The sequence below is a fragment of the Tursiops truncatus genome, chromosome 10 (assembly GCF_011762595.2).
Source record: "Tursiops truncatus isolate mTurTru1 chromosome 10, mTurTru1.mat.Y, whole genome shotgun sequence".
NCBI classification, from domain to species: domain Eukaryota; kingdom Metazoa; phylum Chordata; class Mammalia; order Artiodactyla; family Delphinidae; genus Tursiops; species Tursiops truncatus.
In genome coordinates, this window is record NC_047043.1 from 2,507,665 (window position 1) to 2,751,317 (window position 243,653).

At 44.7% G+C, this 243,653-nt stretch overlaps 4 protein-coding genes and 4 long non-coding RNA genes across 29 annotated transcripts; 4 read left to right on the plus strand and 4 right to left on the minus strand.

The window, feature by feature from the left end:
- Window positions 1-11,177: 11,177 nt before the first annotated feature.
- On the plus strand, window positions 11,178-13,049 carry FAM50B (family with sequence similarity 50 member B). The gene is given in 5 exon segments (XM_073810208.1): window positions 11,178-11,212; window positions 12,348-12,513; window positions 12,515-12,635; window positions 12,638-12,891; window positions 12,954-13,049. Coding segments are annotated over 5 exon segments (672 nt in total).
- A 7,335-nt stretch (window positions 13,050-20,384) lies between these two features.
- LOC141279680 (uncharacterized) lies at window positions 20,385-41,806 on the minus strand. Its single transcript, XR_012334294.1, has 4 exons — window positions 39,777-41,806; window positions 39,162-39,226; window positions 32,880-33,073; window positions 20,385-21,962 (listed from the first exon to the last, which is right to left on the minus strand). It is a non-coding gene; the product is annotated as an uncharacterized lncRNA (long non-coding RNA).
- Window positions 41,807-50,452: 8,646 nt separating this feature from the next.
- On the plus strand, window positions 50,453-51,110 carry LOC141279625 (uncharacterized). The gene is made up of 3 exons (XR_012334207.1): window positions 50,453-50,496; window positions 50,790-50,849; window positions 51,031-51,110. It is a non-coding gene; the product is annotated as an uncharacterized lncRNA (long non-coding RNA).
- Window positions 51,111-51,302: 192 nt separating this feature from the next.
- Window positions 51,303-103,897, minus strand: LOC109551566 (uncharacterized). 3 transcript variants are annotated; one of them, XR_002178373.3, is made up of 4 exons: window positions 103,462-103,885; window positions 94,028-94,449; window positions 89,557-89,660; window positions 51,303-53,985 (listed from the first exon to the last, which is right to left on the minus strand). It is a non-coding gene; the product is annotated as an uncharacterized lncRNA (long non-coding RNA). The 3 variants fall into 3 exon arrangements; XR_012334293.1 differs by lacking the exon at window positions 94,028-94,449 and having other exon boundaries at window positions 103,788-103,897; XR_002178372.3 differs by lacking the exon at window positions 94,028-94,449.
- A 2,516-nt stretch (window positions 103,898-106,413) lies between these two features.
- PRP4K (pre-mRNA processing factor kinase PRP4K) lies at window positions 106,414-147,159 on the plus strand. 14 transcript variants are annotated; one of them, XM_073810267.1, is made up of 20 exons: window positions 106,415-106,601; window positions 107,568-107,705; window positions 113,796-114,995; window positions 117,701-117,877; window positions 126,187-126,342; window positions 127,667-127,748; window positions 129,058-129,268; window positions 132,297-132,370; window positions 133,595-133,685; window positions 134,405-134,552; window positions 136,251-136,388; window positions 137,009-137,162; window positions 139,632-139,746; window positions 140,302-140,453; window positions 141,755-141,841; window positions 142,565-142,842; window positions 143,172-143,303; window positions 143,817-143,862; window positions 144,380-144,466; window positions 145,249-147,159. In XM_073810267.1, exons 1-16 carry the CDS (start codon window positions 106,465-106,467, stop codon window positions 142,766-142,768), a joined length of 3,264 nt encoding a protein of 1,087 aa, XP_073666368.1. In that variant the 5' UTR covers window positions 106,415-106,464; the 3' UTR covers window positions 142,769-142,842; window positions 143,172-143,303; window positions 143,817-143,862; window positions 144,380-144,466; window positions 145,249-147,159. The 14 variants fall into 14 exon arrangements, with proteins under 14 accessions (XP_073666372.1, XP_073666371.1, XP_073666370.1 ...); XM_073810271.1 differs by lacking the exon at window positions 142,565-142,842 and having other exon boundaries at window positions 106,414-106,601; XM_073810268.1 differs by lacking the exon at window positions 143,172-143,303.
- A 3,765-nt stretch (window positions 147,160-150,924) lies between these two features.
- Window positions 150,925-158,198, minus strand: FAM217A (family with sequence similarity 217 member A). 3 transcript variants are annotated; one of them, XM_073810274.1, is made up of 2 exons: window positions 155,024-155,578; window positions 150,925-152,497 (listed from the first exon to the last, which is right to left on the minus strand). In XM_073810274.1, exons 1-2 carry the CDS (start codon window positions 155,041-155,043, stop codon window positions 151,333-151,335), a joined length of 1,185 nt encoding a protein of 394 aa, XP_073666375.1. In that variant the 5' UTR covers window positions 155,044-155,578; the 3' UTR covers window positions 150,925-151,332. The 3 variants fall into 3 exon arrangements, 1 of the variants encoding a protein (XP_073666375.1); XR_012334295.1 differs by lacking the exon at window positions 155,024-155,578 and adding an exon at window positions 157,923-158,198 and having other exon boundaries at window positions 152,137-152,497; XR_012334296.1 differs by lacking the exon at window positions 155,024-155,578 and adding an exon at window positions 153,794-155,017 and having other exon boundaries at window positions 152,137-152,497.
- An 8,754-nt stretch (window positions 158,199-166,952) lies between these two features.
- Window positions 166,953-186,240, minus strand: ECI2 (enoyl-CoA delta isomerase 2). Of its 2 annotated transcripts, XM_004312361.4 has the most exons (10): window positions 186,124-186,240; window positions 182,932-183,094; window positions 180,719-180,817; window positions 180,323-180,511; window positions 178,963-179,032; window positions 175,535-175,637; window positions 174,673-174,793; window positions 170,133-170,222; window positions 168,402-168,545; window positions 166,953-167,760 (listed from the first exon to the last, which is right to left on the minus strand). In XM_004312361.4, the coding sequence occupies exons 1-10, from the start codon at window positions 186,177-186,179 to the stop codon at window positions 167,605-167,607; spliced, it is 1,191 nt and encodes a 396-aa protein (XP_004312409.1). In that variant the 5' UTR covers window positions 186,180-186,240; the 3' UTR covers window positions 166,953-167,604. The 2 variants fall into 2 exon arrangements, with proteins under 2 accessions (XP_004312409.1, XP_033719674.1); XM_033863783.2 differs by lacking the exon at window positions 180,719-180,817.
- Window positions 186,241-186,492: 252 nt separating this feature from the next.
- Window positions 186,493-208,690, plus strand: LOC117313784 (uncharacterized). 4 transcript variants are annotated; one of them, XR_012334298.1, is made up of 6 exons: window positions 186,493-186,675; window positions 187,019-194,120; window positions 196,600-196,743; window positions 199,975-200,094; window positions 201,298-201,451; window positions 201,786-208,690. It is a non-coding gene; the product is annotated as an uncharacterized lncRNA (long non-coding RNA). The 4 variants fall into 4 exon arrangements; XR_012334299.1 differs by having other exon boundaries at window positions 202,294-208,690; XR_004528346.2 differs by having other exon boundaries at window positions 187,019-187,273; window positions 193,954-194,120; window positions 201,298-208,690.
- Window positions 208,691-243,653: the final 34,963 nt, after the last annotated feature.

Genomic DNA, 243,653 nt, shown 5'->3' on the forward strand with positions numbered 1-243,653 from the left:
GTCGGCAGTGTGTGTGGGGGGAGGACTCGTACATCTGGTTCTGGGAGGCCAGAGGGGCCCTCCCTTCCCTGCACTTCTCTTGCTTTGGACCAGGGGGTCATTGACTTGTTCTGTGAAGGTGAAACACTGTCCCTTTGTGGACCAGGTGGAAGAGCCTTAGGAAGAGCCACCGTGTGGGACGGCTCGGACCCTGTACCCTTGGTCCTCCTCGGTGAAAGGAGATGAAAATCCCATCTCCTCCTCCCATCACCACCTCCCCCGCACTGGCCTTCCCTCCTCACTAAGAAGTCTCTTAGAGGACGTAGGATTAAATATATACGTGTCTGTGTGCGTGTGTGTGTTGGTACATCTGTATATACACATAGGGTTAGATATATACGTATATGTGTATGTGCAGATATATGTGTATATATGTGTGTATTCCACTGGTGTTTTAAGTGAAGGGTTTTGTTTCTTCTTTGGTTTCTCCTGGAGTTCTTGGCGGCCGTCCACATACTGACATCTCACCCTTCACGCACTCTGGGGGATAAGACTTCCAAAATCCAGTTCCTTGCTCTCAGGAGTTGGCCAAGCAACCAAATAGCTTCTGTCTCCTGTGTCTCGAAATCGTCAGGGCGGTGCAGGCTGCATTTTTCCAGGACGGGCCTGGATGCCAAAGTGATGATGTCACAGCCCTGGCACCAGCCCCTCCGTTTCCTGTTCCTTTCCTCCCGACAAACTCATGAATCATATCAGCTTTATCATTCGACTCAGGGCTCACTTCCCTGTTCCACAGACGTTTGGACTTATAGGAGGTGGGAGCCAAGTGTCATCAAAACACGAAGCCTGAGTAGTTTTTTTCTTACAAAGCTCGAACACATGTTCTCCCGCCTCAAAAAAAAAAAAAAAAAAAAAAAAGCACAGTGTCTGGCTTAATTTGGAACATTCTGGCCAAGCGCTCTGCTCCCGGTTTCAGACGGTGGTGATCTCATCCGAAAAGCTGGAGACTCCCAGGGCCGAGGCAGGCAGGGTCCCAGCCAAAGTGGCGGCAGGGCCCTTGGGCGCATCCCGTCTTGGCTCTCGAGGGGCGGGCACACTACGGGGGTCATAACAGTGAACCCAGTCGAGTGTTCCAGACTCTGAGGCACTCAGATGCAGGCTGTGATTGTGTTTAGAGATCACGTCTCCCCCTCCCCCTCGACGTTTCCCCAGTGTCTCTCCCTCTGCATCTCACATCTCTGCCCTCGGGGAACAGTGTTGACAGAAAAGTGAAACAAGGTCTACTGTACAGAACAGGGAACTATATTCAATGTCCTGGGATAAACCATAACGGAAAAGAACATTAAAAAGCATGTACATATATGCATAACTGAGTCACTTCGCTGTACAGCAGACATTAACACAACATTGTAAGTCAACTACACTTCAATAAAATAAATTAAAAAAAAAGAAAAAAATTTCAACTGGTGAGTTTGAAACTAAAACAACAATGACCCATACATACGAGGAGGGTCTCAGGGTCAGAGGCAGGAGTTACCCAGATGCTCTGCTACCTGGAAGGTGAGCTTACCTTACCTCACAAACACTCACTGCTGGACCGATCAGGCACTTACTGCCCGACCCTCTGAGGTAAATACTAACTGTTGGCCCCATTTTACGGATGAGGAAGCTGAGAGCTGGGAGGCACCTTGGCTAAGGTCGCAGGGCTGGCGAGTGTCCAAGCCTGGGGAGATGGGGAGGATTCTGAGTGCCTGTGGGCACATGGGTGCTGTGTGACGTGAGTATAATATTACAGCTGAGAATCTCAGTTTGTAAAACTCACGTACACGTTTCAGAAACTCCAGGTATATTTTAGTGTAATACATTTGGTGTAATGAGATGTGACGTTCGTATTTACTGAGACACGTTGCTGTGGGGTGAAAACATGCAATCTAGTACACGCACAGGGGGAACAGCAATATCATCGGACACTCAGGAGCCTGTGCGTCCCAGGCTCAGGTCTGTGTCCTGCCTGGCTGGTCCCACAGGCACCTCTGCAGCCACCGGGGCTGCACGTGGGGAGCAGGCGAGGTCCTGTATTCCTGGTTTGATTCCAAACGTTGGTCCTCTTGGGCTGCAAGGCTACTTTGACCGGGTGATAACCTTTTTCTGGAGACCTTAGGCTGGGCTTGTCCACATTTAATTGGCTTTCCTGCATCTTCTTTGGATAACAGTTATTTTGAAAAGTAGCTGTGACTGTTGAGCTCTGATCCCCCCAGCACTTGTCTAACGAGGTGTTTGCTGGCGGGAAGCTGTGGGGTTCGGACGGTGACCTCCTTTAACCCAGGACCGCGAGGCCCCTCCACTGGCCCATCGGGCTCGTGAGACCTGCTTCATCCTCTGCTCTGGCTGCCTCTCTGACAGCTGTTCTGCACCCTCTGGGGGAAGCAAGCTTCAGAAGAGAAGCTGACGATTCCAAGTGTATCTTTTGTGTTTACCATTTTATCGGTATTTAAATTTACAGTCGGTGACGTTAAGTACATTCACATTGCTGTGTGACCCCCATCCATCCACAGAACTTTTTCATCTTCCCAAACAGAAACTCTGTCCCCATTAAACACTAACTCCCTATGCCCCCCTTCAGCCCCTTGAGACCATCATCCTACTTTCTGTCTCTGATCCTGACGAGTCTAGGAACCTCTTTAGAATCACACGGTATATGGCTTTTAGTCATCGGCTTTTTCCACTGAGTATAATGTCTTCCAGGTTCATCCATATTACAGCATGTGTCAGAATTCCTTCCTTTTTAAGGCTGAACCGTATTCCACTTTACGCATGGACCACACTTCGCTGACCCACTTATTCTTTGATGGACACTTGGGCCGCTTCCACCTCTTGGCTGTTGTGAATGATGCTGCTGTGAACATGGGTGCACGGATATCTCTTCAAGACTATTTTCACGTCTTTTGGGTGCATATGCAGAAGTGAGATTGCTAGGTTATATGGTAATTCTATGTTAATCTTTTGAGGAACTGCCATACTGTTGTGTTTTTTTTTTAAAGGGCTACATAAGATGGGCAGGTAATTTTTTTTAATTAAATTTTTTTAAAGAAAGCGCACGATAAGCTTAGGTTTCACGACAGATTTGAAGCAGTTCACTGATGGGGCTGCAATATAGCCTTTTGTTTCGGTTTATCCACTTTGAGAAGTGTTACAAGCTTCCTTCTCTTTAAGGATCGGATTGAATTAGAATCTATTATTAGTAACATATAGTCAGTGTTATAACATAAAATCAATAACCCTAGCGCTACTAGATTTACCCATTAAAGGGGACTGACACAGTTAAGATTTTTTTTTTTTTTTTTTTTTTTGCGGTACGCGGGCCTCTCACTGCTGCGGCCTCTCCCGTTGCGTAGCACAGGCTCCAGACGCGCAGGCTCAGCGGCCATGGCTCACGGGCCCAGCCACTCTGTGGCATGTGGGATCTTCCTGGACCGGGGCACGAACCCGTGTCCCCTGCATTGGCAGGCGGACCTTCAACCACTGAGCCACCAGGGAAGACCACAGTTAAGATTCTTGTTTTGCTCTCTTTCCTCCTGAATGGAGGAAACCTTTCACTTTTCCAGACGTTTACTCATTCAGCAGACATTAAGCCCTTTGCCATCTGCAGGGCCGTCCATCAGCAGGTACCATCTTCTGCAGGTGTCCGTGTCCAGCTTCTCTAACCCACGCACTGCACACGCAAACGCCCCAGGAAGTAGACCCAGACAGAGACCAGTGTGGTGGTGAGGCCTGGAGACCCCAGGAGCCTGTGTCCTATCTAAGGGGTGGCTGCTTGTTGCTCTGGGGGAATGCAGGCCCCGTGTTCCAGATCATTCTAATTTCTAGGAAAAGCAAGAAATCGAGAATTTCATGTGATATCTTCCAGTTTTTAAAGGCTAACCCCTTATTCAGAAAAACATTTAAAACACTGTACAGGCCAAATAAAAACACATTTGCAGGTCAAATGTAGCCCGGGGGCCACTAACGTCAACCTCTGCTCCAGCTGAAATTCTTTTCCGGGTCTCAGAGGCCAAATCTGGCGTACATCTTGCTTTCCGCAGGGCGTCTTTCAAGAGGGCGTGAGCGAGCCAAGAAATGGGATGGAGGTGGGTTTCCGTGAAGCGAATGGAGCTATAGCTTCCCAGCCCCTTGCTTGCCTGGGCCTCTTCTCTGCGCCCCATGCTCCTGGAGTGTTTCCCAAAGTGAGAAGCTCCGACCACAAGTGACAGTATGGCTGTCTCTTTCCACAATGACTTGCCCTCCGTCCTACTTCCCCTCCTCTCAGGTGGCACTGAACTGGCCGGGGATATTCTTGGGAAATGGCAAAGGGGAAGTCGAACTGAAAATTGAGGTCTGAGTTGAGAGAGATTCATTTTTGTAGTTGGCACAAGCAATGCCTTTGGGCTGTACAAGACTGACTCCGCCCTGACCACTGGTGAGACGTTTGCGGGTCCCCGTTGTTGGATGCACACCAGAGCCCACCACCCAGACTCTACACCAGACCTGGGATCCTGCAACATCCTGCCCTGATGTTCATCCTGCCCAGATGTGGTCTCATCTGAAGCCACCCTCATGTGGATGACAAGCCCCACTGCTGGCTGTGCCCCTGCAGGGCCAAGAAAGGCTACGATGGGGCTGTTTTCAGGGGGTATGGGTGGAGCGTGGGGTGCGTACGCCACAGGTGCTGGGTGGAGTGGGGGGATCTGAAGAAGGGGAGGGGGCTCTGATGAGAATTCTAAATCCAAACCTGGCCTTCCCGGTCACCATGGATACTTTTCAGTGAAGGAGGAGACGGCACCTTTATTTAATAGTTCATTAGCATGATTTATAATATTTAATTTAGAAAACTTCAGATATGTACACGTGTGATATACAGACCTCCATTTGTGCTCCAGCCTGGCACCCCACAACCTTAGGAGTGTACCTAGGTCACAGCTACTTTTGTCCACGGTTATTTTGGTCGCTACCACTGTGTTACCTAGTGCTATAAACCACCGTCTTATTGCTCTCATGGATTCTCTGGGACCGCAATTCGGACAGGGCACAGCATGTCTCTGCCCCACAACGTCCAGGGCCTCGGCTGGAAGACCCCGTGGAAGGGGCGACTCTATCGCTGGGGCCAGAATCATGTCTGCTGGTTGGTGCTGGCTGTCAGCTGGGACCTCAGCTCCTAATGTGGCCCAGGCTTCCTTCCCAAGGATGGCAGCCTTGGAGGAGCTCAACTTCTTACATGATGGATCGGGGCTCCAAAGGCGAGAATCCCAGAGAACAAAGTAGCATCTGTGTTGCTTTTCCTGGTCTAGCTATCTGTTGGCTACAACCAAATCACAAGTCTACCTAGATTCAAGGGGGAGGAGACATAGATCCATCTCTCAATGAGAGAAGTGTCTAAGAATTTGGGGGCCACGCCTTGACGCCATCACACAGATACAATATCGTTGGCTATCCTGGTGCTGGAATGGCTTTCAGGAATTCATCCAAAGGCAATTCAAAGGGCATCCCACAGACATCTAAATCTCCTGAAATTTTACAGCTCAGAGATGAAGGAACCTTAGTAGAGGTTTCCTCACATATGACAAAAATTCTAAGAGTGTGTGTCATCAGTCATAAATTTTTGAAGCTGAAACTTTTCTAAAATATCAATAACTATTTTTGATCAGCTATGTTATAGGAAAGACTGAATTATATCTTTCTATTCTCTCTACAGAAAATATCATGAAATTGTCCCCATATGAAAAGGCAGTAAAGTGTTGCCCACAAGTGCAGGTGTTTTAGGCTGTTATGTCATCACATGAACAGCTTTAAGAATACTCAGGACACAAGGCAGGAAGAAGGAAAGAACAACATAAGTAACAGCAATCCAGGAAACCTTCATGGAGGACAGGGAGAGATGGGGTCCAAGAGACACAAGGAGAATGGCAGCTGAGCCAACTGGTCGACCCGTTTGTCGGTTACACCTGCCATCAGTTCTGACTGGCTCAGACCTCATGCCGATTGGCCAGTGCCTGCCTTGGCGGTTGGTAAATGTTTTGCATGTCATCCCTGTCCGTTAGAGGGAACAATATTAATGAAGGCACAGAGAAGGAATAATCTTGGCCTGCTTACCAAACGGTAAGGAAATTAGACTGGCTTGAGGCCAGCTTGGGTAGTGACGGGGGGAGTACAGCTGTTTAATGATGGTAAAACCGATGGTGAAGAATACTGAATGCCAAGCAAAAACATTTGTACATAATCCTGCAAGCAGTGCAGAGGAATGAATCCGTTCAGTAAAGTAGTGACAAAATGGAAATTTTTAGTGTGTTTTAGGAAGGTTACTGCAGTCGTCGAACAGAGAAAAACCAGGAAGACCTTTTCAGGAGGTGGTTGTAATACTCCAGGCATGAACTTATCAGATGTTAGCTAGGGAAACAGGAACTCAGGCTTGTTTGTGTATCATCTCGTTAACTCAAGCTTTGTTTTATCGGCTTATAATGGATCACGTGTTGAAGACCCCTGGTGCCCCACTTAAAATCCTCTTGTCCCATCTCCTTCTGGCCACTGCAGTGACCGGCTGGGATGTCCAACCAACCCACTGGGCACTCACTTATGCACAGCTCAGAAATGCAGGGCTTTTGACACCCTGAGAAAAACCAAGGACGACTGGGGACGTGAGCTGTAGGATAAATGCTCCCCCTTTTCTCCCCACCCCGTGATGACCCATTTCTAGAGCTTCCAAAAGTTCCTGTGGGGTCAGGAAGTCCCCTACAGAGGTGGCTGCCTTGACTGTCCCGGCTGTCCTCCTCAGCCTCCCGTCTCACCCGGACTCTCCCTCCTGTCCCCTGCGGCCACATTGCCAAATAAACCACCCACGCATAAGCCTTTGTACCACATGCTCCTCTTTGGGGAAACCCGGCTGAGGCAGACCAGGATCCTCACGCCCAGTTCTTCTGAAGCCACCATGGTGGAACCTCACATAATGCTCTGCCCCATTAGGAGCATCGACTCAGCCAACAGCTAATATCTCCTCTTGACCTTTTAATTCTTTAAACTCATTTGTAGAACGGATGCAGTCCCACGTACTAAATGGCGATGTTAAGCTTGAAGGGAGGTCATTTGAGTACTGGGCAGAGCAGAGAGTTGAGGGTCATATGATTTGAGCGGAGAGTCTAGAGTCATATGATTTGAGCTTTGCCACCATCTAGGCGAGCGATCAAGGCAAATCATGTCACTCTTCTAGCCTTTGGTATTCTCATCCATAAAACAGGGAAGTTAGTAACCACCTGCCTGCACAGGGTTCCTATAAGTAACAAACAGGCTGGTGTATGCATGGTAAGGGTTTGCTAATTTGAGCGCTCAGCTTCCATCCTCCCAGCCTCTCAGTGACGTGACCCCAATTTTTGCTTGGATGGATCGTCACCTTTCCCCAGCACATCCCACCGCTGCCCCCCACCACCCCGCCCCCTGCTCTAGAGAAGGCTCTGACTGACTAACTCGAAAGAGACCATTTATCGTTTTCCTGCACTCCATGGCTGGACAAAGAGAAATTTATTATGGGACCTGGGAAAGAAACTCCCTCACTCTTCCGAGAGCGATCAAAAGAACAATCTCTCTCTGCCCTGGATATGGGTGAGACAGCAGGTAATTCCTGGAAATTGCTGGACATCATCTTATGACCCTAACAAGTGTCAGCGTAAGAATGAAGCAGAAAGGAGGGTGAGCTTACTGACCTTCTGAATCCAGCTACATCCAAAGCCCACACGACGCCTGGTCTTTCCAGATAAGTGGGTCATTGAATCTCTTATTTAAGCCAGTTTGAGTCAGGCTTCTCTTACCTGGAACAGAAAGGTTCCTAGCTGATACAGTATGTAAACAAGCTTTTTACATGGCAAATCCCTACGAAAAAATTCATTTTTATTGTTTTTCTTACTACTAGTAAGAAAAAATACCTATGGTCCATGGAGCAGGTTGAGAAATATTCCTAAATTTTCATTTTAATTTAGTACCTTTTGGGAAAAAGTCTAAATCACTGCCTTACAGTATGTTCAGAAATAAGATCCCAGATCATAAAACAATGCTACAAAACTGATTGAGTTTTAAAACATATATTAAACTCACAAGTCAAAAAAAAAAAGACTGACTTTTGGCTACATAAAAATGAAAATACAAAACAATGCTATGTGGCAAGAAAAAAAACAAAACAAAACCCTAAACAAAGTTAAAATGCAGAGAACAAACTGGTAGAAATGTTTGGAACTTATATGACAGATAAAGGGTTGGTATTCTCAATATATAAAGAGTTCTTATAAATCAATAAGAAAAGAAGAAATTTCCTCAATAGAAAAGTAGGTTAAAAATTTTGTCATGAAATTTAAAGAACACAAGATGCTCAACTTAAAGTCAAAGAAAGTCAAGGGCTATCAGATTAAAAAGGATTACTAATAATTATAATAACAATAGATATTAAATGCCAGGCACTATAAGAGTTCTCTCACAGATATGTAGCTTTAAGAATGATCATTGTAGAGTTAAAAAAATTTCAATGTCAAGCAATAGAAAATTGGTAAACTGCAATACTTTCCTGTATTGAAATACACTGGGGCCACTGAAAAGTATCCGATAGGCCTTTAAGTGTTAGAATGGAAAGAAGTATGACATATCATTTGAAGTTATCAATGTACACAATGATCTCATTTATATTAAAATACATATTTACATAGGCATTTGAAGTCTGGAAGCAAATGCCAACTACGAATAATGATTCTCTCTCAGGCTTGGGTTACATAAAGACCATTTTATATAAAGTTTTTACAAAATTCATGTAGTATAAAAACATTTTTGTTTCAAAAAATTAAATGAACAGAAATCAGAGAGCAATCTGGGTTGGGTAATCTGGGGCCACCTTGACAGTGCAATTCATCCCTCTTGTCCCCGGCTTCTGAGCACTGATGAAGCATGTGGCAGGTGACAGTACTGTTACGTCTGGGAAGGATGGAAGAAAGGAGAAGGGGCCGAGTGAGACCTACACACTCCACCCTCTCAAAGTAGTGCATGGAGTGAGCTTGCAGGGTTGGCAAGGGCATAGGGAAGGGCTTCTCAGGGAAGTGAAGAACTTCCCCAACCAGGAAACTAGGAATGGAAAAATCTCACAATCAATCAGCTCCAAGGGAACGAAAGGGATCTGGTTCCTTATGTTCATTCCCCTAGACGCAGCTACTAGTGAAGATGTTCACAACTGGGTCCTTGGAAAGTCTGAGAAGCACCCATTTGCCAGGCTCTGGCCATGAAGGCCAGAGGCTGCCCCAACTCCTCTGCCACCAAATCAGTAGTTTCTTGGACTTAATCTACTCCTTTCCCAGACCTTTGGATTTACCTTTGGACTAATTTGATAACGCGTCAGCCCAGCTGTGGCCAACCGAAGTCTGATATGGTCTATGAGCTAATGCCTTTGGCTGAGCTGGCATCTCCCCACCCCCCCAGAGAAATCTGGATTTCTAGATAACCAGCAGCCAGTAGGAATTATCCAAGCAAAGAAGCTCCAGGCTCCCTGAGCCGTGGCTGTGATCAACTTAGATGAGCTACGAGCAAGTTCTCTTGATTGAACCCTACACCTGTACAACTCAAAAGGACCCGATAATCCAGCTTGTAATTTTTCATATGAGAAAACTGAAGTGTGGAGAATTCCACAAAACTAAAAGGAAAACTAAATATTCGTTGCAGCTCTATTTACAATAGCCCGGAGATGGAAACAACCTAGGTGCCCATCATCAGATGAATGGATAAAGAAGATGTGGCACATATATACAATGGAATATTACTCAGCCATAAAAAGAAACAAAACTGAGCTATTTGTAATGAGGTGGATAGGCCTAGAGTCTGTCATACAGAGTGAAGTAAGTCAGAAAGAGAAAAACAAATACCGTATGCTAACACATATATATGGAATCTAAAAAACAAAAAAAGGTTCTGATGAACCTAAGGGCAGGACAGGAATAAAGACGCAGATGTAGAGAATGGACTTGACACAGGGAGGGGGAAGAGTAAGCTGGGACGAAGTGAGAGAGTGGCATGGACGTATATCCACTACCAAATGTAAAATAGCTAGTGGGAAGAAGCTGCATAGCACAGGGAGATCAGCTCAGTGCTTTGTGACCACCTGGAGGGGTGGGATAGGGAGGGTGGGAGGGAGACGCAAGAGGGAGGAGATATGGGAACATATGTAAAAATTTAAAAAAATAAAATAAAAAATTTGCTGCTGTTCATTTGCATGTTTGTTTCACCTTGTAACTAAGTCTGGAGTAGATTACATTTTCTCTAAATTAAAATTTGCTTATTTAATCGGCATTTCAGATTCACTGAAGCAGACTGCTGCTCCAGCCCCTCTTCCGTCACTGTTACCTGTAGATAAAGTTGAAAAGAGTTTAAGGCAGTAGCGTTGTGCTTTTCATTGAGGATTGAGGTCACAAGCGGTTAGCATCTGGGAACGTGTGGGGAATATTCGTAAAATCAGGATTTGAGACTCTTAAGATAGGTCTGCCTCCTCCTGCCAACCTTTTCGAGGAGTTTGAGAGTTACCTTGTTCATTCTGGGGGCCGGCTGGCTATGCTGTACGGAGACTGTGATTGTGTTGAGAGGACGGATGCCGGCTAATCGGAAGCTGGGATGATGAGGTTTGGGGACGACACTGACATTCAGACTGTGATTAGATGGGAGGAAGGGCAGTCAGTGGCTGTGGCCATACTGGAGTTGATTGGATTAAAGTGTGACTGGTTGGCGTATCTAATTGAGAATGGGGGCCGCCAAGTAGTCCGATTTGTATTATGTCTAAGAAAGGTTATGATTTGGGGAGCCTGGAGACAGGAGGGAGTTGGTAGCTTTGTACATCTGGGAGGGGCTGTGCTGCGAGCTGCAGGTTTTCTGTGGGAGGTCCTGAGGGACCCCCGGCGGGAGCAGGACTTGTAGGAAGAGTGTCCCCAAAGGGACAGCTCTGTTCAGGAACAGTGCAAAGTTCCGGGTGGCTGCTGGACGCCGGGTGGTGTGGGGTGTTGGGAGATGGACTGTGGGGGGCTTCATTAGAGACCTGGGAGGAGAAGGAAGGATTCCCATGTGATCTTAAAGGGAGAGTTGGAGGAGATTTTCAAGGAGCAGAGCGACATTACCAGGTTCCCTTCTTGCGAGGATCCCTGGACAGTGTACACAAGATGGACGAGATTGAGAATATGCCAACAGGGCACCTGTGGGCTTTAGGTGGGGAAAAAGCAGAGCTCCTGGGTTAAGGCAAGTGGTGGGAAAGGAGAGAAAAGGAAAACCTATCAACGATCTGGGGGGGTGCGGTCGCTGGCTACGTGTGGAGGATAGCAGTCCGGGAAATCACCCAGATTTCTTGTTTGGCCAATTTGGTGGGCGGTACCACCACCCTACTTGCTTCTGGGCACGTAGGTGCCATGTTCTACCCTCCTGTGATAAAGGTTCTCGTTGAGGCTGAAGGAAGGCAATGGGAGGCTTCCCGGAGGCAGTCGAGGGTTCAGGAGTCTCTGCCTGACGAGCTGCTGCATTCCAGGGGGTCACAGTGCGGCAGGATGGCTGGATGAGTCAACGTCCAGAGCTTATAGGGGTGGAGCTGTGGGGCCCGAGGCAGGACAGGTCTGGTCCCAAGGGAAGACGGTTGGCTTAGGTGGAGATCAATGAATTAGGGGGGCCTCACTCTGCTTTGGTTAGAACGCCAAGAAGTCAGTTTTGGGCTCAGATCCCCTCTGTCCCCTACGGCTCCCCCAGCAAGGGCTGTGCCCACACTGCTTCTGGGAACTTGCACGCTGGGCACCAGAGGGACAGACAGATACTGCAGGAATGACTCTTAAGGGAGGGGTAGGGACAGCAACTAGCACGGTCCTGCCCCGCCCCTAACATACTGACGGGAACTCAGCTGACATTAACACCCTCCATGGAGGTACGGGAAGATGCTTCTGTCTGACCCTTCTCCCCTCACTGGCTTGTGTGCCCGAGAGGAGCCATGTACCTGACTGAGGAGAGAGGTGCTTTTCGCTCACACTGTTTTCCTGCGGTCAGCACACACGAAGCCAGGCTCAGGTCCAGTGCAGGTCGGCTCTCTGGCGGCTCTGACTCTTGCATGTCCGTGCTTGAGTGGGTACCTGGACAGGTAAGAGTTTGCTGGGCAGACCAACCCTGTCCATGTGCAGCTCCCAGGCTTGCACCGTCCAGTACGGGAGCCACAGTCACATGTGGTTACTGAAATGTAGATTAATTGAAATAAAGTGAAAAACCAGCGCCTCGTGCTCAATAAGCCCCATACGGCTGCACGTGGGTCAGCGCAGCTACAGAACGTTCCATTCTGTTGGAACGCGTCCATCTAGACCGTTCGCCGAGCTGTCACTCTGGCCCCTCCGGAACTCCCTGCCTCTGTTCCCCGCTATAGAGTCCACGCGGTGGCTCCGAGCTCCCAGGCCGGGGTCGAGAGCACGCGGCGCGCGTGGCCCCGGGGAGCCGGCGGGCGGCACGGCTCGGTACAAGGGCACCATATGCGCGGGCCGGCCGGGCCCTGCACCCGCTCAACCAGCGCGAGAAGCAGAAGGCGCACACGGGGGTCCTGAAGCGGCGCATAGCCGAGGAGACCATCAGCAAGCCCAAGGTGGGCCGGAAGTTCGCGCCCACTGCGACGCGATGGAGGCCGAGCTGAAGCGGAGCACCGCGGGGCTGCTGACCCTGCACGACGTGAAGGCGCGGCTGGAGGCCCTGGCGCGCCAGCGCGAGATGCAGCGGGCGCAGCGCGAACGGCGGGAGCGGCGGCGGCGCCGGCAGCTGGACGACGACGGCGACGAGGACCCCGAGGGGGGCGACCCCGAGGGCAAGGACGCGGCCGTGGACACGAGCTTCCTGCCGGACCGCGAGCGCGAGGAGGTAGAGGCGACGTCCAGCTCCTGAGCCGGCTGCGGGCACCGGCGCGCCGCGCGCATCCACAGGGGCGGCCCGTGGGGCAGGTCCTCAGCGAGGCGCTGATGGCGCGGCGCCCCGCCTTCCTCGAGCTGCGCGCGGCCGGCGCGGAGCGGCCGCTGTAGGCCGCGGAGGCCCGGATCCGGCCGCACGACCACCCCTTCTACGACCTGAGGGTGGCGCCGACGCGCGGCAAGAGAGGGGCCGCGCTTCACCGTAGACGTGCACGACGACGTGCGGCTGCGCAGCGACGCCTCTGGAGAAGAACGAGTCGCCCGCGGACAAGGCGGTGCCGCGCAGCAGGCGCGGGAGGAGCCAGCGCCTCTTCCCCACCCGCCGCCGGGAGCCCTACGAACCCGAGAAGCGCTGGGACGGCTGCACCGTCCGGCGACGCCAAGTCCGCTCCCCCGCCATCGCGCTCCGGTGGCCTTGGCCTCTGCCCTGGAATTCAGTCAAGACCGACCGAGGCTTGGCGCTGTGCGGATGTGGTCCTTCTGTGGCTGGCGTTCTTCTCGGTCGTTGGGTGGGTTTCGGAGTGCTTCTAAGGTTGCCTGGCTCTGCTGGGCCGGGTGGAAGCCTCGCCGGGCGCGCGGTGGACGGCAGTGAGGGTCAAGGCTGCTCTGACCCGGGTCACAGCGTTGTGGCCAGGAGTCGTGGTCGTGGACTTGGTCCCCAAGCCCCCAGACTGTCGGGGTTCGGGTCCCAGCCCGGCTTCTTACTTGCTGTGTGATTTGAGGCAAACTGATGGAAACTCCGTGCGTCAGTTCCCTCTCCTATAAATAGGGGTAACCATAGCACTGGAGATCAAAGCGAGGATGAAATGAGTCTGTATTTGTCAAACACTTAGACCTCAATAGATACCTGCTCTTATTCTTCTGTTCTTGGTTAATTTATTTGAAGCAGTTTATATGGCCCATTTCAGAACCATCTGAGGGCAAAGGAGGACCTGCCCATCACTTTTTCCCGGTATCAGGGGAGCAGCCCTGCCCTGGGTGTTCCTCAGCTGGGCCGTTTAGCCCCAGGGGTCAGGGGAACAGAAAGTTGGTGCGCGCGTGCGCGTGCGTGCGCGTGCGCGTGGTGGAGGGCTTCGGATGACTGTTTTTCCTTTGGCCTCAAGCTCCATATGGCTTTCGCACTTTGCTCACATCTTTCCTCAGCCGGGGCCAGTCTACCAATAAGCCCATCAAAGGCATTCTTCATGTCGGGTACAGAGTTTTTGATCTCCAGCATTTCTTTTTGGGTCTTTCTTAGGATTTCTGTCTCTCTGCTTAGGTTGCCCATCTGTTCTCACATGCTGTTTACTTTACCCGTTAAGCCCTTAGCATATTTAGTTCCTAGTCTAATGAATTATCTAATGGTTGTTCTAACATTCCTGCCATGTCTGGTTCCGATGTCTTCTCTGTCTCTTCAAATTGTGTTTTTTGCCTTTTGCTCTGCCCTATAGTATTTTTCTCGATAGCTGGCCGTGATACACCAGGTAAAAGTCTTTTAGAACCTCTGCCCCTGGGCTGAGAGCTGCAGAGGTGCTTCTCAGGTTTTTTCCCTCCCCGCTTACGTGGGACTGGATGGCTAGAGGGGGCTGGAGTTGGGGTGTCCCTTCCCTCGGGTCAGCTTCGCTCTGATAACAGCCCAGCAGGTTGGGCTCTGGTTAACCAGTGTCTTCTGAGAGCAGACCTTGATGAGAGGAACAGAGTGCTCTGGTGTATTCGAGATGGTCTCCTTTCCCCTCCCCCTGCTGGAAGCGGGAAGGGATTTTTCTTTGATATTTACAGTGGGAACCTGATTGAGCTCCTGGAGGTAAGACTCACAAAAGCGTGCGCCCCCAGCCCCCCCGCCAATGACTGAGTCCCCTGGAGTGGCCCACACTGCGCTGAAGTCATTCACTAATTACAGCCCAGGTGTCCGGTTTCTGCAGTAAGTTGTGATGCTCTGTGTCCAGCCGTCTGTCTCTCCAGTTTGGGGGGGCAGCAGTTTGCGCTATGACCTTACTTCTCTGGCCGTTCTAAGAAGAGCTGTTGATTTTTTCAGTTTGTTTGACCTTTTACTTGTTGTTAGCGTGGAGTGGTGACTTCCAAGCTCCTTACGTGCCTAAACCAGAAGCCAGAACACACATCCCAGATGTTCAGAAGCGCTCTAATAATCCCAGCCTCTTGAATACACACGTCCTGCAGCCACCGACCTGCCCAGGTCGGGCTTGGTGTCTCGCTGTCGCGCGTGGCTGACGCCCGGCGAATCCCCTCCACCTGCCTGGTGGGTTCCACTCCATGCTTCCTGGGTCTCGGGTTTCCTTCTTTCTGAGTTGCTTCCTCTTTTTGATGGAGCACGTCCTCCTTGGCTTTACGATCAAGGGTTTTTGAGAAGTATTTGTTTTTAGAGCTTGAATATCTAAAACTTCTTCATTTTACCCTCCTACGCGACCGGAAGCGTGGCAGATGGAAATCGCTGTCTGTCAAGACGTCAAAGGCATTGCTCCGTCGTCTCGTAGTTTGTTTTCTTGACTATTCCACTTAGTACATTGAGCAGAAACTCGTGTGTAGGAGGGGTCGCATCAGAGCTGGGAAGAGCATCCCAGACCCTCCAGCGAGCAGAGGCTGACAGCAGCTTCCCCTGACCTCTCACCGCCCCTTCCTTTGTGTGTCCAGGCTGCTCTGTCCACCTGTCCGGGACTCCATCGAAGAGGCCTCTTCTCAGAGGGAGAAGCCCTCCTCGCCTCGTCATCTGATTTCCTAGTCCCTTCCCAGCGCTGTGCACTTGTCTTACTTTCTGTGTTCTGTGAAGCTTTTCCTCACATCTGCGTGTTGAAGTCCTTACGCCCAGGAGTCAAGGCTGTACGATTCCTGTCTCCCCAGACTGCCTGGACCACAGAACTCTTGGTTTAACTGCCTTGGATGAAGATGGTGTTTACTCCGGGATATCCCAAACACAGCACCAAGTGTACGTGCCCAGACCTCAGGCGGCCCCAAAGCTTTCTGGGTGGAATTCAAGCCTGAAACAGACGGGATGCCTGGGCCACTGTTTCAGAGGCTCCCGTCCAAATGAATTCGGCGGGGGTGGGGTGGGGGTGTGTGCGGGGAGCTGCTGCCTCCCCCGGTGGTACTGATGGTGCCACAGAGGGCAAGACACAGCCCACCCCCCTCCCACCCCGCTCCTGACCCTCAGTGGAGACCCCAGGGACGCAGTCGACACTGCGTGGCCTCTAGGGTGAAGTCTGTTCTGAGCGAAGCGCCGCCGCTCAGCACGCCCTCCTACTGGACCGTTGCCATCGGCCAGCTGCCCGTTCTGGGCTTTGCAGACCTCGTAAAGGACCATCCACAGTGAGGGCCAACATTCAGTCAGTGCCGGGAACTGACGAAGCACTTCTGCTGCTTTAACTAATCTAACCCTTAAGAGGACCCTGTGAGGCCGGCTCTGTTTTTCCCATTTTACAGACGAGGGGCAGAGGGGCTACAGTTACAGAGCCGTGAGGGCGGAGCTGGGGCTCGAAGCGCTACACTGCGCTGGTGTCATCTTTTGCAAAGGCCTGGACTTGGCTGTGGTCCAGCCACCTTGGTGACCCGGGGTAACTTTCTGGAGTGGACATACTGTTTTCCCACCAGGCGTGTATTCCCTCAGGGTCCTTTTGGGGGACCACAGTGTCACGCCTGCTCTGACCCCGTGTGGCTCAGGTAGAGCTGTACCGTCCCCCGGGCCCAGCGGTCTGCTTTGTCATCTTCTGGCCACTGCGGTTGGTTCAGGGCTGAGAACGGCCCGGGCCAGGAGGGGCGCATGCCCCCAGCACAGTCGCGGGAGGGACGGGCAATAGCTCTCCTCTGGGGCCACGGCATACAGGGCGATGTGTGTCCCCCGCGCCCAGAGGCCCTACGCGGAGACGGACTGCCTGACACAGGAAAGCCGGGCGGAGAAGCAGGCAGGGGACTCCGCTCCTGCGGACGAGGCTCAGGGCCCTGGGTCTCCCCGTGCCGGGGGTCCTGGACTTCACCCCTCGCTGTTCTAATGGACCACCAGGGGCCACAGAGGAGGGGCACGTCCCCCAAGTTCGGGCTGGCTGTCACCGGGCTGGCTGTCACCGTGCTGGCTGTCACCGTGCCCACTCCCGGTGCGCAGAGGGGCTCGGCCACCGTGTGCCTCGGGCCCCCGTTCAGGTCGTCGAAAGTCCTCCCTTCCAGGGAAGCAGAAGGGGCCTCGCCTTTGTCTCCACCTGCCGCGCTAGCTCTGGCTTCTGTGAAGCAGAATCTCTGCTCCAACCGCCACAAATCAGAATTCGGAATTTGGGGAGATCATTTTCACGCTCAGCCCCTCTCGAGCAGCTCAAAATCCCTAGTTCCTTCTGCTGCTCAGCAGGCAAAGGACCGCATCTGCCGACCTCCCGGCTGCCCCCAAACCCCTGCTCAGGAGTGTCTGAGAGGCTCCAAGCTGGCAAGGGGAAAACGGCACCCAACGGCATTACCCCTCCTTTCCAACCCCCAGACCCCACCTCAGGACGCTGCTTTGCTTAGATCCGCACACACATTTACTCACTCAGTTTCCTATTTGAAGCCACAAGAATACCTTTCAACTTGATGTTATGAGGAACAATTTTTAAATAGCCAAGTCTTCAGGAATATCTACGACTATGCATTTCAAACTAATTTTCGGAAGCAGAATTTGTTGGGACAAAGGATTTACAGACACTAGGGACTTACAATAAATATTGTCTAATTGCCTTCTGTGGGATACTGAATTTTCCAGAGATAGTGGCAGCATCTCTCACCCTACACGCTCTTCTGTAACGTACCTCCCCCACCAAAAGGTGCAGTTTATTCCTCCACCACCGTGGCTGGGCCCTGGGCCTGCTTTGACTAATGCAATATGGTAGAAGTGATACTGGGCCCGTATACAGGGCTTTTAGCTGGCCCGGTGGCTTCCCTTCCCGCCTCTCATAAACACTTGCTTCCGAGACACCCTCTCTTAAAACCTAACTGCCGGTCTCCCCACAGAGGCACGTGGAGGTGCTTCCGTTGGCATTCCAAACCGAGCTTCCAGCCAGCTCCACGGCCAGCCGTGTACGGAGCACCCCGGCATGCTCCAGCCCAGCAGGAGCCCCCAGGTGACTCTAGGTCTAGCATCAGGACCACCCAGCTAAGCCCAGGAGATCCACAGAACCCCTTGAGGTAATAAAATAGCTGTGAAGCCACCCAGTTTGGTGGTCTTTTGTGACATAGCAATAGAACTGAAATCCCCTCCAAAAAGACTGCCCCGATGTACGTACGTTCTCATCAGTAGTTTATGTAAGTGCCTTTCCCCAAACCCATACCCAAACCTGGTATTTTTTTCACCTTTGCAATGTGATGGGTGCAGATTGCATTTCAGTGTTGGCTTGAATTTCTTTAGCTCTTAGTGAGACTGTCTTTCTCCTTGTTTTTCTTAGTCACATGTAGTTTTTCTGCAAGCTGCCCTTTTACGATTTGCTTTCCTTTCTATTCCGTCTTGAATTCTTTACAACTTGTTTATCACCTTTGTTCTTTCATGTGGCAGTATTTTATTCTGTGTTTCATCCATGTTTAACGTGTTTATAACGTTTTCTAGGTACAGGAGTTTTTCATTTTTATGCAGAGAAAATCCATCCATCATTTAATGCTTTTGCTGTAACCCCACCTCATAGACTTTTACGCAGTATCCCAGCCACATATTTCCTTACATAATTTGCCTTTGCTGATGGGTTCCTCGGTCTGTGCTCGTCAGCTCTTTTCAAGCGTGTTTTGCCTCTGCATTAGGCTTCAGGTGAGGACGTTAGCCTCACGTGGTCTCTCTCCATCTGCGCCCTGCCTGAGTTATTGACCACCTCCAGCTCTCACCCTACCCTCACTGCCTTCCTTGACCTCCTAACTCCGATGACTTTTCTTTCCTCTCCCTTCAGCCGTTTCACAGCACGTCCAGAGGTCAGCATCACTGGTATTGTTCTTCTTTCAGGACCTCTGGCTCCGAGCCACCGATGACCTTCTCACGTTGCCCTTCGTTGAACTTCTGCAGAACCGCTCCCTTCACACTCAGGGTGGTCTCTGCCACATCAGCCTCTCCTTGCTGTCTTTCCTCTTCCATGCAGTCTGGGCATCTTAGGTCACCACTCCACGGTCCCCCCTCCACCATCCAAGGAGCCCTTCCCTTTGCATCAGAAATGCCATGCCCGTGGTGGCCATGCACAGAGGGGCAGCACAGCAAAGCGACCGCGGGCCCAGGCCCAGGTCAAGGCTGTCTAGCTATGAATCGTGGCTCTGCCTCTTCTCAGCTGGGTAGCCTTGGGCGAGTGGCTTAACCTCTCTGTGTGCTAGACAACGTAGAGCTGCACTAACTGGAGAGCGACTCACCCCATGTAGCCAGTGAGTACCTGAAATACGGCCAATTCTGAACTGAGGTGTGCTGTGAGTGTGAAGTATACACAAGAATCAAAAAGGGAGCAGCAGGCTTCCCTGGTGGCACAGCGGTTGAGAGTCCGCCTGCCGATGCAGGGGACACGGGTTCGTGCCCCGGTCCGGGAAGATCCCACATGCCGCGGAGCGGCTGGGCCTGTGAGCCGTGGCCGCTGAGCCTGCGCGTCCGGAGCCTGTGCTCTGCAACGGGAGAGGCCACAGCAGAGAGAGGCCCGCGTACCACAAAAAAAAAAAAAAAAGAAAAAAAGGGAGCAGCACAGAGGAATGTAAGGTATCTCAGCAATAATCTTTTGTGTTACTTGTTGAAATGATAATATTTTGGATCTATTGGATTGGCTACAATAAATTATTAGAATTAGTTTCTGCTCAGTTCTTTTTGCGTTTTCATAGTGGTCATTAGAAAATGTAACGTTACCTCTGTGGCTTTCTGTGGGACAGTGGCAGAGAAAATCAGGACAGGCAGGACAGCTTTTGCCTCGTTTCGCTAACGTCTCCCATTATGCAGGAGTTGAGAAGCCCACCGGGAAGGCAGCAACCAGGTTTATGGCAGCGTCTCGTCAATTGCTAAACAAACACTAGACAACACGTGCCTTACCTGAGCCAGAGGAGACAGACTCCACAGCAGGTCCAGCAGGAAAACGCCTGGACTTGGCCCCTGAGGGGGCGGGAGAGTAAAGTCGGTCGCCATCGGGGACAGGCGCCTGGTTGCTGCCCACCTGCTGCGGGCGACACGGAGCAGATCACAGTGGCACCGCGTTCCTCCTCTGAGCCCCCGTGTGGTCCTTTTTCTGACCCCAAATGCGTGGGGTTCTTCACACCACGCCCAGCCCTCCAAGACCCACTGGGTGTCCTGCAACTCAATTCAGTTCTGACACTGTCACCCGGGGTGAGCACAGACCCCACAAGACTGTCCTCACTTCAGACTCAAACCACAAATGAGGGGCCCAGGCCACCACCCCCTTTTGTCCGGCCGACTAGAAGCCTGGGGCCTCCTGTGACCCACCCCCCTCGGGTCTGATGATTCACTAGAGTGACTCGCAGAACCCGGAAAAGCACGTTACTTACATATATTGGTTTGTTACAAAGGGTACAATTCAGGAACAACCCAATGGAAGAGAGGCACAGGGCAACAGGTGGGGAGGGATGCAGAGCCCCCGCGCCTTCTGGGGGGCACATGCCCCTCAGGACCTCAGTGTGTTCCCCAACCTGAAGCTCCCTGAACCCCACGGTTCAGGGGTTTTGTGGGCCACTTGTTGTATAGGCATGACTGCCGACATCACTGGCCATGGGTGATTAGAAATCTGCAGCCCCTCTCCCCTCCCCAAAGGCCAGAGCTGGGGCTACAAGTGCCAACCCTCTAACCACCCGCTGGCTCCTCTGGCTGCCCGTCTCCGTCCTCCCACAGCTGCCCAGGGGCCACCAAGAGGCACCTCATTAACGTAAGCTCAGGTCGTGACTAACACACTCTCATCACTCCGGAAATTCCAGGGCTGGTGGGAGGTCTGTGCCTGGAAGCAGGGGCGAAGACCAAATACAGGTTCCTCTGCGCAGTCCCACGGAGGCAACACCTCCCTGAACCGGTGGCTTCCAAACCCGTTGGACCACGGCCCGGACACAAGTCTCCCATCCTAACCAAGAACACAAACACGACGCACACAGATGCGCGTGCGTGGATGTTACCGTGAACAAAAGGTTCACACAGACTCCAGGAAATGACTCTCACCCTGACTCTGTGCCGGGTGCTCTGGTGGTTCCGGTTCAATTCAGTTCATCCCTGTTTCCTTCTGCGTCTCCTTCTGCTTTGTTTCGTTTGTTTGTTTTTCATACCGCCTCCAACTCATGACATGGATTTCTCGTCGCACTAGTGTGTCTCAGGCCACAGTGTGAAAGACATTCAGTAGCCAAGCCCCTTTGCGTCTCCTCCCTGAGATGTTATAAAAGGAGGGGGGCCTGAAAACACGCTCTGCGGAGCAGAGTTGCCTCCTGGACCAGCCAGTAGAGACACAAGCTTGCAGAGGAAGAGACAGAGCGCAGGGATCCTCAATCGTCCGGATGGAAAGAACGAACAGCAGAGGAAAGACTACGTCCTCTCAGACGGGTCTCCCTTCCAATAAGTGCCCAACGCAGGGTTTTCAGGCAGTGGCTTGTTTCGAGGACCCAGAGCGGTGCCCCAGGACCCTCGTATCCCCATACCTGGCCCCCCACCTCTGGTCATACCTCTGCCTTGAACCCTCTGACTTTCTCAAGAAGGCCGGCTTCCCGGAGTCTGGGTGGCCTCACCACCAGACACCCAGAGCTGGCACGTGGACCACTACAGAGATGTCCATCCAGAGATGGGGAGGTGGAAACAGGGTCCCACCCCAGCCCTGGAAAGGGATTCCGGCCAGAAGCAGCAAGTATGCTCCAGGAGGGTGGCAAGGTCTTAGAGCTGTCCTCCCAGCCCTGTGAGTCTGCGACAGATGTTCTCCGTTATCCCAGAGAAGCACGTGGCTTTTCCGCTCTTTCTTGCTCCCTGGGCTGGATTGTTGCGGCTCCGTCTCACGCCTCCTAACGGACCGTGTCTGACATCTGTGCAGTTCCTCAGCTGTGGGTGTATGGAGTGCGGAGAGCTTCAAGAAGGTCAGGGACCAGCTATCCCACACGGGAAAAAGAGAAACATTTATTTATATGCAATTTTGTAATATGCTCTTAAAATTTACCATTTTAAGAAGCATTTTCTTTTTGCTTCTTAAAGCATTTTGAAGCATTTTCCCCACGTTGTCTTCAAAAACACCCCACAAAATATTTTCATCTCCATTTATCCCTTTTCATGCTTTTAAAAAATATATGTATACTCCATATATGTCTTCAAAATGTACCGATTTAGAAGATGCAATTTTCAGTGTTCTAGATTTTTTGAATTGTTGTCCGCAGTAACGACAGGCCAAAGTAAAGAGAACACAGGCCTCACTTCTATTTTCCCACAATTGCTTTCAAGCTAGGCTTTCTCTCTACAGTGGCAGCATCTCCTATGCGTTCTTTGTGGTAATTTACATGCATTGGTATATCCTGGGAAACACGCCTAGAATCTTTTCCTGTTTTTAAAATGTTGAAAGTCTACTAACTAAACACAGAATGTTTTAGAAGATAGCAAAGCCTCTTTTCAAATCAAGTAATTGTGGGGTTAAGTTTCTCCCTCGGACCAATGGGACACGGTCTGTCACGGCACCGAACCGAGGCACTGCCTTCCAAACCTGCAAATGGAGGTTCTGCAACCTGCCTCCCTCCTAACTGTGAATCCTTCTGGACTCAACTGGTTTCATTTCAGTTTGGGGGTGGGAAGCAGGAGGAGGGAGAAAACTTTTTGAAAATTGTAAAACTGCCCCCTCTACCCCGCCCAGCTCACCCAACTACGCCTCCTTTGCTTTTTCCAAGAGCCCATTAGAACCCCGGCCAAGACCTGGTCCCAGTCTACCTGCCAAGGACAGAGCCCTTCCCTGCTCAGAAACTGCATCCCTCATTTCCCCCTGTTGGTGACATAATAACCTCCCTCCTTCTCTTCACCACTCCAGCCACCTTTAATGCCTCTAAATGCCTAGATGCCGGCTTTAGCCCGGCCTCTCCCACTCAAGGCTGCCTGCGAGAAAGGGGAAATAAGGACGCTAAGGTCCTCTGAGCCACATCCGGCTCCTGTCACACCAGCATGCCGCTCACACTGGACCTCTGGGTGGCCTTGAACGAGTGTGTTCAACAGGGCAGTCGGCGGGCTGCTTCGGGGCTGTTACCTGGTGAGCCAAGGGGACATGGGTCATTTCCTTCTGTGTTTCCATGGGTGCCCAGGAACTGAGACCCGGGACTGCCTTGGAAAAAGCCAGTGCAAAGCAGTGTCCTCCCCAGAAAGGATGTTCTGATCTGATGGGACTGCCAGATGGAGACTGTCCTGTCTCCTGTCACCAGAGCACCGGGCTGTGGGGTCAGTGCTGGGGCATTGAGCTGAGAAGGGGATGAGCTGAGGCAGGCTGTTTGCAGCCAGTGGCAGGGGCCCCGAACCTCCACCTGTGCACGCAGGACCCTGTCTGCTCGGAAGCAGGCGGACGTGGAGGGGCTGTCCTGGCAGGGTTACCAGGAATTCCTCCCTGGGGAACAGGGACCCCAGGAGCCTGCGCTTTCCTCCTGATGTTGGCGGCCCTTTGCCATCTCCTGCAAGTCTCCACCACACCTGCGTCCCACGGCTCCGCCAGTCCGCGACCTTCAGGTTTCAGAAATGCAAATATTTAACCAGTAGATTAGGGCATTGGTTTGGTTTGACACGTTAGTTTAGTTTTGTCTTTTTAAAGAAGTTAGGGTTTTCAGGACAGCACATTGCTAACCCTATCACCCACCTAAAGTCACGGATAAAATCTGATGCTGTAGGGGATGAGGTGACAGAGTTCAAGGTAAACACTTTGATCTTCCAAACCCACTTCCACGTTTACACAGTCATTCCCTCCCTGGTGGATAAGATGGGTCATTCTGAGATGTGCTGCTGGGTAGAGATGCAAATCTCCTCCACCTCCGCCTTCACACCGAAACACCAAGACTAATTTCAATTTCTATGGTAAGTAGGTATTGAAAAAAGAAAACGGAAGTGAGATCAAACTCTAAAAATGTTCTTCAGGACCAAAATGTGTGTTTGTAGGCTGTGTTTTTCCTTCTCGTTATATGTGATTTCACATCACAAGAATTTCTGCTGCAAGTCAGACCCAGTTCTGCCTTTGAAAGCAGCATCGACATAACAGTTTGTGGGAAGAAGGTCTCTCACCTATGAGGCCAGATGGTGGTTCTTAGACTTTGGGGATAGTGAGTCCCGAGAGCTCCTCAAAACTGCAAAGTCCAGCCCAACCCCTACCCAAAAGGTTCAGCTCAGTTGACCTCCAGGTGACTCTACTGCAAGTGAGTGGGGCCGGTCTTTGAGAAACACGGGCAAATACAAGCAAAAAGTCTCTGCCTTGACTCCGTGTTGACCTTGGGGAGGACAAGAAAGGTCTGGGGGTGAAGAAGTAAAAGCAGGGAGTATAGACATCTCTGTAGGAAGTTGGGGAAGAGAAGAAATTGGACACTAGCCAGCGGCAGATGTGGGAGAGAAGGAAGACGTGTACCATTTTATCATTATTATTTTAATGAATGGAAAGATTTAAGTGCATTTATGTGCTGAGAAGAACTGGCCAATAGTGAGGGAGAAGTTGATGATAACCCGAGAACGGGAGTGACCGATGGAGCAGGGCCCCAGATGAGGGAAGAAGGATTAAACCCAGCGCACCCCGCTGGACCACCAACCAGCCTTGCAGAGGAGGAAGGGAATTTACCCTTTGAGTCAGAGGCAATCTGAATAATAACTTGTTCAGATAAGAGAAAAGGGAAGGACAGTGTCAGCTAAAGTTTCTGCAACAGTGTTGCCTGGTGTTTTGGCTGTACTTGAAGTTTTGAAACAGGAAAATAGGATTTAGAGAGAAAATGGACACCAAGGAAAGCTCTCGTCAGAGCCCAGATGGTACTAGGCTTCCAGGAAGCAGTGGCCTCTCAGGAACAATGGCTCTGTCTTCTCACCGAAAGGGGACAATAGGAATCCCAACCACCCCTCCTGGCTACTGTCTGCCCTTCTTATTAAAAACAGCCTGTAATGTCAGATTATCATTTACGTGCGGCCAATGACCCCATGATTCTCAGCGGATAACATCTCACAAAACACTAGGTAGTGTTACAGGGATTTAATGCAGTGTTTTTGATGTTTATTTTGCATTATGTAATGTTACAGGTATATGTTATTATATAAATGTACATTCTTATTCCATAAATTCAGAAAATATAGACAAGCAGAGAGAGGGAAATACGTCCCACTGCAGAAAGACGACCACTCTCAAGACTTGGTGCTGTGTTAACGAACCTCCAAGATGAACCCGCGATAATCCTTGTCTCCCAGTATCTGCACCCCTGTGTGACCCCTCCCACACGGCATGAGGGCCGGCCCTGTGTGCCCAAGAGAATACAGTGAAGTGACGGTGTAGGGCTGCTGAGGCCAGGCCGTGAAAGACATTGCCGCTTCCACCTATAACCCGGATTTCTCAACAGTGGCACCATGAACCCTTTGGACCACATAATTCTTTATTGTGGGGAGATGTTCTGTGCATTATAAGATGTTTGGTAGCATCCCTAGCCTCTACCCATTAGATTCCAGTAGCACCTCCTACTCGGTTGTAAAAATCAGAAATGTCTCCAGACATTGCTGAATGTCCCTGGGGTGAGGGGGCAAAACGGCCCCCAGTTGAGGGCCATTGACCTAGACTCTTGCCCTGCCAGCTCTGGGGGAAACGGGTCACCAGGTGTTGTGAGAGCAGCCCTGCAGAGAGGAGCACGTGGGGAAGAGCTGAGGCCCCCCGGCCAACAGCCGGCACCATCTTGCCATCCACTGGGGGGAGCCACCTGGAGAGTGGTTGACTCAAGCCACCGGATGACTGTGGGCCTGGCCAAAAACTGATGGCAAACCTCATGGGAGCCAGAGGTCTGTAGAAGAATTAATAATGCACGTGCGGGTCTCAGTCCCTGGCTCAGCCTCGGGTCACCGAGTGAACTCAGGAGTAATGACGCCCCATGAATTATGCTAATTCAGACTGATTGTACCTGGGTCTAACCTACCCCCACGGCTTATGGAGGACGTGAATATCCCTCCCCGTTAAACAGACCAGATCTCTGTGTCGTTCCTAAACGGGTGAATGCACTGCTCCCGCAGGTAGGAGATCAAATGTGTGAGTCCCTGGACAGCGAATCTGAGGTCCCTGCCCTTACCAGTCCCGTTGCTCTGGTTTGAAGATCTGTTTGCCCTGAGATTGTGGCAAGGTAGCTTGGGGGTTTTGTTTTTGTTGTGTGTTTTACGTACTATTATCATTTGACAACGAATTAAACCCCCTATGTTTCCCTCTTTTAGCTACAATGGGCTTGAAAGCGTTATTCAGCTTTAGTTTTTAATACAGTCAACGGAAATGTATCAATATTATTCCACCTTTTTCTATTGTCAACAGATATATATCATTCCATTTTTTACTACAGGCAATGAACATGTATATTATTCCATTAGCAAAAGTGTCTGCTGATTTTAGAGTAACTAAATCCAGTTATCTAGTTCTAGAAATATCAATGTCCTAACAATGATTTTCCTAGAAATTTATTAGGGGAGAGAAAACTGAAAACTAGGGAGCAAAGAACTGTAGATTCTTATTCCTTGGTTTGGTTCTAGAGATCTACCAGCCAACAGATCATGGAGTATTTATTTGAGGGAACAGAACGAAAAGGAAAGAAAGATGAATAAGAAAACCGCTTAGGCCCTAGAATGAGCCAGGCACCATTTCTGCATATTATCTTGAACTCTTTCTCTGATGTATAAATATTTAACATAATTATAATCAAAGTGTACATAAACTTTATGTATTATTTTTTCCATAAGCTATTACATGGTTCTATGTTTCAAAATAGACCATATACCTATAACTTTAATGGCAGCGTAATATTCCATGATCTTGAAGTACTGCCGTTTACTCAGCTATTTCCATATCGTTGGACATCTGGTTCGTATGAATCACTCTTGTAACAAGATATGACTTCCAAGAAGATCTAGAATATTGTCAACAGATGGCTCATGAAAGTGATTTTGATATTCCAGTGCCTCTGTTGATGATTCTGCAGTAAATAAAATGTAACTAAAGATTGCTCACAAGTTGGTTGGAAACGTGGGTATTACATAAACAAACAGAAGGTAAGGTGAACTAAAGGGACATGCGAACTTCAATAAAATGACACAAATTAGATGTAGGTGAGAAGGAAAAGGCCAAATACACATAGAAACAAAATGGAGCCAGATACATAAATAAAGATGTTTTAGTCACATTACTCCTCCACATGTTAGAGTTTTCATGGTCCAGGAGTTTCTCTACCTGAATCCATGATTCTATTTAATCTTGAAATACTGAGGGTGTTCTCCAGGTTTTATGTCCCTGTACAGCCTTTCTCAGTTTCTAAGATTATTTTAAATCCATATTCCTAGATTAAAGCAACAGTTTTAAAGTGAAAGGCAGGAACGGAAAGTGGTGGAGTAAGGCATTTCCCTAGTTAGAGGAAAAGAAAATAGGGAATCTTGCGAGTGACTTTGACTTGTGGGTTGTGGAGGTTTAGGAAGGTACCCTGAAGAGGAGTAGAGGAAAAAGGAAAGAGTTATTTCTGTAGTGTTTTGTTTTTTGTTTTTTTTTTTCCGGTACATGGGCCTCTCACTGCTGTGGCCTCTCCCGTCGCGGAGCACAGGCTCCGGACGCGCAGGCTCAGCGGCCATGGCTCACGGGCCCAGCCGCTCCGCGGCATGTGGGATCTTCCCGGACCGGGGCACGAACCCGTGTCCCCTGCATCGGCAGGCGGACCCTCCACCACTGCACCACCAGGGAAGCCCTGTAGTGTGTATTTTTAATAAGAGAGAGTGAAAGAGCTATACAGTGCTCTTGTATCAGACACTCTTATGTCTTCAGACTACACCTTAGGACTTTAGGGGCTGAAGTTGTCCTTTTAAAAGGACCGGATTCTCCCAGTTGAGCAATGGGGCAAATTCCAACTCCCTGGAACGTTCTAGCAGTTGGAGTAACAAACCGGAAGATCCTTCACATTGATTTGGCTTCGAGAGGAACCAATGTTTCTCTGTTCCTCTTCCCTCCCTCACGGGTCCAGCTGTGACTTTGCACCAACCTTGGAAATTCAACCAAACTCTCATACAACGAGAGGATCTGTCTGCTAGAAAATGGTCTCCGCAGATCACTTCTTTACTCTGAGGCTCACAGTGTGGCTCGTGCAACGGCACAAAACCCAAGGCCTAGTTCTGAGCAGGGCGATACCCTGGCATCCTCGGGCCTTGTCAGTGTCCCTTCGGGGGGGTGTCTATAGTAGAAAATGCACACTTACTCCTCAGGTTTTATCCGCTCTGTTTAACTGGGAGTTATCTTCAACCCCTGTGTTAAGGGAGATCAAACTCTGTCACACAAATGAATACACCTAATTACACACCAGTATCTACACAGTCACGTATCAGTAATTATTTGAGTAGGAGATCAATAGACTATTAGATTATAAAGGTTTCTAAGAGAAAATCGATTACATTTTCTCTTTATTAACATAGACACCATGGTACTGTCATGATGACGAGTGAAAATTTGAGCTAATTTCTGTGATTCGCTTATGTGTTCTACAGATATTTATTGTGTTTTAGGCATGGAGGGGAAACAACAGGAAATAAGAGGACAAGGGCCTTGATCTCATGTGGAGCAGACATTCTGTTCAGGAAAATGGGTAATAAACAAATAGGCAGATATATTATCAAGATAATTACATATTTTTGCATTAAAACACCTTTTAATAGAGATTTAACATGATTTCGTCTGGTCTTTTCAAAAACCCTGGCAGGTGGATAGAGAAGGCATTACCATATCCAGTTTTAGTATTATTTTGAAGTAGTTTCCAATGCACAGAAAAGTAAGAATAGTACGAAGAATTACCTTCACCTAGATTTCCAAATTTTTAATATGGTTATCAATTATGTAATTAGTTGTTAATTATCATTAATGTTACTGCACTGTTTCATCACCTTCTCTCTCTGATAGATGGATAGATGATAGATGGATAGGCAGATGGATAGATAGATAGATAGATAAATAGATGATAGATAAATAGATGATAGATAGGGAGGTAATAGATGGATAGATGATGGATGGATAGATGGATGGATAGATAGATGGATGGAGAGATGGATGGATGGATAGACGATAGATAGATGATAGGGAGATGATTGATGGATGGACAGATGATGGACAGACAGACAGACAGACAGAAAGATAGATGATATGTAGATTGATAGTCTTCCTGACCTCATGTCCCATCACCCCTAAATATTCTCCCTGCTACCTCCTAGCAACAAGGGCCCTCCCCTCCACTGCCACACATGAGTCTCCAAGGCAGGAAGTCCACACAGCACAGCCATCCCACCTGCAGGCCTTGCCCACGTCTCACCGGCTGGCTCAGCAGGCTCTCTTTCCCTTCCCCACAGAGGCTCCTACATGGAGCACACACTGCAGTGGGTCTTCGGCCCCACTAGGCTCTTTCCATCTGGACCAGTTCCCAGCCTTCCCGCCTCTAGGATCCTTGACTGTCGTCAAGGGCACAGGCCCCTCCACCAGCAGGAATGCCACTGCAGGGATGCTGTGTTCATGGTGCCCTCCTGTCCCAGCTGTGGTGCTGTGACCTTGATCACCAAGTTAGGCTGTGTCTGCCCCTTCCCTCCTTGCATCTGATTAATCATTTTGTGGGGAGATGGTCCAATATTCTTACAATATCCTGTTTCTCATCACACCTCCACCCACCAGTGACATACACATGTGTCAACCATTACTCTTATTGTTGCCTAGTAGTACTTATTTATTTCCATTGTTCCTTCTACATCTATTGGTTGGCATTCTGCTATAAGAACAGCTTTCCCGGGCTTCCCTGGTGGCGCAGTGGTTGGGAGTCCGCCTGCCGGTGCGGGGGACACAGGTTCGTGCCCCGGTCTGGGAGAATCCCACATGCCGCAGAGTGGCTGTACCCGTGAACCACGGCCGCTGAGCCTGTGCGTCCGGAGCCTGTGCTCCGCAATGGGAGAAGTCACAACAATGAGAGGCCCGCATATCGCCACAAAAAAAAAAAAAAAAAAGAACAGCTTTCCCTTCTCTTCATGTGTTTATTTATTTACTTACTTATTTTTATCAGTATGGACTCACGACTCACAGATTCCTATCTCATACAGTGGGGTGTAATCCGATTATTTCTTTTGATGCTTAAACTATTCTAAAAATCAGCCAGTGGGAGCCCCTTCAAGCTGGTTCTTGTGTCCTTTTGACACGTTCCCATCGTTCTTGCGCGCTTCCTTACTTTTTGGCACGAAAAGATGTTTCAGGCTTATCCTGTGGTTTTCCTACCCCAGCCCTGGAAGCAGCCCTAGCTCCCACTAAGATCTGAGTGCCAGTGTGCCTGTTTCTACTGGGGTGTCATTGCTTCTAGGCCCTTCCAGCTGACAGAGGTTGGAAATATGTGTAGGTATATGTACGTGTGTACATACACACGTGTGTGAAAACAGATATATGCACACATACACATATACATATATATACCACGTTCACACACACAGACGTCTGTAAAAATTTCCATGTCTAATTCTGCGCGCGCACACACACACACACACACACACACACACACACTCTGCATGAGTTCATACCAATATTTCTAGTTTCAGTCCAACCCCTCGAGGTTCTTTCCAGCTTTCCTTCTCCCCGGTTGGTAAACCCTGCTCAGCTGTACATGATGGAGAACCCTGGGGGGCGGGAGGGGCACTTAGTTTGGCCGGGGAAGGGCTCTCTGAGGATAAGCCTGGATGACAAGAGAGGGTGGGAAAGGGTTCCAGCGGAGGGATGCGAGAGCCACGCCGCAGGAACCGGCTCAGATCGCCCGGGACCCCACGCGGAGAGGCGGGCGGTTGCCAGCGACACACACAGGTAAGGGGTGCGTGGGTTACGCTGGGGAGGTGGGAAGGCCTTGGAGGATTTTAAGTAGGGGTGTGACATGGTCTGATTTGATGTCCAAGACAGCGCTCGGGCTCCCATGGGGGCAGACCGTGGGAGGACCAGAGTGGAAGCAGACTGGGCGGGGGGGTGGGGCACCGCGTGCGGGCCCGGTGGTCCTGGAGCAGCTGCCGCGCACCTCGATTTCAAGGCTGCCTTCCAGCTCCAGAGACCAGGATGCCTGGTTAAACCTACACTCGTTTGTTCATTCACTCACTCAGCTTCTGCCCCACACGAGAGGCCACTGGGACTCAATGGCCTTGACTTCGCAGGGGTTGCAGGTCCAGCATCCTCCTGCCGGCTCCTGGTCCAGTACGCGCTTGCTTCGTCAGGAACAACTTGGAGCTGGCGCGAAGTCCACGGGATAGAAGTGCTGATGCGAGGACCTCGGCTCCCCGGGTGCATCGCCTTCCCCGCAGCCTGGACGAGACCCGCTGATGCGCCACTCTGATTATACCACTGTGTGGATGCAGAGATGAGGAACCAGGTGACTTGCCTGTGGCCACAGACGGCGTCCACGTCCTCTTGCTACTGTTTCCACCTTCCCTTTCAATGCTTCCGAGCTCCAGGCACGCACAGCTCAGCTCTCTCCTCATCCTGGGCACGGCCACACGAGAAGAGCGCTATCCCCAAGGTCAGATCCACACTTGGAAGAGTGGATGTAAAGTATTGAAGTGTGTTTATTAAGACCCATGCCTTTGTCTCGTCCGAGAGGCTGATGTGTTGGTAGGACACGAGCTTGGCTGGGCTCTTCCTCTGGGTTCTTTCAGCTCCACATTTACTTAATCAAAATAAAGCAAGGTCGTCTGCGCCTGTCTCCCACGCAATGCTTCCCTCTCGCTGGGTGGGCACCTTTGGCCGTGGGATTCCAGGGAGAGGCCGTACCCGGCGAGTGTACCGCAGCAGAGGCCCGGTGAGGCGACCACAAGGTCACATTCATCTTCTGCTGCTGCTGCAAGAGCACCACAGACCCAGCCACTCACAGCACAAACACGGTAACCCACAGGTCCTGTGGTCAGGAGTCCACACGCAAGGTAGCGGGGCCCCTGCAGGGTCTCCTCTGGCTGGAAGAGAGGGTCCCCTTCCAAGCGCTCAACTTGAGTGCCAAGTTGGTGGCACTCAGGTCCCTGTGACTGTATGGGTGTGGCTCTAGAGCTCCTACAGGGCCCCCCTTCCCTGCCGCTCAGCAGACAGGAGAGCCGCTGCTTCACATCTCTCTTCTCAGGAAGTCCTCTGTTAAAGGGCTCCGCGGGTTAGGTCAGGCCCACCCAGGAAGATCTTCCTTTTAATGACCTCAAAGTCAACTGATTAGGGACCTGAATTACATCCATAAAACCCCTTTATCTTTACCGTATAAGCAACTTAAAGACAGGAGTGAAATTCCATTGTATTCACAAGTCTGGCTGCCAGGCCAGAACTGTGCGTGGGGCAGGAGAAGGAATCCTGATTCCTTGAGTTAGACTTATGCCCTAGCTTTTTTTTTTTTTAATGTCATCTAGCAGTTTTATTTTTTTATTTCTTTTTAATTTTTATTTATTTAGTTTTTTGGCCGGGCCACGCGGCATGCAGGGTCTTAGTTCCCTGACCAAGGACTGAACCTGTGCCCACTGCAGTGGAAGCGTGGAGTCTTAACCACTGGACCGCCAGGGAAGTCCCCCCACTAGCTTCCTTTTAAATGTATTTTTTAATTACGGTAAAACACACAGACCATAAAATGTATCATTTTAAACCATTTATAAGTGTGCCGTGAGTTCAGTGGCCTTAGGGACCTCCACGTTGTTGGGCTCCCATCACCACCCTCCATCCCCAGAACTCTTTCCATCCTTCAAAACAGAAACTGTGCAGACCAGACAGTAACTCCCCAGCCCCCTCCCCCCAGCCCCTGGCTTCCCCACCCCCTCTCCCCACGCACCTGTGTTCTCAGACACAGCTGAGGCAGCGGCAGGAGCTGGGCACGCCGACACGGTTTCCCATCTCCCTTCCAAGGGCGCCATCTTATCAGAGCCTAGTTTGTTGTGCGACTCAACGCTGGATGCGCGGCTGGCTTGTTCTTTATTGGACTCACGTAGCTCACCCCCTGGGCTGGGACTGTCAACCCCATTGTTCCTTTGTGGGCAGAATACAGAGGAAGAGACGTGTCAGGGCATGGAAGCAGGACACGCTGCCCCATCCCACATTTCCCACAGCCCCAGACGCAGCGTGCATTAGCCACAAACCTGCCCACGTGGTCAGCAGGACGGCACAGTTTCTTCGATTTGGGAAAGGAACTGAGTCCAGACCGAACGAGGGAACTCATGCCTCTTTTGTGTCTCAGTTTCCCAACTGGTGAATGGGGTCTGCAAAGTCTACATATGTTTTAAGCACATGCCCCTTGTGTAGACAGAAGGAACATACTAGAAGAATCTGGAATGGTTTTAGTGCTACGAGAATCCCGGTCTCACACTGAGCAATAAAAATGATTTTTCAGTTTATTGGAAGCTTCCCTCCTCATGTATACATCATTATTTAACAGGGTAATGAACGTGACTTTGATTCTGTTTCTTTTTTTTTTTAATTTTATCTGATTCTGTTTCTAATTGAAGCTGTGGGCAAAACCTGCTTTTTCCACCCCGAGGGTCTTGGGCCCAGCTGGTCCAAAGCGTAAGGGAATGTTGTCGCCTTCGTTGGGGTCTGGATGTCGTATTTTGTGCACTGCAGATTTCCTTAGCTTTCTTCGTGAGGCATAATTATTTCCAGACAAGATGCTGGTTCAGATGATGGCCACGTCCCTGATGTGGCTTTTGCATTTTGCAAGCAGCGAACACAGAGCTTTCCTCTCTCTGAGCCTTCTGTGCATCTGGTGATGTGGCAAAGAAAGAAGTCGTAATTTTCAGCTATGATAAAGCGTTTCCAGGACAAAGCCACTTCTTGTTCAAATTCCAAACCCACATGCATAGAAACTATAATTTTCTGTGTGGATGGCAACTCTCTTCTGCAAACAGAGTAAGAGTCATTGTGCCAAAGGCTTCTGCTTTCGAAATATCCCTGCGTCCACAAGCCCATCGTGCATGTGGTGAGCCCGGCCGGGGGGTGCAGGACACGGCAACACGGCAGAATATGGGCTGCCCATCTGGACACACTGCAGGGCTGCGGCACCAGCTCTGTTCCCCACTGTCTGCAGAGCTGAGGGGAGGGGTCCAGGGCGCTGCCTGTACCCTGGGGGACCCCGGGGAAGCCGCTGTCTCTGCTGGGGACCACAGAGGTGCGTGGAGCACTGAGGAACTTGTGTGTGCTTGGGCTTTCCTTGGGGGTTTGGTTTTAAATAGAAATACAAATTCAAGAGACTTCTTGCTTTAAAAACAAGAATAGAGGTTATTTATGTTGCCACGTCAGTATTTTTAATGTACTTTAAGGTAAAAGAATATTCCATAAACATGGAGAATTACAGCTACCAGACCCTAAAGAATCGTGTGCAGCTGTTTCCACGTCTTCCAGAGTGAAAGGAATTCCAGTGTCATGATGTCACTGCGTTGTGGCCAGATCTTTCTGAGGACGCGGCCATTCAGATGGACACACATCCTGGTCAGACCATTTCCTCTGTGTCCCAAAGGCAAGTAGGAGGACGAGCCACGGCAGCTTCAGCAAAAGCTGTGCCCGACCCAGGAATGGGAGTACGTGCACACTCACCCACAGACACACATGCACACACACACACACAACACACACACACAGATATGCACACTCACACACAGACACACATGCACACACACAGAGATATGCACACTCACACACAGACACACATGCACACACACAACACACACAGATATGCACACTCACACACAGACACACACGCACACACAGCACACAGATATGCACACTCACACACAGACACACATGCACACACACAACACACACAGATATGCACACTCACACACAGATATTCACACACACGGGCACACACATACGCACAGACACACACTCACACACATAGGCACACACACTCAGACACACACACACGCATAACCCAGACACAGACACGCACACTCACACACACACATGTACACACACAGACACACACTCACACACATAGGTGCGCGCACACACTCAGAGACGCACACACATGTACACGCACAGACGCACACACATAACCCACACACCGACACGCATACACACATGTACACGCACACACACTCACACACACATGTACACGCAGACACACACACGCATACTCACACGCACACACATGACCGCTTCTGCAGCACCGTCCGGCCCAGCCTGCCTCACTGAGGGCGCTGAGCCCCATCTTCGTCCCTCGCAGCCCCTCGTGTGCTCAGCGCCTGACCTCTCACTCTCCCACCGTTGCCTCTGGTCACTGTTTTCTTCCCGGTTCCCTGGCTGCGCCCTCACTCCTCCCTCCCCCCGGGGGTCCCAGGACCTTGGCTCAGAGACGCACACGCAGCCACTCTGCTGGCTCCTGTGTCCCCCCGTCATCTCAGGAACCTGCGGCCCCGGCCCCGGCTCTCTGCAGCCCCAGCCCAGGCAGTACATACCTCACAGACCTTCCCCACGTCCCGCTCCTCTGCCTGCCTCAAGGTCACTCAGGGTCACTCAGATTTGCTTTCTCCTTCCTCATTGTCACTGTCTGCCACACACGCCCTGGTCTCCCCATTGGCCTGACTCTAAACTGTGGTCACAGTCACACCAAGCCTTGGAGAGAGAGAGAGCCCCGTCCAGCATCATCTAAATGCCTGTACCTTATGGCTGCAGCAAACGTGCAAAAGATGAAAAGAAGCTAGAATTCAGCCAGAAGTAACATTGTGAAGTCCATTCACGTGGGGTAGAGAAATGGCAGGAAGGAGATGACATACAACGGAATGTAGGGGACAAGGGGGTAAACCAAGCTGTTCGCAAGACATGGACATGGCAAGTACAGAGCCAGACGCAGCAAGTACAGAACCAGACACAGTAAGTACAGAACCAGACGCAGCAAGTACAGAACCAGACACAGCAAGTACAGAACCAGACACAGTAAGCACAGAACCAGACACAGTAAGTACAGAACCAGACGCAGCAAGTACAGAACCAGCACAGCAAGTACAGAACCAGACACAGCAAGTACAGAACCAGACACAGCAAGTACAGACCAGACACAGCAAGTACAGACCCAGACACAGCAAGTACAGAACCAGACACAGTAAATACAGAACCAGACACAGCAAGTACAGAACCAGACACAATAAGTACAGAACCAGACACAGCAAGTACAGAACCAGACACAATAAGTACAGAACCAGACACAGTAAGTACGAAACCAGCACAGCAAGTACAGAACCAGACACAGCAAGTACAGAACCAGACACAGTAAGTACGGAACCAGACACAGTAAGTACGGAACCAGCACAGCGAGTACAGAACCAGACACAGTAAGTACAAAACCAGCACAGCAAGTACAGAACCAGACACAGTAAGTACAGAACCAGACACAGCAAGTACAGAACCAGACACAATAAGTACAGAACCAGACACAGCAAGTACAGAACCAGACACAATAAGTACAGAACCAGACACAGTAAGTACGGAACCAGCACAGCAAGTACAGAACCAGACACAATAAGTACAGAACCAGCACAGCAAGTACAGAACCAGACACAGCAAGTACAGAACCAGACACAGTAAGTACAGAACCAGACACAGCAAGTACAGACCAGACACAGCAAGTACAGAGCCAGACGCAGCAAGTACAGAACCAGACACAGTAAGTACAGAACCAGACGCAGCAAGTACAGAACCAGACACAGCAAGTACAGAACCAGACACAGTAAGCACAGAACCAGACACAGTAAGTACAGAACCAGACGCAGCAAGTACAGAACCAGCACAGCAAGTACAGAACCAGACACAGTAAGTACAGAACCAGACACAGCAAGTACAGACCAGACACAGCAAGTACAGACCCAGACACAGCAAGTACAGAACCAGACACAGTAAATACAGAACCAGACACAGCAAGTACAGAACCAGACACAATAAGTACAGAACCAGACACAGCAAGTACAGAACCAGACACAATAAGTACAGAACCAGACACAGTAAGTACGAAACCAGCACAGCAAGTACAGAACCAGACACAGCAAGTACAGAACCAGACACAGTAAGTACGGAACCAGACACAGTAAGTACGGAACCAGCACAGCGAGTACAGAACCAGACACAGTAAGTACAAAACCAGCACAGCAAGTACAGAACCAGACACAGTAAGTACAGAACCAGACACAGCAAGTACAGAACCAGACACAATAAGTACAGAACCAGACACAGCAAGTACAGAACCAGACACAATAAGTACAGAACCAGACACAGTAAGTACGGAACCAGCACAGCAAGTACAGAACCAGACACAATAAGTACAGAACCAGCACAGCAAGTACAGAACCAGACACAGCAAGTACAGAACCAGACACAGTAAGTACAGAACCAGACACAGCAAGTACAGACCAGACACAGCAAGTACAGAACCAGACACAGTAAGTACAGAACCAGACACAGCAAGTACAGACCAGACACAGCAAGTACAGAACCAGACACAGCAAGTACAGAATCAGACACAGCAAGTATAGAACCAGACACAATAAGTACAGAACCAGACACAGCAAGTACAGAACCAGCACAGCGAGTACAGAATCAGACACAGTAAGTACGGAACCAGCACAGCGAGTACAGAATCAGACACAGCAAGTACGGAACCAGCCCAACAAGTACGGAACCAGCACAGCGAGTACAGAACCAGACACAGCAAGTATGGAACCAGGTGCAGCTTGGCCGTCAAGAAGACTCTCCCTAGACGTCCTACCTCTGGCCCACACTTCCTAACTAATTCTCCTGCACATCATGTGACCTCAGCCAGTGGTAAGGGGTCTCCAGAATTCACTTGGGAATTCAACCCCAAGTTCATTTGGAATGATATCATCATTTCCTTAGTGAGCACGTGACATTTCGTCTTGAAAAGATACAGAATTAGGTGTAAAAATGATGAAGATAAATCAAACCTATCTTTGAAATACTGGGGTTAAGAAAAAGCCCGTGAATATTTGGGTTTTTTCCGATTTGTTATGTTTCAGAGAATTCTGTGCTGGAGTGCGAGGTCAATCCTGAAATTCTAATTTAAAGCGTGCAGTTAAATAGTTGTCTCAGATTCTCATTTTACGAAAATGTAAAATTCATCATGTGTTCAGATTCTGTTTGTTATTTTTCCAGGGATAATTACTTAAGTGCTTGGCACGATTTGCTTGTTAATCAGATAATTAAGGAAATCAAATTATTATATTTGCAAATGCTGTTTAACTGTTTTTGGTTTTCTTAATAGGACCAAAGATTAATCAGAGGCCCTCTGTTAAAAATTATTACATATTACTAGATTCACTGTTGAAAATAAGATTTGCAGGTTGAATGGCACATACAAATGTCATGAAGGGACACTGCCATTGTGTTAATAAGACACTTAAAATATTCGCCAGTTTTTACTGTAAGTGTATTTCTTTTTTTTATATAAAGCCTCTTGTGATTTCTTTTTTTAATTAATTAATTAATTAATTAATTAATTAATTATGGCTGTGTTGGGTCTTCGTTTCTGTGCGAGGGCTTTTCTCTAGTTTCAGCAAGCGGGGGCCACTCTTCATCGCGGTGCGCGGGCCTCTCACTATCGCGGCCTCTCTTGTTGCGGAGCACAGGCTCCAGACGCACAGGCTCAGTAATTGTGGCTCACGGGCCCAGTTGCTCCGCGGCATGTGGGATCTTCTCAGACCAGGGCTCGAACCCGTGTCCCCTGCATCGGCAGGCGGATTCTCAACCACTGCGCCACCAGGGAAGCCCGTAAGTGTATTTCTTCGGAGGCACTTGGGCAAGGATCACCTTTTCTTCCACTGCAAAGATCATTTCAGCCACTAATGAGCACGTGTTCACAAGAGGGACAACTGAGTCTAGTCTGAGCTCAAGGGATGTCGCTGGTCACCTGCAAACTCGGGTCACTCAGCCTCTCTGAACCTCAGTCTCTTCATCTGTAAAATGGTGTAAGAGCCATTACATCGTGTGGCTGATTGTAAGGGTAGAATGAGACCAGGTGGGTGAAGAGAGCCCCTCACCAGGGACCCCCAGAGCAGGCACCCATCCTTGTCCCGTTTAGGAGGACTACAATGAAAGTAAGCCTAGCCACATTTACCTGGACCACTGCTTCCTTGGATTTCATTGGAAATTTACATTGTAAGGGAAACTTCCAGAGTGACCCTGTTAGAACGGAAGCAATATATCACACGTCGGCTTGAAACCCTGTAAGGGCTCTATCTCCAAGCCAAGACCAGGACGGTGGCCCCCGACCCGCGCCCTCCTCAGGCCGCTTCCATCCCCCCTCTGACCTCACAGCCCGCCTGCGCTGCCCCCGGCCCTGCCCGGGTGAGCACCGTTCCCCGGCCTGGGAGTGTTTCCCGCAGGTTCCGTGTGACCCACTCCCTCCCACTTTCAGGCTTCTGTTCAAAGGTCGCCTGAGCCCCCTTAAAACTGCACCAGACCCCCTCCCCCTCCGGGTGCCCCACTGCCTTGCTTTCTTTTTCTCCAAAGCCCCCATCACCGTTTAATAAAACACCTACGCTGTGACTCATTTGTGCATCCACATTTCCCCACTAAGATGTCCACAAAAGCAGAGATTTTGTGCACCTTGTTCACGGCTGTGTCCCTGACACCTAGGAAGGTGCCTGGCTCCTGGAAACAGCAAAGGACGTGAAGCAAAAGGGGCCGGGACTGGGGCAAGGTGGATCTTAGTCCGGATTCTGAGACTCACCTATTCGGTGACGTTATACAAGTCACTTGACCTCCTGACTCTTCATTTCCTCCTGTCCGCGGTGGGACAGTAATCTATCTGCGGGACCCCTCACAGGGTGCCACAGGATTACTCGGGGTGTAAGGGCGCATGGACTGTAAGGCAGGGCAGAAACGTGACAGATTATTTTCGTTAGCTGGTGACATTTCAGAAGATTGCCCACAGGCGCACTGTTTTAAATGTTTTCGGGCTGGGAATTGTTTCCCCTTTTATGGAGATTCCTACACCAAGTAGGACACACAATGCTTGGCCCTGTCACAGGACGTGGGGAAGGATGGTCACTGCAAATTTTCTCAAAACTAGTGAAAACTGGGTTCAACCTGAAGAATCTGGACATTCGTCAAGAGGCCGAGTTAGCATCTGGGGAATTTGTCTCATTGTTCTGTGAGATGCCTGGTCAACGTTCTTGCGGGGCAGTTTGAAAGATCGTTTGAAGGGAAGAAACTTGATGAAGCTCGTTCTCTCTGACAATGGAACAATTGTATAGGCGCACCCCTTGTGTCCACAGGGATGGTATGAAAGTTTAAGGCAAAGAAGGAGGATTTTCCTCATTGTTTATACTGGGTCGTTCAGTCTGCATTTTAAAAACTCCTCTCATGTAATTCAGAGACCAAGACTCTTTCTCTTGTAAATTGACACTTTTGCACGGAAAAAGCCCAGGCATGTTTGCAGTGACCAGGTCAGTGTGACAGGTCACCTCAGCGGCAGTACAGACTAAGGACAACGGTCCCACTAGCTAAGGCCACAGGTTCCAATACAGCAAGTTACTCAAAGCAGACACCCTGTCACCACCCAAACACCTGTGCGTGAGCTAACCCGGGCCGGTTCTGGGCCAGGCTCCTGGGGACACGAGACCACACGTGAGTGTCTGAAATCTTCTAGAGCAGGCGGGGGGTGGTGCCTGAAACCAGATACGGACACAGCATTGTCGTCCTAATTGTCCTGCAGCGATTTCAGGACAGACTATTGGTGGATGGGAACTGAGAACGAGAGGTGAGCGCCACCTTGTGGACAGACCCGAGGATCCTCCTGGCACCCACCCTGCACCCCTTCCCAGCCCGCGTCTGCCAAACTCACCAACCTTCGCCATCATCTGATTCGAGTGCATCGGAGCGTATATTTGACAACATTCTTTCAATTTGTTCAAAAGAATAATCATTTAAAAGCAAATAACTCAATTTCGCCTGCGAGGGCCCCCCAGGTACTGTGTGCCTACCCGCTCTCCAGGGAGGTCACACTGGGACACTCCCCCCGGTCCTGGTTCGTGCCGACCGTCCCCCACGTCAATCTCACACCATTTGGTTTCATGCAAGGAGCGCTGATTACATATAAATGCCACGTAGGCCCCCGAGATGCCCAGTGAACAGGGCTGGCCTCTGGCTCTGAGTCGGGAGAACAGATGTGTTAAGTGATAAGTGCCGGGACTGTGTACAAAGAGCAACAAGTATGAAAGGGCTGGAGAGAGCAGAGGGGAGGGCCTGGGGCCAATGTCAACGCCCCCCGGGATCCACCTCGCTCTGTGCCGCTGTCCAGACGCCCCCGAGTTCCAGCTGGAGCTGCAGCTGTGGCCACGTCGACGAAGCTGATCCCCAGGGCCTCTGCCCTGCCTGGCTGGGCTGGCCTGGGTGTGGACACATTGCTTTTCCTCTTAGTTCATCCAAGGCAAGGTTGGAATTTTCCAGTAGAAGTGTTTACTAGGCAACTCAAGGGAAAAACAAAAACAAAAACATGAAGTACTAGCTTGCTGAGGGGAGATGCCTCATCCCGACGGGACAGACACCTAAAGTCCCGCAAAGGCGCACCTGATGAGAGCGCACGAGCCTCAGCGCACAAGCCCGTCGGCCTCTCCAGGCTGCAAGGCCAGCAAGGCAGAACGTGGCTCACGTGGCTGGGATCTGCAGCACATTCCAGAAGCTGCTTCCTAAACTCTGCTCTGGGATGGGCTCATGGCATCACGTCCCCAGCCTCCACTGCAGCCCCCTCCATCCTGGCCCTGGAAAACGGAAGCCCTTTCCTCCTCCCCTCCCCCTCCCCCCTTCTTCTTTAAGACTAATGAACATTTACATAAAGTAAAAATACGAATTCACTGATCATAAGCGTTTGGGTATGGAACATGGAGGATGCATAAACAAGTGTGATTTCATAGTCATGAGAATAAATAATACAAAAATATAACGTATATTTGCTGCAAAAAATGAATTCCAATTATTCAAGTATTAAAATGTAAAAAAAGAAAAAAGACTAATGAACACTTGAGTTACCTCTGAGCTTGGCAAAGATTTATTTTGGTTACTCTGGAATAGAATCTGCAATCTAATTTACCGCATTTCTCAATTTCACCTTGAGATGAGATTAAATGCCTCCCTTTTCTACAGAGTTCATTGGGACAAGTACGTTTAATCTGGGCAAACTGGAAATACTGTGAAACAAGGCTGAATCTAGAAGTTAATCTTGAGATTGTATTCACTTAGCAGAAACAGAGGCCAGATCTGGAAGTGGATTCTCCATGTAATGACTAATCCGCCAGCCATATAGACAAGGGTTCCCAGCCCTGGTCCTGGACGAGGCCTGAGTCTGAATCTCAGCCCTGCTGTTTGCTGTTTACCATCCAGAGCAAGGCCTTCACCACGCTGAGCCTTGGCTTCCTTCTCTGTGAAACGGCACAGACCGCAGAGGGTGAGATAGAAATGCAGCACCCGGCATAGCAGGTTCTCAGAAAAAGGCAACACATCATCAGAGGTGCTGTTCTCTGAGCCCCACCAGCTTCCAGGCACCTGACAGGCCACTTGACAAGTTCTCATTTACACCTCAGAACACTCCCATGAGGCTGTCACTTACACTCCACATTTTACACCTAAAGAGATTGGGTTTTGAAAAAGATGAACTCTCTTGAGGGCACGTTTCCAAGCAGCAGAGCTGGGCCTCAAACCCTAGTTTGTTAATTGCCAAAGCCTTTAAATGACTTTTTTTTTTTAAGACAAAACATATAAAGAGAAAAGTACTCAAATCATGAGTCCATCTCAGTGGATCTCCACCAAGTAAACACACTGTGTAACCAGCAGCAGGTCAACAAATAGACCATTAGCTCCGCCCAGAGGCCCCTTGGTGCCCCTTGCTGAGTCAGCACCTCTAGTTGGAGCAGCGCCTCTGCCTCCAGGCCACCTCCCCAGCTTCTGGCTCCTGGCTTCAATGTCCTCTTAGCTCCCTGATGTCTTTTTTTTTTCTTTCTTTTTTTGAATTTTTAAATTAAATTAAATTTATTTTTTATACAGCAGGTTCTTATTAGTTATCCATTTTATACATATCAGTGTATACGTGTCAATCCCAATCTTCCAGTTCATCCCATCACCATCACCACCACCACCCCCCCCGCCGCTTTCCCCCCTTGGTGTCCATACGTTTGTTCTCTACATATGTGTCTCTATTTCTGCCTTGCAAACCAGTTCATCTGTACCATTTTTATAGATTCTACATATATACATTAACATACGATATTTGTTTTTCTCTTTCTGACTTACTTCACTCTGTATGACAAACTCTAGGTCCATCCACGTCTCTACAGATGACCCAATTCCGTTCCTTTTTATGGCTGAGTAATATTCCATTGTATATATGTACCACATCTTCTTTAACCATTCATCTGTTAATGGGCATTTACGTTGCTTCCATGACCTGGCTATTGTAAAGAGTGCTGCAATGAACATTGGGGTGCATATGTCTTTTTCAGTTATGGTTTTCTCTGGGTATATGCTCAGTAGTGGGATTGCTGGGTTGTACGGTAATTCTATTTTTAGTTTTTTAAGGAACCTCCATACTGTTCTCCATAGTGGCTGTATCAATTTACATTCCCACCAGCAGTGCAGGAGGGTTCCCTTTTCTCCACACCTTCTCCAGCATTTGTTGTTTGCAGATTTTCTGATGATGCCCATTCTAATGGGCATGTGAGGTGATAACCTCATTATAGTTTTGATTTGCATTTTTCTAATAATTAGTGATGTTGAGCATCCTTTCATGTGCCTCTTGGCCATCTGTATGTCTTCTTTGGAGAAATGCCTATTTAGGTCTTCTGCCCATTTTTGGATTGGGTTGTTTGTTTCTTTGGTACTGAGTGGCACGAGCTGCTTGTATATTTAGGAGATTAATCCTTTGTCAGTTGCTTCATTTGCAAGTATTTTCTCCCATTCTGAGGGCTGTCTTTTTGTCTTGTTTATGGTTTCCTTTGCTGTGCAAAAGCTTTGAAGTTTCATTAGGTCCCATTTGTTTATTTTTGTTTTTATTTCCATTTCTCTAGGAGGTGGGTCAAAAGGATCTTGCTGTGATTTATGTCATAGAGTGTTTTGCTTATGTTTTCCTCTAAGAGTTTTATAGTCTCTGGTCTTACATTTAGGTTTTTAATGCATTTTGAGTTTATTTTTGTGTATGGTGTTAGGGAGTGTTCTAATTTCATTCTTTTACATGTAGCTGTCCAGTTTTCCCAGCACCACTTATTGAAGAGACTGTGTTTTCTCCACTGTATATCCTTGCCTCCTTTGTCATAGATTAGTTGACCATATGTGCATGGGTTTATCTCTGGGCTTTCTATCCTGTTCCATTGATCTATGTTTCTGTTTTTATGCCAGTACCATACTGTCTTGGTTACTGTAGCTTTGTAGTATAGTCTGAAGTCAGGGAGCCTGATTCCTCCAGCTCCATTTTTTCCCTTCAAGACCGCTTTGGCTATTCTGGGTCTTTTGTGTCTCCATACAAATTTTAAGGTTTTTGTTCTAGTTCTGTGGAAAATGTCATTGGTAATTTGATAGGGATTGCACTGAATCTGTAGATTGCTTTGGGTAGTATTGTCACTTTCACAATATTGATTCTTCCAGTCCAAGAACATGGTATATCTCTCCGTCTGTGTCATCTTTGATTTCTTTCATCAGTGTCTTATAGTTTTCTGAGTACAGGTCTTTTACCTACTTAGGTAGGTTTATTCCTAGGTATTTTATTCTTTTTGTTGCAATGGTGAATGTGATTATTTCCTTAATTTCTTTTTCTGATCTTTCATTGTTAGTGTATAGGAATGCGAGAGATTTCTGTGCATAATTTTGTATCCTGCAACTTTACCAAATTCATTGATTAGCTCTAGTAGTTTTCTGGTGGCATCTTTAGGATTCTCTATGTATAGGGTCATGTCATCTGCAAACAGTAACAGTTTTACTTCTTCTTTTCCAATTTGTATTCCTTTTATTTCTTGTTCTTCTCTGATTGCCGTGGCTAGGACTTCCAAAACTATGTTGAATAATAGTGGCGAGAGTGGACATCCTTGTCTTGTTCCTGATCTTAGAGGAAATGCTTTCAGTTTTTCACCATTGAGAGCTACAGGCTAAAAGATACCATGGGAATGCAATTAGCAAAACCCAGACCTACAGGACAAATAATTTGGTTTCTTCAACAAATACAAAGGGTGGGGAGAGAAAGGGAGAAATCAGAGATTAGATTAAAAGAGACTTAAGCGGCATATCAGTCAATTACAGTGATTTGACCTTCTTTGGATCCTGATTTGAAAGAACTATAAAAAAAATGAGACAATCTGAAAAATATTTTAAATGAATGGATATTTGATGATGCTAAGTAATTGTTAATTATTTTAGGGGTGGTATTGTTATAATGGTTATTTTTTTTAAGAGTTTTACTATTTTAGAGGGCCATAGTGAAGTGCTTATAGACAAAATGTGATAGCTGAGATTTGCTTCAAAATAATCCACAGGGAGTGTATATATGTAAAAAGGTTGGGTATGTGTTGATAATTGGGTTTTTTTTTTTTGAGTTGATAATTGGTAAGCTGGGTGCTGAATACATGAAGATTTATTATACTATTTTTCTTCTCAATATTGATGAAAATTTTATGAAATTTTCCATAATAAATTATATCTCCCCCAATTTTTATCTCTAGGATAATTAATGTATATATTCCACCCAGTAAATATTTTATTTAGTGCAAACCTGTATCAATGATGTACGTAGGACTAGCCAACCTGTCTGGACTCATTCTCCAATCCTGGGTCAGTGATTTACCGGCTCCTGCTGGGGCAGGTGTGGCAAAGGTCCACAAAATAAGCAATTTCAACTCAGTACTCCATTAAGCATGAAAGGTGTGTAACAAGCAATTTTTGACCACTAGTATCTTACCACCCAGTTTATAGGCAAGAGACAAGAGGTGTGCGTACATGTAAGTGGGGATATTCACCCACGTGACATCAAGAATACCAAGCAGGGGCCCCTCCATCACTCGGGGGTGACACACACCCTCTGCATCATAACCAGGTTGCGAGAAGCTCTTCTGAGCCCATCGGGCATCTTCCCTGTCATACGCCCCCTAACGGTCTAGTTAATTCTGAAAGCAGGCTTGTTTTAGGTTAAAGTTCACTGCAGATTGACTAGAAAATGATTCCGCCAGCTGGGATGCTGGACCGCACGTCTTGTTCCTGGGGTGCATCCGTAGTTATTCAGCAGCCCTCTGTCTCCTTGAGGGGTTAGCACAAGTGAGAGGGACGCAGACACCTCACAGGAAAGACAGTGGGAGGCGCTGTCCCCAAGTACAATCGTGCCAGCATCACGTACGCTGGTACTGGCAGCTTTACTGAAAAACCACGTGCCCAGCGCCAGATGGTTCATTCTGTCAAGTCGCACATCCACTTCACCTTGTTTTATGGGCAGAGGATGCAAGTAGGAGCTGAGGCAACAGCCGTAGAAGAGGCGGCAGTGGAAACGCAAGGTGAAGCGTTTCCAGAAGTAAAAATAAGTAGACACTCCGTGTCCTTGAACCAGCGTTCTCTTCTCAAGCACTCACTACCCTTCCAGCTGCCGGGCGATCCGTGCTTGCAACGATGCGCAGCCCAGCTGTGAGGCGTCCGCCCCCATTGCTGCCATTTTCAGGGAAAGCTGCTGGGCAGTGGCCACGTGTGCACTCGGGTCTTGGGGTCTCTCTCGGGCAGGACAGATTCTGAGGACTTGCAAGGGATGACCAAGCGCCGTGGGTGAAGCGAGGAGCTCAGAGCTGCAGTTGACTGTGTCGTGCTTTGTTCTCTCGATTCCTGGGCCTGGCTCCTGTTTCTCCACACCAACTCCCAGTCACTGCGTGGGGCCGTGTCTGCTCACAGCTGGTTCATTTCCAAAACAGACTTAGGGCTGCACTGCCCTCGTGGGAAGGACTCTGCTTCCTTCAGGTCTGGTTTTTCAACTTTTTCTTAATCTAGGAGGTCATTACGGCACAGGTGGCTCTTGTTATAGCTCCACTTTCAGAAATGACCTCCCTGCTCAGCTGGACCAGGACTCCAGGGCTTGTCCTAGTTGCACTGTTCTTTTACTCCCAACTTCAGGCAGGAAAATGCAGGCCTCTCTCGTGCTTGGCAATCAGACCAGAGCAGAGACCCCCTCCGCCCCTCCCCCCAGGAAGTGGCTGATAGCTCGGAGCCCACGGCATCTTCTGGACAGAGGGAACCGCCCCCAGCCTGCAAAACAGCCTGAGGGCACAAGAAGCCGGTCTCAGAGCCGTTATTGAAAATTCTGCCTCTGTTTCCATCATTTCAGTAATTCAGACAATCTCTTACAGGTCATCTAATGCCTTAGCTTTCTCCCCCATGCCACACCCACAGCTACAAAACTTTCTGCTTTCACCATTTGTTTGACACTTAGAACTATATGGTCAGCTTGGCTCCAGATACATTCTGATTCTCGAGCTACGTCGTGAAGGGGTGAGCCCCGCCCGTAGCAGGACTGTGGGGCGGAATGGTGACCATTTAACTTCTGCAGGCAGCATTTCACCTTGCGTGGAGAATTCTTTTTTGACAAAACCCTTTGAGGTACTATTTTGTTGCAGGGGGTGGGGGTGGGGTGGGGTGGGGTGGGGTGGGGGGGAACAGCCCTTGGGGCAAAGCCAAGATGGATGGGAATAAAACTATAAGAACAAAATTGTTCTGGTTAATATATTTACTCAGGGCAGCGCAAGACTGAATGGCTAGGAGACCCTAGACCAGAAAACAAAACCAAAACCAAAACAGTAGATAGAGGAGTAGGAAACAGCGGAGAGCAGAAGGGCTTTATCAGCAGGGGTTTTTGGGGTGGGGGGTTGTTCACTTGGGGGAAGTTTTGTGGGGCAGTAGCTCAGCCCCTCCATCACCCCCTCGTGCACCCCACCTCCTCAAACCTGGGGGGAGAGGGAGCCCCCAGCGGGGGGCTGCAGGTTCAAGAGGAACAATCTGGGGAAAGGATTTCAGAACAAGAGGCTAGAGGCGACTGCGAGAACCTGGAAACTCCCCCACCTCCCTGCAAACATGGGGAGGATGCTGGTTGTCCCAGCGTTTGTGAACTGGGGGTCTGAGGAACTTTATTTACATTTCTACACTTCTGTGTAGTGACCCCGGCGGCGAGAGGACTGGGCCCATCTACGCAGCTGACCATCGATGCACCCCCCCCTCCCTGCAGGCCCAGGATCCGATTCAGCAAAATTCGTGCTGAATTAATTTTGGTTACTATGAAGATGCTGGTTTTAAATTGGGCAAAAGAGCCCGCATACAGATCTGTCTGTCCCTTTCGGGCCTAGAGTCTGGCTGGTGAACAAGACCTTTTTCATTTGGTACCATAAATGACACATTCAGAAAGATTCTGTCAATTCAGGCCTGCGGAAATATTGGTGTCAGAATCAGCAACACTGCACCCTTTGTATGACATGAGCCCGGTAATAGAGAGCCCGCTAATACCGTCCCCAGCGGATTTTATTAATCACACCTTACAAAGGAGCCCTGTCTGCTGAGAGGTTGATACAAAGAGGTTGATACAGAGTCTGCTATTCATTTTTCTTTTCCATATAGTTACTTTTTAAACAAATTAAAAGAATCATCTGTAAGTGTTTCCTTATAAAAAATACTATAGTCACAGAACTTGGAAAACCAAGGGGAGAGAAGAATCGCACACTTCTCCCACGCTGGCACAAGCCACGTGAGCGCAGTAATATATTTCTAGGAACATTTTGATATAGTTCTTTGCAGCTTTTCATTGTTTAATTTTTTTGAAAATTATAAAAACTTGCAAACATACAGAAAATAATATAATTGGCACCTCCGTGCTGACCACTAAAATTAAAAACCTGCTAGCATTTTACTATGTAATTGTATACATGCAATCACTGTATCCCTCTCTTTTAAATAGATAAAGGATGACAGATATAGCAAAGGTGCCTGGGATTCCATCCACCCACACACACCCACATGTTGGTGGCTGTGTGATCCTTCATTTTTTACTGCATATCACGTGTTCCCATAAACATCTACTGTTTTTTGTGTGTCTTTGAAATATACATAAGTGATAACCTCTTATACCTTTTTGCTCTTTATTTTTCCTTCCAACGTGATGTTATTGCAACTCACACTGTCTGTGTTCACCTGGGGTGTCAGGGCAGCGGCCCATCCCCTCCCACCCCCCCAGCACACTGTCCTGCTGCAGCCATAAAGCCGGTCATGGCTCAGGACTGTCCCCAGCTTCACCCTTCTCCAGTGGCTGCACCATCAGAGCTCATCCTGGTCAGCTCAGGTGACGGGGACAGCACACCGTTCCTTTACCAGGACCGTCCATCAGTTCCAGACAGGACTCCAAGCCGCGCCCCCTCCCCATCCCTTCTCACACCCGTGCCCTTCGCACTCATCCCCTTCCTTCTTCGTAGGCCATGTCTGCGTCCGCCTCCCAGCCTTTGCTCATACCCTTTCCACAGCCTGGAATATTCTCCCCTCTTGACTTGTTCAATCCTTCACAACCAGGCTCAAGACCTCTCCTGCACGAAGCCGCCCCTGCCCGCCCAGGCTTCCCGCTGTTACTTTCATTGTGCTCTCTGGCCAGAGTTACTGGGACTCCAGGGTACCTACTCATAAATACAGAGAGGTGGGACACGATACCCAGTGGTGACTACCGTTTACTGAACTTATTATACACTAAGCAGTGTGTATGTTTCCACATCAATCTCCACCACAAGTCGGAGAAGTAGGTGTTATTAGCAAATGTCATGTATTCCCATTCTAAGATCCTGAAATTTGAGATTGATGGCATCTCACCACTGCAGTTCCCTGGAGGAAGTCTGCCTTCTCCAGGGAAGATCCGCATTTGCTTCTGCCAGAATCAGGGAGCAACACAGAGGCCACTTTAAAACGGATGCTACGCTCGCCGGTGCGAATTCAGTCCACTGACGGATCACGATACGCTTTGGCTTCAAATCTTCATGCGACTTTTATTTCCTTGCCTCCCCACGTGCCCAGGTGGAGGCAGGTGTGCTTCCTCGCTCACGTGTCTGCCTGGCTGAGCCATTTCTCTTTTCCCCGCACAGTGAATGGTTTTAGTGTCTCAGCTTTGCACACGGGTCTCCACTGGACTCTCCAGCTCGGGCACTTTTTATTTCTTAGTGGTGTAGAATATGCTGCTCTATGACATCATGGCTTGCATCTTCAGCTCTGTGATATAGGAACCTCATTCACCAATGAAAAAAGAAATGAAGGACTTAGTTCAGAGCCTGTGGATGTAGGTGAGTGAAGGAAAAGCGCAGCGGCACTTACGGACGCTTGTCGATTTATTCATCGGTGGCTGTGTCTGACTCCACATTCCTGGAAATCAGTCTAGATTCTCAGTTGATCCACTTGGCTCTGAATCCCAAGCTCAGGTGAGCATTCTTTCCAGGAGGTACACACAGCTTGGTATACAAACTCACTTAGGCAAACAAGAGACACTCAGTTTGTCCTCATTTTGATCATCGATCTGGGATGAAGAGAGAGGTAGCTGGAGCACATCTCAGAGCAGAGCAGGGGGCTGGGGGGGGGCACGGGCTCTTAGCTCACCTTCCACCTCCAGCTCAGACACTCTAAAGGCCAAGTTCTCTGGGATCTCCCATCCACACTCAAGCTGGCTTTAAAATTCCTGTCCGAAGTCATCTTCTTCCACTTGTTATTGGTTAAGCGTTCTTTCAGAGCAAACGAGTTCGAGGACTCTTCAGCAACTCCACACCCAACAACACAGGTGAACCTCAGAGACGTATTGTCGCACGAGTCCACTTAAGTAAAGTTCCAAATAAGCCAAGTCAACTCCCAGTGACGAAGCAGAGGGCTCCCCTGTGGGTGGGCAGGGATGGAAGGGGCTCATGGGGGCTCCTGGGATGCGGCTGATTCTGTTTCCATATCTGTTTGCTTTGCTACATTAGCGTGTTCATTTCGTGGGCATTCTTGGAGCTCGATCCTCAGACATTGTGCACTTCTCTGTATGAATTATGCTCAACTAAAAGGTTTACTTTAAAAAGGTAAATCAAAAGTATTCTGTATATATAACTGTATAACTGAATCACTTTGCTGTACACCTGAAACTAACAACATTGTTACAATCAACCATGCCCCAATATAAAATAAAAAATTTTTAAAGTATTCTGAAAACAACTGAGGATTTTGGAGATTACTCCCAAAGGGGAACAAACTCATAAAGAGAGGAAGGCAGTGAGGAAAACAGAAAGGAGATGAGGTGATTGGCATAATGGGACCAGTTGGAGCTGCTGGGAATCAGATCTCCGGGGACGACAATACTGATTCCCAGCTGGGCTTCATTTGAAAGCAGCATTCATGCCCCTGTCTACGCTGCTAGGATGGCAGCGGCCTTAACACACTTCTAAGATGCTGTTCTAGCAAGCACTCAAAGGGAGAACTGAAAAACAGGCTGGCCATTTCCAGAGATAACTGGTGGCTTTTCCCCGGCCTTGGGCCTCCCCTGCAAGTGCAAGGGCTGGGCTGCCACGGGCGCCCGAGGTGTCTACCCTGCCCTGCGCTGTGAATCTCTTACTGGTTGACTGCTTCAGTGCTCAGAGGGGTCCTGGGCAGGACAGGTGGCTCAGGAAAGCATTTCAGGGTGCCATCCGTCCACCCTATGGAAGGGGCTGGTGCAGCTGCGCTGTGACGTCACCTGGGACCCTGTGCTCCCTCCAGGAATAAGGGAGACATTTCAGGCTGTCAGGGTAGCGAACTGAAGCTTTATGAAGCTGACAGCGTTGCTGGCAAGAAGTTTTATGCATCGCCTAGGTCCCCGTCTCTCTGGGTTGGTTTGTGATTCATACAGGTTTGTGTGCAAACACACCACCCATCTGTTCCCTCGGAAATTTATATCCAGTTCTGTGGACCCTTTCTCCCACTTGCAAAGCAGCCTGTGTGCAGAGGGGGAGTGACCCCGAGATGTAGAGATTTATGCTGGGACCAGCCCAGGGGAGGGGACAGGGATCCAGGGACCCGGCGGCGGAAAGCAGAGCTGTGTCTGCAGAGCTTGGGGACGTGTGTGCATCTTTGTCTGCCGGACGAGGAGAGAAGGGGACTTCCTGCATGGGCCCTGTTGCCCGAGGCTTAGGGAGAAAGCTGAGACTCTATTTCCTGTTTCTAGGGAAAGAAAAAATTCCATCAAGCAAATGACTCAAGGTTCAGCTCCAACTGCAGGATGGGGCCTCATGTGCCGTCCTGGGTCTGGTTCCTGAGCCCCTTGGAATCACTTACTCAGTGAACTGTCTTGTAAATGACAACCTGACAGCCAATCACTGACACCTGCCGCATCCCGAGGCCTCCGAAATTGCTTCCAGACACACCAGCGTTTTTCTTTTTAATGTTGTTAGGAACCAAGGGGAAGTTGTGAGACCGCTGCTTCCCAGCACATTCCCGTTACAGGGAACGGCCGCAGGAAGGTGACGCTTTGCTCTATGTACGGCGGAACGCGGTGAGAGGCCCCCTCTGGCTTGGAGCCTGCGGCCTCTCTGGGCAGCGAGGCCCCAGAAGGACCAGCGGAAGAGCAGCCCGTGATGCAGGGCAGGTGCACTCGCCCAGTTTTCTCATCTGTGCTGAGGCAGGGCCCCCCTGTTTTCTCCGAGGACTGTCCTGCCCTGGAGACAGAGCTTCTCGCTTCTTCACAGCTCAGCAGCTGGAGAAAAACCAACTAGTTCTTCCTTTACAGCAGTATGCGTTCTCTGGGAGATACGAGGCACGATTCTTGCCAACCGTCCTGGAAACCCTACCTCCTGCCTCGCCCAGCGGTGATGCGGATGTAGACGCGGCTTCCCGAAGGCGAGCAGCCCGGCTCAAATCGCATCCTCCCACCACGGTGGGTGGCCGGCAGCTCAAGAGTCAACCTCTCGACCATTTTTGCAGAAGCGACAGCTGTGTCTGGAATACGCACGTGAGTTGAACACGGCTCCCCAAGGCAGCAGCCTCTTCCGTCCTTCCGAGCGCGCTGAATACACGTGGGCAGGAGACAAGGAGTCCGAAGCCCCAGCTCCCAGCCCAGCCTCGCGACGAACGTGCTGGCGATGCCCTGAGCCGTCGCTTCCGTGTCTGCAAAATGCGGGTCCAAAATACGCCGCCTTCACAGAAGTCAAGGAATCTTACATTTTTAATTTTTTTTAAATTTTATTGAGGTATAGTTGATTAGGAATTTTAAATATATGAAAAAAGGTACGGGAGAGCACCGGAGAAACTCCACAACCAAAACGTTCTATCACTAAGCTATGAAACATGGCCAATGTAACTTGTTATGATGAATAAAACGCTGAACAAACAACGTTTGTTCAAACAACGTTTGAACAAAACGTTTGAACAACGTTTGAACAAAACGCTGCTGTGATTTTTACTGATCTGTTCATACCGTTTCCATGAAGAATAACTAGCGAGCAGAAATGGACGCATCAGGGATTCAAAACCATTGACTGGCTGGGCAGAGAACTGGGGGAAGGAGGTGGCAACATTTGTGTTAACATAAAAAATTTAAAGAGGAAAAAATGGAGATATATGTGCTTAAGACACACACAAGAGGGTGACAAAAAGAATAAGCACAACTCGGACTAGAAGAAGGAGCTGGGCGGTGGAGGACAGGAAGGAAGTCGCTTCCTGGATTCCCGTCTGGCCCAGTGGAGAGGATCAGTCATCCGTCTCCACTTTCCCTCCCCACCTGGATGACAGGGGCTTGGAGGCAAGAACTTTCATGGCTGGGGCCTGGCGCCTGAGCCCACGGCTGGCAGGGTGGTCCCCACTCTATGGATTGGTGCAGATGCTTCCGTCCAAGTTCACCCTGTAGAGGGAAGAGGAAAGTCCTGGCAGCCGCTGGTCAATGTCTGGTCCACCGAGCTGGGCTGCTGTCACTAGAAAGAAAATGACTCAGGGTCAGCTGACCATGGAGTCCCGGCCCGTCTAGCTGAAGCCCACTTCACGAGACTGCTGTTTGGAGATTCCTCCCCCTCTGCTGTCACTCTCTCCCCGTCCTTACTCTACACTCTCCTGGGTCTCTTCTACCCCTCAGCTCTCCTGGAGGGTCCTGGCTCCACCAGGGGGTCCACAGCAAGGTCCTGGAGGTCATGTCGAACATGGCGCTCAAGTCCTTCCATCGCAGAAAGACGTTGGGAAGAAGAGCTCGCATGGTTGTAAGCTGCACGGATGCCTCCTTCGGGTTTCATACAAACAAAAGTCCGCTTCCTCTCACCACACACCTCCTCTCGCTCTAGACCAGGGAGGGGGAAGGGGAGCCAGTCCTGCCTCTGCTCCTTAAATATTTCCAGTAATTGTAGCATCAGACTCTGCCCCTTTCAGGTCCTGACAAGTCACCTGGCTAGGAGGGCGGCCTGTCTAATGTCCACAGGATCCTGAAACACAGATGCTGCTAAATTCACCTCTCCTCAGGGCCCATTGCCGAGGAAAAACAGGCTCTATTTTCATTTAGGGGTCTCTGGAGACAGGAGGGTGGATGAAGTGACCTCCGGAACTCCAGGCTAGGCTCAGGAAATTCTGACAAACTCAGAAATGCAGGTTTAAGATACCAGCAGGCTTCACACAATGAGACCCTTTTTAGCATGTGCTGCTGCAGGCTGATGAGCTGAATTAATCACTGTTCTTTGCAATCAGCTAAGGAAAATGGCCGTTCCTTCAAAAAACAGCTGTCAGCAATGACTATAAATTGGTTCATTTTATGTGCAAAGATGCCCTGTGATAGGTTGTCAGCTCAATGAATTCTTACTCCGATGTGACTCGAAACAGAATGTTGGAAGTGACAAGCTGTGAATGAACAAGACGGGGTAATAAACAGCAGTGTCTCAGTCACACTGAGGCAGCACGAAGAGATACAAGGGATGAATTTTAAAGTTGATGGCTAAAAGTCATAATCCTAACTATGATGCCTAAGGTCTATTGAACACTCATGATGTCCTCGGCACCGTACTAAGTACATCATTTGCCTTATCTCAACTACCATTAAAATATATCCAAGCAGATCTGTTTGCTATTGAGACCTGCCAGGGCATCATCAAAATCACAGGCCCATGTCAATGGTCTAAATGTACCAATTAACAGACAGAGATTATCAAGGTGGATCAAACTGTATGTTGTCTACAAGAAATCCACTTTAAATATAAAGTCACATACAGATTAAAAGTAAATGGATGGAGAAAAGTATACCATGCTAACCTAATCAAAAGAAAGCAGGAACAGCTACATCAATTTCAGGCAAAATAGACTTCAAAGTAAGAAAAGTTTCAGGGATAACGAAGGGCATTACATTTGGATAAAGGGGCTGATTCTCCAGGAAGACATAACAATTCTTAAAGAGTATGTGCTGGGACTTCCCTGGTGGCGCAGCGGTTGAGAGTCCGCCTGCCGATGCAGGGGACGCGGGTTTGTGCCCCGGTCCGGGAAGATCCCACATGCCGCGGAGCGGCTGGGCCCGTGAGCCATGGCCGCTGAGCCTGCGCGTCCGGAGCCTGTGCTCCGCAAAGGGAGAGGCCACGACAGTGAGAGGCCCGCGTATCGCAAAAAAAAAAAAAAAAGAATCCACCTGCCAATGCAGGGAACACGGGTTTGAGCCCTGGTCCAGGAAGATCCCACATGCCGTGAGCAACTAAGCCTATGCACCACAACTACTGAAGCCTGCGTGCCTAGAGCCTGTGCTCTGCAACAAGAGAACCGCAATGAGATGCCCGGGCACCTCAATGAGAGAGCCCACGTGCCCTGGACCCCAAGGGCCACAACTAGAAAGAGAAAAAAAAAATCTGCACACCACAACTAGAGAGAAGCCCGTGCGCTGCAACGAAAGATCCTGCATGCCTCGATGAAGATCCTGCATGCCACAACTAAGACCCAACACAGCCAAAAAATAAAAAATTAAAATTAAAAAAAAGAAGAAAGGTCTAAAATCAGCAATATAACTTTCACCTTAGGAAACTAGAAAAAGAAGAGCAAATAAAATCCACAGTAAGCAGAAGAAAAGAACATGAATTCGAGCAGAAATCAATGAAATTTAAAATAGGAAATCAGCACAGAAAATCAACGAAACCAAAAGGCGGTTCTTTAAAAAGATCAATAAAATTGACAAACCTCTAGCCAGGCTAACTAAGAAAAAAGAGAGAGAATACAAATTACTGATACCAGAAACGAAAGAGGGATATCATTTGCATATTCCAGTATGAAAAACTCTGTGCCCACAAATTTGATAAACCTAGGTGAAATGGACCAATTCCTTAAAAGATACAATCTGCCGAAACTCACACAAGAAGAAATAGACTATCTAAACAGGCCCGTATCTATTAAACATCTTGAGTCAATAATTAATAACCTTTCAAAACAGAAAGCACCAGACCCAGATGGGTTCACTTGTGAATTCTACCAAACATTGAAAGAAGAAATGATATCAATTCTCTACAGCCTCTTTCAGAAGACAGAAGTGGAGAGAATACTTCCTAACTCATTCTATGAGGCAAGTATTATACCAAAATCAGACAAAGACATGGGAAGTAAGGAAATCTACAGACCAACATCTCTCATGAACATAGATACAAAAAATTCTCAACAAAATATTAGCAATGTATAAAATGAATTAGACACCATGACCAAGTGGGATTTGTTCCAGGCAGGCAAGGCTAGTTCAACATTAGAAAATCAATAAATGTAATCAATCACATCAACTAACTAAAAAATAAGTTACATGATTATGTCAACAGATGCACAAAAAGCATTTGATAAAATCCAACAGCCACCCATGATAGAAACTCTCAGTAAACTAGGAATAGAGAGAAGCTTTGTCAACTTGATAAAGATTACCAAAAAACGGACATACTTAAATGTTTAACATGAAGCCTTCCCACTTATATAAGTTACAAGGCAAGGACGTCCCCTCTCACCACTCCTTTCCAAAGAGTGGAAGTCTTTCCTAATGCACTAGGACAAGAAAAGGAAATAAAAAGTTTACAGATTGGGAAGGAAGACATAAACCTGTCTTTGTTGACAGGTGATATGATGACTATGTAGAAAATCTAAAAGGATTGACATAAAACCTCCTGGAGCTAATTGATTATAGTAAGGCTGCAGGATATATTGTGTTAATATACAAAAGTCAATTGCTTTCCTTTATATTAGCAATGAACAAGTGGAGTCTGAAATTAAAAGCACAATACCATTTACATTAGCACCCCCAAAATGAAATACTTAGTTATAAATTTAACAAAATACGTGGGACTTCCCTGGTGGCACAGTGGTTAAGAATCTGCCTGCCAATGCAGGGGACATGGGTTCGAGCCCTGATCCGGGAAGATCCCACATGCCACAGAGCAACAAATCCCGTGCGCCATGACTACTGAGCCTGTGCTCTAGAGCCTGTGAGCCACAACTGCTGAGCCTGCGCGCCACAACTATTGAAGCCCATGCGCCTAGAGCCCGTGCTCCGCAACAAGAGAAGCCACCGCAATGAGAAGCCCACACACCGCAACGAAGAGTAGCCCCTGCTCGATGCAACTAGAGAAAGCCCACACGCAGCAATGAAGACCCAAGGCAGCCAAAAAAAAAAAAAAAAAGGTACAAGATCTACATGAAGAAAACTACCAAACTCTGATGAATGAAATCAAAGAACTAAATAAATGGAGAGCTATTCCATGTTCATGAGCAGCAAGATTCAATACTGTCAAGATGTCAGTTCTTCCCAATATAATATACAAATTCAATACAATCCCAGTCAAAATCCTAGAAAACCGATTCTAAAGTTTATGTGACAGGCAAAAGACCTAGACTAGCCAACACAACATTGAGGAAGAACTAAGTCAGAGGCCTGATATTACCTGACTTCAAGACTTACTATAAGCTACAGTAACCAAGGTACTGTGATATTGGTTAAAGACTAGACAAATAGATCAGATCAATGGAACAGAATAGAGAACCCAGAAATACAGCACATAAATATAGTCAACTGGTCTTTGACAAAGGAGCAAAGGTAATACAATGGAACAAAGATAGCTGTTTTAACAAATGGTGCTTGAACAACTGAACACTCACATGCAAAGAAATGAATCTAGACAGACCACACACCCTTCACAAAAATTAATTCAAAACAGATCATGGACCAACATGTAAAACACAAAATAACAAAACTCCAAGATAATATAGGAGAAAATCTAGGTGACCTTTGGTATGGTGATGACTTTTTCCATTCAACACCAAAGGCATGAACCATGAAAGAAAAAATTGATAAGTTGGACTTCATTAAAATTAAAAACTTCTGCTCTGCCGGAGACACTGTCAAGAGGATGAGAAGACAAAACCACAGACTGGGAGGAAATATTGGCCAAACACATATCTAATAAAGGGCCGTTATCCAAAATATACAAAGAGCTCTTAAAATTCAACAACAAGGAAACAAAAACCTGATTAAAAAATGGGCCAAAGATCTTGACACCTCACCAAAGAAGACATACAGATGGCAAATAAGCACATGAAAAGATGCACTATATCATATGCCATCAGAGAAATGCAAATTAAAATAACAATGAGATACAGGTACACTTCTATTAGAATGGCCAAAGTCCTAAACACCCTAGCAAGCGTGTGGAACAACAGGAATTCTCATTTATTGCAGGTGAGAATGCAAAAGTGTACAGCCACTTTGGAAGACAGTTTGGTGGCCGAGTGCAGTGTGTGGGCAGCTTCACGCCTGCTCTGGTAGACGGTTGTGGTGGTCTCAGGAAACACACTTATTATGAAGAAATTAAAATATTTGTCACACTTGTACATTTGTGACACTGGAAGCCATATTTTACTCTTATATTGCGGTAATCTACCCTCGTATTTAAAATAATGATGATGTCAACCACTATTAAAGTCTGGTAGGTGTTTCTGCAGCTCACTGAGACAGAAAACACTGGGAGACTTGAAGCCCCATCCAGTAGTTATCTCAGGTCAGCCAGGTGGAGTGAGGCTCACAGGATTTTGGTGAATCTGTGACTCTTGATAAGGAGACATCAAAACCTTTACATATGGATTTCTGGATTTCCTTGTTATAATTTTGGGCATAGAAATTACATGACTTGGTTATGAAAATAAAGGTCACCTAAAAGATCCAGAATATATATATCTCAATTTGTTTAGATTATCGTCTAAAATAAGACATTTAAAAGTATTTTTGAGGAACCTGGGCTCATTGAGAACATGTCTACAGACCTCCGGGAGTTTGAGAATCCTGCTATCATTGTTTCAGTGAAAATAATCAAGAGCTCCATCTCTCCCTCCCAGGGTTTGGAGATTCCCGTAAAATGTCAGATTGACCCACCAACCTTGATTGGATGGTTAGCCTAACAAATCTATTGTAATGACCAGTTATAAACATTATCTGAAAGGATTTTCTTCTTGTAGGACATGTTTAACACTTAAAAGATTATACAAAATACTGTCCCTGCTTTCTGATAGTTACAAATCCTGCGTCATCACCGTAAAACATCATACTAATATAATTATAATTTAAAAAATCAGAAACAGAGAAAAAGAACATTCTGAAAATAAATAAAATCTAGTTTAAAATTAACACGAAATAAATCAAAATCCCAGCAGGGACTTAAAAATGCAAACTGACAATCTGATTCTAAAGTTTGTATGAGATGCAAAAGGCCAAGAAAATCCAAGACATCCTTTAAGTAGAACAACAAGATAAAAGAAACTACTCTATAGACACAAAGACAATATAAATCTACAGGAATTAAGACTAACACTGAAACAAGAATAGATCCAAACCAACTGAAAAGAGCAGAGCCCCCAAACTGACCCACACGTAGGCAGGCATGTGCTCTATGACAAAGGAAGTACTGTAGGTTTGTGAAAAATTAATGGTGCTAGGTCATGTGGTATCCAAGTAGGCAAGTCTTCTCAAAACTGGGGAGGTGATGTGCTCCAGAGACCTGGACCGCAGGGGCTTTGAAAGGACGCTCCTTGGAACGATCACCTAACCTTCCAGGTGTCAGCGCTGCCTCTGTGGCCTCAGAGAGGAGCGTCGCATGCCCACAGGCCTTTTGTCTGTAGAAAAACTTTAGTCAAAGAACAAACTTAATCAGAGAAGTGAGAAAATGCAGAAAGAAAGGTAAAATCGCCTTTACCTGGGTGACCGGCTGACCAGATGCCCAACTAAAGGTTGTGTTTCTACATGTGAAAGGAAGAGTGAACGCTGGGGACAATGACAGTCTCTGGCAGAATAATAAAAGCTCACGTGAGGAAAGATAGTCTGGAAAGGTCCATAGGATGGATTTGGAGGAGGAAGTCTTAGCACACTGTGGACAGTTCGTGTTTGCTGACTGTTAAGTCTGTGGACATACTTAGGACGTTAAATAACAATAAATACATGTGTGAAAGGATGAAGATCTGAACAGGGTGGTGGCCATAAAAATGGACAGGATTGGAAAAGTCCAAGAGGAAGTTTGAAAAGCAAAAACAACGGATACTTCTTGGTGAACGCAGAATGTTACAAGAGTCAAAGCTCTTTGAGCCTGTCGCCCAACAGAGGGAGGCACTCCTGGAAATGGGGGTCAAGGGGGGTCTGCCTTCAGGAAGCAAAGATGATGAGTTCAGTTTGGGACATTTTTGAGTTAACTGAGGGGAAAAGCTCTGGCAGAGAATGAGGCTCTCTTCAAAGAACATTCATATAAAATTGACTCGTAAAGTAATCTCCAAGGAGCCCTCATTATCTCAAACAAAAGAACATTCTCTAGTTGTTTTTTTAATGGATAAAACTTACCTCTGAGCAAATGTAGCCTATTAATACCGACCAGGCCACATCAGACAGATGAAAGAGACCATTAACATACAAGTGACACAGACTTGGCATTTGAAAGCTCAGGTGGGAAAAGTTAAACTGCAAATTCGTTCTGAGCTCAGACTGCCCATGGCTTCAGCATCAGGAGGGACGTTTAGGCTTCGATCCTGGACAGCAGAGCCTCTAGCCATTCTGAGATACCGTTCAGGTTGGGGTGTGGCCAGGAGGGAAGGGAGGTGGTGGCGGGGCTGTAAATGAACCAAGAAAGTGAGACCCATTTCTCTGGGTCATTCAGGCGACCCTCCACCCCTCGGGTAGAGGGATTCAGTTCCAAAGGTGGGACCGGGCTTCTACATGTCAGTGGAGGACTGTTCCCTTTGCCTAGTTGTTGATGTTTTGCGTTAATCCTATTTTCTTTCTTTCTTTCTTTCTTTTTTGCGGTACGCGGGCCTCTCACTGTTGTGGCCTCTCCCCTTGCGGAGCACAGGCTCCGGACGCACAGGCTCAGCGGCCATGGCTCATGGGCCCAGCCGCTCCACGGCATGTGGGATCTTCCCGGACCGGGGCACGAACCCGTGTCCCCTGCATCGGCAGGCAGACTCTCAACCACTGCGCCACCACGGAAGCCCAATCCTATTTTCTTTTGGTCCCATAACTTTATAAGAACAGACTGGGAGAACACTGTTGGAAATTATTTCAATACAAATGTCAAGCCCTGACAGGTGTAATATTTCCCCAGGGTTTCAGTGTTAAGCTTCCGCAAGAAGAGAAGGGAAGAGCTGAGGTCATCTGTGTGACACATTATTAAGACATATTAAGACATATGTTAATTCCAAAGAACTCTTGGCTAAGCATGACTTGTACTGTCTTTGGGTATCTAAATAGTTTACTTCACAACTTCTCCTTAAAAAAAAGATCACAGGGACTTCCCTGTGGTCCAGTGGTAAAGAATCCGCCTTACGATGCAGGGGATGCAGGTTCGATCCCTGGTCAGGGAACTAAGATCCCACATGCCACGGGGCAACTAAGTCCGCGCTCCACAACTACTGAGCTATCACACCTCAACTAGAGAGCCCGCGTGTGGCAAACTACAGAGCCCACGCGCTCTGGAACCTGTGCGCCACTAGAGAGAGAAAACCCGCACACCACAACTAGAGAGAAGCCTGTGCACCGCAACGAAAGATTCCAAGTGCAGCAACTAAGACCCGCCACCGCCAAAAATAAATAAATAAATAATAAAATAAATATTTTTTAAAAAAAAATCACAAAACTAATAAACCCAAACACAGGAAAGCATACCCAAGGGCAGGCAACTGAGATCTTTCCCAGGAACTACAGCAGAAGTAAGCAGTGTGTCTACCGATGTAATTGGAGACTAACAAACAGGCAGGGTTAGTTGTCCACTGGAATTGTGGCAGCTGTTCCAAGAAAGTGCAAGGTCATCCTGAAGTAGGAGAAAACGGATAAGGCTAGTCAGACTGAATGTGGCACAGTTCCATAAACTAGAACAGTCAGCCCTGTTCTCTGTGTGGCCTGAATCACCCCTCTCCTGCAGCACACCGGCCTGTAAGGAGGCAGAGGGGGGCAAAGTTATCAAATTAATTCCTTACTTTTCTGTACTCTTTCAATTTCTCCACAATATTATTTCATAAAAACAGGGAGGACTTCCCTGGTGGCGAGGTGGTTAAGAAGCTGCCTGCCAATGCAGAGGACGCAGGTTTGATTCCTGGTCTGGGAAGATCCCACATGCCGCGGAGCAACTAAGCCCGCGCGCCACAACTACTGAGCCCGCGTGCCACAACTACTGAAGTCTGAGTGCCTAGAGCCTGTGCTCCTCAACCAGAGAAGCCACCACAATGAGAAGCCCGTGCACCACAATGAAGAGTAGCCCCCGCTCGCCACAACTAGAGAAAGCCCACGGCAGCAACAAAGACACAACACAGCCAAAAAAATAAATTAATTAATTTAAAAAAAAAAAAGGGAGGGAAAGATGGGGGGGCAAGCAAGTGGCTTGCTGTCACAGCTGACTTGGCTGTGACAGCCATGAAGTCCTGTCCTTTCCTGGGCAGTAGAGGGAGAGAGGCAGATGGATGGGAGTAGGGGAGGTGCTGCCAGCATGACCAGAGGGTTTGCACGTGTGTGCAGGCATCAGAGGCCACCCCCAAGTGTCCTACAGTGGAAATCATCGCTCACATCTTAACAAATATATTCCCAACTTTTCAAAAGAAATTTCACATTTGAAACTCTTCCCCTGGATTTTATAAATAGAAATCAAGGTAAACTGAAGAACAAGGAAGGCTTTCCCACACATCACAGCTTCCTGTTGACTCGCTTTATTTCATTTTTGGTGTTGCAATTCCTTGCTACCCCTCAAAACTAACGGCCCCTTGGTCACTTGCAGAAAGAAAACTAAGCTGGAGCTTGAGCACCAGGCTGTGGTCTGGGAGCTGAAACACTGTTTGAAATCTTTTTGAGCAGAAGTTCTGGAATGCCTACTCCATTCCTTAAGGGCTAAGAATTGTTATTAGATTCATTTTGTTTGTTTGTCTCTCAATCTCAGTGTCAAATATAAACTATTTCACATTCCTGTATGAGTTTTACATATGGACTCACAGATCATCTTCTGCATGTTTTTCTGTAAATTTCTACAGTTTTTCTGTAAATTTTCTTTCTTTGATTTTTTGAGGAGTTGAAGAAAGTGCCCAAATGATAAGCGTTGAACAAAAATCACGGGTGAAAAATATGGTCTCTGCATTGGAAGGGACACATCTAAAGGCATCCCTCCATACTTCTAGGTCAGAAAGCTCAGAAAGCCATAATAAAAATGTTTCATTATATTAAGAATAGAATTTAGCAAGCTGAGTAACAAAAATTATTGACTAGTGTTCTAATGTTCCAGGGTTAGTACACCTTCTATCAGAAATTTTCCCCAAAGTCAGATGGAAATAAAGCTAATAGAATCCAATGCCCAGCGCAATGTCTGGCACATAATAGGTAGCTAATAACTTTTAAAATAAATAAACAAACAAATGAATATGAGATAAAATACAAAAAGGAAGAGAGATGAATGATCCACACAGTAACGGGGGCTGTATGTGCCCCCAAGTAGCTATAGTCACTTTTAAGAACAGGTCTGTATCAGGGGAATAATAATAAAGAACCATCCATCAGTTCTAAGGATATTAAAAACAACAAAAAATAAATTAAACAACTCCAAGTTTTATAATTGAAATATTCGTCTAGTAGAACACTATTCTCAGAGTATTCTTAGTGTTATGGGCTGCCTCATGTCCTCCAAAAAAAGATATGCTGAAGTCTGAACTCTTAGTAGCTCAGGATGTGACTTTATTTGAAAATAGGGTATTTACAGAGGTAGTCAAGTTAAAATGAGGATTTGGGTGGGCCCTAATCCTAAGGCCCTAATTCCTTAGGAAAAGGGGAAATTTGGAAACACAGATAGACATGCACAGAAGGAAGACTATGTTAAGAGACTCAAGGAGAACTCCATGTGAAGATTGGAGATAAACTACCACAGTCAAAGAACACGTAGGACTACAGGAAGCTGGAAGAGTCAAGAAAGTACTCTTCCCCTACAGCTTTCAGAGGAAACACGGCCCTGCAGACACCTTGGTTTTGGACTTCCAGCCTCCAGAACTGTGAGACAATAAGTTCCTGTTGTTCTAAGTCACCCAATTGTGGTACTCTGTTATGGTGGCCCCAGGAAACTGTAAGCTCAGCATAATCATGTTATATTTGCAGCTAGAGCAATGAGGGTGTTAAAAGGTAAACTGAGGCCTCAAACTATACAGATGTGAATCCTAGAAATGGGGGCTGGGGTACAGTTACAGCAACTCTGTTTCCCTCCTCAGATGCATCTGTGTTCTCCCCTTAAATTAAAGATATTGTCACCTCTGTATATTCTCTGAGCTAGTCTCGTAATAAGCAAACACCCACAGGGAGTTTGTTGAATTTGACTAAGTTAATAAAACAATCACAAAATTTTTTATCAGCTTTTGTGATTCTATAGTGGTTCATGTGTTTTTAAACATTCATTGCTATTCAATGGAACTTGTGTTAATCCTTAGTGGTTATCATATGAAGTTGGCTTCGTAAAGCTGACTGACTTTGTAATATTTGTAACCCTCTCCCCACTCTGCCCTTTTAAATAACATTGACGGTATTCCCTTACAGAGTCTCTGAAGTTAGCCGATAATTCAGGGGGGAAAAGAAACACCCTCATTTGACAAATGACTACACTAAGTCCCAAAGAGGTGAAATAAACTGACCTTAAATCACACAGCTAGTTAAGGACACAGGCAGGACTATCTAATGCCCTTCACTTACACTCCATTTTCCCCCTACAAGGTGTTCCCATGTAAACTACCCTTTGAAACATAGGGTTTCGAGTCAGAGAACCTACGTTCTTTCCCCAATTTTAACACTTATTGCTGTATGATCTTGAGCAAGGTGATTTACCTCTATGAAACTCTCCTCTTTAAATGGGTTTAGTGATATCTATCTTATTGTTATAAAAAAAGATACGACAAATACCATATACCATAAAAGCATTAAACAGATTTAAAAAAATAAAGTTTATTAAAAAGGTAATTTGGGGCATTTTTCTTTTTTTCTTTTTTATTTTATTTATTTGTCTATTTATTTATTTATTTATTTATGGCGGCATTGGGTCTTCATTGCTGCATGCGGGCTTTCTCTAGTTGTGGCAAGCGGGGGCTACTCTTTGTTGCGGTGCATGGCTTCTCATTGTGGTGGCTTCTCTTGTTGCGGAGCACGGGCTGTAGGCGCACAGGCTCAGTAGTTGTGGCATGCAGGCTTCAGTAGTTGTGGCACGCGGGCTCAGTAGTTGTGCGTGGGCTCAGTCGTTGTGGCTCGTGGGCTCTAGAGAACAGGTTCAGTAGTTGTGGCACGCAGGCTTCCATAGTTGTGGCACATGGGCTCAGTAGTTGTGGCTTGTGAGCTCTAGAGCACAGGCTCAGTAGTTGTGGCATGCAGGCTTCAATAGTTGTGGCACATGGGCTCAGTAGTTGTGGTGCGTGGGCTCAGTAGTTGTGGCTCATGGGCTCTAGAGTGCAGGCTCAGTAGTTGTGGCGCACGGGTTTAGTTGCTCCGCAGCATGTGGCATCTTCCCGACCAGGGTTTGAACCCGTGTCCCCTGCACTGGCAGGTGGATTCTTAACCACTGTGCCACCAGGGAAGTCCCATTTTTCTTTTCTTTTATTTTAAAATGATTATTTCTCTATAATTTGACTAAAATATAAGAATTTTAAAATTTGTTTATATTTACATCCTTCGCCTCTCACTATTCTAATATTCAGTATCATGTTGCTTGAAGTTTACATAATTTAATTTAGAATCAGCATTCCTGGGAAAAAGACAATGTTCCTAAGTAAATCCTACTGCTGATAATAAAATAATAACCATAAATATTATATTTGCTACACAGTATCTACAAAAGGGGTCAATGAGGTAAAGAAATTTTCAAAAAATTTATAAACACACACAACAGCAGAACATATTACATTCATTGTTCAATAATCCTTATGATGACAATGCTTTTATGTAAAGTAATCCGCCGGAGCAGATTACAAGTGAATTTATCCACCACAAACCAAAATCTAGTCACTTATGTTATAGACACATCTCTTTCTTAAAGATAAAACGTTGGCATTACCTAGCTTAATCACGTGCATTATACATCAGCGTTCGCTCTGAACGACTTTTTGACTGTTCGCAATAATCACATCCCATGTTGGTGGATGAAGATCTATCACCATTGACAATATTTGTAAAAATACACTTAAAGTTCTGAAGGCAATTCTTAAAAAAGAAGCACTAAATGTTTCAGAAATTTCAGAATGTTTTTTAAAAAAGTTAATTTCCAGTCGGCATTTTTTTAGTATTAATATGTTGGCCAATGTCTTCCTGAGGCAGAAGATTCCTTCCAGGTATATAAACGTTATTACATTCATTTAAAAAGTAGACTGATAGTTTTAGAAAATGTGAATACAGATAAATTTAAAGGGCATATGTCCCTCGTCTTTTGGTTCTAAAGGAAAGACAGCACGACGTTAGGTGCAGCATTCAGCTTATACAGTAAGGAAATTGCCCGCGAGTGGACAAGACACATAGTTCAGCAGGGTCGTCCCACTCTGTACAACCCAAGTGTGGTCAGTGAGGAAAGCACTAAACAGTTAATCCAGGCAGCTCTCTTTTACAAACTTCCCCTTGATTTTGTGCCAGCCCTGCTGGGGCCACGCTTTGTTGGGTTCAGCCCTGCATAGAGATTCTTTCCTGAGCCTAAAAGAAGTAGGCTATACGAGAACAAAATAACAGGATAGATGTACTGGAAAAGAGGAAGCAGGAGCACGAAAGAAGGGCCCTGTCGCTCACTCACTGGATAATGTCCATGGACGTAGAAGTTAGTCATGAAGCAAACATGTTTTAGTTGCATCCAGCTTCGAACCTGACATAATTTAACAACTTCATCAAGGGATTATTACCTACCAGCTGGAACGTTAACACATAAAAATCAGAACATGTTCTATACCCGTAATTGTCCCTAATGTGCCAGTAATCTAACCTGGAGACAATCTGCAAGTGAGACGCTGAACGATGCCCTCCTTTAGCCACTAGCTTTATCCCTCGTGTCTTTACGAAAAGCAGTCGTGTTTTCCTTCGCTGATTGATTCAGACGAAGTGAAACTTGTTCTTTGCAAAAACGTCTATTTAGTTCCTTCGCCCATCTTTTAATCAAATGTTTGTTGTGATTGTTAGTCAGCTGTATGAGTTCTCCATGGAGTTCTCTAAACCCTCTCTAGCATCCCCGTTCAAGTTCACGGAGTCTTGGTTTTCTCTAACTCTGTGTTCTAACTTTTACTTACATGAACGGTGACTTTAACTGATAGAGTGATTCAGCAGCCCTAAGTTTCAAATTTTGAGTTTAGTTTTCAGCTACTTTAGCCTTAGGGTTAAAACATAGAAGAGGATTATTTTTGGTTTGGGGTGTTTTTATATTTATTTATTTTGTGTGTATGTTTTAAATTTTTTTAAAAAATTAAAAAGTAAACAACATTGACTTGAAGGACCTAATAGCTCATAAGAAAGATAAATTGAATCAAAGGATTAGGAAGATTGAAAAGGATTGAAGATGATCTTACAGAATGACATGATAATTTCAAAAGAAAATCACTAAGAATCAACAGACACGGTGTTAGAAATAGTAAGATAGCTTAATGAGGCGGACAGGTGTAAAATTTTCATACAAAAGTCGACCGCACTTCTTTATACCAGAAGAGAGAGTCCAGATACAGACTCAGATATATAGGCCATGTTGTCTATGATAAAAGTGAACCATGGAGGAAAGATTATGGGGGATCATGGGGGAAAGATTAGTCAATAAAGGTGCTGGGAAAGAGAAAGACAAATACCATTTGATATCACTTATATGTGGAATCTAAAATAGGACACAAATGAACATAGCTATGAAACAGAAACAGACTCACAGTCATAGAGAACAGCCAAGGGGGAGGGCGGGGAGAGGGCTGGACTGGGAGTTTGGGGTTAGCAGATTGAAACTATTATATATAGAGCGGATAAACAACAAGGTCCTACTGTAGAGCACAGTGATTAACTATATTCAATATCCTGTGAGAAGCCATAATGGGAAAGAATATGAAAAAACATATATGTATGTATAACTGAGTCACTTTGCTGTACAGCAAAAATTAACACAACATTGTAAATCAACTACACTTCAATACAAAAATTTTTTTAAAAAGGTGTTGGGACAAAAGGTCTGTCATTTTCTCAAACTCCTTCAGCTTAAAATATTCAGTATGCCAAGATGCCATACCATGGGGTAGTATGTCCTGAACCCCATCAGTGCGTATCAGACTAGCAGAGATTTTGTTTTAAAAAAAGATAATGTCCTGAGCTAGTAAGAATGTAGTAAAAAAAAAAAATCACTCTCTTACGTTTTATTGGGAGTATAAATTGGTGTACTTTTTAAGGTAGTTCGTTGGTGTTTATTGAATTTAAATATTCATACCTGTTTGCCCTCTCACAGTCCCACTTCCAGGAATTTAGCTACTGAAACACTTATTCAAGGAAGCAAAACATACGTTATCTACAAAAACAACTACAAATAATGAAGAATATCTATAAATACTAGCACTGTAAATGCAAGATGTATACAAAAAATTATACAATAATTCATATAGCATGATCCCCATTTAGTAAGAAAAAAAGAAATTATAACATATATGTTAATATACTCATAAAATATCTCCAGAGGTTAAGACAATAGAGTTTTCCCTTTTAGTGTTATGTTTATGTTTAAACCACAAGCATTTATAAATTAATAATAATTATATATTAGTAATAATTTATAATTGAAATAGGCCACGGGAGGAGAGTAGACACCAAAGTATAAGAGGAAGTCTCTCAGGAGGGAAAGATAGGCTCCAAGGGTCAGGCAAAATGGGGGCGACACCAGATGGTAAAAGTCACTAAATGCTTCATAATGAACCACCAGCCAAGCAGTCTGCACACAACAGTTAATATTCAAATTAAATTTCTCATCTATTCACTGAGAAATACAGTATAAGTTAACCACCACTTTAACATGAAAAAAAGCTGCACTGCTTTTCCACAATTTAGATTTTGCATTAATTCTGAGAAGGTCTTTCTCTGGCTCCCTCATCTCACTGGAAATTATCTCATGAGTGTAGATTCAAACGCATCTGTGCAAACAAACGCTTTCAACGCTCGGAAAAGTGCTGGGTTGTGTGCAGCTGGACCGGGCTTGAGCGGAATAACAAGCAGCATACAGACTGCCCTGAGGAAAAGTGAGCTTTACTGCTCCATGTCAGTAAAAGTGCAGAGGTTTCTTATAGTATTTTGACGTGAAACATTATATTTAAAAAAACTGAACACTCTTTCTGAACACAAAGTCTTTCTGAATGCGGCATGGATTCTTCACACGTGTGTGACACTGCCTGACGCTGCTCTTTAGTTTCGCCTCTGAAACAATCTCTCCCTTCATATACTTACCTTTAAATTCATCTTACATTGAGTTTAGACCATTAACATAACATAGGCCATCCTTGTTTAACTTGCCAATCCAAGCCGTTTATTCCTAATCTTAAAACACGCTTCATTTAAAAAAAGCGTTCAAGGGAATGAATGCACGGAAATGGAAGTTGCCCAAGAGCTTCATATGTAGGCAGATACAAAAGACATCTGTGTAGTAATCCAGGAATCAGATCACTCTACTTGTCACCGTTTTTTTTCAAGGATGGTAAAGGAACGGGTGTAACCATGGAAATGTTCCCAACTAAAACACAAATCTTAAACAAAAGCCCAGAGCCTAGGAACATCAAGGAAACCAAAAGCCCTGGCCTTCCAACAGAGAATTCAACATTACCATGACACAGAGAAACTAAGAAAATCCTTTCCACAACAGAAAGGAAAGTCCTACAAAGAAGGGGCCCTTTGCTTTTACCCTAGGCAAGATGCCTTTTATTCTGTAAAATAAAATACTTGTCAGCAACTACAGGAATAAAGTACGTGTCTAAAATTTTTTCCTAAGAAGGACCATTATTCAGTAGCTAGATTCGGCCACTTTCTATAGATAATTGTGGTGTGGCATTTAGATCCTAAAGTAAGGCTGGATATTCCTCATGTACTGGTTGAAATGAGGTAGTACTTGGGGGCACATGGATCCCTCTTGGTATAAACTTAACTGGAAACAACTAAACCTTGGACAAATTCGTATAAAGGTAATAAACCCTCTTTTGCCAAAGAGGCTAGAGTATGGACTACCAACACGTGTTTGTCATACGTCTATCATACGGTAAACACTGTCTGTGCTGGGCAAACAGCTGCTGACAAAACAGACAGGGTCCCGAATTTGACAGAACTTACATCTCACTGAGCGAACAATTATTGAATAAAGTAGAAGGGACGACGGCACATAGTCTTAAATCGTGAGAAGGAAATAAAAGTGGTGAGTTAGGGTGAGAGGCTACTTGAGACCGAGAAATATTGAAAACACGACCTTGCAGGCAAGACTGAGAAGCCAGGAAGAGTGAACACGTCCAGAGGAAGAGGAAAAGCGGTCTCAGCAGAGGAACGACACCCGGAAAAAGCTCAGAGAGTTAAAATAGAGGAAAAGAAGGTGTGCCTGGAGCTTAAAGAGCTCAAGGGGAACTGTAGGGAGGGCCGAACGCATAGGGGCTTACAGACCATGGTAAGCAGAACGAATTTTATTGGATGCACAAGGAGAAAACACTGATGGATTTTTGCTCTGATTAATGTTCTGAAACATCACTCTGCTGCTTCGGGGAAGAAGGAATAGAAGCAGAGACCAGGTGAGACACTTCAGTGGCTTAGATGAGGGTGACAGAAATGGAGATGAAGACAAGACAAAATCTTGCAACATCTTTCACAGTAAGGCCAATGGGCAGGGACTTGCCTTCCCCTTACCTAAATTAATTAATCAAGGAAAAGAATGTCATTGCAGGAGCAGGTGTGGGCTGACCTCAGACAGGTCTCATCATCTGAGAATTAAAGAAAAATTCTCCTCCTAGGGCCAAAAAGAGACAACTTGGAAATTTGCCATAAAAAGTTATAGCCATTTCATAAATGGCTTAAAAAACAAACAAACAAATCAAAAACACATTCTGAAGATTTGGGTAAATAAAAATTTGCAAGTTTCTTTCTTTTTTAAAATAAGCCTGATAACAAAGTTGCTTATTTAAAACAGATAAAAGCTGGTAACTTACTGTTATCAGTATGAGGACAAATGCAGAGGTCAGATTATAAAAAATTAACCAAATAATATGAAATGTGAAATTCTAATCAAGACCGGGAAAATATAAAAGGTATCTGAAAAAAACATGTATGAGTGTGTTAAGAATGAATAAGTGAGGAAAGAAAATAAAGAAGAATAAGCCAGAACAGTATTGGAGGACGCTGAAGTGTAATATATTATCACAGTAAAAACAATCATACTCAAAAGAGAAATGCATTGAATGTGTGAATTTAAAGTAACGTAAAAACAATGAATTCCACTCAGATGCCGTGGTTTCTGCTCTATAGAGAAGGAAATAAAGTCTAGGCTCAGGTATACTCTGTGTGTAAATTGGATTTTTATATGCCCAAACCTCTGTTCCAATCAGTTATATATTATTACATTAATTGTAATAATAATAATTGTGATAATTTTAGACACCAATTTCCCATGAAAACCCATGGATTCCTCAAGATATCATAACATTTCAATGAAATCTGTCAGAAGACTTTAAAAATATATATTTAAGGGAAAAATACTTTCCTAAAAACAGATTAAATATTACCAACAAGAGGGTACATCATGATACATTCAAGGATACCCAAAACCACTGGTGTGGGCATTTACTATTCAGAAATCGGGCTGGCCGAGCACCAGAGCAGGACCCAGGAGGCCCCTAATGGGCCATCCATTTGCCCTCTCGCTGCTGGAGAGATTCAGTGGGAAGCCACAATGAGGACTCAGGGAAGCACCCCTTACCCACCAGTAAGGAGGTCTTTTCATATTTTAACAACCAGTATGGCTGTCCCTGCTGTGAGGTAAGTACCAGTAGAGCATCATTCCTGAGCAGTCTACATAACACTGTCCTCTGCAGCCACTACACACATCAATATTTCATGACATTGAGAGCCGTGCCGTGATGCCTTACTACATGAATAAGGTAGGTTACACACAGTGAGCGTGTTCTGACCCTTCATGTAAGTGGGCATGTGTGTGTGGGGATGGACAGACAGGACCAAAAAGATTTATAGACTCAAGTAGGACTGTGGGTGATTTTTTTCTTCATGCTTATTCTTATTTTGTAAATGTCCTATGATAAAAATAAATACAAGTTAAAATAGTATGCTTAGAATATAAAATTACACTATTTTGAAAGTTATAATGATTGGTAAAGAAAAGTGGAAAGGCAGAGTATGTATGAGTGAAGAAGCTCTGGTCCAACCAAAGAAAGCTGCAATCCACAATTGTTCTCCCTATTTCCTCCTTTTACTATTACCAAGAATGACACCGTCTTATACATAAAATAAACAACAAGGACCTACTGTATAGCACAGGAACTATGGTCAATATCTTGTGATAGGGTTTCCCTGGTGGTGCAGTGGTTAAGAATCCACCTGCCAATGCAGCGGACATGGGTTCAAGCCCTGGTCCGGGAAGATCCCACGTGCCACGGAGCAACTAAGCCCGAGCACCACAACTACTGAGCCTGCGCACCTAGAGCCTGCGAGCCACAACTACTGAGCCCTCGTGCTACAACTACTGAAGCCTGCGCGCCTAGAGCCTGTGCTCCGCAACGAGAGAAGCCACCGCAGTGAGAAGCCCGCACACCGCAACGAAGAGTAGCCCCCGCTCGCCGCAACTAGAGAAAGCCGGCATGCGGCAACGAAGATACAACGCAACCAAAACTAAATAAATAAATTAATTAAATTTTTAAAATATCTTGTGATAACCTATAATGGAAAAGAATCTGAAAAAGAATTTATATATATATATATATATAAATAACTGAATCACTTTGCTGTCCACCTGAAACTAACACAACATTGTAAATCAACTATACTTCAATTAAAAAAAAAAGAATAACACGGTATTAGAAATATAACACTATATTAGAAATATAGCATTGTACTCTTAAATCAATTGATTAAGACTCTAGGATCTGAAAACTGGAATTCTATTTACCTGAAGCTTTATTTCACTTCCATAGATAGTAATCCTACTCTCTGCTGGGTTGGTTAAAATCCAAGGATGTACCTTGACAACATAATATATCCACTCTAGGTTCCTGAAGGAAAGGATAAAATCAAATTCTTTGCTATTCTATGTTTATCAAAAGTTTAGCCTCGAAACACACATTTCTGAAGGGTTGCTCAGAAGACGTGGGATCCATCTGTTCACCTAATCAATACATCCTCGGATCATGCCACACGACGGAAGAGTCACACATCAGAATCATAAGATAGTGGTTCCTCCTTGATTTGTCATGATAAAAGAAAGCCTCACACTATTACTGTGCGAGTGTTCTAACAAATCTTGTTCACAACATCCTACGGCATCAACTTCATAAATATCCAAAGAAGAAATGTTCCCAGGCCCCACTACCTGGGAAAGCTGCGCTTCCTCTGAGCAATTGCTTTGCGTTGATCATAACCGGAAGTCTTGCAAATAACCTGGCTTCCTTTTTTCTTTGACATCTGGGAAGCTCTGAGGCTACCTCATGATCTGTATTTTGTGTACTAACCTTAGTTGGTGTCTTTGATAAGAGCACATTGGATCAGAGCATGAAACCTGCAGCTCTGCTAGTCACCAACCATGTGGCCATGGGCAGTCGGCTCTCAACTATAAAATGAGGGCAATAATAATACCCACTTCCTAGACCGTTTTGAGGACGAAATGTACATAAATCACTTTGAACACAGTAACCACTATTATTAATTCAGACCTTTTCCCCTGTGAAGAAATGGATCCTGACCACACAGAGCCTCTCTTTCTTTCTTTCCAATGAAAAGAAGGTAGTTTTCCTACTTATCCAATGCTGACTCATATTTTTGAAAAGCAAAAGGAAATAAGTAACTACTTATAGTCAATGCATTTGGAGATGAGCTTCATATGTTTCAGGACTTCCTTGTAATGGGGTGGGGCTGGTGGCAGTGCTGAGACGCAATTACACAAATAAAAACAAAGAAGCTGCTCAGAAAAGTGCAGAAAATGGAGAGTTCATTTCTCCCTCCCTCTCTCTCTCTCCCTCCCCCTACTTTTTCTTTCCTGCCCAGCATACGTGGCAGATACAAAGGAAGGCAACAGATCTATTCCATGAGCCACAAAGAACACAAAAATGATCAGAGGAAAAGCATCTTTTCTTCTTATTTTATTACTTGCTGTTCTTGAGAGAGCTAGTTGAATCAACTGATTTTACCACCTTACAAATATAAAATAAACAGATGTTTTAGAATACAAAGAAATAACCATCATAACTGAAGTGGCCATCTGTAATGGTTAATGGCTTTTCCGTGTACTTTTCCCCTTTGGAAAGCTTGAAGGCAAAGAAAGATATACTAGATCCAGTTTGTTTAAAGTATGGATTACAGCATTGAGAGTAATCGAATGAAAAGTTCTGTCTCTAAATTTCAAATCGACAGCCAAATTTAAACTGAGTTTGAGACAACAGAGCTTGACAACTTCTGGTATGTTCAATGTGCTGGTAAACACACGAGTGGAGATCCCTGGGGAGAAACTCTGTGACCACCAGTTTGCATAATCATTTTTATACAAGTAATCAAAATCCAGAAACCACTGGCTATTTAAAAAACCTCATTTGGGGGCTCCCTGGTGGTGCAGTGGTTGAGAGTCCGCCTGCCGATGCAGGGGACGCAGGTTCGTGCCCCGGTCCGGGAAGATCCCACATGCCGCGGAGTGGCTGGGCCCGTGAGCCATGGCCGCTGAGCTTGCGCGTCCAGAGCCTGTGCTCCGCAACGGGAGAGGCCACAACAGTGAGAGGCCCGCGTACCGCAAAAACAAACAAAAAAAAACCTCATTTATCAAACATAGAGGTTACAACAAAAGAGTTCTTAATCTGCAAACCTCTTTAAAATTGCAATTGTAATGTATTCTTAATATTACTATAAAATTAAAATACACTATAATTTGGAGGGTTAGTTTTTTTAGTTATAGACTGTAACTTATTTTATAGTTATGACCTTTTTATGGTTATGATGATTTAAAGAACTAACCATTTTTATGTACTCTTCGAGGCCCTGAAAGTACGCAAATAAACAAAAGAGATGAAATCCCTGCCACCTCTGAGGAGCACGATAAAGGCAGGCAGAGAAGCTGAAAACAACTGGCTTCCAGGATGCTGACACACTGGAAGCAGAGGTGCTGCTGGGCAACGCAGGGCACCGAGTCTCCCATCTTCCTTTGAACTGAGAAGTCCTGGGACTTCCCTGGCGGTCCAAGGGTTAAGACTTCAGTGCAGGGGGTGTGGGTTCAATCCCTCCTCTGGGAGGTAAGATCCCACATGCCTCGGGGGCCAAAAAACATAAAACAGAAGCAATATTGTAACAAATGCAATAAAGACTTTAAAAACAGTCCACGTCAAAAAAATCTTAAAAAAAAAAGGAAGAAATAGAGAAGTGTTAGAGAAGAGGCTCATTAGGCTCATATCCATTCCACGGGACTCTAAATTGGTACATCTTAGTCTGTTCAGGCTGCTGTAGCAGAATACCATAGACTGGGTGGCTATCAACAATGGAAATTTATTTCTTCTGGTTCTGGAGGCTGGGGACCCTAAGATCAGGGTGTCAGCATGCCCGACTTCTGGCGAGAACCCTCTTCCAGGTTGCAGAAGGCAATTATATCCTCACAAGGCAGAGAGAGGATAGAGCGCTCTAGAATCCCTTTGACAAGGACACAAATTCCACACAAATTCCACACAAAAGAGGACCTAATCACCTCTTAACGGCCCCACCTCCTAAGACCGTCACACTGGAGGTTAGGATCTCAACCTATGAATTTCAGGGGGACACAAACATTCGGTCTATTGCATACAACCACTTTGGAAAGTGCTCGGTGCTATTTGTTGAGCTAAACATTCACAGAAATTCTACCCTTTGGTTTAAGCCCCAAAGAAGTTATTGCTTAAGTACAATAAAAAGTAGGAAAAACCTTGAAACAACCTAACTGTCTATCAATAGAAGAAGGGAAAACAAGCTCTTGTATATACATGTAGTGGGATGGTGTCACAAGACTCCATATAATTTTGAAAAATTCCATATAGTATGGATATAATTCTTTTTTTTTAGTTAAAAACAAGTGTATTAGATAATATTTTAAGGAAATATATAGACAAAGCCATGTAAAGCAAAGGACTAACGGGCAAAAAGACAAGGGAATGATGGATACCTCAAATGCAGGGAGACCCGGAACAAGAGGGGGGTGTATTACAGAGCTAGTTGTAGGTTAATATCAAGGTTCTGGCTGTTGAATTGGATGGCAGCTTCCTGGATGCTTAATCAATATTAAAAATAAGGAAAAAATAAATGAGGACCTTGCATGGATCAGTAGTGAGAACATGTCATGAACCAGAAATTATTATTCATCTATTTCTGTGCACCATTTGAGGTCCATTTGAAAAGACACAAAATGAAACAAACAAAATAATAATATTCTCAGATTAAAACTTTAGATTATTTCTCAAAATATAGGCATGTCACAAGGGAGAAATGGAAAAAGAAATCAGGCTAAATGTCTTTTATTTGAAAGTTGGAGGTTAGATACTGATTAATTCTCAACATTGATAGGAAGATATTTCAAATACAGCTAGTAAAAATTTAAACACAAGAGATAAAAAAACAAAACCATCATCAATGAAGTTTTACAGGCAAAGGAGAAAAAAGAAATAATCAGGAAATCTTAACAAATGAAAGCCGTTAAAATGTCAGAAATAAGAAGAAACATAATTATTACAATAAATTTGTGAGAATTAAGTGAGGATGAAACAAGCTCGGTGCCTCAAATCTTATTTTATTTACTTACTTAGAAGATAAAAAACTGGAGTTACCAAATTAAGATAGGCCATTTGAGGAATTTCACTGCTGGGGCCCAGGTTTGATCCCTGGTCAGGGAACTAAGATCCCTGCAAGCTTCATGGAGCGGCCAGAAAAAAAAAAAGATAAGCCATTTGAGATAGTGAAAGATTTTAACATAATATTCACATGCACTTAATTGGCTTTACAAGTTACATAAATATTATGTTCATTAAGTTAAAAATATAAAAGAAGCTACCTCTGTAATGGCCTATACTTTCCTTTTTCAGACCCTTAACAGGATTTTCTTTAGGTAGGTACTGCCAAGACAGTAGGCTATTGGGTTAGTCTTCTCTAGCTCTATCTTTTAATTGTTCTCAGCCTCTCCAGGATATAGAAATTCTCTTGTGTTTATTAAAACCATGCGAAGGAGGCATTGCCATTCTACCCACCCCCTGTTTTTATTAGATGGGGAAACAGCCTCGGAAAGGTTAAGTGGTCTCTCCAGGCCACACAGCTGGGAAGCCATGCTTCCAGCATTCAGACCCCAGGGGCTGACCCCACGGCCAGCATTCAATTACAAAGCTGTCCCTGAAACCACAGGCCGCGTGTGATAATCCACTCTGCAGTATAAAAACCACATGAGACCATATAGAAGATAACCTAGAAACAAAGTGAAGCTATAACCATGCCCTCTGTCTTCCCTTACTCTTGGAAGATTCCTGATATTTCAGTTTTCAATGTGTAAGGTCTAAGACTTCGTACATAAGAACAAAATGAGAATGGTCCTTTGCTGCCCCCTCATGGAAGATGTCCACAGACACACAAAAATCCCCAGCCAGTAACTGCAGTGTCACTTTGTCATAACTAAATTATTTCAGGTGTACCCAGCTTTAAATGATAGATGAGTTTCTAGTACGATGCAACTAGTACATAAGAGGTACCCGATGAATATTTGTGGAATTGAACTGAAAGTTTTATCCACTGAATCTCTGATATGCACTAGGAGTTAGATTTTATAAGAATCCTATGATAAATTATTTATTTAGTTTTAAGACTAAACACCTTCCAATATAATCTTTATGGTATACAGACTGGCATATATTATGTTTATTTAAAATTATAAAATTGCATCATGTAGCCAATTTATTCACAATAAATAAATAAAATCATAAAATTTACAAAATAAAATCATAATCTAAAAATATTTGTTTCAAGCACCTTTGCTTCCTTTCTTAAAATTGAAGTATATTTGATTTACATTATTAATTTTAGTTTCAGTTGTAAAACACAGTGATTCAATATTTTTATAGATCATACCCCATTTAAAGTTATTATAAAACAATGGCTATATTCCCTGTTCTGTATAATACATCCTTGTTGCTTGTCTATTTTATATGTAGTATTTTTTCTCTTAATCCGCTGCTCCTAACTTGCCCCTCCTCCCTTTCCTCTCCCCACTGGTAACCACTAGTTTGTTCTTATATCTGTGAGTCTGTTTCTGTTTTTGCTACATACATTTGTTTGTTTTATTTTTTAGATTCCACATATAAGTGATGATATAGAATATTTGTCTTTGTCTGACTTATTTCACTAAGCGTAATACTCTCTAGGTCCATCCATGTTTTTGCAAACGACAGAATTTCATTATTTTTTATGGCTGAGTAATATTCCATTGTATATATGTACCAAATCTTCTTTATCCATTTGTCTGTTGATGGACACTTAGGTTGCTTCCATATCTCTGCAGTCGTAAATCATGCTGCTATGAGCATTGGGGTGCATGTATCTTTTTGAATTAGTGTTTTTGCTTTCTTCCGATAAATAACCCGGAGTGAAATTGCTGAATCGTGTGAATCACGGTAGTTCTATTTTTAGCTTTTCGAGGAAACTCCATACTGTTTTCCAGAGTGGCTGCACCACTTTAATGTCATTTGGAGAAGAGCCCTCTATGGAATTGACATTTAAGCCAACATCTGAAGGATAAGTTGTAGTAGTCTAGGTGAAGAGTGAGAAAGGAGAAATCCAGGCAGAAGAAAGAGCAAAAACCCTAAGCCTTAAGATAAGAAAGAGCACGGCATGCTTTAGGATTAACATAAGGCCAGTGAGGCTCAGAGATGAGACTGGAAAATAGAGCCGCAATTATCAAGGCTTTACAGGCCATTGAAGGAGTTTGATTTCATTCAAAGAACCACAGTACTATTGAATGGTTTGGAGCAGGAAAGCAATGAGAACCTAATTCACGCTTTTAAAAGCTTACTCCAGTTTCTGGTTAGAAGATGGTTTGGAGTACAGCAAAGGCAAGAGTGGAGAAATCATAGAGAAATAAAGGAGGCAACTGCAGGAGTTCCAACAAGATGGAAGCTTGGACTACGGTGGTGACAACAGAATTAGAAAGAACACAGAGAATTTCATAGATGTTTTAAGGTAAAATTAATAGAACTTGATGATGGACTAGATGTAGACTGGTTTGAATGGAGGTATCTCATATACTGAGGTAAGGAAGACCAAGGAGCCAGTTGAGGCAGGTGGGGGGAGATTTCTGAGAGATATCCAAGTAAATCTGTCAAGTAGCCAGTCCATAAATGACAAATAATGGAAATGGATGAGCTCACTTAAGCAGATAGCAGGGTGAGAAGAAACAAGACTCAAGACTAAGCCATAGGGGAGGATAAAGAGGAAGAGCCCCAAAGACCCAGAGAGGAGGAAAGTCTGGGGAATGCTATCCCACCTAACTTTAAGTTTAGTAATTGGAGCTGTTAAAAGAACATATGAATAGCAGGTTAGTCCATTTGACCAATTTCTTTTTTAAAAATAAATTTATTTATTTTATTTATTTATTTTTGTCTGTGTTGGGTCTTCGTTGCTGCACGCGGGCTTTCTCTAGTTGCCGCGAGCGGGGTCTGCTCTCCGTCACGGTGAGCAGACTTCTCATTGCAGTGGCTTTTCTTGTTGTGGAACACAGGCTCTAGGCGCGCGGGCTTCAGTAGTTGTGGCACATGGGCTCAGTAGTTGTGGCTTGTGGGCTCTAAAGCGCAGGCTCAGTAGTTGTGGCGCATGGGCTTAGTTGCCCGGCGGCATGTGGGATCTTCCCAGACCAGAGCTCGAACCCATCCCCTTCATTAGCAATCGGATTCTTAACCACTGCACCACGAGGGAAGTCCAATTTGACCAATTGCTTACAAAGGTCTTATAGAAGAATTAAATGCTCAAAACCAGCATATTGTAGAAGTTCACCCCCTAGCATTGTGATCTCATCATAAAATGGGGTAAATGGTTTTCAGTGGGAACGTGGGCCTCCTTCCTGTATTTTGAACACATCAAATGTATTCCTATCTCAGGGTCTTCACACTTGCTGGTGTTTGGAACACTCTTCCCCTAATGGCTCCCCTTTCATATTATTCAAGTCTCAGTTCAAATGTCACTTCCTCAGAGAAGCTTTGATGACTATCCCCTAAGTAGCTTTCTTCTACCCTGTCATTCTGCTTTATTTTTTCACTGCACTTACTATTATATGTTTCCTACCTACAAGAATGCAAGAGCGAGGGCCTTATACATCCTGAGTTCACCATCATTTCCCCAACGCCTAGAATAGTGCTTAAAACACAGTAGGGACTCCACAAATGTGGGGAATAAAGAAAAGAAATATATAATAATTTTCCAGTAAGCCTAGGGCATCCCTGCTCTTCATGGCTTGGAAAATATAATATTAAAAATAGACCTGCATCGGATAAAAGCGATATGTATTCTAGAATTCTGAATCCGTTGTTGGTGTCTTATCTTTCTTCTAGTCCTGAGGACACACTGAGCTTTCATGCTGCACTGCTACTTTCTTCCCTTAGGTCACACTTGGCAATATCACTCTTCTCCTAATGAGGAAGCCTAGCTCAATAAGTGAACGGATAAACTGGGGTATATTCAGACAAAGGAATTTTATTCAGCAACAAAAATAAATGAATTATCAAGCACCCCCTCCCCCTAAAAAGACACATAGGAAATGTAAATACATATTGCTAAACAAAAGAAGCAAATCTGAAAAGACGACGTACTGTATGATTCCAGGTATATGATATTCAGAAAAGACAAAATTATGGAAACAGTAAAAAGATCAGTGGTTGTCAGGGATTCAGGGGGAGGAAAGGAGGGATGAATGGGTGGAGCACGGGAGATTTTTAGGGCAATGACACTATTCTGTATGATACTGTAATAGTGGATGCATGTCATTATATTATACATTTGTCAAAACCCATAGAACTGTAAGATGCAATAGTGAATCTTGGGACTTCCCTGGTAGTCCAGTGGTTAAGACTTCCAATGCAGGGGGCATGGATTCAATCCCTGGTTGGGGAGCTAAGATCCCACATGATTTGTGGTGCAGCCAAAAACAAAAGTGTATTTTAAAGAGTGAACCTTAATTGAACTATGGACCTCAGTTAATAATAATGTATCGATATTGATTTATTAATTATAACAAATGTACCACACTAATGCAAGATGTTAACAGCAGAAATTGCAGGGGTGGAGGTAGGAGAAGAATATAGAAACCCTTTGTACTGCCTATTCAATTTTTCTGTAAATTTAAAACTGTTCTAAAAATTAACATCTATTGGATTTCCCTGGTGGTCCAATGGTTAAGACGCCATGCTTCCACTGCAGGGGCGTGGGTTTGATCCCCGGTCAGTGAACTAAGATCATGCATGCCATGCAGCCAAAAGAAAAGGAAAAAACCAAAGCTAAGGGAAAATAACATCTATTAATTTTAAGAAATCATATGACTTGGAAAGGAAGAAGTTAAAGTGTCTTTATTTGCAAACAAGTGATTAATATATAAGAAATCCTGGGCTTCCCTGATGGCGCAGTGGTTGAGAGTCCACCTGCCGATGCAGGGGACACGGGTTCGTGCCCCGGTCTGGGAAGATCCCATATGCCGCGGAGCGGCTGGGCCTGTGAACCATAGCCACTGAGTCTGCGCGTCCGGAGCCTGTGCTCTGCAACGGGAGAGGCCACGACAGTGAGAGGACCGCGTACCGCAAAAATATATATATATATATGTATATATAAGAAATCCTAACAGATCTGCACAAAAACCACTAGAAATAACGAGTTTAACAAAGTTGTGAGATACACAGTCAATATACAAAAATTATTTATATTCTACATATAGCAGTAAACAAATGACAATTGACATTGAACAGATACCATGGCACCAAGAAATGTGAAACATGTAAGGATAAATTTAACAAAATACGTGTTAAGACCTATATACTGAAAACTAGAAAATGCTGCTCAGAGAAATTTTTAAATATCTAAATAAATGGAGATGTATACAATGTTCATGGATCAAAAGACTCAATATTGTTAACATGTTAATTCTTTCTAAACTGAACTACAGATTCAGCACAAATTCCAATCAATATCATAGCAGGATCTTTTGAAAAATCAACAAGCACACTTCTGTGGTTTCTGGGCTGACATGTAAAATGGTTTTACATTGTCACTTCCATTCTTACAAGAAAAAGTCTAAACAAACTGAAAATCACTAATTCTTCTTTGATACATCAGAGAACTGAGGTCACAGGGAAAACTGCTGCCCCCAAAGCTGGGGAAACAGACAGGATACAAAGAATCTGAGATACAAAGAATCACCACTTACTGGGAACAAATACCTAGGAGCAGAAGCTGGCAGCTGGTGCCAATACTGGAAAGAACACTTTAAACTCTAATTGATGAATTGCTGGAGGCTTAGTGCAGAGAAGCTTGAGAGTTAAAATATCCTAAGAGAGCCCATTCTTGGGGCGGGGGGATCCCATACTTACATGAGTTTTACCTCCTGGAATCCTACCACTGAAAAGGTCAGACAAAAATCCTTTTGTGCTTCCAGGAGGGGATTGGGAAATGAACCACATAAAAGTGCACCCAGAGTATTCTGTTCTTGTTAACAAGGGAAACTGTTTTACCAGAGCCTACTGGCTGGGGTTCTACCTTCGCCTAACTGGCCAAAGGGCAGGGAAACAGCTCCGTCCTCCTGTAGCCTTCAAAGTGGGCAAAGGCAAATACGGACAATAGATTGCTTCTCCCCCCACATACCTTACCACAAAATCAACAGAGCTCCTCTATAATCACAGGGGATTACAGCTAAATTAACAGCAAGCGTCAGAACTTATTTAAGGAGTCTCTAGGAATACCGGAGACAATAGGGGACACAAAAACGAGGCCACTAGAGGAGATTTTAACCTCTGACACCACAGCTGCAGCCAACAGTAAACACAGCCTAACTCTAAGCCAGATAAACATAAAATCTCATTAAAGGCATATCTATCTCATTTCATCATATATAGCTTTCAACAAAAAATTTTAAGGCATGCTGAAAGGAAAAAATGCAGCGTGAGGAGGTAAAGCACGCATCAGAAGCCAACTCAGATATGGCAGGAAATTTGGAATTATTAGATCAAGAATTTTAAATAGGGCTTCCCTGGTGGCGCAGTGGTTGAGAGTCCACCTGCCGATGCAGGGCACACCGGTTCATGCCCCAATCCTGGAAGATCCCACATGCCGCGAAGCAGCTAGGCCCGTGAGCCATGGCCGCTGAGCCTGCGCGTCCGGAGCCTGTGCTCCGCAACGGGAGAGGCCACAGCAGTGAGAGGCCCGTGTACAACAAAAAAAAAAAAAAAAAAAAAGAATTTTTAATAACTATGATTAATACACTAATAATGAGAAAAGTAGACAACATGTAAGGATAGGTAGTGTACGTAGGAAGATGGAAACACTAAGAAAGAATCAAAAAGAAAGTCTAGAAATCAAAAACACTGTAACAGAAGTGAAGAATGGATGGGCCTGTAGACAGAATGGACAAGGAAAGAATCAGAGGTTGAAAACCAATCAATAGAAACTTAAAAAACTAAAATGCAAGGAGAAAAAGGAATGGAAAAAAATGAAATAGAATATCCACAAAATATGAGACCACTGCAAAAGGTATAACGTAGTGTAACGGAACTGCCAGGAAGAAAAGAAAGAGAAGAAGGAACAGAAGAAATATTCAAAGTCATAATAACAGCTGACACTTTTCCAAAATCAATGACATACACCAAACCACAGATCCAGGAATCGCAGACAACAGGAGGCAGGATAAATACCAAAACACCTCGGCATATCATATTCAAACTGCAGAAGATCAAAGACAAAGAAAACATCTTGAAAGAAGCCAGAGAAAAAGAACACTTTACCCATAGCAAAATAAGGATATGAATTATATCAGATTTCTCACCAGAAACCATGCAAGCATGAAAACAGTGGAATGAAATATTTTAAGTGTTGCAGGAAAAAAAAGCACCAACCCAGAACGTAACTACCAGGGATGGTAATTACAAAGTTTCTTCTGGGTGAGGATTTTAGGAGACGGGAGCTGGGAAAGACAGAGAGAAAAGGGAGTGGCCCACATAATCAAGAAAGAGCAAATGAAATAATGTAACATGGAATCTACACCAGGCAGGAGAGGAGCAGAAAGGAAAGAGGAAACGGAGAAGTCAGTGGTTTCTCCCACTGATCACACTGAGACTGAAAATGCTCATAGCGGTTGTGGTTGGAAGAGGGTGTTTGAATTACTGAGTTTGGGAGAGAAGCAGGTCCAGTGCGTGCCCTTGGGTGTGGGTGCCAAGCTAAGTACGTAAAAAGACACTGGAGAAGACAGAGCATTAAAGTTAGAATTTGGGGTGACAAGACTTGTTTTGTTTTATTTTCCCTTTCTTCTTTTTTCCAAATTTCTTTAAAGGATTAGTTAGACAAATTAAATTAGCTTCTTATGTCCATTGTAATTACCCACCCTTTCAAACCTAAAATAGTCTGACTTTTCTCTGTTCTATTTACTTTTATGCTAGAATTTAATTTTGCTTAATATGACAAGTTATCCTACAACTAAGTGGAGTTTGCTAGGTTTAAACAAGAAAGACATGCAAGGGAATTCCCTGGAGGTCCAGTGGTTAGGACTCCGAGCTTCCACTGCAGGCGTGGCAGGTTCGATCCCAGATAGTCGGGGAACTAAGATCCCGCAAGCCTCAGAGGGAGAAAGGAAGGGAGGGAGGGAGGGTGGGAGAGAGAAAGAAAGACATGCAATACACTACCAAACGTCAAATAGGTAGCTAGTGGGAAGCAGCCGCATAGCACAGGGAGATCAGTTCGGTGCTTTGTGACCACCTAGAGGGGTGGGATAGGGAGGGTGGGAGGGAGGGAGACGCAAGAGGGAAGAGATATGGGAACATATGTATATGTATAACTGATTCTCTTTGTTATAAAGCAGAAACTAACACACCATTGTAAAGCAAATATACTCCAGTAAAGATGTAAAAAAATAAAATAAAAAATAAAATAAGAAGTATGGAATATAATAAAGGATAGCATTTAAAATAGAATAAATCTAGCTTTAAGAAAAAAAAAGTGAAGGACGTGCTGCAACTAAGGAGTCTGCCTGTTGCAACTAAGATGCGGTGCTACCAAAAAAAAAAATGAAGGAAAAAGGTGCAGTCATTGTGAAAATTGCTTGGCAGTTCCACAAAAAATTAAACATAGAATTACCATATGACCCAGGAATTCTGCTCCTAGGTATACAGTTGACCCTTGAACAACACAGGTTTGAACTGCAAGGGTCCACTTACGTGTGGAGTATAATAAATTGAAATTTATTTTTTTCGATACATACATACTACAGTACTACACGATCCATCGTTGGTCGAATTCAAGGATATAGAATCACTCATATGGAGAGCTGACTATAAAGTTAGAAGCTGGGACTTCCCTGGTGGTCCAGTGGTTAAGAATCCGCCTTCCAATGCAGGGGACGCAGGTTTGATCCCTGGTTGGGGAACTAAGATCCCACGTGCCGCTGGGCAACTAAGCCCATGCGCGCTAGAGCCCGGGAGCCACAACTAGAGAGAAGCCCGCACGCCCCAACAAAGAGCCCGCATGTTGCAACTAAGACCCAACGCAGCCAAATAAATAAATAAATATTTTTTAAAAAATAGATGGGAGGGGAGTTAGGGAGAGAATGGATACATGTATATTTATGGCTGAGTCCCTTCGCTGTGCATCTGAAACTATCACAACACTGTTAATCGGCTATACTCCAATATAAAATAAAATATTAAAAAAAATAATATATTGAAAAATATAAAATAAACTTTGCACCTACTTAAAAAAAATAAAATAAAATAAAGTCAGATGCTGATGTTCAACTGTAGGAGGGTCAGCACCCCTAACTCCTGCATTCAAGGGTCAACTGTATATCCAAAACGATTGAAAGCAGGGATTCAAACAGGCATCTCCACACCCATGTTCACAGCAGCACTATTCTCAATGGTGGAAACAACCGTGTCCATCGACAAACGAATGGATAAACAAAGTGTGGTGTATATATTACACAAAGGGATACTATTCAGCCATAAAAAGGAATTAAATGCTTATATATGCTACAACATGGATGGACCTTGAAGATATCCATGAGGTCTCACTAAGTGATATAAGCCAGACACAGAAGGACAGATACTGTATGATTCCATTGAGACGAGGTAGCTAGAATAGGCAATTCACAGACACAGATCAGAAAAGAGGTTGCCAGGGGGGTGGGGAGGAGAAAAGGAGGAGTTGCTATTTCCTGGGAATAGAGTCTATGTTGGGGATGATGATAGAGTCTATGTTGGGTGCAGATAGTGGGGATGAGTACACAGGACTGTGGATGTAAGTGACGCCACTGAATTTACACTTATGAACAGTTAAGATGATAAAAGGTACGTATATTTTACCACAATTTTTAAAAACTATTTTAAAAAAGGGAAGGAGAAGTAAACAGTCTCTCAGACAAGTAAAAATTGACAGATTCTAAAATTTATGTGGGAGTGGAAATGGAAAGGACCTAGAATAGCCAAGCAATTTTGAAAAATAACAAAGTTGGACATCTTATACCACCTAATGTCAAAACTTGCTGCAAAGATACAGTAATTAAGGCAGTGCAGAATTGGTGTAGGAATAGAAATGTTGACCGATGGAAAAGAACAGGCAGTTCAAAACTATACCCATGCATATACGGCCATTTGATTTCTCAGCACAAAGACAAAGGTAACTTAATGGTGTTGGAACAACTGGAAATCCATGTGATAGACTTTAAAAAAAAAAAGGACTCTTGACTCTTATCTCACACCATAATGAAAAAAATCCCCCGGACAAGCTAAAACCACTCAATGTCTAAAACAAAACATCAAAGAAAAAAACTGTTCCCTTTACTGAAAGTACATTTCCTATGCAAGAAATTGTTTTATAACAGATTTCAAGAAAAATGCAATTAGTCGCATATAGTTAATATTGACTTTAGAAGGGCATTGAAATAAAAAATGTCTCAAAGTAGCCTGAACAGTTAAAATAAGATGCTCTCCTAAAAGCAGTCAGCTGTATTCAGTAATGCTTTTTAAGTTCTCAAAGCACTTCATGATTAGATTTATTTTTATACAAAGTTTAGAAAAGTTAAATTATTATTTTAAAAGTCTCTACTAGATATGTATTTACCTAAAAACTATTATCAACCACCTTTCTAACCAAATATTGTATCTTAAGTCACAGAGCTAAAAGTAACAAACTTCCCACGAGTGATATTTAGATAGCAATTAGCTAAACATTTAAAAGAGCAGAAAAAAAATCGTTAAGGAGATTAGTGAGAAAAAGTCACATCACTAAGAAGATAAAAGTCTGTACCAGTTTTTTCCTCCATAAATTACCAACTCAAGGACAGTACAAATTAATTAAAGATGTGGGCAGTTGTATTCCCTCTTTCATGTTTTCTGAAATCTAACTTTATTAAAAAAATAGAGAGATGTATATTATATCCTAACACAATGAAAAAGGGACAAAATTATAACTGTGCGGGATCATTCAGTAGGAATGGTATGTTGCTAAGTTGTTAAATTAAAGAAGCAGAAATACATGTTCCCTTGGAAGAGCATTTCCCAGGACCCAAAATTTGCTCGAATTCACACAGACAAATTGGAAGTGATTCAAAGTTCATTATTCTTAAAATCTTTTTAATTAACATGGAATATTGGAGGCCAGTGCAAACAATCAGAAAGAAAAAAGAATTAAAGGTAATTTGTCTTTACTTGTTTTCAAATCCCGTCTCTGCCACTCACTAGCTATGTGAGCTTAGGAAAATTACCTAACCTCTCTGTTTGCAGATTTTTCATCTGTAGAATGAAGATACTATTGCCTACTGCATAGACTGATTATAAGATTAAATGAACTAATATGTGTAAAGCAGTGATTACAGTGTCTGGCACACAGTAAGTATACATGTCAGCTACCATCACTATTACATTGTTATCATTCTCCTAAACGATGCTACAGAAAATAGATTCCTCAAAACTATTTACACAAATGGTCAGGAAGGTAGATTTGGCATACACAGTCTGATTCCAATTTCCATGTTTGACTACAGACAGTGTCCAAGCCCCCCTCCCATATCCCTCCCCTGTGCCCCACATCTGAGCAAGCTGATGAGAGCATCGAAGGCTCCTACTCTGGTGCAAGTTCAAACCACACAAGCCCAGGCTGGGTCGTGGGGACCCTACGCCAAACCAAGGCAGTCGCCCTCCCCTGCTCTCTTGAGCCGCTTTCAAACCAGGCTGGGAGCCAGCGGCAGCTCGCCCCAGAAAACCTGACTATGTAAATAAACTTTTTTTTAATTTATTTTTTACTGAAGTATAGTTACAATGTTGTGTTAATTACTGCTGTATAGCAAAGTGACTCAGTTATGCGCATATATATATATATATATACATTCTTTCTTATAGTCTTGTTCATTATGGTTTATCGCAGGATATTGAATATAGTTGCTTGTGCTATACAGTAGAACCTTGTTTATCCATTCTATATATACCAGTTTGCATCTGCTAATCCTAAACTCCCACTCCTACCCTCCCCCACCCCCTCCCCCTTGGCAACCACCAGTCTATTTTCTATGTCCCTGATTTTCTGTTTTATAGACAGTTTCAGTAAATAAGCTTTTCCATACCCACTTGGCGTGATGGTGGTGTCATCCGTCTCAACATCAGAACCAGTTTCTGGGTGGGGTCCATCCTCCTTCTGTTGCAAGGTTTTCCAAAGAGAGGAGCTAATCTAAACAAAAAATTATATAGAAAGGGTTGAAGAATGTTATGAGAACACCAAGAAGTAAACTGAAAGCTTCTGTGAAAGACACATATTATTGTGTAAAATATGTTTATGAATACCTGAAAAACAACTATTATAGTATTTCAAAACCTTCTAAAATATGTTAGTAGCAATAAAGTGAAAAATAATTATAACCGTCCCTTGGTATCTGCAGGGGATTGGTTCCAGGGCCCCCTCAGATACCAAAATCCATGGAAGCTCAAGTAACTTATATAAAATGGCATGATATTTGCATATAACCTATGCACATCCTCCAGTATACTTTAAATCGTCTCTAAATTACTTATAATACCTAACACAATGTAAAGGCTTTGTAAATAGTTGCCAATGTGCAGCAAATTCGAGTATGGCTTTTTGGAACATTCTGGAATTTCCCCCCCAAATATTGTTGAATCTTCATGGATGCAGAACCTGCAGACACAGAGGATCAACTGTAGCAGGGTCTGAGTTTCTGTATTTTCATACACCTCAGGATGTTGTCGGTATATTCACAAAACACACTGATTAAAAGGCAAGAAAGTATACGGTTGGGGGGAGTGTGGTTCTGTACTTCTATGTCTAAATTCAAGGTCTGTTTTTTAAATAGTAATACAGAATATTTTAATTAAAAAGTTTTAAAGCTTTTTTATTTCATCCATTAAGTTTTGCCCTCCTTCACTGGTTCTACCTAAATCTTAACTGACTAAAAATAACCTACGTGTCACTTTAGATCTAAAAAAACCCAAAAAACTGTTTTTAAGGAAAAAGCCAGAAAAAGAGGGACTGGAAGGAAATATCAAAATGTTAATATAGGGACTACTTCTTGGTGGTAGGATCATAGATAACTTATTTTTCACTTTATAGTTTTCCATGGTTTCTAGTTTACCTATTAACAGCAAGTCACTTGCATATTGATGCAATCTTGTTGCTGTCGTTATTTTGTTTCGTTTTCTTCACATTCATTGGACAAATGTGAGTAGGAATTGTGGGTATGGGCATTGAGATGCTTGGGAATCTCAGGCAAATTTTTATCTGTCAAAAAAAAGAGCTCAGGAATATATATAGTATATTTAGAGGATCTGTAATCTTCAAAATGATAATGAAAACCAATCAGAAATACTCATTTAACTCTATGAATTGTAGTTAGTACAGATACAATATAAATCTGTACCTATATATTTACAGATTCATATATATCCTATCAAAACTAAGTCCTGTATGGATGAAAAAAGCACAAGAACCAAGTTACAGTTTATAAAAGGGAGCAACACTGAAAGATGGAAATCCTGTCTTGAAGATCAAAGTCCCCTTGCATAGTCACATCACCCTCATGTCTGTGTGTTAGGCAGCCTCCTCTTTCTTGCAAGTGTTTCACCCTTGTTCTCATGTCTTCCTCTTACTTTATTACCTTCCAGTAACTATTATTTGTACATACACTTACAGATTGCAAAGTACTTTTCACATGACTTGTGTATTTAGGGAAACCACTCATGTTATCCAAATAAGATGAGTAAGGCAGCAGAATGTTTCAGATAGTCTATAGATGGTTTCTTGTCGCAGCAATATTTATAATCTGACATCTGTAAGTTTCGTCCCTGGCAAGATGAATGAACTTACGTGTAGTCAAAAATTAGAAATCGTCTCGCTGGCATCTCTCCAGTGTATACCATTTCAGAGTTTACAAGCCATTCTTACACATTAGGACAGTTAATCCAAAGCAATTCAAATTCTCCCCAGAATACTACCTAGAACTTATAACTTGAGGCAGTGCCCACCGACCAGAGGAAACAGGTGACTTCCTTCTAGCAGGGTACACCAGAGGTACCCTCAAGAGAGGTGAGAACGTCCCTCCAGTGAAGTGAAAAGGGCGAGTCTAGTAGCCGTTGTCTCTTTCAAGAATGAGAAAAACACAGGAATACTCCCCATGTAGAAATAGTGGAGAAATAATCCAATTCTGTAGCGGATGTCTCTGCCTTTTACATTCTCTATTGATAATCCTATCGACAGCAGGAAGTCGGTCATCAGTTTAACAAGCACCCAAAGTAGGCAGGATTCAGCATTGTTTATGCCAAATAGTTTGTGAAAGTGGCGAAAGGCTCTAAGTAGGCAGAAAATAAGAGGAGGGGGCAGTGACTGGAAGCGACGACATGCCCCCCACATATGAAGATGGCATGAGTCCCGGAAGTTTTGATTTTATCCTTTCTTCAGTCTTGAGGACACTTGTAATAGGTAGCTATCCAGCACTTACTTACTACTTTGGATTGACTGCTAGTTGGTTATAATTTTTAAATGAGGCCTCATTTCCTTCACTATTAATTTTTAAAAGCAAACATCTATACGATTAATTTTTTTTTTTTTCGGTACGCGGGTCTCTCACTGTTGTGGCCTCTCCCGTTGCGGAGCACAGGCTCCGGACGCGCAGGCTCAGCGGCCATGGCTCACGGCCCAGCCGCTCTGCGGCATGTGGGATCTTCCCGGACCGGGGCACGAACCCGTGTCCCCTGCATCGGCAGGCGGACTCTCAACCACTGTGCCACCAGGGAACCCCACGATTAAATTTTATAATAATTTTCAACGAGAAAACATTACAGAACACATGAAGGCAGAATAATTTGACCAAAAAAAGGAAGGAAAGCAACTGGATGAGGTTAGATAAAGAGAAGCAGTAGGTAAGACTGGAGTGGGAACAGATCACACGTAATTGCCGGGAAAGGCAATCTCCTGCCCACAGCCCTTCGACCTTGCTCGCTCCCTGGATACTTCCTCACCAAGGGAAAGAGCCCACACAGCCTGGTCTTTTACGGCCTTGTGTGGGATGTATTTCCCTGTTTCAGGCTCACTGTGGGCTCCTTTGCTCCGCTCCAGTGGGTGTCTGGATAACCCGCAGACTTTTCAGTATTTCAGACTCCTCGGGGAGGGACCGGGTCCTTCTGCTGCAGCACAAGAGAGATGCGTGCAGGCCTTTCGTCCTGCCTCGGCTGGGGTGGGGAACTGCTGGCCGTGGGAGAGCAACACACACTGTTTACTGGAGCTAATCTTCCTCTGTCTCTTCTCCACACGAGTAAAAGTGTTGGTCCATCCAGCGCTAGACCGCGCTGTGTTTTCCTTGGCGACTCTGATACCAGTGATGAGTTTCGCTGCCCTCCGGGGGCTGGAACCCTCCCCTGGCAGTGTCAGCCGATGCACAGTGTCATCCCTCCCTATTCTGTCTATTTAACTAACTTTTCTAACTACCGTCGCAGTTCTCCAAGTGTGGTCCACAAATCATTGGGGGTTTCCAGACGCCTTTCATAGGGTCTACAATGTCAAAACTACTTTCATAACAACACTGAGATGCTGTCTGCATTTTTGGCTGTGTCGATGCTGTACTGATGGTACAAAATCAAAGGTGGTAAAACTGCTGGCACCCTAGTACCCATCAAGGCAGTGGCACCAAACTGTATTCTTCACCACTGTGACCTCATGGCTAATAGACTGCAGGCTTGTCAAGATACGTAGAAAAGTTTTTAACTCTTCAAAATTATGGACATATATTCAAACAGACATTAAGAGGAGACAATATAATGCATATACTAGAAAATCATTTTCTATTCCAACACTCTTTGATTATACTGAATTATATCAAACTGCCTGAAATTTTGCAAGCTGCAAAGGGCTAATAGTAACCAGCTGCACTAGGAAACACAGGCGCCGTGACTGTTCACATCCAAAATACGATTTTCTGAATTTCATCTGAGTGAATAAGAACAGCAACAGCCAAAAAGAAATGCTCTAAACTTTCCAGAAAAATGACTGTTCAGAGACTTAAGTTATCATAACGAGAAGTCTCCTGAGATTTCTAACATGTTCAGCTTCACAGAAAGCCAAACACTATGGACAATTTAAAAAACACTGATGACTGACTCCTTTCTGTGATGACTGATTCCTATGTTTCCCCCAATCACTTTGTGTCAAGAAAACTTTTTCCCTATCGAGCGCTGATGATTACTTTTCGTAGCATGTGAAAAACTGTGAAAATTGTCTTCCCCTTAAGTTCTACTTAGATCTCAGTTACAACAGAAACGTGTAAATCCGAAAGGTCTCTATTGACATTTACAACATAAGTTAGTACAACTGTGGTCTAAAATAGGCTACACAGAAGGCTTCTTTCATCACAGCATTTTAAGAGGTAAGCTCGATTGTCGTTTCTTCCTTCTTTTCTGACTTTTATCAGTTCTCATTTTGAAACAACTTTGGACACTGAATTCTCCCCAGGTTCTGAGATTGTATAGTAGAAATGCAGCATACGCCAACAGCTCTAAAGCACTCAGGCCGGGTCTTTCTATCTTACCTACCTGATTTTAGCTCAGAGGACATCAGCCACAGGAGAGAAAGGCCCATGAGCAGGAACTGTCCAGCTTCTTCAGTGTGATTCACGGGCCCACGACGACTGTCGCTGTGACCACCCGGGGTTAGGACCTGACACAGAATTTAGGTCTGGGAGCATGTACGTTGGTAACAGAAGAGGCATCGTTTCCAGATTCTGTTTGTTTTCTGACTAATCTGCATTCTAAAACTTGAAGTTTTCATCTGAGTCGATTTTCATTTCTGGTTCAAAACCGTACTGCCACCTATCATTCAACAGGAAATTAAGACGTGGCTCCGGAGGCGTCCTTTGTGTTGCTCGTGACCTGGCAAACCTTGCACCCACACGTCTCTAAGGAAAGTATTTCTCCCAAGCTTGCAACTTGAGCTTCAAAGTCTTCCCCTAGGAACCCTAGGAAAAAGGATTTGGACATAATGCTTTCCTCTGGTAAATGTCAGGATCACAGGAAACGTACTGGAATGTAAATTCAGATTCATTAATTTAACAACACAGACCTACCTATGAATAGAAAAAAAAAAGAGAAAAGAACGTATAAGAAGGCATTTTAAAAGGCTGGTGTTAAATCCTTTTTTCCCCCAGTTTTATTGAGATATGACTGACATACAGTTGGCTGTTAAATTTTCACTACAAGGCACACAATTTTAAAAACAATCTATTGTGGGGCTTCCCTGGTGGCGCAGCGGTTGAGAGTCCGCCTGCCGATGCAGGGGACACGGGTTCGTGCCCCGGTCCGGGAAGATCCCACATGCCGCGGAGCGGCTGGGCCCGTGAGCCATGGCCGCTGAGCCTGCGCGTCCGGAGCCTGTGCTCCGCAACAGGAGAGGCCACAACAGTGAGAGGCCCGCGTACTGCAAAAAAAAAAACAAAAAACCAATCTATTGTAAATGTGGAGGGGAAAATGTTGCTGAAAGGACATCTAGTTATCTGTGACTCCACCCCGTACAAAGACACCTCCCCCACACACTCAAAACATACAGAGGTGTACCTCACAAATTGACAGCTGAGCTTTTTAAGAACTAGACTTTATTAGAGTTTTAGGTTTACATACAACGGAGCAGAGAGTACAGAATGTTATCGTATACTCCTCTCTCCCCATCTCAGTTTCCCCTACTATTAATGTCCTAAATAGGTGTGCTACGTTCATTACAATTAATGGACCAATGTTGATACATTATTAACTAAAGTGCACAGTTTACTTTAGGGTTCACTTTTGGTGGTGTGTGTTCTATGGGTTCGGACAAATGTACAATGACACGTATCCACCATTATAGTATCACTCTCGTAAAATCCTCTGTGTTCATCCTGTTCATCTCTCCCTCCCCTTGGGCCCCTGGCAACCACTGTCTCCATAGTTTTGCCTTTTACAGAACGTCATATAGCTGGAATCATACACTATTCAGCCTTTTCAGACTTCTTTTACTTAGCTACGTGCATTTAAGAACCCTCCACGTCTTTCTGTGGCACGATAGTTCATTTCTCACTATCCTGGAATAGTATTCTATTGTACTGATGTACAACGGTTTGTTTATCCATTCACTTACTGAAGAACATAGCATACAGAGAGCTACCGCACAAATTGCTGTGCTTGCAACTGCAACATAAAAAAATTTTTTTAATACAAAATGTTTTGACTTCTAGGCAGATCTTACCTAGATCTTAGAAGGTAATTTTATCTGAAAAATTAAATCATCTTTCCCTAAACTTCAAAAAGGTTCTGAAGTCACTGAGAAGTGACATATACATCAAAATTCTAGTTTGATCAGTCACGTAAAGACCTACAGTGAATATTAAAAAGTCTGGAGCGCATCTGATAGAGTACTTTGTAACAAAATGTAAAGTTGAGGGAGATTTTTTTGGCCTGGTATTTATTTATTTATTTGGCTATGCCAGGTCTTAACTGCAACATGTGGCATCTTTTTTTTTTTTTTTTTTTTTTTAGTTGCGGCATGTGAACTCTTAGTTGTGGCATGTGGGATCTAATTCTCTGACCAGGGATCGAACCTGGGCCCCCTGCATTGGGAGCGTGGAGTCTTAGCCACTGGACCACCAGGGAAGCCCTGAAAGAGGAGTTACTGGGGCAAATGGCATTGACATTTGTAAGGATCTTGAAGCACGTTACTAAATTCATTCCCGCCAGCAGTGTATAAGCAAGCCCATTTTACCAAACTCTTGCCAGCACTGAGTACAGGAATTTATATAAGTACCTGGAATTTGAGAAAGCAAGAATGTGTAGTTATCCAATTTTAAAGAATAATAGGCTGCAGTTGGAAGGTACAATGAGGCTCTCGTCATCACCTAGCTCCACTCCTTCATTTTAGTCGAGGAAACTGAGATTATACAACTCACTCAAGGCCACACGCTATTACTTAGCCGCAGAGCAGTTAAGGAAATTGTTAAATGTCTCCTAACTCTTTATGTGAACTTAACGTTTTTTCTCTAATGGCACCTAAGTGATAACGCTTACTGCCAATCACCCTAAATAAGCATGGCCTTTAAAACCTTGCCTACACTCTTCTCCATCTACCTTCTTGCCCAGAACCTAAGTGAGCTTGGTCAATCTCACTCTTAAAATGCATGCACACGCCACGTCTCCAGAACGTCTATCTCCGGCTCTACTTTCACCCTTGAACTCCAGACCTGTCTATCCACTGCCTACTTCACATCTACAATTAGACATTTAACTGGCATTGCAGTGTGAGGAGTTCCATGAACCCACTCCCCAGCAAACCTGATAAAAGGTATTTAAAACAATCACTTATAGTCTCTGGAAATTATCCTAAGGGCATGCAGCAAATGAAGAAACACTCATTCAAGAAAATCTACTAGGGGCTTCCCTGGTGGCGCTGTGGTTGAGAATCTGCCTGCTAATGCAGGGGACACGGGTTCGAGCCCTGGTCTGGGAGGATCCCACATGCCGCGGAGCAACTAGGCCCGTGAGCCACAACTACTGAGCCCGCGCGTCTGGAGCCTGTGCTCCACAACAAGAGAGGCCGCGATAGTGAGAAGCCCGCGCACCGCGATGAGGAGTGGCCCCCGCTCGCCGCAACTAGAGAAAGCCCTCGCACAGAAACAAAGACCCAACACAGCAAAAATAAATAAACTCCTACCCCCAACACCTTTAAAAAAAAAAAAGAAAATCTACTATAATTTGGTAAAATCAGCGAGAGTTTGTGGTATTTGAACCAACACCTGCTCCCTCCTTCACACCCTCCCAAATCAGAGAGACAGAAACTCCACCCCAGCCTGGTGTCACCCAAAACACGGGGCTCCCTGTCCCCCAGCTCCCAGGCAGAGGGCCATCTTCTGGAGCTGCCAGCCTTTCTCATTCTGCCCCCAGCTCCCTGTTCCTCAGGCTAAGTTCCAGGAGATGCAGCCAAGAGGAGAGGACTTTCTTCTGCCCATCTCCCGTTTGTGGACTGAAGGCTTTACACCTCAAGTGTGGCACCACTGAGAATACTGGGGCCCTGACTGCCTTTGCCATGGTCCCAAGGCAGAGGCACTGGGAGAAGGAGAGGACCTGTGGCTACCGTCGTCCCCTTCCGCCGAGCGCCCAGCCCCTAACACAGTGTCACTCAGAGAGAGGCGTGTCACTGCCCCACTCCCAGCTCCAGAGTCCTGGATCAGAGACTTTGCCAGGAGGCTACAGGAGGCTGTAAAACAGACAGCTTGTCATCTCCTCCCAAAGGAACTGGCTTCATCTGCAGCAGAGGAGGGAAGTTCGAGCTTCCAGATGCTCTCAGAACAGTGGAGGATGTGGGGAAAGACAACCCGGAGGAGATTGGTAGAATCATTGCATATGGAGGTTAAACTGTAGGCCAGCCGTTTGTAACAGAGAACCAGGGATAGAGACTGGTGGTAGGAACCCACCTTGAGTCAGATCTCAGTCAAATCTCAGACAGTGACCTTAGAAAGTATCCTGTTAAATGTCCCTGAATTTGATTGGTTTAGTCTGTGGACCAATTTATGCCCCAGGGTAATGTTGAAAACAATACAGCAGTCAGCCAGCACCTAGTGGAGCTTAACACACCGGGGTGTGGCCAGTACAAGAAACAGGCAAAGGGAACCTTTCCAAAACCACTGTCATCCCAGAGCGACTGTAGAAATCCACAAGGCTGCACTCCCTCAGGAGCAACACCAGAGACTTCACACAGCATGGGGTGAGGAAGGAATAGACTTCACTAGAATAACTGAGTCACTAAACAAATGAAGAAGCATATAATAATAACAAGACTGGAGAAGGGTGGAAACCAGTAACCAGAGTTGCTAAAACATGCCAACTTCCAGCAAAAGATTACAAGGCATGCAAAGAAACAGGAAAGTATGACCCCACACCATGGGAAAAAAGCAGGCAATAGAAACCGCCTGTGAGAGTAACTAGATGCTGGACTTACCAGTGGCTTTCAAAGTTGCCCCTGTAAACATGTTCAAAGAACTAAAGGAAACGTGGTTAAAGAAGTAAGGTCTGATGACAATGTCACATCGAATACAGAATATCAATAAAGAGAAATTATTTTTAAAAAACAAGTGGGAATTCCGGAGTTGAAAAATACAATAATTGAAATGAAAACTTCATTAGAGGGGCTCAACAGTAGATTGGAACTGGCAGAAAAAAAAAATTAGTAAACTTGACAATAGATCAATAGAAATTATGCAATCAGAAAACAGAGAGAAAAAAGAATTTTTGAAAGAATGAACAGAGCCTTAGGACTGTGCGGCACTCTAGAGCACACCAACATACGTGTAATGAGATGGCCAGAGAGAGAAGAAAAGGAGCAGAAAAATATTTGAAGAAATAATGGCTGGAAGCTTCCCAAATTTATGGAAAAGCCATAGAACAAAGAACTCCAAGTAGAATAAACGCAAAAGAAATCCACATATAAACACATCACAGTAAAATTGCTGAAAGCCAAACACAAGGAGAAAATCTTCAAAGCAGCAAGAGAAAAACAATTCATCATTTAAAGGGGACACTGGGACTTCCCTGGTGGTTCAGTGGTTAGGACTCCAAGATTCCATTGCAGCGGGCACGGGTTTGATCCCTGGTTGGGGAACTAAGATGCGGTGTGGCCCAAAAAAAGTTAACCTCAATGAGATTAACAGCAGGTTTCTCAGCAGAAACAATGGAAGGCAGGAGGCAGAGTAATAACATATTCAAAAGGGTCAAACAGGCTTCCCTGGTGGTGCAGTGGTTAAGAATCCGCCTGCCAATGCAGGGGACACGGGTTCAAGGCCTGGTCCGGGAGGATCCCACATGCCGCAGAGCAACTGGGCCTGTGCGTCACAACTACTGAGCCTGCGCTCTAGAGCCCACGAGCCCCAACTACTGAGCCTGTGAGCCACAACTACTGAGCCCACGTGCCACAACTACTGAGCCCAAGTGCCACAGCTATTGAGACCCGTGCGCCTAGAGCCCGTGCTCCACAACGGGAGAGGCCACCATGGTGAGAAGCCTGCGCACTGCAATGAAGAGTAGCCCACCTTCACCACAACTAGAGAAAGCCTGTACGCAGCAACGAAGACCCAACACAGCCAAAAATAAAATAAACAAATTTAAAAAAAAGGGTCAAATAAAAACCTGTCAACCAATAATAGTATATCTAAAAAGTTATCTTTCAAAAATGAAGATGAAATAAAGAAACTTCCAGATAAACAAGAACTGAGAATTTGCTGCTGGAAGTCCCACCCGACAAGAAATACTAAAGGAAGTTCTTTAGGCTAAAAGAAAGTGACCACAGACAGTAATCTGAATCAACACATAAGAACAAACAGCACTGGTAATTAGGTAATTACAAAAGACAGCATAAATGCCTTTTTGTTTCTTCTCTTAAGAGATTTAAAAAACAATTGTATATATTCATACAATCGAATATTATTCCTCCATAGAAAGAAATGAAGTACTGATACATACTACAATGTGAATCAACCTCTAAAACAAGCAAAAGAAGACAGATACAACTGGTCACATAATATATTATTCCATATAGATAAAATACCCAAAATAGATGAATCCATAGCAACAGGATACGGACTGGTGGTTGCCAGGGGCTGGGTGGATAGGGGAATGGGGACAAACAGCTTATTGGGTACAGGTTTTATTCTGGAGTGATGAAAATATTTGGGACTAGACAGAGGTAGTAGTTGTACAAAATTGAGAATGTACTATAAAATTGAAAAAGAAAAATACAATGATTGCCGAGAAAAGACAAATCCATAGAGAAAGAAAGTATATTAATGGTCGCTTGGGAGCAGGGGTGGGAATGGCGAGTGACTGCCAGTGGGCATGAGGAAATACCACAGGGGTGATGAAAATGTTCTGAAACTGGATTATGGTGATGGTTCACAATTATGGAAATTTGCTAAGAATCACTGAAGTGTGCACCTAAAATGGGTGATTTTAGGATATGCAAATCATACCTCCCTAAAGTTGTTTTTAAGATGCACACGTGAAAAAAAGCAATTGTATAAAACAATACATTTTATGTGTATAAATAATAAAATGTATTGTTGGGTCTATAACGTATAGAATAGAAATGTAACATATTTGCTCACAGCAGTACAAAGGAGGTGGGTAGAAGCAAGGCTGTACTGAGCTAAAGAAATTACTCCAGGTGGTAACTTGGATCCATAAAAACAAGAAATAAAGAGAACCAGAAATGATAAATAAGAAGGCCATACATAATAAAAGCTATACAGTCAACCCTTGAGCAACGTGTTATTAAGGGCACTGACCCCCCTCGCAGTTGAAAACGTGTTATAACTTTACAGCTGGCCCTCCATATCCAAGGTACTGCACCCATGAATTCAACCAAGCACGGATCACGTAGTACTGCAGTATTTATTGAAAACAACCCACGTATAAGTGGATCCACAGTGTTGTTCAAGGTCAACTGTAAATATGTATTGCTTTCCTTTCTTCTCTCAGTTTCCTTAAAAGATATAAAGTAATCATCATAATAAGGTACTGTTGGGTTTGTAACATTTATAGATACAATATATATATAATAATTATGCCACAAAAAATAGGCAAATAGAACAAACCTATGCTGGAGTAAGGTTTTTAATTTCATTGGAATTACGTTAGTACAAATTTGGAGCTAATTCTGGTAAGTTAAGATGTATGTGGTAAGCCCTAGAGCAACCACAAAGGAAATAACTAAAATAGTGGGAAAAAAATCACTTAGAGATTAAACTGCTACATTAGAAAATATTCACTTGATTCAAAAGAAGACAGTAAAGGAGGGACAAAGGAACAATAAGACATGAGACATACAGAAAAGTAAAATCATAGACATAAATCCAACTATGTCAATAACATTGAATGTGAGTGGATTAAACAATCTCTAATCAAAAGGCAGAGATCAGAATAGATTTTTAAAAACAAGACCCAACTACATGCTGTCTACAGAGATATACTTGATTTCATAGTAAAAATCATGCAAGCAGCAACCACAGAAAGTGGGAATGACTGTGCTAATGTCAGACAAAATACTACAGAAAAAGAGGGACATTTTGTAATGATAAAAGTGTCAATCCAATAGGATATAATGTTTATAAACATGCGTGAACCTAATAACAAAGAACCAAAATACATGTAGCAGAAACTGACAGAAATGAAGGGGAAAATGGACAACAATAATTGAAGTCTTTAAGACCCCACTTACAATTAGACATCTAATAGACTCTGAAATCATAATATGACTGAAACAGAACTCTTCATTTGCCCCCAATCCCCACCAATTAAATCTGCTCTAAGTGGCAATTGCATTATATCTGCTCAAGCCAAAATACCTTTAAGTCACCGTCTCTCACACCCCACATCCAATCGATCGGTGAATTCTACAGCTTGTCCTTTCAAAATATATCCAGAATCCAATCACTTTTTCCCGCTTTCACCCTGTTCTAAGCCACCACCTCCACTCACCAGGATTACTGAGTTACACTCTTAACTGGATTCCACCTTTCCTCCCCAGGTCCCCGGCTGTCTAGCTCCTTGGAGCAGCCAAGAAAACATTCTAAAATAAATTATGCCATTCTTCAACCCTGCACTTACTCTGTCCAATAAATTTTAAGTGAAATCCAAATCCTACAAACTCCCTTTCCAGCTTTACTTCCTACTCCTGTAATCACTGCACTCTCTCCACACTGGCCTCTTCGCTATTCTTGGCCCGTTATGAGACTGCGTTCATAATGCAATTGCAGTTTTTAAAATGTCATTAATATACGAATACAAGTATAAAAAAGTGAGAAAGGCTAGCTAGCCCTATTATAAAATGTGAATAATAATTATCTACAGGGAGTAGGATTACAATTTTCATTTTTTCTTACTGCAAAAAGTGCTTCTAATTTATGTATTATTTATGTGTTACTTACGTAATAAAATTATGAAAAGCTGTGTATAAAACCCCTTACACCCAGTGTAGCAATTGTATGTAACTACATACAAAATCTGGAACTAAACAAAAAAATCAGAACAAAAGAAACAAACTAAAAAAAAAAAAAACCTTGCCTATAGAAATAGCTAGTATTTATCAATACATGCTCCAGGGACTTTCACTCATTATTTCATTTAATTCTTGTAATAATCCGACATGATGGGAACTATTACCCTCACGTTACTGAGGTGTAAAGTGAGGCTCCAAAGGTTAAACACGTGGTGAAGCCCAGGTCTTCGTGACCTGAATGGTCACGTTCTGAACACCACTGGAGACACTGCCTCATCAGAGTCACACACAACAGAGTAACACTGACCCTACTGGACACCCAGTAACAAAGGAAAGGGCCATCGTGTAGTTACGAAGATATTTACTAAAGCTAGAATTATGTAAAAATTGATAGGCATGGGGCTTCCCTGGTGGCGCAGTGGTTGAGAGTCCGCCTGCCGATGCAGGGGACGCGGGTTCGTGCCCCAGTCTGGGAAGATCCCACATGCCGCGGAGCGGCTGGGCCCGTGAGCCATGGCCGCTGAGCCTGTGCGTCCGGAGCCTGTGCTCCGCAACGGGAGAGGCCACAACAGTGAGAGGCCCGCGTACCGCCAAAAAAAAAAAAAAAAAAAAAAAATTGATAGGCATGTTACATGGAAAAGCAAACTATCACATTCCATACAGCAGTACAAGAAATATTTCACGTGGAAATAGGCCCCAATAGGCCCGTACATGAATTTTGGTTCAGTTTGGGTAATGGAACTCTGGGTGGTTTTCGTTTCGTTTTCTTTTGCTCTCTTGTATTTTCCAGATATTCGTGAATGCATTGGAGCTGCTTTAAAACAAAGAACAAAAAACTATTTTCATGGAACAAAGGGAAAAGTTTTTGTTTTGTAATAAAGGAAAAACTCAACCCAGTGTCTTCCCAAGCATCTACAAATCCCAAGTCTAGATCTAAACTGAGTCAAACCTTACGTGTTACCTAAAAGGTGGTCGACATTCTTCGAATTGACATCTGGGGAGTCTGCGCGGGCCAGTTTTCCTCAAAGGACTTAGGATAGCTGTTTGTTTGTCTGCTAACGAGCCACGGTATAACGAGCCTATGAAGAGCTTGGCGCGATCAAGAACGGGGTAGCTTAGAAGGTCCAAGTTTAATACATCGCTTGGCATGTATTAAACGGGACGGGAGGAACATCACGCTAAAGCACCGCACTATTTCGGGAAGGTGCGTCTTGCAGGAAACCACTAATACTTGGAAAACGGTAAGAAAAAGTCCAGTGTGCGAAAATGCATGCTTGTCCCCCAAACCTTGTCCTCGGGCCGGAGAGTGTGTCCGGCGTCCGGGCGCTGCGGTCCCCGAGATCCGTCAGCAGCTCCGAGCAACCCTCACGGGTCCGCTCGCAGGCGCGAGGCTGGCTGGACTCCGAAGGGCGGGGCGGGGCGGGGCTGCCGCTCTCCTCAGCCCCGCCCACTCTTTCCCAGGCGCACGCACGCAAGGACGCACGCACGCGCCTCCTTGGGCCGAGAAACGCGCGCTCGCCGAGGCCCCGCCCCTCCAGGGACTTCCGGTGGGCGGGGTCAGCCCCTGAGCTCGCTCCCGGCGCGGGATCGACCCAGCGGCCGCTACTGCGGCTGCTTTTCGGTGCAAAGGTTCCCGAACTAGGACAGGAAACAGTAGCGAGGCTGAGAGGATGGGCTTCAAGTTTAAAAATGAAAAGTTAGGCTTAAGTTTGCCGCCTAGTAAACGTTTGCTGAATGATTAAAGTAATAAGTGGATGTTTGCTTTTAACTTCGCCTTCAGAGAACCCCGTTTTTCCCAAAACTTCAACGGCAGTATAGTTCGGACTGAGTCCTTGACAAATCCTGTCCTAGTGCACCCTCCGAGAGTAGTACCGAGCGAGAGAAAAGTGTTTGCCAGCATCATTTTCTGAAACTTGATTTTTACTATGCTTTTGTTGAAAAACTTGAATGGTTTGTCCAAGTCTAAACTTGAGCCAGTCATAATCAGGCTTCAAGCCTGAACCTTACTTCCTGTGTTCCCCACCTATCCTTCGCCACACTCGGTATGCTTAGTTTAATGTCCACATGAAAGCTGCTGCAAAGAAACGCGGAGCGGGGGGGGAGGGGCGGGGCGAGGGAGGTCAGGGAGATCACGTTATGACTGAGGAAAGATTGGTTTATGAGAGTTCCACGAATCAGCAACACGGAAGAGACTACAGCTTACGGACACAGAGAAAATAAGGAATTTCTGGGTGCCAATCCAGTGCTCTTTCCGTTACTTTTATTCGAAAGGAGTTTGAAAACCAAAGAGCTGTGTGGGTGGGTGCTCAATAAGGGGATGCTAAACCAATGACATTTCTGTGGGAAGCAGCACAGTAAGAAGGAAGAGCACAGACGAGAAATTTCAGTTCAAACCGTGTCTTGGCACCTAGGAACTGAGTCATCACAAGCAAGTCACCTTACCTCTGAGTGCCAGTTTGCTAGGCTTCTTTGCCTTAAAGTATATTATTCTACTTTATATCCAAGGTGAGATCTCTTACAGGCTTGCCCTCAATTCCAAGAAGAGATCTGTAATAAGTCTGTTACACTCTGTTTATTTTCATTTTAAAATTATTTATTTAAAAATAATGTACTAATTTTCTGTTATTTTAATAACATATTTGAGCTATTCTTAACACAATGACACATGGCCTTGCCTTCGTGGGACAGAGAATATAATAAACTGTAAATACAAGGCTGCCATATACAAAATACCTTTGAAAAGATATACAGGGATGAGAATCTAGAGGTAGGAACAATTAGTGGAACTCTGAAATCCCAACCTACACACTATTCGTACATAGATAAATATATGGTTGAAAATATAAACCATTCTTAACATATTTCTGAAAACTATTTCCTTTGAAAGAAGCCTTCTAAGTTATTATACCTGGATTTTATTATTAAGGAGAAAGAGAAATCCTTCATAAGGAAAACAATATAATTAAGGACCATATAAAGAAATGCAACAATAGGTATGTGTGGGGGGAACCCACAAAAATCAATAAATATCCAGGGATTGATTTAGTGTTCCATGTTAATAAAGTCTATGAGGGGAAAATGCTTAACATTTTAACACATTTGGAATTCCAGCCAACGAAGGACTTACTTTGTAAGAGTATTTGTAACTCTTCCTCTCTGAAAATCAAGAGATATATAAGAAGCTCAGATATTCCGAACTCAAATTTCTAGGTCAAACCCAAACTCAGTGGATTATAAGAATAAAAGTGATCATCACCCTGCTTTCAGGTTCCAGAGTATGGAGAAAGATATGTCTCTTTTGAGAGACAGAGAATGTAAAAACTTCCATGGTATTGAAAGCTCTCCAAGAGACAGTAAATGTTTTCTCACACAATATTTCACTTAATCTCGTTACTGTAAATTCATTATAGAAAAACAAAGTTACAAAGTTATTCGGACCAATTACAGAACCAGCGAAACTAAACTGGAGTAACGGATTCCTGAATCGTTACCCCTGTACTTAGCAAAAGCTAAACAAAGTTCAAAAGTTTCAAAGAAGTGTATCAATAAAAATAGTTCCCTATGTTCTAGGCACAGTCCTAGGTTTCCAGTACTCCTGCCTTTCTACAGTTTGCTTTAATGCCGCTTCACATTGACTTATCTAGACAGTAAAAGGCATTTAAAAGCAAAGTCATCTTGTTTGCCCCAGTTTGAGAATTTTAACCCAACCGTGGGCCCCACAATGTAACTAGTTCTCGGAACCGCGCCCGCAAGGCGGACACCCCCTTTTTCCACCGCGGTCCTAGAACGTAACGTCGGTTCTAACCCAATCAACGCGTGCCTTTAAAGCCCCAGCCCTCGCCGCCGCAGCCCCGCCCCGTCGCGGAAGTGCGTCATGACGCTAGTGCGCCCTGTCCCCGGATGCATTTTATATCCGGATTCTCCGAGCAATTCTGAGTTCCACGGTTCCCGACGCTGTCGGCACATGCGCGACGGCCCTGCTCCCTCTTCCTCCTCCTCCAGTGGCTTCCACCGTCCGGGCAGCCACCGCCACCGCCGCCCAGGAGTCAGGAAGTTCAAGATGGCCGCCGCGGAGGCTCAGTCGCTGCGGGAACAGCCAGAGTAAGTAGTCTAGGAGCGCGGAAGGCCGGAGCCCGGGGTCGGCCGAGGGGGAACGGGTGGAGAGCTGCCCGGGCGGGCGGGCGGGAAAGTTCGGGCCCTGGGGCCGTGGCCAAACTTTGCCTCCCGCGAGGCGTCGTGGGGCGCGGGCGGGCGGCCTGCGCGCTCCGCTCGCCGGGAGGCCGCGGCTGCTGGGTGGAGGGCGGCCGGGCCTGCCGCGTCGTTGCCCCGGGAGGCGTGGGCGCGAGCGGCCTCTACAGGTCCCGAGCGCGCGGCTCCAGCGGGGGCGCGCCTGCCCGCCTGCAGTCCGCGGGGACGAGCGGGGCTCCCGGCGGCCTCGGTGCGGGCCCCCGAGCAGCAGGGCGGCGCGGGCGAGCCCTGAGACCTTCCCTCCGCAGGCGGTTCCCCCGGTGCTTCTGCTGCCCTTGTCAGTCTTGGGACCTGAAAGCAGGGAGGAGAAGGGGTGCCGGGGCCGTGCTCCTTGACCACCCCAGAGCTGTAGTTTGCGGCTGGCGGGGTGCTTTCTCCTGCCACCCTGTATCTACTCCAGCATCCACCCGATATCCCCCCTTCCCCTCCCCCCCCCCGGCCTATTACTGCAATTTGCCAACTTGCAAACTTGAGACAAAGTAAGATCAAGTCCTCGGTTTTGAGGCCTAGCATTTTTGGCCTGAGTTTATAGTGCTTCTTTGGGAGTACGAGTGGAAGAAGTAGAAATTGTTAGCTACTTCCAAACCCAAGCACTTCATGTCTGTAATTAAGCTAATATAAGGATCGATGCGGCCGAGCGAAAACAGACTTGTACATGCTGCAGGGGTGACCGTTGCTTAACTAAAAGCAGTATCTTGTTTTTCGTGTGTTTGTTAGGAAAACTCAAGAACCTAGAAGAGAATGGATTTTAAAACAGTATTCCTATAGCGACCTTTGTTTTTGCATTCGCATTATCTGATTTGTTTCCTGACGTCTTAGGAAAGAGGTAGATACATTCTCCCAGCAACTTTGGACTGAGAGAGAGGAGAAATCTTTGCCACCAGCCAGCCCATCGCTTCGTTGCTGTGCGTCCAGTTCTGGACTGCTCAGTCATTTGTTTTACTCAGCTAGACAGAGGTATTTACGAAGTTTTTCATTAGAGGCCTCTGAAAGCTGCTTTATTATCTTCACTTCAATTTGACTTAAAAGAGGGCAAATGGATTCCGAAGTTCTGGGTAGACTTTGCCTCTTTTTGTTTCTCCTCAAGTTCACAGTGAGGCCCAGTTCCAGTCTTCATGACAAGATGGTCCAAACCTTAGGCAACGCAGCTGATTTTTCTAGTAATCTGTTTAAAGTTCTATAGTATGTCCATTTATTTGATTTCACGGACAGTTCAGATTCCTTTTGAGGAGTGGCTCAGCCATGTTTATTTACATATTCAAATAACACTAGATTTAATAATATTTCTTTTGGCCCCTGCAGTATGAATGACCCTGAGATAGTCTTTAATTCCACCTCCCCCCTCCTCGACACTTGTTTTGCATGGAATGTGTGGCCTGTGTGTGTCCCACTTTCACTTATTTGAAAATGTTTTGCCATAGAAAATGACAGTTTGCTAAGAAAGCAGGTACCCTGTTGGCTGCCCGCAGTGAATGCTGGAATGTAGTGTCTTAATAGTTTTTTTTTGAGGACACAGTGAGGAGTTCACAGTTACATGGAGTCTATTCCAAGTGGAACATTTAGAAAAGGTAAACGTATAAAATAGTTTTAAGCTCCCTGAAGGCCTTTTAGTGGCTTTTACATTTGTCAGTCTCTTTAGTTCAGCCTTTTTCGATGGTTTTAAGCATTTAAATTTTTATATGCATTGACTTACTTGCACTTACCAAGACCAGGTACTGAACAAATATCACCTCAGTCAATCCTTCTAACAACCCGACGGAGGTGGATACTGTTATTTCCCACATTTTACAGATGAGGAAACGGAAGTATGGAGAAATTAAGTTAGCTTGCCCAAGGTCACACTAAGTGACAGATGCAGGATTGAAACCCAGGCAGTCTAGTTCTAGAGCCCTGCTCCTGACTTCTGTACTGTCTGGTCCCTCGCTATACAGTGTGGCTCCTTTTAAAAATAGCCTTTAACATTTGAAATCATTTTTATTTATTTCCAGTGTCCTAGAAAGGTCCGTTTTCATGATATGACAGTTCTAACTCTTTGAAACTTAATATCCCACTTGGAGAAGGTGGGGGCAGAGGAAGGTTCGTTTTAAGACTAGTTGGTCTTTTGAATCCATTTTTAGTTTTACATCTACATAGAGAAACAGGCTTAATTATTTTCCTTATAAAATGCAGTGGCATTCATTTTGCTCCCCCTTGCCCCCAACTGCAAAGCATGAATTGAATGCTTCCCGAATAAGATGTTATTAAGAATATTCTTTGAAAAAAATATGTGAAAGAGGAAGTTAGAATAACGCTAGAGGTTGGTAACTGGTCACTATTTTAAAGTTGTTCCATGGCTATTTTCATTGTGCCAGATGCCCCAAGACCCTGGGTTGTTTGAAGGGTGAAACTTGTACAATGTATTTAACCAGACACGTGAATGAATACTGCTTAACACTTCCATACTGTCTGCACTTTGAATTCAGCTTTGTTTCCAAGTGAGATTTGAAGGATGTTACTCAGCTCTCAGTACGTACTGGTTTAGGACAAACCTGTTGTAGACCAGTTGAGTGTAGACATATACCTGCTAAATGTGCAGTGTTAGGTTGCAAGATGTAAATGTTAAAGTATAAAGTCATGTATATGGAGTTTGTATATGTGTGTTTATTGTTAATATGAACCATCCAGGAAGATGATCAGGTTTCTTTACAAGAAGCCTTTTCCTAAAGCTTTAGAAGAGCGTTGTTGATAATGAACCTCAATTAGCTGACCTAGCACAAGCTCGTGCATTATATGTGGTATGTTGCGAGTTCACTTACTCGTTGAGTTCAACTTTCCCTGATTTACCTAGTCAGACTTCACTCGTTATTTTCTTTGAAATTTGCCTTGAGAGATCAACGGAAGAGGCTGAAGGTCTGCTCTCTGCCTAACCCCAGTGTAGGAGGACTCTGGGGTTAGTTACTAAGGTTAACCTCGCTGGCCCTAAGGCACTGGTAGCGTTTCATTAGCAGCCTAGTCATTATTTCTTGAATTACATTCATTAAGTTACAAGGAAAACTGGGGTCACTCATGGGAATGACTGTTTAGTAACATTGGGAACTGCGATGTCAGTCTTCATTCTCAGAGGCTTTAGGAGCTTGATTTTCTTTTGAAGGAAATTACTTCCTCTGTGGGTAAACTCTTTTTTTTTTTTTTTTTTTTTTTTTTTTTTTTGCGGTACGCGGGCCTCTCCCGTTGCGGAGCACAGGCTCTGGACGCGCAGGCTCAGTGGCCATGGCTCACGGGCCCAGCCGCTACGTGGCATGTGGGATCTTCCCGGACCGGGGCCCGAACCCGTGTCCCCTGCATCGGCAGGCGGACTCTCAACCCGTGCACCACCAGGGAAGCCCCCTGTGGGTAAACTCTTAAGAATTTTGATTGAAACTCCTTGGAAGACTTGTAAATTATAGGAAGCATTGGAAAAGGGTTAAAAGAGCAGATTTTTCTGCGGGAGGTGGTTAAATTTAAATCGTTTGAGGGTCTTGCCGTCAAGAAATAGGCACGTGCACTGTATGGGGCACTGGGGGTGTGAGTGAGTGAAAAGCGTTCACCGTCAAGAGCTGCGAGTGCGGGTGCAGACAGTGTAAACCAGCTGTAGTCAGTGATACCGTTTCTATATGTTACTCCATGTAGATCATTTCTTTGACACAACAAATACTGAGTACCTGCTCTAGCTTAGATCATCTTATGGGCCTCGGGGATAGAGCATCGAGCTAAACAGATTCAGATCCTGCCCTCTTAGGGCTTGTGTTACAATAGGGAGAGATGAATAAGAATTCTATTAAGTGGAGGGCAGTTAAGCAGAGAAAGCGCATCTGTGTGGGCTAGGGTGGGGTAGCAGTTAAAAGGAACTGGCCCGGGGGCCTGGCTGAGGAAGTGTAATTTGAGCAAAGGCCTGAGGTGGGCCAGGGGCAGCAGCGCTGTGTCTGGGGGAAGCGTGCCAGGCCCTTTGGTGGGAGAGCCCCTGCTGTGGGAGGAGAGCAGTGAGGGTGGGAGGGAACGAGGGGTTCAGGGTGGTGGACGGGTTGGACTGATAGTATAGGACTCAGAGAGAGTTTAAGTTTTTGCTCTGAATAAGGTAGGAAACAGTAGTCAGTTTTCACTCAGAGTGGTGACATGACCTGACATTTTAAAAGCATCTTTGAGCAAATGCAAGAGCTCTGACTTTGAATGTAATACCAGCCTTCTCACCAGCTTGAGATACACCTGCCCTTAGGCGAGTCCCGTCCACCTCCTTGAATGTGAAGTCTCATCTGTCCTGGGGACATAGGCAGAGGCAGTACTTCTTGAGCACTTTGTGTGACAGTTTAATTTGTGTGAACTCATTGCTGCGACAAACCTGTGATTTGCCAGTACTGTTATGTCCCCCGTTTTTACAGTGGAGGAAACTGAGGCACAGGGGAGTAGCTTGTCTAAGGTCACATTAGAGGTGTCCCATTGCAGGCAGCGTTGGAACAAGGCCGTTTGACTTGGGGATCCTCGCTCCCGCCAGGATTCCTTAAAATAACATTCTTAGTGTCTGTCTGCAGCTGCACAGTATCCACGGTGGGGAGCACATTTATCCAGTGTCTGAACAATAAGAACAACTTACTTTTGGGGCCCTAGGGTTGTGCTAGGCCTCGCTATCCTTGATGTCTGTTAACCAGCACTGTGCTGTCCTTACCGCGTGCCTTGAGGTGGGTACTGCTCCTTTCTCCATCAAGCTTAAACTCACCTAAGGCCACACAACTAGTAAGTAGTGAGACCAGGAACTGAGCCCAGGTAGTCTGGCTCTGGAGACCTTACCACCCAACTCTCCTTTTTCTTGAGGATACTTAGAGGGTCTTCAGATGGTTTGAGTTTGTTTTTTTGCTGCACTGTGCAGCTTCTGGGATTTTAGGTCCCCAACCAGGGATTGAACCCAGGCCCTTGGCTGTGAGAGCATGGAGTCCTAACCACTGGACCACCAGGGAATTCCCTAGATCAGGGGTCCCCAACTCCCCGGCTGCGGACCGTTACTGGTGCGCCGGTGCGTGGCCTGTTAGGAACCGGGCCGCACAGCAGGAGGTGAGCGAGCGAAGCTTCATCTGCCGCTCCGCATGGCTCCCCGTGGCTCCCCGTCGCTTGTGTTTCTGCCTGAACCATCCCCCGCTACCCCGTCCGTGGAAAGCCTGTCTTCCATGAAACCGGTCCCTGGTGCCAAAAAGGTTGGGGACCGCTGCCCTACATTGTTTGGGTTTTAGCTTATTGACTAGAATTTTGTACTTCGGACACTGAGATTTTATATACCTGAAAACCCTTCCCGACCTTAAAAAGGTTCTCCGTACCTACTTCTGTATCTTGAATTAGGCTAGTTCTGTTTTTCTCAAGCTTTTCTCTCTGTAACTCAAGGTTCAGAAAAACCGACACATAGCTCACCTTCTAGACTGTGGGCTGGGAGATTCTGGGGAAGGGAGGTGGTTACCTGTATGAGGTTGTAGTCTATACAAGGATCAAAGTTGAAATGTCTTTGTATCTTCACCCTAAATCTGTGATTTTTCCCCCCTCCTTGATAAAGCCATGTTGGTTTTTTCTTTTTTAAACACAAAAATTACACTTTCCTTTTCCAAATCTCTGAGAAAATTTGATGATCCCAGAACACTACTTCATCTATCCTGTGTCTTCTTATACCACATCTGAGAGAAGTCAGGCCAGACTGAAACCTGACTCAGCTGCAGACACGGCTTCCTCTGCAGCATCGTTTAATACTTTCTCCTTTCCCACAGTGCATAGTGCCAGAAACGGACATTGGCAGTCTGGCACCCCAAATTCAAAGTTCGTGCCATGTGGTAGTTGTATGTTCTCCATGTTCTCCACACCCCCTCATTGTTGTGAGCGAGTAACTTCACAAGCATGCTGTGCTGTGTTGTGCTGCTCGCCCCGCCCCTCATCCCCCAAGTGTATTGAAGACTGAGACCTGGCTGGAGGACCATAACAGCAGTATCATTACAGACCATCCATCCAGTAGCTTAACCTTGCAGTTCCTGAGCCTCTGACTGTCTCAACCGTGTGCTTCCAGAATCCCATACTATATCTTTTCATCTGGAATTGGTCCACTTGAGATCTTAACCTCCGTTAGACCAGTCTCTTCCACAAGTTTGACGCCCTGGTAACACTGATCTTTTTTCCTATATCTAAAGTACCCCTTAACCCTTGTGGTTAATTTCTTACTCATTCTTTAGGACAGTGTTACTCACCCTTTTTTTTTTTTTTTTTTTTTTTTTGCGGTACGTGGGCCTCTCACTGCTGTGGCCTCTCCCGTTGCGGAGCACAGGCTCCAGATGCACAGGCTCAGCGGCCATGGCTCATGGGCCCAGCCGCTCCGTGGCACGTGGGATCCTCCCGGACCGGGGCACGAACCCGTGTCCCCTGCATCGGCAGGGGGACTCTCAACCACTGCACCACCAGGGAAGCCCAACTTTGAAGTTTTTAACCCTGGGGATGTGTTTACAATATCAGCATCAGCCAGCAGCCGCCTGTGCACATGAAGGGACTGCTGCTTTTGGGTGCAGCTCTGTATTGGCGCTAGAGATTTAAATACATGTATATTTCTGAATCCAAGTGGAGAAGGAGATGAGTGTCCCAATATATGTCATTACTAATGTTTTACGGAAAAAGAAAATGGGAGGAGGGGTTCCTTTAGTGTTGAGTTGTGTGGGAAATGCTGGTTTAAAAACCAAGTTACTTGAGTGACTGTTTAAGGAAGTCAGCATTAACAATTTGTTGCACCTGGTTTGGATTCCCTTCCTTATTCTATTAAGTATAATTATGTTAACCTCCCCCATTATGTATTTCCTGTAATACTTTTGGTATTTGAGTTCAACCATTAGAAACAAATGAAAGTTAAATCACTGTTCAACTCAGTTCTTGCCATATACCTTTGAAATAAAATATTTCAGTGACTAACTTCTTGTATCCCATTGAGATGTATTTTTTGTCATTGCTATTATTTTGTTATGATTCTGAATGCTTGATAAATGATGTGACTTTTAAATGTGTTTGATACATTTATAGGATGGAAGATGCTGATAATTCTGAAAAGAGTGTAAATGAAGAAAATGGAGAAGTATCGGAAGACCAATCTCAAAATAAGCACAGTCGTCACAAAAAAAAGAAGCATAAACACAGAAGTAAACATAAGAAACATAAACATTCTTCAGAAGAAGACAAGGATAAAAAACATAAACATAAGCATAAACATAAGAAACACAAAAGAAAAGAGGTTATTGATGCTTCTGACAAAGAAGGTATGTCTCCAGCGAAAAGAACTAAACTTGATGATTTAGCTTTGCTGGAAGACTTGGAGAAACAGAGGGCCTTGATTAAAGCTGAACTTGATAATGAGTTAATGGAAGGAAAGGTCCAGTCTGGCATGGGGCTCATATTACAAGGCTATGAGTCTGGCTCTGAAGAGGAGGGGGAGATTCATGAAAAGGCACGAAATGGAAATAGGTCTAGTACTAGATCTTCAAGTACGAAGGGGAAACTTGAACTTATGGACAATAAAAATAGTACAAAAAAACGAAGTAAAAGCAGATCCAAAGAACGGACTAGACATAGGTCTGATAAAAAGAAAAGTAAGGGAGGTGTGGAAATAGTTAAAGAGAAGGCGACGAGGAGCAAGTCAAAGGAGAGGAAAAAGTCCAAAAGTCCCTCCAAACGAAGCAAGTCTCAAGATCAGGCAAGAAAGTCCAAGTCTCCTACCCTTAGAAGGCGCTCTCAAGAGAAGATTGGGAAGGCCAGATCTCCTGCCGATGACAAGGTGAAAATTGAAGATAAAAGTAAGTCAAAAGATAGGAAAAAATCCCCAATTATAAATGAAAGTAGAAGTCGTGATCGAGGCAAAAAATCTAGATCCCCAATTGACTTGAGAGGTAAATCCAAAGACAGAAGGTCACGGTCCAAAGAGAGAAAATCGAAAAGGTCTGAAACTGATAAAGAGAAGAAGCCAATTAAATCTCCCTCTAAAGATGCTTCCTCTGGGAAAGAAAATAGGTCCCCCAGTAGAAGACCTGGTCGTAGTCCCAAAAGAAGAAGCTTGTCTCCGAAACAACGTGATAAGTCAAGAAGAAGTCGATCTCCACTCTTAAATGATAGAAGGTCTAAGCAAAGCAAGTCACCTTCTCGAACTCTGTCTCCTGGTAGGAGAGCCAAGAGCCGATCCTTGGAAAGAAAACGCAGGGAGCCTGAACGGAGACGCCTTTCTTCGCCAAGGTAACTTGACTGCAAAGCTGTATTGCAGCAGATTTCAGAGGAGAAACTAGAACTTGTGGACAATAAAAATGAGATGGTAATGAGTTTTATAGTGTTATGTATAACCCTGTCCACTAACTATATTAATCTTTGCACTTTTTTGTCAGTATCTTGACTCTAGGTGATTTTTAATTTTATTGACATTTTAAAAGTTCTTAATTTAGTATTTGACGTGCAGAATCACTCCTTTAAATCCAAGTAATTTGGCTGATAAGTCTATGTGTGCCCATTTTATGGGTAAGGAGATTGTATAGTTCCAGAGTAGGGATTCTTCTTTGAACAGTATGGGCTGACAATTTAAAAAATGGAGGTATCAGTTTAAGGATTGTGATCTGTCCATTCTTTTGAATTGACATGATTTTGAATTCTGACAATATGATTGGAACTACAGTTGTCTTTTTTGGTCCCCAAAATATAATTAAATTAAAACTGGAAGTTTTTTTCTGTTACTAATTCATATACTTGTAATCTCATTGAAAAAAATAAATAGTACCTCTTAAGTTTAGGAAGAATAGTGTAAAGTGATTTTATTTTTTATCAATAATAATGAAAATATTTCATATACATTTGGTCCATCAATTCTTTTCTCATAAGTTCTCATGATTGTCTCTCATGAAGTGGAGTGATCCTCATACTTAATTTTTTTTTGGTCATCATTTTTTTTTCACATCTTTATTGGAGTATAATTGCTTTACAATGTTGTGTTAGTTTCTGCTGTACAACAAATTGAATCAACTATATGTATACATATATCCCCATATCCCCTCCCTCTCGAGCCTCCCTCCCACCCTCCCTATCCCACCCTTCTAGGTGGTCACAGAGCACCGAGCTGATCTCCCTGTGCTATGCGGCTGCTTCCCACTAGCTATCTATTTTACGTTTGGTAGTGTATATATGTCCATGCCACTCTCTCACTTCGTCCCAGCTTGCCCTTCCCCCTCCCCGAGTCCTCAAGTCCGTTCTCCACATCTGCGTCTTTATTCCTATCCTGCCACTAGGTTCATCAGTACTGCTTTTTTAGTTTCCGTATATAGTTGTTAGCATACGGTATTCGTTTTTCTCTTTCTGACTTAATACAGAGTGAAGTAAGTCATACTTAATTTATAATTGAGAAAATAGATTGAGAGGTTATCTAACTTACCTAGGGTCATAGAACTGATGAGTAAAGGCACAGAAGGGATTTTGGCGGAGAGGGGAGGGTGTTGTTTAGATTAGTCCAAAAGCTACTTTAGAAACTGATTTTTTAATGTCTTTATATTCAGTAATTAGACATGAGAAATTACCAACCAAGTTTCTAAAAGAGTGTCGGCTTATACCATGTAAAGATAACTCTGAATTCCTAGGCATCTACTGTTGCATGTTAATGTTTCCTGTGTATGGGTATAAATCTGAACTGGCCTTGAAGTTTAAATAAATCATCCTATGTTTTGAGAAGCTTCAAGAATGCTATTTTCAAAGTGCTGTATCTTAAGAGATCCTGTTGACTCTTCTAAGCAGTGTAATGCAATGGCTCTGCCTGCAGCTCTGTGGAGACAGTGTTGCTGGTGTTATCTGATGTCGTTCTTAAGGTCCTGTTCTCTTTCTGTTGCTTTCAGTTTGAAAAGGAAATTCTGAGGAGGAGTTTATCAAGGACTAGAGTTGAATATTTGAAACAAATTTTTATTTTGAGTTGCAGAAGAGATACATGCTAATTAAAGAGAAATTTAAATCGTGCTGGAAGCCTGTAAATTCACTTTTTCCATCCCTCCTCTGCTGCCACTCCAAAGAAGACTGTCTCTTTCTAGCCCCTTTACTATGCACATACAATTGTATGTATGCGTTTTTTCTTAAAAATAGGATTCATACTATTTATGTTAACAGTGATTTTCTTTTTTCATGAAACACTTCTGTGACAATACATAAGGATCGTTTTTAATTCTTCATATATCAAGAATAGCAACATGGTATTTCACAGCGTAGATGTACCATAATATATTTAACCATTCCCTTGTTGAAACTGACGAAAGTTGAGGTTGGTTCCAGTTTTTCATGATTGTTTGCAAAGACATCCATTGGTTCTGTGTTACGTTTCTTTTAGAATAGATTCATAGAAGTGGAATTGCAGTCTGAGATTATGTACATTTACATTTTAGAAAGTTAACTGCCACATTTCCTTCCAGATAAGTTATACCAATATTTACTTCGATGACTAGGTGGACTGTCCTTTTCCCTAAACTCTTACCTGTATTTCCTCTTCTGAGGTTAATGTTGACTTTTAAGGGGGGTTTTATTCTTAACTGATACATTAAAAATAAGGCTCTTAATTGCAAAAATGTCAAAAATTTAAAAAGAAAACAGTATTCAAACCAAGGGAATGGAATATTATTACTCACTTGGGCAAGTTTTATTTGTTTATCTGAAGTTAAAATCAGTGGCTTTAACAATATGAATAATCTTTAATAATTCTTCAAATTGTGAGACCAGAGGAAATAGACCTTCTATTGTGTGTCTGCCGTAACACCAGATGTCACTGTGATCATCTGAATTTTTGTTATAAAACTTATTAATCTGTGTTTACTACCTTTAGGTTAATGTGCCCTTTCTTCAAGTGTTCTTTACATGCAGAAGAAATTCATTTATTCTGATTTGATTTATTCTTCTTTGAACTTGTATTTGGTCCCCTTAAGAACACGACCTCGAGATGACATCCTCAGTAGGCGGGAAAGGTCAAAAGATGCCAGCCCAATCAGTAGGTGGTCTCCAGCCCGAAGAAGAGCCAGTAGATCTCCTGTTAGGAGGAGGTCCCGCTCCCCCCTCAGACGGAGCCGATCTCCCAGAAGAAGAAGCCGGTCTCCTCGGAGAAGGTAAAGATACCCGTTTGATCCGTCAAATTCTGACTGTTTTTGAAGCTCAGTTGGTAGGTTTTCTTAACAAACAGTTTTCTCTGAAAAATTGTAGCTGTGACGCCATATAGTTTTCTATTACCAACGTGTGATGTTTCACACACACTGATTTTTCTTTAATAGAGTTTTCCTTCAAATTTATATAAATCCATGTTCGTTAAAAACACAATCTTTTTTTTTTTTTAAGTAGGACATTTTTTTTCCTCTGTTTTAAAGAGAGATAAATACTAAATGAACTAGGCTTATGATTTTTCTTTTAACTAGCAGGCTAGATCACAGTAATAAATAAGTATCCTGTCATTCCATAGTTGCAGCTTTGTATTTATTTTTCTGTGAACTTGTATTTGGTCCTCTTAAGAACACGACTTGGAGACGATGTCCTCAGTAGACGTGAAAGACTCTTTGGGTGAAGATCTCTTTTAACTCACAGCAGTAGAAACCAGTCTTTATGTATGTATCTTTGATTTTTTTTTTTTTTTTTTTTTTTTTGGCGGTATGTGGTCCCCTCACTGTTGTGGCCTCCCCTGTTGCGGAGCACAGGCTCCGGACGCGCAGGCTCAACGGCCATGGCTCACAGGCCCAGCCGCTCCACAGCATGTGGGATCTTCCCGGACTGGGGCACGAACCTGCGTCCCCTGCATCGGCAGGTGTACTCTCAACCACTGCGCCACCAGGGAAGCCCTCTTTGAATGTTTTTGTGTACTAGATTCTCAGAAGTGGAAATGCCTTGATAGTGTGTTTGTCTAAATTTTTTTAAGTTATTGCCATATGTTTTGGTTTCATTAGTTTTTTTAATACTGTTCCTCACACGTTTCTGTTCTGCCCAGTTTCATCACATTTCTTGCAGATGGACATGGTCGAGGTTAATGTAATCATTGTGATCGTATACATACCGTTCATTCCAGAGCAAGCAGTCGGTGGGAGAGGGGAAGAGAGGACTCTCATGCTCCCAGCCTTCTGGCTCCAAGCTGACGGTAGTTTGCGTAGGATTTGCTTCCCTTTTCCAGAGTCCCTTGTTCTTCTCTGACTTTGTGATTCCGTTTCCTGTATCCAGTTTCTTGCTTTACCTCCTTGTTTGCTAATGCATCTCCAACAGCTTTTTGAGGAAAGTGAACATAAAGGACAATTTTGGGGAACTGTGTCTCTAAAAAATGCCTGTTATTCTCATTGCTGATTTATCAAGGAATAGAATTCTAGTTTGAGATCATTTTCTTAAGAATTTTTAAACTGTTATTCCACTGATTTCTAGCTTCCCTTATTGCTATTCAGAAGTCCTCCTCTGATAAGAGGGCGTTGCGTTATAGGACTTGCTTTTTTCTTTCTCTTTTTATAAGAAATGTCCTGTGTTCTGAAATTTCACTGTAATAATGCCTTGATGAGCAGCTCCTTCTTTTCCACTTATTTTGCGGGGCACTAGATAGGCCCTTTAAAGCAGGGAGATTATGGCTGCCTGTACTGGGAAATTTTCTCATGTTTTTGTTTGCTTTCTCCCCCATTATTTTCTGGATTTTTTCCAATTAGACCTTATAAATTGTTACACTGACTTCCCCCTCTCTCATCTTTTTTTTTTTTAATTTATTTTATTTTATTTTTATACAGCAGGTTCTTTTATGTCATTCCCAAACTCCACCACCACTGCCCCCCACCGCTTTCCCCTCTGTTGTCCATACGTTTGTTCTCTACATATGTGTCTCTATTTCTGCCCTTCAGACCAGTTCATCTGTACCATTTTTCTAGGTTCCACATATATGCGTTAATATACGATATTTGTTTATCTCTTTCTGACTTCACTCTGTATGACAGTCTCTAGATCCATCCACGTCTCTATAAATGACCCAATTTCATTATTTTTTATGGCTGAGTAATATTTCCATTGTATATATGTACCACATCTTCTTTATCCATTCGTCTGTCGATGGACATTTAGGTTGCTTCCATGACCTGGCTATTGTAGGTACTGCTGCAATGAACATTGGGGTGCACGTGTCTTTGAATTATGGTTTTCTTGGGTATATGCCCAGTAGTGGGATTGCTGGGTCATATGGTAATTCTATTTTTAGTTTTTTAAGGAACCTCCATACTGTTCTCCATAGTGATTGTATTAATTTACATTCCCACCAACAGTGCAAGAGGGTTCCCTTTTCTCCACACCCTCTCCAGCATTTGTTGTTTGTAGATTTTCTGATGATGCCCATTCTAACTGGTGTGAGGTGATACTTCATTGTAGTTTTGATTTGCATTTCACTAATAATTAGTGATGTTGAGCAGCTTTTCACGTGCTTCTCGGCCATCTGTATGTCTTTGGAGAAATGTCTATTTAGGTCTTCTGCCCATTTTTGGATTGGGTTGTTTGTTTTTTTAATATTGAGCTGCATGAGTTTTTTATATATTTTGGAGATTAATCCTTTGTTGATTAGTTTGCAAATATATTCTCCCATTCTGAGGGTTGTTTTTTCGTTTTGTTTATGGTTTCCTTTGCTGTGCAAAAGCCTTGAAGTTTCATTAGGTCCCATTTGTTTATTTTTGTTTTTATTCCCATTACTCTAGGAGGTGGATCAAAAAAGATCTTGCTGTGATTTATGTCAAAGAGTGTTTTGCTTATGTTTTCCTCTAAGAGTTTTATAGTGTCTGGTCTTACATTTAGGTCTCTAATCCATTTTGAGTTTATTTTTGTGTATGGTGTTAGGGAGTGTTCTAATTTCATTCTTTTACATGTAGCTGTCCAGTTTTCCCAGCACCACTTATTGAAGAGACTGTCTTTTCTGCATTGTATATCCTTGCCTCCTTTGCCATTGATTAGTTCACCATAGGTGTGTCGGTTTATCTCTGGGCTTTATATCCTGTTCCATTGATCTATATTTCTGTTTCTGTGCCAGTACCATATTGTCTTGATTACTGTAGCTTTGTAATATAGTCTGATTCCTCCATCTCGTGTTTTTCCCTCAAGACTGCTTTGGCTATTCGGGGTCTTTTGTGTCTCCATACAGATTTTAAGATTTTTTGTTCTAGTTCTGTAAAAAGTGCCACTGGTAATTTGATAGGGATTGCATTGAATCTCTCGATTGCTTTGGGTAATGTAGAAATTTTCGCAATATTGATTCTTCCATCCAAGAACATGGTATATGTTTCCATCTGTTTGTGTCATTTTTGATTCCTTTCATCAGTGTCTTATAGTTTTCTGAGTACAGGTCTTTTATCTCCTTAGGTAGGTTTATTCCTAGGTATTTTATTCTTTTTGTTGCAATGGTGAATGGAATTGTTTCCTTAATTTCTCTTTCTGATATTTAGTTGTTAGTGTATAGGAATGCAAGAGATTTCGGTGCATTAATTTTGTATCCTGCAACTTTACCAAATGCATTGATTAGCTCTAGTAGTTTTCTGGTGGCATCTTTAGGATTATCTGTGTATAGTATCATGTCATCTGCAGACAGTGACAATTTTACTTCTTCTTTTCCAATTTGTATTCTTTTTATTTCTTTTTCTTCTCTGATTGCCGTGGCTAGGACTTCCAAAACTATGTTGAATGATAGTGGTGAGAGTGGACATCCTTGTCTTGTTCCTGATCTTAGAGGAAATGCTTTCAGTTTTTCACCATTGAGAATGATGTTTGCTGTGGGTTTGTCATATATGGCCTTTATTATGTTGAGGTTGGTTCCCTCTATGCCCACTTTCTACAGAGTTTTTATCATAAATGGGTGTTGAACTTTGTCAGAAGCTTTTTCTGTATCTATTGAGGTGATCATATGGTTTTTCTCCTTCAGTTTGTTAGTATGGTGTATCACATTGATTGATTTGCGTATATTGAAGAATCCTTTCATCCCTAGGATAAATCCCACTTGATCATGGTGTATGATCCTTTTAATGTGTTGTTGGATTCCATTTGCTAGTATTTTGTTGAGGATTTTTGCATCTGTATTCATCAGTGATTTTGGTCTGTAATATTTTTTTTTGTAGTTTCTTTGTCTGGTTTTGGTATCAGGGTGATGGTGGCCTCATAGAATGAGTTTGGGAGTGTTCCTTCCTCCGCAGTTTTTTGGAAGAGTTTGAGAAGGATGGGTGTTAGCTCTTCTCTAAATGTTTGATAGAATTCACCTGTGAAGCCATCTGGTCCTGGACTTTTGTTTGTTGGAAGATTTTTGATCACAGTTTCAATTTCATTACTTGTGATTGGTCTGTTCATATTTTCTGTTTCTTCCTAGTTCATTCTTAGAAGGTTATACCTTTCTAAGAACTTGCCCATTTCTTCCAGGTTGTCCATTTTATTGGCATAGAGTTGCTTGTAGTAGTCTCTTACGATGCTTTGTATTTCTGTGGTGTCCATTGTAACTTCTCCTTTTCATTTCTAATTTTATTGATTTGAGTCCTCTTCCTCTTTTTCTTGATGAGTCTGGTTAAAGGTTTATCAATTTTGTTTATCTTCTCAAAGAACCAGCTTTTAGTTTTATTGATCTTTGCTATTGTTTTCTTTGTTTCTATTTCATTTATTTCTGCTCTGATCTTTATGATTTCTTTCCTTCTACTAACTTTGGGTTTTGTTTGTTCTTCTTTCTCTAGTTCCTTTAGGTGCAAGGTTAGATTGTTTATTTGAGATTTTTCTTGTTTCTTGAGGTAGGCTTGTATTACTATAAATTTCCCTCTTAGAACTGCTTTTGCTGCATCCCATAGGTTTTGGATCGTCGTGTTTTCATTGTCATTAGTCTCCAGGTATTGTTAGACTTCCTCTTTGATTTTTTCAGTGACTCTCTTGGTTATTTAGTAGCGTATTGTTTACCCTCCATGTGTTTGTGTTTTTTACGTTCTTTTCCCTGTAATTGATTTCTAATCTCATAGCATTGTGGTCGGAAATGATGCTTGTTGCGATTTCAATTTTCTTAAATTTACTGAGGTTTGATTTGTGACCCAAGTTTTGATCAATCCTGGAGAATGTTCTGTGTGCACTTGAGAAGAAAGTGTAATCTGCTGTTTTGGGATGGAATGTCCTTTAAATATCAATTAAATCTATCTGGTCTCTTGTGTCATTTAAAGTTTGTGTTTCCTTATTAATTTTCTGTCTGGATGATCTGTCCATTGGTGTAAGTGAGGTGTTTAAGTCCCCCACTATTACTGTGTTACTGTCAATTTCCTCTTTTATAGCTATTAACAGTTGTCTTATGTATTGAGGTGCTGCTATGTTGGGTGCGTGAATATTTATAATTGTTTTCTCGGAGTGATCCCTTGACCATTATGTAGTGTCCTTCCTTGTCTCTTGTAACAGTCTTTATTTTTAAGTCTGTTTTATCTGATGTGAGTATTGCTACTCCAGCTTTCATTTGATTCCATTTGCATGGAGTATCTTTTTCCATCCCCTCACTTTCAGTCTGTTTGTGTCCCTAGGTCTGAAGTGGGTCTCTTGTAGACAGCATATATAAGGGTCTTGTTCTTGTATCCATTCAGCGAGCCTGTGTCTTTTGGTGGGAGCATTTAATCCTTTCACGTTTAAGGTAATTATCGATATTTGTCTTCCTATTACCGTTTTCTTAATTGTTATGGGTTTGTTTTTGTAGGTCCTTTTCTTCTCTTGTGTTTCCCACTTAGAGAAGTTCCTTTAGCATTTGTTGTAGGGGTGGTTTGATAGGCTGAATTCTCTTAGCTTTTGCTTGTCTGTAAAGCTTTTGATTTCTCCATCGAATCTGAATGAGATCTTTGCTGGGTAGAGTAATATTGATCGTAGGTTCTTCCCTTTCATCACTTTGAATATATCGTGCTACTCCCTTCTGGCTTGCAGAGTTTCTGCTGAGAAATCAGCTGTTAACCTTATGAGAGTTCCCTTGTATGTTATTTGTCATTTTTCCCTTGTTGATTTCAATAATGTTTGTTTCTCCTTGGGTTTATCCTGCCTGGGACTCTGTGCTTCCTGGACTTGGGTGGCTATTTCCTTTCCCATGTTAGGGAAATTTTTGACTATAACCTCTTCAGATATTTTCTCGGGTCATTTCTCTCTCTCTTCTCCTTCTGGGACCCCTATAATGCAAATGTTGTTGTGTTTAATGTTATCCCAGAGGTCTCTTAGGCTGTCTTCATTTCTTTTCATTCTTTTTTCTTTATTCTGTTCCACAGCAGTGAATTCCTCCATTCTGTCTTCCTTGTCACTTATCCGTTGTTCTGCCTCAGTTATTCTGCTATTGATTCCTTCTAGTGTAGTTTTCATTTCAGGTATTGTATTGTTCATCTCTGTTTGTTTGTTCTTTAATTCTTCTAGGCCTTTGTTAAACATTTCTTGCATCTTCTCGATCTTTGCCTCCATTCTTTTTCCAGCATCCTGGATCATCTTCACTGTCATTATTCGGAATTCTTTTTCTGGATGGTTGCCTATCTTTCCTTCATTTAGTTGTTCTTCTGGGGTTTTATCTTGTTCCTTCATCTGGTACGAAGTCTCTGCCTTTTCATTTTGTCTCTCTTTCTGTGAATGTGTTTCTCGCTCATCTTTTATGTTTGTCCTTTTGTTCTACTTTCAGTCTTGAGAAGCTTTCTCAATCTGCCTTCTTACCTTTCTGTTGATTTTGTTTTTCTCCCTTCTGCACACTCATAATTTTTTAAATTTCCAAGACCTTGTTGGCTGTTTTTTAATAACATTTTACTCTCATTTTATGGAAGTAGCATCTTTATGTCATAGATGATAATGAGTCTATTTTGTGGCGCTTTTCTTCTCTGTAGTCTCTCCTCTTCCCTGTGTATTGTTTCTACCCAGATTTCTTTGGCTGCTTGTTTGCCTTTTCATTTGAGGACTTTCCTCCACCAGGTGGATCCTCCCTTGCTGCCTATTCTGATTCATCTGCCTATCGTCTCCATGAGAGTAGGATCTTAGGTCTCTGACCAGGGATGGAACCTGGTCCCCCTGACGTGGAAGTACAGAGTCCTAACCACTGGACTGCCAGGAGAGTCGCAGATGACTGTTTATTTATTTATTTTTCTATTCTGGTTTAGAACGCTAGATGGAAGCTTTCTTCCATTCGGACAACCTGGAACTTGTGGTTTGGTGGCGGATTAGTGTATCAGTGACTGTAGATCTTTCCTTTTGGGCTTGTGAGTTTTCCAGAATCTCCTCATCTGCTGGAGAGTAAGACATGGCTGCCAGTAGAGTTCTGGTCCTAAATAATGTGGGGTCCCCCCTTAACCCTTCTCTTCCCAGTGCAGTGCCCTCCAGTACCGTGGGCCAGTTTTCACAACCACCACTACCTCTCTGTAAAGTGAATATTAAGTTTCCTGTGATAGTGTGGGGAGGGGCGGCCGGTGGCATTCTCCACTGAGTCAGAAAGGGGAATATACCAAGTCACGCTGTTCCTAAAGGATTTCAGCCAATTCTCTTTAGCTTCTCCCTTGTACTCCATCCTTCAGAGAATACAGTATCTCCAGATCTTGAGACTTTCTGGGGCTTTGTGGCAGGCCCTGACTTGTTTCTTACTTACCCTGTGCGTCCCTATTGGACTAAGATTTAGATTTGATCTGCTGCTGCTTTTCTGTCCACTTTGCATGTTTCAAGCTTTTATTGGTATCTGTTGTCACATCTCTTCACATTGTCTTTGACTGAAGGTTTGATTTTGTCATTGTTCCTTTTAACGTTGTTTTAGTAAGTTTTCAGAAGAAATCTGAGATAAACATGGTCCGATGTGACACGAACGTAGTTTATCAGCCCTTTGTAGACTCACAGCCTTCTCTTGGGGGCCCCACAGCACTGTCTCACACAGACTTCCACCTTCATACTTGCACTCTGAGGTCACTTTCTGTTTGGTTAACAGGGCATTTATAACAATGTCTGAGGGCCATATTAACTAGACGTATAATTTCTGTCACCTTTGTCTTTCCCGTACTTTATTCAGCAGTGATCTTTTTAAAAATCAAGTTTATCGAGATATGTTATTTACATAAAGTAAAATTCAGCCTTTTTGTTGTAAAGTTGTGAGCTTCGACAGATGTGTGGCTGCACAGCTGCCATCGAGGTGCAGGGCCCGACAGTTCCCTCGCGCCCCTTTGTAGTTGATAAGAAGAGTAGCTGTGGTTTAGTTGTCGGCAGTTAGGCTGGGTATCCATATCTTACTGATGGTGTGTTAATTTTGTTTAAAAATTTCAACTGTTTTTAAAGACTTGACTTTTAGAACGCTTTTGGATTCACAACAGAGCTGAACTTTTGAAAGGTACAGAGAGTCCCTGTACTACCCCTACGCCCAGCAAACTCACAGCCTCCTCAGCTTTAATTGACCTTTAAAATATGTCTTCTTCTTCTCCTCAAACAGGGACAGAGGTCGAAGGAGCAGATCACGCCTGAGAAGGCGGTCTCGGTCACGGGGTGGTCGTAGACGTAGGAGCAGAAGCAAAGTAAAGGAAGATAAATTTAAAGGAAGTCTTTCTGAAGGAATGAAAGTTGAGCAGGAATCTTCATCTGATGATAAGTAAGAACGGAACTTTCCTATAATTTCCTTTTTCCAAATCAGAGAAACACTGTTTGACTTGTAAATCTTTAATTTCCTTCTGAATATTTTAAGCAAATACATTAATTTGACCCTGTTTAAGTTCATCTTCTGTGCAGGTTTTATAGGTTATGTGACAGAGGTCATGGTTGTCTGAATTTGGGTTTGGCTGGGGTGAATATGGGCCGTCACTTTATCACGAGCCTTTCCTTTTATATTTTCATTAGGAACCATAGAGGTATCCTGCCAATCTCAGTTACCAGTTTTGGTGGGGGGATTTTTTTTACTAAGTGTAGACTTTGCATTTTGTGTAAACGGTACACACTTGCTGTGCCTGTTATAGTGTGGAAAATGCAGAAATGTTCAGCCTAATAAACTCGCGGGGACAGTTTTTAATGCAAACTTCGTTGTCTAAATGGCACATCTCAAAAACAAGTGAGACGAATTCAGAGCAGTGGTTCTCAGCGGGGGGAGCTTTGCCTCCCTGGGATGTTTTGGTGATGCCTGAAGACCTGTTTAGTTGTCATCTAGTAGCGGGAGGCCAGGGACACTGTTCTGCGTCCTCCGGTGCATAGGATATGCCCCACCGCACAGAACCGTCCTAGTGTTAGCAGCGCTTGAGCTGAGGAGCCCTGGTTGGAGCTGGGAGAGAAGAGGGCTGAGTGGAGGGAAAGTGTCCTGCGCAGACCTGGTACCTTCCAAGTGCAGGTCGCTTACACCTCTGCAGTGAACACCCAGCAGGTCGTAGAAAGGGCTGCGCTAGGAGCGATCATGAAGAGTGCGGGGTTCTTGGGGGACCATCTGAACCGCTCGGGGCAGTGTTTGCAGGGAGAGCCACTTTCCCTTCAGATTGTGTGCAAATGTCTACCTGTGCATTTTGGGTGGGGAAAGGATCTATAGCTCTCAAGGGCTTCTGTGACCCAGAAAAGGTAGCAGTTTACTTGTGTATCCCAGCCCCCCTCTTGTTGTATAGGTGTGGAAACGAGGGCTGCGGAGATGAAATGACTTTACTACAAGGCACAGCTAGTGATGCCTTTTAAACTTAGGCATCTTTCTTTTGTTCCCAGTCTTTGTGCTATGAAACAGGTGAGGAGGAAAATGAGACGCAGAAGGTTAAGTTACTTGCCAGGATTCCAAACCAGGACAGTTCGAAAGCAAGGATGGAGTGGGCTGGCTTAAGATTTTTGCTCAATGTACCGATGACCTACATTTTCCAGCTTTTATTTTTTTAAAATGTATAAACGTAATGCTTTTGGAGTCTCTGTGTTTGAAGTTAATTACACGGATGTGTGTAATTTTTTCTAAGCCTTGAAGACTTCGATGTTGAGGAGGAAGATGAAGAAGCCTTGATAGAACAGAGAAGAATACAAAGGCAGGCCATTGTTCAGGTGCGTGGTTTCAGGAACATGTTGATCAACACTCCTTCACCACTATTGTAACAAAATTAAGGATTTTTACTTTGACAATGCAGTGACAATAGTAGCAATTGAATAGGTCTTGAAAGGAAGGTGGTTCCTTAATAAAATTGAAACAGTTAATCTTTTTTGTTATACATGGGATTCTGATATCAACCTCTTTTATAAGACAAAATTTGGAGTTTGCTTTCTTTTTTTTTTAAGTTGATGAACAAGAAAACCCTCATAAGTGAGTATAAATTGGAGGAATTTCCTTTAGCTCAAACTTATAAATAGCCTGTTAATATGTGGGAAAGGTTTTTTAATGCCTAATAAAATGGCACATTTTCTAATGCAGTTGTGAACGTTTAAATGGAACATCTCAATAATTGTAAGACTCCTTGAGAGCCGAGCGATGCAGGGATTGGGTGGGAAAGGGTGTCAAACTCAGGCCTAATGGTAAGGTGAGCTGCCTGGGAAGGCTGCCGGTTCTCCCTGCCATCCTGAGATGAGGCCTGGCTACTCCAGCCTTGGAGGACGGTGGTCCCTGTAAAGCGCCTTCTCTCACCATCATGTGATGGGGGTGAGTGATGGAGCTGAGAGGAAGAATTCTGGAACATATGAAACATACTTGGGTGCTGTTAGGAGGACAGCAGACAAGGAAAGGACAGTCGTAGCAGCTTGTGTAAACAGAGAGAGCAACCACAGCATTTCAGAGTGAGGGGAAGAATTTGAATCACCTGAGTACATAGGGCATAACTAGAATTCCAGAGGAAACTTACCTTTGTGGGGCACTGATGAAACTGTTATTAAACTGATATCCCTAAAGACTTGGTTGAATCTTTTTTTGTTCTTACCCAGGTCCACAATCCCTTATCTCCAACCTTTGGGGCCAGATGTGCTTCAGAACTCAGAAATATGTGAATGTTAGAAAGGTAATATGGTGCATATATGTATATTCCTTTGCCCCATCAATGGGGTCTAGCACAGCACCCCATTATCAGCCACTAGGAGAGTTTTGCAGTGAGTGAGGCGTATCGTGTTCACACTGGGGAAGGTGAGCCTGTTCAGAGCATCACATCTCTGCAGCGCAGGTTTTGCCACCTAATGAATGTGCACCAGACATAGCAAAGCTTTCAGAGTTTTGTGGATTTGGAATTACATATAAGGGATTGTGGATCTAATTCAGTTAAGACTTCAATACCTTTAAAACTTTTTTAGCATTACTTGACACTTAACTTTTCAGTTCAGGCCCTCTTAGCACCAGATGTTGTGACAGTAACACTCTGTGTCGTTACCGCAGAAATACAAATACCTTGCTGAGGACAGCAACATGTCCGCGCCATCTGAGCCCAGCAGCCCCCAGAGCAGCACCCGTACCCGCTCTCCCTCCCCGGAGGACGTCCTGGAACGCGTCGCTGCCGACGTCAAGGAGTATGAACGGGAGAACGTTGATACGTTTGAGGCCTCAGTCAAGGCCAAGCATAATCTCATGACAGTCGAGCAGAATAATGGTGAGTCAGTTACAGTTTTGTTTCAACCATGCTTTTCTCTGAATTTGCAGCCCTGTTACTTCCTAAGGAGGGAGGTTATTTGGGGATGGGGGTGGGATGGGGGACTAGGAATGCTGCTTCTGCAACAAACTGCAGAGGACGGCAGGGCCCTGGGCGCCTCAGTGACTGCTCCCCGTGAGCAGGCGTGACCTGAGTGTCGCCCTGAACCCCACGCGCGTGCTCGCCGCCTTCGCTCTGGCTTGCTAGGCTATTTTCAGGCACATCCCAGCCATGATTTGATTTCATCTGGGAATACTTCAGTTTGTATCTGCTAGATAAGGACCTTTTAAAAAACATTACTTACACTTGATAAAGTTGATAATTTGTAAATATCTGATGTCTAAAGTTGGTTGGTTTGAGTCAAAATCCAAATAAGATACGCATTATGTTTGGGGTATACATCTCTGAAGTCTCTTTTTTAATAGTTTTCTCATTGTGGTGTGGTCTGTCCCCCGCCCCCCGACGCCCCCCTTTACTTGTGAAGGTGCTAGGGCCTGTGTCCTGTGAACTTTTCTACTCTGATTTTGTCTGGCCACGTTCTTGTGTCATTTATTTCCGCTCTCCGTATTTCTTGAAAACTAGTAGTTAGCGTTAGAGACTTGAATAGGTGTCGGCTTAATTTTTTGGGCAGGAATGCTTCATTACCTGGCGGTATGTACTTCTATATCACATCTGGTGGCCCGTAGGTGTGGTGTGGCTGCCGCTGTTTTTAGTGGCGCTGAGGTGGTGTGTTTAGCTAAGATATTCCACTGAAGTTTCTGTTCAGCTGTTTGCCTCACGCTTTTAGCAGCCATCGATGGTTCCTACTTAGATCCATTATTTCATCGGGGGCGGCAGGGTTTCCAAAGTGGTGATTTTCAAAATATCATTCCTTTTGAATTATTAGCTCTAATTCTGTAAAAGAAGAGGTTTCCATTCTTTGGTTACCCCAAAATCTAGTTCGTACAGGAAAGGCAGGTTAAATGCTTGATTATTTTCGCTATTGACCAGTTTTTAGCATAGCGTAGAGCTGGTGCCCTGGCAGCCTCCAGAGGTGAGCAGCGAGGTTTTGGGTATTTTGTTGGGTTTTACTCTCTGGTGTCATTATGCTCTTGTTTGGGTCCACTGCTGCCATTTTCTTTTTGAAGCTTAGATTGCTCTCTCTTCACACGAGGAGGGAGCCCCTTGTAAATGGGTCTCTGGTGTCTTTTTGAGGCAAACCCTGCAGTATTTATTTAACATGGCTGCTTTACTTTCTGGGACAGGGGCTTTCTGTAAAATATCCAATATTTTAGGCTTTTGTAATTATTTTAGACTTTTTTCTCTGTTCCAGCTACTGAGCTCTGCTCTCGTGGTACAGAGCGGCTGGGCCAGCACAGATGGATGAGCATGGCCACGTTCCCAAAACACTTGATGGACTGAAGTTCACGAGGTGTTCACGTGTCAGGGCCATACAGGAACAAGCAAGGGGCCAAATTCGGCCCAGTCTGTAGTTTGCTGACTCCTGTTCCAAGGCAGTAAGACGTCATAGGCTCACCTTGTGTGTATCTTGCCCCAGAGCAGAATCACTTATTCCAGGGATCCTTGGTTCCACTTGGTAGGAAATGCCACTTGGAGACTACAGGGCACTTAGGGATGCCCATTACTGGTGGGCCTTTTCAGTGGACCAAACTAGGAAATACATACGTTTTTGGAAAGGAGGAGTTCCTACTGATTTGCCAATTCAAATTCGAGATTACAGGGTTTTTATTAACTTTCTTGACTTTGTATTTCTCTTTTACAGTAGAAAAACTTGGTTCCTAATAAGCACAGGTACTTAGGTTATTTTGAAACTTTCATACGCAGAGTTATCACTGCGATTGTCAGTATTAAATGTACTGCATGCAGTTTGAAAATGTAATGGTTTTGTCCTTAGGATATATTTCAAGATGTATACAAACCTGTGTTGTTCTAAAGGTTTTTGAAATCGTTCTCCTCTGTGCGGTTATACCACCAGTTTGATTTGGTTTAGGCTTATTTTCATTTGCTTTTGATTTTTAGGAATATTTTTGAGTTTTTAAAAAATCCCTAAAACATCTTTCATATATGCATGTGTTTATATTCTGTCTACACATGCACACAAAATATTATACATACTCATCTGTATGAAATGACCTTCATTCCCTTTTACAGCTGCGTGTTCCCACAGTGTGATGAATGTGCCGTAGTGTATTCAGTTAGTCTTCTAATGGTAGATGTTTGGCTGTTGATTGGAGCATCAATGATAATAGCGTTGTGCATTAAGTCGTTTTTTTCTGCTTGTTACTGTGTCTTTGGAATGGTTTCATAGAAGTGGGATTTCTGGGTCTGAATGAATATGTCATTTTGCTCTATACTTCCAGATTCCCCTCTGTAAAGGTTATACAGTTTTGCCATCCCACAAGCCATGTCTGAGGGCTTTTTATCCAGGGCCTTGTTAACAGAATGTTGTCATACTTTTAGATTTGTAGCCAGTCTCATAGGATGGTATTTCATTGTGATTTCAATTTGCGTTTGAGTTGGGCGTATGAGGTCGGGCATGTGTTCATATGGTTAAGGCTGTTGCATTCTTTTTTCCTTACATTTATTTTTTTGCCCAGTGTTCTAATGGGGCCATTAGGCGTTTTAGGAGAGAAATACGCAGATCTGTATTCATAGTGCGGGGTGCTAACCTTCTGAGAGAAATTGCAGTTTAGAGAGGAGCGTCCCTCGTAATACCTAATCGTTGCTTAGTTATTAGCATATTAATTCAGCGTTAGTGGAAGCACCGCTCTTAGGCCTTCCAGCTTCCTGAAGTGCACGCTCAGTAAAAAGTGATAGCTGCGTATGTCTTAGTGTCACAGGGTGATTGTAAGCTGGATATTGGTGGAAAACGGATGTGCAAGAGGAAAAAGAAGTTAGAATTGCTGTTAGTGATTTTCCATTGATATATTATTTGTGTTTCCATTTGCATCTCTTCATTTTTCAAATATTAATGCTAATTTCCATTAAGGTTCATCTCAGAAGAAGCTGTTGGCGCCCGACATGTTCACAGAATCTGATGATATGTTTGCTGCGTATTTTGACGTGAGTAATTTTAAGTCATAAAAACACAACTGTTAATCAGAAAAGGGTATATAACAAATATGTATTTCAGTGGTATATACATAGAGAGAGAGAGAAGGATAAAGCAAACTAATGCTAACATTTGGACGGTCTGGGTGAAGTGTATCTAGAATCTCTTTATACTAGTTTGGCAACTTTTCTCTGTCTGAAGTTAAATCAAATTTTAAGACAAGTACAGCAGAGCAGTCTGAGGGCTTCATAAAGTTAAACAACAGATGACTTGAACGCGTAGGTATTTTCTATTTAAACAACTTGCTTCTTGGCTTTACAAGCCTCTGTGTGTGTGTGCTGCAGTCAGGGGAGACCAGGTGACGTCAGTAATTTTCAGGCCTAGGGTCCACTTTGGGCCTCTGCATTGCAGGCGATTGGGAACTTAAGGATTTGGAGCCTAATAGAAGTCATGGAAGAGTTGGAAATGTTACAAGGAGTGGGTTGAGAAATTTTGTACCGTTAGCCACTTTATCAGTGGTTTTTCTTGAAAAGATTTTCTTGAAAAATGGTCTCAAAAGTAGCAGACCATTTCCATCATAAATTTAAAAGGACGTGAGAAATACAGAGGCTTTGGTGAAGGGAGGTGGGAGAGATAAACATGTGACAGGGAGATTAAAAATGGACTAGGATAAAGCAGGGATGTCCAGGACCCTGAAGACACCGGTGATTGGCTTAAGCAACGTGTCCCGTGTGTGGTGTGCTGCCACAGGAGCACGCGAGAGAGAGAGACGGGTAAGAAAGCGGAGGTGATTCTGAGCCAGTTAGAGTATTGGCGCCCATCATCCACCTGGACGATGCTGAAGGGCTTTCTGGGCGTCACGGAGAGTGATGTGAGTGACGTGTAGTGAAGACGCTTCAGAAGTACCAGATGTTCTTAAACTCATCTTCTAACACAGCCAGTGACGTTTCACCCATAGATGGGAGGAGACAGGGAGGGGGTGTTGCGTGACTAGGGCAGTAAAAGAAATGTGAAGATAACTTGTTACTTTTTTTCTTGAGCATTATTGTGATTCAAGAGACTTAATCATGTTTCTGCTGTGTTGCATTTGCACAAGTCATAGTAAGAGTTTATTTAAGTTGGCATAAAATGTTATCAAATTTTAGCTGGTTCTACCTGTCTTTCTTTTAAAGGAAGTGCTTTAAATGTCTGCCCGTTTGGTGGCTAAATAGCTCATGTTGCTGCCTTAATTTCAGAGTGCGCGTCTGCGGGCTGCTGGCATTGGAAAAGATTTCAAAGAGAATCCCAACCTCAGGGATAACTGGACTGATGCAGAAGGCTATTATCGTAAGATCACAGTTTTCTGTTTTTGTTTTTTTAACTTTTTATTTTCTATTGGAGCATGGTTGTTAACAATGTGATAGTTTCAGGTGTATGGCGGAGTGACTCAGTTATACATGTATCTATCCTTTTTCAATACAGTTCTTATTAATTTTAGAGTTCATTGTAACAGCTTGTAAAAGTACGTGGCCTAGTGCCTTCACACTTGGGAGGACTCTGAAAGTCACATCACAGTGCCGTCACTTCAAAAGTGTGGCACGTCTAGCAGCTTCATGAACCCATGTTACAGCCCGGAAGCATCACAAATTGAAGTGAGGTGAAGACTTGATGTGCAGCTTAAATCTGTTCAGAGTTATTTTCAGCCATGAGATCATCCTCCAGAGGGAAGGGGTGCCAGCCACGCAGACTGCAGCTGGAGACCCTGCAGTGAGCACAGTTCTTCCTTCCTCGGTGTTAGGACCGTCAGCAGTTGCTAGGAGAGCAGAAAGTCTTCCTGCAGCGGTTGGCAGCCGGCAGCTTTAACCACATTACGCAAGAGGGTCACGACGGGGGCGAGGCCTTGAGTCTGCATGGTGTCCAGGAAGCCAAGCACGCAGCAGAGATTTGACAGTTTTTAAGTGACTGCACTGTGTATCCTACTTTTCGACTTTTCTGATGTGTATCTCACAGTTTTGTGCAGTAGTCTATTATGGTCAGAATTCTAATCTTTTAGCTTACCTTTTCAGGTGTGAACATAGGTGAAGTCCTGGATAAGCGTTATAACGTGTATGGCTACACGGGTCAAGGCGTGTTCAGTAACGTGGTCCGAGCCAGGGATAATGCGAGGGCCAACCAGGAGGTGGCCGTGAAGATCATTCGGAACAACGAGCTCATGTAAGTTCAGGACACAGAACAAAACCTTCACCGACACCTTTGCGGGTGTTCACAAATAAGCCTGTTTTTAAATAGTGACCACAGTCTGTGTAGGACAGGTATTGGGCTTATAAAGCGACAGAGCAGCTCTGGGTATTTGATTGATCGTCACGTGTTGTTCTGTGAGAAGCTCTCGAGCCGTAGGCTGATTGTATTTAATTCATTTCAGTGCATTTCAGCACTTGCTTTGTGCACTGATGTCAGCTCAGACTCCTTCCGCCTACCGCTTGTCTTACGACCATCCTTTGCTGTGAATAGCTTAAGCTCAAGCCGAAAGGTGAGAAATCAAAAGGTCAGATTGATCAGGTGTCACTGAGCATACGGTGGCCTGCAAAAGGCGTAAAATCAGATAGTTCTGGGAATTATCTGTATCTTTGTCTGTTGCCTCCTCTCCTTATGAGCAGGGAGGTGATTGCATACCCATGTGCTTTAATGCATAATCTATGCCACACACTGAGCTGGCATTAAAGTCAACTTGGCACTGGTTTGGAAACGCAAGAAAGAAGTGTTTAGGTTTATACTGAAGTCTTAGGTTGCCTAGGCTTAGAAAGTTTGTTTGATGGAAGTCCCCAACTTCTGTATTATAGACACTAATTTTAAACTGTAGTCTATTGACAAATTATAACTAGAATTTCAGAGGATAATATTTACATCAAGACATCTTGAGATAAAATGTGCAAGATTGATTTCCGTTCAAGCAAGGTGGGTTTATTCCTCTATGTTTCTGTTTTGTTCATTGATTATTTTGGAAATTAACTCCATGAAAACAGTATTTGGCTAAGAGTAAAGTATTGTGTGAATGATATAGAGACTTGTGTTCCTCAACAGTTCCGTTATTAGTACTTAAAAAAAAAAACAGACTAAACACATCACTAAATAAATACATATTATTTAGTTTTCCTAAATTCTTTTTTTTTTTAATTGGGGTATAGTTGTTTTACAGTGCTGTGTTAGTTTCTCCTGTACAGCGAAGTGGAGTTCCCTGTGCTATACAGCAGGTTCTCATTAGTTATCTCTTTTATACAGAGTAGGGCATAGATGTCAATACCAATCGCCCAATTCATCCCACCCCACACACCCACCCTGGCTCTCCCCCCCGGGTGTCCATACGTTTGTTCTCAGTATCTATTTCTGCCCTGCAGACCGGTTCATCTGTACCATTTTCTAGATTCCACGTATATGCGTTAACATGATACTTGTTTTTCTCTTTCTGACTTGCTTCACTCTGTATGACAGTCTCTGGGTTCATCCACGTCTCTACAAATAACTCCATTTTGTTTCTTTTTATGGCTGAGTAACGCTCTATTGTATTTATGTGCCACATCTTCTGTATCCATTCATCTGTCACTGGACACTTAGGTTGCTTCCATGGCCTGGCTATTGTAAATAGAGCTGCAATGAACATTTTGATACATGACTCTTGAATTATGGTTTTCTCAGGGTATATGCCCAGTAGTGGGATTGCTGGGTCATATGGTAGGTTCTGCTTTTAAAGGAACCTCCATACTGCTCTCCGTAGTGGCTGTATCAATTTACATTCCCACCAACAGTGCAAGAGGGTTCCCTTTCCTCCACACCCTCTCCAGCATTTATTGTTTGCATCGTTTTCCTAAATTCTTGATGTATCCAATTTTGACCTAATTTTCTTTTTCATTTCAGGCAAAAAACTGGTTTAAAAGAACTAGAATTCTTGAAAAAATTGAACGATGCTGATCCTGATGACAAATTTCATTGTTTGCGACTCTTCAGACACTTTTATCACAAACAGCATCTCTGCCTCGTGTTTGAGCCTCTGAGGTACAGTGTCAAAACCTGTACATTACCCTGAAAACTCAGCCTCTTCACCGTTGCCAACCTCAGTTCAGATAGATGCCGTGATAAATGTTCTGGGTATTTGATGTGTTTTTAACTATTGGTGAAGACCTAGCTTCTTGACAGTTGTTAATGTGTAAACAGTGATTGGCTGTGTACTGTGTGTCACATGCTCACCTCGTGTGGCCTTCAGCTCAGCAGAGAGTTCTCTGAAAATTAAGTACTTCAAGAAAGGATTAAGCCACAGTGAAAAGAAATGGGAATAGTGGAGGAGGAATATGACATCCCCCTTCAGAATTGTGGCTTCATGTTTATGCTTTCCAGCGGAAGCCCATTCCACATCAGTAGGAATTTTAGCAGTGCATACCTTCCCTTCTCTTCATTTTGAAAATTGTGTTGTGTACACACAGTTTCATGTGCTCTCATTTCAATGTAGGATAATTTATCAAACGTTTGGGCCGTGGGAGGGGGTTCTTGAACAGTGTTTTCATTGTAATTCATGCTTTGAACTTGATTTTACTTTATGCTTGAAAATGGTTTTGCCTTCCTTAATTTCCACTTTGCATTTTAACCCTAATTTTATTTGTTTTTTTCTTTCCTAAAAGTATGAATTTACGAGAGGTGTTAAAAAAATATGGTAAGGATGTTGGCCTTCATATTAAGGCTGTACGATCCTATAGTCAGCAGTTGTTCTTGGCACTAAAACTCCTTAAAAGATGCAATATCCTCCATGCAGATATCAAGCCAGACAATATCTTGGTAAGTCAAACGATCAGGCTGCCTTGTTAGATCCATGTAACTTCTACTATAATGTGATCGCCACTGTGTTCTAGAAATGACGCCTTTGAAGAATAATTCAGTGCGTTACCCGTTACCCGTTACAGATGACTTGGCCAGTGTTTACTCTTCTAGAAATTGGGCCATGAAATTCTATAGTAAAGTATGAAGAGAGAGGAAGTAGGCTGCTGATTGATGGGTTTGATGAGTGCACACAGACCCCCAGAATGCTTTGAGGTAGTAACGATGGGCTTCCTCGGGTACCTGGAGAAATGCTGCAGTGTTGCTGTTTTGAAATAAGGAGTGTTCACAGTCTTTTGTTCTCTAGTTTTATAGACTGACAGAGCGAGGGACGTTTAAGGGAGTTACCCTCTCTGAAGTAGATGCATGGGGTTGAGTTTAGGGTGTCCAGGAATAATTCTTTTTCATTTATTCTTCATGCTTTAGAAGCTGTGGCTTCTGGCGGCCACACCCAGGAAAGCTCGGTCGTTCTTGGGCCTTGTATGGAAGGGAGCCTTCCCCAGTCTTGACCTCTCCTAGCTCGCGCCTTCTGGTGTGGTAGATGCAGGTTTCCCAGTGCTTATGTTTTTGGAACTTAGAAACACGTCTCATTACAGTGGAGTGATGGGTGTGTATGCGCCCCTTCCCTCCCCAGCCCTTTCTCTGTCATGCTGTCAGAGTCGGGGCTGTTCACAGCTGGGGGATTCTAGCTCGTCTGCCCATAACATGTTCCACATGTTTTTAAGAAAGATACAATCCCATTAAAGTTTGTTTTGGACTCCTTGTCAGTAACTTAGCTCTTAGTTCAGATTTCGCTTTCTCTTCTTTTTTAAAATCTTAAAATATCTCCTTCCAGACCACCACGTTAATGAGGCGTTCCATTTTGTACGTTTGGTCTGAGTTTCAAAGGAAGGTACTGCATCTCTGATGTTACTTGAGGTTAGAGTGGCTGAGTAATTCCAGTGAACTGGCGGCCACAGTGTCAGCTGTAGGCTGCACAGTCCACTTCATAGTTGATCTTTACCTCAATTTTTCTCTCTCTTTTTTGAATTGTGAAGTACACCATCCATATCAAAGAATGTATAAACTATGTATAAGGTAAAGGCAAGTATGCCCTGAACATCTGTGTAACCACCATGGAGGTTAAGTAATAAGACATTTGTTAGCATCTTAGAAGCTCTTGTTTTTAAAACTTCATTTTTCTTTGAGTTAGTGCTAAACTAGTATAGGTTTTCACATGGGTTTCAGACAGTTTGGCCTTCTTCCTGAGAAAGGAACAGACAGACATCCTCAACCACGCGGCGCTGCTGCTGAGGGCATGTCACCCAGCCCGAGCACTCCCCTGGCAGACTCAGATGTTAAAGTGGCCCCGGGGTTTTCTCTGGTTACTGCAGCTGCACCCTTAAGCGGCTGAATGCAGTTTATATTTAAAAACTTTAAAAGTACTTTTCCTGTATTATCTTAATTCCGTGGATGTCGTCTGTAGTGGACCAGTCTGTAGCGCTGACCAGGCTTTATGGTATCCCAGGAGAGACTGCCCAGGGCTGCTTATTTAAAGTGTTACGTGTCTTTGGGGTGGGAACAGTAGGCCAAGTTCAAGTCCCAACTCAGAATTTGTGCGTGTCTCTTTTGAAGGGGGGCGGGGACTCTGGAATGTGGATTACCTTCACTTGTTAACCCTGAACATGCCCCGACTCATGAGTGTGGCAGTAGCCATGGGAGCATCTCCAGCCTCTCTCAGAAGGTGCCACTGTCGCTGTGAATGTGGAAGTGTTGACAAAGGAGAAAAGAGACAAATGACCAATACAGTGTTCCTGTTTATCCGTCTTGCCAAATATATTTAACATTTTCCTAATACTTTCTTTACATTTAAGGGATTTAATGTTTTTTAGACTCGAAGGGAGTGCTAAATTTGGGAAGGTCTAGCAGCTTCGGATGAAGAATTGTTTTTATTCTCTTTTTGTCCAAATTGAATCTGAATCATTCTTCTGCTTTCATTGCCATCGTAATTTTCTGGCAAACGAAAGTTAACTTAAGTCAGTTGTAAGTTAATCTAAGTCTGATTTCTTCCCAGTGACCGTCTTCGTGTTCCTTTAGGCAGTAACTTGATTGGTTCGGGTTTCCTGGGGGTTTTTAGAAGATGCTTTGCTTCAGTGCCTTCTGTTACTATTCCACCCTTTCCTAAATAGCTTTGGTTAAATTTACCTGGCATTATCTCTTATTTCCTCACTGAAGAAAGTTCTTTTACTAATTTATGATCAAATATTTGAGAGCTCTTAATTCTTCACAATTAGGAAGTTGAATTATAAAATAATTAGAAAAGGAATTTTCAAGTGAGTGACTTTGTTCTCAGTATTGGGAATAACTTCTCAGAGCCGTTTTTTTTAATCTGATCATGTGTCTTAATTTCTCCCGGCGTGAGTTAAACTTCAATTATAAAATGTTTTGCAGGTTAATGAATCAAAAACTATTCTAAAGCTCTGCGACTTCGGGTCGGCGTCACATGTGGCGGATAATGACATAACGCCTTACCTTGTCAGTAGATTTTATCGCGCCCCCGAAATCAGTAAGTTCCTTCCAGCGCTCCTCGACCTGGGCCGCCGTGCGCAGTGGGAGCGGCACGCTGACGGTCTAAGCAGTGTTTTCCGGCGCTGCGGCAGCTGCTTGAGTCATTCGTGAGGAAGGGAACCGTAGCCAGTTCATGCTCCTCAGGTGGGATGGCCGTGGTTGTGGCAGGTGTGGAAAGCCCTCGGCTTCGGGCGACTGCTCTCACTTCCTCAGGGCCTGTCACACTGTGGACCGTCTGGGTCCTGTGTTCTTCTCCTTCCTCGGCCTTGGCTGAGGCTGGCTAGCCCTCCACCAAAGGTGAAACGAAAGGATAGAAGAGATGCACCTTTCCTTCTGCCCCTTCACTGCTTCCCCACGCCCTCATTTTTTTAAGGTTTCTAAGTTGAAGAGTCCCTATTAAGAATTAGTGGGAAAGAATATGAAGCTAATGTGAAAGTGAGGTACTCAGACTGTGGTTACATAGTCCGAGCTAAGTTGATTCCCCTGTTAATGGAAGTAAACAGTAGTTGATTGTTTTTATCGTCATACGTTAAAATTTGTATTATGTTTTCAGTTATAGGTAAAAGCTATGACTATGGTATAGATATGTGGTCCGTAGGCTGCACCTTGTATGAACTCTACACTGGAAAGATTTTATTTCCTGGCAAAACCAATAACCATATGTTGAAGCTCGCCATGGATCTCAAAGGAAAGATGCCAAATAAGGTAGGAGTTAGTGGGAGCTTGTTTCCGAGGTCTTGTGGCGCCTCCGGCAGATTCGTGGTTGCTGACACTCATCTCTCGTGGCTATAAAACAGTTTCTGAGAGGTGGGCACGTGGCTACTCTGATTCCTTAGCTCTTCTCATTTCTGGTGTTTAAATTAGTGGTTCTAACCGGCCAAGAGCTGTCAAGAGAGAATAAGAGGATCCATTTTCCTTTTCTTGTCTAAAGTCTGTCTTTGTGCTTTTCTTTGCTCTCCTGAATTAAGCAGAAGCGTAGGGCCCATAGTTTAAGGTAGAATTGGAACTGAGGGAGAGAGGATACATGCGACTGTTTTCACATCTCTGTCCTTCCCTTGTTCCACTGGTTGTCATTCAGTGATGGGCAGAGCAGCAGGAGGGTTCCTGGGAGCACACCTGTATTGGTAACAGCTGCAGTGAGAAAAGATGCAGGTCCAGGTAGGCAGATGGTGGAGGGAAGGACTCAGTCATCAGAGAATGAGCGGGGGACTTGGCGGCAGTCCGTTTATAGAGGTTGGAAGCTGCTGGGAGAGGAAGAAGGTACCGAGAAAACTCACGGCAAATGACATCTTTTTAACGTGAAACTCACCCTTAATGCTTGAGCTGTAATATTAGTTTGTTTGATTAACACAAATCAAGAACTTTATAGGCATTTATAAAAATGTCTAAAGACCGTATCTTAGGCTTTTATGATTTCAGCTTATGTGCTGACTTTCTGAGAGATTTACAGATTTTTCTCCCTGTAGGTCAGAAGCCATTATGTTTTTTAAGTTCTGTCCAAATTCTGTTATGTTGGACTCGTTTAGACAGATACACAGAAATTAGCTACGTTGGTACTTGTTTTAACGAGGCCTGACCTGCTATCACTTTCGGGCTGTTAGAACATAATTTTTTAAACGTCCTTAGGTTTCTTAACTGCCAAGAGAGAAGGCCCCACTTGTGTAGCATTTTTCCTAAGAACCACTGATGTAAGTCTCTGCTCACTTAGTCTTCAGTGTTGAATAGTGAAAGCACAACATGATATTTATTGTAATTGGTTTAAGTCACTGCCCGGGAAAATATAACTTCATGTTGTTAAGTAGTCTTAGGTACAGCATTTGTCTGAGCTTTTCCAAAGGTGTTATTCTCTCGAGAACAAGGAATCGGAGATCATTCCCAAATAAGGAAGCAAACCCAGAGACACTAAACAGGAACACTTGTGTGACTTGTGTACTGGGGTCATCGGTAGACCAGACTAGCAGTGTTGTCTAAGAGCTCAAAATCCAACTGTTCTGTTTTATTGCCAGATGATTCGGAAAGGCGTATTTAAAGACCAACATTTTGATCAAAACCTCAACTTCATGTACATAGAAGTTGATAAAGTAACAGAGAGGGTAAGTGTCCTTTAGGTGTGCTACATTAGATGATTATCTTATGTGCTACATTAGATGATTATCTTACGTTAACGGATTGCGTGCCGGGTGGTTCTAGGAGATGCGAGTATTTTAAAACAATAAAAATAATTCCTGTTGCAGTTGGCCAATTCCTGAATAAGACACGTCAGGTTATGGAAAAGATTTTAAAATGTTTGCCTAGTACAATGAGTTTATTTTTATCGTATTCAGGCCCTTTTCTCTCTCCTTGGGTCCCTCTCTTGGTCTGGCTTCCCATCCAGCTTCCGTACTGCTGCCAGTGATCTTTTTGAAAACAAATCCGAGCGTGTTACTCTCCCTGCTTAAAGATTCTTCCTTGGCGCCCTCTTACCTATAAGATAATGTATTTAACTCCTCAGAAAGACTGCGGTCCTCAGCCGTTCCCCCTCCTCACGACTCCATGGACCCCACCATCCCACACCTGGCAGTAGGCCAGCGGGCACGCTGCTTGTTCCAGACCTCCATGCCTTTGTTCACACCCCATCCTGACCCTAATCACTTAACTATGTTTTTGAATTCTCAGAATTCCTTTCTGCTGTCATTCTGATCTGTTCATAAAATTAAATTACAGAATGATGTTTAAACTGTCGTAGCTAACTTGGGGTTGACCTTTTCATTCAAGTGTTCAGGTTATGTATGTTTAGTAATTTATTTAGAGATACACATTTAAAACATTATTTGTAGGAGAAAGTTACTGTCATGAGCACCATTAATCCAACTAAGGACCTGTTGGCTGACTTGATTGGGTGCCAGCGACTTCCTGAAGACCAGCGTAAAAAAGTGCACCAGCTGAAGGACTTGTTGGACCAGATCCTAATGTTGGACCCAGCTAAACGGATTAGCATCAACCAGGCCCTACAGCATGCCTTCATCCAGGAGAAGATTTAAGCGAGATGAAGAAGCTCCAAGGGTTTGAGTAATTAAATACAAAGACTGAAGAAATTTCACAGCAGTTTATTAATGTATATAAACTTATAAATATTTCTCCTGCAAATTTGAGGAAGCATGATATATTTGAATTAACACCAAGGGTGATATTTCTTTTAGAAATGTTAGTTAATCTGTTTTGTGTCTTATGTGAAATTTCACTGTAGAAATGTTTTAATTGCCAAGACTGCACAGAATTACAGTGCTAATGTAAATGGTTGCAGTTCACATAAAAGACAGAAGCATCTGTTATAAAGCGAGCAGTAATACTGGGTGGTTGATTTATTTTTAGCAAACTTGGCTTCGTTTTGGTCTCCAGGTAAAAAGGCCAGCGTAAATGCTGTTTATATTCACGTTTTCCTAGGTGTGTGTGTGCAGGCCACAGCAGCATGCCCTGGGTAGTCAGTGCCGAAGGGGCCTGTTCCTTCTTGAGCCTGCCTGCAGGGATGGTCTCCTCTTTTAAAGCAGGTTGTGTACAACATTCAGTACACTGAAGGTAAGCTAAACCATCAACATCACTGGTGTTTTAAGATGTTATTTTATTGGAACAATTGACAAATGAGGGATATTAGCTTTGTGGCAGAATTCCCTGCATGTGTGATAACTGATCTTGTTTTATTTTTTGGCATTGCAACTGTGGCATAGTTACAATTTCTGTTCTGTTCATCACATTTAAAATTTGAAGAGTATGCGCTTGATGGATAGAGCGCCTTCAGTGTACTGTTTCTTATTAACTTTAATTTTTTTAAATCAACTTGCTATAGACTTTATATACATTTTGTTTAAATACAGTTCCTAGTGACATAGAAACAATGTGTAGCTTTCATTTCCTAGTAACAGACGTTGGGGCCTAATTCCGCAAGTCCTCACGTTTAAAAGTTAGACAGACAACATAGTGAAGTTTTTAACTATTTGTACGTCATTTTGAAAGTGTACTGCTTTACGGTAAAAGTGTTTTTCATTTGTTCATTGTTTTCATTATTTGTGATCATGTTGTCTTTCAATACAGGCATAAACCTTCCACTCTTGAACAAAGCAGCTGCTTTTTAAAAGCGGTAATTGCTTCTTTACCTTTTATTTCTTTTGTAAATGAAGCTTTTCTTTAAGGATGTGACTTTACAGTGTTGTCTATTGCATAAAACAGTTGACACTCACTTATTGTAAAGTGAAGATTGTTCTACTGCATGTGACGGTGGACCATGCAGATTTCTGTATGTTCTCAGTATGCATCACTAGGTAATAAAGTCTTTTGTGAACAAGGCATTTGTAGCCATTTTTAAAAGTTTTTGTCTTCAGTGCTGGTAAGTCAGGTAAACGATATAGAGTTAAAAGCAACCTTGCGTTTCTTCCTTTAAGTCTTTAACTGAAAGAATTATTTGTTAAAGATGTAAACCTAGCCAGAAGTTTATCATTTTATTAATAATTAGGATCCTAATTATTTCATCAAAAAATTCTACCAGTATTGTCAGCTTTCAGTGTAGTGAGGTAATTCCTGTAGGTTATGGGGTATAATTCAGGATTTAACTAATGTTTCTGCTATTTTCTCACTTTTCCTTCTGATGGTGCGGAAAGAGAAAAAGGAAAACGGGGCACAGGCCACTCACCGCCTTCTCCAAGGGGTCTGATTTGCTGAGACACCAGCTTCACCTTCTTAACAAGGTTATTTCTGACAGCATGTGTAGATAAACATTTAGCAACAATTTAAAACAAAATCATGTAAATCGGTTTGGCTTTGCAACACGAAGAAATTAGTATTTTTTAACATGATAGCAGAGAATTTTCAGAAATGTATGTAATCTTTTCTGTTTGGGTGGTAAAATTAATGCTTGTCTCCCTGAGGAATGTGGAAAATCATCCGATTTTAGGGGTTTAAATAATATTTTTAAATTGTAAATGGGATTTTTTTATTCACCCAGGCACCTAATTACAACAAGCATGCACGTTTTGGTGCATTCGAGAATGGAAAATCAGAGTAGCAGCATTCTTCTGGTGGGTTTACTCCATTTAAAGGCATGAGATGCACTACAGCCAGGAAGGTGATAGGTGATACGATAGGCCAGCTCTGACGCTGCACCCCCGTCTCCTCGTGGTTCAGACGTAAACTGACATAAACGCCAGGTGGTTCTCATCCTCAGGTGGTGGCGCCTTGTAAACAGGGCGCCACAGGTGCAGCTTTCCCACCTGAGTGAAACGGGTAGTGATTTTCCCACCGCTGTTTACTTTGGTGGTAATACGCTGCATGGCCAAGTCTCTCCTAGGCATTTTCACTCAGAATATTGATAGTTAGCGTTTGTATGTTTCTGGTGATTTTCATGGCTTCATTTTATATACTTATTTAAGTAAGTTAACTTCCACTTAGAGACAGTTCATCTTATGCCTTCAAAACTGTTACGTGTTCTTTAAAAAACAAAGTTGCTTGTTACTTGTTCTTTGTGTTTTAGGTGCAGCTCAGTGGAAGATGATGACACCAGAAGACATGAGCTAAGGTTTCTGTCCTATAAAAGATTAAAAAAAAAAAGAATCCTCCATTTAATTTTTGTCCAGTTTTTTAGTTTTCAGCATTATGATTTGGGGTGCATTACTGTTGGGGGCTTAGAGTGGCGCTCCTGTGTTCATTGTAAAGTTTTCGCTTTATCACGCTTCCTGCCTCTCCCCCGCTTCCCCCCCCCCCCCAGGATGAGAGTAGTGGTCAGATCTAGTGATGTTGGCCGTGTGGGTGGTGAGGTTCCACATCACACGTGGTTGTCAAGATTGGTCCCTAAGGATTATTAGAAAGACAGTAGCCACCGGAAGAGCATCCGTCTGAAGGTAGCCGCCCACGTGCGGTGCCACGTCTCCTTGGCTGGTGCAAAGGGTCGGAAGGAGCCCTGAGAGCGAGCGCTGCTCAGCGCCTGGGGCGCCCTCTTCTCCAGCTCGCCCGCAGTGTCTGTGTTCAGCCACTGCTCCGGGCGCGGTCTTGAAGTAGACCAGATACCCAGAGCACTGCCAGCGTTCCTTCCTAAGGGAAATGGCGAGGGCACGTTCCGTAGATCTTTGAAATTCCCGAACTCAGCATTCCTTGATTTATCTACTTGAAAGGAACCCTGTAAGCAGTGTTTATCCACACACACGTAATTGTATTGGCGTCTGTAATGTTCTAAGGCAGAGAGACGTGGCGCTCCGCAAGCCCTCTGCTGGGTGGGCCCAGGGCATGGACCATCCTCCACAGACGCGCGGCCAGCTGCTGTGTAGTTACTCTCACAAAGGCCTTGCTGTCTTTCACTTTATGGCAAAAACGATGCCAAGTGATTGTGAGACTTCAGGGTCCATAAGTCCTAGGACATAACCCACAAAGATGGCGTAGTTCTCTCTGTAGTTGGGGGGATAGTTGAGCTTCCACATTTTAGACACCGTTCTCTGGGTAGACCTGTTCTCGAAGGTTATCAGAAATTAGGCTGCAATGTCAGGGTTTTGAAGGGAGTGTCTTGTCATAAATCTTAAGACCCTCCCAGCATTTGTATTCACCCTCACCTTCACGTCCTTATTAATAGCGTCCTGTTTCTTTATTCCCCAGTGCCTGTTTCATTCCACTCTACTTTTTCTCAAAATAATTTTGTGTTTAAAAAAAAATTGTTTTTTGCCATTATAATTACCACTTTCTTTTCTTGACTAAAACAAATACTCAGGACATTTTTACAGTCACAGTGTTTTGGGTATGTGGTGGAGGCAGTGAGGTGCAAAGTTCTCAGGTTTGTCCCTTTTTGCATTCTTCCCCCTCCCCTTCACCTGGACTTCTGTAGCTGGCCGGGGAGAAGGAGAATCTCTGAAACGGGCATCACATGTCTTCAGATTTAGGCCGAGCAGTTGAGGGAATCCCCTTTTAAATGTCGAGATAGGAAAGAAGCCAGATATCAAATGCGCAGTTACTTTATGTTAGTTATCATGACATTGTCAGAAATTGGGCCTCATAAAGTGCTTGCTTTTTCATAGCGTCCTAGTTCAGGCGTATATTTAACGTAAATTTTATCATTCTTTTCTGAGACGAAATGTCCTTATAGAAATGTTCACTACAAATTCATGTGTTTTACATGTCAATTAATGTACACTAAATTGACTTTTTAAATGCTTTCCAGTTATTTTGATAGATATCATCATGGTATCTTTAATTTTTCTTCTCCTATGTGTAGGGTAAGGGACTGTTCTTCTGAAGAATCTTTCCATTTAGTGATCAAGATATGGAAGCTCATCTCTGAAAATACTTGACATGTATCCTAATTATTCCCAGTGTCATTTGAATTGTAAGTTGCATTTCAGCAGCAATGTTCCCAGTTGACTTATTAGGAAAATGTAATAAAATGTGCCTCTTGTTACCATACTGCCTCCTGAGTTTTCATTGCTCGAGTTTGGTATCTTACATTTAGCTTTAGGTCAGAAACACTCTTTCTTACCTGATCTTCATAGATGTGCTTTGCGAAGTGTTTTGTGCTCAGATATGACTGGGAACCGCCAGGTTAGGGAAAGTTGTCGGAAGACATCCAGCAGGCTTTGTGAGTCTCACGCAGGGGAGGGTGGGGAGGAGGTCCCGCCGAGCGAGCGGACCTGCGCTCAGAACCTGCAGCCCGGAGACAGCCTGCAAGCCGCTGAGCGCAGAGCACACGCCAGAGGTGCTGTGTTCTCGTTCCCGCTACACACGCTTCCCTTTTCCTAGGGATAGAAACGATGCGTAACGGGATGACCCCTTCCTGTAATGACTTAAATCAGTCAGTTCATTGCAGGCAGGGAAGCCTGACGAGTATTGGACCCCTGTCCGCTTCTGCCCATTCTTTATTTTCTCCTAAGGAACTGTCTTCAGCTTTAAACAGAACAGTGATGAAATACTTAAGAGGAACAGGGAGGTTGTGTGAACCTTCGGCACACGCAAAACAGGACCGGAGGGCGGAGGCCAGAGGCCCAGGCTGGCTTTGTAGAGCACGTCCGATCCAGCTGGAGCCCCTGCCAGCGGTGGCTGGCCAGGTCGTGGTGGTTGGAGCGATGGGCTGAGTGGCAGCGGCTCTGGAGAGCCTTCTTGTCAAAGCCCCGGGTGTGTTTCCTGTGCGGCCTGGTACAGGACTAAGAGCTACGTAGTCATCTATCCAAAGTGATGGGCAGGGGTCATGAGATCCTGTTTTTATCAGGGGAAGTAGCATGCAGGGTGGATTTAGGTTGATGGCAACTTTCAGCACGGGCTTTCGTCTACGGATGAGAAACTCAGACTCTACCTCAGTTAAGACCCGGAAAGGAGCCAAGAAGCGTCAGTGCTGGAGGCTGAACGTGGGATCCACGAGCAAGCCAGAAAGCCAGAGTTAACTAGAATTTCCTGAGCAGGGTTACTTTGTACATGTCTGTTGCAAACTGCCAACTGTTTCTACAAAAACAGTGGTAGAAGTTGACTTCCAGCAGGTCTGGGAAGTAGCAAAATGTCTTGAATTTGTTGATAACTACACATCAACCCCCCCGCTCCGTGGTGAGTCTTTCTCCTCACCGGTTTCTATGTGTTGCCTGTTTTCCCCCATCGTTGTACGCGGTGCCTCGTTCTAGGGCCTCGGTTTAAACACCGGAAAGAGAATCCAATCCCAGCAACTCTGTTTTAACCAAGTGCTCCAGACATGTTATATAATTACTAGTCCCTTTGCCGCATAATTGAAGTCTTAGCCATGCTGCTAACAGCTTTTACATAACTACATTTAGAGCAATTTGGGACTCTTAACTGAAAGCTATCTGGTAGGTGTTTCAGTTGTTACCTTCTTTTTATTTTTTTAGGTCCAATGGCATCCTAAATAAAACAGTCTGGTTATGTTCCCAATGAGAAATTTGCCATTACCTACCTCTAAGACATTACAGGTCCCCAGTGCCCGGCACGTGCCTCCCGAGAAGTGGGACGCTGACGGTCTATCGTGAGCTGTCACTTAATCTGGTGACAGTCCAGTGCCGGGGCAGCCCACTCCAACTGCTCTGCCCTCCTGTGCCCTTCCTACTCTCCCTGATGACGTGCCTGAGTTTGCCAGGCACTTAATTCACTTGATCTCACGTGATTATATGAGATAAAAGGTATCCTACTCGCTTTACAAATTGGGTAAGTGAAGAACAGAGAGGTTAGGGAACCTGCCTGAGGAGCTGGGGCTGTTAGCGGCGGCGGAGCCTGGGAGCGAGTGCTTGAAGCTGCTTTGCGAACGTCACAGTCCTCTGTGATGGGTGAAGTCCACTCCAGTCAAACGCCTTAAAGGATGTCTACCACCTGCCAAGCAGTGACCGGGCTGCAGCAGTGGACAAAATGCATGTCCCTTCCTGAAGGGATTACAAGGAAGAATTAGCTCATTCCAGCTCTACAGGTGAGGGGCTAAAAATCGAAACACGTAAAGAAAGAAGAAAATGAGAATGGATACAAAGGGCTGGTACGTAAGGTTCAGGACTCAGAACTGTAGGCAGGAGTAAAGAGAGCTGGTGGAGGAAACGAGGAAGGTCATTGCAGGTTGGAACTGAGTGGATGTACAAGTCCATGTCTGTGTTACAGTCTGTGAATGGGATGTTAGGCCATTTGGCTAAAGACGCTCATTATATGGGATTTGGGTAAAAGTCTATTATAATAAGGGATCCTGAACAACTAAGTTTATTTGTTACTGCTGTTGATGAGGTTCCAGAACGTTCTTTGAAATTAACCTAAAAGCTAAGCATACTCTGACCCCTGCCTCTAAATACTATTTGAGCCTTGTTCTTTTCCTAACGATAGAATAGAGGAAACAAGCTACCTCTTGTTTCAAACAAGTTGCCTCTTCAACATTTATTTCAATTGTCCCTTAAATCATCTCACCCATCCCTAACTCGAATATTCCATCTTATTTAGGGGGATGATATACAGAAGCTTAATACTGACTGCCTTAGTGCCGGGGAGGAGTTTGGGGGTGGGAAGAAGCCTTTCCCTTTTGGTAATGTTTGAAGTTTTAATCGTGTGTGTGTGTTTTAACATTAAATAAAAACTAATTTGAACTCACTAACCATCCACCAAAACCAAAGCCCACTACCCCCCAGAATATCCAAACTCTGATCCATGCGTGTTACATCGCGTTTTCCCCTTTACAGTGTTTTTCAAGTATGTCGTTCCAAGAACCACCTGCAATAAGATCACCTGGGATGCCTTCTTCTGCAAAGTGGATCCCTGGGCCCGACTCCCAAAGATCTGTTTCCGTAGGCCTCCGGGAGAAACCAGGACTCTCCTTTTTTGTTTCCCTGACTCTTAAGTACAGTGAAGTGTGTCAGCTGCATAGTTTCCCTTTTTCACCGGTTAATGAGTTAAGCTCTGGCTGTCTGAGCTTTATCTAACCAAGATTAACACTTCCAGCGACAAAGAGCCTTGGGGAAAAATCCCACGAACTGAGGGATTTGGGCTGCTCTGTGGACAGTGGCCTTCTCCCATTTTTCTTCAATATCCTAAAACTATTAGATCTGAGGGAAGCGGGTTGTTTCAAGCCTGAACCTGTAGCTAGGCCCCAAAGAGAAATGATCTTGCTTTCCTGTATATGACAAAGGGCCTGGGGAAGGGAAAGTTTCTAAGGATTCATGGGAGGACCTAGAGGATCTTGTACGTTAATTTAACAAAATAGCAACTTCTTTAGCTTTTAATGGCCAAGCAAATACCCAAAGTTTAGCTCAAAATGACAGACAAAGGAGATTTGTCGAGATGGGAAGGGAAAGAAGAAAGGGTACCAGTGGAGGAAAACAAAATCACTGAGAGAGACAAATACTACATGATGTTACTTATATGTGGAATCTTAAAAAATGATGCAAATGAACTTATTTGCAAAACATAAACAGACACAGAAAACAAACTTATGGTTTACCAAAGGGGAAGGGATAAATTAGGAGTTTGGGATTAACAGATACACACTACTATATATAAAACAGATACACAACAAAGACCTAATGTATAGCACAGGGAACTATATTCAATATCTTGTAATAATGGAAAAGAATCTGAAAAAAATATACATATATAACTGAATCACTTTCCTGTGCACCTGAGACTAACACAACACGGTAAATCAACTCTACTTCAATTAAAAAAAGAAAAAAATCACTGACTCTTATGATTGTTTAATAGAACAGAATAAAAGAATAATTGTACCAGCGATAAGTCTATTATGCCATTTATTGATGATGGAATCACACTGGGAAACAATCACAACAAAAGAACCATCTTGAATAGAATGGTTTTCCAAGTGAAACATTCCTTTGAAACATAACATGTAAGAGACTCAAATATGTCATCAGGGAAGCCCCTGGTTTATATGTAGACATCTCAGCTGCGACTGTCACAAGTTCCACTCCACAGCACATTCAGGAATTGTGTGTGTGTGTGTGTGTGTGTGTGTGTGTAACACCTGTACCTCGGAATGAGGAACCATATTTTTGCCAGGCTTCTTGGAATAGACTTGCTCACGTTGAGATGCAGGAAAGAAAAGTTATTTTTGGTCGATGGGTGAGCATTTATCCTTAGCTATCAACGAAGGTGATTAACAGTTTAGCTTCTGAATATAGAATGGTCTGTTCGGTACCATGTCTTTTCGGTAAAGTTTCTTTCCGGTCCTTGGTGGTGCCTTAATTTCTTCCCTCTGATTTTCAGGAAAAGACAGAGGTACAGGTGAGACTGGTGTAGGAGACTTTGGTGGCAGGCATCTGGTTGAGAGCATTTTGACCAGCACCCGAGCTGTCTCGGCAGAAGCAGGCTCTTCTGACAGTTCTCCGCGTGGGTTTAAAATGGAGACCTTGGGGTTCTTAAAGTCGTCGTAAGCTGCAATCACCTGTTTTGTGGTGGGTGAGGTTTTCAGAGCTGGTCTAGAGTTCCACTTGTATTTCCCAGCACGGCTGCAATTCCACTTGGGAGCATTGTATCCAAGCTTGCAAGAACCAGAATTGGTTTTCCTTTCCTCGTGACTTTTCTCTACACAAGTTGTCTGAAGACCCCCAGAGTCGGAAGGTCTGGGCTGTCTCATTCTGGGTACAGCTTTGGAGGAAGAGGGTCGTTCGGTGGCTAAGGGAGCACAGAAGGAAGTCTGCAGTCTCGGCCGTTCTCTTTGAATAGTCATGCGCTGCAATCTCTCTAAGTCCAGTAAACAAGCTACCAAATGTTCCAGAGAGCTGTCTAGAGGCTCCACTGTCATTTTCCAATTTTCAGATTTTGAGATGGCTAATTTGTGCAAGTCCAGGGTATTGAACGGAGGGGGAAGAAAATCAGGATATGGAAATACTTCACTTGGTTCTTCTGTGAAAGAGTCTTCAACATTTTCTATTGTTTCTGGCTTTAAGTTCAGGTCCATCTTTTTAAAATAGCTGAGTAAAGTATCGTTTGCTTTTTCATTTTCTGATAAATCACTTTCATCTGTTAAATTTTCTTCCACACTGCTGTTTCCATACTTCAGATTCCAATTTGGCGCAGTTAAAAGTTCGCCACTGTTGTTTCCTAGAGTTGAGCATAAATTAATATGAGGCTCATTTCTGTCCTTAAAAAAGTCTCCATCAGCATAAGGCCAGCAGTGACTTAATGGCGTCTGCAGGGCAGGGTAGGAGCCAACTGGCTTGTCCACTGAAGCACTTGTTAGTGAGTGGTTCACAGCGAAGAGCCTTATGCGATTACTGGTCACATTACAGCCAGTTTCCACTGAAGATTTTTTGAAATCCCTTAAAAAATGATTTATTTAATGAATGGTTGGTTGTCTAGAATTAAAATGCTATTAAAATGATAATGAATAAGAAACCTTATCGAAGACTAGCTAATGTCTGGTTCCCAATGGCATATGTGTATCTATCTATAACAGAAACATGTTAATTTTCAAATATGCTCTAATTATATACAGCTATATACATTTTTTAAAGTACAGATTAAAACAGTAACTGGGCATCCCTTTGTACATGCACAGGTGACTAGATCATTATACCTACAAATGGCTAACTGGCTATGAATGGCCACTAGGCTGAAAGTGTCTAATTATAGCTATTTGCCTGTGATATATTGTACGTTCAACTATGATGCCTGAAAAGGAGGCTATCCAACTCCAACTGAAATTATAGTGAAATGTTTATTTACCCAGAATCAGATAAAAGGAAACTTCTTAGTTCGGTTACTTAAGAAGGGCTTCTACTTTAGCCACTGTGGTTTTTAAAAAATTATTCTATCAAAAAAGGAAGCAAACCAATGTCTATCAAACAAAAATGATCCCAGAGAGAGTCTATTGGAATTTTCATCTGATTGTGCTCTTTTATTTTAGGACTAATACTTCTAGGTATTATATTCAAATGAAAACTGCAAAAAAGCCAGGCCACAGAATACTGAGTTTACAGTTAGTATTTGTTTAAAGCTTACTAGAAATACTGCCATAGAAAGATCTGATGCGTTAACTGACATATTTATAGCCTCATTATCTTCCTGCTGCTTTTAAAGCCAATTTACACTAAAGACAACAAAGCAGCCTTGAAGGATTTTGAAAAGTACAGAAAATAATAAAAATTTATTTAGTTAGCTAATAAATACTACAGCTTTACTGACTTGCCTCTGAAAATCACAGGAAAATCACCTTAAATCTATAATTGATAACAGACACAATCCATGTAGTACAGTTAAAAACAAAAAGCTTGGAATCTGGATGCGGAAGACGTAGGCTTGAACCGCTTTGCCACCAACGAACAAAATGGAAATTATAACACCCACCCTGGAGGTGCTCTAAGAAGCAGACAATTATATGAATGTACTTTGCAAATTGTTAAACACTAAATGAAAGCTATGGTGACTTTTATCCTTTCCTTGTTGACAGCATATTGAGGAGAAACATCTCAGTAGTAAAATGTCTCACTGACCCCAAGCTTCCAACTCTGCACCATCACCAGGCCTCCCCAGTATCAATCACGAACACCCGCCAAACGCGTGATTCTGTTTAGTCCTGACAACAGCCCCATGAGGTCGGCAGTTTCATTCTCTACCTTTGACAGATGAGGGAACTGAGGCCCAGACTGGCTGAGGTCGCTCATCTCGTAGGTGGTGGAGCTGGGATTAAACCCTGGCATTGGGTCCCACATTCACGTCTTCAACCCCTGCGCTCTGCCGACTCATTTACGTCCTCTCACGTCACTTGACCTCTTCCTTTGAGTTCCTTCTCTTAAAGCAGGCTTCCTCCCCCCATCACCACCCGCATCCCCAGGACATGAGTCACTACAGTCCCCTTCGCGCCTCTTGGTTCTCCCCTCAATGCTAGCGCTAGGTGAGCTGTGTCCCGAGCCACACAGGGGAGAATCCTCAGCTGAAGAGACAGCGGCTGTCAAGGGAGCCACACGGTTGTTAAAACTGTGTTGACAAAAGAGAGGAACGCAACTCAGCATCCCCATTAAATAATACGCTATGTAAAAGCAACATCCGGCGGTGCTCGATACATGTTAATTTCGGCGGTGCTCCATACATGTTAATTTCCCAATAACAGTAACCTGCGTTTTGAAGAAGGCTTCTAGCTGGTTCTCACACACACCAAAGTTTAAGAGCAAAAAGTAAGAATTCAAATCCCAGGAAGGGACTGAAGCAGCGAAGGGGGTGTGAGAGCGTGAACCAAGCCTTCACATTCTGGTCCAACCATCTGGTACCTGTCACCTGCTTCCATGTCCTCACCCGTAAAACAGGGACAATGACAACGGCACCTCCCTTGCGGGACTGTCCTGAGGGTTAAATGAGTTAATACGCGTAAGGAACGAAAATCATTCCTGGCACGTGAATTATTACTTTCCTATTACGGTTCCTTTTCACTCGAACGGGAAGTCCAAGCTCTCTCCATCTAGACCCTCCTGGTAAAGGCCCAGTCACCTCTTCACCACATACTGTGCTGTCTGCCAGCCAAGTCCTATTTTAGGGAGCGTCGCTATAACTTCCCACTACTTGCACACAATGCTTCTTTCCTTCTGTTTGTTTTTTGGCCTCGTACTTCAGCTGAGCAGTTAACTCATCTGTACTTGGATTTATCTCAGTCATTTAGGGGTTTACAAACAGAAATATTCTCTCACGTGTTCTCCGTAGCACTTCCTTTGTTGAGAGGATAACTCCATACCTGGAATATCCCTTGTTTACTATTGTAAGAACAGGAAAACTACGGACAACATTTTAGTCAGTAACTGCATGACTTTTTTAAAAAAAATAATACTTTCAGAGTGTGATGAATAAAACCCTACCTGTGTTCTTTTGGGAGCATGCTCTGACAAAGTAAGTTCCAGCATGAGTTGCTCTACTGAATTTCCAACTGGTTCTATAAAGCAGCAGACTTTTAAACACATGACATCTCTGTTCCCGACTCTTGTTCTAAGAATGTATAGTTTCTTGTTCTAACCAAGCAATATATAGTAAAGTCCTATAATACTCCCTCATATCCATATAAACGGTTTTTACTGACCTCAGTAGGAATTAGTATAATCTGTTTATAAACATCAACTAAACAGTGTTAACTAATAAGCCTTGACTATCATTAAGATTGTCTTTTATTTTATTAACTGTTTTATTTTTGATCAAAAAAAGTAAACGAAAGATTCATTTTTTTCACTACTTCAAAACAAAATATAACCATTTCAGCTGCTTCAAGATATCTTAAGGGCTGAGACCACTTCCCTTTTGGCAGTGACTGGAAAGCATTATCTTCGCTACAATGTTAATTTCCATTTATAACACTGTTATGTTGAAAAAAAGTAATATAGTAAGATATTTAATGACCCAATTTGCAGCCTTGTAAAATAGTAAATAAAGGCTTTGACTTGTTTTTGCAAGAACTTTATAGAAATAAAATTTAAAGTTAACTTTGAGGAAAGAAATTTTATTTAAGGAGCATACATGGTAATGTTAAAATAATGTTTTGTGAATTACTTAAAACCAAATACCTATCCTTACCTTGTTCATTTTGTCTGAAAGAATGTGTATGAAAAAAAAGACAATTAATAGGTACATAAAACTGGTGATATTCAAAACAAGCCCCCTTTAATATGAGTGGTTGTTCATATTATAAATTAGAATATAAATTTTCATATATTTATAAGTATAAATATAAATAGACACATCGAGGATTTCTTACCACCTGTGGCACCATCCCTTCCAGGTGGGAGATTTTTTATTTTCAGGAACAGTACTTCTGTATCCAAATTCCAGTGAGATAGTTCTAAAACAATATTTGTTTTAGGATACACTTAATGTAAGAAAAATTTAAAAGCTCAAATACATAATTGTACAAGTCCCTTGGTTAAAATATAACAAAAGGCACAAAGTTCCATGACCGGCCCCCTCCCTCCTATAAAGGACACTCAGCATTTGTGAGGAGTGGGCAATGTTCTCATCCAACTATCATCAGCTGGATAACACCTCTTAGGAAATGAAAGGCTTTTATAAGAATTTATGATTTCATTCACATTTTGTTAAAATAATGGCACACAAGTTTTCAAAACTTGTGATTTAAAAAGTATGATGAAATGTCCAGGTCACAAGGGCACAGTCACCAGAGTTCATATGTCTGAGTATCAGACCTGAAAGAGTATAAAAGTCTTTCCATCAACCGATGCAGGGGACACGGTTCGAGCCCTGGGCCAGGAAGATCCCACATGCCGCGGAGCAACTAAGCCCATGTGCCACAACTACTGAACCCGTATGCCACAACTACTGAGCCCGTGTGCCACAACTACTGAAGCCTGAGCGCCTAGAGCCCGTGCTCCGCAACAAGAGAAGTCACCGCAATGAGAAGCCTGCGCGCCGCAACGAAGAGCAGCCACCCATCGCCACAACTAGAGAAAGCCCGCGCGCAGCAACGAAGACCCAACGCAGCCAAAAATAAATAAATAAATTTTTTTAAAAAGAGAAATGTTTGGAGATTTACAAAGAAGCTGGTTAGCTTTTCCTTTGTTAAAAGACATAAAAATTTTCAGGGAACTCTACTCAACACTCAGTAATAACCTAAATGGGAAAAGAATTTGAAAAAGAAAAGATGTTTATGTATAACTGAGTCACTCTGCTGTACACCTGAAACTAACACAACATTGTCAACCAACTATACTCCAATATAGGATAAAAATTTAAAAGAAAAAAAAAAAGAAAAATTTCCATTCGGTATCCCCCGACGCTGCTTCCCGGGCAGCTGCCGTACCTCTCGGGAGACGGACGCGTGCAGCCTGGGGCCGCTGTCCTCACCATTTCTTCCCACCGTCCCGCTTCTCTGTTTCCTCACAATCCTGCACAGGTGTGGGACAGGCAGGCTGAGGGTACGGCACGAGGCTGATTTCAAAGAGCGCGTGAACTTGGGCTCCGCATGCAAAGGAGCTCAGGAGAAAGCTCAGAACGCGGGAGAGAGGGCCTGTGGGGCGAGGCGGGGTAGCAACAGGAAATTAACTGGAAGCCAGAGGCGATCAGACAAATACGGGGCCACAGAAAACGCAAGGAGGAAGGTCTAAATGACAGAAGAGGAGGAAGTGAAGGTCTGAAGTGAGAAGGGAGACATTTTCAGACAGGACGATAAAACACAAATTAGAAAAAGTATGAATTATCTGGAATTAAAACACGGGGTCACGAACTCTGCTTTTAATGATTTAAGCCAGGTGCTCCGTTTGAAAGCAGGATTAACCTTACACACGGGCACAGCCGACACTCCCACATGCCTCAGAGGTACCAAAAGGCCCGCTCCTGTTTAAGGCATAAGTCTCCGAGAACTACAGTGTCATAAAACAAGTGAAGCAATCTTTAAGGCGTTGCTTAAACGGATTAAGTTATTGCTTAGGGCATGGGTATCTGCAAAAAAACCACAAACTGAAGCCACCGCAGTACTCAGTGTCTTTCCTAGTCGTTTACAACTGTTTGTCCCCTAGAGGAAGGGTGGGTCCTGAAGACGCGGAGAACGCAGCTCAGGGACGCTCTGCATCAGTAAGAACCGATCCACCTGCGCCGCGCCCGGGCGGAAGGACCGGGAGGGAGGCGCGCGCGGGCGCTGGGGATGCGGCGCCGCGGGGTGTGCGGGGTGAGTGCGTGGCCCGGCCTCTGTGACGGGGACCCGGGGCGGGGCTGGGGGGTGGGCGTCCCGCAGGTGCGGGCCGGGCCGCCTCTTACCGCTCGGCCTCTTACCGCTCGGCGCCGCTGGCCACCGGCTCGTCCACGGCGGCGTCTCCGCGGGCGCTGCTGCCCCGAGGCCCCGGCCGCTCCGCGTGCACAGCCTCCGACTCGGCCCGCCTGCAGAGAGGACACAGGGCAGCACGCAGCCGGAGCGCGGCCGGCGGGGCCGCGACCCCGACCCCTGATCCCCGACCTCTGACCCCCGACCTCGACCCCACCCACGGCCCCGCCCCTACCCCGTCCCCTGACCCCCCGCCCCTGGCCCCGCCCCCTCCCCCTCGCCGTACCCGGGTCCTAGACTCCGGCCCTGTCCCCGACCTTTAGCCCAACCTCGCCCCCGACCCCGGCCCTGACTACGCCGGGCCACGACCCTGATCCCGATTCCGCCCCCGCGCCACCAGGCCGGGCTGTGTGTCCAGTGCTGTCCACGCTGCCAACATGCAGTGTCCCCATAACTGACGTGAGAGCAGGAAGGTGTCCCAGCTGAGCGCAAGCCCGCCTCTGGGCGGGTCCTCATGAGTCCAGATTCGATTATACGACAAAGCACTGACATTTGAGCCAGAAATGGGGGTGGTACTAATGCATTCTGTGCGTGTAACACCCAGCTCTGGACTCAACCCCCTAAAGCCTCATTAAGCAGCTGAATGCACTGGTTCTTAATATCTGGGGGGAGGAATCCTTGGAGAAAAATGCAGATGCACCAGATGCTCACCACCATTTCAAGGGTTTCTCAGATCTCTGACTCCCGCCTCCACCCCCAGCCCCTAAGTGTGTCCCCCATTTCCATTTTCTTCTCAGAAAATCCTTCCCTGACTCCACTTTAAAGAAGCCCTTAAGCAGTGCTCTTCAAATTTATAAATATTTGAAATAAAATTATGTGGGTAAAACACAAAAAAATAAAGAAGCCCTTCCCATGCACTTTACTGCATTTCAGAACCCCCATCTTTCTTTCTTCCCTGGACTCCTCACCATCTTGTTTGCTTCTTTGTTGTCTGTCTCTTCCCAGCAGAATATGACTCCATGAGGGCAGGGGCCTGCGCGTCTCGTTCACTGCTGTATCCCCGTCACTTTAAAACTGTGCTGGGCTCTGTTCCATCTTGCAAGATGGCGGGTGAAAAGGCTGAGAAGCCAGATACTAAGGAGAAAAAACCTGCAGCCAAGAAGGCTGATGCTGGTGGCAAGGCTAAAAAGATGAAGCAGGGGGCTTCCCTGGTGGCGCAGTGGTTGAGAGTTCGCCTGCCGATGCAGGGGACACGGGTTCGTACCCCGGTCCGGGAAGACCCCACATGCCGCGGAGCGGCTAGGCCCGTGAGCTATGGCCGCTGAGCCTGCGCGTCCGGAGCCTGTGCTCCGCAACGGGAGAGGCCACAATAGTGAGAGGCCCGGGTACCGCAAAAAAAAAAAAAAACAAAGTTGACATTAAAATATCTGTAAAACACACTACAGAGTTTTAATAAGCTGCAGAATAAGGAACAATGATTCCATTTTTGCCAAAAGAAGACTATGTAAATGCAAATACGTATATAAATGCATAGAAAAGAGTTCCAGAAGGAGACACAGCAAATTCAGGGTGGTGCCTACCTCTGAGGAAGGCTAGAGATGGGAGGGAGGAAGATGTTCCCTTTGCTGTTGACTTGAACCCAAAGGACCGCCTGGTATTTCTCCAGCAAAGACGGGTTTATTCAGGATCAGAAGAGAACCGCAATTTGGGGCCTGCAACCTTGGTGAACCACCGGCAAGTCTCCACATGGCATGGGAAGGATAACATCTTATAGAGGGGAAAAGAAGTTAGGAGGGCAACAAAAATAGTAAACAAAGAGTCTGTGGTTGAGTCCTAGCAGGAAAGAAGGGAATCTTTCTTCTTTCTGGTTGGGCTCAGCTCTGAATGCAGGGGTGAGAGCTCCCCCTGCTGGTCTCTCGGCTCTATTTAACTGAGGCTTCTGTTCATTAATTTTTTACACTATGTCTACTTCTTTAAGTTTGATTTTATTTATTCCAGTGGAAATCTTTTCATGTGTCTTTAATTTTTGTAACTAAAATGCAATTTTAAAATCGAAAATACAGTGTGCATTTATGTAAGGTTGGAGAATTGGGTTTTGATTTCCCAGTGATATTCCAGTTAAATGTTGATTTAGAGTTTGTTCTCTTAGCCTCCCAGTGTAGACACGAATATTGATACGTCTTTAGCAACTGGTAGTGTTCCTGCCGTGTAGACTGCTGTCCATTTCATTAGATGTGAAGTTCTGACAACCAAAGCAAACCCTATGCTCTTCCTATTGTTCGGGCAAGCCTGTGGGAGCTGCTGGGCGGCCCAGCTGTGTGGTCACTGAGCTAATAAACCGCTACCAAGAGCCCTGGCCTTCACCCACTGGGCAGGAGCTCCATACTCCAGGCCTGCCCTTGGCTCACTTGGAGTCGTTTTTCTGGCCTCTAAGGATCAATCTATTCATCAAGTCATTAAACCATTTAGTCCGAATGCCTATGGTCCCTTGAGCCAATTCCTTGTCCCTTAGGTCTCTGTCAATTACCCTACCTAGGAGGGACCTTCAGGGATTCAGCCTGAGAAATAATGGGGGCCGGACAAGCACTGATCTAATTCCTAATCCAATGCAGGGTCCCCCTGAGTCTCTCTGAGACTCAGCTTCTCTTCCTACGGTAGGTGTGTAACAGCTTATTTTCTATGCACCCAAATGGATTGCAGAGATGCTCATAGCACAGCCTGCAAACTGGCTTTCGCTTCTCAAATTGTCACCAGTTGGCAAAGAGATAACAAGCTTACACTACAAGATAACTCAGCTATGTCACTAAACACCCTGCGTGGTTCAACTGACTCCCCTTCTCCTTCCCTCCCTCCCTTCCTCCTTCCCTTCCTGTCTCCTTCTCTCTGTCTCCCTCTTTCTCCTTCCCTCCGTCCCTTCCTTCTTTTTGGAGAAGATGGTTTTAATGAAGGAAGGAAGTAGAGTACTGGACTACATCCTGGCACAAGCTCTTTGGGTCACTACGGAAGGGCGATTTGGTTAGGGGCCAACTGAGGTCAGTGTGAAGCAGTGGATGTGATGTCAATGCAGAGTGTGGTTAATATCGCTGAAGATAAAAATAGTAGTCCAGTTACTTACCATTCGTTTGAGAATCATGCAGAGATTACACCAATGACCTTCAGTACCTGTGGTAGTACGAGCACACCTGCTTTGTTCGTTCATTCACTCATTTCTTGCTGTGCATCTATTAGATGTCTAGAACCAGGCTACGGTCTAAATGTGGCTCACTGATATTTTTGGAATGAAGAAATGGCAGAGACCTCAATAGCAATTAAATGGCACAAACAGTCTTTCTCAAATTAATGGCATCTTTGCTGTGCAAAGATGGAAAGGAACATTGAATTGTATTAATGATTGTTCTACTACTAGGTGAGAATTCTGAATTCTCTGGCTTAGAAAGGATCTTAGAAAGACATCGATTTCCCAAAGAGATTAATCTGACCCCCAAACCAAGCAGTATGCCCCTGTGGAGAAGAAAAGTCAACAACAATGCAAATCAGGGGTGGAAGAAATGCCATGTGTGGAATAAAAACACAAAGGAGCCTCCAGTGTCAACCATAGTTGTCAGGTAGGTGCCTAATTTTTGTCCTATGCAGGCATATTTAGAGATGGATAGGGTGACCACAAACCCTCTTTATGCCTTAAAAAGCTAAAAAATGACTTAATGTTGTCTTTGGCATATACGGTGAGTGTGAAAACAAGCATTGCTCTGTATAAAAGCACATGAGTCCCGTTTGCACACCTCCCCGTGTTTGCAAGAGCCCTCATTGGGAGAAAACTTATGGAGACTGGAGCAGGTGCATGGGTTCCCCACGGGCCATCGCATTCCAGGTCAGTAAGCAGAGACCTAGCAGGGTGGAGAGGAGGGATTCTTAGGGACCCAACCACCGAGCTGCAGGGCTTTTATGCTGCATGAGTTGGGAAGCACCAGCCCACCCCAAGCATGACCAGGACCTAGGATGATATCATGTGAGTGGCAGAACTTCGGCTTTACACCTAGTCTACAAGATTTCTTCTTTTAAACGTAAGCACGTACAGCTATAAAATTTCCGCTTAGCACTGATTTGACTTTATCCCACAAGTTTCGGTATGTTGTGTTTTTATTTCATTTGTTTCACGATATATTCTAATTTCCCCTTTGACTCATTGGTGGTTTAAAGGTGTGTTGTTTAATTGCCGTATATTTGTGGATTTTCCAGTTTTCCTTCTGCTGTTGATTTCTAGTTTAATTCCATTGTAATTAGAAAAAGATATATGATTTTACTCTTTTTAAATTTAGGGCTTCCCTGGTGGCGCAGTGGTTGAGAGTCTGCCTGCCGATGCGGGGGACACGGGTTCGTGTCCCAGTCCAGGAAGATGCCACGTGTCACGGAGCTGCTGGGCCCGTGAGCCATGGCCGCTGAGCCTGCGCGTCCGGAGCCTGTGCTCCACAACGGGAGAGGCCACAGCAGTGAGAGGCCCGCGTACCGCAAAAAAAAAAAAAAAAAATTTATTAACACTTGTTCTGTGGCCAAACATATGATCTTTCCTGGTTAATGTTCCAAGTGCACTTGAGAAAAATGTGTATTCTGTTGTAGTTGGGTGGAGTGTTCTGTACACATCGGTTAGGTCCAAGGGATCTATGGTGTTGTCCAAGTTCTCTATTTCCTTATTGATCTTCTGTCTGATTTTCTATCCACTATTGAAAGTGGGGTATTGAAGTCTCCTACTATTATTGTAGGCTGTTTCTCCCTTCAATTCTGTCAGTTTCCTTATATATATTGGAGTTCTAATATTAGTGTGTAAATGTTTATAATTGTTATATCTTCTTGCTGTCTTGACCCTTTTATCATGATATTATGTCCATATCTTATAACAGCTTTTGAGTCTATTTTGTCTAAAATAAGAGCCATCCTCCTCTCTTTTGGTTACTATTTGTATAGAATATCTTTTTTTCATCCTTTCACTTTTAACTTATGCATGTCGCTAGATCTAAAGTGAGACTCTTATAGGCAGCATATAGTTGAACCTTGATTTTTTAATCCTGTCAATCTGTGTTTTTTGATTGGAGAGTTTAATATATTTAATTATCAATAGGGAAGCACTTACTTTTGCCATCTTGTTTCCCGTATGTCTTATATCACTTTTTTGTCCCTCATTTCCTCCATTACTACTTTCCTTTGAGTTGAGTTGATATTTTTGTGTTGACACATTTTGATTCCCTCCTCATTTCTTTTTGGGTATTTTCTATGGATATTTTCTTTGTGGTTACCATGGGGGTTACAGACAACATCCTAAAATCATGATGATCTGTCTTAAACTTTTACCAACTTAACTGCGTACAAAAACTACTGATTTACAGCTCTGCATCTCCATTTGTTATTTTTTTTATTTTTTTGCCGTACGCGGACCTCTCACTGCTGTGGCCTCTCCCGTTGCGGAGCACAGGCTCCGGATGCGCAGGCTCAGCGGCCACGGCCCACGGGCCCAGCCGCTCCGTGGCATGCGGGATCCTCCTGGACCGGGGCACGAACCCGTGTCCCCTGCATCGGCAGGCGGACTCCCAACCACTGCGCCACCAGGGAAGCCCTTTCCATTTGTTATTGATGTCACAGATTACATCTTTATATATTATATACCCATTAACACAGATTTATAATTATATCTTAAGCATTTGTCTTTTAAATCCTGTAGAAAATAAAAAGTGAGGTTACAAAGCAAAATTACAATAATAGTTTTATATTTGTGTGCATGTATTTACCTTTGCTGGAGCACTTTATATTTTCATGTGGCTTTGACTTAGTATCTAGCATCCTTTCATTTCAACTTGGACTCCCTTTAGCATTTCTTGCAGGGCACATCTAGTGGTAATGAACTCCCCCAGATTTTGTATAGGAATGTCTGAAATTTCTCCCTCATTTTTGAAGAACACTATTTGCCAGATGTAGAGTTAGCAGGTGACAATTGTTTTTGTTCTTTCAGCACTTTCAACACATCATTCCGTTCCCTCCTGGCTGCTGAGAAATCTGCTCATCTCATTGGGGATCCCTTGTGTGTGATGAGTTGCTTTTCTCTTTCTGCTTTCAAGATTCATGCTTTGTCTTTGACAGGTTTGATTATAATGTGTCTCAGTGCGGGTCTCCTTGTGTTTATCCTACTTACAGTTCATTGAGCTTTTTGCATTGTATATCATGTCTTTCCTCAAACTGTGTTAAGTTTTTAGCCATTATTTCTTCAAATATATTGCTCTGTCCCGCTGTCTCTCCTCCTCCTGGAATTCCCATTGTGTGCACACTGGTCGCTTGACGGTGCCCCATAAGTCCCTTAGTCTCTGCTCACTTTTGTTCTTTCTTCTTTTTGCTCCTCAAACTCAATAATTTCAAATGTCTTTAAGTGTGCTGATGCTTTCTTTTTCCTGTTTGAGTCTGCTGGCGAACCCCTCTAGTGAATTTTTCAATTCAGTTCTTGTAATTTTCATCTTCAGAATTAATTAAAAAAAATAATTTCCATCTCTTTGTTAGTATTATTTTGTCACACAGTGTTTTCCTGATTTCCTTTAGCTCTTTGCCCATGTTTTCCTTTAGCTCTTTCGAACATATTTGACAGTTGTTTTAAAGTCCTTTTCTCGGAAGTCTCATGCCTGTGTTTCTTCATGGACTATTTGTGGAGATTTTGTTCCTTTGAATGGGTCACGTTTCCGTTTCTTGGCATGCCTTATGACCTTTTCTTGAAAACTGCATTTGAAAGAACAGCCACCTCTCCCAGTGCTTGCACACCGCTGTGCAAGACCTTGAAATGGTGGGCCCATGAGTCTTGAGACCAGCCCAGGCCTTTTCAGGTTTAACTGGGCATGATTCCTGTCTGAGCCTGTGTATAGGTTTAATTTTTGGTTTTGTTTTTTTTAATCCTGCCCCCCCACCCCCCAACTGCTTTTAAATGTCTTCCCAAAGAGTCTCATTCCAGCTTCTTCTTAAATGCTCTATTGTCTTCCTCTGCTTGTAATCTCTTTCTCTGCATCCACGGGTGTGCAATCAGCTTGTACTTTTCACGTGTTTCAGTGCCTTCTGTGGCTTCTAGCCCAGGACCCAAACTATGCCAATGTTTCCGTCTGAACTTTGAGTCAGGCAAGACAGCAACCAATCCCTCAGGCAAGCCAGACAGGCCAGCATGTTGCAAACAAGTTCCAGCCTGTTCCTTCCATCCCAAGAGAAGGAAGTGGGACGCAGACTAATTCCTTCCAACCACATCATGCAGGGGAGCAGGTGGGGCAAGAGTGAGTAAAAATGTCACAAAATCTCCTATCATTTTTAATGTAACTTATTTCTTGATTGGACATTCACTTGTTTGCTGTAGATGTCTGACGGGTTTCTGTAGTTGATTATTTGATGTTTCTGTTGGGCGATGAGGACCTGAAACTTCCAACATCTTGCTGATGTCACTCTGATTACTTATTTTTCCTAGTATTTTTTTCTCCCTGTACTTCACATTGCTTAGTTTCTGTTGACTTATCTTCTAGGTTCTTTGACTCCTTTGTCATCTACATTCTGCTAGAGTCCCTCCAGAGAATTTCTTTTTTTGCCACATCATGCAGCTTGTGGGATCAAACCCGGGCCACCACAGTGAAAGTGCTGAATCCTAACCACTGGAATACCATGGGATTCCCTAGAGAATTATTTTTAAATTTCAGATTTTCAGTTCTAAATATTTTATTTGGTTCTTTTTTTTGTGTGTAGTTTGTTTCTCTGATGAGAATTCATGTAGTTTTAATCAAGTGTGTTTTTCTTTACCTTGTGGAGCACAGTTATGAGAACTGCTTTAAAGTCTTTGTGGGACAATTCCAACATCTAGGTCATCTCGGGATTGACGTGTGTTGTCTTTTTTCACCTTAGTGTCCACATTTTCATGGTCTTTTGTATGTCAATAATTTTGGATTGTATCATGGACACTGAATATTATGTTGCCTGGAGCCTGAGTTTTGTTGAATTATCTGGAGAATGTTGATGGTTTTGTTTTAGCAAGTAATCAACCTGCTTAGGTTGAGACTATAAGCTGTCTTGATCTTGTGTTAGTGGTGCTTAAATTCCCAGTTTACTTCCCAAAGCCTTTACCATGTTGGTTTGAGCCTGTCCCACTTGTGAACCTAAGCTGTGTAGGTTTATACCTAGAATTAGGGGAGCACCTCATTCCTTCTCTGCTCTGGGATTCTCCTCTCCAGCCCCAGGGAATCCTTTTCCTGGTTAGAGAGATGTTCTTCTTGGCCTCAAATTTTCTTTTGCCAGTCACACCATGGCAACCACTGCACTGCTGCACAGTTGGGCCTGCCTTTGGGGCATATGTCCCGTGCTTAGGACAGAGATCCCAGCAATTGTTTCCTAATGTCCCACAATCTCAGAAACTCATGGGCAGATGCTTCTCCACATTCTGACGCCTTACCACAATCTGTCTGCTTTTGTTTAATGTCAGCATCCTCAAGCCATTGTTTTTCACCTTTTGTCCAGAGATGTTAGTTGAAGTCAGTGGGAGGGATGGGCGGCTCATGGGGACACAGTGGGGCTGGGACTCTCTGACCCTTACTGGGACTTTGACTCTGGAAAAGCTACTTACATCTCCATGCCTTGGACTCCTTACTTGTAAATGGGTAGCAGCAACAGTTTACCTCATTTTTAATTCTGGGCATTGTTTTTTGAGGACAAAATGTGCTTATGGGCATTAAGCACTAGAAACAAATAGTAAGTGCTCAGTAAACACGACTGGGTTATTACTATTAATGTATTTCCTATAAGAGTGAACACTTTGGGTTAGGATTACTGGAATAAAAAAATTAAGAATTAAGAAGTCAGAGGTTCGGTGGGTTGGCTATCTGGATGCTGACGCTTGAAGGAGGTTAAAAAGGAAGGAGGACATTTAGAAAAGCAAAGTCTTCCACGCCAATCCTACAGCCACTGGAATTAAACTCTTGTCAAGTGATTCATACGGCAGCCATCGAAACAGAGTCACAAGGACGGTTAAGGCAGCTTTCAGGGGTGCTTTTTATAAAGTACCACATTAAACGAGAATGGAGACTATATGACAAATGAGGAAATAATCACTGATACAGAACATCACTTTCCAATGAAACGATCCAATCCCTTCATCCCTTTTTATCAAATTATAGGGGGGAGGATGAAACTAAGATTCTAATTCATCCTCTAGTAATACTGCTCCCTCTGTTTGCTCCCCCTGCCAGACGGCTGAAAAAGAACATGCGACCCACTGAAGATCTTGACTCGGTCATCCAGAGACTGTCGGTGTTTGGGCCGATCAAGTCAGTGAGCCTGTGTGGACGGCAAAGTGCAGTAGTGGTTTTCGAACACACGGTCTCAGCCTGCAGCACTGTGAATGCCTTTCAGAGCAGGACGCCGGGCACAATGTTTCAGTGTGCCTGGCCACAGCGATTCATAGCGAAAGACGTAAGACTCCCCACTACCAAAAACCTACGTAAATTCTCAAAGCTGGTTTCACATCATTTGTTTTTCATCAGGGCTCTAGTGAAGTATAATTATCAGAACTGGTATTTTAGCACTGAAAAAAGGCACAGCGAGGTTTACTTAGTTCAGGAATTGGAAAGCAGAAATAGTAGCACATCCCTTCCTTGGAAACGCTTAGCTTTGATGTGATGGCCATCACAGCTTTGCTTTTTTGGACAGGAAGCTCACGACGGCGTTCATGCACTCATCTGACAGCCACCTCTCCCGCAGGACGTTGCTTTCTTCAGCATTAATCGCGTGCAACTTTTCTTTCTCCGTATTTCTGATGACCTGTTTTGAAATTCTCATGGCCTGAAAAACAAAACCAACAGTGAGGTTAAGAGGCATTCTAAGAGGAGTGAGATTATTCTAGAATTCTGATGCTTGTTTCTCTGTCGTTCATTTGATCCTGTGACACCTTAAGAAACGTGTAGATAAGACACTGTTCCTCAAACGTTCGTGTGTGCACACATCCTCCCAGCAGGTGTGGGGCAGGGCTTGTGATCACACATTTCTAAGAAGCTGTAGACAGAAACCAAAGCTTCTGGCTCCAGGACATTTTGAGCGGTGAGAACATGAGAAAATCAGTCACCAGCTATCACATGTAAAAACGAAAGTGCTGTGTGGTCAGAATCTCCTCACAGTTAACCTGTCTGGCTGCTCACCTGGATTCAAGGAGGAACGTGCTGGTAAAGGTTGCCTATCAACCTCCTCCAAGTGGTGCCCAGAGAGAACCGCCCCTCGGTCTCCACAGCACAGGAGTGGGACGCCTATTTGATCAGTTTTGTAAAAGTCAGTATTTCTAACATTATTAGGCTTACTTTTAATCTCAGATTTAGATGTGCTCAGAGCCAGCTGTCTTGTTTTTTAAATTGCTTATTCTCTTAAGGCAAACAGATGATTTACATGGTTCTTACAAGCAAAACAAAACAAACAAGAAAACGAATACGAACATTTGGGGGGAGCTTTGAATATGCTTTCAGCCTGACCCAAACTTCTTTCTGAAAAGTGCTGTCGGGAAAAACTTCAGTAACAAGTCCTTGGGTACATGCTTCCCGGGCTGTTAACTTCTTCCCAAAAACGAGCATCTCTGTTGCCTGAAATGAAAAGCGGGATTGAGACGTTACCGCAGTGAAACAAGGCTCAGCTAACTTCAGAATGAACTGCTTCCAGCAGACACAGGGACATCTCCTTCTGGCCGCTGAGGCTGCCAGTATTTCTCATTAAGGGGGAAACTGATGGTGCCACAGGCAATGGTTTGCCAGCTTTGTGCTGAGACCATTGGGCTTTCTGGACAGTTTGTAGAGGTTGCCGCTTCTGTGTTTGTCTACGACGCGGAGCAAAAAGAGCTGGGAGCCTGGGGCAGAAAGGCTGCGAGGCAGGTGTTGATTCTACGACACACGGCAGCAATGAGTTCCTGTTTTAGACACTATAAACAATTATAAAACAAAAAGAAAAATCACCGTCATAGGAAATGCCAACCAACATTTAGGCACACCAACTGTCAAAATTCCCTTCCCCGGGGACTTCCCTGGTGGTCCAGTGGGTAAGACTCCACGCTCCCAATGCAGGGGGTCTGGGTTTGATCCCTGGTTGGGGAACTAGATCCCACGCACCTCAATTAAGAGTCTGCATGCTGCAACTAAAGATCCCACGTGCTGCAACTGAGACGCGGCGCAGCCAAAATAAATAAATTAAATATATATATATATATATATATATATATATATATTTTAAAATTCCTTTCCCTGGAAATTCACACAGTGGTCTGGCTCTGACAGTTTTCTTTACCTGCCCAGGTACTCCAATGAGCTCCACTTAACTGAAGGAAAGTGAGGGAGACTGATGTTCAGTTTCTAACAATACTGGGGGCACCAAGTGGATTTCCTTTCCCATGTCTGCAATTTCTCTTCCAGAAAAGGAAAGACGGTTTCAGAGTCAAATGTTCTAAGCCTTAGGGTTGGGTCTGCCCAAATTTTCAAAGTTCAAAGCTGTATAAGAATTCAGGGCACGTGACTGAAGAAAGAGATTTAAAAAGGGAATTCCTTGGTGGCCTAATGGTTAGGATTTCAGGCTCTCACTGCCGTGGCCGGGGTTCAGTCCCCAGTCGGGGAACTGAGATCCTGCAAGCCGCATGGCATGTCCAGAAACAAAAGAAAAGAGATTTTAAAAATATACACTTTTTTCAATGAAAACCTAATAGCAACGAACAGAGGCTCAATTCCCACTCCCCCCCTTTCAGATCCCAAAGGATGTCTGCTAAGCCTCTCCCTACCCCCGGCTCTCAGTCTTGTCATGATCCCCTTGGGGTCCTGCCCACCAAGGGTGGGCACCTAGGTTTCCATAACTGCAGGGACAGACCTGAGCAGCCACTGGGCCCCTTGGAGCCTTGCTGCCCTGTGGGACAGTCTGGAGGAAAGGCTGTGGGGGCCGGGAACGGCGCTGGAAGCACGGGGCACCCAGCTGAGAGTCACCCCCAGTTTGGGGACAGAGCGTCTAAATTTCCCTGCGGACCAGACGCTTCCCACAGCCTGGTTCCTCTATGTTTAAAACTCTTGGAGTTGGGTAGCAAATAATTCGCTTCCGTCTGCTGCCTCTACTATAGAGGGAAAGAACAGAGAGTGTGGGGTTACTTTTGGAATGGAGATGACATTACCTTTCGTTTTAAGGTTTCCAAAAATTACCTTGCTTGGGCCCATTATCTTCGGAAAAGTGTAAGAGGAGCATCCTTCTGGACTCTGGCCTAGGTGACTGAATGGAGTATGAAATGTTGCCTTTTTGAAGAGAGAGAAAAAAAAAAGAAAATCATCTTTTCACATGTGATTTCAAAAAAATCACTATTTGTTTCTATCCTCCTTACAATACTCAACTGAAGAACTTTAAAAAAAATTAGGGTTATTGTATTATTATACAGGCAGACCTCCTTTTATCGTGCTTTGCTTTATTGTGCTCCGCAGATACCGCATTTTTATTTTTTGTTTACAAATGGAAGGTTTGGGGCAACCCCAAGTCGAGCAAGTCTGCCGGTGCCATTTTCCCAACAGCGTTACTTTAAATTAAAGCTGTTCTAAAATGTCTGATGGTTTTCTTAGACATAACGCTATTGCATGCTTAACAGACTACAGTAAATGTAAACATAACATTTATATGTACTGGGAAACCAAAAAAGTCCCGTGACTCACTTTATTGTGATATCTGCTTTATTGCGGTGGCCTGGAACCAAACCCACAATCTCTCTGAGGTCTGCCTGTATACACACAAAATCCACTCTTCACGTACGCGGTTTGATGAGTTTTCAACAAATGTATAGTTATGTAGCCACTACCATGACCAAGGTACAGAATAGTTCCATCACCCCCCCCCCCACCCACGCCAAGGTGTCCTCACGCCCCTTCTGCAGTCAGTCTGTCTCTCACCCTCAAGCAACCACGGATGTTTTGTTCCTACAGTTTTGCCTTTTCTAGAATGCATATAAATGGAATCACACGTTCTGTAGCCTCTTCTCCTTTGGTGGGCTTCTGTCCTTAGCAGAAGGCTCGAGTCACCACGTTGTTACTGCACATAGTAGGGTCTGCTCCTTATTTCTGAGAAGTATTCCATTGTACGGATGTGTCATAATTCGCTTAGCCATTCACCAGTTGGAGCCACTGTGGTATGTCCAGTGTTCTGGATATTATAAATAAGGTTATGATGGTGTATTTTCAACTCTCTTGGGTACATGCCCAGGCATGCAGCTGCTGGGCTGCGTTGTTCATGTGTGCTGTAACTTTCTCAGACGTTGCCAGGCTATTTTGCGAGGTGCAGCAGGAGTTCCAACCACTCTGTTCTCCCTAAAGCTGTCGTTGTCCTTAGTCTTTCAATTTTACCCACTCTAGTAGGTGTGTTGTGGTGTCTCGGTGTTGTTTTTTTTTTTTTTTTTTTTGTGGTACATGGGCCTCCCACCATTGTGGCCTCTCCTGTTGCGGAGCACAGGCTCCAGATGCACAGGCTCAGCAGCCATGGCTCATGGGACCAGCCACTCCGCGGCATGTGGGATCTTCCAGGACTGGGGCATGAACCCGTGTCCCCCACATTGGCAGGCGGACTCTCAACCACTGCGCCACCAGGGAAGCCCTTGGTGTGGTTTTAATCTGCTGTTCCCTAATGACTAATGATGTTGAGTATCTTTTCGTGTGTTTATCAGCCATTTGCATACCTTCTTTGGTGAAGTAGCTTGCAATACTTTGCCCACTATTTTTAAGTTGTATTGGTTGTCTTTTTTTTTTAATTATTTAATTAATTAATTTACGGCTGCATTGGGTCTTCATTGCTGCACACGGGCTTTCTCTAGTTGCGGCGAGTGGGGGCTACTCTTCGTTGCGATGCGCGAGCTTCTCATTGCGGTGGCTTCCCTTGTTGTGGAGCATGGGTTCTAGGCACGTGGGCTTCAGTAGTTGTGGCATGAGGGCTCAGTAGTTGTGGCTCGCGGGCTCTAGAGCGCAGGCTCAGTAGTTGTGGCGCACGGGCTTAGCTGCTCCTCGGCATGTGGGATCTTCCCGGACCACGGCTCGAACCCATGTCCCCTGCATTGGCAGGCAGATTCTTAACCCCTGCACCACCAGGGAAGTCCCTACAAGTCCTTTTCTTAATGGTGTCTTTCTCACATGTTTTTAAGAGCCATTTATACTTTCTTTTCTGTGGGCTATTTATTCCTCTCTGTCGTGTATTTTTATATTAATTTGTTGATCCATCACTTTATAGACACATTTTAAAAAATATATTAGAAAGTTTAGCCTGTATTGTGAGTTGAAAAATTACTTCCTCAATCTGCCATTTGTCTTGATTTTGCCCCAGAGGTTTTTTGATTGGTTTTAAATACCAGAAACTACTTTAATGTTGGTTATTTAGACCACAGAGTCATTTGTAGTTTTTTTCTAGATGTCAGAAATAGTTTTGTGTGTTTCTTGATGAATGAAAAGTTCTTATGAAAGGAAATTAACTTATCATCAACAATTCCGTAAACAGCATATTTAGACTTCATGTCCCATAATCAGGTATGGAGGGCTTTTTTTTTTAATGAATATTGCTAGAAAATATAAACATATAATGTACAAAGCATACAAATCAAAATAATAAAAGTATAAAGTAAACAGTTATTAATGTCACCTGTCTTCTCTTTTCCCCCCTAAAAGAAATCGTATTGGAGAAAATGTGCTGAGAAGTCACAGCCTAAGGAACGTGACCAGAAAACTGAAAGCAGAAGCCGACCTTGGTAAGAGCCACAAACAGGTGCGAGGAAAGCTGATAATAAGCAGCATTTAATTCACTTATAAACATTATTATAAGCAACGGAGCAGTAGATGTAGTTAAGGGTTAGATGCTGGCCTCAGGCTGCCCAGTGACCCTGGAGCTTCTTAACTTCTCTGTGCCACGGTTTTCTCATCTGTAAAATGGGATGAGAGCACCTGCCTCGCAGGGCAGTTAACGTGGGCATTTACTGAACACATATAATGTGCATCAGCAGAGTGCCTCCTAGATACTGAGCGCTCAAAGATCTATTACTGTTATGATTTCTGCCTTTTTATTAACTCAGAGAGGAAATGTAACAAGCTAATAGGCAGAGGCACTACTTATTGCCCATAACAGAGAATAACTTGGTTATATGGGTTAAATGTTAACCCACATTTAATATGGTACCTAGTCATGAAGCCAGGGATGAGAAACCCTGTAAAATGAGTTCCTCTCCACAGCTTCTTTCTTCTGTGTCTTTGCCTGATTTTAAATTGAGCCCTGGTGTAACTCAGTTGGGTGAGCTCTCAGCAGTAGTCGCTATTTGTCAAATATTTTGCTTTGGGCCCAACCTTTTAGCATACATAATATATACGCATTTCCCTCTGATTTCAATTTGAATTCAAATTGTATCGTAAGATGGGAGTCCTAGAAATCTTTAAAAAGATGATGTACATGACAATCATTTGGAATCCAGTGGGAGAATCGGGAAAAGATTCAAATATGATGATACTCCAAGTACTGAAGAATGAGACCCCCAAGTTCAGGTCAGGAACTCCTGATCCCACCCTGCTCAAAGCAGGTCAATTAATTGGTCATTTAACACACAGAATGTGACCGAAGACTGTTAATTTCTGCCTTTGAGCAGAGACTTCCACCTACAAAGGTTAGGTAGCCTAGCGTCTAGACTTCCATTTGCTATTTTTATGGGAAAATTATTAGTAAAAATTAGATCTGACAATATGCCCAGCCTCATTGAAAGGAATCCAGTAAAAGGTGAGCCACAGGGTTAAGGACCCTCATAAACGGCCCCATCAGTGGAGAAAACACCTCCAGACAAAGCCAGGAATCTCTTCAGCGGTAAAAACCAAGCGTTCCCTGCAAGGCTGTATGTACGTTAGCAAACTGTACTGCCACAAAAGCAACAGTCACTCTAAGAACCTGATAACCCTACGAGGTGGTTATTAGTTCTACAGTAAACGTTCTAAGATCAACGTTCATCACATTTTTGTTTATAAGGATAAAAACTGGAAATATTCTAGGGTTCCAGTGTCAGGGACTGGTTAAATTAGATAAGTTAAATAACCCAAATGTTAGCACTGCTTATCTGAGTGGTGAGATAAGGAGTGACTTTTAAATTAACTCTTTTCTTTGTACTTTTCCATATTTTCCAAAATGTTATTTTCTACTATGACATATATTATGACTGTAGTAGGAAGAAAAATTAAAATCTGTATAACTCAATGGTGAACACGACTCCTCTGAGCTTTGGTTTCCTTATCTGCAAAGGAGGGAGTGAAAGTAGAATAACGCCTGGAAGTTCTTCCTTATTCTGGATTTATAAACTCTAGGATTCATTTACTTGGGAAAACTGATCAAATAACTCACTTGCATAACCTCCGAAACAGCTATTTTTTGCCCCCTGCTAACAAGCTTTGAAGGTTCCTGACTATTTTAGAGTAAAAATGAACAAGTGTTGTGTAACAGGATTAGAGCACAGAGCCAAAAGAGCTGGGGCAAAATGTTCACAACAATATTCGTGTTTAGGAAAATTCAAGTTAATAGTAAAGGAAAAAAAAAGCGTCATCTTAGACTAATTCTTTGGGAAAAATTTAAATTCGGTCCATTCTACCATAAACCATATGTAATCTGTTTACTACTAGCAACAATAAAGGAGAATTCAGAGGATCTCTTTTTAACTTGTATCACTTCATACATTTCCGGGAGCTGACTTACCCTGTCGGTCGCGTACACGATATCAAATAGCCCGAGAATGGTGACGGAGATTCCTACAGCTGGTCCATTTACCACTGCAACGAGAGGCTTCGGAAAATCTATAAAACAGTCGACAAAATCCCTACAGACGTGGAAATATAAAAGCATGTTTAAATATGCCAAAGTAGCATCACTGAAGTATGCAGGCGAGACAGGGTGAGTCTGGAACGTGCTTTTCTGGCCAGGCTGGTGAATTTCCCATCGCCCAGCAGTGCCTCTCTGCCCTGCCACCTCCCTGGCCTCTCGCACCAGGTTCCTCCCATCTGAACGGCACTTGAGGGAAACTCGCAGAGTCCCACAGGTCAGCCTTGGTTCAAATCTTGTGTTCTAGGCATTCAGTCAGGGACGTAAGCCAGCTGTAGACTCAGAGGCGAGGGTGGCCGCCAGTACGTGCTGCGGTATCCCAGCTCAGTGGGCACCAGAGACGCAGCGGGGACTAATGAGGCGGGAGGACACGCCCTCTGTGTCTTCTGAGACCATTTCAAGTCTCCTATGAGCAGCGATCATGGCAGTCACGCCTTCCTCTGGCCAGAGGAGAAGTTGCTAAACTCCTCTGCCTCAATATGGGAGAATTTAATTGGTAGCGGTAGTTGACTTGTATGCTTTCCAATCAAATGTGGTGTAGGGAGGCCAGGAGAACGGGTAACAGAAGTTACAGTGATGGAGCAAATGCCCCCTACTGATAGAAGCTTGGAGAAATATGCTTGCCTAAAGTCACAGCCGATTACACAGAACCTAAGAAGTATTTATTTTACTTTGGCGCAGCTGAAGACCCCACACCGATAAGGGTAAGCCCCCCGGGATGAGACAGACGTGCTCTCACCTCAGTAAGACGGCCCCGCTTCTGGCTTTCTCCTCCACTCCACCAGGGGGAATATCCGTGAAGTTGGTCAGATCATTCCCACTACAGTAATAGTCCCCATTGCCTGTAAACAAAATCCATGGATCCAGCACTCACTCACTCTGCAGTAGTCACTGGGCATCTTGTATGTGCCAGGCTCTGTACCAAGCTCTGGAAATACACTGGTGGACCAGCTGGGGTCCTGCCCTAGTTGACAGACCAGGGAGTCAGCTGGACCTTGATTTAAAGACACATGAATAACTGTAGGCAATGCAACTATGATGATGCAAAGGGACACGAGGACAGGACAGCAGGCAATGGGGCTCTGCTCTCACCTGGGGGTTCAGGGAGGGACTTTGCTAAGGCGGGAATGACTGGACTGAGATCTGAAGGACACGGGCAGGGGTAGATGGAAAGAGGGTGGGGGGAATATTCTCCAGCGGTGACAGCATGTGCAAAGGCTCTGGGGAGGGGGGGTACCCAGCATAGCATGGGCTGAGAGAAACAGATGCCTTTAATTTTCTTTTTTCAGTCCAGACAGATAAATTAGAACACAGAATTTAGGAAATCTATATAACATGAATTAGAGAGGCAAGTCTAATTGATATAATTGTAACTCTATACCTTAAAAATCAAGAATGAACTTTTAATATTTTTAAATTTCTTTTTTATTTAAAACATTTTTTCATTACTATTATTCTTTTGGCTGCACCGTGTGGCATGCGGGATCTTAGTTCCCCGACCAGGGATCAAACCGGTGCCCCCTGCACTGGGGACACGGAATCTTAGCCACTGGACCACCAGGGAAGTCCCTGAACTTACTTTTTAAGTGTTCCTGGATGATATAAAATATTGGCCATTTTGTTGATTCTTAATCTTCAAGGCAGAGATTTCAATATATAGCTAATATACACGAAATTTTAATAGATTCTAAAAAAGTAAAATTGGTAAAACCAATTATTTCTGATTATAATAGAATAAACTAGGAATTGATAACAGAAATGGAAAACCAAAAAAAAAAAATCCTTTCTGGAAATTAAAGGACCTACTATTACAACGTTTAGATCAAACAGGAACCAGAAAATGAACGTGAAGGATATACAGAAAATCACTATAGGAAAAGCACTATTTATCTAACCTTTCAGTTTCCTCACCTGTAAGATACGAGTAATAACAGGGCCTAACCTCACAGGGTTAGTGCAAGAAAGCTTAGAAAAGTGAAGAATCAAAACGCTATCAGATGAATTAAAATGCTTAGACCAGTGCTCAGCAAACAGGAGTATGATAAAAACGTTAGCCATTATTACCATTATTACGAAACCCAGCAACTTCACTTCTAAGGATATAGCCTTTGGATTTTGCACATTCGCTGCAAGACATATGTCCAAGGATACCCTTGCAGCATGATTTTAATAGCAACAGACTAAGTACGGTCTACCCATTCATCAATACAGGAATGATGAAATAAATTATGGAATCCCAAAACTTTCATACTTTGTAGTCCTGCAGAGAAAAACTTAGATGTATACGTGCTGACAGAGAACAATTTTTCGGGATATGCTGTGAGGAGAAGGTGGGTATAGTATGTATGTACTATATGCTTCCTTTTCTGTTTACAAGAGGCGGGGTACACTCACATACACACACAGGCAGTTTCTGGAAGGCTCAAGAAAAGCTGAGTTTTTCTAGGAAGCAAGACTGGGGTTCCAAGGAGAGTGAGATTTAGTTTTGTTGTATGCCATTTCACAATCTTTGGATTTTTAAAAAAACCATGTTAATCCATGTTTGGATTTTTTAAAAAACCATACATACTATAGTTAAAAAATTTTTTATGTATATGTATAGCTGACTGACTTCATTATAGAACAGAAACTAACACACCATTGTAAAGCAATTATACTCCAATAAAGATGTTAAAAATTTTTTTAAATTAAAAAACCAGAAAACATTCTTCTCCTGTATCAAGCCAACGCCACCTCTAGACTGATTTTGTTGCCTCCGTTCTCCGAGGTGTATTTGTGAAATACAAGGGCCATGCTCAACTCTTCCCTTTCCTTCACCCCCTCTCATCAGCTGTTAGGTATCTCTCTTTCTCCTCATCTCCCTTTTTTACTGAAATATCTCTGATATCTCTATATTATATATTTTACAAATTTTAATGAAAATTAAAAGAAAATAAAATCACTCTGGGAATTCCCTGGTGGTCTGGTGGTTAGGACTCCACACTTTCACTGCCAAGGGTGCAGGTTCAATCCCTAGTTGGGGAACTAAGATCCCGCAAGCTGCATGGCGTGGCCAAAAAAGAAAATAAATAAAATAAAATAAAATCAGTCCTGCTTCCACTGCGTCGACGAACGGTAACAGCTCCCGTCTCCCAAGTACCTGCTGTGAGCCCTGCCCTGCACTGTCTCGTGCCACCACCTCGACCATTCTGTGGGGTTAGGAAGACACTGTCTTCTCGATTCAGGAAGCAGAGGTCGCCCACAGGTAGTGAGGAATGAAGCCCGGATTTAAACACCAGTTGATCCGAGTCCTGACCCTCAGCTTGCACCACTACACGCAGTGCCCCTTCCAGGTTCAATGACTTCCATTCTCTGAGTTCTCATCAGCCCAGGCCCAGAAGCATGCATATTTTCCACTTATTATCACAGTGCTGATATAACTGCTAATGCTTTTTATTGTATCTTAAACATTTGCTATACTGTCGGTTTTTAGAGTTGTAATTTTTAATACTTGTACGGTATATAGTCTACTGGATGTTCTATAATGTGCTTTATTATTCTGTCACGCAGCATATTTACAATGTTTTAACATTTTCACAATTATAAGTCATGCTGCAAAGATTATCTTTCTTGCATAAGACCTTTCCTTTTTCTTGGATAATTTCCCTAAAATAAATTCCCATAAGTGGGATGCCTGTATCAAAGTATATGAACATTTTACATACCGGCAAATGCCCTTTCCTTAGCTACTTACACTTTTTAGAGCCATCACGCTGCTGTCAGCAAGGGAGTAGAGGCATTTATTCTACCATAACCTTGTCAAAATTGGGTATAACATGAAATTTTGCTAATTCAGATGAGTATAAAGTGGTATCTCATCATTTTGATTTGTTTATTAATCTGGTTGCATTTTCCTTGTTTCTTTTATGCCTGTACTTTCTCATATAAATTATCTGTTCATTTTACTCACCCGTTTATCTAATAGGTCTTAGTACTTTTCTTACCAATTTGTATCTGCTTTTTACGTGATAAAGATATCAATCCTGTGTCTATCGTATTTCTTATGTATTTAAGAATTAGAGTATCTTAGCATTAGAAAAGATATTAGAGCCTATTTACTCAATTTCCTACTTAGATGAAAATCCCCCCAAATAGAAACTTAACTAGAAATCTAAGAAAATGTCTCACCTGTTAAAACAGTTATGGCTGAATCATCCTTGCTTGCAGCCTCAAGTGCAAGTATGATGTCGTGATACATCTGTGTGAAAGGGGGAAGACGAGGAAAAGACAAAAACTCTGAAAATGGTAACCATCACCCAGGGGCTTCACTAAACATCAGTCTGCAAGGCCCGCCCTCTGCAAAGTGCCAAACACTTCGCTGGCTGTATTTACAGAGCCAGAACGAAAGACTGAAAGGACTTCCATTCCTTTTATGATTATGTGGTACGTATTCTGTACCAAGTGCTATGTAGAAGATGCTGGGGAACACATCCACGTTTTTCCCCCAAAATGAACAAGTAAGACACAGTCCTTGAGCTTTTGAAATTAACAGACGGGGAGGGACAGCTCTAAAATGGGTGGAAAGTACAAAGCAGCAGAAAGCTCAGAGGAGCTGCCGGTCCTTTTCTAGGGTGGGTACAATGGCGCGGGGAGCAGAGAAAGATTTCCTGGAAGCAGTTTTTTATTTGGGACGTCAAGACAGCATGAGTGTGGCAGGCAGCCTGGGAGTGTTATGGAGGGTGAAAGGCTGGACTCCGTCAAGAACAGTGGGCCCAATATTTCAAATCAGCAACGTCTCTGAAAATCTTGGACGTGTAGCTGTCATAGCTTTCAAGGCATTTAAAACAGGTGCAGTTTCTACCTTAGATGAGGGAGAGAATGGTGAAGAGCGCTGACGTTTATAGATACACATCCTTTACTGAAAAAACAGATGCATGGACTTTACATAATGTATGAATGGAGGTGAAATCGCTTCTACTGAGGGAGGGAATGAGGAAGTAGTTCCGTTATGACTACCGGGGTGACGATGAAGCATGACAGGGTATCTGGGAAGAGCCAGGCTCAAGGGATGGCTGTGAAGCAGCTCATTTCAAGCAGAGCTGGGTTACGATCTATTTAAGTTCTTCTCTCCTTTTTCCCTCTACTTGTACAAAATAAACCTCCACGCGAGTAGATTAGTACTCACTCTCAAGCCCAAGTGACATGAAGATATGTCCAGGGAGCGTCTATGCCAACCGCAGAGAAGCCCTCTGCATCTTCTCTTACTGTGACATGTGTTTCATTTATATTCACATAATTTATCTGTGTTTCCATCATCAGAAAAGTTGCAGTGCCTCTGGGCATGCATAACCTACCCGAAGCTCACAAATTCTAAATAATGAATGTCCCACTCTGCTGTATGAAGTAGCCACAATCATTAATCTTCTGTACGAATCAAACACAAGCTCTCACAGAAACAGGAAGGATGCTGACACACTATAGTTTTTGAGTGAAACAGACAGAGGAAGAAAAGAAAAGCAGGACGGACTCTTAGGGCAGGTCGTGTTACCTGAGTGGTGAGTGCATTTTTTTTGTCAGGCCGGTTCAATGTGATGGTTGTGATGCCATCTTGGGAGGTCACCACCAGGGCGTCACTTCCTGGTTGCTTCCTGTCTGCTGCCGGTGTCACCTGGATGGAGGACTCAGAAGAAGCACTCAAACTGGACACCAAGTCCACGTAGTTACGCCTGGCGGTTTCCTGCAGAGAGATGACAATTTCAGCCCACGGTCAATGAACAAGCATTCTGAGAAACTTCCTGGCAATGAAGAAAGAACAGAGATTCTGGTTCGGTAGAGGGATCTCAAGATCTAGAAGGCTCATCTGTAATGGCTTAATAATGAGAAGCAACCCCTTCCTTTAGGAGCACAGCAAACGGAATAAAAGCAGAATGGTAAGTAAATGTACCTTGGGCAGACTGCCAAGAGCATTCCAAGCGTCCCACTTAGCCTTATTGATAAAGTCAAGCACACCTGGTTTGGGCACATTACAAGGTCCTTCGGTGGCCTGTGAAAAGGAGAGGGGCAATTACTGGTCAAACGCCCATGCAAACTGGAGCCTTAAACAGTTAAGACCCATAAGATGCACGCTAGCGTGAACGCACCTTCCCCTCCCAAGGCACATAAATTTATTTGAATTTCCTTCTCCCTTCGATGCTGTTGCTAAAAATGCATAAGCAAGAGAAAAAAGGCTGGAGGGACAAAATATGCTATTGGCTATTAGTCCCTAAAATAAGTTATAGCTGCCTGTGCATGAAAATAACGCAAGATTAGGGTTTTGGGAAAGTACTGAATACTTTTTAAAAAATCATCATCGTTCATTAGTTTTAGTGATGGTCACATTCTTCATACATGATGAAAATCTTCAAGCAAATAATCTTCAAAGGTAACTCGCCCACAAACATTTTGAACACAGTGTATTCTGAAAGCCCATTCAAAAGAAACATCCTCCCCAACCCAGTTCCATGGCAGATATCTGATAACTGAGCAACACGGCTGCAGCTGCGTACGAGGGGGCAGGGGTGGGGTCATCAGTGCCGCTGGCCCTTAGGACACTTAACTGAAGGACACGCGAGCAGAAAGCAAAAAGCAACTAAAGTTTACTTGTTTGAGGGGAGGCGCACTGAGTGTTCTGAGATGAAAAAAATATGCACTCAGTTATTTTCAGAGATGGCAAATTTAAAACTCCATTTAATAACCATGCTTCTCAACTTCGTAATATAACTAGCTGAAGGAGGCTCTGAAAAACAAGGGCAGCAAAGGAGGCTAAGACTCTCCAAAGAAAGAGAGATAAGACTCACCTTGCAAGAGTTAGCCATCTGAGAAATTAGAGGCAACGCAGGCCGTAAGACTGCCCCCCTCCACTCCTGACACCAAGTGCGAGATTGGGGGGCTCCCGAAACCACCCTCGGGTTCAATAATCTGCTAGAATGACTCACAGAATGCACTGAAAGCTGCTGTACTCTTGGTTACCGGTTATTAGGGGGAAAGGATACGGATTAAGGTCAGCAAGGGAGGATGCAGAGGGTGGAATCTGGGGAAGGTGTGTGTGTGACACCCCAGCCAGCCGCCAACCGGCCACTGCGGAGTCAGGACAGCGTACTCTTCCAGTCCCAGACTGATGCGTGACAACACACAGAGTACTGCCCACGAGCGAAGCTCATTCATGCCTCAGTGTTCAGAGTTTTCATTGGGGCTCCACCACCTGGCATGATTGAAGTGTAATCGCAGCCCCTACTCTAAATACCATGGTTAGACTCTCCAGGCAAACAGAGACACTTCTATCACTCTTGGTATTTCAAGGGCTTAGAAATTACCCCCAGAAGCCAAGGGCAAAGGTCAGACCTCTTTGGGGGCAAAATTAAGTTCTTTACTATACACACCAGTATGAAAGTAAGAGAGGCTCATACGTGTCACAGGAAGAGAAAAATAGAGAACACACAGGAACCCAGAGGGGCTGACTTCCCAGGACATTTTTCAGACACTGTAACTTAAAAACTTGAGTTTTAAAATTTTGTAATAAAAAATTTCAAACATATACAAAAGTAGAATACTGTCATGAACTCCCAATCTTCGTCGCCCAAACTCAGTAACGCTCATTTTTGCCATACTTGCTTCATCCACCCTTTTCTTTCCTTTTTTGTTTCATTATTTGAGAGAATGCCAAACACCATACTATTTTACCCCTAGGTACTCAGTATGCATTCCTAAAAAAAAAACCAAAAAAAAACAACAACAAAAAATTTTCTTATACAACCATGATGCCATTAAGAATAATTCCTAGGTAGCACCTAATACTCAGTTCCTAATCAAATTTCCCCAACTGTCTCAAGACCACTTTTTCAGCTGATTTATTTTAATTAGTGGCCAAATAAGATCTACACCTTTGGTTGTTATATCTTTTAAGTCTCTTTTACTCTGGAGTGGTCCTGAGGAGTTACCTTTTGCCTTAATAATATTTTGAAGTCTAATATAATAAACTCTCGTGTGTACACTCTTGGTAGGAAAGGCAGCAACACAACCCCTAAAAGCATTAAGGCTGCATTTTAGTACAACACACAGCACGTCTGTCTGAGGACCTATCTGCTCAAAATGTCTTTATGTCGCACCTTAGGCCTTTACCTGCTTATACAGTGCATAGAGTTTTAGCTTCACTTCATTTCCTGGATCCTTCTTCAAGAGTTTCACCTGATTCAGGGCGTTTTCAAAGTCCTTCTGGCTGGCTCTCATTGCTGGGCCACACAAGTGCAGCTGAAGTGCTGGGAAGCGGGTGACCTGCAGAGGACTGCAAACAGGCAGGCTGACTGCTAATTGTTCCCAGCCCTTACACGCCAAAATGCTACGTTTCTCCAGAAACAGTTTCCCTATACTTCCCCAGCCACCTGGCTGTGAATGGTTAGTGGTTTCCAAAACTGTCCCGAGATAAGAAATCAGTACAGAAGCTAACGGCAGTCATGGAGGCTTCAAATCAAACAGAGAGAAAGCAGCCAGAAGCCAGGGAGCCGTGGACTTGTGCCACGGGCAGGAAGTCAGTAGAGGCCTGTGGGACGGAGGACAGCAGGAGTGTTGCGCAGGGTGCGAAGACCGCAGAGCCACTTGCGTACAACTGAAGTGAAAGGAAAGACCCAAAAAGTTGTTTTTAGAAGTGAAGTGGTTTTGATATAAGAATGATGTGAGCTGTGTCAGGTTGACATCTCATCCTCCTGGTTGGTAGCCGCTCGGAGCTCAGCATCTGAGGGGTCCTGCAGGGGACGTACTGATAAGAGCAGATGAAGTGACTGTATGCAGAGGGGTCATTGAGACTATAAATCCCCAGAGTTTGTGAGGACCGTCCGAGAGTGTCAGTCTGGGCAAGGCTCCCCTCTGCCGATCCAGATAGCTCTCCAAGACCTTGGGGCACTAGCTCCTGCCATGGTAAAGGGGACTCTTCGATCAGCAGTGGTGAAAGCCATGTAGCGGCCACCGAAGAGTCAGCCTGCCTGGCCATACCACCAAACTGCTCCAACATCAGGGGACTTTTACTTGGGGGCTGGCAGCTGGACATCAGCTCTTGGATGGCAAAGTCAAAACTCTCTACTGCCTTATGAAGAGGCATTATCCTGTATGCCACTGGCTTGTGAAATTATTACTATTCCCACAGTGAACCTGGGTTAAATAAAACAGTGGCAAAGACAGTCTCAGTCTCTGAGTTTAATATGCCTGCCCCACCCCCAGACAAAATAAAGATACTGAGACCAAGGGGGTAAAGTACAAAGAGTTCAGTCATTTGGGTCCCAAGGTCCAGAAACAGCCTCTGCAGTTGAAACTGAGTCCCCGTAAAACCGAGTTTCCTTACCGAGTTTGTGAGTCATCCCTCTGTCCAAAACTTTATTCCCTTTCTTGTCTCCTCTGACCTCAATCCTGGGCTAACTGAGCACTAATCAACCAGAGTCAGACTAAAATTGCTGCTGTCGATAACATGGTTTTTGTACTAAAACTGCTATTATAGACATCATTGTTAACGTGCAGACTCAGGTTGTTTCTGCAGAGCAGGACGAGTTCACAGACCCCTGTGCCATGGACCACCTGGCCAGAGAGTTATAAACCAGAGACATGCAATGATTAGTAAATGTCACAAGAGGATAATTAATTTCAGCTTCTTTGTTCTTCCCCTCAAAAAAAAAAAAAAAAAGCCCGTAACACAAAGATCAATTTGGAGTGGACCTGAGGCTTGTCCTCCCACTGCCTTGCTTAGCGCCCTGCAATAAATCCTTACTTTGCTGCCAACTCCTGCTGTCGGAATTTGGTTTTCTGCCCCTCAGGCACATAAGCCGTTTGCTCAGTCACATAGTCACTGATCAACAAAGTATAAACTTTTATCAGGTCAATTCCTTACTCTGCTCAGCAAACATGTGTGTCCCAGCACACACACAGGTGAAAGGAGGGGAAAATGAAGATGTAAGAAATGTTCAGAGGAGGGCTTCCGTGGTGGCGCAGTGGTTGAGAGTCCCCCTGCCGATGCAGGGGACACGGGTTCGTGCCCCGGTCCGGGAAGATCCCACGTGCCGCGGAGCGGCTGGGCCCGTGAGCCATGGCCGCTGAGCCTGCGCATCCGGAGCCTGTGCTCGGGAGAGGCCACAGCAGTGAGAGGCCCGCGTACCCCCCCAAAAAAAAAGAAATGTTCAGAGCAGAGATGAGCAGTTGCTGGCATTCCAGATAGAGAGCACTTCTTTCTTAGGGAGGTGAAAGACCTACCTGGGGGAAATCTACCTGCCTTGGATGCTAGGCTGTGAAGCCTGCTGAGCGGACATACTCACCCCTAACGCAGACATGTCTAATGAGCCAGGTGCAGAGCAGAGACAGCAAGTGCTACCAGGTAACTAGCTTTTTAAGCACACACAGTAAGCAGAGGGGAGGGGAAAGCATCAATGCACAGCAGTGAGGTCACAAACAAACAACACTGTTGTTTCACAACAAATGACCCTGAGTAATAAAGTTAAAGGCATCAAAGATGATTAAAATAATAGCTACAAATAAAGCCCAAACCTAACAAATGTATCACCTCCTCTGCAATAATGTAACTTTCAAAGAGTAGGTTCAAACCTTGAGTTAGCCTCATTCAGTAAAATTAGCCTTCTATGAGTTTTACATTAAATAATTGAATCCGTTTTTTTTTTTTCCCAAAAAGGGAAAAAACTGCATCTTACATGAATTTGGCACCTGGCAAGTTACAAGCAGAAAATGAAAGGAAAACTTAAAATGTACATAAAGGGCGAAATGTGCAAGTTCTCACAAAATATGGTGCAAACTTATTTATTTTAAAATAGAGTTTTTAAAAAATTACAAAACACGACCTCTTAGTATATAAAATAGGGAAAATCATAACTCCACCCCCGAAGGCAACCGGCACGTTCCAGGGTTTTCCCCTTGCCGGTGCACAGCCCGGTTCTGGTTTCCACGTGGCTCGGCTGTGCATCCCGCCACCATCACCAAGCAGGACGTTCTCCAAGAAGCAGACGGGTCACCCCCACCTGACCTCGGGGCGCGCTCCCACGGCGGGCACGAGCCCGCACGGCCGCTCACGCGACCCCCCCAACTCAGCAAAGCATCTCGGAGCCCGGCGGCGGGGGCGGGCGGGGACGCGCGCGGCGAGACCCAGCTCGGCCGTCCTGACCCTCCGGCCCAGAGGAGGGCGAGCGGGAGAGGGACACCTGACGTCACGCTCTGCTAGCAGCCCGCAAACCCTGCTGCTACCGAGACGCGATAACAGACAGCGCGCCCCCCGCAAGCACGGCGGCGTCCGAGGGCGACCTTGGGCCCGGGCTTGGCACTTACCTGCTGAGAGCGCCCGAGCACCACAGCCGCGCCAGCCTTCCGGCCACTCCTGCCATGGCTGCTCCAGGGCGTGGGCGGGACTGCGGGCCGTGGGGTGGGGGTGGGGACTGACTCCCGGACGGGGCCGGGACACCATAGGTCTGAGCGGGGCCGGGGAGGGGCGGGGCCTGAACGCGATAGGTTGGATAGGGGCCAGGGGCGGGGCCGGAGCCCGGGGAGGGCGGGCTGGGGCGGGCCTGAAGGCGACAGGTGGCGGCGGGGCCGGGGGCGGGGCCCGCGCGGGGGGAGGGGCCGGGAGTGATAGGTTGGGTCAGATCAGCGGCCGGGGCGGGGCCGGGGCGGGGCCGGGGGCGGGAGGCGTGTGGCTCTGCCCTAGGGCCCTGCGGGGTTGGCGGGAGCACCGGCTGACCCGGCGTTTGAGGCCGGAGGCGGGGAGGCAGCCGAGGGCGCGTGAAAGGCACGTGTTCGCTCCGCAAAGTGAGCGGCTCGAAGACCCGGTAGAGTGGGGGCGTCAGACATTCTCTGTCGAACAGTTTAAATCCAGCTTTTCAGGTCAATCACCGTCTCAGGGTGTTTTGGAGTTCTGCCAAAGCATTTAACAAACTTTTTATGGGGAAGAATCCCTGAGAGTTAGAAGGGCCTTTGTCGCCTCGTCCAGGTCCCAGAGGAAAAAATTCCGATTTTTAGATGAAGGGAGTTGACACCTGCGGACCAGCTAGAGTGAGCCAGGCTCGTTCTTGTCCTCTGAGCAGCCCTGCAGGGAAAATGCTGTCGCCCTGTTTTGCTGATGTGTAACGTGAGGGCCGCGAAGATTAATTAGATGACTTCCCCGAGGACCTGAGACTTGCAAGTGGTTGAAGTCCCAAGTAATTTTATTATTTGTGCTTCATCATAGGTGGGGGGCAAGACTGAAGGCCGTGTAGAACAGTTTGGACTTATTCTGAACCCTTTCTCCAGATGTTACAAGGTGATGGTTGGTAGGCTGAGCTGAGCCTCTCAAAGGCCTGAGACCCTCTCTCAGGCTGACGTAAGTAACCCTCGGAGGGAATGGAAATGCCTGAGAAGAGATTGAGGTACTGGAAGACTCACTGGGCTCCGGAAGGGGAAACACCGCTCACAGAAATATTAATTTAAAAAAAATTCCTTACTGGTAAGCATATTTGGATGGTGACACTTTTCGTAAGACAAGTGAAGACTTCTCAGGCTTATGCCTACTATATTTTACACAGAAAAGTGGGGTATGGGAAATTTGCCGTTTTTGTCAAAGTATCATTTAAAAAATACAGGAGCACGTGTCAAAGATTTACCTAACCCATTAATTAGGGAACCAGCAGGATGATAAAAAAGAATTTGAAAAACTGGTTTATAGAGTCAGTGTAAAAACGTGAGCCGTGGCCGCAGAGCCTGTGCGTCCGGAGCCTGTGCTCTGCAACGGGAGAGGCCACAACAGTGAGAGGCCCGCGTACCGCAAAAAAAAAGATAAAAAGAAAAAAAAAGAAACGCGGAAGCCCAGCCGAGACCTCACCTAAAGCTGTAATCATCCTGTGATATGAGCGGGTTCCCCCAGTGCTTATGAAGGCTTTGGGAGGGGGACGTCCCATCTGGTTAGATCTTTGAGTATTGACTGCAGGGGAGGGGTCTGCCTAGGAGGGGAGTCGATCCTGTTCTGCGTGCAGAGAATCCCTGATACCCCCTCGTGGCCGCAGGTGCCCGGGAGGAGCTGTCCGCTGCTGTAATGAGTCTTAGGGGCACAGTGTTGTGCTCAGTGTTGGAGCTAAATGTTTCTTTTTTAACATTACAGAGTAGAATCTACCATGTTTGACACTCCTGCAGTCGTAGTATTATTTTAATTTCTGATCTTTAAACCATCAGGTGCTGTTATAATGATGTGTGAAAAGCCTGTCGTGCTCAGTCACGAGGGACATTCTGACACCGTTATTCAGTTAACCATGCAGACCGGGAGCCGGAAGCACCCGGGCTCCCTCTGTCTCACTGACACATCACTTCTGTTGGTTGCTGTGTCCTGGTGATCCTGCCTCCTAAGTACTTTTTCATTTCCCCCCCTTTTCCCCTACCACTGTCTTACCTCAGGCACTTATCATGTTTGGGTTACTGTTGCTTAGATTACTGGGTTCCTATAACAGCCACTGACCGGTTTTGCTGATCTCAGCCCTGCATCTGCAATCCACTCTCTTCCTGCTTCCTGACTGATCTCCCTACCTTGTAAACCTGACACGATACTCATAATTCTCCCCTAATCATCCCCCGCTTGGCTGAAAATCTCACAGTGGGACCCCTTCGCCTCCGAACAAATCCAAACTTCTTAGCCTGACGTATACGGTCCTCAAGACTTGGCCCTAGCCTACGGCCCAGTTTATCTCTCACCAGCCCCACACTTGAACCTTTTCGTTTCCAGTGAACTTGGGATGCTCAGTTTCTCTCTCTGTATTTGCATGTTCTCTCATTCCAGGCACTATCTTATCTAGGAAGTCTCCTCTGACCCTCCACTGGGTGTGTCCCCTCCTTCTGTGATTTCACAGGAGATCTCTGGTGATCTTCTCAGGCTTCTCTTTCTCCAAGTAGCTGTCACTGTGTTATGTGTGCGGTGAGTCATTTGTCTTATTACTCACCCAAGGGACACCCGGGGAAGTCTCCTACCCTTACGGTAAACCCCACTGCCCTTCTCCTGACACAATCCATGACACAAAATACCCTGTGAATGTGTGTTAAAAGTTCTTATCTCCGCCATATTTTTCCATGTTTGATAATATGTTGTGAGTAAATTGCTACCTTTTTATTAAGTTGTCAGAAGGAATTAACATCAGTGTTTTTGTGCTTTGAAATATTTCTTTTTCAGTGAGTGGTAGCTAATGGAGAAAGAATTTGACTATTGCTAGGTTCCTGCAGTAAAACAAACTAGAAAAAGTGGTACCAAGGAAACTATGATATTATTAACTCTATAAATTTCTGGGGGGAAAATATGTTATGTCTTCCATTAGTCATTAAAGATCGTTAGTGACGTTCTGTGTTCTGTATCGCAACTGTTTCCTGCAATGACGTTGCTTGAGATCAGTTAAACCTATGCTGCTATGATGCTTTCTTTTCCAAATTAATGCTCTTTTTTTTTCCTAGTTAGGCTTTGTATCATCTTCCTACACAGCCTTGTATGTTCATGTCAGAGATATTAATGGTAGTCTTCTGGAATCTTATATGCATTTGAGTGTTCTTTCCTAGTCCCAATAGTTGTGATTTAGAGAAGAAAGACATTTCAGAAGTAAACATTTGACCCACTGTTCTACCCCTGCTGTAGTTCTCATCACCTGTGGGATGTGTTCATTCACCCAAGGCTGGTTTTATCCACTTTTTGGGGGGTGTTTGTGCAAACATTAAACCAGCCTTGGGCTCTAGGATTACTTTTCAACTGGCAAAGAAATCTCCCTCAGGCATCCCCGTCTGAGAATGATTGGAACCGATAGATATTATTGTGTAAGAAATGGCAGTTTTTTTTCCAGGGTCCTCCCAGTTCTTCATGTTTACACCAAAGCTTAACTTATAACCTGTCCAAATGCATAGAAAAGAACAAGAACAATGGCCACAATAAAAGGTCAGCTGAAAAGAGCCACAAAAAACCCATAAGCTCTGTATTCAGCACAGTGTTATATAGTATACGTTGGTTCCAGGGTTTTGAAAGAGAGCATCCCTGTTTGGTGGAACAGAGGGCATCCTTGCTGACCAGCAAAGGTGACCCGGACTCTCCTTTCTGTATAAGAAAGTTTAAAGTTCTATTCATAAATCACCACTTTAAGACTTTAAAAAAAGATTGAAAAGACACAGTCCATCCTCACTATTCTCAGATTCTGTATTTGAGAATTCACCTAACTTGTGAAAATTTATTCGTAACCTCAAAATCAGTACCCCCGGGGCTTCCTCTGTTATTTGCAGACACGTACAGACTTGAGTCTCCCTGCACGCGTGTTGCCAGCTGAGACTGATCACGGAGACCTCTGCCTTCTTGTTCTATCCCACACTGTAAATACATGTCCTTTTTGTGGTCTATTTAGTACAATGTTTTCCACATTTTTGTTTTTTGTTGTTGGTAGTGGTGGTGCTGGGGGTGATTCTGCTGTTTAAATGGTCCCCAAGTCTAGTGCGAAGTGCTGTCCAGTGTCCCTAAGAGCAAGAAGGCTGTGACATGCCTTACGGGGAAGATACATCATTCAGGCATGAGCTACAGTGCTGCTGGCATGAGCAGCAATATATATTAAATAAGACGTGTTTAAACAAAAATACATATCAAACAAGGTTCTGTGTTGACCAGTTGATGAAAATGTTTTGACCAGAGGCTCACAGGAACCTGGCCCTTTGTTTTTCCTAGGAGCCATGGGTCGGTATCCGCTAATTCAGTATTCACTAACTACATTGACTTTGGAGAATCTAACTTCCATGAATAACAAGAATTAACTGCCTATGCAGTAGTCAGAGCTTGGGTTCTCCTAGAAGCAGACCCCAAGAAAGGAGTTTGTTTGGGAAATGATCCCAGGAAACATTGGTGTGAGGTAGGAAAGTAAGACAGGAGAGCAGAGGCAGCCAATGAAGGGTGAATTATCAAGCAAATTACTTCCATAGGCAACTGATGGTCAACGCAGGCAGCTCTGGGAGCCAGTGAAGAACGTGGGCCTTGGAGTTTAATTCCCTTATGGTCCAAGGACAGAGTCTGTATGAATTCAGTTCCTTTAGATTTGCTCAAGTTTGTTTAGCAAACCATACGTTGAGAGCATATGGTCTATCTTGGTGACGTTTCCACGTACCTTAGAAAAGAATGGGTATTCTCTCATGGTCCGATGGGTATTCTCTAAATGTCACCTACTGATTTTCTGTCCGCTTGTTTTGTAGATTTCTGAGAGAGGGATGTTGATGTTTCCAAGTACAATTGTGAATTTACCTATGTCTCCATTCAGTTCTATCAGTTTCGGCTTCATGATCTGTTGTTAGGTGCATACAAATTGATGATTGTATGTCTTCTTGATGAATTGACTGTTCTATCATTATGTATTGTCCCTTTTAATCTCTGATAAATAATTTTCCTTGATATGAAGCGTACTTTATTTGATATTAATATAGACAATACAGCTTTCTTTTCTTTGGGATTTATCTATTTCCAAACTTTTAATGTATGTATTGGATTGGCCGAAAAGTTCGTTCGGGTTTTTCTGTAACAGCTTATGGGAAAACCCGAACGAACTTTTTGGTCAACCCAATATATCCTCATATTTAAAGTCGGTTGCTTGTAGACAGTATATAGGTTTCTTTGGTTTAAATCCAATCTCACCATCTTTGTTTTTGAAATGGTGTGATGTAATGTGTTTATCCATGTAGTTGAATTAGTCCCACCATTTTGTGATTTTCTGTTTGTTTCCTCCGCTTTTCCTTCTTCTGTTCCCCCTTTCTGCCTTCCTCTGAGTATTTTTTTAGTATTCTATTTTAATATATCAGTTAGTTTTTTGGCTGTATCCCTTTGTGTTTTTTTTAGCTGTTGCTCTAGGGATTATAATACACAGGTCTAAGTTTTTACAGTCTAGTTAGAGTTAATTTTTTTTTTTTACAGCTTCAGGAAAAACCTAGAAGGCTTGCAACCACATAGGTCTCTTTACCCTCCCCCTTTATCTTACGGTGTCACATGTATCGTATTTACATACACTGACAGCTTCCCAGACAATGTTAAATTGTTGCTTTCAGCCTTCATACATATTTTAGAGAACTTAAAAAGAGAAAAATATCACTTAACCAGACATTTATCATTTTTATTGTGCTTCCTTCATTCCTGAAGTTCCAAGTTTCCCTCTGGGAACATCTTCCTCAAGCGGAAACTTCCTTTAGCAATTTCTCTTAGAGCAAACGTACCCGCAGTGAATTCTTTTGTTTTCCTTCACCTGAGAATACCCTTATTTTACCTTCACCCCTGAAGGATGTTTTCACTGCATATAGAATTCTGCGTTGGTATTTCTTTCAGCCCTTTAAAGATTTCACTCCACCGCTTTTATGAATTCTGACAAGGAATCCTTTGTATTCTCTAGCATCCGTGGTATTTGATTATTATCCCCCTACACATAATGTATCATTTTGCTACGGCTGCTTTCAAGACCTTATCTTTGGTTTTTAGCAGTTTAATTTTGATGTGTATATGCATGGGTTTATTTATTTTTTTGAGTTTACCTTGTTTGGGGCTCCCTGAACTTCTTGAATCTCTAAATTTATGTCTTTCACTAAATTTGAGGAGTTTTTAGTCATTATTTCTTCAAATATTTTGACTGTCACACATCTTTCTCCTCTTCTTAGGGACTCCAGTGATATGGGTGTTGTCCCACAGGTCCCTGTGACTGTTTATGTTTCTGCCCTTTTCCTGTCTGTTCTTCAGGTTGGATCATTCCTATGGCTCCATCTTCAAGTTCAGGGAACTTTTTCTGTCATCTCCATTCTGCTCTTGCGCCTCCCAAGTGCCTTGTTTCTTTCAGACATTCTATTTTTCAGTTCTAAAATTTCCATTTGGCCCTTTCTTATAGTTTCTCTTTTTCTGCTGACAGTTTATTTTCATTTTAGAAGTGCTCACACTTACCTCGTGGAGGAAGGTTATAATGGCTGCTTCCTGTTGGTTTCATTTTACGTTGCGTCATTCTGTTTGGTCTCTTGCATTTGGCCCCTTGGATTTTCTGTTTCTGATGTGCCTGCTGTGGGCTGCCCATCCCTCCCTTCCCAGTACTGCACTGGGCAGTGCCGCACTCGATGATGCCATATCTTGGGTTCTCAGCTAGGCTATTGGATCTCTGCTGATTAGAGCAGGACCATTGATTCTCCTTCTTCAACAGTGTCTTTGATCCTGCTGAACAATTTGAAGTAAATTGAAGTAAGCGGATTCATTGTAGAGAATTCACAAGGCCAACCCAGCCACTGTAATACTTTGTTTATTACAATATGATTATTATCTTGAATAACTCTTTTCGTTCTAAGCATCTGTGGGATCTCATGGGAAAGAAATATGGTGCACATTCCCTACCACCCAGCATTTTCAGCCCAATTAAAGTTGCAGGCAGCCTTCATGAATATCATCGTGTACTTTACAGAGACTCCACAGGTACCCAGCCCAGATGGAATTAACCCATTAGTGTTGCTGTCAATCACAGGAAGTTGAGACAAAGTGTTTATTAACATTATTGACCTAAAAGGAAGGATCTGCCGTTCATCTGCCATGGTCACCTGCTTCATTAACTTATTGGCAGCATGTAGCAAGGCTGGAAAATTGACTGGTTGATTCATTCATTCATTCCCTCCTTCAGCAGACATTTTTGTTTTTTTTCTTTTTGCCATGCTGTGCAGCATGCAGGATCTTAGTTCCCTGACCAGGGATGGAACCTGCGCCCCCTGAAGTGGAAGCGCGTAGTCTTAACCACTAGACTGCTGGGGAAGTCCCAGCAGACATCTTTTGATCGTTCATTGTGTGTCAGGCGGCAGCAGCAGAGGATTCTGCTGGAGTGCAGCTGAGCCCTGGGTGCCCACGGAGTGATGAGTTTGTTGAGGAGAAGCTGTGGAACAGCAGGTCTCCACTCTTTCTGCTGAGGCAGAGAAGGGAGAGTGAGGCTCCAGTAGAACTGGTCCAGGAAGCCGCAGGGGAGGGAGGGTCTTAGGACCCATATTTGCTATAACAACATCAGTAGGAGTTCAGTAACCCTTAAGTTCAATAACTTAAGTTGAGCAATATGGGAAAGCCGCAATGTGCCACGCGTATCATCCAACATTACCACAGAGGTCGGTACAACTATGTTTGTTATTTTACAGATCAAGAAATTGAAGCACAGAGAGCCTAGGTAGCTTGCCCAGCGTCTCCCAGTTACCAAGTGGATGACCTGCTCTGGAAGCTCAGACACTGAACCACAGTGTTTTCTCTGTGTGATCAGAGAACCAAGGACATGGATTACGGTGAAAACATACATACAGAGTTTCTGGTAAGCAATACTTTTTTTAAAGTCAGAAAATACAAATATTGTGTCAAAAAAAATCAAACACCTTATTATTTTAATCCAAGTGAGTCTCCTCTGTGTTAAATTGAATTCAGATAAATGAATCTGATATAAATGGAAAAGGATTACAGATTAGAGAGGTTTGATGGAAAACTCCCAGGAAAATACGTGTATGGGTTTAAGACCATCTGACATTAATATGTGGAGATTTTTATTAAAGGAAAAGGATGAAATTAATGAATTGTAATTGTTGCTGATTGTTTTTTTAAATTGTGCCAAAATACACGTAACATAAAATTTACCTTCTTAGAGCCTTTTAAGGATACAATCCAGCTGCTTCAAGTACAGTGACAACACTGGGCATCCAGTTGCCAGAAGTTTCCATGTAGCCAAAATGAAACTCCGCACCCATTAAACAACAACTCCCTATTCTTTCCTCTCCCAATCGCTTCTCTACTTTCTGTCTGCGAATTTGACTCCTCTAGGGACCTCATATGAGTAAAATCATACAATATTTGTCTTTTGCAATGGGAATATTTCACTTATCATGATGTCTTCAAGGTTCATCCACATTGTAGCCTGAGGTGTCAGAATTTCCTTCCTTTTAAAGGCAGAACAATATTCCACTGTATCTGTAGATGACACTTTGTTTATCCATCCATCTGTTGATGGACACTGCTTCCACCTTTTGGCTGTTGTGAATAATGTTGTGTGAACTTAGGTGTACACTACTTTTAGTTCTTCTGGATATATGCCCAGTTGTTGATTATTTTTAACCAAGGTTCTCCAAATAGTTCTGAGTCTCTTTCCCAACAGATAAGCTATCTGTTATGATCAATAGGGAGAATAGGTAATTTCTGCAAATTTTCTGGGGGGGATCCTCTCTTGGTTTACAAACTGTATGACTTAGCTTTCCATTTTCTTTTATTTTTTCACTTTTTTTCATATTGAAGTATAGTTGATATCCGATATGAGCTTTCCATTTTCTTACTAGAAAAGTAAGACTAGAAAATAATTGTCCTTCATTGAACCAATTGAGTTAAGAGAGTTGTGATTAACTATTAACTCGGGCCCATAATTTCTGCCCCAGAGCAAGTTGAAAGGCCCTGAGAACCTCCTCGCTTTGGAGGATGTCCCACCAGAGTGAAGACATTCAGATGGAGAAGACTGCTGCCTTGGTCGTCACCTGTCCATTAAATACAGAGCGCCATCCAGACCCCCTTCAGGCAGAGGGCTGGAAGCAGTGCGGGCACTAGCTGCCTTGGTGTGGGAATGAAGGGACCATGAAAACCCTTTGGGCCAGTCTCTGACCTCTGATATCCTTCAGTTTCCATTCCTCTTCAGCGAAAAGAATCAGATTGGTCTGAGAGGAGAGACCACCTTCTTGTTTTGCAGGTCTTAGGAGAGTTGAGGAATCTTTTTTTTTTCCCAGCCTTAATCCACGTGGCACACGTGTATTTGGATGAGAAAGGGTGCCTCAGCCGGGCATATGCAGCCCCATGAGAACCTGGCTTGGCGAACTCAGCTGGCTTGACTTCAGCCCTGCCCTTTGTCCCTTCGTCCAGGTGCCCTGAGATAACACGCACCTGTGCACACCTGTGCTTGTTTCACGGCTCTCTGGTGGCCCTGATGTCAGGTACATTATGAGACAGTAAATGTTTTGTTCATTATGCAGAGTGCCTGGTTGTTTGGCCCAGTGAAGGGTACGGAACTCTTCCGACAGGCAGACTCGGGAGAGCTGGAGATGGGAGCTGCCACTGTGGTCCGGGGTGGGCAGGGGAGGCCTTGGGGCTGTGGAGAGATGTGCGTATGTGGCAAGTGGGGAAAGATGCTCTATCTTCAGAAGATATTTTATCCGATTCCTGTTGTGAGCCAAAGCCCACACTACCCAGTACAGAGCAGGCCTTTAGATCAGCAGTGGGCACTGTTGTAGGGTAGACACTATAGTATGCTCTTTTGATCTTCTTTGGGAATGCCACAGAAGGTAGAGAGCTCTAAAATTATGTGTCTTTCAGAGGATTCTACTCTTTAATATATTCAAGGGAATAAGGACTCAGTGGAAGTGTATATTTTCAAAGAGAAATAGTAGATAAAACTTGAGATGACCCATGGGCTGTTTCACCTTTTCTGTCACTAATGCTGGGTATTTAAAGGCAATAAATTCCTTCCTAACTCAAATAAAGTAATGGCAGATACACCAAAGGCCATAAATCTTTTTAATGGAGCTGGGGTTAACTTGCTTAATTGTATATTCCTAAGCAACGATTTCTTAAAACTTTGTACTCAATTGATTTTCAGAAGCTAGGATCAACTCTGTCGCTGCTCTACCTTTTTGAATTCATATTGAGTACTAATTGCAGGTCTCAAGCCCATCAAGAAATGATTACATTGAATCTGGATAACTATATTCCTTTCTATTGAAATTTTCCACAGGAAAATGTTTACTTTTTCTGATAAATTACAGATATTGAGAATTGCAGTTCATTCCTCAGCGTCTTCGGGAGGTGCTTATGAGTGGTTGCCGTGAGCCTGGTGTGTCCTAAACACCAGGAAGATGGTGGTGAACCAGAGCCTTGCTTCCAGGGAGCTCACATTCTGCTGCAAGGAGGTGAAAAATAATAGACAAATAAAATAATTTCAATATTAAATATCGTGTAGAAAATACACCAGCGTCCTGATTTTAAAAGGTGCTGGCTGGGGCTTTGTCAAGAAAGACTTCTCAGAGGAGGTCGGGTTTGAGTTGAAAGCCAGATGATGGCAAGAAGCTACACATACGAATGTCTGAGGGGAGAAGGTGCCCAGCAGAGGGAACCAGTGCCAAAGCCCTGCACCAGGAAGAAGCTTGGGAGTTCAAGGAACAGAGGAGAGACTGCTGAGGCTTTAATCTAGCAAGAGATGGGGAGGAAGGACAAAGCCAAGGAGGAAGAGTAGGAAATGACCATATCATTTAGGACCTTGTAGGTTATGTTCAGAGTTTGGATTTTATCCTGAGATTAAAGAGAAATTATTGGAAAAGTGTAAGTAGGAAGATGTCTTGAAAAGGCCAGTCTGGAGGCAGAGTTGGAAATGGATGGAGGAGCGAAACAGCAGTCAGGGGTCAATTTAATTCAGATAAGAGATGAATTTGAACCAAGGTGGAGCAGTGAAGATGGAGAGAAGGAAGTCGACTTGCCATGTGTTTTGGACAGAGAGGCTTCAGGACCTTAGGACGAATGGATGGCTGTGGGGTATGAAAGAAGGATATGAGTTAAGGATAACTTCTAGGCGTTGGCTTGAAGGTATATGGTGGTGCTATTTAGACAAAATTGAAGACTAGGAGAAGGACAGTGGAATGAAGTGGGAGTGAAGGATTCATCTTGACGTGTTACCATAAGATGCATACCAGAGCAATGTTAGGGAATAACTAGAATAGAATATGATGCAGCTGTTATAAAAAATGCACTTTTGACTTCCAAGTGGAGGCGTTAAGTTGCAGTTAAGATGCTTAAGTTCAGCCATAGTTCTCGTGCTTGACACTGAGAGGGGCCAAAGTGAAGCAGACAGCATCTCTGCCCTCAGCAGCTTTCCGTGTACTGTGGGATTCAGATGACTAGGTAAGTTAACAGGAAACCTTAACTTGTAGGAATTTTAACTGCTAGAAGCAGCCCTGAGAGCCCCGTGGCCTGTAGAAATGTGCCGGAGAGGTATGCACCTCCTGAGGGCGGCTGGGAAGACGGCTGGCTGGCCTCAGGCTGAGCCGCGCGGCTGGGCTGCAGCAGAGCCACTCACACTGGCCTCGCCAGGCTGCCTCGGATCTTATCTGCATCTCAGCAGTGTCTCTGGTTTTAAGGTTTCCAGTGAGCTCAGAGCCTTGAGGTGAGGTCTGAGCAGGGCCCAGGGGGATGGGGAAGTCCTATTAGGATCTCCACTGCTGCATCTGCATCCTGCAGATTTTGATATGTTGTATTTTCATTTCCATTGTGTTAAAAATACTTTCTAACTTTCCTTCTGATTTATTTTTTATTATTTTTAAATTGAAGTATAGTTGATTTACAGTTTTGTATTATTTTCTGCTGGACAGCAAAGTGACTCAGTTATACATATATATATATATATATATATATATATGTATACATTCTTTTTAATATTCTTTTCCGTTATGATATATCCCAGGACATTGAATATAGTTCCCTGTGCTGTACAGTAGGACCTTGTTGTCCAACCATCCTGTATGTAATAGTTTGCACCTTTTGATTTGTTTTTGACCCATGGATTATTTAGAAGTATACTATTTAGTTTCCAAATATTTGAGGATTTTTTTTTCAGAGATCTTTCTACTGTTGATTATTAACTGTGGTCAGAGAATGTACTTTACATGACTTGCATCCTTTAAAACATGTTGAGGCTTGTTTTACGGCCCAGAATATGGTCTGTCTGGTAAATGTTATGTGTGCCCTTGAAAACGTGTATTTTACGATTGCTGCATAAAGTATTCTATAAACGAATTCAATTCGGTTGATTTGGCTGATGGTATTGTTCAGGTCTTTTATAGCCTGTTGGTTTTCTGTTTATTTTTTCTACCGCTTGTTGGCAGAGGGCTACTGAAGTCTCTCACTATTACTGTGACTTCTTCTGTTAACCTTTGTCGTTCTATCAGCCTTTTCTTCTATATTTTAAAGCTTCCTTATTACATGTGTAAACATTTAGGATTGTTATATTCTCTCAATCATTATCTTGACACCTGTATCATTATAAAATAATCCTTTTTATCTCTGATAACATTTGTTGCTCTGAAACCTACTTTGTCTGATGTTAACATAGGCACGTCGGCTTTCTTTTGGTTACAGTGAGCGTGATATATCTTTATTCACCCTTTTACTTTTAACTTACTTATGTCTCTTTACTTACAGTGAGTTTCTTGAAGGCAGTGTGTAGTTGAGCAGTTTTTATCTTTTAATTCAGTACAGCAATCTCTGCCTTTTAATTGGGGTGTTAGACCACATACACTTAATGTGATTATTGATATGGTTGGGTATAAATCCACCATCATGCTGTTTGTTTCCTATTTTTTCCATCTGTTTTTTGTTTGTTCCTTTGTTCCTCTCTTTTCTGCCTTTTTTGGCAGAAAAGATTGATTTTATTTTATCTCATTTTTTATTATATATTATCCCGTTTGTTGGCTTATTAGCTATTATTAGCTGTAAGCTTTTGTTATCTCAGTGGTTGCTTTAGGGTTGACAGTGTGCATCTCGAACTTTTATCACGGTGTATCTTCACATGATATTGCACCACTTCACATATAGTATCAGAACCTGAAACTGCACACTTGCATGTATTTTCCCCCTTTGACTTTTGTGCTATTGTCACATCTTTCACGTCTATGTATGTTATAAATGCCACAATACACGTTTATTGTTAATTATCTTTTAAAGAGATATAAATAATAGGAAAAGAGTCTTACCATGTAGTCACCGTTTCTGGTTCTTGGGTTTTTGATGTAGACCCAGATTTCCATCGGGCGGCATTTTCCTTCTGCCTGAAGGATTGCTTTGAATACTTCTTGAAGTGCACATCTGCTGGCAATGCATCCTTTCAGCCTTTGTGCGTCTGAAAACAAACCTTTATTTTGGTTTAATTTTTTAAAATTTTAGAATAATTTTAGATTTACAGAAAAGTTATAAAAAATAATAGAGAGAGCACCCATATGCCCCTCACATGGCTTCCCCTGATTGGATAACTTACGTTGCCACTGTACGGTACATGTGTCAAAAAACCAATATTGATACATTACTATTAACTAAACTCTAGACTTTATCCAGATGTCACTTGTTTTCCCACTAATATCCCTTTCCTTTTCCAGGATCCCATCCAGGGCACCACGTGGCATTTGGTCATGTCCTGAGTCTCCTCTGGTTGGTGACAGTTTCTCAGCCTTCCTTTGTTTTTCATGACCTTTCCAGCATTGAGGAGCACCAGTCAGGTATTTCACAGAATGTTCCTCAATTTGGAGTTGTCTGATGTTTTGTTTATGACTGGACTGGAGCCATAGGTCTCTGGGGAGGATCTCACAGAGGTGAAGTGGCCTTCTCCTCGCATCGTGTCGGGGTGCTTTCTGCCAACACAGCTTCTCACTGTGATAGTAACCCCGATCACTTGGTGAAGGCGGCGTTTGCAAAGTTTCTGCGGTACAATTACTACTTCCCCCTTTTCATACTCTGTTCTTTGGAGGCAAGAACTGAGTCCAGCCCGTGCTTGAGGATGTAGGAGGTGAAGCTTCATGTTGTGGACAGGGAGTAGTTGCTTAAGTGATTTGGAATATTCTGCAAGGAATATTGGCCTCTTCCCTCCCATTTTAAAATTTGAGCCATCATTTATTTATATCACCGGGGTAGGCGGAATATCAGCCCCTCCAAAGATGGCCACGGCCTAATCCCTGGAGGCTGTAAGTTTGTTACCTTACACAGCAAAAGGGATTTTACAGGTGGGACTGAGTTAGGGATCTTGAAATGGGAGGTTATCCTGGTTTATCTGGTGGGCCCAGTGGAATCATAGGTATCCTTTTAAGAGGCAGGTAGGAATTTCTGCACCTGTCTCGTTGTTCGGCTCTGCTCGCTGATGCTCAGTCCTGTGAACTTTAGCTGCCTTGGCCTCCTTGGACTCCCAGTTCTAATGTCTCCTCAGCTCAGCGAGACCCTGGGCTCTGACTGGGTCTCCCTTTCTGTACCAGGGTCTGGAAAATTTCTCAAGGCAGGAAGCTGGAGGTCATTGTAGACATCATTTTATTTGTTTCTCTTCTCTCTGGGGTGACTGTCCTGTGCTACCTGTTATCCAGTGTCTGAAAACCTCTGTTTCATGTATTTTGGCCATTTTTCCAGTCACCTCTGGTGAGAGGGTAAATCTGGTCTCCCTTGGCCCATTTTGCCTGGAAGTAGAAGTCTACTTATTCTTCCCACAAATAATTTTTAATGAATGGCTGAACTATAATTTATTTAAGAAGTGTCTGTTGTTTGTGACTGCTGAATGATTTTCATTGTATTGATGTGGAATCAGTTATTTAACGGGCAGCCTATGGTTTGACATTTGGGTCAGGTTTTAGTTTTCCTTTTTATAAACACATCTACGAGACTATCTTGCAGCCACACACTGTGACCTGCATGCTTATTTCCTTATGATATATTTTTAGATACAGAAGACTGGCTCGCGGGGTGTGCAGCACCTACAACCAGTCTTGTGTTGTCAAGTCGTGCTCCAGAGAGATGGCGCCAACTTACATGTTGCCCACGTGTAACTTCCTCAAGGTCACCTTTTCTCTTGGCTTTTTCATGTCATCTTCTTTGGTACGAACCTCCTCATATTGGTGGGACCCTCTGTCATAATAATTCTGAGTTCCAGAATTATAACATCTGACACTTTGAAAAGATGAATATTTAGACCATCCCATTAGTCTTGATTAACCCTATAGTAATTACATTTCATATTTCTGTGAAAATGTGTAATCTGAGCCATGAAGGAATTTAAAAAAAAAACATGTCAATAGCCCCTAACCTCTCGGTTGGGCTATAGACTGAATGTTTCCGTCCCTTCCGATGTGACGGTGTTAGGAGGTGGGGCCTTTGGGAGATGATTAGGTCATGAGGGTGGGGCCTTCATGAATGGAATTTGTGCCCTTAGAAAGGGATTCCAAGGAGCTCTCTCTCCGCCTTCTGCCCTGTGGGGACACAGCGAGAAGATGGTCATCTGTGAACCAGGAAGCAGGCCCTCAGCAGACACTGAATCTGCCAGACCTTGACTGGACTTCCCAGCCACCAGAACTGGGAGAAAAAGGCTAGCTGTGTGACAACATAGCCCCCAGTCAATGGTATTTTGGCTACAGCAGACTGAGCAGACTAAGACAGTAGGCCCTCAAATTAGAAACACATAGAAACGTGGGCCAATAGAACAACAGCAAAGAGCGGATGCATTCCACCTGCCTGATCAAACTGCAGCTGGAAGTGAGAGACAAAGCCAGGCTCTCTGCCTGGTGCGGGGAGAGCGGGGCTGGGAGAATGTGGGGAAAACCAACAGCCCAGGACCACACTGCAGTGCTGGCAGGCAAACTGTGCCCTGTCCCTTTTCCTTGTGTATATTTCTTAAGAAGGGTTTATATGTATTATTTAATTCCTATTTTTTTTTATTGAAGTGAAATTCACAAAACACAACATAAGCCGTTTTGAAGTGTAGAGTTCTGTGGCATTTCCTGCACTCACAATGTCAGGCCACCATCACCTCCAGCTGGTTCCAGGACGTTTTCATCACCCTGAAAGAAAACCCCATTAAGCAGACACCAGTCTGCGTGTGGTCTCTGTGGATTTGCTTATTCTGGAAACTTCATACAAGTGGAAGCATACAGTATGCTTCTTACGACTGGCTTCTTTCACCAAGGATAATGTTTTCAAGGTTCATCCATGTTGTGACACGCATCGAACTTCATTCCTTTATATGGCTGAATAATATTCCATTGTATGGATAGAACACAATTTGCTTGTCCATTCACCTGCTGATGGACATCTGAGTTATTTCCACCTTTTGGCCACCGTGAATAGTGCCGCTATGTACATTAGCATACAAGTATCTGTTTGAGTATTGGTCCCCATTTTTAACCCAAGTGGGGACATTATATTTGCCTCGATATTTCCCACACTGCAGCTTTGGCTCAACTGTCTCGCTCGGGGGTTCTCAGTACTGTATGCACATCACCCAGGGAACTTTTAACAAATGTATGCTGGGACCCCACCCCCAAACAATGACATCAAATCTTTGAAAGCTCCCCAGGTGACTGTACCTGGTGGCCAGGGTGGAACAGCATGGGCCCCTCGCCCAGCGTTCTGGGTTTACCATGCAGCAGACTCACCTGGAGGCCTTGCGAAAACACAGATTTTTGAGATTCTGTCTCGGTAAGTCAGGGGTGGCACACACACGTTTGTATTTCCAGTAAGTTACCAGGTGATGCCGATGCAGGAGCCATGCTTTGGAAATCACTGGCCTCTTGCCCATCAGAACGAGGTGGGGGCATCAGGGTCACTGGGAAGGTCTGGCAACTCCTTCCCGTCTTTCATGCTTTGCTCTGGTCGGCAAAGGCAGCATCTGTATTTTAGAGACTTCCCAGCTCACTTTGCTCACCCCCTCTCCTCCCACTTGCAGTTGAGAACCATCCTTCGAGCTTCCATGTATTTCTGGATACGGATTCTCCATCCATCCTGTTTCCTACCCCTACCAGCCATGTAAGCCCTCACCCTTGTATTCACGTTGTTCTTCCGTCTAAAACGCCTCCCTCCTTCTGTTGTTATGCTTTAGTGGGTGTCTTTCACCCACTAAAGCATCACCCTGATAACTTCTCTGACGTGCTCCCCAGTCCCTGAATTCTCATTGTATCTACAAGGCTGCGAGGCAGTAGGGTGTAGAACACAGCGTACTGTTTTCAGTTATTCACAGATTGGTTCATCTGGGCAATGAGTTGCTTTGTGTTTCTTTCATACTCTCCTTGGCGCCTTTTATTGTGCTATGCACTTATTAGGACCTCAGTATAAAGGAGGAAAAGATGTTAGAGTATTTCTCTAGGAGAGCATTTGCCCAGTAGTCCTATTATACAAAGATTGCTGAGTGAGTGACCTTGAATTCTACCCAAGGGGCCTGGTTACCGAAATGCCTTGTCGCAAGACAACTTGCCTACAAAATGCTCCACAGCACAGATACCAAAGGCAGGGTTTTTGCAGAGGCCAGCTGTGATACTAGGTCTACTTTTTCTACATACAAACAGTGCACATTACTAATTAAATAATATACAATTTAGAATTGTTATTTTCCTTGGAAACCACGCAGTATCTCCCACAGGGCAATTAGGAGAAAAATCCCTGTTTTTCTCAGAAGCAAATTGGATAAAACATAAAATGAGGTGTCAGGTGTGGTGCTACCTGAAGCCTTGAACTGTTCTGACTTCTGTCTGTGTCCACTCACTGGGCCTGTAGTTCTCACCTAGAATCTTACGTGCTGCCCAGCTAATGGCATTGAGAAGGGCACTGTGGGTGAAGCTCTGTCAGGGGTCGGCAGACTGCGGGGCCTGGGTCACATCTGGCTCCCACCCCTTTTTTATTTAATTTTATTTTATTTATATTTTTGGCTGCATGGGGTCTTAGTTGTGGCACGCGGGCTTCTCTCTAGTTGTGTTGCATGGGCTCCAGAGCACGTGGGCTCTGTACTTTGCGGCGCACGGCTCTCTCGTTGAGATGCGTGGGCTCAGTAGTTGAGGTGCGCAGGTTTAGTTGCCCCAAGGCATGTGAGATCTTAGTTCCCCGGCCAGGGATTGAACCCGCATCCCCTGCATCATTGCAAGGTGGATTCTTTACCACTGGACCACCGGGGAAGTCCCTCCCACCCCCTTTTGTAAATAAAGGTTTACTGGAGCGGCCCCATCCATTTGTTTACCTAGTGTCTGTGGTGGTTTTCTCTGTACAAAGGCAGAGTGGAGTAGTTGCAACAGAGACCGTGCATCAGTCTGCTGGGGCTGCCGTAACAAGCAATACAGACTGGGGGGCTTAGCTATAGAGTTCTCTTCTTACAGTTCTGAAGCCTGATGTCTGCAGTCCAGGGGGCAGCAGGGCTGGTTTCCTCTGAGGCCTCTCTCCTTGGCTTGTAGACGGCCGTCTTCTTCGTGTCCTCACACGATTGCCCGTTAGTTTGTGTTTTTCTCTCTTCATGTGAGGGCATCAGCTGTATTGGATTAGGCCCCTGCCTAATGGCCTCATTTGACCTTAATTACTTCTATAAAGACCCCCATCTCCAAATAGTCACACTCTAAGGTGTAGGGTTGAGGCTTCCACACATGAATTTGGTTGGGGGCACGATTCAGCCCATTATAGACCAAATGGCCACAAAGCCTAAAGTACCTGCCATCTGGTCCTTCACAGGAGAGGCTGTTGACCTCTGTGATACACTTTGATTTCTCCTATAGAATACAGTGAAATACAACTCCAGATGAAACCACTGGAGCTCTTCTCCTCCCTTCTCTCTTCTCTCCATGAGCAGCATTGGTCACTGTGACAGTGTCCTGGGCCACGCTGCCACGTCTCGGAGAAGAACTTTAGTGGATCCATTCCCATCAGAGACCCCAGAGCCACAGCCGTGCTGTAATGAGCTAAAACCTCCACCTTCTGGAAGAACCGTTATTTCCTTACACCTACTGAGGCAGGAGATAGATGGGCTCCAGGCCAACTGGCCTCCTGGTCACACCTCCTGGGGGGAGGAAGAAGGTGGGCTCCAGGTCAGACATTCGTTACCAGCCCCCCGTTCACATTTCCTGAGGCAAGAGACAAACGGGCTCCAGGGTTTATGACTGGACTCCTGTCTATATTTCGAAATCTGCACTTTGATATGAAAAACAGCAACAGGAATAGGGTAGATAACCAGACATTGGGCACTTTCACAGCAGGGACAGAGAGGGGCTAAACCCTGTTGAAAGATCAAGAGGTTGTACATTTCCCATCCTTGGGGCGAGGGAGACATTGCACGTGTGCAGAAAGGCTCCTTGGGGGTCAAAAAGGAGGGGATGCCAGACCACAGTAAGTCTGCTGTCTCCCCCCCAGAGGCCTTTGCAATGAAATCCATCTTGATTGAGGGGTGCGTGCACACCCAGGGGAGGGTCCAGAGACAAATTAGCCACGGGGTCAAAACAATATGACTGGCCAAGGAGAAGGCAAAGACCTGGAAGACTGCCCCCTTTAAAAGGATTTAAACCCCCCAGAGGCACGACTCTCGCGATGCTCTCACTGAGCTTGTCCGTGCGTCTCTCTGCATGTATTTGCTTTTCTAATAAACACTTTACTTTCTTCTATACCTTCCGTCACCTTGTCAGAGTCTTCCTTTCAAGATAGGCAAAGGACTGGGGGCTCAGATTCTGACTGCTGGCCCCGTGCTCTAGCGGTTGAGATCCTGGTCTCCATCCAGGTGACCTGGGTTCGATTCCTGGTCAGGGAGCTAAGATTTTGCTTCCAGCTACTGCTCGCTGCTGCTTGGTGCAAGCTGCCGCGCGCTGCCACCTGCGTCTGAAATCACTAGATCCCTTTTTTTTTCAACTTCCACCACCAGCATAAGCATTGGCCCCTTGGGGGAGCTGTTTCCATCGGAGAAGTGAACTTCTTCTCCCTCATGATGGTTGGCTGAGTGTGCCAATGAGAGAGAGAAGAGCAAGGTGGTTCCTCTGTAGCTTCTGCTACCCAGATGGGGCCCGAGAAAAAATCCCGTTGTTCACAGGCCGTAGAGAACTGTGGGAGAGAACTCAACACTGCGTTGTGGACTAAGAAACTGACGAGCTTCCTCCATTATTATCATTCGAGAAGTAATTCACCTGGGCCCTGGTCAGTGTAGGTCCATGAGAGACTCAGCCGTGGCATTCTAAGGCGAAGTTTAAGAATCTAAGTGAACACTCCTATTATTTTCTGTTTCCTTTGGAGACTGAGATACGTTAGGTCTCCAGCTGGGATGGGGCTGCTCTCAGGGCCCGTGTCCCAGTAGAGGCTCTATGCGTCCAAACCTCCTCTTTCTGCTGAAGAGGAAACCAAAGCCAACAAGTGAAGGAAGAACTGAGGGAAGGTCACGTCAGATTGGACCTGACCCTGGGCTGGCGCCTCCCCTCTGCGCTGTCCGGTGTCCCTGGAACGTGCCCTCTGGCCTGCTGCCCTCTGAGGCCACAAAGGGTCCCCTGGGCAAAGTCACTCGTTGCAGGAATTTGGAAGCTGGCAGAGTGACAGTGTCGTGGTGGAGTTAGGTCAGAGATGGAGAGGACTGTGTGTCTGTTGCGACATGAAGGGCCTTCTGAACGCGGGTGGCAGCCCGGGGCACTGCAGTCAAAATGCAATGGAACAGGTCCAAGGGAGCTGGTTTTTGCAGGTCAGAAGCGTGAATTTGCTGGAAGGACATTTGCAGAAAGAACAGGTGCTGTGGTGCTCCAGCGCTCCCAAGCTCTCCTGTAAGGGCCGAGAAGAGCCGCAGACAGTGGGGCCAGCTCAGGGCACCAAGAACCAGGCAGCAGGACACTCTGGCCTGCACAGCACACAGCTTCAAGGTGGAAGAGAGATGGGGCCGAGATGGACATTCACACGGCCATTCATTCAGCTGTTGAGCTCCTATTGTATGCAAAGTCCTGGAGTTGTCCTGCTGAGCGCAGCCCTTTGTAGCTTTCCGGAGAGGGAAGAAGGCAGACGTTGATGAAATCAGCTCAGGAGTAAATGGAAAATCAGGTGGTGATCGAGGCCCTGGAGGAAGGGTGGGTGCAGAGTGGAGACTAGAGAAAGGGACCCCCCTGAAACAGTGAGGATACGGAGAGAGCGGTACGAACTGTAGCTGCCGCCTGCACTGAGCCTCCCCTGAGGGGTCTGTTCCCAAGGAGCGCTGACTGCGAGGCGTGTGGAAAACGGTTTGTTGTCATTGCCGAGCGTTTGTATGAGAAATGGGATCCCAGACCCAGAAGGGGCTTCAGTGTCTTCTGGTCCAATATCCATCCAGCTCCAAGCGACAGTCATCTCTACAGCATCCCTAACGGGGGTTACCCCGCCACCTCCAGGCACGGGGAACAGAACACTGTGTCACTGTTCTCTTAGGCTTCTTGGGACACAGGTCAGGAAGTTGGGGACAAATACTTGGCTGGGACAAAAGCAGTCCGAGAAGAGAGAAGTGAATGCTCTGAGCTGGAATCCAGGCCTAGGGGTGCCCGGGACAGCGGAGCCATGAAAACGCACATTCAGAAACAAACCGCTCTGAAGCTGGCGCATCGCTGCCTTTGGGGAACGCCAAGGAAACGCCACACAAGTGGCCAGGGCACATTTGGGATCTCACGAATTCCCCTCTCCTCCCGCCACTGAGACTCCTAGCCTAGTGTTTAATTGAGAATGATGTATTCAAATCAGTTCCACGCTGTGTTGTGCTTATTTTTATTATTATTATTACATATTCGTGTTTTTATTCCTATCGTAAATATTTCTAGAAGTGGGTTAGAAGTTATGTACACTTCAATTTTAATAAATTATACAAGTGGTGTACTTACTTTTTTTTTTTTTTTTTTTGCTGTACGCGGGCCTCTCACTGCTGTGGCCTCTCCCGTTGCGGAGCACAGGCTCCGGACGCGCAGGCTCAGCGGCCATGGCTCACGGGCCCAGCCGCTCTGCAGCATGTGGGATCCTCCCGGACCGGGGCACGAACCCGTGTCCCCTGCATCGGCAGGCGGACTCTCAACCGCTGCGCCACCAGGGAAGCCCTGTACTTATTTTTGATATCAGTAGATGCCATGGTGGTTTGACATATTTGATGCCAAGAGCAAACACAGCACAGTCACCTAGACCAAAGAAAGGTCAGTGATTTGCTTCCAAAGCCAGGGGTGGGGCAGAAGTCACAGTAGTCCCTCTGCTGCCACGTACTGGCGACAGCACTGCAAAGTGCTACAGGGTCTTTTGGGAACAAGAAGTTCTAAAGCACATTTATCTTTCCAAAAGGAAGCTTGTAATTCCTTCCTAATGCTCTGTCTTGACTAAAATTAAAGATCATTTTTAAACTCCCAAAATTCTTGTGCATGTTTAAAAAAAATCTGCACTGTAAGGGATTCATCATCACTTTCAAGAACCTAAAAGTTTTGATCAGCATTTCAGAGAGTAGACAGAAAATGACTTAACAAAACAGTCTCTAAACAAGCTGCTGCATTTATCGAAAAAACACGTCTCTGGCTCTTCAGCACGTAAATTCCTTTATACCCCTGGGTATAGTCACCTGAAGGCGAGGGGCTGTCAAATTCGGTCCCCAGTTGGTGGTCTATAGCCTTTCCTTCTATAGCTTTCTCTTTAAGTGGTGTCTGAAAGGATTTTAAAAATAGTTGTGATTCTGATGTCTGGGTGATGTTTCCAGTTAGGAGGAAAAAGAAAAGAAAAGGGACATGACCTTCTGGCTCCCTAGGGGAGGTGGCTGTGCCTTATTAATCCCTGTCTATTGTTCCAGCACCAGCTGGGTTGCAGTCGGTGCTCAGGAAGTGCTGATGAATGTGGAAGGGGAAAGAGGCCGACACATGCATGGGTCCCTCCTAGGTGGGCCAGGCTGGGTTGGAACTTTTTAGTATGGTCTCTCCCTGCCATGCTCTCAGGCGAAATGCAACATGGTTGGAAGCCCCTGCCTCTCAGAGGTGGGCGGAGGTGGGCACTGAGGGGAGAGAAGGGGCACAGAGAGCCTGGGGGGTGGTGCGGCTACGGCTGCCCGGCTCCTTCCCCCTCTCCCTTCTGCTCCAGAAAGGGACACTGCTGGAGACGAGACAAGAATGTCAGGGTTCTCTGGACAATCAGAACCGACAGGACGTGCACATATATAGAGAGAGAGAGTTTAAGGAATTGGTCCACCTGACCATAGAGACTTGGTAAGCCCAATATCTGCAGGGTGGCCAGAAGCTGGAGGGCCTCGAGAAGTGTGTCAGTCTGATCCAGAGCTGTCTGCGGGCAGAACTCCTTCTTGTCCTGGGGAGGTTAGTCTAGGTTATACAGGCCTTCGAGTGATCAGACGAGGCCCACCCTCATTATGGAGGGCAATCTGCATTACTCAAAGCCTACGGCTTTAAATGTTAATCTCATCCAAAACACTCCTACACAGAAGCGTCCAGAATAATGTCTGACCACCTGTCTGGGCGCTGTGGCCCAGCCACCTGGACACATAGGATTAACCATCCCAGCTGGCACCAGGAATCACTCAGAAGATGCGTTCAGTGGTCGCTGGTTGGACACGGTGGGCCTCCCAGTAGAGAGCCCGCTGGCTGTCGACCCGGAGCACGAAGCCCTCTGGGTCAGGGTGGCTAGGAAGGCTCTGCCTTCACCTGTGCCTTTACTCTCCACAACACCGTACGGCGTAAGAGACATTGTCACAGTACATTTCCCAGGGCGAGTTTCTGCCATCGTTTCTTGAAAGCAGGACTGCAGGGATGCGTGTGTCCATGAATATGAAGACACGAGAAGTTATCCTCTGGGTCCGGGACTGGAGAAGAGCAAGGGGAAGGAGGCGGGGACCCGCAGGAGTTTCCAGACTTCCTGCCAGGATGTGCTTCCAGGCTGCTGCGGGTCAGGGCGCACGGCAGTCTTGAGATGACTGGGCTTCCTGGAGCAGCCTGGCTTCCTGTTAGGTTATGTTTTCACCAGTTTGCTGTGTAAGCAGCTAGTTTGCAAACTCTCTTCAGTTACTGGGTGTTTAGCAATGTGACATATACACATGTGTGAATATAAATACACTTATTAAAACAAACTAAAATGAATTATGGAGGAAGAATTTTGGGGGGATAATTTCATGTCTTTACAGTGTGAACATTGAAGACCTTCAGAGTGTTGAAAATATGCAGTTTTGGGGTCCCTGGAAAAATGACTTCAGGAGTCCATTTACAATTGTCTCTGCGCTCTGTAATGGCCTATATGGGAAAAGAATCTGAAAAAGGGTGGTTATATGCGTACGTATAGCTGATTCACTTTGTTATAAAGCAGGAACTAACACACCATTGTAAAGCAATTATACTCCAATAAAGATGTAAAGGGCTTCCCTGGTGGTGCAGTGGTTGAGAGTCCGCCTGCCGATGCAGGGGACGCGGGTTCGTGCCCCAGTCCGGGAGGATCCCACGTGCCGCGGAGCGGCTGGGCCCGTGAGCCATGGCAGCTGAGCCTGCGCGCCCGGAGCCTGTGCTCCACAGCGGGAGGGGCCATAACAGTGAGAGGTCCGCGTACAGCAAAATAAATAAATAAATAAATAAATAAATAAACAGAGAAAGTAATCTGGAAAGCACAGTTTCACACAAATCAAGGAAATAGATGCTTACTTTTTCACCATTTTTAAATTTGATAACAGCTTTAATAACTTCCCACAATAATATAATTTTATACACATTTACGCATTAATTTGGGTTACATGTCTTTTTTGAGCTTAAGATATCATGACGTGTGTGTGTATGTGTTTTGTTGGAGGATGAATCTTCAAATCTCTCTCACATTATTTTTATTATTATTTTTGTTTAATAGTAGGGGACTTTATTTTTTTAGTTTTAAACATTTATTTATTTGGCTGCGTCAGGTCTTAGTAGCAGCCTGCGGGATCTTTCGTTGTGGGTGCGCGGGCTCAGTAGTTGTGGCTCGTGGGCTCTAGAGCGCAGGCTCAGTAGTTGTGGCTCACGGCCTTAGTTGCCCCGTGGCATGTGGGATCTTCCCCGGCCAGGGATCGAACCCATGTCCCCTGCATTGGCAGGCGGATTCTTAACCACTGACCCCCAGGGAAGTCCCTCTCTCACATTATTTATTTACTTGTTAAAATTTTTGTTGAGGTATAGTTGATTTACAGTGTTGTGCCAGTTTCACCATTTTTAATGAAAATCTTAAAAAAAGATATAAATCCTCTGTTTTAAACAACATAAACTGAACAAACTTCAGCCTTTCCTTCATGACTTGGTGCCTCCCCTCGGCGGCTCTGAGCTGGCATGCGATGCTGCCTTAGCACCTCCTGAAGTGTCTGTAGCCTCTCTCCTGTCGCCACTGGATTAGCCCTTGTTTGTCAGTGTTTTTGTTGATACGTTATTCAACACATTTTTTTATGGAAAGCATATCACGTGCCAGGCCCTGGGTTAGGTATTAGAAGTGCAAAGATGTGGCCACAGTTGTATTTGCAGGAAATCGCAGTCTGGGGAGGGGTCAGGCAATTGACCAGAAACACAGACGAGAGATAAAGGTGTGTGCTGGTGCTGGGAGCACACGGGCAGGCACTTAATCCAGACAGGGAGGTGGTGAGAGCACGTTTCCTTGAGGTGAGCCTCGAGGGACGATGGGAGTTATCCAGGGGAAGAGCTTTGTGGACTAGGGCTGGGAATCTGTGTTGGGGACGCCAACCCCTTCCCTTCCTCTGGGAACTCTGGTTCTCCAGGGCGCTGCCATGTTCCTGGGGTGCTCTCCCCTGTACCCCACACAGGCACGTGGTACTGTGGGTGGGCTAAGGGGAGCCCCTATCCCCTTGACCACAGGTCAAGGTGGGCACGCCGAGAGCCCTCCCTCATCTGGAATATTTGAATTGTCCCTGGGACATAGAGGCTCCTTCTGAAGGGGGTACTCAGGAGTCATCCCACATGGGGAAAGCTCCGTAGCCGAGAGGGAGCATGGGGGCTACTGTAGGGAGACACAGACAGGGGTGGAGGGTCCTGGCACATCCAGACGTTGACTTGTCATCCCCGTTTTTCTTACGGCTTGCTGGTTGACCCTTCCTTGGATCGCATGAGGCATTCTAGTACCTTCCAATAAATTCTTAATTATCTAATAAGTAATTTATAATAAGTTCCTAAGAAATAGCTTAAGCTAGTCTACGTTGGGTTTCTGTCATCCACAATCGAAAGAGTTCTGACAAACGCAGTGTCCTCACCCCTGGGACCGTCACTCGTGAGTCCGTGGGAGCGGGCAGACAAGGGCTGTAGCTGAGGAAACCAGCCTGCCTTACGGAGGAATGGTTTCACGGGCATGGTGGGGTTGTCATGCCAACGGTGCAGACGGGTTTATGAATCAGATTCACTGGAGCCATGTTGGAGGCCGTAGGGGCATGCGGGCTACATTACTTAAAGACCATCAAGGGGGGCTGCCACGCGCTCAGTTCTGAGACCTGGCCACCCAGTACGAACCCCGTCTCCTGCCCTTGCCTCGTCTTGAGCCCTGTGCCCTCGATCTCAGACCACCCTTGGCGTCAGAGGATGGCAGCCCTCATCCACATTAGAGCTGTCTGCGCCTAACCCCGTCCTGGACCCCAAGCTGCTTCTCTGTGGCAGAGCCTTGGATGACGTGCCTGGTCATTCACTAGTTTGACCGCACTCTGAGTTATCTTTTCAGCTTTGACTTCTTATGTCCACATTGAAAACTTAAAGGGACCCACGAGCCACGAGGGGGCGCTACCTGTGTGGGAGCTGCTCAGGGGCCCTCCAGACACTCAGTGGCTGAAGGACGTGAAATCACTTACATACCCCTTCCCGGACCTTCGGAACAGCTGCGGCCCAGCAGGCCACGGGGGATGATGACGGAGCCTCTGAAGAGTCAAAAGCAAAGATAGTTTTAGCAAAAGTAGCTGAAAGGAGAAACATCTGGGCTTCATGAGGAGAGGGTAGGAAGATAACTGGGGGGTCTGGGTAGCTACTGGGGCCCAAACCCTAGTGAGCTGTCATCTAAGTCCTTGACTGCCCCAAAGCTGGTGTGGTCTGGGGGAAATGAGTCTTATCTCCATCCTTGTTCTGAGATTTTCCAGGCATCCCTGGGTGAGCATCTGCACCCACAGGTGGGGCCCAGCCCTGGGTCCCAGGTGCTGACGAAGAAGTTCAGCAAAAGCCTTGACTCCAGTCCTCATGGTGGGACCAAAGTTCAGTCTAGTTTCAATGCCAATGTCAACTCTGTCCTTGCACTTTGCTCTCCCCCCACAAGCCTCTTAGTGGCACAAAATAGGTCAGGAAAACAGCAGGTCTTTTGAAGTGCAGAGCTGAACAGGCTTTCAAGGGTCAAATTTGCCACGCGGATTCTCTTGTCCCTTCCTAAGCTCTACATGTCCAAAAACATGAAGGAGGTTTCTCCCCTCCTGGAGACGTTTTCTGGAAAGGACTTTAATGGGCAAAGTGAGGAATAACAGACCTTGACCCCTGCAGCCTTCCCTCTGCCCCCTTCACGGCGCTGCACGCTTACCTGACGCTGGGCCATTGCCACCTTCTTCCTCCTCCTGCCAAAAGAAATTTGGAGGAGAGATTAGACAAGATATTTTGGTGAAGCAGCTTTTAAATATAGAGTCAGCTCTCCCTTCTCTGAGGTGTAAGGAGCTGGGGGGCTGATCTTGGGTGGCCTCGGCCTGCAGCGGGTTGAAGCAGGATGTCGGTTCCCTGGCCAGAGATTGAAGCCGGGCTGCGGCAGTGAGAGCGCTGGATCCTAGCCACTAGGCCACCGGGGACAGTGGCCAGCGACAAGGCCCTGGCCCGTCGGCTTTGTGGAAATGAATTTCCACAAAGAGACAGAAAGTAGTGAAACAAGTAAAGTGTTTATTAGGAGGGAAAAGAGTGCTTGTGAATAGACACACACAGGCGGGCTCAGAGAGAGTCACGCCCTCACGGCAGTTTGAATCACATATGGGGCATTTCTTCCGCGTTTCCCCTGGCCATTCATCTTGCTTTGCCTGGTTCTGAGTCCGTATTTGGTTTATCTCGGGGTCCTCACCTGTGTGCGTGCGCATCTCTTAGCCAAGATGGATTCCAGCGAAGAAGCCTATGGCTAGGTTGACGTCACCTGCTATGGGGTGGCGCCCCCTCCCTTTTGACCCTCAGGAGCCTTTCTGTGCATGTGTAGTCGGGAAGGTCTCCCTGAGTTCGGGAATGAGGAATGTGTGGTCTCTTATCTGGGCAGGGCTCCTCTCCTCCCTCCTGTTATCTTCATCTTGGAGTCCACAGGGGACAGACCCCAGCTGCTCAGCCTGGGGCCCATCTATCTCCTGCCTCAGGGCCAGGGAAAGCTGTGAGGTCCTGTTTGGGGTAGCAGCCTCCAGGGCGCTGAGTGGGGATGCGGCTGGGAGGCAGTAGCCGGAGAGGTCAGGAGGGAAGTGAAACAGCCCAGGCGATTCTCAGGCGGAATCCACCCTCGAATTAACAAAACACGGTGCTGGGTTAAATTGGAAGAAGTCGGGAGAAATGCTGAATGCTGAATGCCTCACCTTGAAAGAAGTCGGTAAGGCAGGTTCTAAGGTCTCAGCAGAAGCCTGGGGGGACCGGGTACAGGGGGTACAAGGAGTGGGAGCTGGTGCTCAGCCAGGGACTGACACCTGGATCTGACTCAGGTGAACCGGCCTCGGTGCAGCTCGGATGGCAGGAGGTCCTCAGCTCTATCCCTGTCAAGCCTGGAAGTGATGGCTCCTAGTTCCGAGGGCAAGGCGCAGTGTTCCAGCAGACCGTGAGAAAATCTGTGGATTACATTCCAGTGCAAGTAAAGGCATCTTTCAGAATGATTATTTAAATTATATACAGGCTGTTCTCCTGCCTGTGTATTTATTGAGACTCTGTAATGTCGTAGAAGCTAGAGGGTGGCAGCCACGTAGGGGTGAGACCTCCAGTGAAGGCGGCCACGACAGGCTGGAGGCGGCTAGGCAGCTCCCTGGTTTCGGCTGATAAGCCTTCCATCCGGCTCCACACCAGCTTCACCTCCCCCCTGTGTGTCTGCCAAGAACAGTGGGCTGAGAGGGTTACTGCAGGGTCTCCTCAGGCTAGAACGTAGACGGGGAGCCTGGAAAATGGGCTGTGTGCCCACTCACCCCCGATGACTCCCTGGCCGACTGCTGGGCCCCTGACCATAATTCGTGAGTCTCAAGCCACAACTCTGCAAACTGGCTTTGGATGAATCAGCCCTCTAGTGACTTTGGTCATTTCGTGAATTACTTTCTGGAGAACTGATCTTTGGGGGAATGCGGGGGACCCCTCCAGGGCCTGTCTCGGGTCTAGTGGACGCGTTGAGATGGGAAAGTTTACCCAGACAGAGCTCGGCCTCTGGGTTGAGCTGGAGCTTAAAGGTGATGGGGTGCGAGTGGGCAGAATTTTCCCTAGGGCTCTGTGCCCCGCAGTTGCCCGAGGCTGGGAGCTGCGCTGCTGCAGAGCAGAGGGTGGGCATGCAGGTGCAGGCGAGGTGAAGAGCCTCCAAGAATGGACTGGAAGTGAGGGTGCTGGGTCAGGGAGGAAGGGAAGGAGCTGCTGGGGGAGGGCGGGGGAGGGCGGGGTCCCACGGAGCACCGTGTGTCTCTGCTGCTGGGCTGGGCGTGTGGGCGAGCCTCCCTCCCTCACAACCCTGCCTTTGGTTCTCTGCTTGCGGAGGCTGTGATTTTCTGAGCCCGCCTACGCCTCCCCGGAGGGAAAATGCTCCTTGGTCAGAGGGCCTGGCGGCTCTCCCTGGGCTCTCAGGCTGCTGTCTGGATCACAGCCAGCCCGGCCCTTCCCACTGCAGTTTCTTCTTCTTGCCCTGGGTTGTTTGTCATTTTCTCTGCAAAGGTGTGCTTTCTGCTCCCCAGATGCCTGCCTCGCCCCACTCGCCCCTCCTCTTATGAAATGAAGTTGAGGGACTTCCAGTTAAGAATTCTTATGTTTGTGCAGCAGATGAGCTGGGCGCAGGCCAGGGACTAACCGCCACACCTCCCCCACCGCACCCCCGGGGAGGAAGGTGGGGTTCCCCGTTCCTCTTCTTTCTTTTCTGTACAATGATGGGAGTGGAGCTAAATATCTTTACATTCTCTTTATTGTTTTAAAACATCTTTATTGAAGTATAATTGATTGTTAACCATATGGCCTTGAGTGAGGTCTGCGGAGACCACATGCAGATCAAGAGAAAGAAATCAGGTAGAGTTTTACTGTTTTGTTATACTCACAGCTCTCTGGAGACAGTGCACACAGGCAGGGCCACATGGAGAAGCGCCAGGTCCATCAGGAGGCCAGGGAGGGGTGAGCTGTGGGAAGAGCCTCTATTGTGGTTTCAGTGGGAAGGAACAGGCAAGGCGGGGTGAGCGGGCATAGAATTGGCCAGTTTGAGTAATTTCAGAGGACTCTAGGGCACAGCAGTTGTCCTGGTTGTCTGGTCCCTGGTCCTGGGGTGATTAAAGCAGGTGGATGGTGGCCTGGAGTGTGAGAGTCTGATGAGGGAGGTGGTAGGGGTGTGGACTTAATTAGCTGCTAATTAAGAAGGGGAGCTGACCAGTTTCTAGCCAGGGCCTCAAAACTGGGTCAAGACGGCGTTAAAAAACTATATTATTGGGCTTCCCTGGTGGCGCAGTGGTTGAGAGTCCGCCTGCCGATGCAGGGGACAGGGGTTTGTGCCCCGGTCCAGGAGGATCTCACATGCCGCGGAGCGGCTGGGCCCGTGAGCCATGGCCGCTGAGCCTGCGCGTCCGGAGCCTGTGCTCCGCAACGGGGAAACTATATTACTTTGACATAAAATAAAGTATACAGTTTGATGATTTTTGATATATGTAAACACCTTGACACCGTCACCACAATCAAGATAGTGAACATATTCATCACCCCAAAGGTTTCCTCGTGCCCTGGGGACCCCACCTCCCCAGGCAGCCAATGCTCTGCTCTCTGTCGCGGTAGAGGCGTCTGCATTTGCTGAATTCTACATAAATGGAGTCACACAGTGTGAATTCTTTGTCTGATTTCTTTCCCTCAGCATTATGACTTTGAGATTCGGCCACGTGTTTGCATGTGTCAGTAGTTTATCCCTTTTTATTGGTGAGTAGTATTCATTGTGCAAATGTACCATTTACCCTTGGGTTAACGCACATTTGGGTTATTTTCAGTTTTGGCTGTTACTACAAATAAAGCTGCTGTGATATTCATGCATATTTGTGCATATATACTTTTGTTTCTTTTGGGTAAATACCTAGGAGTTGAATGGTTGGCTTGAATGACCCATTCAAGAAAAAACTGTTTTCCAAAGTGGCTGTACCACCGTAGAGCCTCACCGACGCTGCAGGATAAGGGCTCCAGCTGCACCGCATGGGGTGCCAGCACCTGGTGTGGTCAGTCTTCTAAATGTTACTCATTCTAACGGGAGCATAGGAGTATCTTATGATAATGCTGCTCCGCATTTGCCTAAGGACTTTCGATGCTGAGCACCTGGTCACTTGCTTATTGGCTGTCAGTAGATCATCTTTGGTGAAGTGTGTGTTCAGAGCTCTAGGGTACAATTTTTCTTATTCGTTTAAATGAATTCTTATTGTTGAGTTGTAAGAATTCTTTATATAATCCACATACAGGTTCTTTGTTGCATATATGTTTTGTATATTTTCTCATAATCTACGTCTTACTTTTAAAATTTCCCATTCCTTCCCTTTTGAAGGGCAAACATTTTCGTTTTGCTGAAGTCAAATTTATTGTTTCTTTTGTACTTTGTGTTTTTGTTTCGTATTTAAGAAATCTTTGCCAAAACTAAGGTCAGTAAGATTTTCTTTTCTGTGTTCTTCTAGAAATTTTATAGTTTTAACTCTTACACTTAGGTATATGATCCATTTCCTTTAATTTTTTTTATTTTTATTTTTTAAAATTTTTTTGCGGTGCGCAGGCCTCTCACTGCCGTGGCCTCTCCCGTTGTGGAGCACAGGCTCCAGACCATGCGGCCATGGTCAGCGGCCATGGCTCACGGGCCCAGCCGCTCCGCGGCATGTGGGATCCTCCCAGACCGGGGCACGAACCTGCGTCCCCTGCATCGGCAGGCGGACTCTCAACCACTGTGCCACCAGGGAAGCCCCTTCCTTTAATTTTTGTAGTGGTGTCAGGTAAGGGTCCAGGTTGATTCTTTTGCATGTGGACATCTAATTGTTCTAGATTATTCTTTCCCCCTTGAATTGCCTTGGTACTGTTATCAGAAATCAATTGACTGTATCTACGTGGGTCTATTTCTAGGCTCTTCTCTTCTAGTCATCGATTCCTCTTTTACACTAAAAATACAGCATCATATATTGTAGATTTATAATAAGTTTTTTCTTTTAATTAATTAATTTATTTTTGGCTGCATTAGGTCTTCATTGCTGCGCGTGGGCTTTCTCTAGTTGTGGCGAGCAGGGGCTACTCTTCATTGCAGTGCACGGGCTTCTCCTTTCAGTGGCTTCCGTTGTTGCGGAATACGGGCTTTAGGTGCGTGGGCTCAGTAGTTGTGGCTCACAGGCTCTAGAGCGCAGGTTCAGTAGTTGTGGAGCAGGGGCTTAGTTGCTCCACAGCATGTGGGATCTTCCTGGACCAGGGCTCAAACCCACGTCCTCTGCATTGGCAGGCGGATTCTTAACTACTGTGCCACCAGGGAAGTCCCGTAATAAGTTTTGAAATCAGGTAGAGCTGGTCTTCTGACTTGGTTCTTCCCTTTCAGAGTTGTTTTGGCTATTGCTACAGCCTATTCTTTTGGCCTGTGCCAATGCGACCCTGTTGTAACTCCTGCGGAGCTGTCCTGTGCCTGGATGTTTGTCAGGACTGGTTCCTTCCCCATGTGCTCCTCACCACTCAGAGACAGAGGCTGAGCCCCCACACCTGCAGCCCCCAGCTCATGCATTGCCTGGATTCTCCTGTCCCCGGGAGGGCCTGGGGGCCCTGAGGACAGAGCTGAGCATGTGCACAGAGGAGGACGGGAGAGGTCTGCCCTTTCTGCACAGGGCGTGTCTGACTGAAGGGTGTGCTGAGTGGTAGAGGAGCCAGCGTCCAAATGGAAAGATGTGGTCAGATTCTGCCCAGAGGTCTCGAGATCTGAACACTTGAGGCATAAAGACACGTTTGTTTGGGGACCGGTGGTGAATAGCAGGGGGAGCGGGGGGAGAGGTTCCCATGGCTTTTCTTTGAAATTCTTTCACAGCAGCATGGCAGGATTTGTGTAAAGAGGGAGTTTATTGGCAGATTCTGAAGGAGAGAGAGAGACAAGCTTGTTATTTTCAGGCTGCCGGTGATCTTCCGTGTGTATGGTGTTTCTTCTTCACGGATTACAAGATGCTTTACAAAGGTTAAATTGCCAGACAGTCATCAGTCCTTCGAGCATCCCCGTGAAATGAAGAATACAGTCGAATGGTTTGAGATGAATGCAAATTACCTTCCGCCTATGCCCACCCCCCACCCCCCAAATGGAACAGTGAGTGATGGAGTTTCTCCATCACGCTGTGCTGGTGGGATGCTGATGGGAGCCCTGAGCTCCCGCCCAAGGAGCTCCAACCACTCACATCATGCCAGATGCCCATTATCTAGGAGGGTCTTGCCAATAGCCAGACGGACATCCCTCTGACAAACTTATGCATCTTCTGGGAAAGAAGTCCCGCAACCTCTCTAGGTAATCCTGTTCAGATAGAAATATGTGATCTTTTTTCTATAAAATCTCCTTTTATTTTATGGACACGTATGCACATTTATGCAAATTTACACATTTACACATTGTTCCTCTGGAGACAGAAGGAAGAATCATTGACCACAGCAGGTGTGAGGACTGGCTCGGAGAAGCCCTGAGCTGCTAGGGGAACAAAAATGGGGTCATGTCAGGAGAGGAGGGAGGTGCAAGGCAGGAACGGGCAGTCTGAGCACTCCTGTTGTCAGGAGGGCCCGTGTTCCGAATCTGACTGCAGCGCCGAGGCCCAGCGGGAACCGCAGGAGCTGCACGGCTTGACGGCTCACTTTACCGAAGGGTGCCGCCCGCTGAGAAAGACACCAGTTAACGCTGTTCTCTCCTGAAACTGAGATACACCCCTTTGATCTCTTCATCTCTTTTTTGAGAATTCTTTTATCTCCCCTCCGATACACATCCTCAGAATCAAAAAGATAAAGTGATGAAAACTTGAGGTCTCCGGGTGGACCTGTGCACTTCTTTCCTACGGTCCTTTCCTACGGAGCAGTTGCCCACAAGGAAGAGGCTTCAGACTAAGACAGACTTGGGTCTAAATCCGCCTCTGCTCCCTGGTACTTGTGAGACCCTGACCAAGCTCTGTAACTCCCCAGCATCAGTTTACTTATCTATAAAATGGGGACAATTGTAATTATAATAATTATACATAAATGTGTAGTTCTATACATGAAATTATAAAATATAAAACATAACTGAAATTATATTACAAATATAATTTATAGATATATAATTATATATATGTATAAAAATAGAAATAAAATAACTGCCTAGAGCAGTTCTATTAACTACGATCATTTGGTTATTTATCAATGAAATAACATAGTGCATCACAAGGTTGGCTTACCTGGAGCTTTGCAAATTAACCTGATGGAAACCGGTCACTTTGGGAGAAGAGCGACATGGTCAGGTTTGGGACACATGTATCAGGGGCTCTCTCAGTGATGCAGATGCTCTCGAGAGTAAGGACTACCTGCTCGTGGGGAAACCCCTGGGTGAGACCCCAGGCTGACAGCTCAGACACGCCACAGCTGCCGCTTCTGACTTAGTGACACGTTAACATCTTAAATTGTGGGTTATTTCAAACATCCCCCAAAATACAGAAATGTAACAGGTACTTATAGGCCCACCACTGATGGTAAATGTATGTTAAGATTTGGCCGTGTTTGCTTAGATCTTTCTAAGAAGCCTTAAGACATTCCCCAACAGCTGTCTTCCTCCTCGGAACCCTCCCTCTCCACCCAGTTCCAGGCGCCACCAGCATTCCTTCACACATGGCTCTTGTATCCATAAATAACCACACCATTTTAGGTTTGCTGAGAAACTGTAAATAGATGGTGTAAATGGTACATTCTAAGTATTCTTTGCAAATGACCTCTTTCCCCCACTGGACAGTGTGCCCTTGAGATTTCACCTTGTTCATATGCATAGATCTACCTCATTTTAACTGCCGACCAGCACTTCACATACAACCAAACGTGTTTTATTTATCTGTCCCTCCCCCTCAGGAACATGGAGACTTTTCCTCCCTCCCCACTCTCTCCCTTTCTTCTCTCCCCTTTTCTTTTTCTATTACCACCAGCCATGGGCATCCTTCCGGCTGTCTCCCGGGTCACGTGTGCGTTTTGAGGGCGCCTCCTTGGAGGCGGGGCTGCTCCTGACTCTTCCTCTGTATCTCATGGCTGCAAAATTGCTTTCCCTCGCCTGCCAGCGGCGACGTGCTGAGCTCCCACTTCTCCACATCCTTGCTGATCACTTGGTGTTATCAGACAGAGGTATCCACCCATCTGACGGGATGACGTATTGTCTTATTGTTTGAATTTGCATCTCCCTGAGATTGAACATCTTTTGCATATGATGATGGGACCCTGGTTTCCTTCTCTGTGAATCCTGTTTATATCTTTTGCTCATTTATCAACTGGGCTTTTTTCTTGTTGATTACAAGGATAACATATATTCTACATATTAATCCTTTATCATATTTGTTGGCTGCCAATAATTTCTTTAAATCTGTCGGCTGGTTTTTCATACTGTTTGTGGTTCCTTTATGATACAGGTGTTTTCCTTTTAAGAAAACCAACTTAATATATAAGTATATATATATGTGTTTCCTTGATAATTTATGATTTTCACATCTTAAGAAATCCTTCCATATCCGGATGTCATAAAAATATTTGCCCATGATTTTTTACGTATTTTTTTCCTTTTTCCTTTTTTTACATCTACGTTTTTAATCCATCTGGACTCTGTTTTTGTGAACAGTGTGAGCTAGGGAACTAATTTTAACTTTTGCCATACGGCTAGTCACTTTCCCAGCGTCACTTACGGAATAGTCCGTTTTCCCCCCACTCATGCGGAGGGCTGCCTCTTTCATGTACAAATATAACATATAAATGCTGTGCCTTTAGTGCTGTCCTGATGACTTCCAACTTCCTGTTTCATCTCTGTGCCTGAGGACTTTACAGAACCACGAGCCTGGAAGTGCTGGGCGTGAACCTCCCGTGGGAGCGGTTCCCAGCCCCAGTCTGGGAGGCCTGGCTTGTGACTGTCCCAGTTCCTCCTCATCCCCAGGTGGGATAATTCTGGGGCAGAGTTTACATCCCTTCCCAGAGTTTCCGCACGGGAAGCGGCACCCCAGCCCACTATTCACCCTTTGCAGACTGTGCCTCTCTGCCCACCTCATTCCCTGCACCTCCCACTTCAGCCGTCTCAGAGCTTCTGGACGAGCTAAACTCACGTGTGTGGATGTGCTTCCAGCTCTCTAATCGACCCCACTCCTTTATTTGTCTGTCGTGGCCCCGATCAGCTTCTTGAAGCCGGTGAACTCAGCCCCATGTCACACAGCAGGTTGACATGAGAACCAGCCTCCAAATCCTCACGTCATCTTCACGTTGTCCTCTGCCACGAAACTCTTCTCTGTTGGCCTTCGCATCTGGCTTTCACGTTGATTCTTCTGGCCTTTGCCCTCGTGATTCACCTCACCTGGCCCCTTACCCTGTTCCTCAGCGGCGTCATTTCTCTGCAGTTGAAGCGGAGCAGGACCCTAGGGTCCTTGCCCCCCATGTCCTCCGCCTGCCTTTTGTCTGTAGAAAAACTTTAGCCAAAGATTAAGTTTAATCAGAGAAGTGAGAAAATGCAGAAGCAAAGGAAAACAGTCCAACAAGACTAAATAATAATAGTGTCGTCATTAAGCATAGTCAGGGGCCTTTAGTTCCTTCTCAAGGGCTGTGGATAATGTTCTGAGCCATATCCTGTCTTGTAAATACTGAAACCTCCACCAGGTGGAAGAAGTTAACTGCACGATAACCAGACTGTAGCCATGACACAAGCTGCCACAATTCCGAGAATTTGCCTCGAGGAAATGGGAACCAACCGACCCTGGAACTGAAGACTAACTGTACTTAAAACAGTCAAATGAGGCTGGTCAGAGCACCGATGACCAATTTCAAGATGACCGTCAGAGCTGACTCTGCTGTTTCTGCGTGTAGCCCCTTCCCTCTGTCTATAAAAGCTCTTGCCCGCTGGCTGTCAGTTGGGGGGAGTCGGCCTTTGGACAGGAGTCCCCCCCTTCCCCTGGTTGCCGGCATCTGAAATAAAGCAAACTTTCCTTTCCACCAGCCTTGCCTCTTCATTGGCTTTTGAACGGCGAGCAGCTGGACCCCACTTTCGGTAACACAGTGGCTTAAGATAATTTGGATTTTCCTTCAGGCTATGGCTCGGGTAGATAACACACAGTCTATCACGAAAAAATAGAACCAAACTGGAGCAGCAGAAGAGTGCAGATAATTGGTGGTTGTCAACATGGTGCCCCTTGGGGTCCTTCTTGGGTCTTCACTGTGTATCTCAAAGAAAAAGCTGCAGCTTTTTCTCTGCGATACTAGAAGCCTATGCTGATTTCACTATGTACTGTTCTTGTTAGGCTTGGAGAGATTGCCTGTACCCTTCACCTTTCCCCGCTGTACCTCACTGAGGAGTGATATGGGACCCGCAGGGGAAGCCTCAGTCTATCTCTAGTTCCTTTGGAGGAACTAGAAATTGACCTCAGAACACACTGTACCTCCTTTATTACCGTGTGTCATGACTGGAACATAATTCTCGTTATGCAGTGTGAGTATAGTCATTCTCAATTAATGCTTTTGTAGTCTTCTTAAAGTCTGGAGGTTTTTTTAAAACAATACCGCTATAGTTGTTATATGTAAACATCTGGACCCTAACCCCAGCCATCACGGTTAACGATCTACAGTCCAGAACCAGCAAAACCAGGTAGAGAGCCCTCGCGTAGAATTCTTAACCTTCCTATTTCTGTTGGAGAGAACTGCAGGTGTCTACAATATAGGTGACACATCCGAGACCAGGAAGTGACCATACAATTGTAGGAAGTGTACCAATGTCAGGGAAAGGGCGTGGTGCAGCCAGGGTAGAAGAATGAAAGGTCAGGAAGAGCCGCCTCATTCATTCCTCGGTCAAGTTTGAGAGCGCTGGGATGTGTTATCCTTTAGGAGCTCCAGCTCTGCCCAGTTTCCTTGTTCAGTTCTTCTTCCTGGGCTCTGGCCCATGATCCTTCTCAGCCCTGAGCAGAGCTGAGTTAAACTACACAGAGAACCAGAAGTATAAGCTGTGATTCCAAATCGTGTGGTAAATCTAACAGGACTATTCTGAAGCTTTTCTGATAACTGGTTTTGTCGGTGGCTATGTTGTTTTTTTATCTATAATAAACATTATTCTTGTGACACAAACACAGGAATTTTACTTACCTTACATATGTTTCCAAAGCTAGCTTCAGACACTTTTTTCTTTTCTTTTGTTTTTTTTAAATTAATTTATTTATTTTTGGCTGCATTGGGTCTTCGTTGCTGCGCGCGGGCTTTCTCTAGTTGCGGCGAGCGGGGGCTACTCTTCATTGCGGCGCACGGGCTTCTCATTGCGGTGGCTTCTCTTGTTGCAGAGCACGGGCTCTAGGCACTTGTGGCTCGCGGGCTCTAGAGCGCAGGCTCAGTAGTTGTGGCTCACGGTCTTAGTTGCTCTGCGGCATGTGGGATCTTCCCGGACCCATGTCCCCTGCGTTGGCAGGTGGATTCTTAACCACTGCACCACCAGGGAAGTCCCTTTCCTTTTTTTTGCAAATTTTGGTGGAGTTACCAATCCATTTAGTCTGTCTTCCCAGAGTGGTTTTCAGATAAACGACTTCTTCTGCTTGGAGGCTCTTAGTACAGTGTTTTAAGTATTATTTACATCAAAATCACAAACTGGTTGGCGGCCCCCTCTTGGGCCGATCACCCCTGGGCCGGGGGTGAGGTCGGTGGGGGGCGGCAGCCACAGGCCCAGACAGGATGGGACGCAGTTGTCCAAGCTCCTTTCCCTATTCCTGGTGCTTTAAATTGCCTTTTACCCCGAGGAAAGGCTCCTGGTTCCCAGCACACGATGTGATTGTTTCGGAAAGCCCCGTGGACTCCAAAGAGCTGTAATTAAGGAGCCAGGGATTCCCGTTGAGATAATTAAAAGGCGATGGCAGAGGCCTGCGAGTTAAACACTTTTTAGACCACGCGTATCTGCGCGCTTTCCTCTTTAAGTGTATGTTCCTTGCTGCGAGTACTTCATTTCTAGATGACCAAACTGATGCTAGTTCCAGTGAGCAGAAGCAGTGGTGTGGATCCTCCTGAGATCTCCACGCACCGTCGATCAACCCTACGGTGCAGCGACACCTGCTCCAGGGCCCGACTCGGTGCGTCCCACCCACCCCTGGGGCTCCACGAGTCGCCAGGAGCAGTCACTGTTAAACCCAGAGTGCCTTCTTCTTTGGCTCTCTGTCCCCCGAGGACAAAGGACGAAACTTCTCTGCGCTCCACACCACTCTGTTCCCGCCTCTGTTAATAGCACTCACCACCCTGCATTGTAATTGCCTCGGCGTCTCCCATTTTCCCGGGGTCACGTGGACACAGGGCAGTGGCACCGCTCGCAGCGGAGTGACCACCTGGCTAAATCCTTTCTCATCCTTCCGTGAACCTGGGTTCTGAGGATGCTTCGCCTCTGCAGTCCTCAGATGTCCTCGCTGTGTCGTCATTGGCTCTCTGCTCTCCCTCCTCTCACCAGCTGACTGTGAGAGCTCTGCCCACCTAACCAGTGCCTGGCGTCTCGCAGGCCCTCAGTAAATACGACTAGCTAAATGAAAGCGGTCTGGTATTATCTTTTTCTCTCTCTTTTTTACTGCAGTTATCACAACTGGGGTAATTGGGTCGGGGGCAGACTTTCACCTTGAATTAATAAGTCCTACTCTCCCAGGTGATCAGCACTTTTGGCAAGAGTAGTTCTCACGAAATATTCTTTCATTTATGCAGCCTCTCCCTGGGCTGAATTCCTACAGGTGTTTTCTCAAGGACTGGATTGGAGGATGTTTGAGTAGCGCCACCCAAGGTCACTTCCAGGACCATCCCTTCATGCCAGACCCAAGGTTCTAGACTCAGAGCCCTCATGAATATGTTACACAGGCAGGTAATGACAATGAAAGAAATATCTTCAAGGAGTCCTCCCCCGACCCACGTGTTGCTCAGCGCTTATCTCTGGCAAATTTGACTTTCCTTCCCCCATAAACACACAGATGTAGGAGATAGAGGAGGGATACCCAACCACTCTTTGGACTTATCGGATCCCACAGATGGATGAACCAGATTTAGATGGCATGCTGAGAACCTAAAAGTTTATGAGAACCTAAGATCTCTATGCAGATGTGTTTTAGCATCACCATGGAAACGTCCCCTCAACAGTCAGATAATGAGATGGTAATGAAAAAGATGGGATATCATAAACTAAAACAGAATAGAAGTGCAGGCAGTTGAAGGGGGAAGCAAGAGGAGGGGGTCAAAGAGAGGCAGAGTCAATTACATTAAAATCTAGAATTAGGGCTTGGAATTTGAGCGTTACAGATTTAGAACCTATCTGAGGCCTATCCCAGTTGACTACTGTGAAGATTAATAAAGGAAAAGCTCACTAAAATGGTGTCCGGAGGCCAGAAGGGGAAGCTCTCATGTACGTACCACTCCATGTCGATATAGATCCCACTGGGAAGAGAGGTACCTTGCATCTCTGGAGGGTAGTGACACTGCTTTACTACCCAGCAGGAGGAAGAAAGATTTTCTCTTTGCCTGGCAACAGTTCAGCCAATGAGAGACTGTCACAACTCAGCCAATGGAAAGCCACTATACTTCAAACTCTCAGTTTCCTCCAATGATCTCTTTGGTTACAATGGCTCCTCCTAACTCCCTCTTCTCCTCTATAAAAGAGTTTCCTCTCCTTTGCTTTACCAGATTTGCATGGGGTTCGCCCCAGTGGTATGCCCCAAATTGCACTTCCTTGCTGCTCCTGTATAAACCTGTTTTGCTGATAAAAATAACTGGCTGTTTTTATTGTTTTAGGTTAACACTACTATGATGCCTAACAAATAGAGTTTTGATTTATGAACTTTATCCTCCCGACTTGCTACAGTGCTCAGGCCTCAAATGGTCCATGGTGGCTTAAGCAGTGAGGTCTAACTGATTGATTTCTACCGGTGCGATATATTTCTCAGCTTGCTGTGCTGGAATACTGTCGGGGGAACACTAACAACTTCGGGAGAGCAGCGCAAGCCCTCTGGTCAGACTAGAAGCTATGAATCTTGACATCACTTAAATGCAAGTGCTTTTTCTTCCTAGGATACTTCCCCCAAATTAAAGGCATCTCTCGTAGTTTCTTATTTGGGAGTAAATACTAACGAGTGCTCAAAGTTCCCATCATGTTTTCCACCAGGGGGTAGATATCCCACTCCAAGAGCTGAGTGGTCCCACCACCAGCAGCATCTTTAGTTCTAAAACAATGTCCACACCCAGACTTTAGCCCCTGGAAAGGGGGTCCCCAATATTATTTATCTTTGATTCCTCGGCATCTTGCACACTGCACACGTATAGTTAGGTAGAAGCTCATACGTATTTAGTAAATGGTTTTAGAGGAGACCATCTCTTTGTAATCAGAGTGGTTTATTGAAGAGTTTGCCACTGTGATCAAAGCAACTAAGAGGGCTCAGAGATGGACGTTTCTACTGGGGTCTGGGATGACGTCTGAGAATCCTGAAATGCAGCTGTGCACATACTATTGCCCCCGCCTCCTCTGACAGTTTATTTCCAAATGCTCCTGATCGCCTGGTTGAAGAAGGATTAGTTACTAGGTTCGGGAGTAGTTTTAAGGGTGTGTGCATATTTAAAGGCACAGAGGAAAGCATCTAAAAATCAAGACAGCTATTACAGTAGCTCCACCGTCACTATTCCTGTTAGCAGTAAAGTTGAGGCACATCTTTGGCACTGCGTCTTAAACCATGGGTCCTTCTGAACGGTACGTGTGATCTAGGTGGACTGGGGGCTCTGTCTGCGTGGCCTCTGTCCCTGCTGTCATAGCTTCCTTCTCAATGTACCAACCTTCCTGGATTTTCTGAGTCTCCCTGAGTCTTTGAAGACTGTGCACTACTCTTTTTCTCATGAAGTTGATGAGGAATAACCTTCTATAGAATCACTGTGACACCTTGTGGGCATGGCTAGGATTGCATGCCGGCTTTTGATTGTTCTAAATACTACTAGTCCCATGCGTCTTGCCTTGGGGCGGGCCAGGGCGCACTCTTCTCCACCGGAAAGCCTCACCGCCCCCTTCTCTGCATCATTCCCAGAAGAGCAAGGATTCTGAACCAGGAGCGTGCGCAGTTGGCATGCGTGACTCCGGGTGACAAGGCGACCCTGTTAGTTTGCTCCTGTCTTGAGTTGAGTTTTCAAAACCATCTCCCCACCGCAGACGCAGGATTGGACAGGCACGGGGTGTGTTAGCTTCCCACAGCAGCAAGGGCCACTCTCTCCCAACTCCGCGGCCCTTGGGGACTTCTTCACACTGAGGCAATGGGCCTTTGTGGTTCACCTTTGGCAAATACACTTCTCTCCCCCAGAGACAGATTTCCATGGAAACCAAACCCAGAGGGAGTGTTCTAGAGAGCAGGGAGTGGCAAAAACCACAAGAGAGGTGAGGGTAGAAAGCAGTTGTCTCAGGATTACATTGGAAATGTGAACAAGATGCAGAGGCAGCAGAAAAGCATGTGAACATTTAAAATGTTTTAAAATGTTTCTATTAATGGGAGTGAAAAACCATAGAAAAAGGAAGGCCGTACACAGAGCCCGTACTGTGTGCAAGGCGTGATGCAAAGTGCTGAGGGGGTCAGATGTCAAATGTGACCCCGCCCTCAATGACTTTGCATCCTCCACGCACACATAATCACAGCAAACAAGAGCACAGTAAAGTACCAAAGGAGCCGGGCCAGCATCACTGGGCAATAGGCACGCATGACTCTCACTTCAGGCCAAACCAATTACTTCTGGAGCCCAATCTGTTTTCACTTGGCTGCTCTATTATGTTACAATAAGCAGTGACGGGGGGTTCCCTGGAGGTCCAGTGGTTAAGACTCTGCGCTTCCACTGCAGGGGGCGCGGGTTCCATCCCTGGTCGGGCAACTAAGATCCCGCGTGCCACGCAGCCAAAAGATAAGTAAAATAAAATATAAAATAAGCAGCGAGAAGAACAAAGCCATTCTGGGGTGAACTGAAAGGAACTCAGTCGACTGCTCTGGTTCTCAACCCCTTCGAAGGAGAAGTTTTGAAGCATGGATGGGAGGTAGTAAGGCCTGGTTTACACTGCTGGTGATGGCGCAAGAGATGGAGTTAGATGACTTGGGAGAGAGCACAGTGGTTTATAACACTGGCAGCACGTGGGGATCACCTGGCGAGTTTTAAAAAACACTGATGCCTGGCCCACCCCAGAGATTCTGATTAACTTGGTTTAGGGAAGAGGGAGGAGCCTGTGGGATTAATGAATTTCCCCCAAATGATTCTAATGTGCAGCCAGGTTTTAGAACCACTGGAAGGTCCTATTCCCAGCACCTTCCCCCTCCAGGTTCTGCGACACACACACACACACACACACACACACACACACACACACAGTCGCCCTTGCTCTTGTAATTCTCAGCTTTGCAGAAAACTGGATTACGTGTTAAATGGAGGGGGACAGACTTCAGAATAAGCTAACGAAGAGGGTGATGTCGCAGGAAGGGTACTGCAGCAGCGGCTCGTGGGAAGGACTTACCCTGAGGGTGGCTCTGACACACGCCTCTGACCCTTGACGTATTTCCCTGCCCCAACTCTGAGCCGCTGTTAGCCACGGGATGTATCTGTGCCAAGGGTGGTGGAAACATACCATGCTTTTCAGCGTCAGTTATGACACACCACGTCCCTGCTGTCCCCCTCCCTGGGCTGGAGTCCCTGTGTCTGCCTTCTCCATGTATCCTGTTTGTACCTATGCTTTTCCTTCTGCATCTCTGTTAAAAAAAAACAACAACCAGAAAACAGAAAACACGCGTTTTTAACAGAACAAGGAGAACTTGTTCTATCTTCTGACAATGAACTTGAGCCCGTAAAGGAGTATCGGGTTTATTTTGTGTCTTCTGGTGGTAAACATGTGCCACGACACATGACATACTCCTGGTTTTCCGTTGTTTGCGTGATAGTTTGTTGCAGTGCGAGGAGTTACTTATTTGCTGTGATTTTGGGAATGTTGAGAAAATGCTCTTTTCCCCTGACAATCCAAGTTACTACTGAGGAAGCCTGGCGGTGGGCAGGACAGAGTGGACCGGGGCACTTAGGGATTATTGAGGTAACGTGGGGGGTGAGGGGGCAGTCATAAGAAGATCCTACACTGGGGAAGTAGCAGGAAAAGGAGGAAGAAGTTGGATGTTGCTTCACGAGACGTTCTGAGGGCGGATTTGATGGGATATGACACTTAGGCAGGAAGGAGAGGGAAAATCCTGGGTGATGCCGACTGAAAAAAAATGCACAACGTGAGAGTTGTGAGCTAAGTTTTATTTGGGGCAAAATGAGGACTGTAGGCCAGGAGACAGCATCTCAGAGAGCTCTGGGGAGCTGCTCCCAAGAGGTAGGGGGGAAGGTCAGTATATATGTGATTTTGGTGAAGGGGGTACGTGCAACCAAACACACATTTTTGCAGAAGTTTTCTGCTGGTCACGAGGAGCAGACGTCACCATGAAGGATTTTAGTGCTTTTCTAGATACGAGATGCAAGAATTGGGCTCATAAGAGCGTCTCCGGAAAATATCTAACTGTCTGAAGACCTGTTCTGCCAGTTTTTTTCAGAGCACAGAGGGCCTCATTTTTGCTCTCCACCCTGAACCCCTTGCAAGGGGTGTTGAAGGTCAGCAGCTGCAGCGACTCATAATTTAATCCTTGTAGAGGCAGATGGCAAGTACCAATTTGTAGGTGACAGTGACCACAGGATTTCAAACTTGTGTGGAAGAAAGAGTGGCGGCAGTGTGTACAGAATCAGAGCAGACTTGAGAAGGAAACGGTGGTGGGAGCTGACATATTTGGTTTCATGGTATTGAGCTTGAAGTTCCAACAGGAGGCCACGTGGAAATGTTCAGTGAGCCGTTAGGAGCTGAAGAGAGAGTTTGGCGCTAGAGACAGATTTACTACCTCAGATGTGACAGTAAAGTTGTGTGAGAGCTAGAAATTGGTACAGGAGAAGGGATACAAAGGAAAAAGAAAGTCACGCCAGAGTTTTGGAAGAATTACAATATTTATGATAACTGAACAGGAAAACAGATACCAACGAAGAACCAGGCACAGGGTGAGAATGAGAACCAGAACATGACCTAAGTCAGAGAAGGAGAGCTTCTCAAGGTGCTGGTGGTTAGTCCTGTGAGATGCGGCCAAGAGGTCAAGTAGGCCGCCCACGGCTTTCATGAGAATCCCCCTATTTCACCTGTTTCTTTCTATGCTGTTAGCAGCCATGATAACCAATGCCTAGATCCTTTACTTCATTAGAGATTAGAAAATGGCAATAGTCTTGTCCATCATTTCTTCTTTATTTATTAGCTCAAATATATATTTTTTTAAAGCATGAGTTTATTTATTTATTTATTTTTTGGCTGCATCGGGTCTTAGTTGCGGCACGCGGGATCTTTCGTTGCGGCGTGGGTTCTTCGTTGTGGCGTGCGGGCCTCTCTCTAGTTGTGATGTGTGGGTTTTCTCTCTCTAGCCGTGGCATAGGCTCCAGGGCTCGTAGGCTCTGTAGTTGTGGTACTCAGGCTCAGTAGTTGCGGCACGCAGGCTTAGTTGCTCCGTGACATGTGGGATCTTACTTCCCTGAGCAGGGATCAAAACCGTGTCTCCTGCATTGGAAGGCGGATTCTTTACCACTGGACCACCAGGGAAGTCCTTAGCTCAAATATTTTTATAAAGAGAAACTTTCCCTCATCTACTATTTGATTAGCCCGTGGTAGAGTTTTCAAGGGAAAGACAGGATAAAGTTTGCAATCTTTCCCTTATTTACTGGCTTTCAAAGTAGGGTCAGTTCCCTGGCATCCTCCAAGGGCAAATGACTAAGGTTAGGGTATTTTTCGGGGGGACAGTTTATTAACTCAGGGATTAAATAATATTTGACGTTGTTTAATCCACCACAGCAATTATCTTTATTAATGCCCAGATGTTTCTCTCTTTGGTCCATGGGAGTCCTTTCAAGTTGCTTCTTTCATTCTTTGACGGCTTTCTTGCTGAATGATACGATTTTCCAGGCTCATCTTGTACATTTCCTGCCCCATGTCTGGAAGCAGCCATTTCTCCAAGACCACGGTCTGTAAACTAGTGACACTCATTGCCACCAGTTAGGTCATCATTTCTAGGCCTTTGCAATGGGCAGAACTAGGATATTTAAAGATTAAAAAATAAACCTCATGAGTTCACACTGTCACTTCAATTCAGGACTATAAGATAATTAGTCTCGCTCGTCTCTTATATTTTTTATCAGTGTGTTCCGGAACTAAGAATCCTGGTTCGCAGGGACACGTAGATGATAGAATTAGATATCACAAAGTTATTAATTTGCTTTTTCCAAAATATTTTCAGAATAACAATCCCAACACTTTTACCATTAGGATTACTGAAGACGATTAAAATTAAATTTTTTTGCATATGCTCTCTGAATTTTTTAAGTTGTACTACGGTCTACGTTGTCAGAGAATCCAGCTATCTTATACTTTTTCATAACTTTCTTGAAGTCTCCACTGTACATTTAAATATATGTGTAATGCTCAGTGCCAGTATTTAAGGTGGCGTCTCTCCAAGGCATTGTGGCTGATTATAGCTCTTTTTCTAATAGATTCTAAGGAAGGACTCAGGAGAACAATATTCTTTTAGTTCTTGTGTGCTGAGGATATTTTGCTGCTTTTATACTTGAAAGTAAGTTGGGGACTTCTGTGGTGGTGCAGTGGTTAAGAATCCACCTGCCAGTGCAGGGGACACGGGTTTGAGCCCTGGTCCGGGAGGGTGCGGAGCAACTAAGCCCGTGCGCCACAACTACAGAGCCTGCACTCTAGAGCCCGCGAGCCACAACTACCGAGCCCACATGCCACAACTACTGAAATCTGCGTGCCTAGAGCCTGGGCTCCGCGACAAGAGAAGCCACCGCAATGAGAAGCCCGTGCACCGCAACAAAGAGTAGCCCCCGCTCGCCGCAACTAGAGAAAGCCTGCATGCAGCAACGAAGACCCAACGCAGCCAATAAACAAATAAATAAATAATTTTTAAAAAAGAAAATAAATTGCCCTGTATATAAAGTCTTTGACTTACATTTTCTTCCTTTGGGTACCTTAAATATGCTACTACATTTTCTTCTAAGAAAAAGAATTTTGGTCAAAAAGTCTGATGGTGATCAAATTTCTTTCCCTTTATGTGTCACTTGGTATTTTAACCTGGATACCTAAATAATTTTTTCTTTTTCTTTCAAGTCTAGTAATTTTACTAGAATACATCTTAATTAATCATTCTGAGTCAATTTTCCTAGGCATATGAGGTATCCTGTCAATATGTAGGTAGTTTCAAATTCTCCTTTTATTTCAGAAAAGTCTTCCTGAATTATAGTTTTCAGTGTTCTGTTTTTTTTCTTTTTTGCTTTAATTTTTCTTCTGCAGGGACTCCTACTATTTAATTATTGCATTTTCTTTACCTGTCTCCCTTATTCACCACTTCTTGCCTAATCCAATTTATCTTTCTCTTCATTTTTTAATATTTTGTAACATTCTATTTTTATTAAGGCATTATCCATTATGTTTATTTGCTCTTGTGTTCCTTTAATTCGTTTTCATTTCTGAAATGATTTTTCTCTGTTTCTAATTCTTTGCTGAGTTTTATCACTTTCTTTCTGAGATTTCTATTTCAGACGTGTATTTTCCTTTTATATGTCTTACCACTTTTTAAAAAATTTATTTTATTTTTGGCTGTGTTGGGTCTTCGTTGCTGTGCGTGGGCTTTCTCTAGTTGCGGCGGGCGGGGGCTACTCTTCTCTGCGGTGCACAGTCTTCTCATTGCAGTGGCTTCTCTTGCTGTGGAACACGGGCTCTAGGCACACGGGCTTCAGTAGTTGTGGCACGCGGGCTCAATATTTGTGGCTCACAGGCTCTAGAGCGCAGGCTCAGTAGTTGTGGCGCACGGGCTTAGTTGCTCCGTGGCATGTGGGATCTTCCTGAACCAGGGCTTAAACCCGTGTCCTCTGCACTGGCAGGCAGATTCTTAACCACTGTACCACCAGGGAAGTCCCTCTCTTATCATTTTTTGATGTCTTTTTGCTCATTTTGAAATATCAGGTTATACTTTTCATCTCTCTTCGTGGGATTATGTCTAAGGGATGTTACGCTGCTTCTTCATCTCTTTGACCTTGATCATTTTTATGTGAAATTAGTTTTCCTGAACATTTAGAATGAGACAGCGTTCAAGAGCACATTCCTGACCTCACGGATCTCCCTCTTCTGTTGATTTTACGTAGTGTTAAAAAATACGGCAGTTTGCTCCCTTTCCTTTCCGGGTTCTGTTCCCCTCTCCCACGTTTATCTGCACTTTCTTTTTTCTTTGTGTCTGTTGTCCTAGTCTGGCTCAGTCTGGATTCTGTTATCAGCGGTTCCTCCTCAGTATTGAACGTGCTCTGGGGCGGAGGGGCTGGGGGTTCGGCTATTTTGTTTTGAGAGTTCATAGACCATTTCAGCCTCTGCAGACCTTCCTCAATAACCCTCGACTCACCTGCTATTGGAGTGTGCAGACCCCTTATGGTCTCATCTCCTGTTCTCCAGCTGGGCTTGGTGAGCTTCTCAGGTGGCCACTGATGGCTGCTTTGGAGTCCTTGGTCCATCAGGTGCCCTGAGGCTTCCCTTGGTACAGCTGCTGATGCCATGAAGATCTTGAGCTGCCAGAGGTTCGTCTGTACCTCTTGGGCTTTTGGAATCTGTGGAACATCTCGTCAACCTCGTTGTATTGTAGGTATTGTCCTCGGGCCTTTCACTTTGCCATCCTAGTTTATTTTATTACTTTTATGGAGGGGTCTGAGGAGGTTAGAAAATATGCTGCCACCACTGCTACCTTTGCCTTTCCCAGTCCCATTTTCCCAGATTTCCCCCAGATTTCAATTCTTGACCATCTGTTCCTTTTATGTGTATGTTTTGAGTAAACCCCTCACATTCTTCGCTTTTATCCTTGTTCCCTTGACCCCTAGAGCCACATCTCCCATCCCCACCCCTCCCTCAAGCTTCAGTCCCTTATTTTCTGCAGCCACTTAGCATCCTCACTTAGATGCCCCAGAAGCACCTCAAACGTGTATCCTTGTGACTTACTCTCACACCTGTTTCTCTTTTCTTGGAAAGGGTACCTTTTTGGGGAGAATTTATTTTTCTAACCAAGCCAGTGTTGTTGGCAAGAGATCCTCTCGTTGTCCCAAAATGTGTCCCATAGAATTTACTTACAATGTTGGTCTAGAGACGTAAATAAGCTTTATTAAAATAGAATACTTTTAAAGAATTTGCTTATTTTGTTTTCCTTTCTTTTGCCAATGTAATATTTAAAAGTTTTAGAACATACCTTTATTATAAAAACAATACAGGTTTATTATAGAAAATTTGGAAAAATGCAGAAGTCTCACAGTCCCAAAGATAGTCTCCACCCAAAGATAATCACTGTTAACATTTTGGATGTTTACCGTAATTTTTTTCAATTTGGATGTATATTTATTACTTACAGTTTTTGGTGGGCATTGTCCTTCGTCCTTTGGTGACCTTGGAAAGCACAGTTTAAAAATGATAGTATGGTATTTTGTTGTATAGATGCACCATAATTTATATTTTAATTGGCACTTAAGTTGTTTTCCAACCTTCCTACTAGTATAAATACCACTGCGATAAAGATGATTGTATATGAAACTTCACGGATCTCTGATTATTTTCCTTTAGGAATAATTCCTAGCAGTGAAATTCTTGAATCAAAGGATATCCATAGTTTCAAGGCTTTCAGTATACATTACTAAATTTTTCTCTAAGAACTGCACACCAATTTGCTATCATATCATGAGTGCATAAAATTCAAAATTTCTTCGTGCTGCTGTTAAAAAAAACAGTTTTTGCCAGTTTGATAGACCACAAAGGCATCTCACTGTTCTTTGAATTTGAACTTGCGATATTGCTAGGATGGTTCAATATTGTACCATGTGCATAATAGCCGAGAGTATTTCATTTTGTATTAGTTCCCAGCACGTGGTTACCATGAGTGCGAAGGGCCTATTCTTCCCAGGTGTCCACGTGTCACAACGCTTGTTCAGCTGCGGTCTCCGTCAGCGTCAAAATGATTTGTCAAAACAGTATCTTCAGCGAGTGCACGTTTTACAGAGCTGGATTTTATGTGGGTGCTTAGCATGTTGTTTTTAAATGACAGGATTATTTAAAATATTGTTAAATAATGAACAGTCATCGAATTCTCCCTCACACCTGCTGGTAATAATAACAGCCGTAATTCACTCTATGTACTTGCTAAGCGCTTTGCAAACAGTGCCTCATTTAGCACAGCCTCGTGAACTCGGCACTCGTTTCTGTGTTTTCCATGACTCAGTGAGCCTCAGACATCCCAGGCATGTGGCCGAGGTCACAGAGCTATTAGGTGATGAAGAGGCAGAACTGAAGCTCGCTTTGAAACCAACTTTAAAATCTACTTTCTGAACTATTCTGCTGTTTTATTTGGGGCAAAATGAGGACTAATAGCCAAGGAGACAGCATCTCAGATTAGCTCTGAGAAACTGCTCCAAAGAGCTAGGGGAGAGGTCAGTGTTCTGTATGACTCCAGCGGGAGAGGTCAGTGTTCTGTATGGACTCCAGCGGGGAGGGGTAGGTGCCGCCAAGCACACGTTCTGGCAGAGGGCTGCTGCCAACATGTCACCAGGAGCAGGTGTCCCCATGAGTGATTTTAGTGCTTTCTAGGTATGAGGAGATGCAAGAAATCGGGCTCATGAAAGCTCCCCCGGAAGATGTTTAACTCTCTGAAGGCCTGTTCTGCCAGTTTTCCCCAGAGCACAAGGCGCCTCGTTCCTGATCTCTGCCCTGAACCCCTTTCGGGGCCTGTTGAAGGTCAGTGGTCACAGCAGTTTGTGACTTAATCCGTGTAAAGGCAGATGGCGAGTGCCAGTTTTTAACTGGCAAGGCTAAGGGGCTTTTCCTCACTCCGTGGTTCGTAACCCTGTTGCACACTAAGATCAGTGGAGAACTTCTAAAAAGTACCGAAGCCAAGTCATATAATCCAGGCAAATTGCATCAGGATCTCCAGGGGCGGAGCCCAAGCATTCATATATTATAGAGGCTTCTTAAGTCATTGTAACGTGCAGCCAGGGCCGACAGCCATTGCTAGTAAACATTAACCGATGTGGCTAAGGAAAGAGTCGTGCTCTGTCAGGTTCAAAGCCTCGGTGTCCCATGCTATTTGTATCCCAACCTGTGTTTTGGAACAAACTCCTTTCTCTCAGCTCAATTCAGCATTCTTATTACTAATCCCTCCTCCCTCCCCCCCCCCCCGTCTCTGTCTGTCTGTCTCTCTTACACACACACACACACACACACACACACACACACTAGCCCAGAATCTCTATTCACAGAAGCAGTAGTAGGGATGCCAGACCCAAGTCGGGGTGTGTTCTCTGGATGCCAAGGTCAAGTGCAGACGTAAAACGTCGCTCATCCAAAGGCTGCAGTGGATCAAGCCAAGAAGGACGATTCGAAAGCCCAGCCCTCGGAGAGACTGAATCAAAAGTTCGGCAGAGAGTCTTCCACCCAAGACAGCAAAATAATCTGCGGATGAGGCATCCAGGGATGGGGACCAGATGGTCTGGAAGAGGGCTTTCTAGAGACCACTGGTGTTGCTGGATCAGAGAAGAAACGGAGCCGTCAATGCAGAGGTCACTACCTATTGGCTCATAGATGTGTTTGCTTTTCCTTGACATTTCAAACAAATTGAATCACAGTTAAAACTAGGAGATTGCACACACACACACACTGAGTTTCCAGCATTAAAAACATCTGAAGATTTGGCAACACCGGGCAATTGTTCCCACATGGCACCAGAGAGTGGCCCTGGGTGGCGGCTCTCCACTTTAAAGGGAAGAGGGAGCCTCCAGCACCCCACAGCCCGGACAGGGCGCCTGCCACCTGTTTAGGTGATGTGACTGCCAGTACTGACATGCGTGGACATTTGTGGCTTCTGACGTAAGATTCCAAACCAGCCTGGACATGAAGCAGTCACCGAGTACCAACTTCTCATTGGTTGGTTTCTATGGTAGCCTTTGCTTCCCTCCAAATATCCCTGCAAGAGGTTATGGCTGCTGCTTTGTGGGCCAAGGAGGCTGGCTGCAGAGCCACTATTTCTCTCTCATTGGCGTGCCGTGTAGTCAGCATTCACTCTTAGAGCCCTTCCTCCCCAGAGTCGGGGCAGGGGAGGGACCCCCACTGTGCCCATCACGGAACTTCCCCTGTAGCATCATAACCGCATCTCTGTCCTCCAGGCAGATGGCTGGAGCGTGCGCGTGCGCAGTCCCGGGGGCTGCCCCAGCCTCGGCCTCTTCCTGCCCGCCCTTCCTAGCAAAGTTTGATAGGAAAGTTCTTAGAAAAAGTCAAGTGAACTGATTATTCCTCCCAAGGATAAGTTTTTTGTTCTCTCTGAGTTGACCTGACCTGTTTTTCTGAAGGTTTATTTCTGTATTTTTCCTTAAAGACATAATGATCAAGTTCTTTACATGTAACCGGTTAAGTGGAAGGTCTGAATGCTCTGACTTCTGTGCTCCTTCTCATAGGGCCCGGCTTCCCTGATGACGGCAGTGATGACAAAGGAAAGCAGATCAGATATTTCCATAAAAAGTCCTTTCTCCTGGGAGAGCAAGACAGCCCTGGGGTCTCTTTGCTTGTTGCAGACAATAAGTAATTAAACAAACACACCAATAAGTACATAAGCCCCAGAGAAATATATGGTCAAAAAGACTAAGTTCTTACAACCATGCACTTAAAGTTCATTTTCTTCATTCTCTTATGTATTCTAAGTATTAAGAAAAAATAACCCCACACTTGGGTAAAGCAAAAGGATGACCGTGTCCTTTTATTGTCATTTTCAAGCATTGTCTAAGGGGGGTTGTCCCTTTGTTTCACTTACTATTTACTGTTGGTTAGATGTTAGAAATTAGATGTTGACATGGAGGTATATTAGGAGGAAATGATTTTTGTCCAGGAGGGGTACATATGATTCTCTCCTTTAGAAACAACAGTGACAAAAGTTTTGGTTTCATTGCCCCGTAGATATAAAATCTGTTTTACATCTAACCTGACAATCTTATTACAGCGTTATCTCCTTCAGTGCCCAGTCTTTCCAGTTCTCTTTGAACGAGCTTTACAAGTCTGCTAGCTCCTTCATTAATGAATAAAGCAAATTTCTGAAGCACGTTGTTTCTATTTTTGTATAAGAGTCTTGTTTTTAACTTAAAAAACAATACTTTGGCGCTAGCCTTATCCCCACAAAGAATTTTTGGTGGCCCCAATCTCCTGTTCACGGTACAGAGCTTCTTTCCTTGTTTGCTGTGGGTGGCAGCAGGCAGAACTTCGGAAATGCTTTTGTAGTGAATGTACGTATGAGATTAACACTTGGTGGAGGAAGAGAGGACTGATCAGGTAGCTTCAGTTTAGGGGAAGAAAAACCAGATGAGGTTATTCACGGGTAAAGCCAGCACCGTTTCCTGCTGCCTCTGCTTGGCAACAACACAACCTCTGCTGCTGACGCAGTAATTTCAGGCTCAGGCTTGCAAGGGAAGCAGAGTACTTACTGCATTTCTCTTTTGACCCACGATTCTTTCGGAGGCTTTTTTATCCACTCTACCCCACTTCCGTGCATCCTGGCATCCGAGAGTAAGAGGCTCAGACGCCACCTGGCTAAGCCACTAGGGAGGGTCAACAGGCTTCTAATAAAGATGTTCCTGAAGGGCTAAGGGTAAAGTCAATTTAAAATTCGTATTTCAGATGAGCTGGGAGGTTTGCTTTACTATAAAGAGAATGAATTATTTAATAATGGTAATGAAATCACTGTGTAGCTGTATTCTAAGACAGTGTTAGGTTCTGTTTGACTATCTTTACGCGTACTATTTCAGGAAAAATATATTCTCTTCCAAATATTGGAATAGGTTTGGAAACTTAAATGTAATGATTATCTGTGAAATGATATAGTAAACAGGGAAAGTTCTTTGCAAGCTGTGTAGTGTTATATTTTGCCACGAATGTTATTTATTATCAACGCAGCAATTCAGTGTAACCTGAATGTCCCCAAGTCTACAGATAACTGAGAGGTGGCCATTCCTTTGATATCCAAATAGAATAACTCGCGTCCACAGCCCACATTTGGTTTTAGTAAGTTCAGTCCTCTCCTAAATATTTCTGAGCATTCCTGGAGAGCGCGTGTCAGCTACAATCTCTGGTCATCAGCTTCTCTCCCTGGCTCCTCCTGACACCTGCTTATTGCCTCTTGTTTTCTTGTGGACCATTCACCTGCCAGCACCATCCCAGTCCTTCCTTGATTTCCTAAGGAAGGGCTAAAATAAATCAGACGCTAATTTAGCAGTTAATAAACATTTGCTGAAACCACTGGTGGATACCAGAGAGGAATTAAGATACAAAATAGGAAACAACTCAAAATACCCTTCAGGGGCTTCCCTGGTGGCGCAGTGGTTGAGAATCTGCCTGGCAACGCAGGGGACACAGGTTCGAGCCCTGGTCTGGGAGGATCCCACATGCCGCGGAGCAACTAGGCCCGTGAGCCACAAACTACTGAGCCTGCGCGTCTGGAGCCTGTGCTCCGCAACTAGAGAGGCCGCGATAGTGAGAGGCCCACGCACCGCGATGAAGAGGGGCCCCCGCTCGCCACAGCTAGAGAAAGCCCTCGCACAGAAACGAAGACCCAACACAGCAAAAATAAATAAATTAATTAATAAGCTAAAAGAAAATATTCTTCAGGACCTGCCTCTCCCCATATTTCTGGGATCTACTTCGAGCCAGGGTCCTTTCTACTCTCTTTTTTGCCCTTTTTCCAGAGGGAGCTGAAAGTCATTCAAAATTAGAGCATCACCCACTTCACGGGGACTAGCCTTTCATATTATGACACGCAGAACTTTAATTCTCTTTCACTGGACCTCCCCACTGTAGCCAGCACCCTGGGTCTTACGGTTTGTAACCAACAACACTGCAAAGATTAGTTTCCCTAAACAAAAGACCCACTCCCGCTTGTTCCCGTATTGTTTACAATATCCTTTTATTATCTTTTTAATACATATTGAATCTTGATATTGTCAGTTTATATTCTCTTTCTTCATTTTTCTCTCTTTTTCTTGATAAGTCTGACGGAGGGGGGGGGGGTTGTAATTTCATTAGTCTTTCCAGAGAAGCAACCTTTGACTTTGTGGATTTTCTGTCTCATTCACCTGTTTTCTAGTTCATTGCTTCCTGCTCTTATCTTTATTATTTCCTCCCCTCTATTTTATTTGTATGTAACTTCTTATTCTTTTCCTAGCTTCTTTATCTTTTCATTTTTATAGAGGTATCATTGATATATAATGTTATATTAGTTTCGGGTGTACCACATAATGATTGGATATTCGTATTCACTGCGAAATGATTACCAAAATAAGTCTAGTTAGCATCCATCGTCATACATAGTTAAAATTTTATTTCTTGTGATGAGGACTTTTAAGACGCACTCTCTAAGCAACTTCTAAGTATGCAATGTGGTATTATTACTACAGTCACCGTGCTGCACTTTAGAGCCTCATAACATATTTATTTTATAACTGGAAGTTTGTACCTTCTGGCCCTCTTCACCTATTTTGCTCACTCTCTACCCCCATCTCTAGAAATCGCCAATCTGTTCTCTGTATCTATGAGCTGTCTTTGTTGTTTTTGTTGTTGTTGTTATTTTAGATTTCACATATAAGTGAGGTCATACAGTATTTATTTTTCTGTCGGACTTATTTCACTTACCATCATGCCCCCAAGTCGTTCCATGTTGTTGCAAATGGCAAGATTTCCTTCTTTTTCATGGCTGAGTAATATTCCATTGTGTGTGTGTGTGTGTGTGTGTGTGTGTGTGTGTGTGTACACATATGAGTATAAAATACCACATCTTCTTTATTCATTCATCTATTGATGGACACTTAGGTTTTTATTCTAGCTTCTTGATATGGACACTTGGATTATTGACCTTTCAGCCTTTCTTCTTTTCAAGTGTAGGTTATGGCAGACGTGGAGATGTACCATTCAGATAACCCTTCAGGAAAGAACCAGCCCCACTGCTATCAGCCTCCAGCTGTTATCTCCTTCAGGGCTACTGTCGTTTCAAGCCAAGGTCATGCTTTGCATGGGGAAACCTCCCAGGCAATGTCTGAGCAAAGCAGGGGTAGCTGACTGCATTCTCTTCTCAGGGCTGCTCCCGGCTAATGACTGAGATAGATGGTGGACAAGGGCTTGGCCATGTCCACCAAACCCAGACTCCTGTACAGGACAGACTTTGCCCTGCAAGTCCTTTTGTGGCACAGAGACCTGGGGCATCAAATTGGCATTGTGGTCTGATGTAGGATAACTTCCTCATCTGCAGGAAGTTATGGAGATGTTACTGAAACATGACATTCCTAGGGACAAAATAGTTGGCAGCCTACCAAGGTGTGTGTGTGTGACTATGTATATATACTTGAAAGAAAGCAAGAATGGGAGAAAAGGGGACTGAGGCTGTTCACGCTTCAAAAAGTTATGATCCCTTGCCCACTTTCTAGGTATTTTCTAAAGACCATACAAAAAGTAAGCCCACTTGATTTTTAGTTTAATTCCATACTTTGTATGATTTCAGTCCTTTGAAGTTTGTTGAGACTTGCTTTATGATCTAGCATGTGGTCCATCTGTGTCAATGTTCCCTGTGCTCTTGCAAAGAATCTATAGTCTATATTTGTTGGGTTTTATGTACCATATAGGTCAGTTAGGTCAAATTGGTGAATTACGTTGTTTAGATCTACTGTATTCTTGCTAATATGTTTACCTCCTTGGTCTATCAGGTACTGAGAGATGTGTGTTAAAATTCCCAATTGCTTTACACAAATACCTTGCACATGGATGTTTACACCACCTTTATTCATAATTGTCAAAACTTGGAAGA

Coding starts and splice junctions, on each gene's coding strand:
- ECI2 (XM_004312361.4), bottom strand. CDS start 186,179: ATGGCAGGAGTGGCCGGAAGGCTGGCGCGGCTGTGGTGCTCGGGCGCT. Junction 175,638..178,962: donor AGCCATAACTGTTTTAACAG/GTGAGACATTTT, acceptor TTTTGTTTACAG/GCAATGGGGACTATTACTGT. Junction 168,546..170,132: donor AGATAATGGGCCCAAGCAAG/GTAATTTTTGGA, acceptor TTTTCATTTCAG/GCAACAGAGATGCTCGTTTT.
- FAM217A (XM_073810274.1), bottom strand. CDS start 155,043: ATGCTCCCAAAAGAACACAG. Junction 152,498..155,023: donor ATGCTCCCAAAAGAACACAG/GTAGGGTTTTAT, acceptor TCATTTTTTAAG/GGATTTCAAAAAATCTTCAG.
- PRP4K (XM_033863782.2), top strand. CDS start 106,465: ATGCGCGACGGCCCTGCTCCCTCTTCCTCCTCCTCCAGTGGCTTCCAC. Junction 107,706..113,795: donor TTTTACTCAGCTAGACAGAG/GTATTTACGAAG, acceptor ATACATTTATAG/GATGGAAGATGCTGATAATT. Junction 141,842..142,564: donor TTGATAAAGTAACAGAGAGG/GTAAGTGTCCTT, acceptor CATTATTTGTAG/GAGAAAGTTACTGTCATGAG.